Source organism: Chanodichthys erythropterus, chromosome 15 (assembly GCF_024489055.1).
Source record: "Chanodichthys erythropterus isolate Z2021 chromosome 15, ASM2448905v1, whole genome shotgun sequence".
NCBI lineage: Eukaryota > Metazoa > Chordata > Actinopteri > Cypriniformes > Xenocyprididae > Chanodichthys > Chanodichthys erythropterus.
The window spans coordinates 22396115-22684472 of NC_090235.1; the positions used below are offsets into that span (position 1 = coordinate 22396115).

Sequence of the window (288358 nt, forward strand, 5' to 3'; positions counted from 1 at the left end):
TTTTAGCTTCTTTGAAGAAACTTTTAACTGATTGGTCAAGTACTAACTAACAAGTACTGCTAACATTCATTTTCAATGAGAAACTTTGATTGTTGTGAAGGATTATTGTTTGTGGCATTAGATTCATATTTCCGAATAATTTGTAATACTTTCATATTGTAGTTTGCCAATAATTACCCATACATGTTGTGCTTCTAAAACAGCATTATATTTCAGCATTATATCACTGTAAACTATCAAATAGCCAAAGCACAACAACTCTTCAGCTCCAATGGCCTTATGGGAAAAGTGGTTGGACATCTCAAAGTGGGAGCAGCATGTCCTCCAGGTACTGTTTCATCAATAGTGTATTCAGATATCATACTCATTTTACATACTGCTTTTACTTAAATATGCATATTTGGACACTGGGAATGTTTTTGCAGAAAGTTATGAATTACCATAGTGAACTTTATAGGGGTCAGCTACTTATTTCGATTAAAAACGTATAGTATAGTTACAGGAAACAAATACAATTCAATCCACATGTTTACCGCCAAAGCCAAAACAACAGAACAAGGACCAGACGACTTTTTGCAGATTGGTTACCATCAAAACTGTGGCAGCACTTTGTAATATGTTGTCTTTGGTTTTCAGTCACCGATGACCTGTCTAACCCACAACGATGTCTGCATTTACCATGACCTCAGATAAGTTCCTCAGCCGTGGAATCATAGTTGAAAAGGGGGAATCAAACAAAGCAGGACTTGTGGGAGGCGGCAGCGGAAAGAAAAGCCTGCGGCGCGTTTCCACACACTTCAGCTGATGATGTCATCGCGCGTATCCTGGAGATTCTCCCATCAAGAAACGACAGAGAGGGGAAAGTTTATTAAAACAACTGTGAGGGGAGGGGAGAAAAGAGTTGGAGAAGGAGAACTCCCAGGCAAAAACTTTATCCACGCAGGAGAGGACTCTTGGAAGCTCTTTCAGCAAACTGGATTACACTAAGAACAGTTTCTGTGGATTAATGTGGCCATAATTCATTGGATTAACGATCGCAGAAGGTAAAATTACGTTTTTTTTTTTTTGCTCTATCATATGGGGAATCTTTACGATGACAAGGATCCTTGCAACCCCCCCAGGGAGATATAGTTTAGTTTTTTTTTTTTTTTCATTAGTTATAGGCTATTTACGTCTGAAACGTGACATTTGCAGCCTATTCCATATTTGACGTAATTTATTTATCAATATAGGCTACTGTATGCATATAATCACGCGTTTCATGCTTTGTGAGGATGCAAATGATAGGAATGTTTCGTTCATATCAGATATTAGTTATATAGCCGTTTAAATTTAGGCTATTTCCTTCATTATTCAAATGTGCGGTTCACACTGTTTTTTTTTTTTTTTTTTTTTTTACTGCTGTTTTTATTTCATTTGGCACATGTTATACTCCACATGCAGTTAGTCCAAATATGTATTTAATTTAATTTAAAATTTTTTGCTATTGCACTTTTGACCACTTTGGTTTCTGGTAAAAAGTTTTTGACTTGTTGCCCTAAACGTGGCCCCCAAGCGGTAGAGCGTGATAACGCGCGCGCTCAGGGTATTCTGATAGCGTCGACTTTTCTTTACTTCGTGTGTGTGTGTGTGTGTGTGTGTGTGTGTGTATAATATATATATTATTTTGCTCAATTTAACACAAACAGTATGACGGGAAATATTGATTTGTAATGAACAACTTTTTTTTTTTTTTTTTTTTTTTTTTTTACAAATATAAAAAAATTATGCACACACTAAGAAATAAATCGCAACTGTATAATAAAACAACAACAAAAAGAGGGAATTCTGGCTATTAATAATATTACCTACACTGGTTTTGGCTTTTACATTAATACAAATCACAGTTTATTTAGTATTGTTTAAAGTTATATACAAAAGGAAAAATGAGACAGAATGAGCGCTGCTCTTTCCACACGCACATCTGGACAGCTGCGTGTCACAATAACGTTTGGAATATAATCACATCCCTGTGATGATGTCTGTATGAGAAGAAGAGAAGGCTTGGAAGCATCTGCAGTGTGCAGCTGTGCAATCTCACACTTCTCTCTGATAATTTCCGAACAGGCATTGCGTGTCACGATGCAGCTTAAGTGTAATGTGAAGGACAGTTCTTTCATGCAACCCTCTGGCATGAAAAATTTGATACAGACCATAGTTCATTCATGATCTCTTTCTAAACCTTCTCAGCACACTCTCTGCCTAGGGTACACACAGGGATTTTTTTTTTTTCAAAATCAGCCCGTGGGAGTGGAAAAAATGCATGCTCAATCTGATGGTAAAACCATCTGGTTTAATGCAGGGGGAGACAAGGTGAGGAGACATAACTTGTGGACACAGACTATTCCCATTTGGTGAATTTGGCATATGTTCCATTAAGAATTCGATTTAGTTTCAAGCTTCAAGCTTCAAGCAAACCAATTCCAGTCTCCTTGAGTGAGAAGCAGAAAAAAAAAAGAGATAAATGCTCCTTTGGAAAAGAATGATTGCAAAACAGATGTAATTGAAGGTTAAACAGTGCCGCAGACATGATTACAAATGCCACAGACCCGATTATAAATCTCTCTGGATTGCTCCCTGCATGTGTTTGAAGTGTCTCTCTAACTCCCAGGTTCCTGTATCCAAATGGTCTGTGCTGAAAATTTGGGTATATGCACCAGGTTCAGCCTTTCTGTTTAACCTTTTAGGATGTTTATGATGTCATATCATTAGGTTTTCAAACCAGTTACATTTTTAGCACCTCCAAAATAGTGATTTATAACCCAGCGAATAGCTGACAGCATTAAAGACCTTCATGAAATAAGAATACCGTTTGTCGCTTGTTTGCACTGTTCTGAAGAGAGAGAGAGAGAGAGTCTAACACTCCCTCTTTCCCTGAGCTCTCAGGCTCTGACATGAAAACAACACACTACGCGGCTTCTTGACAGCCTCCTTCCTGTCAGCGGTCTGCAAAACAAAATGACTGTAGACGTTTTAACAATAGCTAATTAAAGCGCTTGTTTATTAAAAATCACATCGTCACTTTTAGCCATTCTCTTAGATGGTCCCGGATTATTGTTTTCGCATGCATAGATTGAGTGTAACGATCAATCTTTCATTGAAACGCTATGAATTGTCATTTGTAGCCCACATACTTGATTCCCTAACTAGTGCTTTTTGCCATTTCAACTATAGACATTCACTTCAGATTTCCAGGCACTGAGCCAAGACAGAATGCGAGAGAGACTCTTTCCTTTATCTGCGCGGTCCAGCTGTTCTCGCTGCACAGCAAACAGAGTGAAATGGGAACAAAACAAGCACAAGCTTTAATTTCCATTCCTTTTTCTGTGCGTGGAAGTGAATGGTAATGAGAAATTGCCCAGAGGCATTGAATACAGGTAATGGAGTATCTCCGCCTTGCTCACCTGAAATGGATGTTGTCTTGTTTACTAGAACACTGTTGATTTTGTGGTGAGAAGTGAGGTAGAGCTTTGTAAATAACTGAAAAGGAATGATACAAACAGACGTGCAGGTGGCCGGTGAAAGAAAGGTAGAGCGTTTCTCATCTTCAGGTGATAGTGTATACTCTGGGGTGGTGTTATTTCGCATGACACCATCACTTTCGGCGTCTCAACTGGTATAGCGCCTACAGGTGGTGTGACCTCAGTCGGAGGATGCAGATTAGGTGTAGCCTGCACAAACATCACCGACAAGCTGAAATTTACAAGAAAGCCATTAAAGGCCGAGGAGAAGACCTTGTCCCTCGGGCGTTCTGACTAATACATCACTCTGACAGGTTCATGTCCAGACATGCCAGTGAGGGTCACTTTGAGTGAACAGCATGTCTGTAAAGAGGGAAGTGAGGTGGTGTTGGTTTTGTGAACACCTATAAACGTGTTTGAGATGTACTTTATCGTCTGTTTAGTTTCATTTTCATGTTACAAGCAATTACAGATGCTGAAATATTACATATGCACTGAAAGATATTACACATAAATCATTTGTACACATAAGAACATTTCTTATATTTAATAGCAAGGGAAAACGGAATTCTTTGTGTGTGTTCGTGTGTGTGTGTAGTCCTGCTAAACCCTATGTAATGGGGTCAAAATGTCCCCGCAATGATGGCAATATCTAAAATCTTTGTCCTTGTGGGGACATTTTTTGTCCCCATGAGGAAAACATCTTATAAATCATACAGAATTATGTTTTTTGAAAATGTAAAAATTGTAAAAAAATAAAAATAAATAAATAATGTAAAGAAAGTTTTCTGTGATGGGTTTAGGGTTAGGGGATAGAATATACAGTTTGTACAGTATAAAAATCATCATGTCTACACTGTAAAACTCGATAAGTTCAGAATACTCAAAACATTTGAGCAAACTTATTACCTGAAAACATTTAAGTAAACTAACTCATTTTTTTTAGTTAGTAGAAATTGCAATTTTTGGGCCCTATCATACATGTGGCGCAATGTGGCGCCAGGCGCGACGTAAATGTTTTTTTGCTAGTTTCAGCCCAACACAGTTATCATTTTCATGTACTGCGCGATTTTGTTTATATAGCAAATGCATTTGCACCCATTTGTGCACCCATGGGTGTGCTGATCTGGAAATGAGGTGTGTTCAGGTGCATTGTTGGTGCGCTGCTATTTTGAGACAACTGAAATGGACTGCGCCATTGACCAACTGAAACCTGGTCTAAAGCCAATGGTGCAATATTTTTTATATTATTGATATGCGCCTATAGGTGGGTGCGCAATGCGCAAACACTCTGCTTGTTACACACCAGGGATGCGCAGCAGCACACAAACATGCCAAATATTAAAAATAAAAGGATTACAATGTAAAAGATTATTATTGTGTGCATAAGATAATGTTTTGGTGGAATCCGGCTTGTCCCGTAGATGGTCTGCTAGAGAAGCATTCAGTTTTTACAATTGCAAATTCCACCGTGTAAATAGCGAATGAAAAAAATAACACTTAATTTCAACATTTACTTATACAGTCTGATGCAAAGCATGTTGCAGCTCAACTCAATCATATTAAAGGGTTAGTTCACCCAAAAATGAAAATTCTGTCATTTATTACTCACCCTCATGTCGTTCCAAACCCGTAAGACCTTCGTTCATCTTCGGAATGCAAATTAAGATATTTTTGTTGAAATCCAATGGCTCCATGAGGCCTCCATAGCCAGCGATTTTAATTTGTGTTCGGAAGATTAACGAAGGTCTTACGGGTGTGGAACGGCATGAGGGTGAGAAATAAATGACAGAATTTTCATTTTTGGGTGAACTAACCCTTTAAGTTCCACTTACTACAATGAAATTTTGAGTTCACACAACATTTTTCTATTAAGTACAACAAACTTTCCTTATTATTTGAGTGAAACAAACTCATTTCATTTCATTAATTTCACTCTTCGATTTTACAGTTGTCCCTATAAAGCATGAGTACCCAACATGTGTTTTGTGTGTTTAAATAATTTAAACAGCTATTTTTTTTATTTATTTATTTATTTTTTTTGCACTATATTATTGCTATGTTCAGAATACCATACTACCTTGCTACTCTTATTGTTTCTGCACTATATAGTCCATTGTACATTACAGTTCAAAAGTTTGGAGTCAGTACCTTTAGTTGTTGTTCTTGTTATTTAAAGAAATTATCCAGCAAGGATGCAAATAAATTGATCAAAAGTGACAGTAAAGACATTTAAAATGTGACAAAAGATTTCTATTTCAAATGAATGCATTTTGAACTTTCTATTTATCAAAGGATCCTGAGAAAAAAATAAAATAAATAAATATATATATATATATATATATATATATATATATATATATATATATATATATATATATATATATATATATATATATATATATATTTATTTATTTTTTCTCAGGATCCTTTGATAAATAGAAAGTTCAAAATGCATTCATATATATATATATATATATATATATATATATAGAGAGAGAGAGAGAGAGAGAGAGAGAGAGAGAGAGAGAGAGAGCAAAATATATATTGCAGTTTCAACAAAAACATATCTCAACTGTTTTCAACATTGATTATGATAATAAATGTGTCTTAGAATGATTTCTGAAGGATCATGTGACAGTGAAGACTGGAGTAGCCTAATGATGCTGAAAATGACAAAAAATGATATTATTAAAATAGAAAACAGTTGTATTTTAATCAAATAAATGCAGCCTTCTTGAGCACAAGAATCTAACTTATACCAAAGACTACAGAATAACACAAGACGTGTCACTCGTGTTGTTTTGAATGGGAGAAGCGGAATAAGTCCCGCCTTCTAAATAAGAGCCAATCGCCGACTGGTAAAGTCATCGCGTCACTTCAGCGGCCGTTAGAATCACCGGTTTCTATAGAAACAGAAGCGCGCCTCCAAAGAGACGCGCATTTAGGTCTGCGCATGCGCGTTAGCTTGATCCAGCCTTAATTTTTTTTTTTTGTTGTTTGTTTTTTTGTCATGATTCGAGCGTTTAGAAACTAAATTTATGAGCCGGTTGTTGTTAGATTTCATTGGTGATTTCAGATATGAAATTTAATCGTAAGGTTGGCAAACAGTTTTGGAGAATTTGATGTTTCCCCATTCAAAGAGATTGCATGATGCCCAGGATGCCCGAGAGGCGTTTCAAAGATGGCCGCCGAGTGAAATGACTTGTCTTAAAGGGACTTTGCTTATACCCAATCGTTTGAACAGTAGTAGCCTACTTGGATAACCTTATGTATACTGTATCCCATAATGCAATATGCTCTACTTTTATTTCCAATGTGATAGATGAACCAGAAGTAATATAATGTTTTACCATATTTTTTATGACTTATTTATTTGATTTCTTCACAAAATGGGATTAAAAATGCAAATCAACCTTTTTATTTCCAAGATGATATCTGGACGCCTCTTCAAGAATTAAACATGAAATTTGATGAGTTCCTGCACAGATTGAAACATTTAGAGTGGAATAATGGCTTCTGTTTTACATATTATTATTGTTTTAATAGTAGGCAGTGTACTGTGCATTATTCAGTATTCATTGTGGAGAAGCGTTGTGTTTCTGTGTATGTGAGAGATGACACTGTTACTGAAAGGGACAGATGGACACTGTAATGATAATCGCCAAACGTCAAGGGTTACAAAGCTTTATTGGAAATGCTTTGGATCATTAGCGCAATTTATACTCTAAAAGCACCCATCCAACCCTTTAGGCACCATTATTAATCTGGCCTTTAACCGCTGTATTGATTATGACTGCTCCCACAAGCTTTCTTACACTTTCCAGCAATTATTTCGAAGCTCTTTTATTGCAGACGTATGGTATTAAATGTAAAAGACGTATGGTATTAAATGGCTGTGTCATTGAGAATGAGCTTAGAACAGTATTTCTTAACACACCTGTTTCCTGATTATTTATATTGGTCTTGGTTTCTCTCACCTGTTCACTTAATCTTTTTTTATCGTGGTTAGGAGCTGAAGGAGGGAGTCATGAGGGTCATCTGCTCCTCTCTGGTGCTTCTCACCATCTGCTTGGGTCACGGGGGTCGACTGGCATCAGCTGAAGGTAAGGGCCTGGTCTCCAAATCAAAGGATGACTTTGTCAAAGGCTAGTTCAGACAGCTAAGATTCTGTATGTTTAATTCATAGTACTTCCAACATAACATTATGAATATTTAAAGGAATAGTTAGAGGGGTACTTCAGTCAAAAATTAAAATTCTACTATCATTTACTAACCTGCATGTCATTCTAAACCCATAGGATTTGATGGAACATGAAAGGAGATATTTTGAAGAAGTGTACTGGTCGCCATTGTTAGTCGTCATGGAGACTGACACTTTCAAGCTTCAGAAAGCATGATATGCTTTAAAAGCACAATAAAAGTGTTGGTGCACTATATACCACATCTTTACAGTCATAGTTTTGTGTTAGAAACACACCAACATTAAAGTGGTTATCCACTGAACTAGAGAACCACTGCAAATGGATCAATAAATCAGATGAACTTAAGAACCACTTTGATTCACGAATAAAGCATTCAGATTGGTTTGTGAACCAGATAAAGGGATTTACTGAAAATTTGTTCATGAATTATGTGTCACAGATTCTCTCAAGAATTCATCTAATACAACTGAAGCAGATGTTGTAGGGCCACTTTTATGATACTTTGTTGTATTTTTGCACAATGAAGCTTAAAAGTCTCAATCAGCATCATATTTGCATGAAAAAGATTGACCAGCACCATTCTTTAAAACATCTCCTTTTGCTTTCCACAGAAAAAATAAAAGTCATACGTTTTGAACAACATGAAGGTGAGTAAATCATGTCAGTAGCTTACTTTTTGGGTGAACTATCCATTAATAGAGCAAACAAATGTAAGTGTCATATTCCAAATGAATCCGAATGCCCAACTATCATTGTTTAACTGAATGCACTCTTTAGTGAAGCCTTCTGTGCTTACATTTGCTGTATCTGTATGCCAACTAGGCAAGCTTGAGTCAGCCAAAAGTACTCATTGCTCCTTATTTTACAATTTCCATTCAAATGTTGTACTTTTATAAGGTCTGGTAATACTTAAAATGAAAAAAGGAGGGGGGAAAAAAGCATGAAAGAACAAGGACTTGTGGAAAATGGCTCAGTGTTTAAAGAGCGATGCCATGCCTTGTTCTCAAGACTGCCAGGGCTGTTTCTCAAAAATATAGTTATGGAAATTTGGGACCTTCTCATCTTTCTCCTTACTTTCTCATACAGCAGAATCGAGTAGTAAGTGGTGGTGCCTCAGTATTTATACTTTTGATTTTCAAATGGCAATTTATATCCTCAGAGTAATTAGTCTAATTTTTAAGAAGTTTCAGAAGTTTTGAAGTCCTTCAGAAACTACTGGCTAGTGGTTTCATACAAGACTGGCTTGTGCCCTAATAATGTGAGGAAACATGAGAAGCTCTGCTTGTTTTGAGGCAGAAATCTCCAGTTTAAAGTTTGTAAGAACTTGTTTGATATCATTCATCACTTTATACTCTTTAATACATGTTGTTTTTGCACTTTTGCTTGTTAGGCTCTTCTCATGCTGGGTCTCTGTGGGGTTTGATGCAGGAGTGAGAAATGTCAACACCTTTTATGTATTATATAATAATGCTGCTTTATCTTCTTCTTATTATAATAATGCAAGTCTGGCTGAATGTAGCCACACATCTACTGAAATATTAGCATATAAACCTCTGTTTCCATTAGTGCTTCTTATGCCAAAAATAGTGCAGATTGATAATATGAGTACACTGTCTTTTTATGTTTAAGGCTAAACCTCTTTTCAAACATTCAACAGTCAAATCCAAGATTTGTTTGATGACTTCAATCAAACCATATTTGGTCATTTTTAAAGGGTTAGTTCACCCAAAAATGAAAATTCTGTCATTTATTACTTACTCAAGTCGCTCCACACCCGTAAGACCTTCATTCATCTTTGGAACACAAATTAAGGTATTTTTGATCAAATCCGATGGCTTAGTGAGGCCTGCATTGACAGCAAGACAATTAACACTTTCAATGCCCAGAAAAGCTACTAAAGACGTATTTAAAACAGTTCATGTGACTACAGTGGTTCAACCTTAATGTTATGAAGCAACGAGAATACTTTTTGTGTGCCAAAAAACAAAATAACGACTTTATTCAACAATATCTAGTGGTGGGCGATTTCAAAACACTGCTTCATGAAGCTTCAAAGCTTTACGAATCTTTTGTTTCAAATCAGTGGTTCGGAGTGTGTATCAAACAGCCAAAATATTTGATGTGACTTACTTTTTCCCTTGTGCATTTTTGTTCTGATTGCACCATTTACTATTTCATCACCATTTAAAACTGATTTAAAAGTGATGCATGATTGCTTGAGCTAACAAACTAATCCACATTCCCACATTCAGCCACCTCCAATTACCCTGGGCTTGCATTTCACAGTGTGGATGGCATCTCTGGGATGTCGTTTCTCACCCCCAGCTGTGAAAATCCCCAATTGACTTTCTCCTTAATGAGTTTCTTCAGGCCAATTTTGAGACCTAAAAATATACAATAAACAATATGCAATCAGGGACAAATAGAGCAGTGGCCGCAGGAGTGAATCTGAACAAGGGTAAGACACAGTATTTCACATATATGAGCTTTCCAGATAATGTTAATGAGGAGACATTTTGACTGAATCCAGGCAAGGTGAAATTTTTTTTATCACAACATTTTTCTTCTACCCTCTATAAAAATGGATGTGTTTTTTATATTTCATTCTTTTTGCAAGTGAAGGATTTTTTATTTCTAAGGACCTCAAAAGAGTCTAACAGTGAAGCAGCTTGTACAGCTACATATCTCTAAATTAAAAGAATGCTGACTCTTAACGTAAGAAATCCTAAACCTCAGAAACTTTCACTCCACTTCAAATTCTAACCCTGTCTGCAATGCTTGATGACGTGTCTGTTCTCCATGCATGTGAAATGCACTTCTCCTCCCCCTGCATTCAACTTTCCATCATCGCCTCAGGAGCGAGAGCCGCCTCCAGCTTTCCTATCTCCTCCCTGACATCTCCGCATCTTAATCCCGCCTTTTTGCAGTGTGAAGCAGAGGGGCTTTGTAGAACCAAGAAGAAAAGGGGTTTAGCAGAGTCTGTCTGATTTCAAAAATTGAAAATGCGAGAACAATTCAAAATGAATACTTTATCTGTCAGATAAGTTTTTGTTGGAGACATTTCCTCCCTATCTGTATGTGCTGAGTTGGCTGTGGAGAGATTCAGGTGTTGTAGATTTAAAAAGAGCTCTTTGTAACTTGACAGGGCAAGAATACGAGTTGGAAAACCCATCACCTGCTCTCCTCCGCCACTAGAAGCTCAACGAGATGGCTCTGAGCTGCTTCTCTCTTTTATTGCTTGAGATTCTCATACTTATCTGATCTCTGAAACTTCTAAGTGACAGTTCCCTACACCGCAGTAACTTGCTAATGCACTTTGATTGATGTATGTGTCTTTGAGCCAATCAAACCATGCTGATTAAAAACTCTTCTTGTCTCAGACACCTCTGACATGCTTCTTCACAAAGAAAAAAAGTTTTTTTTTTTAAATACCTAGTCCTAAACTGAACTTTTCAGTGTTTCTGGATCGTGAGAAAAGGCATGGAAAGATATATACAGAGTAGGGATGTACCAATGTATCGGCCAATAATCAGTATTGGCCAATAGAAGCAATTATTTTCACTATCGGCCATTGGCCGATTGTTTAAAAACAGCCAATTATGAGGGCCGATTATATCCTTTCGATCAAAAGGGGGCTGGAAAGATTGCAGTCAGACTGCAACTCATACTGTGAAGAAAATATCTCTTATGTTAAATTAGGGCTGTCAAAGTTAATCCGACAATAACGCATTAACAATTAAAACATAGCAACATTAAAGCAAGCTCTATTTGACCTTAATTGCCTGGTCCATATTTTTTTTCCTACATAAACGTTAATTGTGGTGCGCCTTCATTCCAATAGTCACAAAGATCTTTTGTGCTTTGTTACTTCTAATAAGAAGTCTCAGCTTTCAAATTCTGTCCATTTTATCACGAAATTCAAGCAATAAATGGCATTTTGATGCTCTTAAATGTGATGTGACAGATCGATCGCTGTAGTGCCTTAGTTCAAATGGCAGCGCAAGTATTTTCTTCCACTTCAATACAAGTTATAGCATGAAAAAACATGCAGGAATATCAAAAGATACGTTGAAAAATATAGTACAACACAACTTGCCCAAACGTATCATGTCACATGTAATCGCTCAATCAATGTTTCACCCGCGGAAAGACATCAATAAAACAACTTGAGAGCAATGTCACTTAACATTGCATTTACCTCAGGAAAATTATCCAGTGTTCACAGTTTGTTAGTTAGACATAAAAAACACTAGAGAGGAGCTTATTTACTTTAATTATATATTGGTATCGGCAGATATCTTTCTGAATAATTGGCTTGTATTGGCAGAGAATGCCCTCATAATGCCCTTGCATAATTTTAAATGCAACTTACTCCCTGAAAACTTGTTTACATAAAGTTGCACAATAGTTGTGGGCAAAAAAGGTATTAGTTAAAGTTTTCTCATCTAGAGTACCAAATGAGCAAGGACCACCATTAATGCCTCCTTAATATCGCCTTAAAACTGAAGTTATAGTTGTCTATTCTTCCCTATTTTGACGTATATCTGAGTGAAATGGCTACTTGATTGTATTGTATGAACTTTATGTCTTTTTAATATGTCGCCCACCAGTTGAGAATGTGTCAGACCACCTGTCATTGTCTTTGCCACCATGCAGTTAGATTGGGAGAGTGATTCCTCCAGAGAAGAGCATGTTATTTTTAGCTCCATTTATATCTGAGATGGTGTCTGTCTCCCTCAGACAATCATTGAATGCCTCAACTCGTTTACCTCATGTTCAGGACCAAGTTTTGACAGGACTCTTCATGATTGGTTGTACAAGTTGTTTTATGCAAGACCTTTCACAGGTGGCAGGACAAGATCTGCTGCAACTTGACTGCTTCTCTTTTTCTACAGGTGTCAGCTGCCCGTCCATACAGGTAGAAGACTGGAAGTTTCCTCAAACTGCCAGACACAACATTACAGGTAAAGACTGCTGCCAATAGATCTTCTTTAAAGAAGCCAGAGATGAAAATTCTGTCATGTGCTCACCCTCAAGTCATGCCACATGATTTCCTTCTCCCAAGGAAAAGAAGATATTTAGTTGAATGTCCAACCTACTCTTTTCCTTACAACAAAAGTAAATGGTGGTGGATGGTTGGCAGCTCCAAAAAAAGACCAAAAAATTAGTCCATATGACTTGTACACTATATTGCAAGTATTTTAAAGAAATATGATAGCTTTGTGTGAGGAACAGACCAAATTTAAGTTATTATTCACTGCAAATCATGCCTCAAAAAGCATAGGAGGTTTGAGCAAAATGATGGCGATAAGACATAATTTTCATTTTGACTGAACTATCCCTATTCTCATAATTTTATGTTTATGAAAATGCAGAAACACTGTTTAGGGCCCATTCACAAAGGACTTTTTAAATTCAATTTAATTATATTAATAGGTAAAATATATATGAAGAGTTTGGTTCCAAAAAGCAATAACTCCATTTCGATTAATCTGAGTAAAAAGGTGTTTTCTTTACCACTAGATGAAAACCACTAATTTCTGTTTCAGACTTTCACATAGCATCTTTTGGTTATAAAAATACATTCAGCCGTCGCTCCCAAAATTAATTAAACGGGTCATCTTGTTAATGTTATAAATTATTTGTTATTACCGATTAAAGAGTATCTGGCGCCGCCGCACGGTTAAATAAACACATTTGCCGAGTACACTGGTATTAAAAATGGCTTTTTAAAAAAGCCTTCAATGTTTACAGTGTGTGGAAAGGTGCGTTGTGATTGGTTGAGAGCGGATATATTGCGTTCTACAGAAAAAGGAGACATTTGGAAAGAAAGGGAGAAAACATTACAGAATAACACGACGGATATCGCATTTTGCACAAAATTAATGAATGACTTGTCAATACCAAGATACAATGCTGATTTTGGCGGAAACTGCTTATCGCGTTTTGGAACCAAACTCTTCATATATATATATATATATATATATATATATATATATATATATATATATATATATATATATATATATATATGCAGTCCATTTTAAATTCAATTTAATTTTATATATATATATATATATATATATATATATATATATATATATATATATATATATATATATATATATATATATATATATATATATGCAGTCCATTTTAAATTCAATTTAATTTTATATATATATATAAATTCAATTAAAATTAAATTGAATTTAAAATGCATAGAATACAGTAAAAACAGTAATATTATGAAATATTATTGCATTTTAAAATAACCATTTTGTATTTGAATATATGTACTGTATATATTATGTTTGATTTATTTTTATTTTTTTATATATTTATATTTTCAACACTGGCTTCAACTCTATTTGTATGTCATTAACCACCCAATTATTTCTGCACACTTTATATCCAAAAATGGGAAAGATGTTCACTCTATATATGCACTGCCATCTGTAATCATTCCAGCCTTTTAATACACTTAATAAAAGTCCAACTGCCCATAAAGCAGTCTAAGAAACAGTCTATGAAAGATATAGATACTCACAGTATTAAGATTCCTCCTTTGGCCTTACATGAATTGAAAACTGTCACAGTTGCCACACTATTAAGGTTCCTGACATGAATTGAAAATTGCCTCAGCAGAGATGATACATAGCGTAGGACATGTCAAATAGCAGTCCACTGATTCATTAGCCTGTGGGGTGGTAAATGGATTTATCGCCCTATCTGCAGGTTTCAATCTGGCACACCGTTTCTCCCTGCTGAAGAACAGCGAGGTCAAGAAAATCCGAAATCCAAGAGGGCCCGTCATTCTTCGGCTTGGGAAAGTCCAACTCATCCAACCTACAGAGTAATTTGTTTTTACCTTTCCTCTTCCTGTTTTTCTTATCTATTTTTCCGCAGAGATTCAGAGAGAGGGAACGTTAATTTCCATCATTTTCTGTGACCCTTCAATTATATAAATAATTACACTTTCACTCTCAGTCTGTGGAGTCTGTTCATCCTCTAAAAGCGATACAGTTCAATAAGCTATAATTGCAGAATTACCAAAGTATTCTAGCAGGTCAGTACAAGCCTTGAATTCCTGGCTGTTGACTGTTATTTGGTCTAACATTTACAGTAGCATCATGAAAGAATCAAAATAATGTTACCAGAGAGATTCTGACTTCATCCTTATGTTATGTCCATCTCTCTGCAAATAAACATTTCAACAGATTACATGCTGCCTTGTGCTTTTCCACAGAAACGCTGTTAAATTTTTTATTAACAATAACTTTAAGTGCTTTTGGTGAGACCTCAAGGCACAGTAACAATCCGTTTTATGACAATGCTTTTATTGAGCCTTGCGTAGATGAAAAATGACAATGATATAAGCTAATGGGTTCTGTTTCCTCTGAGTTTTCTGGTACTGTATGTTGAGATGACAAAGTTTGCATTGGTTTAGACTACACATCAGGTTCCTTATTAGAATTTCCTGTTATCCTTTTCTCTAGACTTAACAGAAATGAGAGTTCGAGTGTTTGAGCCAAATAGTTCAGAAGAGTAATACTGAAGCTCTCGCTCTGGTGCTGCACTGTAGAACCTTTTTATACTCTTTTTGTACTTGCTCTATCCTCTGCAGTATATACAGTAGGGGTGAATTCAGGGTGATTGGGACACTTTTTGCAATTAAAATGACTTAGAAAATGTGTCCAAATCAAGCTGAAATCACCCCTATATCATGAACTCTCTCACACACACACGCACACATACACAAACACACACACAAAAAATGATGTCCTTCAAAAGCCCTGTATGGACAGGAGGGCTACTTCAGATTTATAGTGTTAAAGGCACAATATGTAAGATTTTTAGATTAAAATATATATAAAAAAACACGAGAACAATGTTATATTTTTGCTGACTTTTGTACTTACATTATCCCAAATGTATCCAAGAATTGTTAAATCCAGCGAAATAAGCAGTTTTAACCAGTCGCCTTTCAATGACATCATACACACGTTACCCTCGGTTTCCGGTTTTATTTTGTAGAAACCATGGAAACACCAAAGACGCTTTAATATGTTATGTTTTATTAGACAGGTGAGCAACTGTTTGGATGGATAAATTCATCGACAGAAAACTAATCATGTTATATAGATCAACACAGTAAGTCTTATTGTTTTCTTGATTTACAGCGAGTACCATGTTTTATCATGCCTAATATCGATCTAGCTTACTGCAGTGTGCAGCAAGATTCTCATAGCAGCCGCTGAGCGAACGCAGAGTAGTACTAGAACAACTTTCAACGCACAGATGTATCTAATATGATAAACAGTGCTGCTTTACCCCACATACACTTGACCGGAAGAAGCGGAAGCGGCGACTGCGGCATAATAAAAGTCCCGCTGATCTCGAGATGTGTGTTATGCTCATCTCTCATTAGCAATCTCTCCAGCAGCCTCATTCAGCTCGCACAGCACTCGGCCCTGTTCTGCTTCATACTACAGTAACGTTAATAATCTCATCCATGAACATGATTTCTGCCCGAGTCTTGTCGGATTCTTTTCCACCGACTGTAGACATGAACACAACACTTTCCATGATTCCACGAAATCAAGGAGTCATCAAGCTATGCCTTTGTTTTGAATAAGCGACCTCTAGCGGCGATAGTTGACATGGTGTGCCTTTAATGCTCTGACAGTTAGTCTTTAAAATAAGATCCAAATTTGTACATTGATTTAATCACATTCATCATACATAGCCTCTAGTCTTTTGAAGTTTAGAGTGACGTTAATATTATAATGGACACACTATCTTTATCTCTATCCCTCCTAGAGAGATATCCATTAGTTTTCAGATGTTTGGACAAGTGTTCTGTTTGTCTCTAATAGTGCTTGAGCAGCTGTTAATCTCCCTGTCGTAAGATGGTAGCTGTTCTCTGGCTGACACTCTCTTTAGCGAAAGCTGCTTGGCAGTTGCAAATAAACATGAGGATGTGACACAGCTTATCTTTGTGCTGATAGTGCATTGCAAGAAATGTTTCTTAAAGGTTAGGGATTTGGATTCCAGATGTTAGATGGAAATCTGGAACTCTTCTCTTTATAGGTGCATTTGTGTATTTGTGCATTATTTAATGCCATTTTTATAAAAAAAAAAAAGTGTTAAAAATAGTTTTATAAGTGGTGAAAGTTCCAAAAAGAGAAAGTACAGTTCAAATTCACTTAAAGGATTAGTCCACTTTTAAACAAACTTTCCCTGATAATTTACTCACCCTCATGTCATCCAAGAAGTTCATGTCTTTCTTTCATCAGTCGAAAAGGAATTAGGGTTTTTGATGAAAACATTCCAGGATTATTCTCCTTACAGTGGACTTCAATGGCCTCCAAGTGGTTCAAAATTACAGTTTCATTACAGCTTCAAAGGGTTTTAAACAATACCAGATGAGGAATAAGGATCTTACGCTGCTTACGCTGTATGTCCTATCCCTATTCTACTTACCTAACGAACGGGGCCAGTTTCCTTTTTTTTCCGCAAGTAGAATAGGGAAGGCGTATACAGCTTAAGCGTTTTGAAGAATTCAGAAAGTGTATGTTCAAGGCGATCATTTGTTTATATAAAGCAGTTGTATTTTTTAGAAAATGACCGATTGTTTCTCTAGATAAGTTCCTTATTCCTCGTCTGGTATTGTTTAAAGCCCTTTGAAGCTGCACTGAAACTGTAATTTTGACCTTCAACCGTCTGGAGGCCATTGAAGTCCACTTTAAGGAGAATAATCCTGGAATGTTTTCATCAAAAACCTTAATTTCTTTTCGACTGAAGAAAGAAAGACATGAACATCTTGGATGACATGGGGGTGAGTAAATTATCAGGAAAAGTTTATTTAAAAGTGGACTAAACCTTTAATTAAAGTGGCTATAGAGTATGTAGAATTCAGAAACCCTTGTTATTATTTTATAATCAGATCACATCAATTTCACAAAAAATGTGGTCAGATTTGCTAATATATGTTAGTTTCCAAAATGCTTTCTTGTTCCATTTCGTGTCTCCTTTAGCTGTAATAATAATTGTCTTATGGTTGAAAGTTGTACAGTTTGACTTTCTGAAACTTTGAAAGGAGAGGCAAAGATACACATACACACAGACATACCCAAATCCCCCCATCATCAGGGAGTACCTCTCTAAGAATGGAGCCCCAGGTGCTTTCTCCATTTGAAACCTGAGCTCTTTTTCTCCCGCTCTAAATCTCATCTTGTAGCCAGAAAGAGAGCAAGAGCCTGCACTTGAATCTCACTCGATATGGCCGGCTTACTGCAGAGGGGGAAAAAAAAAACAAGATTCTTCCTACATAAATGCTCTCCTACATTCTCTTTCAATGAGATAAAGTTTAATGTAAAGTCTTGTCAGCTGGTCTTTGATATTTGATAGCAGCAGTTGGTGTTTAAATTGTTCAGCCACCTCTGTGTTAGTCATTCTCTTAGCTTAGACTTGGCCTGTAATAGAACTGTCTACCTCTTGCTTTCCTTTATCTCAGATTTCACCTCACCTGGGAGAGAGATGGAGGGTGTATGTTTGAGTGTGTTTACCCAGGTCTTTGTATTTGTGTCCGAGAAGAAGTACAGAAAATCGGGGGCTGATAAGAATAAGATAATCAGCAGCTTGTTTTGGCTGATACTGATAGTTAAGCATTTTACTTTTTATAGCTAATTAGCTAATTAATTAAAACTACTCACTTGACACCTAATAAGTGTTGTTTAAAAACACTGAACTTTACAACTAATATAGGCGATGTGACCAACTCTTTTTAATTAGCTTACAAATTAGAAATGTTCTGTTTTTAATTAATGAAATATGCTCATAATAACCATAACTGGATTTGCTTTTATATCATTAGAAAGGTCTGCAATATGTTTGTTTTAGTCACATACACTACCTTTCAAATGTTTTCTGTTTTAAAGTGTAAATTACTTCTCTGATGCCAAAGTTGAATTTTCAGCATCATTAGTCCAGTCTTCAGTGTCACATGATCCTTCAGAAACCATTCAAATATGCTAATTTGATGCTCAAGAAACATTTTATTATTATTATCAATGTTGAAAACAACTGTGCTGCTTAATATTTTTGTGGAAACCATAAAAACGTTGTAGAAAGTACAGTGTTTATTTGAAAAAGAAATCGTTTTTAACATTATAAATACAAAGTTTTGTCATGAAACTCAAGATGGCGCAGACTGATGAGTCGGTCCTTAACTCAGTCAGCTTGCACATCGTTTTTTATAGGGCACAGCTGACTGCTTCCTGCTGTATCAGTAGGCAATGATCTTGCTGCTTATCTTTCAAATACAGTGGGTACGGAAAGTATTTCCTCATTAATTCCTCATTAATGTACACACAGCACCCCATATTGACAGAAAAGCACAGGATTGTTGACATTTTTGCAGATTTATTAAAAAAGAAAAACTGAAATATCACATGGTCCTAAGTATTCAGACCCTTTGCTCAGTATTTAGTAGAAGCACCCTTTTGATCTAATACAGCCATTAGTCTTTTTGGGAAAGATGCAACATGTTTTTCACACCTGGATTTGGGGATCCTCTGCCATTCCTCCTTGCAGATCCTCTCCAATTCTGTCAGGTTGGATGGTAAACGTTGGTGGACAGCCATTTTTAGGTCTCTCCAGAGATGCTCAATTGGATTTAAGTCAGGGCTCTGGCTGGGCCATTCAAGAACAGTCACAGAGTTGTTGTGAAGCGACTTCTTGTTATTTTAGCTGTGTGCTTAGGGTCATTGTCTTGTTGGAAGGTAAACCTTCGGCCCAGTCTGAGGTCCTGAGCACTCTGGAGAAGGTTTTCATCCAGGATATCACTGTACTTGGCCGCATTCATCTTTCCCTCGATTGCAACCAGTCGTCCTGTCCCTGCAGCTGAAAAACACCCTCACCGCATGATGCTGCCACCACCATGCTTCACTGTTGGGACTGTATTGGACAGGTGATGAGCAGTGCCTGGTTTTCTCCACACATACCACTTAGAATTAAGGCCAAAAAAGTTCTATCTTGGTCTCATCAGACCAGAGAATCTTATTTCTCACCATCTTGGCAAACTCCATGCTGGCTTTCATGTGTCTTGCACTGAGGAGAGGCTTCCGTCGGGCCACTCTGCCATAAAGCCCCAACTGGTGGAGGGCTGCAGTGATGGTTGCCTTTCTACAACTTTTTCCCATCTCCCGACTGCATCTCTGGAGCTCAGCCACAGTGATCTTTGGGTTCTTCTTTACCTCTCTCACCCGATAGCTCAGTTTGGCCGGACAGCCAGCTCTAGGAAGGGTTCTGGTCATCCCAAACATCTTCCATTTAAGGATTATGGAGGCCACTGTGCTCTTAGGAACCTAAAGTGCAGCAGAAATTTTTTGTAACCTTGGCCAGATCTGTGCCTTGCCACAATTCTGTCTCTGAGCTCTTCAGGCAGTTCCTTTGACCTCATGATTCTCATTTGCTCTGACATGCACTGTGAGCTGTAAGGTCTTATATAGACAGGTGTGTGGCTTTCCTAATCAAGTCCAATCAGTATAATCAAACACATCTGGACTCAAATGAAGGTGTAGAACCATCTCAAGGATGATCAGAAGAAATGGACAGCACCTGAGTTATATGATTGTCACAGCAAAGGGTCTGAATACTTAGGACCATGTGATATTTCAGTTTTTCTTTTTTAATAAATTTGCAAAAATGTCAACAATTCTGTGTTTTTCTGTCAATATGGGGTGCTGTGTGTACATTAATGAGGAAAAAAATGAACAAATGATTTTAGCAAATGGCTGCAATATTACAAAGAGTGAAAAATTTAAGGGGTTCTGAATACTTTCCGTACCCACTGTACTTGGTCAGCTTCTACCATAACAGTTTGCAGCGAGCTTTCAGGAACCCCCCAGCTCCACCTGTATAGATCTGCTACGGGTAATTCATGTATGCTATTGTGCAGCAACAGTATGTCTTACTTACTCACAGCAGTGTGTCATGTATGTAGCAAGTCCCGAACTTGCTCAGCAGCAGCAGCAATGACCAACAGCAGCAGCAGCGTAGTAGATCTATTCCGCCAAGACTAAACATATTAACATTGTCATATCCATTACCATGCCAAACACTCTGAGAGTTGTCATGACAGAAATGTCTTTATTGTCATTTTTGATCAATTTAATGCATTTTAATTTCTTTAAGGGAAAAAGAAATGTGAACGGTATTGTATTGTCTTTATGAAACGCTCAGACACACATGTAATGAGCTGTTCGCAGATTAAAAATAGCTTGATGGAGCACAGCAGAGTAATAACTCTGTTGCTAATATAACTTGCTAATTTGTTGCTCATTGTTCCTAATATAAACCCCAGGCTTGTCTGTAAGTAAATATGCTTCTCTCCTACATTCGGATTGGTCTGTTGATTTAAAAGTGGCACATGTCAAAAACTTCTTAAAGCAATTTTAAAAACACAAAAGTATTATCAGAATATGAGAATGTGATTTTGTTACTTTTCAGCAGATGATCCCAATCAAAACACACCCCAAACATAATGCATGATGGTGTGTAGTTCTTGAGAGCAACATGATATGCTAACTTGGCTAAAAAAAACACTGCAGTTTTATAGGCCACACTTACACACTGAAAATATGAGCCTGTTTAGTTCTTACGCACACACTATGAAAAAAAAAATGCACCAATTAAATATACCGTAGCAAATTATCGGCTAAAAATTGCTGTAATTCCACTGTTGGCATTCCATAATAACTGAACGTCCCCTGTTACTGGATGCCAATATATCATGCACCTCTATTCTATAAAGTGTCACAATATATAGACCTACTGTCTCCAGTAATCAAATTAAAAATCATTAATCTTTGATTTATGATGGTCCTTTCAGTGGATTAGTTTTGTTCAGTAATATCAACAAGAAATCTTTGAAAGAAATGTGTACCTCATCCCCTGTCATAACAAGTTTCATCCTGTACAAACTAACTTTCTCTCTCTCTCTCTCTCTCTCTCTAGTGCTTAGTCCTGATTTCATTTTTTTTCCTTGAGGAGGCCAGCCTCACTGTTATTACTCTGGATTCTAGCTCTCTGTTATAAATCAATGTCACCTCATTTTAGAGACAAACAAGCTTCCTGCTCATTGTCGTGCATGTTATGCATGCATGTATGTGTTTATGATGAGCTTCCCGCCGTTCCATGATTTGTGTGTGAATGAACTCCAGCCAGCACTGAGTCTATGTGTGTGTGTGTGTGTGTGTGTGTGTGTATTTGAGATGGTAAACACATTCCTGGAGTTTGTCTGCCCTTGACCCACCAAGAGGCAGGTAAACTGTTTATCTAGGAAAGAGACAGAAGTTGAGAATGAAGATGAGGATTGCTGAGCTGTATTTCTTTTCAAAATTAGTGTCAGGGGTTATCCCTCTATCTGTATCCACAGCAGCATTAATACCAAGATACTCCCACTTCTGCTACCATTCAGACTGATTCTGTACTATTACAACCCACCTGCTCCATGCTTATTTGTTTATTCATGTGCTGCAGTCTAACCACATCCTTGTCTTCTCAGTCAAGTGTTTCCTCATGGACTTCCAGAGGAGTTCACCCTGGTCTTCACCATGTTACTGAGGAAGAAATTTTTGAATGATAACATTTACCTGTTCCAAATCTCAGATGAGCACGGGTATCCACAGGTGTGTGTCAAGTCTATTGTGTCTTCAGGAAATTATCATTTCAATGCTATTATTTGTTAGATATTTTTATTTATATTAGACTGGGTGGTGCAGAATTCTTATATCCTTCTTCCATAACATGTATTTCAATTTAACAGCAAGCTAGTGCTTGATTATTATGCTACAGCAAGGTCCAAAACTAACACTTTGTTTGAGTTATTGTCTTTATGTGAGAAATTTGGCTTTGGCACATAAATTAAACCGTTATAGTTAAATAAGAAAAGAAAAAAAGGGGCAAAAAAGATAAAAAATGTAATCTTAAAACAGGCATCTTAATCTTGAAACAAGATTATATCCTTATTAAAAAGCTAAATAATTTACACTTCTGTTGAGAAGTTTCTTTGATCTTCTGTGTTTATTTGATCAGAAATTCAGTAGAAACAGTAATTTTGTAAAATATTTTTACAGTTTAAAATAACAGTTTTCAATTTTTTCAGGATTCTGTGATGAATAGAAAGTTCAGTTTATTTGAAATGGAAATATTTTCTAACATTATAAATGTCTTTACTGTCACTTTTGATCAAATTAATGCATCCTTAACGAACAAAAGTATTAATTTCGTAAAAAAAAAAAAAAAAAAATGACCCCAAACTTTTGAACAGTAGTTTGTTGTTATGAAATAATTAAAAACATGGCTAAAGGAAATATTAATGAGGTATGGAAAAAAACTTAATTGGACCCTGTACTGCAGCTTCAACAAAATCACATTTAAAATAAAACACTTGTTTTCCCTATTTATCATACTCCTTTAGTTCTCAGTAGACTGGAATGGTCCAGATGGCAACCTGGCCCTGCGAGCAAGAGGGTCTGACCCCGAAGGGCCCATGGTGGGATGCGTGTTTGACGGTGAGGGTGTGGAATCCCTGAAGGACATGCGCTGGCATAAGGTGGCTCTGAGCCTGCAGAGTAATGCGGCCTCCTTACACGTGGACTGCAGCTCCATTGAGAACAAGCCTCTGGAGCTCCGTGGCCAATTGCCCATCAATGGACACACGCTGTTGGGTATGAGGGCTACTGATGCTGCCCCTGTGGAGGTGAGGAACTCTGGTGATCCTACAAATGATTGAAGCCGTATTTTAAGCCTTTTCCAAAGGACAAAGCTTAGAATACAAGGATGTCAATTAGATGAATGACTGCAGAAGCCTCCAGCTCCTCTGTTAATTGAGTGCTACACTGCTAATGGAGTAGTCGGAAGTTGATGTTTCCTATAAGCCGGCTTCCCGCAGGTTTTGCCCTAGGCATCCTTTCTGCAAGGGAAATGTAGCAGGGGCGTGTCTGTGGATGTATGAGAGACAGGAAGACTACAGGCGCTTCTCTTCAGGGCTAACTCTACTGAGCACACTCAGCTCAAAAAAGATGAAAAGAACAGCCTGTGGTAGCCTAAACGAACTTCATCCATTACTAATTAATTAGTTTGTTAATCCAACCACTTAGCGAAATGATCATGTAAGTGGTCATATGTAAAGCATTGGGGGTCCAGCATTTAAATAGCTCAATTTCTCTGTTCTTGGTCTACTTTTAATATGCTTTCTCTATTTTTCTTTCTTCAGATTGATGTCCAGCAAGTGATGGTGTATTGTGACCCCACTCTGGCTATCCAGGAGGCCTGCTGTGAGATACCTGGAGCTAGGGTAATACTGTCAAAAACACCAGAAAATGTTCTTATACATGGTATTACGCCAAGTAGTGAATTAATTTCTATTAGTTGTCGGCCATTATGGGCTTGCTAAATGGCTTTGTATACTGTCATATACTAGACAGCAGGGTGCATGATGGCCAGTTTAATGGAAATGTGTACCCTATTCAAGTTTAAAATGAGATGTACACAGCAAAAACAACACTTGTTTGTACAATGTTTACTGAATGAACAAAAGATAGAAAATGTTATCTAAGGCTGTTGGTAGGTTTTGTACTGTAATAAAAGGAAAAGGAAATTACTTCTGTAATTTGACATCCAGTAATTGGCCATTTTAACATTATCAGCATTTAATTTGTCAAATAAATCAGACTATCAATAATTTATTTCATTTTGTAGCATAAAAGATAGAAAGGCTGCATTTGTCAGCATTTTTTTGGGCAACCACAAAAGAAAAAACTGACATTGAATTGTTATTGTTAACTATAAAACTATTAAAATAATTTTTGTTAAATTAAAATATCTATAAATATGAGATAAACTTATTAAGAATTACTTAAACTTAAAAGACACAAACAAAAATTAGAAATGTTGCATTGGCAACTTACTGAAATAAATACTTTCTTAAAAATAGGATCAAAATATTGTCTTGTTCCCATGAACCCAATATTTAATGTATTATCTCGTGAGCTAAGTGTGTCATCACACCCCTAATAAAAAACAATTCCCAACAACAACATTTTGCTGAGTGGTTTGTAACTTTGAAAAACCACAAACCACAGTGGCTGGATGTAAATGTGGCCCTGTTTTGGGGAAAGTTACTTTTAAAAGTAATGCTTTACAATATTGCGTTACTCCCTAAAAAAGTAACTAATTGCATTACTTAGTTACGTTACTTTTTATAAAAAGTAATTTGTTACATTACTTTTGAAGGAAATGCATGCTTTACTTGTGTTACTTATTTGAAAAAGTAACTTATTTTGTTGTAAATTGAAAAAAGTACTTTACTAGTTACTTGAAAAGTAATCTGATTACATAACTCAAGTTACGTGTAATGCATTACACTGGCCCTGACTACATACAACTAACCATAAACCAAACCTAATATGAGGCCTAACTTTAGTAAGCACATGTATTTAATTAATATTATTACTCAGTACTTAAATGTATAACAAGAACACCTTAAAATAAAGTTTAACCAATTGTAATAGTGAAAAAGAGAAAAAAATGTTAGAGAGCCAGATAAGTCAGAGAAAATAATAATGTTTAATTAGTTTCTTTGAATATGAAGCAGTCTGCATCAAAGTAGTCCTATACAGAGTCATTTAACAATGAATTGTCTCATGCATGTAAATTAAACTGTTAAATCTATAGGTTTAGCCTAGTGGATTGAACCTACCACAGAACAAGTATAGGTAAGAAGTTAAAAAAAAAAAAAAGGTGAGTTTTTTTCCCCAGCATTATAAAGAAATATTTCACCCAAGCTGATGAAACACTTGCACATGTTTTCAATGATCACAGCGGAGGCAAAGCTCATGTTTTGCTAAGGGAATGGATGCGTTCTTTCTGTCAAAAAATCATTGTTGTAGTTTTACTTGATGGATCAAGCTCCAGCAGCGGCTCAGCTTCCATCGGGACAGCTGTGGTGGAGGAACAGCGCCTGAGTCATCGATGTGGGAGTGCTGCTTTATTTGAGGATTTGGAATTTGGTGCGTTTCTCCTCTCTGAATTGATCAGAGCTTTGGCAAGACTTGCTGAATCGAAAAGGCTCACAGGAATGCGTCACTCACAGATAACTTCAGCCTGTATGAAAAGCATCCAGCCACCCACAGAATGAATAGTAAAGAAGGTAGAGATCAGGAAATGTCACCTGTGAAACTTATTTGACAAAGAAAGTGCACATGGGAATAGGTACAGCCAGCTCTGAGCTGGTATTCTGAATTTGATGCAATTTTGGATCAGAGGATATTTCACAGCCAAGAACTATTAGATATCATTAGTTGAGTGCCAGATGGACCATTTTTAGTCTGAAAGGATGATTCAGTGATTATTCCCTTTACATGTTAGCTGCCTATTTTTGAGGTAAGATATGAATAACATTAAAACCATGTGACTAAAACATGAAGGTTTCTGTTGTGAATGTAAGCCAACAAAGTTCTTTGTGCTCTGTTGTTTTGGGGCGAGTGCTCAAAGCTCCCTGCGAGCAGTGTTTAAAATGGAAACAAGGGCAACTGTTTCCTTCTGAATGCATGTGCATGGTTTTTAAAAAGAAGAGGAGTCAGCGATTACTTATTGAGATGCAGAGGAAAGGATGTCGCAGACGTCTTGAAAGACCACATTTGTTGAAAGTATCAATACCAGGAAGTGTGCATGATAACTTTATTTACAGTACATGAAATCCAGTGTTATTTTTGTATTATTTATATACTATTATAATATACATATTTTGAAGTAGCTTTTATTGTTATATTTGCAGTTTTAATTTTAGTTGAAGTTTTAGCAATTTAGTTTTGTGCTTTTGTCATTTTTATTAGTTTTACTGTTTTTATTATTTTCATTTAAAAATGAAGTTTTAATTTTAGTCATTTTAGTGCTTCAACCTAAACTTATTTCAGGTAATTGGTTCAGTAACCTTTCTAATTTCGTAAGTTTTTCGGCTAATATTTATATTTTATTTAGGGCTGTGTATCACCAACAATGTCACGATACGATACGCATCACGATACTAAAGCCACAATACGATACGTATCACGATATGGTTCAATTTAGAATTTCTTTTATTAAATTTCTTTTGAGCAGAGTTTAGTAACAGTAATATGTGTTTATTGAATAACCAGTGTTATATCAGTCATGATAACTGAAAAAAACTTTTGTTTTTGTCATTAAAAAAAACAATGATTTAAATTAAATATAAAAAAAAGTCACAAAAAAGTTTCTTTTAAAAGCTTGCTTTTAAAGTCACTCCCTCAGTAACTGAATTGACAATTATAGTGACACTGAAGCATATCAACAAAGCTCAATGACTAATTTCACTTGCAACAGTAAGTTGACTTGTAAGAAAACTATGTTAGTTAATTATATCGGCTATAATATTATAATAATGTCTATACTGCCTGTTTTTTTTTTTTTTGTTTGTTTGTTTTTCATCTGTAAAAATGATTTTTTTTTTATATCAACTAAAAATATGTTCAAGAACAACATACGTTTTTATTAACGTGGTCTACAAAATATGCGCTACATGAGTTTACAATACACACTTTTTATCATTTGTTACTGTATTAGTATACACCAGGGGCGGTTTTCTTCATTAGGGCAATTGGGCGACGCACCACCAAAAGTGAGAAAGGGACGGATTTTTTCAATCACATTCAACCACAGAGTTACGCTATCTGTCACTGCTAGGCTGTTTGTTCTGCCTCTGGATGTAGTCCAATCAGCGTCGAGTCACGCTCTGTGGAGTACCGCCTCTTTTTGGGCATTTCAGTCTGGCGGAGATTTGCCCCGAGTGCTCCCATAGACTTCCATTCAAAGAACTTTTTTTTCGAACTGCAGGCACTGCAATGCAATCTCTATGGGTTCCGGGAGGGCTCGCACTAACGTGCTTTCGTCATCATACGTAACCTTAACTTGTGCAGCGATTGGTGGAAACAAACATACCTCTATTAATATTTTTTTTTTAAGCGGAAGTGACATCCAATAATTTCCTCAGTGCATAACTTACATTTCACAGACATATTCTCCATCTGTAAATATTAGAAAGTCGAGAAAATATTTCCATTTTGCAGTCAGGCGTGGACGAGCTTCAGTAAGCACAAACTTCCGTGAACGAGCGCCGCTGCGCGCATGCGCGCCAAACATACAGAGTTCAATCTGAGGAAAATACATTTTGTTAAAAATATTTATTGTTGAAATTTTTTTTTTTTTTTTTTTTTTTTTTTGGCGAACATAATAATTAAGCCATATGTAGAATTTCGAACCTACAACTAAGTGTATTTGTACGATAGCAGTAACTGTGTAAAGTGACTATTCTAGGGTAATCAAAATAGCCTAATAATTAGTCTGTTCTTTTGTTTTTATTTAATTTCATTTTTAGTTTAGTATATTTAACTTCTGCTTTAAAAAACATTTAAAATTTTAGAATATAGCCTAGGCCTAATGTGATTTGACCCCATTTTTGCACATAATATAGCATATAGTACAAGGTTACATTCATGTTTGTTTTTATAGCCTTCAATATGAACATTGTTTCAAGGACAATATTGGGCAGGATGTGAAATAACAGTTTTTTTAATTAAATACAGATTTTTTTTTTTAGATCCCAGCCCTATGGCATGCTTTAAATACTGAATTTTCCCTGTTTTAGATAAGCAGTAATTATACATTATTATATCACTTGTTAAATGGTTATTCAACAATTAGCCTATTCATTCCTGCATTTCTAATTTTTTATTTTTTTTTTTTTTACGCCCCCCCCCAATAATTTTTTGCACCAGCCACCACTGGTATACACATACTAATTAAATGTGCAGGTCTCCTCTCGTGCATCCTCCCCACTGGACGAGGCCAATATCACTTTCGTTTCGCTTTCAGATATCTCTATTATATATGCCATCACTGCTTTTACCTTTCTAGATGTAATTACCGAAATCAAAACAGTCCATAAACTATATCCTCACGAAAACGTCAGTCAAGCCTCAACCTGAGAGATCGGCCTTCAAATTTCTCGGTTTCTGAATGGACGGTTTGGCTTGATTGACAAACGCTAACATTCAGCCATGATTTATATACCATCGACCTGCCCTAAAACGTTAGCACGCTTTGATCGATGATTTGGAGATCGCGTGTTTCTCCGTTCGAGAGCGTCACGTGACGTCACATGATTGGCTACATTTAAAAGCAAGACAGACACGATACGGCAGCTGCTGTATCGATACGCGCATCGTCAGGAGTTCATGACGATGTATCGTTGTATCGATATTCTGAGCACAGCCCTAATTTTATTTAGGCTTCATTACAGTTGATGAAATAAAGTAGTTTTAATTAGTGGTGGGCCGTTAACGTGCTGCGTTAACGTGAGACTCTTATCGGGCGATAAAAAAAAATATCGCCGTTAATCAATTCTCAAAGTTGGGTTGGGAGCTGGGTCTATACTACGCAAGCTATGATGACTTTCACCTTGATATTTTAGCGCGGATGTATACCTAGCCGAACTGACCCTTCGCAAAGACCCGCCCCCCTTAGTTACTGTTGCTGTCCGACAAGCCGTGGCGCTGTCACGCCACACACAGTGATAAATACACTGCAGAGCAAAGAGGATACTGACAACACGCCGACAGAAAAGACAGAGCAGGTTACTTATGATATTAAACAAAGTCCCAGCTTTAAAACTGTGTAGTTTTTTTAAGAAATTCAGATTGTTGTAGCGCCTCAGCTCAAGAGGCTCGTAAACCGATCATCTCTTACTACGAGTCCATTTATAGCATCAATTAAACATGAATGAACATGAGAATCAATGTTGTTTCAAACGCGGAAAGATGTCAATATACACAATTTTTTCAAGTTTAACTCCACCGAGGTTAATCTTCTAACTCCTGACTGCTTTGTCGGACAAAATGGCGGATTACTTTTAATCATTATTTGGGTAGTACACATATTCTGAATGTTTTCGGCAGAATTCAAATGAGCCATTTTAATCCATTTTAATCCAAGATTACAGTGAGATTAATCTAGATTAAAAAAATGAATCTATGCCCACCACTAGTTTTAATTAAAGTGCTCCAAATATGCTATTTAAAGGTTACTAATTTAGTTTTGGAGCTCTCTTAAAATAGGTTTACATGTATCCAAGGTCAAAAACCACTTTAATTTTCTCATAATATACATCGTAGCATCACTTAATTTTCTCACAGTGTCTAAACGGTTTGATAAAGATTCGGTCTCTCTAAACCCTTCCTTTCCGAAAGCCTACTCTGCTCTGATTGCTCAGATGGCCCAGTCTCTTATGATTGGTCTACCGCTCACAGCACGTGTCAGAAATGAAACGGCCATTACCATTATCTGAATTTCGGCTCTGGAGGCTTGCTCAGCACTTGTATACATAGTGATATGAACAGTAAAGGTCCTTGCACATTGAGTCGGAAATTTCCGTATGTGTTTTTTCGTATTCGCCATCCTAAAAATCCATCACGCACAGAACATACTGAGTCTGATGCATATTAATCTGTTGCGAAAATATTTGCAAAACAATACAAAATGAAGTCTTCAAGCAGTGGGGATGATTTTGTTGTCCTCTCTCTTCTTAAAAAAGATAAAATAAAGAGGAAATATTGGGTCCATCCAATCCTGAGATTGCATAGAGAGGAAGGACAGTTCCACCTCCTTATCAAGGAGGTGCGGGGGGTTAACCCGAGCAATTCAAATTTTACTTCAGGATGTCAGTGGCTCAGTTTGATGCTTTGCTTTTCTGCCACAATCTGTTTTTATATGCCATCTCTGTGTATTCCGCACATTGTTTATCACAAAGTGGATCAACTTGTCAGGCACCATTCTTGATTTTGGCATTCTCTTGTACGGTGGCTCAGAATTGTCAATACACCTTTCAAAATGATTGTTACAGATGCGAAAAACAGAAAATCAATCCTGATCCGAATTTTTTTATGACAGATGAAAGTTTTAGAGGCAGTGTGCAAACGTGATTGACACAACGTGTGGTCGTATTAATTTTGTAACGTGTGAAAATTTTGGAAGTGCATGCAAAGTGGATTTGCTTTCACAGCACAGAAAACAGCATCTCCTCGACAGGCTGGCATTATTCAAATTTGTTACCAACCTACATAGGTTCATGCATAGGTTCATGAATTACTGACGACTTGTTTCAGCTCAGAATATTTTTTTTTTCTTTTGACAATAACTCCATTTAGCGTGCACTATGATCTTTGAAACTTTGCACCCCCCTAATAAGGGGACTTTAACAATAACAACAATAATCAAATTGGTTTGACTTGTGATCTCTGTGCTTCCATAGTGCCCACCAGATGCTCCCAAGAGTCGAAGAGCTGCAGAGAACCAGGTGGAGTTTATGCCCAGTCCCTTCTCTGAGGTAAATTATTCTTAATCTTGTGCAATTAAAACCTTTTTAACCAAAAAACAGGTTGTAGAAATGTTATTATTGAAATACAGCACATAAACTCATTAGTTTGCAACAAGATCTCTCGATGCTGCACTTGAACATGAGCCACTGAAAGTGTGCAAGGGCCTCTGATGAACAGATCTTACAGAAATTAAGAGAGGGTTTGTTAGTTCTTGAATGTGGGATCTGATCTTGAGATGGTTTGAAGACGCACAGTTTTTGCTCTCAGTGGGTGCCATTAAGGGGGCGTACAAACAGGATGCATTCATAAGCAACAAGAATGGAATATTTTGAAGAGGCCTCTTGAAACTGAATTGTTTTTATTCAACATTATTTTAAAAAAGCAACACAGATACACAGTGCCCAAACACATCCATCAAATGTATTTGTACATATTAACCAATAATTAAAAATGGTGCAAAATGAACAAATCCCATGTGTATGCCTTCTAAAGCCCAAAGAGGTGATCTTTCTAGAATAGGTTTACCAGGTTTACCCTTTAGGCAGATATGATAATATATACTAATGTGCAGCATCCAGTTGAGTTTTTCGTACATTCCCCCTGTTAGAACATATGAATGGTTCATCCCAGCAGCATTACAGCACATAAAGAGATGAAGATATGAGATGAAGATGTGATGTAGGCTGATAAATATTTCTCATTCTGATATATTCGACATAAAATGACACAGTTAGTGGCCATTAAGCATCCCACTAGCAGGCAGTTGAATGAGCTCTTCTGCAGAAACTGGGAATGAACGTAAATTCTTATGAACAATGCCCAGTGGGCTGTAGCAGTGCTGAAATCAAACATTATCTGCTTCCACTGCTCTTTTATTAATTTTTTTATTCTTGTCCTTCTTGCGCTTTCCTATTCTTAGTGGGAATTTTGCATGCAAACTGAATTGTTGGCCCTTCATCTCCAGTTTAAGATGTGTTCTCACTGCACATTAATACTTAATACTAGAGCTGTCTCTGACTAAAGATTTTAGCTGACTATTAGACATTCATTTAAGCCATTCGTCAACTAGTCATGTTTATGATATTAATTTAAATACTTAAATATACAATGGGTACGGAAAGTATTCAGACCCCCTTAAATTTTTCACACTTTGTTATATTGCAGCTATTTGCTAAAATCATTTAAGTTCATTTTTTTTCCTCATTAATGTATGTAACCCAGTTCAGGTTATTAAGCACATTAACTCTTTTTCTTATGTAATGTGGTACTTATAAGGTTTTATGATCCAGATAGCATCATAACAGTTTCTGTGTGCTCAGTTGATACATTTATGAACTGCCCCTTTAAATGTTACGGTGAACTATAAAGTTTGTTTGTGATGCACTTGCTGAAAACGTGTTTTTGCCCAGCATGTTTGTTCCTCCTTTGGTGATTTGTTAATTTTTGACTTATTCCCGCCCTGATAAATATAGAAAAGTCTGATTGGACAGGGGGGGGCAGAGCAAAAATGGCAGATGAGAGTAAGAGTGTTTGATGGGTCTTGTGAGTTATTAAGCCTAAATATAGAGAATTAACTGCTGAATAAGTGTGTTAACGACATATTTTAGATTAAGTAAGTTTTGGGGAAACCTGTCTTTATTTTTATTGTGCTTTTACACTCAGTAGAAGAGTTAATCGTGAATCTATTTTTTCGTTTTTTTTCTAAGAGCACCATAACATTTCATTCCTCACTGTGTGTGAAGGCGAGCGAGAAATCAGACAGCTGACTGGTTATTGACTGCAAGAGACATTAAAGTCTAGTTTATTTGTGGAGGAGACTGATTTCGGAGAACTGAAACTTCTGAGCGAGGCCGCACACTATATCCTCGCTGTTTACGTGAGAGACTTGCGGCGCCCTTCTGCCGACTGCCGGGGGAGTTGAATCTCTGGGCGAGGCCGCACGCGATATCCCTTCCTCGTTGTTCATCCGGGAGAGATTCACGCCGCCCTTCTGACGACTGCCGGGGACACGACTGGATGATTGGCCGCTTCCAAGGAGGAAATTGCGGAGTTCAGCTGCCTAAAAAAAAAAAGGGCGTTCAGGTGATCTGTTGTTTGTTTGGCTCATTGAGTGAAGAGGCCATTTGTTGTTTTCTAGGCCCCGACGCTCCCCAGCAACGTTACAGGCCTGCAACGTGTGTGTGTGTGTGTGTGTGTGTGGGCCCACATAACTGTTAAACTAATCTTTTACGTTCTACTTTGGTATTTCACACTGTTGGTTGGGGTTATTGTTACTAAGTAAGTGTATTATGAGGTTTTGATTTTCCCTCATCTAATTCTTACAGTGTCCTGTGTTGTTAATATTTGTAATTGAGTACCATCTTTATGAAATTCATTAATTTGGATTATACAGGATTTTCTTATGTTGAGAATTGCTGTACCGGTATTTTAAAAGGTATGTAGCAAAAGTACTATACACAACAGTCCTTTATTAATTTTTTTTGAATCTTTATTGACACATAATATCCACTCGTTTCTATATTTCCCTATTGTTATAAATAAATTTTAGTGTTAATATTTTCATACTTACCCTTTGTGTTGATTGAAGTTATTCTTGTTGTCGGAGGGTTCTTGCTGTATATAAATATTATTAAATGAGTATAAGCCTAAATACTTTGAGTTACAATAGTCATATAGGGTAATAGGGGGAATATTAATTCATAGTCGGGAGACATCTTTCAGAACCCGGTGCTCCGCCCTATTAAAGGTTAAGGGTAGGGGGCGCTACACAATTTGGGGGCTCGTCCGGGATACTACTTCCTGTTACCCTGATGAAGACACAATATATAGTGAAAACCAGAGCTGTGTTATATATTAATCTTCAATAGGTCAATTAATTATTATCTGCCTGAAGTTTCAGCATGGCCGTTGGAAGTAGCCCTCTTCTGCACGCTGAACTCTCCAAGTGGTGTAAGGAGGCAGAGATTGAGGAGACTCATGCCATACTGTTGATTGGCGTACCTGCAACTACTGAAGTGGCAATTATTGAAGATACTGTTCAGACTGTAAAAGTCTTGGGAAGAGTGCGGGTTAGAGATTCGAAATTGGGGCCAAGTCCTGGTACCCTCTTGGTGCTATGTGAGTGTCGTGAGGTCATCGACCCTGCCCGTATCCCAGCTGAACTGCAGCGGCCAGATGGAGAAGAGTCATGGAAAGTTGTCGTGGTACCTGTTGATGTTTCAGCCTCTGAGTTTTCCAAGAAATTGTCAAAGTTCTTAACGGATGAAGGAAAGTCTATGACTGACGTACAGGCCTTATTTTCTCCACACAGTTCCAGTTCCCCTGAGTCCATTATACGTGCGGTGGGCGAACTTCTGGAGAAGACAACAAAATCATCAGGTGAGACTAATGCTTATCGACGACTACGTATCTTTTCTGGCACCATTCCAATGCCATCTGGAGAGGAAAGTCTAGAAAACTGGATAGAACAGGCCCGATTAATGACTGAGGAATGTGAGTGCTCTGAAAAGGAAAAACGACGAAGAATAATGGAGAGTGTGAAAGGGCCTGCTCTTGACATTATCAAAGCTGTTCGACTTTCAAGTCCAGAGGCAAGTGCTTCTCAATACCTAGAAGCTTTAGAAAACACATTCGGAACCTCTGAGTCAGGGGAGGATCTATACTTTGCCTTTCGTCTTTTACGTCAATTCCCTGGGGAAGCTTTGTCAGACTTTCTGCGTAGGATGGAGAAATCCTTGACTAAAGTGGTACAAAGAGGAGGATTAAGTCTCCAGATGATGGACAGAACAAGGGTTGAACAGCTGATTAGAGGTGCGGTTGAGTCAGATCTGATGCTTCTGCAGTTAAGACTGAGGGAGAGAAGAGAACAGCCACCCACTTTCTTAGAACTGCTAAATGAAATCAAAGAAGCGGAAGAGAACGAAGCTGCTCGCCATAAAATCAATACATCTGTGAAGCCCATACAGCTGAAGCAGGATGATGATGTAATCCGACAACTCCAAGCAGAAATTCAGGGGCTAAAATCCAGATTTGGGGAAGATCCAAACCCCGTTTCTGTTTCCTCCATGAGGGTTGATCAGAAAGACAAGCCGGAGAAGAAAAGAGTCGACACACATGGAGAGTCTGAAGTACAAGTATTAAAGAGGCAAGTTCAACAACTGCAACAACAGCTAGCAGTCATGAGTATTAGTTCCACTGCTCAGTCACATCCCAGGCCTGTTCCAGTTTCAAGTAGAGAAAGGCCAGTAAAGCACAACAATGATTTCTTCTGTTATCGGTGTGGAGAGGATGGACACATCGCTACCAAGTGTCAGTCGCCTGAAAATAACTCACAAGTAATACAGAAGTTGTTACGTGCTCTCCGAAAAGCTAAGACTGAAAGGAACCAAATGACTGGAAACAGTGCCACTTCTAGCAGTCTAGACTGCTTTTCTAAAAAGAGTCAAACTGAGGTCTGTGGGGTGAGTCAACTTCCCAGAGGATTAGTGGGCCCTGCCTCAACCATTTCCGTGGAGCTGAATGGATGTCCCTGTCAAGCTTTACTGGACAGTGGGTCCCAGGTCACCATTGTATTCGACCAGTGGTATTCCAAATACTTATCGCAGATACCCATCCATCCACTCACTGGATTGTCCATTTGGGGACTGAGCTCTTCTAGTTATCCATACAAGGGATATATCATAGTGGATGTTTTGCTTCCTGTTTCCCTCACAGGGGTGAAAGAGTCAGTCTCCATTCTTGCTTTGGTCTGCCCAGAACCTCAAGGTCCCCAGCAAGTTCCCGTAATAATCGGCACCAACGCAAGCTTCTTTCAACGTCTGACCATGCTCAGTCAGGACTCTGGTGTATCAAACCAAGCACACTCACTGAGGATTCAGTCGTCACTCCTCAAACCCTGTTTACACCAGGTTCAGGGAAAAGTGGAAGTCACCGAGCCAGTGGAGGGACAGGTCAAGTGGAAAGGACCAGAAGCCCTAACTATCCCTTCAAGGAGTGAAGTGTATGCTATGTGTAAAGTGGAGTGTGAGAAGCCATTGAGAAAAGACATATTTCTCGTGGAAACGCCAATGGATAGTCAGCTTCCAGCTGGACTGTTTATCCCTCCAACTGTTCTGCCTTATTCCGCCATTGATGAGAACAAATTCAGAGTGCTGGTTTGCAATGAGACCTTCAAAGACATCAGCATCCCCACTGACACAGTCATTGCTAAAGTTTTTCCCACGGACACAGTCACAGTTACCTCAAATGCTCCAACTGATCTGAAGAGGATAGATCCCAAAGTGTTCAAGTTTGGTGACTCTCCTATTCCTGCTGATTGGGAGAAAAGGCTTAGAGAGAAGTTAGCTGAGCACAGAAATGTGTTTTCCCTTGAGGAGTGGGATGTGGGACGAGCCAAAGGTGTGAAACATAACATCAGACTGAGTGACAGCAGACCATTTAGGGAACGATCCAGACGTGTTGCACCTGCAGACATTGATGACGTGAGGCGACACATAAAAGATCTGTTGGCTGCAGGTATCATAACAGAATCCAGGAGCCCTTATGCCTCGCCAATAGTTATTGCTCGAAAGAAAAATGGAACAATCCGCATGTGCATAGACTACCGGACTTTGAATTCCAGAACAATTCCTGACCAATACACCACTCCCAGGATAGATGATGCTTTGGACTGTCTGTCCGGAAGTAAATGGTTCTCTGTTTTAGACTTGCGTAGTGGCTATTACCAGATTGAGATGGCTGACGAGGACAAAGAGAAAACAGCGTTCATCTGTCCTCTGGGTTTCTACCAGTTTGAACGCATGCCACAGGGGATTACGGGGGCTCCAGCCACATTTCAGCGGCTGATGGAGAGAGCTGTTGGCGATATGCATCTTCTCCAGGTCATCGTATATCTGGATGACCTCATTGTCTTTGGGCGTACCCTGGAAGAGCATGAGGAACGGCTGTTGAAAGTGTTGGGTCGCCTGGAAGAATATGGGCTCAAAGTGTCTATAGATAAGTGCCAGTTTTGTCAGCCACAAGTCAAATATGTCGGACATATTGTATCGGCTGCCGGCATAGCTCCTGATCCTGAGAAGGTGAAAGTTGTGTCTCACTGGAAGATGCCACATGATCTGAAATCCCTGAGGTCCTTTCTTGGCTTTTGTGGGTTCTACCGTCGCTTTATCAAAAACTACTCTGCCATCGTGAGACCCCTGACTGACTTGACCAAAGGTTATCCTCCTGTCAAAAGTCACAATAAAGTTGTCCAGAAAGGGAAGTATTACAGTGAGTCAGAGCCGTTTGGTGAGCGTTGGGACCAAAAGTGCACAGAGGCCTTTCATAACATCATTCATTGCCTTACGCATGCTCCAGTACTGGCATATGCAGATCCAGCTAAGCCCTATGTCCTACATGTTGATGCAAGCCTGAGTGGTTTAGGTGCCGTGTTGAATCAGGAACATCTAGACGGACTGAGACCTGTCGCCTATGCAAGCCGTAAACTGAGTGCTGCTGAGCGCCACTATCCCATTCATCAGTTGGAATTCCTGGCACTCAAGTGGGCTGTTGTGGATAAATTCCACGATTACCTGTACGGAGCAAAGTTCACAGTTAGAACGGATAACAATCCCCTCACCTACGTTCTGACAAGTGCAAAGCTTAGTGCTACTGGGCATCGATGGCTGGCTGCCTTAGCCACTTATGACTTTAGCCTTCAGTACAAACCAGGTCGTCATAACATTGATGCGGATGTATTGTCGCGCTATCCCCCTCCCACTGACCTGCCGCAAGAATGGGTGGACCTACCAAGCTCTGGAGTAAGGGCCATCTGTCAGCTTGCCGATACTCACCACTCCGATGAATCCTGCAGTAGACTGGTGGATCAGTTGGGTGCTACTTCAGAAGTCATTCCTTCTGCATATGTATGTCCAGTACAATTGGAAATGGGACACAAGGAGCAGTTGTCAAACTCTGACTTGAGACTAGCACAAGAGCAAGACCCCATCATTGGACAGGTGAAGCAGGAAGTGGAGAAAGGGCATATACTTACCACTACGAAGAGTTCTAACCCCATTGAGACTCTCTTACGGCAACAGGGTACAAAGTTAAGCAGTCGCCAACACCTCTTGTACCGAATTACAAAAAGCACCTGCGGGAGAGAGAGACAACAACTAGTTTTACCAGAAAAGTACCGAACCCAGGTGCTACATTCACTACATGATGAATCTGGTCACCTGGGAATCGAGAGAACCACAGAACTTTGCAAGGATCGTTTCTACTGGCCACGCATGAACAAAGACGTGGAGCAGTATGTGAAGGAATGTGGACGATGTATCGCTAGGAAGACTCTACCTCAAAGATCTGCTTACTTGAATCACATCACGAGCAGTGGCCCACTCGATCTGGTCTGCATCGATTTTCTGTCCATCGAACCTGACTCAAAGGGAATTTCCATCGTTCTGGTTGTCACAGATCATTTCACCCGCTATGCGCAGGCATATCCCGCCAAAGACCAGAAAGCGTTAACTGTGGCCAGGATCCTTGTTGAGAAGTTCTTCATACACTATGGTTTGCCAGCGCGCATTCACTCTGACCAGGGGCGTGACTTTGAAAGTAGGCTCATCAAAGAACTCCTTGGAATCCTGGGAATTCGCAAATCACGGACTTCTCCTTACCACCCTCAAGGAGACCCGCAGCCAGAGCGTTTTAATCGGACTCTTCTTTCCATGCTGGGAACCCTGGATCCTGCCAGGAAGAACAGGTGGAGCCAAAGCATCAGTCAGTTGGTGCATGCGTACAACTGTACCAAAAACGAAGCAACTGGTTACTCACCTTATTATCTGTTGTTTGGGAGAGAGGCGCGTCTTCCAGTAGACGTATGCTTCGGGACTTCAGTGGCTGGGGAGAGTGGGATGAAACACCAGCAGTACGTCGAAAGAATGAAAAAAGAACTGCAACATGCATATCAGTTAGCCTCTGAGAGTTCCCTGAAGACACAGCAAAGGAACAAGAGACTGTATGACTGTAAAGTGAAACATCAGACTTTGGAGAAAGGAGACCGGGTGCTTATAAAGAACCTAGCCATCACAGGAAAGCACAAGTTACAGGATCGCTGGAACTCCTTACCCTACCTCGTCATGGAGAAGCTGCCTAACTTACCTGTGTATAGGGTAAAACCAGAGGCTGGCACAGGGAGTGTCAGGACATTGCACCGAGACCATTTGTTACCTATTGGGGATGGAGTGAGGATGTACTTACCTGATGAGAGGATTGATGTCCAGCGTCCAGTGGTAACCAGGGCAAGACCTGTGGAGAGAACACAAAGAGAGCAATCAGCACAAGATCATTGTGGTTCAATAGATCACTCTGATAGTGATGACAGTAGTGTGAGTGGGTACTTCCCAGTTCCACAAGGGAGACCAGTCAGGCAGATGCACACCCCCACCTTAAACACTGAGAACGTACAGATCCATAAAAGCCATGAAAGAGTTCCTTATCAACTGGAAGCAATAGGAGATCTATCTGAGGGTGAGGCAGAAAGCATATCTCTGCCAACCACTGATCAATGGGAGGATCTAGTAACAGAAGATGGAGATGGGCAATTCCTGAATGCCCCAAAAGAGACTGAAGAGACAGAAACTGAAAGAGTTGATCTTCGTCCAAAGAGAGAAGTAAAACCAGTGAAAAAACTGAGCTATGATGAACTGGGGCAACCTACGGACAGACCCTTAACCCTTGTATATAGGGGTATGGTGGTGCAAGTTGAAGATTTCCCAAGAAAAAATGCTTGCAAAACATTGTGGTGCCACCCTATTGCCCAGTGTCCCCAGTGTTCTAGTTTGAGGGCAAAGGAAACATCTAGAGCCATAATACTGATGTAGTGGGCTAGTCTCATGGGGACATGAGTCATTAAGAAGGGAGAGAGTGTAACCCAGTTCAGGTTATTAAGCACATTAACTCTTTTTCTTATGTAATGTGGTACTTATAAGGTTTTATGATCCAGATAGCATCATAACAGTTTCTGTGTGCTCAGTTGATACATTTATGAACTGCCCCTTTAAATGTTACGGTGAACTATAAAGTTTGTTTGTGATGCACTTGCTGAAAACGTGTTTTTGCCCAGCATGTTTGTTCCTCCTTTGGTGATTTGTTAATTTTTGACTTATTCCCGCCCTGATAAATATAGAAAAGTCTGATTGGACAGGGGGGGGCAGAGCAAAAATGGCAGATGAGAGTAAGAGTGTTTGATGGGTCTTGTGAGTTATTAAGCCTAAATATAGAGAATTAACTGCTGAATAAGTGTGTTAACGACATATTTTAGATTAAGTAAGTTTTGGGGAAACCTGTCTTTATTTTTATTGTGCTTTTACACTCAGTAGAAGAGTTAATCGTGAATCTATTTTTTCGTTTTTTTTCTAAGAGCACCATAACATTTCATTCCTCACTGTGTGTGAAGGCGAGCGAGAAATCAGACAGCTGACTGGTTATTGACTGCAAGAGACATTAAAGTCTAGTTTATTTGTGGAGGAGACTGATTTCGGAGAACTGAAACTTCTGAGCGAGGCCGCACACTATATCCTCGCTGTTTACGTGAGAGACTTGCGGCGCCCTTCTGCCGACTGCCGGGGGGAGTTGAATCTCTGGGCGAGGCCGCACGCGATATCCCTTCCTCGTTGTTCATCCGGGAGAGATTCACGCCGCCCTTCTGACGACTGCCGGGGACACGACTGGATGATTGGCCGCTTCCAAGGAGGAAATTGCGGAGTTCAGCTGCCTAAAAAAAAAAAGGGCGTTCAGGTGATCTGTTGTTTGTTTGGCTCATTGAGTGAAGAGGCCATTTGTTGTTTTCTAGGCCCCGACGCTCCCCAGCAACGTTACAGGCCTGCAACGTGTGTGTGTGTGTGTGTGTGTGTGGGCCCACATAACTGTTAAACTAATCTTTTACGTTCTACTTTGGTATTTCACACTGTTGGTTGGGGTTATTGTTACTAAGTAAGTGTATTATGAGGTTTTGATTTTCCCTCATCTAATTCTTACAGTGTCCTGTGTTGTTAATATTTGTAATTGAGTACCATCTTTATGAAATTCATTAATTTGGATTATACAGGATTTTCTTATGTTGAGAATTGCTGTACCGGTATTTTAAAAGGTATGTAGCAAAAGTACTATACACAACAGTCCTTTATTAATTTTTTTTGAATCTTTATTGACACATAATATCCACTCGTTTCTATATTTCCCTATTGTTATAAATAAATTTTAGTGTTAATATTTTCATACTTACCCTTTGTGTTGATTGAAGTTATTCTTGTTGTCGGAGGGTTCTTGCTGTATATAAATATTATTAAATGAGTATAAGCCTAAATACTTTGAGTTACAATAGTCATATAGGGTAATAGGGGGAATATTAATTCATAGTCGGGAGACATCTTTCAGAACCCGGTGCTCCGCCCTATTAAAGGTTAAGGGTAGGGGGCGCTACATGTACACACAGCACCCCATATTGACAGAAAAACACAGAATTGTTGACATTTTTGCAGATTTATTAAAAAAGAAAAACTGAAATATCACATGGTCCTGTGTATTCAGACCCTTTGCTGTGACACTCATATATTTAACTCAGGTGCTGTCCATTTCTCCTGATCATCCTTGAGATGGTTCTACACCTTCATTTGAGTCCAGCTGTGTTTGATTATACTGATTGGACTTGATTAGGAAAGCCACACACCTGTCTATATAAGACCTTACAGCTCACAGTGCATGTCAGAGCAAATGAGAATCATGAGGTCAAAGGAACTGCCTGAAGAGCTCAGAGACAGAATTGTGTCAAGGCACAGATCTGGCCAAGGTTACAAAAAAAATTCTGCTGCTCTTAAGGTTCCTAAGAGCACAGTGGCCTCCATAATCCTTAAATGGAAGACGTTTGGGACTACCAGAACCCTTCCTAGAGCTGGCCGTCTGGCCAAACTGAGCTATCGGGGGAGAAGAGCCTTGGTGAGAGAGGTAAAAGATCACTGTGGCTGAGCTCCAGAGATGCAGTCGGGAGATGGGAAAAAGTTGTAGAAAGTCAACCATCACTGCAGCCCTCCACCAGTCGGGGCTTTATGGCAGAGTGGCCCGACGGAAGCCTCTCCTCAGTGCAAGACACATGAAAGCCCGCATGGAGTTTGCCAAGATGGTGAGAAATAAGATTCTCTGGTCTGATGAGACCAAGATAGAACTTTTTGGCCTTAATTCTAAGCGGTATGTGTGGAGAAAACCAGGCACTTCTCATCACCTGTCCAATACAGTCCCAACAGTGAAGCATGGTGGTGGCAGCATCATGCTGTGGGGATTTTTTTCAGCTGCAGGGACAGGACGACAGATGAAAGATGAATGCGGCCAAGTACAGGGATATCCTCGACGAAAACCTTCTCCAGAGTGCTCAGGACCTTAGACTGGGCCAAAGGTTTACCTTCCAACAAGACAATGACCCTAAACACACAGCTAAAATAACGAGTCGCTTCACAACAACTCCGTGACTGTTCTTGAATGGCCCAGCCAGAGCCCTGACTTAAACCCAATTGAGCATCTCTGGAGAGACCTAAAAATGGCTGTCCACCAACATTTACCCTCCAACCTGACAGAACTGGAGAGGATCTGCAAGGAGGAATGGCAGAGGATCCCCAAAACTTGTTGCATCTTTCTCAAAAAGACTCATGGCTGTATTAGATCAAAAGGGTGCTTCTACTAAATACTGAGCAAAGGGTCTGAATACTTAGGACCATGTGATATTTCAGTTTTTCTTTTTTAATAAATCTGCAAAAATGTCAACAATTCTGTATTTTTCGGTCAATATGGGGTGCTTTGTGTATATTAATGATGGAAAAAATGAACTTAAATGATTTTAGCAAATGGCTGCAATATAACAAAGAGTGAAAAATGTAAGGGGGTCTGAATACTTTCCGTACCCACTGTATACTGGGGGGGGAGGTGACATCGGAAAATGGTTTGAGTCTCAGGGCTGAGAAAGAATATTGTATGTAACATTGCTATCATTGTTCTACATTACAGAGAGATACTAAAACTTAAGCCTTTAAAAATATAAATTTAGCATTCAAGTGTAAGCATAAAGCTTGCCGCAGCGCACCGGCAAAGGATATGATTATAAATGTCTTGGAAAAAAACAGAAAGGAGACTTTCTGAACATTTTAATAATTTATTAATAAACTCAGTGTTGGCTGAAAAGATGAAGTTGACGATGCTGACTCGTCTCTAATTAGATGCGCCTATAGAGAGTTAAGTTAAACATGTCATGCCATAATCACGGTCCTAATTTAGCTTCCACACTCTGCATGAATACTTGGCTAGGCGCCTAATAATAGCGCATATTTGCCATTCAGTACATTCTATATCTTTTCATCCCATTTAAATACATTTTGATCTATGCATGTTTTCATGTCAAAATTTGGCCAACTAAGTTTATTCTCAACGAAATTTCTTTGATCGACTATTATAATTCTTCTGATAGTAATATTAGTAATACATTCTTTCATTTGACTTGACAGCATGACTTTTGAATTTTTAAAAAAGACACTCTGGCATTCGGCTAAAAACATCCTCATGTGTTCCAAGGAAAAAGAACAATTATGTTGGTTTGGAGGAATATAGTGGTGAGTAAATGATAGAGTTTTCATTTTTGGATGAACTATCCCTTTAAAACAATCCTTCTGCTAGCCAATCATACACTATAAACAAAGCTCTACCAAAGTTGTATGACACAGAGCTGAAGTTTGCATCAGCAGCAATGAGTAAAGGCAATTTCACTGACCCCATCACACCATTCTACGTTTCTGTGTCTCTACCTTCTCCAGGAATAACCTTAGTTCAGTCTTTTCCATATAACAATAACTTCTACTTAGACCAGATATTTGGATGCTATTTTCCCCTGAAAAACAGTTCATCAGCAGTTTCTCAATGATGTTGGTGTGGGCTGCTCTTGTTGTTTCTCCTGGCAGCAGTGAGTCATGATCATTAGCAGGGCTAATAAAAAGCTGGTTGGTGAAGGTACTTCAGCTAGTCTCCAGCTGGTCACATATCTTCTCCACTTGCCACGTGTATTGTTTGGTATACACTCACACATGCAACATAATTACATCCAGAGGGTTCTGTATTAGAGCCAAACACACTCAAAGCAGCTTGTTACATCCACACATAGTTACACATACACCAATAGTTGTTCTTAAACATCCACTTTGTGTGGAAAAACATCTCGACATCAATCACTCTCAGAGTCACAAGAACAATAGAACATTTGAGGTGGAAATTATATAAATAGTTTGATCTTGTGGTGTAAATGCGCTTAATCTCTGCTGCCATACTGACAGAGGAATTAGCTCCATTGGTACACATTAGACGTATCACTTTGTGTGCTTTCATGCCACGTCTTGTCTCAGTATTTTCTCATTTCATCCCTCTGATAAAATGTTAGCAATGTTAACAAATTAATGTTTGACCATGCCTGCCAAATTGAGCAATTGTCTGAATTTAGACAGCATGGCACGATTTATACACTACAGGAATCATTTTCTAAATTAGTAATCTAAAGGCATTTACAATCAGTAAACCATTAATTATTGGCTTATTTCTGCTTATTTATCCTTCAAATGTTTGATAAGTTGTAAATAATAATATGTCCATAATATATGTTCAGTTAAAGGGATAGTTCACCCTAAAATGAATAATATTATTAAGGGCATACGGCATTACAACAACACCAGGGTGAGTAAATGATGACTTTTCATGTTAGGCCATGTCCACACTTATACATTTACGCTTGAGAACGCATCTTTTTCTCTCAGTTTTGGCCTTCTGTCCACACTCAAACAGCGGCGTTTTTGTCAAGGAAAACTGAGCTTTTTGAAAACGCTCTCAAAAGTGGATACATTTTCGTGTTGTAGTTTGGATGTTGAAAACGGAAGTATTTGAAAACGATGATGCATGTTTAGTCATGTGACTCATATTTTACCCGTATATCTATAGTTATACTGAGCCTGCATTTTTGTGCCTGCTATTTAGTGTAACAGTGTTGCTCAATATAAATGCTCATCCATGATAGTTGCATTTTAAACCCGATTTTGTGTGCAACCTGGGCGCAACAGTGAGTGATGTTATCATATGTTAATAAAATGATCATGCCAGAAAAATAGCGTGAGAACTTTATTATATCTGCTCTCTTCATCATCTCGTGAGCTTTTATTATGTTTTATGCGTGCGCAGTAAGGGGATTTAAGCATTTTCAGATGTTTCAGTGTGGATGAGCAACTCTTTGAAAAGGCTTGAAAACACTATTGTGGATGGGGAGCGTTTTTAGATGAAAACTCAGTTTTTAAATGTTTCCGGATTAATGTAGACGTAGCCTTAGGGCGAACTATTCCTATAATTATTAATTACTAATTTTGTTAAAGCTTAACTGCTGCATAAATAATGGATAATATGCCTTTACTATGTGTTCAGTTAATCATTAACTAACGGTGTGTTAATATTTAAAGGATTAGTTCACTTCTGAATTAAAATTTCCTGATAGTTTACTCACCCCCATGTCATCCAAGATGTTCATGTCTTTCTTTCTTCAGTCGAAAAGAAATTAAGGTTTTTGACAAAAACATTCCAGGATTAAACTCCATAAAGTGGACTTCAGTGGGGTTCCCGGGATGAAAGGTCCAAATTGCAGTTTCATTGCAGCTTCAAAATGCTTCAAAAGGTCTTATCTAGTGAAACGATTGGTCATTTTCTAAAAAAATAAAAATGTATATACTTTTTAACCTCGTCTTGCACTAGCTCTGCGATCCGCACACATGACACAATCACATTACGAAGGTCACGTGTGAAACAATGATATCGGATGATTTTGAAGTTGGTGTAGAAAATTAGATTAAGTTTTTCACCCTATATACCATGGTACTTCCGCTTAAGTGACCTTTCAACGTAATGCGTGGTGTATCGCAGAGCAGTGCAAGACGAGCATTTGTGGTTAAAAAGTATATGTTTTTTTTTTTTTTAAAGGTGCCATCGAACGTTTTTTACAAGATGTAATATAAGTCTAAGGTGTCCCCTGAATGTGTCTGTGAAGTTTCAGCTCAAAATAACCCATAGATTTTTTTTTTTTATTAATTTTTTTAACTGCCTATTTTGGAGCATCATTAAATATGAGCCGATTTATGCTGTGCGGCCCCTTTAAATTGCGCGCTCCCCCGCCCACGGAGCTTGCGCTTGCCTTAAACAGTGCTTAAACAAAGTTTACACAGCTAATATAACCCTCAAATGGATCTTTACAAAGTGTTCATCATGCATGCGGCATGCATGCGTGAACTTATGTGAGTATTGAATACTGTTATATTGTTTACATTTGATTCTGAATGAATTTGAGGCTGTGCTCCATGGCTAACGGCTAATGCTACACTGTTGGAGAGATTTATAAAGAATGAAGTTGTGTTTATGAATTATACAGACTGCAAGTGTTTAAAAATGAAAATAGCGACGGCTCGTCTCCTTGAATACAGTAAGAAACGATGGTAACTTTAACCACATTTAACAGTACATTAGCAACATGCTAACAAAACATTTAGAAAGACAATTTACAAAGATCACTAAAAATATCATGTTATCATGGATCATGTCAGTTATTATTGCTCCATCTGCCATTTTTTGCTATTGTTCTTGCTTGCTTACCTAGTCTGATGATTCAGCTGTGCACAGATCCAGACGTTAATACTGGCTGCCCTTGTCTAATGCCTTTCATAATGTTGGGAATATGGGCTGGCATATGCAAATATTGGGGGCGTACACCCCACTGTGACGTAACAGTCGGTGTTATGTTGAGATTCGCCTGTTCTTCGGAGGTCTTTTAAACAAATGAGATTTATATAAGAAGGAGGAAACAATGGAGTTTGAGACTCACTGTATGTCATTTCCATGTACTGAACTCTTGTTATTTGACTATGCCAACATAAATTCAATTTTTCATTCGAGGGCACCTTAAATGACTGATTGTTTTGCTAGACAAGACCCTTATTCCTCGCCTGGGATCACGTAGAGCCCTTTGAAGCTGCATTGAAACTGCAATTTCAGTGAACCTCACTAAAGTCCACTATATGGAGAGGAATCCTGGAATGTTTTCCTCAAAAACCTTAATTCTTTTCTACTGAAGAAAGAAAGACATGAAAATCTTGGATGACATGGGGGTGAGTAAATTATCAGGAAATATTAATTCAGAAAAGAACTAATCCTTTAAGTACAGTATAATTATGGACCTGTAAAATAAAATGTTACAATTCAATAAATTGCAGTTTCATTACTTAAAAAAAAAAAAAAAAAACCTCCCATGTTTTGCCTACGTGTGCATGAGATCATGCACAAATTATGGTATTTGTGTGAGTGTGTTTGTGTTAATTCGAGGAATTCTTCCATATACAGTCTTAACCAGATAGACCACAGCTGTGAACTTAAGCTCAGCATACACATACTTCCAGCCTTTCCCTTTAAAAGAATTAAAAAAAAAAAAAAATCACACATGCTCCCATGTTTCCCCCTGACCCGGGTTACTGTCTTGTAGCATAGCAGTCTGTGTTTTACGACGGACTGTAATGTGTTCCAGGCTGTGTAGGACGCTTCTAGCATTAGCCTACTTCTGCGTTAACCCCTTCCACCTACCCAGATCCTCAAACCACCCCGCATTAAAGTCCCTTAAAAGCACAGCATTCTTATGTCATCACATTCTTTTTCCAATGAGCTCACCGTCAGGGAGAAATTCATGAGCTGAGAGCTGCACGGCTACAGCTAAACAAAGTTCCCTGCATTATTCATGCACTCATTCCACTAGGGTTTTTGGAACAGGTCATCATAATTCTCTTCCATCCTGTGCAAGCCTGTAGCTATATGGACGCTATGTCCATTTCGTGTTCTCTGCGGAACCCTGTTTTTTGTTTTTGTGTGTGCATGTATGCGCTCTTAGCAATTTCTAAGCTGGATCTCAGGGTATGACTGGAGATTAGGTACTGAGCACTTTTCTTCCATGCTCTTTTTTTTATGATTTCTCCTTCCTTTTTCATGTCTATCCAGTCTGATCAGCCTTCCCTGTGCTGTGTTTGCTTTCCCTGCTCGGACATGACTCAAGTATTTACTTTCACATCTGCTCCACAAACACATCTTTTGTTTTTCTGTCTGTCGCTGATGTTCTCTTTCAAATCATGTTCCTTTTCACTGCACTTCCCCCTCTCTTTTCCTGCCAGTTCTCCTCCCCATTTGAACTCTTTCATAAGAGTCTCATTCACTGTTGATCGTACTGACAAAACTCACCGTAAGAGTAATATGACAATACAAACATCTATATAAAGCAAACACTTGAGTGTGCCAACATCAGGCAGAACTTTGTAAGATAAGAATGAGGAGTGAAAATTGGTGTTTTACATACATAGGCATTGCTAGACCCTTTTTAGGGGGCTTCAGCTCTTCTGTTTTTTTTCTCAGTCACCCCTAAAAATCTGTGATTGTAATCTCTCTTTATGTTTCCTGAAACTGCAGCTGCAGTAAGATAACTAAAGTTATTTCATTCTGAATTCTCTTTGTATCAGTTGTTAAAAACCTCTAAAGAACAATTCTTCCATGCCTGTGTATCTTTTTTTATTATTATTATCTGTGCTTGTAATTTTTAACTAAAACATCGTAACTCAATCTTAAGGTGAAACGACAGACTAGACTCTGGTGACATAATTATTTAGTCTGTTTAAACTCCACCCCTTTCTTATGGTTAAAGGGATAGTCCATCCAAAAATTAAAATTATCCCATAATTTATCCTCAAGCTATCCTAGCTGTATATGACTTTCTTCTTTCAGTCAAACACAATCAGAGTTATATTAAAAAATATCCTGGCTCTTCCAAGCTTTATAATGGGGGTGAATGGTGCCTTTTATTTTATTTTTGAAGCCCAAACAAGTGCATCCATCCATCATAAAAGTAATTAAGGCCTTCTGAAGTGAGGCGATGTGTTTTTGTAAGAAAAATATCCATAATTATAACTTTTTAAACTATAATTACTAGCTTCCGGTAACATCTATGCGTTCACGAGAGAGTCGAGTTCTGGTGTATGACTTATGACGTAGCGTAGGCTTAGGTGAGAGTAGATGTCTCGAGACAAACTCAAGCTCCTCTGACATTTCTCTTTAAAAATTCTTGTTTTAGACTTCCAATTTTTGACTGGTGTTTTGCTTTGCTCTATCCACTGTGTGTCCGCGTGCGTCGATACTCATGCATCGAGTCAGTGGTCAATCTTCCCCCGGATCTAGACTCGCATACGATCATTACCGGAAGCTAAAAAGCTCACAATCACATCTGCTTGAACTGGTATCTTATTTCATGCAGAATTTTATCTTAAAATTTAAATTACTATTAATCTGTCTTTGGTTCAAATGATGTCCATGGTGAAACTGTTTTTCTCAATTGGAAATTATATATTGGTTATGAAAATGTAATCTTTTTTGTCCATTTCTTTGTTTTTATGTACTATAGGCAATCCTCGGATCCAAGGAACTGGCGGAAAAAGTAAGTTATTTGAATTGTCAACAGAAAAATTAGTTGTTTCTATTTGCCATGATAGCAACAGACCATCCCAATTATGAAGCTCCAAACTTGACAAAAAGAAGTGCGGCCCCAGCAGATTCCACCTAATTGCTAGAAATGCAGTTTAATTTGTAAGTAAACTGCTGCGTGCTGAGTTGCCGTGGGAAGAACATTGACACTGACCCTGACAAACACATATATAAGATAATTAACTACTGATAGTAGATCATATTGTGTGATAGTACACCTGGATCTAGAGATACTTTTGCTTGCTAAATGTGCTTCCCTGACACAATGCAAGAATACCGCCCATGTTTCGTACACAAAACTCCTGTTAGTTTGACACCTTTCGCCCTCTCTGCACCCACTCAACACTCATCTTTTATGACTCATATAGAAAAGGTAATACCTGCTTTCAAATAAATTGCTGTGCTTGAAAATACCAGTATTTGAGTGGGATGCAAGTGGGGCTTTTGTGGTTTTGGTATGATTCACAGAGCTAAACAATGGGTCAATGGCCCTGTCCCAAATTGTTGCAGATCCGTGTTGTTATTGTAAACTAAAATAAAATATAAGATGAAAAAATACTAGAAACCTTTCCTTGAGAGCTAACTGAAATATTACTAAAAGTATAAATAAAATAAAAATGTTATATAGAAATATTCAATTTAAAAGCAGAAATCTGAAGCTAATGTTATCAAAGCATTTACATTAATTTCTTCAGTTAAAGTTGTTCTTATCTTTTTCACAGCCATTTTAGGCTTTTAGGTGTTGCAAAAAAAAGTTGGATGTAACTTTACACAGAAAAGGCCAGTGTGGGATTTTTCTTTCACACAAAATTAAAGGGTTAGTTCATCCAAAAATTCTGTCATTAATTACTCACCCTCATGTTGTTCCAAACCCGTAAGACTTTCGTTATTCTTCAGAATGCAAATGAAGATGAAATCTGAGAGATTTCTGTCACTCCATAGACAGCCTATATGTAATTGAAATTTTGACGCTTCAAAAAGTTCATAAAGAGATAGTAAAGCTAATCTTTAGTCCAAATTGAGAGACCTGATTGTTTTATCAGATTGAATTTATGCTTTTATTCACATATAAACATTCATCAACATGCTTGAGCTTCCGTTTACCACAACTGATGTGTATTTAAATAGTATTAGCATATATCATTATTATGATACATGCTATTACATGAGAACGTGGTAAACGGAAGCTCAAGCATGTTTGCTTGACATGCAAAATCCAATGAGGTTCATTCTCATGTTAAGGCGGGTGCACACTGTGCGATTTTGGCTACGATTTGTTCGTCTGAATCAAATTTTGAGAATCCTAAAAGATTCCTAATATCCAAAAATCTGTAGTCTTTGATCGCTAGTTTGACATGTTCACCGACAGCCGATTAATGACTGTTGCGATCAAGATTTTGCGCACAGTGTGACTTCTCCTACGACAAACTTCAATTTGTCTTCGTTTTTCAAGACAAGCCATGATCAAAATTAACGCCAGAGATTTCTTTGTTAGCAACCATTTCAGTCCCGTGTGTAATGCAGCTCACTGTCACCGAATCTGTGTGGGTCAATGATGTAAAACTCCGGACAAGTTTTCAAGCGCGTGTCCGCTTTTAACGTGTCTTGACTGTCGTACAGTCTGACATATTGGACAGCTGAGATCCCACAGTGTGACATGAGGATCATGTTCGTACAGTGTGACAAGCAACAATCGTAAAGGACCATTATAAATCGCACAGTGTGCACCCAGCTTTACACAGCACATTTGAGCTTTCGCAAGAGGTTTGTTCTCACGTGTGAAGCAGATTCGGTTGAGCTTTTATTTATGTTTGCTGATCAATGTTTATATGTGAATAAAATCGAGTATCTTCGGAAAAGTTGGACTAAACCGCTCGATTCATATGGATTAGTTTAACGATCTCTTTATGAACTTTTTATGAAGTGTCATAGTGGTAGTCATGTAGCTGTCTATGGAGAAAGCTCTCAGATTTCATCAAAAAAATCTTCATTTGGGTTTTTGAAAATGAACTAAACTATTACGGTTGTATCTTATGGCTATAGCTAATATTTAAACAGTGAACATATTAACATTGAAGGATTGGCCCCATTCAATTACAGTGCTATAACCCACATTTTACAGAAAAGAAAGGACAAGTTGAAATTAAATTATGTGATGATCAATATTACTCCACGAATGCTGTTGATTGAACCAACCCAGAATATTCCTCTATTGTGCACAATTGGTCAGACACACAAACTCTCTTAAAATGATATCATCTCTAACAGTAGAATAGACAGTAGGCTCGCATATAAATCTATTGATTCATGCAAACAGAGCGAGTGTGTGAAAATCCCACAGAGTTGATTTTCATCATGTTGCTTTCTTCTGTGTGCACCTCTGGAAAGAATGAATCAGCCCAATGCGTCAGCCAACTGTTCTCAGAGCTGCGGCACAGAGACGGGCCTCTTCTCTCTTACCTCACCACATCAATGCGCGTTAAACGCCCGTTGGCTGAGCAGGACAGGATTTTGTTTTAATTGTGCTCTTCCGCTAAAAACTAACAGTTATTTATTAGTATTTCACTTCCAGTGGCCCCCCTCCATTATTGCTGTGCAGCTGGCTTTGGTGAGCATTGCTGTGAGGAGTCTTCTGTTCTTATTGATCTTTGTCTCTCGTGAGAGAACCGCGGCAAGCTGAAATGACACGCAGAAGTGGTCCTCGTGCGCACGCCCCCCGATTCTGCACTCCCATGCCGATTAACGTTATGTTGCACTGCCACCCGCAGGCCAATGTATGTTACAACGTCAAAGGCAAAGCTGGATGAGAGCAGAGTGGAGCGAAATACTATATCAAAATCATACTTGTCATCGATAGGAACAACTGGGTTTTCTCTTTTTTCCAGTGTGCAGGCTGTGTTCTGCTCAGTGAGGAATCGAGTGTGGGTATTCACATTCAGTTCGTCGTGTGCAGCATGTACAATGGCTATGTTTGTAGGCAGCAGGATTTGCATGCATGAGTGTGCATGAGTGCTGCGTGCAGCGTTATCACGCCCTTGGAAAGAGATGCATTCATGTCTTTGAAAAATCTGGCAAGGATTTATGATGCTTGTAAAGTATGAATGTTTAAAGGTTGGCCAGACTTTCTGCTACTTTGGAGGAACTTTATGAGAAGCAGCTATCAATGCACTTGCAAAGCCACATGCACTCACTGTGTAGTGTTCTTAATGCATTTTGCATTGCCAGATTAGATTTTTTTTTTGTGCAGTGCCAGATATTTTTGCACAGTGTCAAGGATTGATCAAGGCTTTCGCCACCACGTCACATGCTCTGTTCTATATTTGCATGTACAAAATTGAAATCTTGGCTCTTGGTCTTTTTCACAGGGGGTTCATGTGATGTTATGTTTTATGCATGCAGTACATTGAATTCTTTAATGTATATTGCAGGTTATCCAAGAGGGCTATACGGGTCAGTCAGGCTTCAAAGGAGAGAAGGGAGAGCGGGTAAGGAATGGAAATCTTTGAACAAGTATGTTTGTGTGCAAAATCCCACTCTCTGTCCAGGCTTGCTGGGAATAAATGATTACAGAGCTGTTTATTTTGGCATATTATACAAATGCCTCATTAGGAGCTAGCTTCTGTGCCAGTGATCCAGCTTGGCCAACTACTCAACTTTCATTATTACTGGCATTATCTCTTAATATATTAATAACAATGAAAAACCCTGCATTTAGACAATATTAAGTGTCCTTAGGATGTGGACTGATATGAAGCATTACAAAAGAAAGACTATTGCTGTATGAGTATATGTGATATTGTTCCTTAAATTGTTCATATAAAATGTTTGATTTCACAGGGTTTGGACTGTACTGGTCCTGGAGTTCCTGGACGAGTGAGTCAATATGGTTTTTGCATGGAAAATAACCTTTCTGGTACAGACTGGTCCTTAGTTATGAATAAACTGTCCTGTTTTAAGGTACACATATATATATATATATATATATATATATATATATATATATATATATATATATATATATATATATATATATATATATATATATATATATATATATATATATATATATATATATATATATATATATATATATATATATATAAGTACATATATATATAAATTTAATACCTGCTAAGTACAAAGCGGTGTTGAATCAGTGTTTGAACATGAACGTGAACAAATGTGAATGGCGCTCGGGACAGTTTGCGGGGCAGTGTTGCATTGTCACAAAAGTTTAAGCCTTGCCAATTTAAATAATCAAGTTCAAGAAAACGCAAAAGGGAACTCAGTTCGTTACTCGCTGTGTGGGGAGTTTTCTGTGTGCAAACATCTGAAGCGCGCGCCCAGAAAGCCGCATCAAAGACAGCGTGCAGATTCTGAATTGAGCTATTTTTCACGTCTTCTTGCACTTGAACAGACATACTCAAACAAAATTGTCAAAATCCCCATCTTGGCAAGTATCCTTCTAAACATAGTCAGTTTTGTCTTAAAGGTGCAGTGTGTAAATTTTAGCGCCATCTATTGGTGAGGTTGCAAATTGCAACCAACGGTGCTCTCCCCTCCCTTTCGAAGCACATAGAGAAGCTACGGTGTCTGACACAGGACAAAGATGTCTTCTAAGACAGCAGAGAGTAGCCAGTCAAGCAATGAGGATTCTTCTTATTTCTAACAAAGAACGGTCTCTGCTTCTAACAAACCAGGCCACTACTACTACTACTTTGTGCGTATTCAACATAGTGGCGATGCAAACTGCCTCTAAAAACACCAACAAAAAAGAAGAACAACAACATAGTTATGAAACGCACTCTGCAGTTTGTCCGTTTAGGGCTACTGTAGAGACATGCCGAGGATATGTAGATAGAAATGGCTCATTCTAAGGTAATCAAAACATAACGGTTCATTATGTAAGGTCTTTAATACCACTGAAAACATAGTTATGTATATTATATCGCATTTCTGTCAATAGATCCTCCTAAAATGTACACAGTGCACCTTTAAGTGAACATAAAGTTAATAAATAAAACGCTTGTGTAACAGTAGATTAGATCTGTGCGTTAGCTCTTAAAGTGACAGCAGCCTAATAAACCTTCTGATGTCTGTGTTTTTAATGTTAATCAAACAACAAAAGACAAAAAACAATCACAATAAATTGCTCTTGGCTGAAAAACTTTTGTAACTTTAATAAGGATTAATCTATGTTTCATGGTTTCATGTTTTCTGGTAAAACAATATTTGTGGCTGGTAAAGTTTGTTAAGTCACCAGCTGTTGGCAGGTGTGGCAAAAAGTTAGTTTTAGGTCCTGTATATTTATACTGTAGATATATTAGATTATCAGCATAGTAAATTGAGCTAAATTTGCTACGAGTCTTAGTATTATTTTAGTATTGTTTCCAGGTTTAAATTAGATTATCAATCCCAGATTTTCTTTATGGTCAGATGTTTGGACTCCACGGAATGTGAATTAGTTGTTTGGGTGACATCCTGTATCTGTGTGTTTTAGTGCTTAGAAGGTGCTAAAGGGGCGAAAGGAGAGAAGGGAGAGTCGGTAAGTGTGTGCGCCAACCTTGTCTTTTAGAGAGAGATGGGCGATCGAATTTTTGTTCAACAGGATTCACTGAGGCAGAGGGGATATCTTGATACTATTTCTGGCTATTGATTCACCCATTTCTCATTCTCTTATGTTTCAGGGTCTGGCTGCCAACTGGGGGGAAGCAATAGGAGTAAAGGTAAAGGAAGACAGCACCATGTTGGTATGATGTGTATGTGTGTTAGAGCTTGTCACTTACTTCTCTCTCCATTTCTGTCTGTCTGTCTCTCTCAGGGGGACAAAGGGCAGAAAGGAGAAATCGGAGCCCCCGGAAGTCCAGGCAAAGATGTTAGTGACTACAATTTGAAACATGCTCATATTTATGACCTACTTTAAGTACATTGTACATGCCTCTAGATCCCCTCCTTCAGACATCTTGAAATATTTCAGTGTCTCGCTACAGGAGCGTGTTCAAAAAATCATGAACGATTATGTAATCCGTCGCATACACACTACGTCTCTGTGCACATATTTTCATTTTTCAAGGATTTAAGAGTCTCTTTCCTTTTATATTGTTTAAAGTGGCTCCATATATTCAGAGTGCTCTTCTGCGAAAAGCATTATGTATTAGACTCTTACCCATATACTCACTGCTGCCTTTTTTTCATTAGATATCTCTTCGGGTGTTAAATCTTCTTAATGCTGCATAGATTACATAAGCCAACAAAGAGCCACAAATCAATGCAGCCTCATTGATTCTTTTAAATGGATAGCCGGGTCGTATTATGCTTAATCTTTTCTATTCCGTATACAAAGCATGCTAAGGGGATGGCAAATATGGCCGAGCTGGCTAATGCATACTTGGAATTTGCCTTTAAACGGTGAACTGACTTGTTTGATTCCTGTTAGAGGGCTGTTATGTAAGCAGTGTGATACTGCTAATGCCAGTGTTTGAGATGAACTCAAGCTAATGATCTTTTATTGGTCTTGGCTGTCATAGGGTCGAGCTAATCCTATTTGTGTGGTGGGCCCTAAAGGACAAAAGGTAAAATGGACTGATCCTCTTGGGATTCATTTAACAGTTTTCTGGGATACTATAAATGAACTCTAGTTTTGTGGTGTCATTATCTTTAGTGCTTGTTATGCACAGCCAGTGTTTCCCAGCTCTGATTAATTCACAGGGTGTTCCTGGTTTAGTCGGTCCAGAAGGGCTTGCAGGGGAACCAGGCCGCACAGGCCTTCCCGGACTGCCCGGGGTTGGGTTACCAGGACCACCGGTAGGAATATTCATCATTTAAATACAGTCTTTCTAGACAATTTTAAGATTTGACAGTTTGGTTTTAAAGGTGCCCTAGAATCAAAAATGTAATTTACCTTGGCATAGTTGAATAACAAGAGTTCAGTACATGGAAAAGACATACGTTGAGTTTCAAACTCCATTGCTTCCAGGACCTTCTTATATAAATCTCATTTGTTTAAAAGACCACCGGAAAACAGGCGAATCTCAACATAACACCGACTGTTACGTAACAGTCGGGATCACTAATATGTACGCCCCCAATATTTGCATATGCCAGCTCATGTTCAAGGCATTACACAAGGGCAGCCAGTATTATCGTCTGGATCTGTGCACAGCTGAATCATCAGACTAGGTAAGCAAACAAGAACAATAGCGAAAAATGGCAGATGGAGCAATAATAACTGACATGATCCATGATATCATGATATTTTTAGTGATATTTGTGAATTGTCTTTCTAAATGTTTCGTTAGCATGTTGCTAATGTACTGTTAAATGTGGTTAAAGTTACCATCGTTTCTTACTGTATTCACAGAGACAAGAGTCGTCGCTATTTTCATTTTTAAACACTTGCAGTTTGTATAATTCATAAACACAACTTCATTCTTTATAAATCTCTCCAACAGTGTAGCATTAGCCCGTTAGCCACAGAACACAGCCTCAAACTCATTCAGAATCAAATGTAAACATTAAAATAAATACTATACTCACAGGAATCGATGCATGCATGCAGCATGAATGACGAACATCTTGTAAAGATCCATTTGAGGGTTATATTAGCTGTGTGAACTTTGTTTATGCACTGTATAACTGCACTTACAGTCGAGAGCTCGGGAGGGCAGGGAGCGAGAGATTTAAAGGGGCTGCGCAGCCTGAATCGGTGCATAGTTAATGATGCCCCAAAATAGGCAGTTAAAAAAATTCATTAAAAAAAATCTATGGGGTATTTTGAGCTGAAACTTCACAGACACATTCAGGGGACACCTTAGACGTATATTACATCTTTTGAAAAGACGTCCTACGGCACCTTTAATACCTTTTAAAGTTACACATTTTTGGATGTATTCTCTTGTGTATTGTTTTTGAGTTTATTGAATAGAAATCCAAAAATAGTGTTGAATTGCAAAAATTGGAGAGTCCTGCAAGGGTCCTGTTTGGTAAAACCTGCACCCGCCCTATATCTGCATTACTTAACAGAACACCCGACCCGTTAACCGACAGCAGCACTAATTTAATTCCGTACTCGACCCGACCCGTTTGACATAAAGACTGCGACCTGAACCGCACCTGTGTTAAATCTACTTCATCACCTAAACAAAAAATTGTTTATTTGTCATGTAACACAAGCAATCAAACCAACATTAGGCATTCAACAAAGATGGGAACTTGTATCCATCATGTAAACAATCCAAAACTTTTGCCTACATCATGTGAACAATCTGCTCATACAGGCTATTTTGTAAAAAAGAACAGCCAAATAATAGTCTATCAGGATATTTTAGCAGATTCACTCATGCATTTAAATGTGGTTTTCTCTCCTGAAACTCTGCAGTGTAAATGTGGCCTCTTAGCAGCATGAAAATTAAAACTTTTATTCAAATATGAATAGATTATATACAAGCAAATAGCGCTTCCTTTATAATGACTGAATCTGTCAATCACTTCAGTTGCAGCTCGATTGGCTACAATGCTCAACGCTGCGAATCGAGTTTTAATTAGAAACGTTTGACAGTGTGGTGAGAAATCGAGTCCCCCTGGGAATTGGGTCTCCTTTAGGACCCAGAGTGATCCCATTGGTTCAACTGACTTTTAATGGGTAGTATTTTTAGTGACTGATTTTAATTCCTGCAAAATCACGTCATGATTTATATAGTTTAAATTGTGTTAAAATGACCATTCATGTCTTTTAAATTACATGGTTCATATACTAGTATATAACTGAAGCCATAGGTTGTGAAATCAAGCATTTCTCATTCTTATTGTCTTTGTTAGCTTATGTACTAGCATAGCATACATCTATCTGATTAGCCTGCTAGCTTATCTTATTATTAGGTCTGTTTTTTTGCTTTCAATATAGTTCCCAATTACATTTTTCAAATTAATTAGGTTTGTGTGTACTTAGCATGACAAATAATATCAAATATTAAATTACTTTTACAGAACATAGTATGTTGCAACAATCCTTATCCTTTAAAAAAAAAAAATCTTAGGCATGGTTTTGTTTACAGTTTGTTTTATAATGCAATACATAGACAATCATTTTATGTTTCAAGCATGTTGTTTGTGCACTTAATGTAATAAACATTATACAATAGTGAAATAGGTTATAATTAGTGAAGACACAACTTTTGATCAGGCATTACCGCCTGGTTCCTAAAGGATTCCTGGGGGGGACTCGATTTCTCATTACAGTGGTCTTCAGACTACAGGGCGACCTGCACCCGCACCGCAAATGATGAAATTTAAATATTATTCCACCCGTTACATCAAATATTAGCGGTTCATTGTGATAATCTTCAAAAATGAACACAATTTTTATGAATTTTGAAACGTAAATAAAATATGGAGAAGTGAAAAGCTAAATGTAGAGTAGATGATATTACTGATGTATTTTATATCGTAAAATAAAACGTGAAAATACTTGAGCTTGCGTTCACCGCAGACCTTATTTCAAGCATTTAACCAAAAACCCATTCAAAACACCCATTGACTTCAGGACGTCGTTTCCAGGTCTACAAAAATATGACCACTCTATAGTGTGCAGTATACAGTAATCAGTACCCAAACAGTTGTCTTTTTCTCACAGGGGCCCCCTGGTGGACCTCCAGGATCTAAAGGGGAGAAAGTATGTTTACCATTAAATTCTAGTGTATCTGTTATTATTATTGTTTTATCTGTTTTCTTGCTTTGACCCCAAAGTGATGAAGATTTTAACATATTTTTTATGTAAATATACAATTAGCTTTCCCGATATGTCTCTTGCAATGCCATATGTGCTAATAACAAAACATTCTATACATGTCTAGGGGAATTCTGGAACACCTGGTGAAGATGGAAAGCCTGGAGAACCTGTAATTTAATTTTTTCTTATTTTGACCTATGGAGAGATGTCAATGTGAAATGATGGTGTGTGCTGAATTGCTAAGATTGAAGATGCTAATTATCCTGATTTTCTATCACTATCCTGATTGTTCTGTCACTGTAAGGGACAAAATGTGTTTACTATCATCAGCACCATAATTAGTTTTATTACCACTGGAGCTATCAGCACATAATTTGCATTTGCAACTCAATGAGCTTCTGTGGTTCTAATCTTCATGCATACCCAATGACGTGTTTTGTTTTGCTGACAGGGTCCGAGAGGTCCTTGGGGACCTAAAGGCGAGAAGGTAAGCTATAGCAGTCTGAATTTCAGATTCTGCATGAAAATTGCTGTTGCGTGTTATGAGTCTACTCAGAATTCACAGAAAGTCACAGTGCATATTCTTGCCTGTTATTGCTTTATTTTACATTTAAAGGGAGAGTTCATCATAAAATTCTTTACTCATTCTCATGTTGCTCCAAACCCATATGATGTTCTTTTTTGCGATTTGTTTTTTCATAACATGAAAGTGTTAAATAAACACTTCTTACTTTAAATAAAATAATTGTTAACTGGAATTAAATAAAAGATAAACAACTTACATTGATTTCATTTTAGCTAGTTGTCCAGGCAGCATTTCTCATTTTAATATAGTTTAACCTGATGTACTAAAATAACTAAACTAATAACTAAAATACAAACTATTTAGACAATATTTAAAAACCAAAAACTATTAAGAATAAATAAAAAACAACCAAACAGTGTTCATTTTGACAGCAAATTTTGATTTAGTTTTAGTCATAGCCTTTTGACTAAAATTCCATTTAGTTTTAGTCATATTTTAGTCATCGGAAATTGTTTTAGTTTTAGTCTAGTTTTAGTTGACTTATTATCATAAGATTTTAGTCAACTAAATCTACAGTAGATTTAGTCAACTAAAATCTAATTTAGTTAAATTGTAATGCATTAAGTAAGCATTTCTCTGACAATACACAGATCCAATACTCTGATATACCTCTGATATTCTCCCAGCTGTTTATGTTTACTTAAGACAACCAACTGTACTTTACTCGCCAAAGCGGACGGTTTTTGAGCGCGCAACAGCGTTGCTTTTCCCGTGGTTAGATCAGCACGTTCAAATGTGCGCATCCTCCACAAAAATTAGAGTAGATTTTAGTCATAGTTTTAGTAATTCAAAACGCGTTTTTATTTAGTAATCGTCACGTTTTTGTCCGTGAAAAAATCGAAAGAATAATTTTCGTCAAAGAAATTAACACTGCAGCCAAATTACTCAAGCTTTAAGTAAAATGAAAATGGAAAATATAAAAATTTAAACTGGCTAAAAAATAGAAATTAAAACTATAATAGTATATCAATGATACTAAAATATCACTGCTATATATTTTTTTGTTTTGTTTTTTTATATTTTAGATTAGTTTTAGTTTTATATTTTCAGTTTTAATTTTAATTTTTTATCATTTTCTTATTTGTTTTTGCCATTATATTTATATTATTATTTAGGTTTAATTTCTTTTATTTTAATTTAATTTAAATTTTTTATTTTATTTCCAATTTATTGTTTAAAATTACCTGTAATTTTTCAAATTTTTAAGTTTTCATCTAATATTTATATTTTATTTAGTAATTAACGATATTAAAGGGTTAGTTCACCCAAAAATTAATGTCATTAATTACTCACCCTAATGTCGTTCTTCACCTGTAAGTCCTTCGTTCTTCAATCTTCAGAACACAAATTAAGATATTTTTGATGAAATTCGATGGCTCTATTGCCAAACTTCTCAGAACTTCTCAAGATCCAGAAAGGTACGCAAAACATATTTAAAACAGTTCATGTGAGTACAGTGGTTCTACCTTAATATTATTAAGTGACGAGAATACTTTTTATTCGCCATGAAAAACCTAGCGATGGCCGATTTCAAAACACTGCTTCAAATCTTTTGTTTCGAATCAGTGTTTCAGAGTGTCAAAGTCATGTGATTTCAGCAGTTTGGCAGTTTGACATGCAATCCGATTCGAAACAAAAGATTCGAAGCAGTGTTTTGAAATCACTAGATATTGTTGAAAAGTCCTTATTTTGTATTTTTGGTGAAGGTCTTATGGGTGTGGAACGACATGAGGATGAGTAATAAATGACATTATTTTCATTTTTGGGTGAACTAACCCTTGAAACCTGAGTCATACAGGTTTGGAACAATAAAAAGGCGAATAAATGATGACAGAATTTTTGTATTGGGGGGAACAATCCTTTTAATAAGCTTCTTTTTTTTCTTAGGGAGAATCGTGTGAGCCATGTTCAGTGGTTTCTTCGGAGTCTGGCAACACTGTGCCACAGAGCAAGCAGGGGCCTAAAGGAGAACCAGGGGCCCCAGGCATAGGAAAACATGGCCTACCTGTGAGTTCACTCTGAAACGAACTTGAGAAACTGCTTGTGTTTACCACAAAAAGCTAAAAACTGTTTGATTCAGTGTCTCTGTGTAGAATCCTGAATCTTCTTTTAAATTCCATTACTCAAATCTGTGCCTGGTCTGCACATTGCAAAAAGATGCTGTTCACCTCAGTGGGCCCGCCATATTTGTGTTTGCCAAGCTCGATGAAATAATCCAACAATCAACCAGGTCTTTTTCGCCCGCTGTTGTTGTGTTGAATGGGTAATGCTGTCACCATTCTACTACCCTCTCGAAGGGTGAACAGATATTCTATCATGGTTCATTATATCTTCAGGGACATTCAGGTCTCTCTTATCATCCATTAAAATCAAGCAACTTTTTAGACCACTTTCCACGTCAGATTCCATTTTACTCAGTGACTCTGGTAAAGGCCTTTCCATTTTTAGCCCATTAAAATTTCTCCATTCTATTCCACAGAGTAAGATGGATAAATTCTTAGAAAAAAGTATTCTATGCGGCATAAAACACTTGTTCGCATTTCTCTGTAATGATTTCCAATACCATCACGATCTATTCCTCATATCTAGTTATGGGATAGAGAGCGAGAGTGTGAGATGCAGAAAATGACAGGGTGCAAATGCAGGACATTTGCAGTGGGGAAGCTATGGTCAGCTAGAATGACATTAGTGTCATGATTAAGGAGACTGATGCTGATACTTATATGGCTCTCTTTTCATAGGGCCCTGCAGGACTGGATGGCAAAGCAGGAGAGAAGGTGTGTGTTTACTCCTTACTTTCTGTTTCTTACTGCATAGAAACCCATATAATGAGTACAATGCATGAATATATGCTTGATTAGAGGGGGAATATCATCATTCCTGTGTTTGCTAAGGCAAGTGTTATATTGCTCATACTCACTGTTTGATATTTCAACAAACCCTAAAACGTAAGTATTAAACTTCAGCATGTGACGTGTCCTGCACTGTTTGTTGCATAGAAGTACATAAAATCAAATGCTATTACATTTGACTTAAAATTGTAGCATCTGCAATTAACACCAACCAATTCATTTTGAATTAAAAAATAAAAATGATTGATAAAATTTGACATTCACAAAGCACCAGCCGCAATGTCTTTTGGATATATATATAAAAAAAATAAACTACTCTAAAATCATGAAGGCTATTTTTCCATGGGCAAATTCCACTCATATTTTCCTTAAATTCTAAAATGTGTATTTTTTTTAATTATCTCATTTAGTTCCCCTGAGGTCCACTTATAATGTTAATCAAGATTTCTTGCACTAAAACTAGTCCTAATTTAGCTTACATTACCATTTTCCACCCTCTCTCTGACCCTTAGAATTAATTGGGCTGTTTTTGCTACTTTACATTTCAGAGTTTTGTGTAAATATCCTATTTGCATGAGAAATTAGAAACAACACTTCAGACTATTAGTATGTATCCAACTTCCTTCTTATTACTTAATTACTGACCAGGCCAGGCACTGTATATCTGTTGTTGATGTGTAAATATGCACCATAATATGTTAATGTAGTCATTTTTATTACATAGCAGACTACTTTATAATGAGCCATTTTTTACAGCTTGAATTTACAAAAGACACACAGTGAAACATTAGCAATGAAAAGTAATGGGGACAGTTATTTTTGCAGCTGAACTTATTGCATATGCATTTATAGGAGTTTTCCTTTCAGATGCAAAAGTTATGGGAGGAGAATATTTGAATTAATCATACAAAGCTATTCACTATGGTTTGCGGTAGTCAATTTACTGGTGTTTTTGGCATTATTTAACACCCACAAAAAGCATGTCTTAATGCATTTAGCACTTGACATGGCTGCGGTAGTTGCTGTTTAGTGGAGACACCACAGATAACAGAGAGCTTGTGGAAGAAAGGAGACTTCAGTTAATTTATTTGGAATGCCACATGAAGACATTATTAGAACATATAACTTTCCTAGCAGCTTTATTTTTAATTTGCACTGCTCTTGGTAGATTGCCTTGGTCATAATGGGAATGATTTGGCTGCGCCTGTGTCCCTTAATTTACGAATTATCAGTAGATCACCCACAGAACTCCCATCTGCACGTTTTTTGGATTGCGGTCTCATGCTAATTTCCCCTTTTTAGTAAATTTGGCCCTTTGAGTATTGAGTTCTGAAACAGTATGTTTGCATTTTTATGGACAGATTTGGCCTTATTTTGGACTAGTCACTGGAAAATAACTATTAGTTAAATTATTTGGCCTATTTTAGTCATTTACCAATCCAGAGTAAACAATATGACCACACACACAAAGACAATGAAATGAGGCCTTCAGTTTTATGTCAAAAGTTGCTTCCTGTCTGAGAGCTTTTCCTCAAGAATCAGCAGTTGTACATTGTGACAACTACAGCAAATTGCAGTGTGTATTCCTGACTAAACTGCTGCCTGCTTTTTTCAAATTCAAGAGTGCTGAATTACTGAAAATGTTATCAAGAGTTTGAGCTACTTTTACAAACTGTCTTGCACGTCGTGATTCTTTCACAGGGGGACCCAGGAGCTGATGGGGCCAAAGGTGAAAAGGTATGTCTGCCAGGTGTTGTCGAGAAAGATGAAGAATCTGTTCACTGTTTGTGAATTACTTGACATTGCGCTTAATTTTGCAACTTCTCTCAAAGTCTTGCCATCTTCGTTATGTTAGGGTGAACCATGTTCCGGCTGCCCTACCAATGGAGAGATTCCAGCAGGAATTTTGAATCTAAAGGGAGATGCAGGGCAGAAAGGAGAGCAGGTGAATGTTGTGGAGTGGTTCCTCATTGACAGCTACAGTAGCACACAGCATTTTAAAAACTTCTGCATCACTTCCTCCCATAAGTCCTGAAGTGCTGTAAATTAAAATGCAAACAGTTTTTGATATCCACTTTAGTTTTTGCTCATGAGTGCACAGGGATGCATATATATTCGCTCACGCATACAACGCAGACAACTCCACGCATTTGGCTCGGATATACGCTTCAGGCACAAATGCTTTTAAAATATTATTGTAATGACAGATTGGGGAATTAACCAGCCAAGGCTTTCATTTCATGTCTGATAAACAAGAAAATATGCACTGATCTTCTTTTTCTTTCTTTTTGTTGTATTTGATATTCATGTATAGGGAGAACCAGGCCCAAGTGGCTTTGCCGGACTAAAAGGGGAAAAGGTAAACCTAATAGATATGTATGCACTCGAAAGCTGCATTCCTACCATTTCAATGGTTTTAAGGTTGTTAAACATTTTTATAGATGGGTTTACATGCTCTTACGGGTGACCCCAAAGTGTTTTTGGACACTACAGACTCTTAAATGTATGGATGTCATTATGTTAGGTAATTCAAACAAAGCATTTCACAAAAATAAGTTGGTTGTCAGATTTAGTGGAACATCTCTATACTTAATGTGATGAACTACACCTGTGGTTGCAACCTCTAGGGCACCTGTGTGGAGAGAAAATGACTTCATACATCTATTTCAAATGACCTTGGGACCAGATGGTTAAAAGTAATTGCAAAAAGTTAGTTTTGAGAAAACTTTGAGCGTCATTTGTTTTCCGGTGCCATTATTTTATTGGTATTATCATTATTTTGTCCAGTGCAGTGATATTCATACAATTACAAGTGTGGCTTATGTGACAAAATACTTTTTGTAGCCATTGTGCATGTCTAAAGTGTACACTTTTAAAAATAAAGGTTCTTAAATTGTGTCAAAAGCCTTTGTTTTTAAGAGTATGTTAACTATTGAAGGTATAGAAATAGTAAAGTCTCTTTGGAAACAATAAGATGTGGACAGTAGTTTGTTTCATCCACTTTTCCGATTTTTTTGAAGTTGATTATGTCACATTGTTGACACCTGTTTGGTTACAGGGGAATGCGGGCAGCAGAGGAAATGAGGGGAAAACGGTAACTAATTATTTTGTATTCATGTTTATTCTTTTTTATTTTTACTTACATCTGTGATTTATGACTGACCTCAGCATTAAATAAATATGCAGATGTTAATGTTTTTTAGGGCAAACCTGGTCCAAGAGGGCCAAGTGGGAAAGATGGAAATAAAGGAGCCAAGGTGATTAAGCTCAACTCGAGTTTGTTATTCTGCACTAATTTTGAAGTTTTGATTAGAACCTCACAGCTCCAGAAAACACAGAAATAGTGAAAATAGTGGAAGAGACAAATACAATTAAAAAATAAACTGCTGAAATAATTGCTGAAAGACTGTACTGCTGAATTTAGTGTACCTGCCAGGAAACATTTATATAAAATTTTAAACGAAAAACATTTCACAGCATTGCTGTATTTGTGATAAAATAACTGCAGCCTTAGTAAACATAATTAAGCGGAGTCTTTCAAAAACTTGCCGACCCCAAAATTTTGAATGGTAGTGTGTATAATTAATATACAGGGGGAGTCCAAAATCTGAGACTGAATTTAAAATCTGCATTCATTTGAACCCTGAAATAAACAATTGTAGGGATTAAAAAATATTGAAAAAAATTTTTTTTATATTATATTTATTTTATATAATATGAAAAATATTATAAGAATGTATATTTATAATTATATTTTAAGAATTTCATACTCTTCACTACGGAAGAGGATTAGGGCCAAGCAATAATAAAAAAATAAAACCATCTCGAGATTAAAGTTGTTAAATTTCGAGAAAAAAGTCGAGATAAAATGTTGAGAATAAAGTCATTAAATTATGAAAAAGTTGTTAAATTATGAGAACAAATTCATAATTTAACTAATTTGTTCTTGTAATTTAACGACTTTTTCTCATAATTTAATGAGTTTATTCTCAACATTTTATCTCGACTTTTTTCTCAAAATTTAACGACATTTTTCTCATAATTTAACTAATTTGTTCTCATAATTTAACGACTTTTTCTCATAATTTAACGAATTTATTCTCAATATTTTATCTCAACTTTTTTCTCGAAATTTAACGATTTTTTTCTCGTAATTTAACAAGTTTATTCTCAATATTTTATCTCGACTTTTTTCTCGAAATTTAACACGTTTTTTTCTCCTTATTTAACGAGTTTATTCTCAGCATTATATCTCGACTTTTTTTCTCGAAATTTAACGATTTTTTTCTCGTAATTTAACGAGTTTATTCTCAACATTTTATTTTGTCTTTTTTCTCGAAATTTAACAACTTTAATCTCGAGATGGTTTTATTTTTTTATTATTGCTTGGCCCTAATCCTCTTCCGTACTTCACTTTTTCTGTCACTAGGTTTAGTTTTAGTTAATTTATTTAATTGAAAAGGGACCATGTACAATTTTTAACATAAATGAACATGATCATCAGGTTTTACACACATTTTTTAGAGTTAATTCAGCTTGAGTTTCACTGTGATTAAAGTAAATGAGGAACAAACCAAATAAAAAATATTCTAAAACTTTTATTTTAGTTCAACTTATCACTCAAATTGTTCAACTGATAATATAACTTGTTATTAAAAATGTATTAAATTTAGTCCAAAATAGAAGCATTTTCACCAATGGTCTAATTTTTTACAGGGTGATTCTGGCCAGCCTGGTTTAGGGACTCCTGGTCTAAAAGGTGAAAAGGTAAGTAAATGTTTTCACACTGTGGTTTTCTGTTCTTCATTAGAAGTGTATGGATGTGTTTACATGGTACAAATGTGCCTTTGTATTAAAGGGAGACTCATGTGGTGTGTGCCAAACCACTGTCTCTGAGGTGGGAAGTGGCCCATCTACGATAAAGGTCGCAGGACCTCCAGGCCCACCAGGAGTAGGAGTTGAGGGCAAACAGGTAAGCATGACTGTTTTACACACTGTGTTAGTGTACTTTTTTTTTTTTTTAAATTTGAGAAGCCTAAAACGCACTGACCTTGCTCTCAACAGGGGCCACCAGGTCTTCAAGGTTTCAAAGGAGAGAAAGTAAGTTAGTTATTTTTTAAAACGGTGCAAATAATAGTGTGTTCACAGTATGGGGGATTTTTCTAGGCATTAAATATCATATTTATGTCTGTAGGGTGATCAGGGTTTACAGGGAGACCCAGGTGTGTCTGGGACACCTGGAGCCCCAGGACTTCAAGGAGAGCCAGGCAGGAACGGCATTAATGGACTAAAAGGAGAAAAGGTCATTGATCATGTGGTCACATATTAATTACATTGCCTTAAATTATGTGCCATCACAGGGCATTTGAGTAATCATTAATCATGTTGATATAATTGATTACACCTTTAGAATTAAGGTGTTATACGACTTATGTACAAGGCAAAAAATCTCACCAGATCAGAACTCTTGACCATCTGGATTTCTGCTCCCTTGCAAATTGAAGGCTTTCTGTCTTTTCTTATTGCATCTGTGTCTGTATCGACAGGGAGATGCATGTGACAGCTGTCCATCACTCCCTGAAGGAAATGGCAATGTTGCTGGCTTACCAGGACCCAAGGGAGAGAGAGGAGAGCCAGGTTTGCCAGGCGAGGGCAGAGGAGGGAAACAGGTGCAGGTTTTTCTGTACAAATGCATGCTTTCTTAAATAATTAGTAGTGTTTGTTATGACTATTGCACAAACCTAGGCTTAGATGTTTAAAACAAAACTTTTAAACTCTTAACTCCAAATATGGAGAGCACACAGTTTGTGCTACATATACTTCAAATCATGCGTGTTGTTGAGGAGAGGTGTGCTGTCCAAGTGACTAGACTTGCGATTTTTCCCTAGCAGGTGATACAAAAGCAAACAATGAACTATGCATTAAATATTCACCTAATCTAATGTTTAAAATACTGCCTTTAAGTTGTTTCATCATTGATTTGGACTTTGATTCAGTGTGAAAATATATTCATTATTACAAATGCTTAACTTAATCAAGTTAATCATGATTATTTGCAGAAACCTGTGTGAATAATAGTGGTGTAATGATACATCGCTATTAATCAAATGACTAAAGAAAGCATAAAAAATGTGTGTGTGTGTGTGTGTGTGTGTGTGTGTGTATATATATATATATATATATATATATATATATATATATATATATATATATATATATATATATATATATACTTTTATAACTTATATACTTTGACACTCTCATATTAGCCATATTTTTTCTGTATAAATGTATTTTTCATTAACTGGAGTACCCCGTTTTGCTGTGTTTGTCAAATGGGGATACTAGATTTTTGCACATTTTAGAGAGCACAGAAGACTGTTTCCCCTGCTCATTTTAAGCCTCATGCTTGGCTTGATTTTATTTTCATTATTTATGTTTCTATATTATTAAGAAAACTGAAGTGTATTTTTTTTTTCTTGTTGTGGATGTCCCAACTGAGATACAGGATTTGCAATTTTCAGAGAGTTAATTAATTATTTATATTTTGGTTACAGGTAATAAAAATGTAAATGGTTTTGGCACATATCATAATATTGATATATACCTACTGCAGACCCAAATCTAAAAATCACATTGTGGCATGTTTTAAAGTATCTGCAAATATCGTATCGCTGGCTAAGAAAATTGATGTCAGATCGTACCATGATGAAATGCATGATGTACTCCCCTAGTGATTCATTTGTTGATTGTAAAACAAATAAATAAAAATGTACATGACCCAGGATCTAGCAACATCTGGACTCTTTCTTTTATTATCTTTATTCTTTAGGGACAACCAGGCCCACCTGGTGTCCAGGGACCTCCAGGGCTCAAAGGAAGTCAGGTAAAGTTACAAATGCATACATCAGTCACATTTATGTGCCAGAGCTATAAGAGTGACTGTGGAGTGATGCTTGTGTTTATTTCATTAGGGTGATGCTGGGCCTGCAGGCATTGGCCTTCCAGGACTGCAGGTGAATGAACAGCTATTGTAATCAGTTAGACAAATTCTTGTTGTTGTTGTTTTTTATACTATTTTTTGAGAAATGTACGGGTCTCGGTTGTGTTTAAATAATTCCTTGACTGCACCAGCCCTTTGTAATGTTTTGATGTTTTCATTTCAGGGTGAGCAGGGACCTAGAGGTTTTCCTGGAGCTGCTGTAAGTGCACAAAAAGTATCTTGTTCTTTGGTGTTCACACATGGATTTGGCCCTTTGAGTCTGCAAATTTGCAGATTGTTGTTCTCTTTGAATTGTCTGTGTTTTTTCTTGTCTACTTTTATCTGATACATACACTACTGTTCAAAAGTTTTAGGGTTGGTAAATGTTGGCAAATGTTTTTAAAGTCTCTTATGCTCACCAAGGCTGCATTTATTTGATCAAAAATACAGTAAAAACAGTAGTACCATGTAATATTATTACTGTTTTGTTTTTTAATATATTTATATATAAAATGTATTATGTATATATTTTAAAATGTCATGTGATGTCAAAGCTGAATTTTCAGCATCATTACTTCAGTCTTCAGTGTCACGTGATCTTTCAGAAATCATTCTAATAGGCTGATTTGCTGCTCAAGAAACATTTCTTATTATTATGAATGTTGAAAAGAATGTTTGTGGAAATTGATCCATTTTTCAGGATGAAAGTTCAAAAGAGCAGCATTTATTTGAAATAGAAATCCTGTAACATTACAAACATCTTTACTGTAATTTTTGATCAATTTAATGCATCCTTGCTAAATAAAAGTATTATTTTCTTAGCAAAAGAAAAACGAAATCGTACTAGCCCCCAGACTTTTAAACAGTAGTGAATAAGTCACAATAATAAATAAAAACAGCCCTATTTAATATGCACCACATGTAAAAACCAAGTGTGAAATCAGTCATGTTTGTCCTACAGGGTCCAGAAGGACGCCAAGGACCCGCAGGGCCAATTGGACCAGCAGGACAAAGGGTAGATCACCAACGCAATGGCACAGTACTCTACAGGCCAAAAGAGACACTGGACACTGACCTCACTATTATCCTAATGTATTGCTTGATACCAATAGGGTCCAAAAGGAGAGATGGGACCACCAGGGCCACAAGGACCAATGGGAATGGGACAAACCGGACCTCCGGTAAGAGCATGTCATGGACAAAAGGATTTTCCTCAGCTAGGGAGGCAGACATTTTTTTCTGCCTCCCTTAAGTATATAAATTTAATATCTAAATGCTATTATATAAGTACACCAATGAGCGAAAACATTATGACCACCTGCCTAATATGCTGTTAGTCCTGCCAACCCGCTGAGGCATGGACTCTACAAGACCCCTGAAGATGTCCTGGGGTATCTGGCACCAAGACGTTACCAGCAGATCCTTCAAGACCTGTATGATGTAGAACCACCATGAATAGAACTTGTTGGCCCAGAACATCTCATAGATATTCACTTGGATTGAGACATGGGGAATTTGAAGGCCAAGGCAACACCTTGAACTCTTAATCATGTTCCTCAAACATGACGTGCCCATTTTGATGGTGGACAGGGGTCATCATAGGCACTCTGTTTGGTCTGCGGCTATGCAGCCCCATACGTAGCGGAGTGCGATGCACTGTGTGTTGTGACACATACCTCCCATAACCATCATTAAAGGGGACCTATTATGCCCCCTTTTACAAGATGTAAAATAAGTCTCTGATGTCCCCAGAGTGTGTATGTGAAGTTTCAGCTAAAAATACCCCACAGATAATTTTTTATAGCATGGTAAAATTGTCACTTTTTGGGGTTGAGCAAAAACGTTTCAGTGTGTGCCCTTTAAATGCAAATGAGCTACTGCGCTCAGCCTAAGAGGGCGGAGCTTCAAGAGCTGATTCTCCGGTGTCAGGATTCAGTCACGATGCAGTATAATGACAGAAACTGCGAATATATGCTGCATGGAGATAGAACAGGTATAGTTTAGTTTAATTACGGTTATAACTTATATTGTCTTCTTGTTTTTATCCACTATATTAGTACAAGCCTGTTTACCGATAAGATTTTTAACATTTATTGTACACACAAAATATGAAGCATCTGTTTTCACTCTTGAAAATCACTGTAAGAGCTTAATAAAACACAGTGCAAGTGTGCATTAAAATATTATCCATAAACTCTCTCTCTCTCCCTTGCATTATCATCAACATACACAGCAAAGTACACAGACACACTCGCTACAACTAACAGTAAAGAAATATATAGAGACCCTATGCCTTTTCGGGTGGTGCTTAATAAACTGGTACACTTTATATTCGTAAATCAACTCTGATGAACTGTAATAAAGTGCTCTCACCTTTATTACTGCCGTATCCAGTATCACTCTGGAGACTGTAAGCTGGATCACGAACAGTTTACTGATCTATACTTGAGTAACAACTTTTTAGCAGAGTCTCTGTTTTGTATCTTCCCTTTGTATTGACATTTGCTCGCAAAGCAGTCCGGTGTGAAATGATTCGCGCAGACATAAACAAATTTCGGTAGAGCATTTTCAAAATGAATCCACCTCGTCTTCAGCGGCTCAGATTTCAGGAGTAAATGGAGAGAGCTTTGAGGATTAATCCATCCAGCTACAGAACACCTAAAACGCTTGGGAGACATTCTCATCAGTGCAGTAATGGCGATCTGCGTAAACTTGCTGTGAACTCACTCAGGGCAGTTCTATGTTAAAACGGCAGTGTCTGTCAACATTCGTGGGCGGGACCTGGAGCTATTTTGACAGCTTATGATTTATGGGGATTAAAAAAAAGGAGTGGTTGGATTTTTATAATTATAGGGTGGTTGTGTACACACACTACCAACAAACATTTATGTCCAAACACCATGCAAAAGTGAATTTTGCATAATAGGTCTCCTTTAAAATGTTGTGTGATTTTAGATGTGCTTTTGTTGGCTCGGACCAGACAGGATAGCCTTTGTTGCCCTCGGTGCATCGATGAGCCTTGGGTGCCCAACAGCTTGTCGCTGATTTGTGGTTTGTCCTCTGACTGTTGGTAAATTCTCCCCACTGTTGACCGAGAGAAACCCACAAGCTTTGCTGTTTCAGAGATCCTCTGACCCAGTCCCCTTGCCATTACAATTTGGCCCTTGTCAAAGTCACTCAGATCTTTATTCCTGCCAATTTCATGCATCTAACATGTTGATCACGAGAACTGATTGTTTAGCTACCTAGACCTTAATATGTGGCTTTGTTAAGAGATGATCAACGCTATTCGCTTCATATGTGACTGGTCATAATATTTTGGCTCATCAGTGTACATTGTATGTTTTGCATAATAAATAATGCAGTATAAGTACATATTTCACATTTATGATGTTAATATTCATGTTCACATTGTACTGATTCAATAAAAATAAAGATAATTGGGAGTGGAGTGAGACACAGCCACTAAATGATTTATATATTGTGTTTCACAGGGTAGGGATGGTACGACAGGATCGCCTGGAATACCAGGGCAGGATGGGAGCCCTGTAAGTTATTTCTTTATTCATTAATTCCTCTCCAGCAATCCTTTGATCAACTCCTCCAGCTTATTCCCTTATTGTGACACACACTCTGTCATTAACAAATTCATGCAACCATATTGTCCATTGTTCATTGCTTTGGCGTCTAGAGACGGCATCAAACAAACTTCCATAAACTGCGTAGACAAAAGCAGCGAGAGTTTGTTGTCTTGCCAGAGCTCTTCTCATTAAAAAAAGCAAAGTTAGCGTTGTCTGTTCTGGCATCAGATGTTAATTACCTGGGGCTTTGTCGCAGAGAGCTTGAGGAGCGAATCCATAGACAGACTTGGGTCATATCCGACTCTGCCTGGATCCCTAACAGCAACACATTGTCTGCTTGCATCACGTCACCTGTCGCTGCTCCTCCCCGATCTACACTCATCTCGCTTTGCCCTGGAGAGATACACACAATAACACTGTCTAACTGAGCCTTTGTGTGTGTGTGTTTCTCCTTGTCTTTCAGGGAGTCACTGGGCCTAAGGGTGACAAGGTAAGTGTCTGGATCAGTGAGCTGGGGAGGCGATTTCAAGGTCCCCCGAAGCAGTGAGATTGTGTATGTGTGGAGAGAAGGAGGGATAGGAGGAGTAATGTTTAGAGCGACCGTCTGTACGCACAATGATGTGTCCACCCTGGAGACACAAACAGACGCACAAGTCTGACAGAAGAGTTTGACAGTGCTGAAAAAGTTAAAAATGCCCTCGAGCTAAAACAGGACTATTAATTGGTGAATATAACAGCTGTCATCTGTAATCTGACAACATCACAGAGTATCAAAGAGAAAGGAAGTGAGTGTGAGGGAGATGAGAAAGAGAGACCTCGAAAGCAAAGGCCTGGAAATGCTTCATTCTTTAATGTCCTCTGTTGTCTCCCAGACTAATTTGTCTAAACAAAGAGGAAAGTGGCAGCTGATATCAAATGATGCATATTCCTCCTAAGTGTGATGAAGTGCTCTGTCAGTCCTGTTGAGTGCCAGGATAGAATTCTACAGCGAAAACCTTTTGTAAATCAGTGTCGTGTCATGTTGAGTCACACTGTAACATGTCTGTATATATGTGTGTGTGTGTGTGTGTTTATATAGATAAATATATAGAATATCATAATGCATATTACATTTTTGTTGTAGTTTAATGATCTTTTTGTCTCACTTTACGTACTTGCATTTAAATTAATCATTTGATACAATGCACTTATTGTGTACATACATGTTTTTACATTTTAAAAACACCTGCATGTAATTAGATCTGTAATTTATTTCTGTAATTACATTTATAATTACATTGTTGACCCGACCCTTACACCTTACCCCTACCCTTAAACCTACCCATACCGCAAAAGCTTTCCCTAACCTTACCCGTATCCACCTCAATAGCAGCAAAAGTTTTTTGCAATTCAATATGAACCCAATAAGTACATTGTACTTATTTTTTGATGTAAGTACAAAGTAGTTAAAGCCACTTAATATAAAGTGGGACCGACCTTTTAGTTATTGTCAAAAAGCAAAAATAAAACAATAATAAAATGCATTTTTGTTATACACAAAAACATTCTGTATCATAATAATAAACATGATACATTAACTTTGTTGAGTTGCGATTCTTGCTTTTAATGTAAGTTGAATATATATTAGGTGTAGCAAGCAATACAGTAATGGTGAGTTTGCTCCAATTAGCAAACACCTAGCAACGCCCTAGCAACCACTCAGAACACACTAAAACCATATAGAAACATAACAACCATTCAGAATACTTTAGCAACCACATAGCTTTGCCGTTCAAAAACCTAGCATAGTTGTGGCAGTTTACTTAGAAAATGTAGAAATCATTGTAACTAAATAGTTTTTCTGTGTCATAGGGTGAACCAGGAGAGTGCAACTGTTTGCAATATACATCCCCTGGAACTGGTGGACCTGTGAGCTAATGATTTATTTAATTGCAGTTAATCAGGAGGACATTAGCACACCCTCATACATATACACCCCAAAAATATTAGCTATTAAACATAACCTTTTAAAGCACTCACTTCAAAACATGTCATTTACAGTTCTGAACTTGGTTGCTCTTTACTTGCAGGGGGTCCCAGGTGGTGAGAGCAGGTGGCAGCCCGGTCCACAGGTCTGACTTCCTTTTTCACTCTTTGTCTCCCTTCTGCTGCTTAAACATCTGCATTTTGAGTTTGTAAAAGGAACAAAAAGAACTATTGGACTACTGAAGGCATAAAAATGAATGTGGGAGTGATTGTAACTCTTTTAAAGATTAATGAATGCCCCCTTTTTTTTTACTTCTACTTATTTCATTTTGCTAAATGTGTCTTAGGGTCCTCCTGGACCACCAGGCCCTCCAGGTCCCCCAGGACCCCAGGGCTTCATAGGAATCCCAGGCCCACAGGTGAGTATTAAACAGATGGCATCATGGTGTACCTCTGCTTTTTCTGTCTGTTTCTCCTCCATCCTGCTGTCTTTGTGGGGCTTCTGTATTGGGAAGGCCTGCATGGATAACTCTGAGCTTCAGCTAAAGCAAATTTAAATGCACCAATAAATGTTTACATATAAAAACAAATGTTACTTTAGCAAATAATGATTAATACTTAAAGCTGCCATTAATGTAATGTAATGTAAATATAATGTCATGCAACTGTAATGTAGTTTGTAAAAGATCGCTATGTTAAATTTGCACGCTTTAAAGGGGCTTCTGGGACTTTTGGTTAGTGCCGTGGGATGTGCTTTGTTAACGGCTGTGCTTTTTTTTAAAAGTTATTGTAAAGTAAATGTAGATATTAATGTAGCTTGTAAATCTAAAGCCTTATGTAGTTAAAATATTGCGCAAAAATATGACTTAAATGTAATCTTAATTAATATATTAATTAAATAAGTGGTTGGGGATCATGCTGCTTTTTCTTTTTAAAAACCATGCAGAGCTCACTGTGAGGTTGGTGTAAAATACACATGTCCATTGTTCATATGTATTATTCATCAGGTATGTTTTAAATGTACAATGAGAAATAAGATGGTATTTCAGACCATCAACTTTTCAATCACCCTGACAAACTGGCAAATTTACTTCTGTATGATTTCACCGTGAGCACTGAGTGGTCTTTAACCTGGTGTTGTGTTGATTTCCCAAGCCTCAGAAGAACTGAAATTAAAAAATAGACAGAGAAAGGCAAGTAAAATGTAAATGTCTACTCCGAGCTGGAACACAAACCAGGAGAGGGTCCAGGGCTTTGGCTACTTTCCCTCTGCCCCGCTGGAGAAGGAGGTGTCCAGATTGTGGCCACAAGCTAAACCAATTCAACCTCAGTTCCTTCTTACAGGGTATCCCTGGCAACGATGGCGTACCAGGGAAACCGGGTCCCCCCGGCCAAGCAGTGAGTAACCAGACAGGGGGAGGAGCTAGTGGAGTGCAACAGCTTTATTAAAGTATAAAAACACAGATCAAGGAGCCTTGTTGGTCGACTTCTGCGTTAGAAGGGGAGCAGGTTGGGCCTCTTTGAACTAATGCGGGGAGACGGAGCTCGCTAGAGGTGATTCACGAGGACAATAGCAATGACGAGCTTTTTTTGTAATACAAAAAAGAACCAGTAAGCATTTGTAAGGATCTTACCTCAGCACTCTGAGAGACGTCTCTGTTGCAGTGTGTCCTTTATGGCCGCCGATGGTCCCATTACCCTTTCGGTGTTAACTCACAGTCTCCAAGGCTTTGTGTAATGGTAAACACTGCCATTGTGTTGAGTTACGGTTAGGATGGCCATTACTGTGAGTGATGTGCCTACAGAAAGAGCCATTAGATCTTTGGTTGGAAGCAGGATTTCGGCATTAATGGCCCCGTCTCTCCGCACGCATATTTTCTCAGCTGGCCGGAGGCCCATCCTGGAATCAGAGCACTGGGCTTCCAGCCTGCAGAGGAAATTTGGCCGGACTTCAGTCCTGGTCCGCTCTGCTCCACTTCTATCGGCAGAATATGACCACCAAGTTCTTCCAGAGCACAATCAGATCTAAACCATGTTATTCTTTTAACTCTCATTCGCCAACCCGCTAAAACAAGCTTAATCCCAAAGCTAGTTCATTAATATTCAAAATGAATTCTGACATTTACAGCCAAAAACACTAAATAGTTCAATTAAATGAGTAATGAATAACATAAGGAATTCAAATGGTCCTCTTAAAAACTAAAAAAATATTAAAACCGTAATTACAGTAGTTTGGATAAAAAGTAATTGGATGGCATAAGGTGCTATCATAAGAGTGGTGCCGAAATGAAACCACTTTACTGTGGAGAGCCCAAACCAGCCGGTGGTGAGAGGAGACGATGTACTTGAAGCACATCAGTATCTGGATGCTCATGGAACCTTCAAGAGCATCTGAGGGCCGCTCTCATCCTCGGTCAAGCTCTCAGGTTCAACTGTAGTTAGAGTAATATTCCAGTCCTTTTATACCAAAAAGCGCCATGTGGGCCAATTGTGTGAAATATATTAGTTGAAGTGGGATTTGAGTTGAATTCCTTAAAATGCTTTAAAATTCTCGCTACATACTCCACATGAGTTTACATTGTGGGTGTTGCACAATGGAATGTTAGGAATTGTCTGTTTTTGTCCTTCTGGATATCTTGGTCCTGTTTACACCTGGTATTAAGATGCATTTTGGTCAATCGGATCACAAGTGGACGATGCTAAATACAGGTGTAAATGGGCTCTAAAATGCTTTGAGGTTGTCCACTTTTGACCACTTCCTGAGGTAGTCGAAAACGCATTTGACCGGATTATATTGGTAGTGTAAACGCTCCTGTGGTCAAATGTGTTCGTACTGCCACAAAAGTCTGCTGACTGACTTAATGCGTAAACATTATGGGAAGCGTGCTATCCAGATGGGATTTAATCTTTGTCAGCTGAAGACTTAAGTTTGGTTTGAAGATGAAAAACATACCAAGCAACATACACTCACCGCATTCGGCGTGGTATTGCGGCTGTCAGAGCAGAAATTAAAGCTGATGCTCTGTGTGTTTTTTTGTTGTTGTTGTGTCTGGCTGCGTTCATATTTAAATTATTTGAGCTTCTTTCATCCATTAGGTCAAAAGAAAAAAAAAAACATACATTCACCAACCCATAGACCCTCCCCTTGAAGAAATTGGTTGAAAATGGACAGAAGAGATCACTTAAAATACCAGGTGTAAACGGGAATGTGTCTCCCTCGTCCACTTGTGATCTGATCGACCAAAATGCATCTAAATACCAGGTGTAAACAGGGCCCTTTTGTGCTCTGAAACTAATGCTTATTAAAGTAGGATGTGAAAGTAACTTCTTATCCATGTTGTAAATGACCAACTAGCATAATATTTTCAACCATAACTAATTACATTTTCATTTCCATGTTTATAGATGCAATTAGCCAGCAAACTGTTTTGAAATGACAGCTTAGTAAATGTAGCATAATGTGAAATAATGTATCACCTTAAATTATATTTTTCTGAATAATTTCATGCAAAATAATTTCCTTATTAAAATGAGATTTTTGTTATTAATGACATAATGAGTTCATAACTTCTATTTCAAAGCAATGCTTTCAAAAATAACTTTTAGTGTACTGCATTGCCTTGGTCTCACCATAGTCACTTTCTTCTGAACTTTTGATGATAACTGCACATTCAGTTGTTATGAAAAAGTGTTTTAGATGCAGTCACCATGTCTGACTGTCTTCTCTATCTTGCAGCCTCCTGTTCTTCTGCCTCAGGATTCAGCTTCCACAGACAAGGTAAGCAAACAGTCTAATCTGCATCTTTATATTAACTGCAGGTGTTCAACATTTTTATAGCATTATTAGTATGCATGTGTTATGAAACACTGGTATTATCTGGTAATGTGTATAGAAATGTACACATTAGTATTTGTTGGTATGGTGTGAATACCAACCCCCAAATAATACACATACAACAGCAAGACATCGATGCCATGTGTACATTTTCATTTGAAAGGTTTTTAATGCTTCAACCTTTTTTATGCCAAATAGCCCTTGGTGGATAGAGAGATGATGCAGGGAACACCTGATGCACATTGCACAAATGAAAGTGCTGCATTTTTAGCCAGACATATTTCATTTCAAGTATCCAACTATATAAATACATAGTTTATGATGCTTTCATGGCAATGCCATTAAAATTAGATTTTAACTACAATTATATATATAGTATACATGAACCATTAAAGCTAGATGTTTACTCACTGCTGGTCCAACTGGTCCTTGATAACCCGGAGATCCCGGTGGGCCCTATAAAACAAGTGCAAAGTTTCAAACACTATATTTGTTTATTTATTTATTTTTTATTTTATTTTATTTTGATTTTTTTGAAAGTAGTCCCATCTGCTCACAAAAGCACCATTTATTTGATCAAAAATGCACAACAACAGCAATATAGTGAAATATTATATTTTAATATATTTAATATATTTAAATATTTAATATATATTTTGAAATTTAATTTATTCCTCTGATGGCACAGCTGAGTTTTCAGCAGCCATTACTCCAGTCTTCAGTGTCACATGATCCATTCATGTTAGAAATCGTTCTCATGCTCAAGAAACATTTCCTATTATTATCAGTGTTGAAAAGAGTTGTGCTGCTCTAAAACGCAATTGTGAGTTTATATCACGCAATTATGAGTTTATAACTCGCAATTGTAAGTTTAAATCTCACAATTCTGAGGAAAAAAGTCAGATTTGCTACATAAGTCGCAATTACCTTTTTAATTTTTTTTTTATTTCATGGCAGAAACGAGCTTTAATAGCATTGTATCGTGCAATATGTTGCTTAAAAATCCCTGTCTGATGTTTATAAGATGTTCAGCAGATGCATTTAAGATTTTATTTAGATGTTTATCAAATGTTTGTCGAAAAATAAGACACTTGAAATAGGACATAATCTTTTTCACCCATGTCTCAGTGATGTATGTGTGCTGTTTTGGTAGAAGAATATCTCTGATCAGAATCGGTTTAAAACTGGTTTATTTTATAAACCCTAGTTGTTTGGCTTTGAAACCTTGTGCATTCTTTGAGCTGAGGTTTGGATTCTTTCAAACTGGCATGTGAGAGCATGATATTTAACAAAATATCCTGTGTTTATATTTCATGCATACTCCTCAGTCTGTCTGAACCTCATTACTCTTCAATGCAGCAACGATATTCACTTGTATTTGCATGCCGATGCTGTGTATTTATTGTTCATGTGCTCCTTGAAGTGACTACACATGTGTTCCTGTCATGTGTATGCTTCACTATAGGAGGGCTGTGGCGAATGCTCCAAGGGCCTACCAGGTGTGCCCGGCATGGTGGGCTCTAAGGGCGAGAAGGGAGATCAGGGCAAGCCTGGCGCTGTGCCCTTAGAAGGATGTGAACGGGTGAGAGGGATGAATGATGGATGATGTGATTGGTATTAAACAGACAAGGGTGTGGGTTTGTGTTCATAACATTGATTTGTTCACACTTGGTTTGTGTTTTCTGTTTGGTATTCCTTTTTGATTTCTACAGTACCCAATGGTTTTGTACAACATATAGTACTGTTTGAATGCACACAGTTTTCTAAACCCATCTCTATGATCACCTTTACAGTGTTTTCAGTCGGTGCAGAGAGAGGAAACACCAAGTGGGCCTGTAAGTTGGTGGATAATAATATTCTATTATAAATAATATTTGTTTATAATAAGTTAATATTAAAAACTAAAATATTTAGTTAAATGTTGCTGTTCATCATGTTTTTTACCTAATGTATAGTTATATAGACCCTATTATACTATTTTAAAGCTTCCTACAATAGATATACATGCATCCAAGGTCAAAAACATTTTCTTATAATATATATTGCAGCATCACCTCTGATTGGTCAGATGGTCTAGTCTCTTGTGATTGGTCTACCGCTTATAGTGCATGTTGGAAACAAAACGGCCATTACCATATCTGAATTTCGGCTCTGGAGGCTTCCTCAGCACTTGTATACACAGTGATATGAACAGTAACGACGCCGTCGGTTTTAACATATCAGTCTCATCCTTTAGAAATGCATGCACTTCAGATTTGCTTTCGCATCGCAGAACACAACATCTTCTTGACATGTCGACAACACAAACCAATGAAGACCATTGGTGGGCATGCAAATTTGTTACAAACCTATGGAGGTTCTTGCAGGAATTAAGACTGGAATTACTGATGACTAGTTTCAGTCAATTCAGAATCAGTTCTTTCTTTTGAGAGACAATAACTGCATTATCGTGCATGTTGCAGACTTTTTTCCATTCACAATCAGCTGCATAAAATGTAATATCCAAAAAAGCATAAGAGAGGCACTTTTAACTAGAAAAAACACTTAACTGCATAAATGACTTAAAACCATGATGAACAGCAGCATAGGTAGTTAAACAAAGGCTCTCACTGAATCAATTAATCATTCTTTAGAAATGGTTCATTTACATGAATGTCCAAACGACCCAGTTCACTAAATGAATCAGAATGCTAGAAAGAACACATTAGGGAAGTGTTATATCATGCGATGCTGCTACTCACTGGAAAAAGTAGCTTGTGATTTATTTTGAAAGTAGCTGAGTTACTATCACGCTACTAAAAATTGTAACTTATTCCATTGTGCTGACACAAAAGACTTCCCTTACATCACATAAAAGTCATTATTTTCCTCTTCAAAGTGTGCAAGCATTTTTTTGATTGTAACCCTTTATGTCGGCTCAATGTTTTTAGACGGGTAACAGCGGTCAGTGTGTTGGTGCACCAGGGATTCCAGGATACCCAGGAACCCCAGGAGCCAAAGGAGAACCGGTAAGAGATTCAGATAACCGTTTCATTAGGGGCTTTTGCTCTGAATAGTTATAGGAACTAGCCACTAGAAATTGGTTCCCAAGAACTAATTTCTCCCCCGGGCCATGTTCTTGGTTGCAGTCACACTGGAATAGGAACTCTAAAGCAGCCAACAGCGGCATCTTTAAAGGGTTAGTTCACCCAAAAATGAAATTTCTTTTATTTATTACTCACCCTCATGCCGTTCCTCACCCGCAAGACCTTCATTAATCTACAGAACACAAATTAAGATATTTTAGTTTAAATCCGATAGCTCAGTGAGGCCTGCATAGGGAGCAATGACATTTCCTCTCTCAAAATCCATTAATGTACTAAAAACATGTTTAAATCAGTTCATGTGAGTACAGTGGTTCAATATTAACATTATAAAGCGATGAGAATATTTTTGGTGCGCCAAAAAAAACAAAATAACGACTTATATAGTGATGGTCGATTTCAAAACACTGCTTCAAGAAGCTTCGGAGTGTCGAATCTGCTGTTTGGAACGCCAAAGTCACGTGATTTCAGCCGTTTGGCGGTTTGACACACAATCCGAATCATGATTTGACACAGAAGAATCATAATGCTCCGAAGCTTCCTGAAGCAGTGTTTTGAAATCCGCCATCACTAAATAAGTCGTTATTTTGTTTTTTGGCGCACCAAAAATATTCTCGTCGCTTTATAGTATTAATATTGAACCACTGTACTCACATGAACTGATTTAAATATGTTTTTAGTACATTAATGGATCTTGAGAGAGGAAATGCCATTGCTGGCTATGCAGGCCTCACAGAGCCATCGGATTTCAACAAAAATATCTTAATTTGTGTTCAGAAGATTAATGAAGGTCTTACGGGTGTGGAATGGCATGAGGGTGAGTAATAAATGACATTATTTTCATTTTTGGGTGAACTAACCCTTTAAGCACGGTATTTACAAACGCTAAAAAACGGTGGACGGAGGATGCCGTGATCACGTTGTGTTTGTTGTATGTTGTGGGTTTCGTGATAACGGAGATGGAATGTAAACGCATAATTTATGCGACTGAAAGAGCAAAAAGTGGGGCTAAGAGACGAAATCTCCTATATTTCAGTATTACATATCATCTAGGCGGAGAAAAAAACACAACCCTGCAAACAACAGGTATATATGCAGGTTATCGCTGTTTTCCATGTTTGTGAAGTAAATATGTTTACACGGCTTTTTAAAATTGCCGGGTGCCAGTGTTTGACATGCGTTTGACCAATCATTGTACACTTACGTCACAGATAGTTCCTATAGTGCTGGTTTAGACCCTACTCTGAAGTAAGAGTTAGTAAAGGGGTTCCTATAAATAAAATCGTTCCTGCGATGCGAACACGGCAAAATCCGGGTACTTCAGCAAGTAGTTCTAGGAACTATGAAAAGGTTCCTCCGGTGCGAAAGGCCCTATTAGTACCAGTGCCAGTTAGAGATGATAAAAGAGCTCTGGTGCACCCTAACTCTTGCTATCAACACAATACTATAATTTTATAAGCAAATATGTTATAATAATGATATATAACACACTCAAAATCTATTATTCTGTCCCAGATCTGTGTTATCAGAGGCTTAGGAATAATCTGAAAAGGTGGGGCTGGGGGGACACATTTATAAACCTTATCATCTTGACTCATGAATATTAATTAGGTGATGTAATGTATGCCCAGTCATCCTAAACGATTTGCTGAAAGCCAATTAGGTGGGCGCTAGGCAAAGTAGCATTACTTACCGCCTGCACATTCATTCAGTTCACTGCTGATGCAACCAGTTGGCAGAGGCTTCTGCTCGGTCTTAGTCATCATGCTGAATTGCCAGTAATGATTATTTTCCAAAAAGGTGTCCCCCCTAACCCAGCTGTAATGGTTGTTCCGCCTATGTTCTATAAAACATTATCCTTGTCTGTGTTCACTGTAGGGTCCCAGAGGTGAGCGAGGACCCCCTGGTCTTGTTGGAGCCCCGGTAAGTTTCCTCTTTCCCCCAGATTGTCTCCCTAAAAGGCAATTTCTGGCAGGATTCCCGTTTTTTTTTTAGCCCTCTTTTCTGAGACTGAGTGACCTCAGATGGCTTTACAGTACAGTCCGTATCATAAGAGACAAACCAATGCTGAGATCTTGTTTCAGAAGTGCAGCATACGGTGAACTGCTCTGCATGACTTAATTTAGTCATTAGCATTTATTCCCACGATGCAGTGTTTGTTTGCACGATCTATTTTCTTTCAGGTTCAGTGTTTTCAATTAGGACAGACCAAGAAGTAAAAACAGCATAGGAGATACTATTTGCTGTGAGGTTAGAGAGCCCCCTACAGGTTTGGAAGAGAAATGCAGAAGGTTTTCCAAAAGAGTCCCAAACCTGTGTCTAACCTAATTTCAAGATGGAAATGAGAATTAAGACTTTGTGCCCGTTTTAACTTGTGTGCACTGGCTGGGGAGGATTCTTATTATAGACCAGGAATCTGCAACCCTTTTTGATATGAAGTGCCTTGAATCATTTTTTTTTTTTTTTTTTTTTATCACTGTGCAATGTGTTAATGCGCACAACCTTTTTTTGTTGTTTTAAAAAAATAAAATAAAAAAATGTTAATTGATCTAATTGATCAAAAGTGACAATAAAGACATTTACATTGTTACAAAATATTTCTATCTCAAATAAATGCTGTTCTTTTAAACATTCTATTCATCAGAAACTCCTGGGAAAAAAGTCAGTTTCCATTCAAAAACAATTTAAGCAGCACAACCTTTTTCAGCATTGATAATAATAATAAGAAAAAGTTTCTTGTGCAGAAAATCAGCATATTAGAATGATTTCTGAAGGATCATGTGACACTGAAGACTGGAGCAATGATGCTGAAAATTCAGCTTTGATGTCACAGGAATAAATTGCATTTTAAAGTATGTATTAAAATTGAAAACATTTAAATTGTAATATTATTATGCTCTGACATTTGTATCAGTTATTGCTCTGCAAAAAAGCAACAAATGGAACAAACTCACTGAAGCCCATAGAAAGTTTATTGTGATTCACTTAGAGCTGTGCATTGGTCCGCACAAATTGTTTGTCCGTAATGCACAGTTCCGTTGTGCGTCATCACACTTTAGTACTAACATCACATTCAGTTCAAAACAAAGTGAAACAGGCTGCATGACAATGAGAAATGAAGAGGTAGATTTAGGACTTATTAGGATTGCTTGTATTTGTTTGTTTGTTGATTTTGCCCATTATAAAGGAATATGTTTCTCTTATGTTGTTCTCTTATTATCTGTCTTTCATAGGGCAATATTGGTTTCCCTGGTGCTCAAGGACCCCCTGGCCTGACTGTAAGTCAAAGCACACCAACTCACGATCAGCTCAAACAAACACATTCAGAAGATGTTTAATTACCTCAGAAAAGCAGCTCATCTTCTCTCGTGCGGCATAATAAGTGCCATGACATAGAAATAAAACTGTACTGTTGTGGTTCTTGTACAATTACCTCTACATAGCCATTGCGTATGTGGTGCTGACAGGTTATTTTGCAACGCCTAGAATGGCATGTTTTAGCAATGAATTGGTGAATCGAGTCTGAGTCAGAATGGATTTTATTTTAATGTCGTCCAGCTTTATGCTTTGTGAGCTTTATCTGACTCTCTTTAATGTGCTTCAATCGAATATGAAACAACAAACTCAGCGGTGTAGATTTTTTTTATTTTCCTATTAGCACACAAAAACAGAAAATAAAGATTTACAGTATAGGCTGATGTTTTCCAAATTGAAATTTTCTGTGGAATTGATCCACTAATAGAATGATATATAACTGAACCACTGAGGAGACTGTGCAGTCAGCAAGATTCAAGAGAATAACAGAAAGGCAACAGAGAGAGGGGCATTTTTCCTCTTTATTTCTAGCTTATTATTCAAATACTGCAGCCCTCTCCTATTTCTGTTTAATGTACAGAGACGGCTATAAGTGAGCCATTATTAAGTTCCTGAAGAGTCTAAACATTGGCTCTGTGACAGTTTCTTTCAGTTCTTTCTTGGTTTATGTGATATTTCAACATCTGGCTCAACCAATTTGGAACAGACTACTTTAATCATTCATAAATTAAACAAGTTAAAGGGGACCTATAATGCCTATAATGACCTAAGATGTAATATAAGTCTAAGGTGTCCCCTGAATGTGTCTGTGAAGTTTCAGCTCAAAATACCCCATAGATTTTTTTAAATTTATTTTTTTAACTGCCTATTTTGGGGCATAATTAGAAATGAGCCGATTCAGGGTGTGTGGCCCTTTAATTCTCGTGCTCCACGCCCTAAGAGCTCAAGCTCGCCTTAAACAACATTAAAAAAAGTTCAAACAGCTAATATAACCCTCAAAATGGATCTTTACAAAGTGTTCGTCATGCAGCATGTCTAATCGCGTAAGTACAGTGTTTATTTTGATGTTTACATTGATTCTGAATGAGTTTGAGGCTGTGATCTGTGGCTAACGGCTAATGCTACACTGTTGGAGAGATTTATAAAGAATGAAGTTGTGTTTATGCATTATATTTAAAAATGAAAGTAGCGACGGCTCTCTTGTCTCCGTGAATACAGTAAGAAACGATGGTAACTTTAACCACGTTTAACAGTACATTAGCAACATGCTAACGAAACATTTAGAAAGACAATTTACAAATTTCACTTAAAATATCATGATATCATGGATCATGTCAGTTATTATTGCTCCATCTGCCATTTTTTTGCTATTGTTCTTGCTTGCTTACCTTGTCTGATGATTCAGCTGTGCACAGATCCAGACGTTAATACTGGCTGCCCTTGTCTAATGCTTGAACATGAGCTGCAGTGGTGTAGTCGGGGCCATACGCACGCATACGCCGTATGCTTACTTTTTGCTCAGGGCTGTTTGCGTATTACGACTTGTAAGGATCAGTATTTGCGTATACCCACTTGTTTTTTGCTTGGAAAGTCCATAAAATATTCTCCTGTTAGCTTCCCCCTTAACTGTGCGTCCAATGCTGTTGTGTAAACTCGCGATTCTTTGTTGTAATTGGTGCATGAGCACTTCTGTCATTCTACATTTGCCCGCTCATCATTGTCTGCTAAAAAAGGCTTCACAGTGCGTGTTCGCGCTGCAGTGAGAGAACTCCGATCAAAGCTACTCAGTGTTTTGAGCCGTGCATTGAGCACAGATCTCTCACTGCAGCGGTCACGGCGTGAGAAATATGGTGAATAAATAAGACTTAATTAATTATATAGCCTACATCATGCGTTCGGCGCTTTTATAAGCGCTAAGTTCCCGTACAAAAGACCATCAGCGCAACTGAAGCTTGTTAATTTAATGCATGAGTGGTGCGAGAATCATAAACATGCGCTACTCTGAATCTTATCACGCTCCAAAAGTGTGATACGATTTCCACGAGCCATCCCGACACTGATGATAAAATGTGCGATCCATTTGAATTATATTGAGAGTTAAACACTTTAAAACGCTATAGAGAAAGTCAAACGTGATCTAGACTGATGGACAAAATGAACAGAAGTCTGAAAAGAGGACAAACATCACCTTGCGCCAACATTTATTAGGAAGCTTTTTAAAATATTCATCACCCACCCTTACTAGAATTTATATCGTTTTATTGTAGTATTTATGGTAAATTTGGCTAACTTGTAGAATTTATAATCTATTAAGGGAATATTTTCACTAGATTTATATTACACCTGTGACATGTTCTGTTGTTTCTATTGGCTATGTGTAGGTTGCTATTATTTATAATAAATGCTATGATAATGGAAAATGATATAGTTTGACTTCTTATGACACAATGAAGTAGAAAATTCAGTCAAACTGATAAGCTTACATGTGCATAAATAATATAAAACTGAGTTTAAAGAGGTTTCCGGGGAAACAGCTCTATTTCTGCTGTTCCATAAGCGCCACCTACTGACAGAGAGTGGATTAAATTTCCATTCAGCCTGATTACTGTTTTTGTTTGTTTGTGACCACATTTTTATACTGTTAATAAATTAGATTTTGAATAATTTGCTTTTTTTATACCCTTTTGAATAAAATGAAACTTTAATTTCAGATATATCACTTTTCACAGTGAATATAATTCCAAAGCAGCATGTTTAAATAAGTCAAACTGTAAAACATTAAAAATGACAACCAATTTTAGAATGCACTGTATTAATTTGTATTTAATGAAACATATTACTAGTGAACAAAAACATAAAAAATATTTACTGTTGAGTTTGTTTGTTTGTTGTTGTTGGTTTTTTTTGTTTTTTTTTTGGGGGGGGGGGGTAATAGTACACCACTTATTTTTTTAGGACTACACCACTGATGAGCTGGCATATGCAAATATTGGGGGCGTACACCCCGACTGTTACGTAACAGTCGGTGTTATGTTGAGATTCGCCTGTTCTTCGGAGGTCTTTTAAACAAATGAGATTTATATAAGAAGGAGGAAACAATGATGTTTGAGACTCACTGTATGTCATTTCCATGTACTGAACTCTTGTTATTTAACTATGCCAACATAAATTAAATTTTTGATTCTAGGGCACCCTTAAACAAGTTTTAGACTTGCTGCTGGTAGCTCTTAACTTCATTTTTATTATTTATGCTGTTTTATTTTATTTTTTTATGACATTGCGGTCCATTTGCCCTTGACTTAACTAAATAAAATATCCCTACAAAAATGTTGTTTTCTTCCCACATGGCATACATTTACTTACAGTTTTCCTCAATCAATTTTACCTAAGGTCAATGCATTTAGAAAAAGTAAATTAGTAAATAGGAACAATCAGTCTAGGAACATTATGAACTGTTTATGTTAATCGTTTAAAGATCATTGTCCTTTCCTTAGGGAAATGTGTTAAATCGATTAAGAAAAAAAAAAAGATACAACTCTAAGTGTTGTATCTATGCAGGAAGCATTTACTGATTGATCATCCAATATGATATTCAGCTCAGGTCTACACCATATTCATTATGCTTGCATTTGCTAAAAGGCATGTTTTGTCCCGTTACTATAAAGGAAAAAACAATAAAAACAAAAAGCATCATTTGGCTGTGTTTCTGGAATACAAATGACATTAATTCATTTTCCTTACTTTCAACCCCTGCTTATGAAATAAATGGCAAGCTTGTGGCAGATGTATAAATTGTTTTGTATTGTGATTAAGTTTAAAATTATCTGAACTGCAAGGCAGTGTAACCATAAGTATTCTCCAACAAGACCAAAAAGGCTGCTGATTAATGTGTGATATTATAATATTAATATTTTTGCTGGCTCTGTCTCTAATGCCTCTTTGCTTTTTTTTTAATCAAAGGGTCAACAAGGTCAGAGAGGCACAGATGGGCTTCCAGGACAGAAAGGTGAACAGGTGTGTCAACTTAAAGTATGTCTTGAGTAATTCAGGAATATATGGGTCAATGACATGACATGCATATTTTTTGTCCAAGTGCATTATTTCCTTTTAAAATAATTTGAAAAATTCATGACATACATCACTTTATTCTATAAAACCTATTTAGTTTGAATTCATTTTTATACATTTAAATAATACATATTATGTTTTGTTTTCTTAAACCCCCCAAATGTCAGGTGGTGCAACTGTCTGGACAAATGAAAACTATGAAATAAGAAAACTATTTAAAATGTTGTCTTAATAATAATAAAAAAAGATACTATGGAATCATTTTAGGTTCGAAACCTTTCAAATAAACTAATTTCATAAATATCAGTAGTTTTAAAGTTGTTGAGATAATTGAAAAACTTTGTCCAGCAATTTGGCACAACTCCAAACATGGCTCTTTTATTACGAATTGACAAGGACCCCAACTGATTCTTGGGGCAGAGTGAAAAGTTTTGTAGATCTCTCTCAAATACTGATTAAAAACTGCTAATTTCAAGTATAGGTAGGTTGGTACATTTTCCATGTCAGCTGGTACAACTAAAGTATATACATACAACAATTTGGTTTTAACGTCTGACATAAAAACAGTCAAAAATGAATTTAAACATTTTTAAATGTTATTTAACCACTGAAACTTGCTTAAACACATTGTTCATGACTCAAAAATATGCATTATACACAATATCAGTTTTGAAATTAATAATGACCCGTATGGTAAAAAGGTGTCAATGTACAGTTTGCTGTGTTATTGAGTGGTTTTGTTATTTTATCAAGGGTTCAGCAGGAAATCCTGGCTATCCTGGAACTATGGGACCACCTGGACTCCCTGTAAGTGGAATCAACATTTTTCGCAATTGACCAGATGCAGAGGCATCATATATTAGTGTTTTGTGACAGGTGGGATAACTGTTGGATAACTAAATGTTTGATTGGCAGGTTAAAATCGATTTTCCTTTTTTCAGGGACTTAAAGGAGAGCGTGGCAGCCCAGGCACTGTGGGACAAAAAGGAGAATCAGTAAGAATGCTGATGTTAAATTTACAGTGTCACACAGTACAAATGTCTTAAAAATCATGTTTAAAAATCATGTTTAAATGTGTAAAAATACTCTATAGTTCAAAAATTTTGGGTCGGTAGGATTTATTATGGTTTCTGAAAGTTTCTTATGCTCACCAAGGCTGCATTATTTAATCAAAACTACAGTAAAAACAGTAATGTTGGAAAAATTAATATGATTTAAAATAACAGTTTTTTATTTAAATATATTTATAATGTAATTTATTCATGTGATGCAAAGCTGAATTTTCAGCAGCCATTACTCCAGTCTTCAGTGTCACATGATCATTCAGAAATCATTCTAATATGCTGATTTGCTGCTTAAGAAATATTTCTTATTATTATCAATGTTGAAAATAGTTGTGCTGCATAATATTTTTGTGTAAACCGTGATGATTTTATTCAGGATTCTTTGATGAGTAGAAAGTAAAAAAAAAACACCATATATTTAAAATAGTAATCTTTTGTAACAATATAAAAGCCTTTACTTTCATTTTGATCATCTTAACTTCTCCTTGTTGAATGCAAGTGTCAATAAAAAAAAATAAATAAAAAAAATCGTACTGATTCAAAACTTTTGAATGGTAGTACGCACATGATATGCACAAAAAAATGCTCTACTCTTTTCAGACCCCCTTAACCCTTTATTCTCCTTTTATTCTGAGAGTTCAAGTCACACAGGAACACACAGGATATCTTATAATGACTTCGTAAACAGTGTTTGAAACTTTGCACTTGTTTTATAGGGCCCACCGGGATCTCCGGGTTATCAAGGACCAGTTGGACCAGCAGTGAGTAAACATCTAGTTTTAAATGGTTCATGTATACTCTGACCTTCAATAGCACTGCACTTCATTGGTTGTCTTTTTTATCATTGGCTTTTTCAAAACAAACCCTTATCCCTTAGATGGGTGATAATCATGCACAGTATATATCTTAGAAGCCAGATTCCCTTTTGTATTCTCTTGTGAGTAATAGCTCTCAGATCAAACAAGCAAGCTTCAAACACTTTAGAGATTCAATGTGAAAAACTGTTAGGAAAACACTGATTTATGTTCTTTCCTTTCTCAAAAAGATTCAGCTTTATTCTCAAAAATGTGACAATTTGTAGTGTTAAACAACATACGTTTCTTGACCGGCAGGGTCCTAAAGGGGAAGCTGGAACATCGGGACCCGTTGGACCAAAGGGAGATCAGGTATGAAAGCATGTTACTGATATGATGGCAACAAAAATCATTCTTTCTATATCCATCATATCCCTTGATATCCCATTCTCGTGACACCTTATTCTTTCATAATACGATATGTAGAGCAAGTTGTTCTGTTTGCGTTTTCAAATTTATAAGCCCAAGATCTGAGAAGTGTTCAAAACACATACTGTTTTTTCCTGGAAAATAAATATTTATAACTTTGTGTATCCACTCATATTCCCAGGTGGATCACCTTCATTTTGTTGCTGTGATTTTATAACAGTAACAGTGATGCACACAGTAACATTTCTCTCATCTTTTGTTTTCAGGGCTTCCAAGGATCCCAAGGATTCCCAGGACAACCGGTGAGTCATTTTAGTCATTATCAGTCATCATTCAGTCACTATTTCCCTTACCTGTCATATAGAGTCCTCCCACTCGCATTCTGGTATGGGACACCATTTTTTCATAATCCAATCAATTCCTGATGGATGAAGTCAAGTTTCTCCAAACATTTTTTTTTTTCATTCAATAATCCTGTTTCATTCGAAAATTGAACAGAAATAGAATTAATATTGACGTCTGAATTCTGAAATAAGCCTCATATCTCTGTATATGCTAATGGTACAAACCAAGATCTCTTGCTGTTGCCTTCATGTCTCCAGGGTCCTCCAGGTTTTCCGGGAAAAGCAGGTCCTCCGGGCCCACCAGGACCACAGGCTGAGAAAGCAAGTGACAGTTCTATAATGCTTGAACATACATTGATGAATGAAATTATACCACATAGATGACATTCCTCACTCGCGTCAGATATAAATATATAAGAGCAATGACATTTGATGGATGATTCACCATTAACATTCACCATATGTGGAATGTAGATGCTCCTCTATAAAGCACTCACCTTACTTTATGTACTCCACTAGGGTACTGCTGGAGTTCAGGGCTCACAGGGACCCACAGGTCCCCCAGGATCACCCGGATCCCCAGGCATGCCTGTGAGTATTAGAATCCTCTGGATAGACTCCTATTACAGCAAACATTCAGCCTATCATGTCTCTGTAATAATTAAAACTTTGACTAAACAATCATTTTGTTTTGCTTTGCATTTTGTGTTTGTTTAAAGGGACCACCTGGAATGGAAGGACTAGATGGCAAAGATGGAAAACCAGGTTTAAGGGTCAGGAAAGAAAAAAAATAAATATAACCACATGTATTGTATTTTTGCTATATATATATATATATATATATATATATATATATATATATATATATATATACACACATATATTATGAGCAATATCACACAAGTAGCTATGTGATATGGCTGTATATCAGCACGGCTGTGATTCGGCAGTAGGTAATCACAGCATGCTGATATACAGCCATATCACATGGCTACAAGTGTAATATTGCATTTATACAACAGTTCGACGGCACGAGAGTGTAAATAAATAATAAATAACAACGGAGTGTCTTTAAACCCTCTTTTGTGCAGAACTACTTCCTTCTGCCATGGATTCAAATCTCAAGTTCACATTTTAAACAAGCCTTCGTTACTAATTCTAAAACATCACTTTAGAGCTAGAAATGAATGTTGAGTCGCTTCATTGAAACTCATTGAATTTTGTACAGTATTAATGAGAGAGAGAGAGAGAGAGAGAGAGAGAGAGAGAGAGAGAGATTGCCCGAGCAAGCATTACCTGTGTCTGATATAACATTCATTCTTCAGGTCAATATCCATAATATTATATCCATTTTAAAAATCCGTTTGAATGTCCGCTGAGGAAAGCGATCTTTGTATTTGTCCTTTTTACAGTTGAGGGAATTTTCCATAACAGTGCTAAAACAACATCCTTTGTTTACAAAAGTCCCTTTCAATTGAAAAGTCTCTTGCGACCTACTGTGAACGCACTTGTAAAGTTTGCCGCCATCTAATGGCACATTAATGTAACTTTCACTCAATCCATATTATGCACTAATGGACCCTTTCTCAATACCAAATACAATATATTATTTATATAAAATAATATTTATTGAACAACAATATTTAAATTAACAACAATAGCCATTATAAATGACAATAGGAAATAAACACAATTGTACAGTTCAGTCAAACAAAAGTACAAAAGCAGTGCTCTACAGGATGCAAATATAGCCTTTATATTAAATTATTAAATTTATCATAGCCCAATTCGATTTGCTGAGGAGCAAGTAATAGATTAATAAGACTAAAGATTGCCCGTAATTTACGTACCCAAAATTAATTATACCTACTTTTTAACCACTATAAGAGCCAGCATCAAATCCCCAAAGCACTGGCTGATATGAAGCTGTTCTCGGCGGATACACGAGCACTGAATGGCCGCTGACGGCCTGGAGCTCGCATCTGTGAAAGCATCAACACAAATATTAAAATAGGTGCTATGATTAAATATGAATCACATAATTCCTGTCTAAACAACTTTATTCTCACCTAAAAACTCTTAAAACTACAGTTTGTGGTACAATAAGTGTAGTATTTGTACAATACAGTGGATTTGCTCAGCCGCCATGACAGTTGCTTCAAGCGTAGTGATACAAACAGTGAAAAGGTAGGAGTGCTGTTATCACTAGAATATCACACGGCTCTCCGCCAATCAGATTTGAGAACTAGAAAGAACTGTTGTATGTGTATATATATACTATATATATATATATTATATAATATATATTAATTTGTCTTGTTTTTATCGCAGTTGTTTATATTTTTCTCCATCTCTGTTTTATTCTCACAATCACACAGGGTGAACCAGGACCAGCTGGCCCTGTCGGACCCAGGGGAATACCGGTATTAACCGTGCCATATTTTCCTTCTTCGTTTTCACTTTCCAAGTTCATTGTAGATTTTATCAGTGACACATGAATACAAAAATCAACAGTTGGAACAAAGCCTGGAACAAAGAACAAAGTCAACTTTAATTAAGTGTCTCTAAGGAGGAGCCTGACTTGCTTTGGACTTCTCTGATTGGAAGAGGCTCACTGTATAACTGTTTCTCATTCCAGGGTTTCAAGGGCATCAAAGGGCACACAGGTCTCCCAGGAATGAAAGTACGAGCCTTTTCTTGAGTTTCATAGCCTTGTCATTATTTCTATTTGAAAAGTTTAGTGCATGAATGAATAAAAGATGAAAGTTTCCATTGATCCTATCTGTAAAGCTGATGTGTGTAATGTTTTGATGTTGTAATACTTTCTCTTAATGAGCAGAGACAACCACAAATACATGAGCTGAAAAGTGTAATTACTGCACTGTTTATGTTATTCTGTCTGTTTAAATGGCCCAACATGTCAACTTTGAGCTCAACCTATGGCGTAAGCTTTGGGTGGGACTATAAGAAAACTGATCGGAAACAATCATTATTTTTTTTAAACTTGTCTTTTTACATATTTATTTTTCTCTTATGCTGCATTACCCATCTCTTTTCCTCATTGTTATCTGTAGGGAGATAGAGGGCCTCAGGGACCAGCTGGAGCAACAGGAAGGCCTGGTCTAGAGGTAAGCTGTCTTCTATTAGATATATTGCCACTGCACCTTTAAATGTGCTATAGATTTCTCTACAAATGCTCTATAGATTTCAGATCACGAAAGAATGCTTTCTGCACCCTTAAACCAGAAATATACTCTATGTAAGTAAGCAAACAAAGATGCAAATGCTTGGCCAATGTATTGCAAGCATGTGATCCGTTTGTACATTCCTAATGTGTGTTGTCATGTGTTGCGGTAACAAATCTCAGTACTCAAGGGAGCGACTGAGTTAGCTCTTTCTTGCCAAGCCATTTCATTATTCTATTCAAACAGAGATGAAGAGGCATACTTATGTTTAACTGATTTGTTCAGGAATATCAACTTTAAACATATGCTTTATCATGATAGTAATTAGAAGACAATTTACGCTTATGTCCATAATAAAATAAGGTGGCGGCGGCAATATTTAAAATATAAAATATGGCACCGCCAGCAATCCTGAGAATGCAACACATACTTGCATCATGCTATGAATTGTGATCTGACACATATCTGGATTTTACTTGCATTTCAGGGTGATCCTGGTTCTCCTGGACCTCAAGGACCACCTGGAGCTCCAGGACATATGGTAAGTATTTGAAATGTTTTATAATCTCTCCTTTAGTTTGTACATATGCACTACCATTCAAAAATCTAACGATTTTTAAATATTTTTGAAAAAAGTCTCTTGTACTCACCAAGGCGGCATTCATTTATTAAAAGAACAGTTTTCTATTTTAATATGTTTTCAAAGCTGAATTTTCAGCAACCATTTGCAATAAAAGTATTAAAAAAGGGAATCTTACAGACCTCAAAGCTTTGAACAGTAGTGTACAGAAAAATCCATTAAGAATGTGATGGCATAATGCTTGCAATTGGAAATTTCTAGGGTGCTGCCGGATCTTCAGGGCCACCGGGACCAGTTGGGGCACCTGGAGTGGTGAGCAAAACTCTCTTCTGAAACCGATAATGTGTCAGTGATGTTTTTAATGAGTTGAATGCTTCATGTCTTTGTTGAATGCTGTGGGTTTTTGTTCTTTACTAGGGCATTAAGGGAGAAAAAGGTGAGGCAGGAGAGAGAGGACAGGCTGGATTACCTGGCCCTCCAGGGATGCCAGGTCATCCAGGGCAGATGGTCAGTAGCTAAACTTAGTTTGTTTACATTAATATTTACCATAAGTTTTTTTAGATTGTTATTAATTTATTCTTTCAAACACTTTTTTTCTGTAGGGTGAACCAGGAAGTGATGGAGCGGCGGGTAAAGACGTAAGTGTCTCCTTTATTAGCATCAGTATACGACCTTAAAAACACAATATACAACTTTGTAAACATGTCAATCATTCCAAAGAATCTGTATCCCAGTTGGTACAAAAATGTGTTTGACTGTTGGATTTTTTCCACTGCCTCTCCCTCATATAAAACAGAATTACTTAAATTTGGACAGATATAATCAGTTACAGTGAATTTTTAGTAATGTGTTTACATGACACAAACTTTAGATTAAAACAGGTAAATGCCAGCTGTCTTACTCGGAATTCTGGAAACTTTCTAGAAACTTTATTGAATTATTATTACTTTCGATTAACGGATAAATGCCAGTTTTTCCTTTGCATTTTTGTCATACAGACAACAATAATGTCAAAATTATCCCCAGTCACATTGATCTGCGAAAACGACTAAAAACGCTGTATTATCCGTGCCAGGCCAGTAGTTGGCGACGTCAGTTTGTAAAGAAACACTACGCACCTGTTGACTGAACATGTAATACACATGCACATGACGTCACCATTTTCACAAATTCTCATTTTTGTAGTTTACAAGGAGACAATAACGGTATTGTTTTCAAAAAATTGCTGCATCCAAACTCGCGTATCGTAGAAAAAGTATGTTCTATATAGTATGAATATGGGTAGTATGAATGAAATTCAGACGTTCTACATTTGGCATGTTGTTCCTGTCACATGACCTACCAGCATCAGTTGCATTGCTTCACCACTGCCATTCATAAATCCCCTCCTGTGGCCTCATGGGATAGTAAAGTTTCCATCGAATGCCCACTCTAGAATCTACAGTAGGTGGAAGTAGTAGGTCATCTGGGGACTTTTTGTTTTTTTGAAAACTACTGTATGTATTCGGACATACTCGTACTCTTTTTGGCTGTTTTATTGCTAAATTTTCAAAACTTTCTAGAAGCTTAATTGGATTACTATTACTTCCGATCAACAGATAAATGCCAGCTGTTTTATTTAGAATTCTAAAAACTTTCTAGAAACATAATTAAATCAGGTTGGTTAATTAATTACTGTATATTTACACATTCATAATTGAAATATGGCCACATTGTAATTGATAAAGGTATGTTCTTGTGCAGAGACACAATGGTTATTACTGCAAAACTCTGTACTACTTGTCCCAGTTTCACTCTAATTATTTGTAACCGCAGGGAGCCCCAGGCCTGCCAGGAGAACCCGGTCTTCAGGGACCGAAGGTAAGGTGCATTGTTTTCACATCTCTGTTATTAATGTCTTTGCACCATTGAACGCTGTCATCTTTTCACATGCATTTGGATACATCTTATTCAGGCATAAGAGAGTGTTTCCCCCTCCCATCAATGTGTGCTCAACACACCCTGTTAGTTTTTGTGCTTACATTTGTACAATGAAGTTGTCAGGTGGCTCCATCTGCAATCACAAGAGCCTGTTATCTAACCTCACTTTGCCTTCCCTCATCTGCCACAGTAGCCTGTTTGAACACCACTCTCAGCTTACATAGTGACACCATTATGCTCCGTAATTAAGCCATACAGGAGCCTCTATCTGTCACTGTGACAGGACAGCATTGTCAGGTTTTTGAAGTTTAGGCTTGAATGAGGTGAGAGCAGTGCTTTTCCCCCGACCCATTAGCAGAAGCCCTTAAATGTGTAAACAAGTGACTCGACTACTACATGTACAACATCAGTATTGGGAATGCTACTTGAAACTGTAGCTTTACAAGCTGCTTATAAATTAAAATATTAAAACTGCCCTACCCTAAACTACACTTTAGCAAAAAGTAGCTACATTGAAGCTATTAAAGGTGCAATGTGTAAATTTTGGGAGGATCTATTGACAGAAATGCAATATAATACACATAACTATGTTTTCAGTGGTGTATAAATACCTTACATAATGAACCATTATGTTTTATTACCTTAGAATGAGCCACTTCTATCTAAATACACCGCGGGTCCCTCCTTCATGTCAAGTTGTCATTTTCCGCCGGCTACAGCAGCCCTAAATGGGCATACACTCTGCAGAGCACGTTTCATTACTATGTTGTTGTTCTTCTAAATAGTTTGTGTTTTTAGAGGCAGCTTGTATCTTCACTATGTTGAATACGCATGATGAAGTATTAGTAGTAGTGGTTGTCTGGTTTATTAGCAGCAGAGACCGTTCTTTGTTTGTTAGAAGTAAGAAGAAACCTCTTCACTGGCTAACATACTCTCTACTGTCTCAGACGACATCTTTGTCTCGTGTCAGCCAGACGGCCACCGTATCTTCTCTTTGTGATATTTAAACATATTTTAATACAACTATTAGCATTAATCAACATTTGAAGAGATAAGTTAGTACTAAGTGCAGCCAATGAAATTAGACAAGGTCATAATTTATAAAGCCAAACTGAAAACATAACAATAAACAGCAGCAACTAAATATATATACAAAAAGAAGACATGAAATGCAGAGTTAAAAACAAACAGAAAAATTGTTTGTTTGTCTATTTTAGGCCATTTTCTAAATGAGCCATGGATTTCAGTGAAAAAATCTTGCTTAGCTACTAAAAAACTAAAACTATTAAAAAGAAACATTTTGGTTAATTAAAATAAAACAACAAAAAAAAAAAAACTAAAAGAAAATATCTTTTATTAATGCAATAAAATAAGCTGAAGTTAAAGTACCAAAATTAAATTAAATTAAATAAAAATGGATCAAAGCTAAATATACATTTTTAAAAAAGAATAAAAAAATCATTTAAAAAACGAATAAAAATGACAAAAACAACAAAATAAAGCAGTTGAAACACTGTTTGAAAGATAACACGTAAACATATCTATGCAGAGATCATCTCTTCTTCTGCTCTTTTTCTTGTTGTGCCGGTTAGCAAACAGCGTTGCATTACCACACGCGCCCCCTTCTGGATTGGAGTGTGGATTCCCTGTGACTGACTGTATTCGTTGTCTGACTGTATGCACCGAACCGTGACGATTCGGGACATATATGTACTTTTATTTTACTACAGTGTACATAGTAAAATGGAGTTTTGTGAGGAATCAATAGCATATTTATTTTGATGTGAATAAAAACAAAGCTCTGAGGGACAGAAGTACAGCACAGCACAATACATTATACTGTCATACTCCACATTTTCAATGTTTTAAAAGCAAAGGAACACTACAATACAGGCCATTAAAGCTATCCCTCAATCATCTGTAGTCTACCCTGAATAAGCTATATTGATTAATCAACAGCTAATTTACAAAAAAAAATAGTTATATAAGAGTATATAACCAGCAGAGGGCTTTTCAGGATGTAGAAAATTTACAACTGAATGCAAACCAGAATGAAATAGGCCATAATTATAGCGTTCACTGTATTCACGCTAGTCACCCTTATCATAAAAGTAGATAGGATGGACCTTGAACATTTTTGTTTTGTGGACTGTATAGTGCTGAGTTTCTATATAAAGCCTATTATGCAGTGCTATTACAGGGATCATTGAGTAGCCTGTGGTCATTGTCCTAGAGTCACCTGTGTGATAAATCACAGCTGCTCCTTTGATCCTGTCCAGGGTGAATCAGGGGCTGCAGGGCAAAGGGGACCCCCGGGAGAGCGCGGACGTCCCGGCCCACCAGGCGGAGGCTTTGCTTTTGGCTCCAAAGGACCAGAAGGGATCATAGGACCAGCCGGACCCCGTGGCGAAAGAGGAAGCCCTGGTTCACCTGGACCAGCTGGTACCCCCGGAACACCAGGAATCCCAGGGAATGATGTGAGGCTTATTCAGTGATGGCACACAGTAGGGCTGCATGATTAAATCGGACAAAACCACAATTGTGATATATTGGCTTAGTGTATCACAAAGACTGTGATTTAATCTTAAAATATGTATGTATGTGTATATATATACTCTGCGTATTTCAGAGTGAAGCAGAGTTTTATTACTTTTATTAATTGACAGAAACTGACTATTGCTGAATAGTATATGCAGTATATGAGTATTTTAACTTCAAAATGTTTTTGTTTTTTTTCAGGCTGTTGTAAACTATGATGACTTAAAATCCTTCATCAGACAGCAGGTCATAAAGATCTTTGACGGTGAGAGAACTTTAGTGACCATACGTATCTGAATGCTGAAAAATGCACTTGAACTGTATTTTTAGATGGTTTATTTCACAGAGAAAGTGTCTTGGTTGGTTTTCGAAGTTTATTTGTTCCCGCAGAGCGCATGGGCTACTACATGTCACGAATGCAGATGCCTGTGGAGATGGTTTCATCCCCTGGCCGACCAGGACCCCCAGGGAAAGATGGAAATCCAGGTATCCAAGGTCCCCCGGGGATGCCGGGCCGCCCTGGGCAGATCGGCCGTGAAGGAAGGCAGGGACCCATGGGTCCACCTGGTAAGAGGAACTAATGTGCTAATGTTTCCTACAGCGCTCCAATGTTCCATTTGCCCAGTCTTCCATATGGATGCTTTCATATGTGTCCCCAGGTACCCCTGGTGTAAAGGGAGAGAAAGGAGATAAGGGTATAGGAGAGATGGGAGACAGTGGCCCTCCGGGTGCTCCAGGTCAGTTTTCAAATATGGAGGTCATTTTCCCAACTTTATTCTTCTGTCATACTGTAATTTCTTTCTCATTCCTTCCATCCCTCTAAGGTGTTCCTGGTCCTCCTGGTTATGGTAAGATGGGACCACCAGGTCCTTCAGGTCAGCAGGGCATCCCCGGGATTCCTGGACCTCCAGGACCCTCTGGACAGAAGGGAAAAGATGGCCGTTGTCACCCATCAGACTGCATGAGTATGCCTGTGGAGTACAATCCCAAGGGCCCGTCTCCCAAAGGTCCCATGTACTAAAAGATGGTTTAAGAGAAATAAAAGATGGAGGATGGTACCCCAAGATTGACATTCTCACAATTACCTACCTGTACCTGCTAAGGCTTCTGAGAAGATCCATGGAGAACCAAAGGATTAATGTGCATTTCCTTTCCACATGATGCAATGCCAAAACACTGGTTCACCACGAATGGGGGACATTTGTAAGTTATTGTCTGCTGTTGAACCAGTGAAGACATCCCAAACTCGAGTGCCTTAACCCCTGGAAACTGTCCCGTAATGCCACGCTTGCGTCAAACTGTTTTTATGCTTTATTATTACAGTAAATTGAAGACTTTTAGTTCCCTGGACATATAAGGTGTTGAAAGTCATTACTGGTGCCCAGATTTATTCATCATTCAACATTTTCATTTCTTTACTAGCCCCCACAAGATATATTAGTTGTCTTTTGGCACTTCACATCAGTCTTCAAGGCCCTTTATTATATTATAAAGCAATATTCTGAGCTAAATACATGTTAAAATCATCTATGGCATATGAAAGCTTGTTTCCGACTGCCATGAAATGAAAAAAAAATAAAAAGGGAATTGTGGGTTTATATCTCACAATTCTGATTTTTTTTTTCTCTGAATTGCGAGATATAAACTCACAATTGCAAGTTATAAAGTCAGAATTGTGATATAAAATTGTGAGTTTATATCTCGCATTCTGACTTTATAAAATACAATTGTGAGTTTATATCACGCAATTCTGACTTTATAAATCACAATTGTGAATTTATATCTCGCAATTCTGAGAAAAATAGTCTGAATTGTGAGATATAAAGTCAGAATTGCATGATAAAAGCTCGCAATTGCGAGAAAAAAAGTCCGAATTGTGACTATATCTCGCAATTCTGACTTTATAACTCGCAATTCTGACTTTATATTTGCACAATTCTGACTCGTAATTCTGAGAAATAAAGTCAGAATTGTGAGATAAAAAGTTGGCATTACCTTTTTTACATTTTATTTAGTGGCGGAAAAGGCTTACATAATGGCATGCTGTTGATTACTGCAGGGATTATTTTGACTTATACACTGCTTATGAAAAAAAATTTTATGGGGCAAACGTACAAAAAAAAAATATTCTTCTGTAACAAAATGAGGAATGAATCAAACTATTTTTCTGTAGAAATCGACATGATGCCAAAGATGCTGTTGATATGACTTGTATTGAATCAGGAATATTCCTTTAATAATGTTTTTGTGAGGGGGTGTTTTGGCAGCTGCTAATTTTGTTATTTTACTGCTTTGGCAAAGACAATGTGGCATAAATATCCATCTGTTTCCAATGAATAATTCCTTCCATAGTGTGAGCCATTTCATATAAAATAGTTTGACGTTATCATTAGAGGCATAGATACAGTTGCCCTAATTAATTATGTTAATTATTCAAAATGAATTTCCCCAAGGGCTTGTGTTGTACATATTCATATTTATATGTAATGGCTTTTTGTACTTTTTTAAAAACTGACATCAGCATGCCAGCCCTTTTTATTGTCGTCTCAGATATTTTGGAAAAATGTTATAAGCTCTAAACAAATGGATGTTTTGTAAAGGTAGGTTTTATATGCAATTTTGGGTTAGAAAGCAATTTTGTGATGTATCACCGGACGGAAAGAGATTTTATTTTTATAAGAGTATTTCAGTGACACCTATCTCTCGATGAGCTCTGTGATGACATCTCCTCCTCCACCACTCTGGACTCTTAAACTTGAATTTACATTGATATACTGTACCACTTGCAGCTGAACCATCATGTGCTTCTAGAACACTCTAATCTTACATATGCTTTGCTAAAACACACCAGAGCCCCAACCATCACAGTTCAGTCATCTCTGAAGCGAACGGCATCTCTGATTCTCTGCTGCGTCAGCCAGTCTGATGCTTTTTACACTCTGCACTTTATCACTCCCTCAGACTGTATGCGTGTGTGAGTGTGTGTGAAGACAGAGAGAAAGAATCTGTATCTATATTGGGAGGATAGCTGAAAAGTTTAGCAGACCCATTTACAATTTTCAAATTACACCTTTTTCATGAAGTGACAGTATGCGCATGCCAATTTCAGATTGGCCTTTCAATCTTTTTTTTTTATCCCAAGCTTTAAAAAATCTCCCCCTTCATCATGCAATTCATCATAGTGCTATTTGTAAGTCAAGTCATTTGTGTGCAAATTTTTTTTTTAAAGAAACTTAAGAGAAGCAATAAAAGTTTTGAAAGCAGTTACAGTATATGGACTCATTCACTCACAGGTTTGCCAATCCCAAAGCTGCATACATATATTATATATCTTTAGTTTGTAGCCATAGCAACAGATTTGTTTTCAAAGGATGACTAAAATGTCTTGAAATGCTTGAGCCCAAGGGTAAAGAGTTTCCAGTTACATTTTTAACATTTTATATCACAGCATATATGATGATGGTGATTCATTTGTGCTCCGAATCTTCCTGAAGCAGTGTTTTGAAATCGGCCAGCACTAAACAAGTCGTTATTTTGTTTTTTTGGCACTCCAAAAATATTCTCGTCACTTTATAATATTAATATTGAACCACTGTACTCACATGAACCGATTTAAATATATTATTAGTACCTTTATGGATCTTGAGAGAGAAAGTGTCCATTGCTCCCTATGGAGGCCTCATGGAGCTATCGGATTTCAACTAAAATATCTTAATTTGTGTTCTGAAGATTAACGAAGGTCTTACAGGTGTGGAACGGCATGAGGGTGAGTAATAAATGACAGAATTTTCATTTTTGGGTGAACTAACCCTTTACGAAAATGTGATACGAGAAACATGGTGTGTCCCAAATTACGCAATATACACTATCCACTTTATCATACACCTGTTCAACTGCGTCTTTACACAAATATCTAATCAGCCGATCACATGGCAGCAACTAAATGCATTCAGGCATGTAGACATGGCCAAGATGATCTGCTGAAGTTCAATTTGAACATCAGAATGGGGAAGAAAAGGTGATTTAAGTGACTTTGAATGTGGTTGTTGGTGCCAGACGTGCTGGTCTGAGTATTTCAGAAACTGCTGATCTACTGGGATTTTCACACACAACCATCTCTAGGGTTTACAGAGATTGATCTGAAAAAGAGAAAACATCCAGTGAGCAACAGTTCTGTAGGCGAAAATGTGTTGTTGATTCCAGAGGTCAGAGGGGAATGGTCAGACTGGTTCGAGCTGATAAAAAGGCAACATTAACTCAAATAACCACTCGTTACAGCCGAGGTTTGCAGAAGAGCACCTCTGAACACGTCCAGCCTTCAAGCAGATGGGCTACAAATCTGCAACAACTGCATGATGCTATTATTTCAGTATGAATATGAACCTCTGAGGAATGTTTCCAGCACCTTGTTCCTTGTTACTAGGAATTAAGGGAGTTCTGAAGGCAAAAGGGCGTCCAACACGATACTAGCAGTTTATACCTAATAAAGTGGCCGGTGATGAACAATGCACTAGTTCCTCTACTGTCTAGTGTAAGAATTTTATCCAGGTAATTCAGTGTCAGTGTGATAACTCCCATTCCACACTTCATTTTTTCAGTTAAATAAGTGCATTATCTGAGTATTTGAAGTGGATTTTTCCTAACACAGCTCAGACTATTTATTCTTTAAAATGGTGTTAAGTATGCAAATTGGGATTTGGCTGTGTTTTTAGTTACCAAGATGAGCGGCTGACAGTATTGCCATGATGACAGAGAATGTTAGGACATATTGGACCAATCAGAATCAAGTATTGCACAGAGTTGTGTAATAAAAAGATATAAACGAGTAATACAGTTTTCTGCTGTTGTATCCTTGAGCGAGAAGGATGGAAAGTTTGTTTTGCTTAAAAGTAACACTGAACAAGTGCTTTAGATGAATAGGTAGAGTTGCACTTAATGCATGCTCATTTTTTTTAACATGAACAAGGCTAGATATCGAAATATCTTTTATTACAACAAAAAAGATGTCAGATCCAGAAGAAAGAAAGCTTTTTTTAAAAGTTAAAATCGTTGTTCCTCTCAGATGTTCACGATACAGAAGAACATTGAGTTTTACAAAACGTTCCTCTTTATTGATTGGGGTAAATCTGAACAACCAGACAAAAAGAAAAAAAAAAAAAACTTGAGTGTTTACAGATGAACCAAAAAAAGAACAATAAATAGTTGTTAATGAAGATAATCAGTTCTTCTCTAATTACATAACACAGTAACTTGGAAGTGGCATACAGGTTTGTAATTCAGTTTGAGCAATGTTTGGGGTTTGATCCTGAATGCTGATTAAGTTCATTAACTTTGGATCTGTTTTATATTCTAAACCCACCCTGTCCATACAAAATTAATACACATTTACAAAGATTTACAGCATGGAATCAAGGATAAAGTTAATGGGAGCATGTCACCATTTCACGTAGAAGAACAGATCAAAGATGTTGCCTCATGGCGGAGACGGGCACAGTACAAACGGGGACATAATGTACACATGGTGTATCAACTCGAGCCGGGGAAGTCGTTTACTGAAGCACAAGGTAAATGAATCTATTAATAAAGTAGATTTAAATACTTTTTTTTATTGGTTCATTAATTAAAGGGGAATTTCCTGGCCATTATTTGGATCAGATGCATAAAACAAAAAAATAATAGTAACAAAAACAGCACCTTTGTTTGAATGTCATTTTCACAGCTCTTCTAGTCCAGGGCGCATGATGATGATGTCATCGGTGATGTCACTGGCAATGTTCTCACGTCTCTCTGTGCTGTGAGGTGGGACAGAGCAGCAGCAGCTAACATTGCCACCTTAAAACTTCCTTTCCGTAGATGTAAAATCATACATATGCTATCCTAATACATACAAAAAGAATTCACAATGTCAGGCAACGGCTGTTCCCTCCCCCTCACAATGAAGTGAAGGCCTGTGTGCCCCTCTTTCCATGCTTCTCTCCCCTTTCTTTGTTTCTTTCTAACTCTTTTCTCTCTCTCCCAGATGTTCTTATGCCCCAGTAGAGGGCTTGATTTAAGTGGATGGGCCCTTCACTGTTCCTGCCTCTTGTAGTCTGGGAGAAGTGTAGGCTGAGGCTGCCAAACATGCAGCTGCTTCACAAAATCCAGGAAGACCAGGGGAACCAGCTTTTCCAGGGCGGCCCGCCTCACCAGCTGCACCCTGTGGTCCTCGCTCTCCTGGCCTACCGTCGCGTGCCACGCCGTCAAGACCTGGAGGACCTGTGAGAGAGCACGATGGGCTGCTTAGTCAACCAACTCGCCTTCAAGGGACTTTAAAGGTGGGCGCAGTTTGAACTAACCTGGCAGTCCAGGTGGTCCCGGTTGGCCAGGGTGTGGTCGTCCAGGATCACCTCTCTCTCCCTTTGCACCCCTTTTCCCTGAAAAAAGTAACATGTGGATGATATAAACAGTTATTAGGTTGACTGACAGAATGTTCTTGAGCAAGATCTACATTTAGAAGGTTTTTTGAACCTTTAAGACCAGTGTTTCCTATTTGGCCTGGGGCCCCGATAATGCCAGGAATGCCACGGCCGCCTGTCAGTCCATGAGGACCCTGAGGTCCTGGAGGTCCCGGTGGTCCTGGAGGACCTGGAGGTCCCATCACGCCTGCTCCGCCAAGCACCGCTCTCTTAGCGCTCACTGCGACAGCTGCTAACCTTTCTGTCAGAAGAATAGAAAAACATGAAGATGAGTTCTTAAAATGAGTTCAGGTGATCAGTCCAAGAGCAGTAAAGGGGCCATTCACAATGGAAGCATTTTTGCATTTATGAATGTGAAACATGGTAGTGGAATTAAAAAAAAAAAAAAAAAGTCCAGAGCAGGGGTGTCAAATTTAGCTCCTGGAGGGCCACTATTCTGCAGAGTTTAGCTCTAACTCCAATTAAACACACCTGAACCAGCTAATCAAGGTCTTCAGGATTGCTAGAAACCTCCAGGCAGGTGTTTTGGAGCTATACTCTGCAGGACAGTGGCCCTCCAGGAGCAGAGTTTGACATATGTGGTCTAGAGCAAGGTCTTTTAACTTTAGGGATGCATTTTTAGAACACTGTGTCATGTGTGAGATGCTGGAAAAGACACGAGACACGAGCGCAATTGACAAACGTACATCTAGAGCAGTGGTTCCCAACCCTGGTCCTGGAGGACCTACAGCACTGCACATTTCAAATGTCTCCCTAATCAAACACATCTGATTCAACTCATCAGCTTGTTAGAAAAGACTCCAAGACCTCATATATGTGTGTTAGACCTGGGACACACTAGACGATTTTCAAATCTTAACCTATTTTAATACTGTGGGAGACCACAGACATAAGGGCAGTTCCAACCGATTTTTAGCATTATAATCCTCTGAACGCACACACAAGGGGCCACTGTCCTGCAGAGTTTAGCTCCAACCCCAATTAAACGCACTTGAATCAGCTAATCAAGGTCTAATTAGGCATATTGGAAACATCCAGGCAGGTGTGTTGAGGCAAGTTGGAGCTAAACTCTGCAGGACAGTGGCCCTCCAGGACTAAGTTTGGAGATCCCTGATTTAGTCTAATACAGCAGTGTTCCAGGAGGGCCACCTTGCTGTAGAGCAGGGATGGGCAAACTCAGTCTAGGAGAGCCACTGTCCTGCAGATTTTAGCTCCGACACAATCAGGAGCAGTAAAATAATCATAATGAATGACACCATACAATTAAGGACTTTGTGGACAAAAAGTCAGTTGTGAGAAACCTTGAATCGGGCCACACCACCCAGATCGTTGAGGGTTGCAAATCGGTACAGACAACACTGTCAAAATGATCCCCATTAATGATCTACGGATTTGTGAAAATGACTAAAAACGCTACTACTGCCAGGTCAGTAGTTGGCGATGTCACTTTGTAATGAAACACTACACGGCATGCCTATAGACTGAACAGGGAACACGCATGTGCAATTCATCACCGTTTCCTCAAATTCTAGTTTTTGTAGTCAATAACGGTATCGTTTTCAATAATATGCACTTTGAAAGCCGTTTTCAAAAGTTTGCGTTTTCAGGCCCCCAAAGCGCTGTTGTTGTGTGAATGAACCACCAAAATGCATAAAAAGGTTTCCATTTTTAGTTGAAAGCGGTTTCATGTAAGTGGCCCCTAAACTCTGCAGGAAAATGGATCTTGAGGGCCAGAGTTAAGAACCCTTGATCTACTGCATGTTTAAATAGAAAAGCAAATCAGTGGAATGCAAATACGTGAAATGCAGGGCAGTGAAATGGAAACACGTAAGAACTAAAGACGCATTTTTAAAATTGAACTTCTTTTTACTTGAGCGCTAGGGTCAAATCCATCTAGCAAAGTTTACATACAAAATCAATGGAAAAGTAGCACAGTGAAATGCAAAAATGTGTTCTGTGTGAAGACGCAGGCGCTCAACCCTGAAAAGAATCCCTACAAATAGTATCAAACCTTCGCTTAGCACACAATCACATCTAGCTGGGTGTCCTGCAACATTGGGTAAATATCATTAAGATAACCACCCAGAGGTGGACATTAATCTGTTGACCAGTTGTTAAGGTCTCACAGTGACCAAATCTCCACATCTAATCTCATTCCCTATAGGGAACGAAAAAGAAATCCTTCCTCTCGCTTCAGGTGAGTGTGTGGCTGTATAAGCGAAGGTATGTTTGCAATCACATGCTGAAAGGCTGAGGAATTACATTGTGAAACGGTCGGAGCCAACAAGGGTTATCGTGGCAAGTTCAGGTCATCTCTCTATTGTAAAATAGAAGGCCAGAGAGCATAGACTGACAATCCCAGAGAAAACAGAACTGTGTGGAAGTCCATTTGGAGCAGCAGATAAATAGCTGCAGACTACACAGTCCGCAGTGTTTGGCAGGAAAGCTGTCCCTGAGGAGTGATGAGTTGCACATTAATACATTCCGATGGATGTAAAGTACTGTAGATTTAGTGCGATAGATTACAACTGCCCTCTTTGTGACACACTGATTGCAGCCAATTTGGATTGCAGCCATTTACGGAAAGAACAATGATTGTGTCTCACCTTGAAGCATCTTCAGGACCACGTCAATGATGTGTTGATCGGTAGCATCACGACCCTGAAAAGTGAAGTCATAAAAATGAGGAAAACACACTTGAAGGGATAGTTCACCAAAAAATGAACAATTTGTCATCATTTATCCTTATACCAAAACTGTTTGACTTTTGACCCAAAAGAAGAAAAAATGGCCAAGCTGCTCCTTTCCATATAATGAAAGTGAAAGGTGACCACAGCTCTATTATTTGGAAAAGAGCAGCTAAACCTCTGAGTGATTTCATTTCTGGGTGAACTATTCCTTTAAGAGGTTGAAAGAGAAAGTTGATCTTCCTCACTTCAAGAGTTCTCATTATTTTCAAGTGTTTTTCAATTGTGCTGAGCGCTGCATGATACCGCAACCTGTCTGGCTGGTGCAACACTTTGGCTTTGTAGTTTTGGAGGAATAAAATGCTGTTCTCTGGTAAACAGATTTTGTTGGTGGGTGATGTAGTTTGGGGAAAGCTGTGATGGAAATTGTTCTTGAGGTTTTGTTGAACACTTACAGCTGGTCCTAATATTCCTGGCATCCCTGGAACTCCTCTTTCTCCAAACAGGCCACGAGGACCAGGTAAGCCTGAGGGACCCTGGTCTCCTGGTTTACCGGGATCTCCGGTGGGGCCGTTGTGCCCTGGATCACCAGTCACACCTTGCTGTTGATAGACAAGGCAGTAATTAAGAAAATAAAGGAACTAGGATATTCACTATTAAGTTAAATAAAGCGTTATCTTAAAGGTGAAGTGTGCAATTTCTGCACCACTTGTGAACAAAATTAGAAAGCAAAACTAATTTTGACATTTTTAAGTGGTACTTGCCTTTTTTTTTTTGGAAAATGAGCAGATTAGCACATTGTATTTTATTTTTATAAAATAAAATAGCTAAATTTAACTGTTAATTTGGCAAAAATGAATAAATTACAAAGCTAATATCAATTACAAAACAGATAACAACAACAACTATTAATAATTTTTTTTTTTTTTTTTTTTTTTGCATGTTTTACAGTCTGTCAAGATGGAATAATTTGGTAGTCTGATAGTTTTGGGTAAAAGAATATTTAGTCTGAGAAATATTATATTAATAATGGTTTCCAAACAGGTTTCCCGAACATGCACCATTAACCATGTTAATTATTATTTATATACTATTATAGTATTTATTCATATTTTAAATTGGATTTACTTTATATTTTCATTTTGTAATTTAATTTTAGTTTATGACATTTCATTAGTTTGTGTGTGTGTGCATTTCTATTTTGCATTAATTTATTTTTTATTTAATTTCAGTTTTAATAATTTTAGTACTTCAACTTAATCTTATTTTGGCTAGTGTTCCCAAGGTTTTTTTATTATATTTATTTGATTTCAACTTTATTTCAATTAACGTTTATTTATTTATTTTTATTTTTTTCCATTTTAGTTTTATTTAGTTAATAACAAGACTGCCATAAACATGTCATGACAAAAAAGCAATCAACTCATGACATTGGTTGAGCCAAAAGTACACATGTCAAAATGGCTTGTGTAAATGTACTCACAAAACTGGGGCGGCATCAAATATTTCAAAATCAAGAACTCACACAATTCACCTTTAAGGTAGTTTGTCATGTCCTGCGCTATTATAAAACAAACTACAAAAACTGAATCAAACTAAATTATGCATTTCACTTTGCATTATCTGTGTTCTTCAGGCTGTCCTTACCTGTCCCTTAGGGCCAGGCTCCCCAGATTGTCCCTGTTTAATAGAGAGATGCAATTTTAAGATGAACAGAAGTCTTCTGGAACCAATCTATTAAATAAATGTATCAGGCATTATTTACCTTCTCTCCTTTCTCCCCAGCCAATCCCTCTACACCAGGATCACCCTGTGAAAGAAGCAGGTGAGATCCATCAATGTCACCTTAAGTTGTTATCTTTTGTGATGTGGACTGTGATGTATGGTTTCTATTTCACTCCATAAATATATGTATGTTTTTATCTGAGGGTTTACTCACAACGTCTCCCTTTGATCCCACTTTGCCTTGAAATCCCTGTAAGGAAATGCAATTGTACATCAGATATCTCTCAGTGTCAGCCCTAATGGGTGAGGCGCAGGGAATTTATTGTTGGTAATATCTTATTTTACCGTAAACCCTCCGAGCACACTAAATCAACTGGCTTTTACCGCCAACATTCAATGCATTAAACGGCAAGGATATTGTAGATTAAAGGACAACAAACATTAAAGTGTCCATAAGAAGATATTTCATATTGAATTGAGGGGTATTATTTGGATACATGGACAAGAATTATCTAAGAGCATAGCTGTCCTCTACAAGAAAAGTCAAATCATGAGTGAAGACTGCCCCCATGTGGTCAGATCTTATCACTGTACCTGTTTAAACAGAACCTCGGTTCATTTACTCTTAATTACTGTGTTCATATAGTCACAAACCTTGTCACCCTTCGTTCCAGTTAGACCCTGAGCACCTGGGACGCCCATGGGCCCCCTCTCTCCCTTACTTCCCTGCGAGTAAAACACACAAGATAAGCAAATCTGCAAATATAGCACATTTTAACTTTGGTTACAATTTTTTTTTTTACAATGCATTACAACATACATTATGTACACTTTTACAATGCATTATGCGTAAAGACTTCAAGTGTTACTCTGGAAACCCTGATTATAGCAGAAAAATAATTATATGAAAATAGATATGTGATAAATGATCAAGAAACTTACAGGCAGGCCAACAATACCAGGAGGCCCAACTGGTCCTCTTTCACCCCTGTCACCCTATCGGATGAGAATCAAAAAGTTAAGAAAAGAGCGTTTCTCTCAATGTTAATAAAATGATTTGTCAATGAGGATGGAAACTGACCTTTGGCCCTGGGACTCCCTCCATGCCAGCTTCACCTGGAGGACCAGGCTCTCCCTGAGAGAGAAAGAAACATAATGAGAAGCCAGAAAACTAAATGGTGTAAAACAGTGTCCTTGAATGAAATGACATACTTGAGGTCCTGGAGGGCCTTGCATTCCCATCAAACCTCGAGGTCCCGGCTCACCCTAAACACAAAAGAGAACAAATACATTGTTGAACGGGTAGAACGAAACACTAGTGGATAGTAAGTGCTGGGTAGATTACTTACAAATTGTAGTCGGATTACAAATTTCATTATGTAAATTGTAGTTAGTAATGTAATCCATTAGATTACACATTTTAGGTAATATATTTGACTACTATTTGATTACTTTTGGATTACTTTTGACCTAACTAGTATATCATATAGATTTGATTATATATAAGATATAAATTAAAATAAATCAAAATAATCTATATAAGATATAGATTATTTTGTATCACATTGATATAAAAATAAAAAGAGAAAGAAAATACTTTATACAAAATTAAGTGCATTAGGGGTTCATGAGTTGATAAAAAGCTAATAATTAAATCATAAATGTAAAATAAATAAAAAAAATATTTTAAAATTAACAATATAAAACACTTTTATAATCTGTTACCACCCAGCACTGTGAATAGAATAGTATCAACCAGTGTTGGGGAAAGTTACTTTAAATGTAACGTGTTACTCCCTAAAAAAGTAACTTATTGCGTTACTTAGTTACTTTCTATGAAAAGTGATGCGTTACATTACTTTAGTGTTATTTTTTCTCACCTGGGCTGGGCTTGTATGTTTGTTTTTTAATAACAACAAAAAAAGTACCATTTTTGGCAAATGTTAAGTCCCTTTCACACCAAAAGTGAAATAAATAAGCCTCAGGCTGAAAGAAATACATATTTACTCCTGTACATTAGAGGGCGCAGCTCAAACAAACCTTTCAGCTGTGCTGCCATTCCGGATTAAAGAAGAATGGGATACAGGAGAAGGAAGTTCAATACACTTATTTATAAATCTAATCTAAAGTAATTTTTGCTTATTAGTATGGTTGAATTAGATCATTGAAGGTCAGCAGCAAAGACATTGGTTAATAAAGTGAGATTAAATCCATAAAGTATATTTGTGTAATTTAATATAGTTAATTACAGGTTTAGAAAATTCTGAGATTGCACTTCACTGTTTTTTATTAATTTTGAGGAATACTGCATGTTTCTGTGCAAGTGAGATGAGTAAATGCATGTTCACATTTAGTCTAGAACTACAATAACCATCATGTTTACACACCGCACACAACATTTCTGCAATTAATTTCTCTCAACATGAGGAAAGGAGAGCTGTCAGTCAGTAAATGTGAAAAAGTAACTTGCGTTACTTATTTGAAAAAGTAACTTGGATATTTTGTTGTAAATTGAAAAAGTAATGTGTTACTTTACTAGTTACTTGAAAAAGCAATCTGATTACGTAACTCAAGTCACCTGTAATGTGTTACCCCCAACACTGGTATCAGCAGACATCCTGAATACTAAAAACAAGTTTATAGTTCCAGAAAACCCATGTAGGCATTCATAAAATAACTGCATGATCTCACCTTAACTCCCAGTTCACCCTTGGCTCCAGGCATACCAGGCAAACCCTACAAAATATGAAAAATAGCATGCAGAATGAATGTAGTGACCCCTGCAGACCTCAGTGGAGAGCTTCATGTCTGTCCTCTACTCTGTGCTGATATCAGAACAAGGCTGCAATAACTCATCCTGTTAGCGAGGGCGCTTGTATTATGGCTTGCGCAGGTACGTTGTGATGTTTTGTATCATAACCAGCATGCTCCATTACCCCAAGTCACCAGGAGAGTCATGTTTGATGATGATGAATAGTTAATAGCAGGAGCAATTTCAAGGTGGTTTAAACTCCAAAATAGTGAGGGCAAGAATGTCACACTGGGAGTGTAGGCAGAAAATCCACTAAACTTTTACTTTTTATCTGTAATCATCCTCATTTAACATAGGGAACACAACGGACAGATGTGAGGAAGATGGGAAAAGGCTCCTTGCACATCTAATGCTGACAGTTACTGCATATATGATATGAAAAGGATCATGGAGCATGAAATTCCACTTACAGCATCACCCTGGTGACCAGGAGCTCCAGGTCTTCCACTTTGTCCTGAAGCGCCCTTAAAAAAAGGGGGGGATAGGAAAGTGCAGCATTCATAAATTCATTGTATATATATGTATATATATATATATATATATATATATATATATATATATATATATATATATATATATATATATATGTATATTTTAGTTTAGTTTATTAGAAATATATAATATTTAATATAAATATGGGATTTTATATAAATTATATATAAAATATGATATATTGCAAAAATAAACCCCTTTTGGATGATAGAAGTCTTGCTCACTCTGACTGTGCATTATGCATTATCCTTTACACATGTCATGTGTCTCTTTGAATAATGATGGCTCCTGTGAGAATTGATTTAAGAGCTGTAAAAGAGCCATCCGTACCTTTATTCCTGGGATGCCAGGAGTACCATCTTTTCCATCAATTCCTGGAAGACCCTAACAGTGAACATTAATCAAAAGATTAAGAGCATACATTTAGGGAACGTGTTTTAAATTGCATTTACGTTGACCAGCTTTTTACTTACATTCTCTCCCTTTTTTCCGACCACTCCCTGAGGCCCTCGTATGCCACGTTCTCCCTTCAAGGATTAATAGATATATGGATGAAAATTTTGATAAATTATCATGTAGAATGACAAATTAATGCCTGGATGAACAGATGTGAATAATATCACTAATACTTACCATGTCACCTTTGTCACCAGGCTCTCCAGGTGGTCCTTGGGGTCCCTCTTCACCCTGCATTGCACAGTAAGTTTATAATTTATATGCCTTTTTGCCAGTTATGAAACGTTTTCACACAAGACTTGCAGACTTACAGGGCGTCCAGGGATGCCGATTGGTCCTGAAATGCCTTTGTAGCCCTGTGGTCCCTGTCACAGAAATATATGTGAATCACTTTTTAGCTTTTACACATTGTAAAACAAAGTTATAAAAATAGAGTCTGTGGAGATTTTTTGTCCCACAAATATAATTGAAGTTGTGCAATGTTTGTGCACTGTGCACTGGTTTTTTTCTGAGTAAAATAAAACCCATGTATGCAAATCAAGTCGACGTACAATTCGGTGGGGAAGCTGAAATTCTTTATTAAATTCTTTTTTAAGTTATAAAGTCAGAATTGCATGATATAAAGTCAGAAATGTGTTTTTATCAGTCAATTCTGATTTTTTTTCTTTCAGAACTGCAAGTTTATATGATATATGATATAAAGTCAGAATTGTGTTTATATGATATAGTCAGAATTGTGTTTTTTTCTAAATTTTTCTCTTAATTTAAAGTCTCGCAAATCTGACTTTATTTCACACAGTTCTGACTTTATATCACGCAATTTTGACTTTATAACCCACAATTGTGAGTATATATCTCATGATTCTGAGAAAAAAGTCAGAATTATGAGATAAAGTCGCAATTACCTTTTTTATTTTTTAATAAACAAGCTTCCATACAAAACCACCCACCCTCAGTTATAGATAAGCTGAATGTGTATCATTTTTAGTCATGTTTTCAACTACAAGACTACTGTTTATTTATTTTTTAGGCCCCCTTTCTTAGGCCTATATCTCCTCAGACCAGTCAAGGTCATCTTTAGTGTAGGTGTAAACAGAGTAATATTTTGGGAGCTGTGACTCACCATCTCTCCTTTGGGCCCCACCATTCCTGGATACCCTCTCAGACCCTGTGGGCCCTAAAGTGATTGTGGTAGAGAGAAGCAGACATTTTATTTCACAGGTGATCTTAGGACCTTCATAAAATGTACTGCTAACATTACTTGCCACAGCAACAGAAGCTTAAATTATAAAATAACCAGAACAGAAATAAATACATTACTGGAGGGCCTGGTATTCCCTGTTCACCAGAGATGCCGACATCACCCTTTGTACCCTAAGGATGGAGAATACAAGGATGAAACAGATACTTACATTTGAAAGGGGAAAAAAAAGGCCTTTTATTATGGGATATGTGGCTTGTCGCTTTGAAGTTCTTGCTTACATTATTTGTTCAAATGTATGACTAATTTGCATTTCAGTTATGTGCATCATTATTTTATTTTTATTTATTTTTTTCATATGCACTCGTAATTCTAACATTCAAATCTGCGTCCATATAATTAGCAACACCCAACTTCCTAAGATCCATTCAATTCCAGAGGAAGAAATCAAGATCCCACCCTCATTCCAGAAGCCATTTCACTCAAATATACGTCACAATAGGGAAGAAAAGACTATCGCAACTTTGATGCCGAATTTAAAGTCAACACTTCCCAAAGACATCGTGCTCTGCACTACGGGCGAATCCGCTCTGTCCCTGTAGTCCATTCTAATGTCCTTGTGGGGCTCATTAAGTCTGATTAATTCACAGTCAAGCAGCTTCTCAGTACCTGCCGACCCCCTATTTCCTTTCATCTGGGTCAATGTGTTCTTTCTGTGAGTCACACCCAGATTAGAGGCAGTTATATGCCTGGAGGGGCTTCATTAGTACATAATCCTGCTCTCCTGCTGGATGATGTGTTTTCGGGGAGATACCGGGGCCCTTTAAAGCATGATCTGAATGCATTTATAATAAACATTGTTTAACTCTACCAAGCCATCAGTATTTTTTGTTGTTCTCTGCATGTCACACATTGTGTGATATGAGGTTTATGAAGTTTAAAGTTGAAAGGGGCTGTGTCCCATTTGTCTTTTTTTTTTTTTTCAATTAGTAGGGTGCTCACATGCGCCCCTTTGTGGTTGCAAAATGTACACACCATTTGGCCTACCTGTGTGGCTTTTACTAAAATAGAACCTTTATAATGTTTTAGTATGAAGGCAGGCCACCAACTTAACCAATTTATCTTTAAATAATTGTAAAAATAATTTACATTTTTAATATAAAATATATTATTGTTGTTATTATTATTATAATAATATGGAACATATAAATATGATTATTATTATTTTGTATATTTAAAATGATTAAAAATATTTTATTATTAAATTAAAATTATACATCTTTATAAATAATATATAATTATATAAATTATCTTATAAAATATATAAATGTATATATATATATTATATATATATATATATATATATACACACACACACACACACACACACACACACACACAATTGTTGTTATTATCATTTTGTTGTTGTTGTTATTAATAATGATAATAGAAAAACAGAAAGAAAAACATACCAATCTTCCGATGCTTCCTGGATCTCCCAAAACGCCAGCACGACCTTTATGTCCCTGTGAGGAAAATAATTTCATGATCACTAGATGAGTCACTAAATTCAACCACTTTGTAAAATGTCCCAGATGCTGATATCATTCCATGCAAAAGTATAGTAAAGCTATGATGCAAAACACTTGTGCAGTCCTAGCAGAAGGATGGCACTTATTTCCTTATTAAGTCACAATTTAATCTGAATTATTTTTACTGTGCAGAATATAAAAGCAATAAAGAACTCAAGGCTATGCTATTTTGTGAATATAGTCATGGGGAAAGGGGTTGCCCTTAAAGGGATATTTCACACAAAAATTAAAATACTGTCATCATTTACTCATCCTGAAGTTGTTCAAAAACCTGTATGAATTTCTTTTATTGAATCTTTTTTTTTTTTTTTTTTTTTTTTGTCATACTATGGATGTCAGTGGGGTCCATCAACTGTTTGGTTGCCCATATTCTTCAAAATGTCTTCTTCTGTGTTTAGCAGAAGAAAGAAATTCATACAGGCTTAGAACAACTTCAGGGTGAGTGAATGATGACATAATTTTTATTTGTGGGTGAACTATCCCTTTAACTATGCACTTTAGTCATGTATTTATTCACAAAATAGAAATCTAAGAAAAATTTATAAAATACTAACTTACTAACCTTCACTCCCTGTATGCCCTGAGGACCCTTCGGCCCAGGTGGACAGTTGGTTGGACACTAGAACACACACAGCAACATTGGATTAAAAAAGAACAAGACTCTAAATCACACAGGCTAAACAATCACTGTCAGATATGTTTAACTCAAACCAGCACAGCTGAGAGAAAAGGGGCAGCAAGGGCTTGGATATTTTTTCTAGATCTCAGACCACCAGACCTCTAATTACAGTAAATGGATGATAAGGATTGATCCAGACAGTACAGGGCACCAGCTGGGTGCTAGGCCGGAGAAGAAGCAGTCAACCAGGCTGCCATGTGATCCCCACCCCACCCCTAATTCTGAGCAGACTCCTGGCAGGCTGGCTGCAGATCACAGCCCTGGGACCAGCTCGGCTTCTTGATCAAGATAGATACTAATGGGCAGAAGCCTTTGATGACACTTATTTAATGAAGCTCATTAGGAAAATCTATGAATACTGAGATCAATAAGGGATGTGTAACATATAACAGGGCAAAATCTGAGAGAAACTAAATACAGATTCTAAAGACAAAAAAAAAGAAAACTAAAAAGAGCAGTGCATGACATGATGACAGAATTGTGAAAGGGTATCAAATTGTTGTTTAAAGATTTTAAAATATCTTTACTTTTGCACTATATCAGAAATCTAGAGAAGAGTTTCTTATGCTTTTTTTAACCATGGACTTCTAAATAATGCAAATGAGCCTTCCAAAAGAGGGCGGAGTTTTAACAGCTTGCGCTTCGGTTGCACAACAACAACAAAGCTGGAGAATCTCACACAGCAAAAAATGAGGATTGTCAGTAACGGTGTTCAGAGTTACATTGTTCAAACTGGAGTCAGACACTGATGGAGAGACTCAGGAAGAAGTTACAACTTTAAGAATGAAACTGGACGTTTCTGAATGTTTAGTGGATAAAGTTATGTAGTTGCTGTGGAGTTGACTCAACTCATCAACTAGCATGTGTCGTCATGTTAATCTTTTGTGCAAATCCAGCGTTGAATTTATCCTCGTTTGTGAAGCAGTCTGGCATAAAATTATGGAATAGCAACAACACTCTACTTCAACAACTCTTCCTCTTCTCTAAAGCAGCCCATGACCTAAACAGTGTTGTGTGCTCATTTGTGCAGCCAATGACAGAACAGTTAGCATGCTTTGTTCAAACTTTTTCCATGGCTTTAGAACTGGTGCACTGCTGTCGCTTGCAAAAACAAAATGGTGGCGCCGTGGGTGGAAACATGCAGATTAAGGGGTGGTAATATTATAATAAGATCCCCTTCCTATGTCACTATAGTCAAAGTCCCTTTAAGACAAGTCATTTCACTCGGCGGCCATCTTTGAAACGCCTCTCGGGCATCCTGGGCATCATGCCCTATCTCTTTGAATGGGGAAACCTCAAATTCTCCAAAACTGTTTGCCAACCTTACGATTACATTTCATATTTTAAATCACCAATGAAATCTGACAACAGCTGTCTTATAAATGTTTTATCCGAACGCTCGAATCATGACAAAAAAAACTGTATTTTTTAGGCTGGATCAAGCTAATGCGAATGCGCAGACCTAAATGCGCGTCTCTTCTGTTTCAGAGGGGCGAGTCTGACTGTTTCTATAGAAACCGGTGCTTCTAACGGCCGCTGCAGCGACGCGATGACTTTACCAGTCGGCGATTGGCTCTTATTTAGAAGGTGAGACTTATTCCGCCATATTGCGTGTTACACTTTCTCCCATTCAAAACAATACGAGTGACATGTCTTGTGTTATTCTATAGTCTTTGCTATAGTCTCTATAGGGGAGAAAAATGCAAAATCTGAGCGGCTCGTTTTTTTTTTGTTTTTTTTTTACATTTGCAGAGAATAGCTTACCAAAACAAAGTGACCGGGGTGTCCTTTTCATGTTTTCAGGGTTGGTACATGTACCGGGGACCCGATTATAGCAAAAAAAAAGTCAGATTTTTATAATATGCCCCCTTTGAGAAGTTATTTTTGTTCCACGTTGTAGTCAATGTTTTTATACTGTACAGTATCATTGTTTCTGTTTGATTACATGATTGGCTTATCATTTATTCACTTATAACCTTGAACCTCCAATTTTTCAAATACTTTTTTTGCATCGAGTCGTAATTTTATTCATTTTGGAGCTAACTGGTTTTGTTTAAGGCTTAAAGCTCTTTAATTACTGTGTTTTTTTTTTAATGTCTATGGAAATAAGGAATGACAATATACTTTGGAATTCAGGCTGCTGGAAAAGTTGTGGCACATCGTAAGACTATATCATGCAGACACCACCTTACCTGAAAGTCAGCACTCCCTTCCTCTACACCCAAAAACTTTCCTGGTGGACCCTGAAAATGACATAATGACAGAATGTAATTGAGAAAGAAGTTATAAATGCAGGTGGCTTGGGAGAAAGAACTATGTTTGGAGAGTTTATTTATTATGAAGTAAAAAGGTTTTGAAGCAGATCCCAAATGGATGCCTTCAAGAAATGAAATGAAATAGAGTAGAAAATGAAATAAAACGTACGCCCAGAAATGCAGTGTGAGATGAGATGTCATTTTACACTGTTCTGACACTGATTTATTATCAGCCCTACAGCTTTATACACAGAATTAGATTTTTGTGGTTTCACTTGAGAAGACTGCATTTCAAAGTGAAGTAAATTAAACATTACTGTCACTTACAGGCTTGCCTGGAGGTCCGGGTAATCCTGGAGGTCCGGGACTTCCCGTGACACCCTGTGATGAGAGATTTGAGCACAAGTAGGCATCAGTTCAGTGATCTGTTTAATTAAATGGGTTTACTGAGTGAAATGTTTTACCACTATTTAAGCTACAACATAAACAGTTGTCTTAGCTAGTAACAAAGGTTAAGTATGAACAGCATTCATAACCAGGCAAGATTTGTGCATTTTCATGTTATTGATATATTCAAGTGAGACCCACCTTTGGCCCAATAGGCCCAATTTGTCCAGGAAGTCCAATGGGGCCTGGTGCTCCCTGTAATGATTTAATGAACAGTGAAATTAGACACTTGTTTAATACAGAAATAAGGATGTGCTGTTGAATCTAAGAACAGAAGAAAGCTCTGCGGTTTAAGATCCCTTAAGGTTTTGTAGGGTTTGCACTGCAAAAGCATTTAGTACATGCAAAATAGTTTTCAAGCAAACAGTAAACGTGCACAAACAAATCACTTTGTACATCTGGTTAAAAGTCACAACTGTCCCTATTTACTTTGCATATACATGTTCATAGGGCTTGATTCATTGGTGCATGTTATTCTAGTAGCCTAACATGTTTTTGTAATGTTCTAATATATAACGCATCATCATAAATCCTTACGTTTCAACCCCTCCAACTTCCATTGTGGTATAATGCAATTCCAATAAATAAAAAGATCCCACCCTACATTTTATTTAGGCTACACTTTCACTTAAACCCTCACGTTCTTCCTCTGAGTCTGCACTTAATAGTAATGGCGCTTTGACTGCCAGGTAAAGTCCTCTGTGTAGCTCGCGAACTTGCAGACTCAGCTGAAGTGCGCATCGAGGGCGCATAGCGGCTGCAAAGGGGGGCGCTCTCGAGCACCCTTCTGAAACCTAAAATGATGAATGGGACACTCTACGGTCTCGTGGACTTAACGGACACGCGCACACGGCAGCCATTGTAAGTCCACAAGACCGAAAGTGCACATGAAGTGTGCCATTTGGGACAGGGCCAAAGTGTACCATTTGGGATTCAGCCTCAGAAATGTCAAAATAAGGAAGTAAAATGGGTTATGAAGTGGGTTACTTACAGGAAGTCCAGGCAGTCCGGCTCCCTGAAGGTGAATACAAAAAAATTTAAAAAAAAAAATTGATTAGCAACAAATCTTGATTGTAGTCCATTAGCACTGGAATACTATGGAAGCTTGTTTCTGCTACTGAATAAAAAAATAAAAAAGCTAATTTAAAAAAAAAAAATTGACTTGTTTTCTCAGAATTGTGATTTATAAAGTCAGAAATAGGTTACGTTATATATAAACTCGCAATTGTGTGTTATAAAGTCAGACTTTTTTCCTCAGAATTGCACATTTTATATCTCACAATTCTGACTTTATAATATGCAATTGATAGTTATAAAGTCAGAATTATCACATTATAATTCTGACATTAGTTTATAACTCGCACTTTTTTTTTTTGTGGAGGAAACAAGCTTCCATATTGAGTCTGTAGAAATACTCAAACATCAAAAATCAGGTTGGGAATTTTACTGTTTTTTGGGGGGGTTTTTGTACTACAGCGTCACCTATTGAATAGTTGAATAGTAGAGTAACTGCAAGTGGTGGTCTCGCAGCATTATTTTTGTTCAACAAATTCATTACAGATTTTTCATACTTACAGGTGGTCCTGATCGTCCACCAGGCCCTGGCTGACCCTGTGAAAATCAATAAAACATGATGTGGAATTAGATGCCATTCTTTATGCACTTTTAGAATAACAATGACTGAAAAGATTAGGCTATATGTCATTCATAATATACATAGCCTATATGATATTCATGTTGTCGTTGTTCTCTATTATCACCTTTTCAACGTTTAAAGATATGTTGTGTGTGTTTGTATTATGTTTTGGTTGGCCAAAATATGATGCTAAAGAATATATTGTATGTACAATGAATCTATGAAGAATAATAAAATATTATTTCCTCACCTTTGGTCCAGGATTACCACGAGGGCCTCTCTCACCTTTAGCACCAATCAAACCCTGGAGAGATAACAGAGGAAAACAAGCCTTCAGAATAATAATTATTTAAATAGAATTATTCACTGAGTCATGTTAACACCTCTAAAGCAGGTGATTTAGTTGGGGACAGCACACTTAATATTCAGAAATATTATTTGGCTGCACTGACACTATAAGATGAGAACTGAACCGAGCTTTCTAGCTGAATGCACTGATTTCATAATTATCCTAAAGTACTTTACACAGTTTTTGAACCAAACTGAATTAACACTGAACTGACTTCAGCTGAATGATGAATGTTTACTATTGGCTTTTTCAGAGCTGCTTTACAGCAGAATTGAATTCTGTTTGCATTGTTGGTTATTTATTTATTTCTGTAAAGCTGCTTTGAAACAATCTATATATTATATATAACTTTTTTTTAAAGATACTTTTACACATCTTACTCAGATAAACTATCAAGTGGAAGGAAAACCGGGGATTGGCATTCCAGAACAGATTAAGTTGTAAATCCAATAAGGAATGTTTGCTTCCTAGCATGTGACTGAGAAAGTCTCGCTCATTAGGACCAACATCTCTTTTCTCAGTCTCATGCCAACATTTCAGAGTGTAGGTGTGAATAACCTTCACCAGAATTTCAAATGCCATTACTCATTATGGATAAAATGTATTGATTGAAAATGAGATTTAGCTCTACCTTTTTAAATCCCTGACTGAATTATGAATGACCCATAACACTATGAATATGTAATTCCTGAATTTTTGGTGTCACTTACATCAATGCCATCCTCTCCTGGAGCTCCATCAGGACCAGGTTCTCCTGCCTCTCCCTTTTGACCCTGTAAAGTGGTTCAAACATGAAAATTTAAAATACTATCAAACACTCTCAGATCTTTGGGTTTGACTTTGATACAAAATAATAGATGCATTTATTTTTATTAGATATATTATATATAAAATGTTCATATACACTACTGTTCAAACGTTTGGGACATTAATATGCATCAAATTAATCAAAAGTGACTTTTACTTTGTTCAAATTTCAAATAAATGCTGTTCTTTTGAACTTTTTATTAATCCAAAAATAATGAAAAAACTATCATGGTTTCTGCAAAAGATATAGCTGTTTTCAACATTGATAATAATGTACTGAACACTGAAAGACATTTTAATATATATATTGTATATATATATAAAACAGGTATTTTATATTACCTTTGAATGATAGTGTATAAAATGCACAATTATGGTTGACTGTGGTAGCTACTTACTAGTGGTCCAGGAGGGCCAGGAGGACCCTTCTCACCCTGTAAAAGGGAAATAAAACATTAGCAAAGATGGGAGACTGTGACAATATAAAGTATGGGACAATCACTAAAAAAAAAAATATATATATATATATATATATATATATATATATATATATATATATATATATATATATATATATATATATATATATATATATATATATATATATCATAACTTACTAAACATAACTTAATCTCAAATTTTCATCCTCAATTCTCACAGCCTCTGCAAGCATGTTAGCATAGGCCTATGTCAAGAAAATGTCAAAGAAATTGATAAAAAATAAAATGTAACTAAATGAATTTATGTGTAACTCCACCCACAAAACTTTATAGGGTCAGAATGTGTTGATGGATATCAGAATTTATATTTCCTTATATGCATATATAATCACTATTTATTACAATAAAATCAAAATCTCCTACAGTATTTGTGGAAGCTCATGTAGGAACATTGGGATCCTGTTTCTGTTGTATCAGTCGGGCTCGTTATATCCTACTGAGTGTCTTTATACTGAACCCCGTCTAGGCCACAACTGTATCAAATAACATCTACTAACTCTCTCTCTCTCATTATGGGAAAGAGGCAACCCTCTAACAGAACCCTTTTGTGTGATTATTTTTATTTTGTGCGCCCTCTATTGGCAAGATTTTGGTAGTGCAGATGATCACGGGGCCCATGAAACAAGGTGCACAATGACTGTCTTTGTACCAGCTCAACCTGTGGTGCAGCCAGGCGGCTCCAATACTCACATCAATGCCGTCGGCACCGGGAGTTCCAGCGGGACCAGGGGGACCAGGAGGGCCCTGGGGTCCGGGTGGACCGGTCTAAAATTAAACACAGTTTCATCATTACTGAAGCCTCTAGATTGATGTGCACTGACAGTCGCTTCAGCATTTTATGTTAACTTCCACAAACCTAGCCAAATTTATGCAATTTATTTTAAAATGTTAATTAATGTTTTTGTTAACAATCAAATAATTTTTTAGCTTTCAAAAATTATATTTTAAAAAATTAAACACCTAATGTGCGAAATTAGTTGAATTTCTCTTGTATGAAAGTCTAGTTTTGGATAACAAACAAACAAATAAAGCCTATTTTGTTCTGTAATTTTGTGTACCTTTAATTTATTTGTATTAACTTTTAGTATTTTAGTACTACAACCTAAACTCATTTCAGTTTTTCATAGGTTTTAAACGTATAAGTTTTACAGCTTACTGAAAATGTACTTTTAATTGTTTTAGTCAACACTAAAAGCTGCCTCAGACATGTTTACATACTTTGATAGACCGAACAAGGTTTGTGATGAAAAACGAATTAAAAGCTGAGGCCGGGCAATCAGGGTATCCGGGGTGGGAAAAGAGAGGCTGGGAATGTTTACTCAAACCCTCCCCCATTCAGCATCAAAGACAGATCTATTTTTCAAAGCATTAGTTTATAAGATGGTTGACTCAAAATGAGAACACTTTCATTGTGTCCATTGCATTTTATGCATATGAGCTGCATGCATGCATTTTTCTGAGCTGGTCCATCTAAATGTAACAAGTATGTGTTATTCTGCTGAGAGCAGTTTCAGGTTCTGTTTGAATAGCAGCTTCAGTGTATTTTCAATGAGCTCTTTGTAACCTTCTCCTCACTCTGTTTATTTGTCTGATGTTCACTTTCTGCTTCATATTTTATTCAGCAGGTCTCCACACTGTAGAAAAGAATTGTTGGTTTAACTTAAAAAAGTAAGTTACCTGGTTGCCTTAAAATTTTGTGTTCACTGAAATTAAACATTTGAGTTGGTGATTGGTTTAATCAACAGAAATGTTATCTGAACCGCATTAAAAATGTTGTAAAAACAAATCATGAAAATATTTTTTTTTATAGTGCATTTATTCATTTCCATTACTAAAACTGAATGTTTAAGCTTTTGTAATCAAAAGATAACACTGACTGAAGATAGCATATTGCTCAAAAACAGGCCTCTTGTATCCGCATGCTGTAGGAAGCAATATAATATTGGATAAACATTTAGAAGATCTTCCAAGCAGAAAATCTTGCAACTTTGAGGATCAAAAGTTGCCTGTAAACAGGTCACCTACCAAACTAGTCAACTATTGTGTGAATTTTAACTTTATCTATTTGCATTTTGACTGACAATCCAAGTCTACCACCAATCAATCATATCTCAATCCTTAAGATGCATGATCTCATCCTCGACAGCAAAATCAAGATCATCCAGCAGCAAGAAAAAGTAGATAACCGCAGCCAAACTCACCACTTGCGATAAGGCCAAGCAGAGTGCCTGCAACAGGACCAAGCTTCTGAAGAATCTAGCCATGGTGAAGAATCAGCAGTTCCTCCAAACCTTGCCACCCTCTCTCCTGGCTTCTCAGCCCAGGATGGTGGATCCAGGGAAAAGAAAGGTGTGTGTATGTGAGTGTGTGTGCTGCCCAGGACAGGGAAGAAAAACACAGTGGCAGGGACCTGAGGGGAGGATTGAGAGAGGTGTAACCCAGCCCTACAGCCAGCCCCTGAGAACTCAGGGAGCTCAGAGAACCCGACACACTGAGGACCGGACAGACCTGAGAAGCCATCACCCGCGCAGGAGGCGGAGATTTCTGCTGATTGTCCAAGCAGAGCTCTAGAAAGCTAACTGGACGCAGCTGCTTTTGCGTGTTTCTCACGCCCCCATTACTGAATACCTCAATAGATTGTTGAATATGTACGATGGACATCATGATGTTGATTTAGTGGACGGTCTGTGGAGCTTCTGGACACAGGAATGTTTGTTTTTGAGGCTGAATAAACAGACACTCATGTCTGCATTAAGAGGCTTGGACATGTACTGTAGCACCAAAATGTACAACACCAGCAGCTTTTCTTAGGCATTCTTGCAATGACATTTAGCCAACTGGTCTCAAGATGATTTTTAAAGGAAGTGTGAAAGCAGGTCTTTTTAAAGATGCAATATATGATTCTCTACAGAGAATCACCTATGTTATGCTGGTTGAAAGTCTCCTCATATCCTGACAGCAATCACTATGTTAAGCAGTCTAAATGTGTATAAATAGTCTATGAAAGGCATAGGACCATAAAATGTTAGTTCAATCATTGCATTCGGTCTGAATGAAGCCAGCAACCTAACTTTAGTTTAGTAGTACTGTAACTCACTGTATTGTAAAGTTTTCTAACTGGTGAATGACACATAGTCCAATAACGTTGTCTCTGGTCGTCTCGCTTCTGGTCTGTGCGTGTTCATGTGTTTTGGAGAAGGCGTGGCTTTGGATGGCGATTTGCAGGGAGGGTCGGCAAAGCCACTGGAAGGCAAGCCTGCAACCTTTAGCCAAAAAAGCGTAACGGCTAATGCTAACGCCTCTGGCGGTACGCAGGGAAGGAGACCAGAGGCCGTTTTTTGAATGGATGTCAATGGATGAGAGGCTTCACTATGCTGAATAAAACAATAAACAATTGTCTAAACAATACTTTCGTTGGAACTAATTGTAGATTTTAGCTTGATAAAAATGTATTTTTTTAAGAGAAGACAGACCAGGGAATGTTGCGACTGATGTCACTGCCATTACATGATAGGCTGAAAGGTGCCGCACATGATTAAGTTAGCGTTACACTTTCCCCAATGGTAAGAGATACAGACCCTCCTATCTCCCTATAATAATACGATCTCTGGGGTGGGATCGTATGCTTTAAATGCTAGCAGGCTAACGTTTGCATTTTCCAAATCACCTATTTTAAGATCACACTGTTGTACTGGGATTAACCACAGATCATCAACTATATTCCACAAAGTGTAAAATGACCAAAAAGTGTCCAAAGACATCCTAATTTTGATTTGTAAACATTACAAAGGACCTAGGCCTAGTTGTCTGTTAAATATAGTGAATATTTCTCAGGGTACATTAATTTAAATACATTTCTGCATATACCTTACAGTTACAGTTATTTTTATATTACAGTTCAAACACGTTTGTGACAATAGTGGGGCATGTTGTCACATGCGGGGCAGTGTTATTGAAGTATTATTAATATACTATTATAGTATTTATTAATATTTTAAATTAGTTTCTATTTTTCTATTTTCATTTTAGTTTAGGTTTTATTAATTTTGCTGTGTGTTTTGTCATTTTATTTATTTATTTATTTTGTCACGGCAAAAAAAAAAATGAAAAAAAAATGTATTTATTTCATTACAGTTAGTTGCATAATCTACTTTTTGCTAATTAGTATAGTTTACGTTTTTTTATATAATATTTTATTTGTATTTTTGTATTCAGATTTAGTTCAATTAACGAAAATGATATGGCATGAGTTGAAACAGTGAAATCAGCCATTAATAATCTATTATAGGCTTTTCAGTCAAATGTTAGTAGGCTAAAACTAAAACAATATTTAAACAACAAACACTTTAAAAATACAAATGCAGATGCTAGAAAATACAGATGCTAATAAATAAATAAATAAACATACAGAAATCAGACTTTTCCCCCCGACAATTACATGAATACATTTTAATTTGGAAACTTGCCCTGATGAACCCTTTATAAAAAATACTCCTCCTCCTGAGAACACATTTCAACCTTTTTGTTAAAACCTACAAATAGTTGACACTTGCCTGAGTGTATGTCGGTGCGATTTAAGATACAGTCCTTAAAGGGTTAGTTCACCCAAAAATGAAAATAATGTCATTTATTACTCACCCTCATGTCGTTCCACACCCGTAAGTCCTTTGTTAATCTTCGGAGCACAAATTAAGATATTTTTGTTGAAATCCGATGGCTCAGTGAGGCCTGCATAGCCAGCAATGACATTTCCTCTCTCAAGGTCCATTAATGTACTAAAAACATATTTAAATCGGTTCATGTGAGTACAGTGGTTCAATATTAATATTATAAAGTGACAAGAATATTTTTGGTGCACCAAAAAACAAAATAACGACTTATTTAGTGATGGCCGATTTCAAAACAATGCTTCAGGAAGCTTCGGAGTGTTATGATTCTTCTGTATCGAATCATGATTCGGATCGCGTGTCAAACCGCCAAACTGCTGAAATCACGTGACTTTGGCGCTCCGAACCGCTGATTCGACACGCTGATTCATAATGCTCCGAAGCTTCCTGAAGCAGTGTTTTTGAAATCGACCACCACCAAATAAGTCGTTAATTTGTTTTTTTTTGGTGCACCAAAAATATTCTCGTCGCTTTAAAATATTAATATTGAACCACTGTACTCACATGAACTGATGTAAATATGTTTTTAGTACCTTTATGGATCTTGAGAGAGGAAACGTCATTGCTCCCTATGGAGGCCTCAAGGAGTCAACAAAAATATCTTATAATTTGCGTTCCGAAGATTAATGAAGGTCTTACGGGTGTGGAACGGCATGAGGGGAAAGTAATAAATAACAGAATTTTAATTTTTGGCAGAACTAACCCTTTAAATATCTTTCTTGTGTGACAAGACGAACATGAATGAATGTTGACCGCAGTGTCGCGTTACCCCACAGGGCGGCGCAATTTCCCCTTTTCTAGAAATTACACAAAGGGGTTGTAATTCACATCATTGAGCAGCGAACATCACGACCGCAATTGTCCATCAGATGCTGAATGTAGTCGAGATCTTTTAGATATTGAATGTTTTAAACAGCACATGTCTGCCGTCCATCAGCAGACACAGCAGAGGCAGTGCTGTGACTAGCGCAGCTGAGATGAGTAACACTGAAGTGTAGCGGTTGAACGTGCTCGATGTGTCTCTGATACTGCGGGTGGAAAGTTGGGTGTCAAGGACCAGCGAATGTACAGAGGGGAATATGGTGTTTTTATATGATCCGTGGCTCACAGCTTTTTCCTCTTCCTGTTAAGATTAGCGGAAGCCAGCAGTACAGTAGTGTTTTTTTCTCTTCATCTACAACAGCCGGTTGTGACTGTCAGTGATCCGCTTCCCGGTGTTTCGTTAACGGACAGACATCTGAACATCTTCTCAGCGGCTTGGACTATTACAGACCAGGTGGATAAGTGATATACTTATTTCTGAAGATGACGGGCAAATCAGTCAAAGACATTGACCGCTATCAGGCTGTTCTCACATCTCTTCTCGCCTCAGAGGAAAACAAGTTTTGCGCTGATTGTCACGCCAAAGGTAAGATTCATATTTCATAAGAGCTTTGTATTAAACAGCTCTTACTACGGTTTCCTATTTCTGCAGTTAGAAATTCAGTGTTTGTATATAAGAGTTTGGGATTAGGCCCTGTGTGTTTTACATCAGTTTGCTTCGTGGTGTTGATGTCCGATTCGCAAGCGAATGATTCTTTTGAATCGGATCTTTTTAATGAATCAATTGAACCGTTGTGGGTTGCGCGATGCTTTTAGAAAACATAGTAAAGTATGACTCGAATGTATTTATCAACAAGCATAAGAGTTAAAGAATTTTATTAAAACGTAGATAACTTTTCTTATCCCCCTAGAGATGTACAGTATGTACATTTGAGTTTTTTGTAACGTAAATATGCAAATTAAATGTAGTTTTAAATGAATCGATTGGCTGCAGCAGACTGAAATGGGAAATTACACCTTTTATAACAAAACCAATCGAAAATAATAACCTGGAATATGTCTTGGTGGCCTTATTAAATGTTTTATAGCGTAATAAGGACCATGTGATTGCGTAATCACGTCCAGACATAAAGTAATTACTGAATCGTTTTCAAACTAGTTCTTTGAAAGGAGTTGTTTAAAAGAACCGATTCGCGTTAATGAATCGAACTTCCTTTAACCATTTGGTGTGATATATATGTAATACACAACACTGCCCGGCAAAAAAAGTCGCTGTTTGGATTTTAATTGGTAGATGCTTAAGAGTCTATGGATGGATCATTATTACAGTGATTATTATTTTTCTAGCATGTTTTATGTTTGGCAATGGTTCTTTTAATCCTAAAAGATGGAGTATGTGTAGCTTTTCATTTCTTAAACAACCATGTAGAAAGACACATCATGGCCATATTCCAGGATTGCAATGTCAAGATTCACCAGGGTTAAAAAAATTGTGAAAGTATGGTTCAGAGAGCATGAAGAATCATTTTCACACATGAATTGGCTCCTCTGAGTCCTGATCCTAATTTCATTGAAAGTTTTTGGGATGTGCTGAAGTAGACTTTACAGAGAGCTTACCTCTTGCATTGCCAATAACAAGATCTTGACCAAAAATTGATGCGCCTCTTGATGGAAAAACATCAGAACATTTATTTCCATCAAGAGGTACATCATTTTTTGGTCAAGATCTTGTATTGACAATGCAAGAGGTGAGCACTCTGTAAAGTTTACTCCAGCTCATCCCAAAAACTTGCACTGAGGTTAAGGTCAGTGCCAATTCATGTGTGAAAATGATTCTTCATGCTCCCTCCCAACAATTCTTTGACAATTTGAGCCTGATGAATCTTGACATTGTCATGATAAAAAACAACTGGACAAAAAAACAGTTATTGTACTTTGTTATTGTTGCATCCTGTTGTTAACCACGAAAAGAACAAAGCAGGTCTATCATTTATCCTCTCATTTTGTCAACTACTGGGCTTTTATCACGCTGAAGCTATAGAAAATTCATGAGCAAACATTAGCATAATGCAGTACAGCTGAATCACAGATTTTACAACTATTTCTTCCATCTTCACAACTTAAGTTTTTTTGTATCGTCAATTCTGTGGAAAAATGAAGCCTGAAAATCCAAGAAATGGTTGTTGCCCATTGTCATTCAGAGATGGAGCCGCAGCAGACTCAATCACAAGTGCAGCTGTCAATCATAACATTACACCCAAACTTTTTGGAAAAATGAACACTTGAACATATGTCGGTATGCAATGATAAGAGCTACATACAAGGACATAAACCATCTTTGGAAAGAAATGATTTGAAGTTTAAATGCATTTTTTAGTTTGACTCACGTCCCTTTCAATTACATGGAGAGGGCGGGGTTTATGACCTATACTGCAGCTAGCCACCAAGGGGCGATCAAAATACTTTGGCTTCACTTTTCAGGACGTGTGCGGTACACTAGTTTCAGTCATACACTCGCAAACTTCCGCTCGAGGGAATAATGTTGCATTGTGGTTAGGGCTGCAACGATTAATCGCGATTAATCGTTTACAAAATAAAAGTCTGTGTTTACGTAATATATATGTTCTGTGTATAATATTAATGTATATATAAATACACACACATTCATGTATATATTTATGAAAAATGTTATATTTATATATAAAATATTTATGTTTATATGTAATATAAAATATATAAATATATATATTTATAATACATGCATATATTTCTAAACTTTATACCCGTATGTGTGTGTATTTATATAATTATTATACACAGAACACACACATATATATTACGTAAACACAGACTTTTATTTTGCAAACGATTAATCGCGATTAATTGTTGCAGCCCTAATTGTGGTCTATGCATCTGCCTGAAGTGTAAATGTTGAGTAGACTTGCTCCCTCTGTCAACCAAGGGTTCGAGGGTCTGTCCAAATAAAATTCCCTCGTCCACTTGAAGAAGTTGAACGCACTTCAAAATGGCGGTGGGAATTCCCCCGAGGGGAAGTGCTTAAGGAAGTTCACGAGTGTAGTTTTAAAAGTGGATGAGAGTAGATGATTTTGATTAAAAATTAGGAGAGCACATGCATTAAAAATAATGATGTGCACAGATAAAAAGTTTATAATAAATGCTGCAATACTTGATAAAAAAAAAAAATGTAAATTTTGATTTTATGGTGACTTTAATGTATGTTTATTTATTTAATTTATTCTTTCTAACTAACCACAGTATTGAATTGGCCTTAGGATAAAGTTCATTTAACGATGGTAATGCCATTCTGTTTTTCAATTTGAGATGGTACTGAAGATACTTCTGCTGTTGTGGTTAACATGAATATGTGCTACACAACATTGCATAAATGACACTACACACAAACATGGTTACGCTGGCTAAATTGTGCTGCTTCTGTGATTCTGCTTGCCAAATCCTTTATGTTGGCTGACTTCCCTGTTTGACCTCCAGCTCATAAGGGACACAGTTCTGCCCTTCTCTTTATTCTGAGAGGACGACTGCTATTGGTTGGGTCATGTAATCTGTTCCCAGCCCTCCCTGTCTCTTGTACTGAGCTTGAGGACACCCAAAACTTCTCATGTCCTCTCTCAACCATTCCAGTTGTACTCTGCCCTGTTTGAATGCCTTACTACTTGCCAATTGGTTGTGTAATGTACATTTGTTCCCTATTTCATACTATCTATTGCACAATACATGTAGATGGGAGAGAAGAAGCTTGTGTAATACAGCAACAGGATTTCCCTTCTTTGGAAAAGGGAACAATCCCACAAGCAGTGAAATACAAAGCAGGCATATACTTAGAGAACCTGAATTCAGTTACAGGCAGCTCTGTGTCAAAATGAAGACCGGGTCTAGATGTATTTCCAGAATAATAAGGTAAACAGTAGCTCGCAGTGGGCTAACAGATTAGTTTATTCATGTGACAAACCACACATAAATGTGTACTTTGCTCACACTGGAAAAACAACAAACTAGGTTTTGTGTTGAAACCATGGCAGAAATTTTGTTTAATGGACAACTGGTATTTGACTATGAAAGTTAGTCATTATAAAGGGTTACAGTGTTCATATGAACCTATTACTGCATTTCTGTATAGCACTTTGCTGTAGTGATACTAGTGTGTGGAAACCTGAATAGGGCAGGTGGCTTGAAGATCTAATTAGCAACTTGTGCTAAACAGTTTTATGTGTGGAAATAACACTAGCCTATTTAAACAACCATGTAGTTCACTTCACAGGCTAGAACACAGCTTCCTCTTGCATGTGAGATTGTTTGTTTTCTGGCCGTTTGTTCATAATGGAGAAGAGTGTTCTTATTGTTAAAGAGTGTCATGTGATAGATGGGGTATTGTGTATTGGGAATGCTCTGCCATGTGTTTTGAACCCAGTATCCAACTTTTATTTGCCACACCTGCCAGTGACCGATGAACTGAGAAACTTTACTGTCCATAGATAGTTCTTATTGATCATGACAGTGTATTGTTTGAATTCTTTTCTTTTCTTAAAATGCATTTAATGCATTTCACATTATTTAGCTGTGTGATAAACATTGCAAGTCATTGTATCACTTGTAGAATTATACACTAGATAGAGATGAGCCAGTCTCTCAGTGAAACTGCACCTGTTACAAAAACATTGATTTAATTCCTTTTATGATTTTGTTAATGCGAGAAGTTTTCCACATGCACCACCAGTCAAAAGTTTGAAAAATAATTGTTTCGTTGCAAACTTTGAGTCAATTATGAGCATTTACATTTTTTTTAATATGGTGAAATAAAGTCAAAATTAAAATGAATGTCAATAAAGACATTTAATCAAAGGCTAGTATAGATTTAGAAAGACAATTTACTCCTATTACTTATAAATGGGAGAAACTGCAATGCGCAATATGGCGGAATACATCCCACCTTCTAAGTAAAATGCCCGAAATAGCTGCCTGGAGGTATTGCAAATATGGCCACTGAGTGAACAGACTTGATTTAATATAATGTTTGTTATGTTTACTTTCAGTTCAGTAATGGTGTGTTCACACTTGCAGTTTGGTTCATTTTGATTTGTTTGGTCCAGACCAAAAAAAAACTATTTTGTTCTGGTCCGCTTACCATTCACATTGGCATATTTAACACCGAACCTATACTGAACCTAAAGTCATTTGGATATGTTCACAACCTGATTGGTCAGGATTGGTCACATCCAAAATAATGTTGTATTCAGAGCTAAATGCGCTTGTTGCATGTGCATAGCCAACATATGATGGTATTTTGACCAGCCGAGAACCCGTGAAGAGCTCATAAAATGTGTAAAGGAGTCAAAACAGAGGCAGGAATCCCTCCATCACACACACAAAAAAGATGATCTGCTACGAGACGATGCTTTTTCTGATGCCTGTACCGAACTGTCATGGGCAACAACACGACTATGACAAGAAAAAACAGGTATGCTTGAGCATTCTTTCCTTTTTAGGGTCGCATCTTGTGACATCATGTTGCATTTTTGGTTCGTTTAGATGTCTTTGGTCCGTGTTGCATTCATATTTATTTTGAACTGCACCAAAGTTTGTTTGGAAGTGGACCGAGACCCATCTTTTCAGCTTGTTGGGTGCACACCAGGGTTCCAATGGTAGCGTTCACACTTATTCAAATGAACCACACTGTGGTTCAAATGAATCACACCAGGGTTTGTTTTAATCTAACCAAACATGCCAAGTGTGAACACACCCTAAGTGATCTTAAACATAGTTTGTGCTAATGTCAACTTATCAGGGTTTTCACTGCACTGAGGTAAAAGTTGTTGGAAATGTAATTTAGTCACTTCAAGCAAGTTTCCCAGCCAGCTGTACACTTGTTTGGCTTGTGGGTGATAATTTTGGCTCCTGCTTTAATGTGTTTGCTAAATGCATTAATCATAATTTAGATATAGACAACTGCGCATACTCAGAAATAGGCCCAGATATTGCGCTGTTGTGATAGGAAACCACAAGAAATCCTCTAGAAACTGTTTTAGTTAAGTATAGTTGTCCTTTGATGGTTTCCTTTTAAGCGTGTCACCTTAGCAACTTTGCATGATGGTAACTACCTGTTTCTTCCTCTTTTGGCTGAAGCTCACTTTCATTAGTCTGTAATTTAGAGTTGATTTGCAATCATGGAAGTAATACAAGGAGCTATAATAATCTCTGGAGTTCAACTGATGCCATCTTTTAACAATCCATTCATTAAGCTGCTGGAACTGTGCATGCCCCATTAAAGAGCTATTTCTTATCTTTATTATTATGTCTGTCGATGCTCATACTTATCTGTTTCTCATTGTGCGTCATCATTTTGGTTCATTTTTTAATTTTTTACTAGTTGCACTTCGATTGTATGTGAGGGACAGGTTGTGTTGGAAATGGAAATCAGAGAACGGAAGTGGTTTTACGTTTGACCTTTTCTCCCAGAACACCTTGGTATGAGGCTCATTTGCATTCTCTTGTTCTGCGGTTGTCATGGAGATATCACAGTGGAGGCTGGAGTGGATTGAGGATGTGATGCGGGAGGATACGATGACTGTCCCTTATAGACCCTCTTGGTCTCTCACCGAGGAGCCAGTGTACTTCTGTTCCAACCCAGGCTCATTGGAAAAACGTGTATGTGGCGGCATTTCTACAAAATATTACATTGCTTCTTGCTGTTTTTGTGACACTTTCAAAGTGAAATGTCCATTGAATGTCTCTAAAAACACATGCATTAACACCCGTTGCTTAATCTGAATGAATTATTAAAAATGAATGATTCACGTTTAGGCTGTTGTTGTTGTTCTGCTCTCAACTTTGCTGTGCTCCTCAGTAACTTATAACTCTGAATAAATCTGAATAAATGAAGTAACCACACTAGATATAGGCTAGTCTATGTAAGTGAGAAAGGGCAAAAGGGTGAATAATGGTTGTAATGGTGTCTAATGAGTCTAATAAACAAAATCATACAAATAAAACAAAGATACCAGTTGAATATATTTACAAAGACCCTTCTGTGACGGTTTGATGATTAGGGCATATCAGATGTTGATCCTGTCTGAGCTGTACAGGGTCATGTGCTGAAAGCATCTCTCTCCCATTGTAAATGTTATTTGTGTTACCCATTAGTTATTTCTAGAACATTTAGTAGTTTAAGGAACGAATGAAAGGATTTTATTCACATGGCTGCCACATGATGTGCTTCACTCAATTTAGATGCTGTTTTATAATGATGTACACTACTGGGCAAAAAATGGGCCAAGCCAAACACAGATAAATACTAAGCTTGTAATTGCCTTAACTACAAATTATTGGTCAGGAAATTGGCAACATTTAAGCAAATGCACTTAAAAAGCCATTGCTGTCTCAGAAAAACATCAAAGGCAGAATGATTTTTTTTGTTAGAATATGGAAAGTTGTGTGTGGAGTGATGAATCACAATGAAACAGTCTTCGAAAATCTAGTGAGAAATATAATAGTAAATGCATCTCTACCACAGTGAAGCATGGAAGAAGAGTTGTCATTGTGTGGGGAGCCTTTTTAGTTACTGCTGTTGTTGAGCTGCTTCACTGTGAAAAGTCATTTAATGCTTTGGAGTACAGGAGAATATTGCAGAATGGCTTGCTTCCCACAAATGAAAAGTTGTTATCTAAAGAGGAATGATCAGATGGTATTTTTCGACAAGTCAATGCTCCTGCCTAAATTGCAAAGACAACTAAGAAGTGGCTTGAGAACAAGTCTATCAGGCTCATGTTTTGGCATGGTCAGAGTTTTTGGTTCCTGGTCAGCAAATTTGAACCCTATAGTGAATATTTGGCCTCACATTAAACTGGAATGAACTGGGAGACATTTTTTTAAGCTGCTCATGAACTGTTGTGGAACAACACTGACTCTTCTTCCTGTAAAACGCTGTCTGCAAGTTTACCCACACGGCTTAAACATTTAAAGAAAACAAAGGGGAAGGCTTTTCTATTTTATTTTATTTATTTTTATTTTTATTTTTTGAGAAATGCCAGAATTGTGTGATAAATGTCCTATCTGAAGGTTAAATGAAAAAGAATTATACTAAGTTTGTTTTGTTATGCATCCTAATAATTAATAATGTTATGTGCCCTAGGGCTGTTATTTTGTGACTTGTATTGAGCTTTTGGTTATTTGGTACAAAGGCAAACTGAAAATATACACTATATTGCCAAAAGTTTTGGGACGTCTGCCTTTACATGCACATGAACTTTAACCCTCTGGAGTCTGATGCTGATTTGGGGCTTGGAGAAGTTTTGACATGCCCTGACATTTGTGCTTTTTTCAGTTGTTCATAAACATATAAATGACAAAAGTGTCATTACACTGTATTCAGCACAAACTAGACTACAATAATATGTGAGGAACATGTATGTACATGTTTGTATTTTTGAAGGAATAATGTTTATGCATGGTTATTGAAAAAACAAAAAACTTAAGTCACTGAAATAAGGCCAAAAAAGTATATTAAATCTGTGTTCACAAGACTTCTGGTTATTGGAGGTTGTAGACTAGAGTTTTTGCTTCAGAATTATGTAAAAATTATGCTGCCTACTCTTTCATATAAAACAATAGAGAGAGTTAAATTTTGTAAGACACTTTTTGTCAAGAAACACAGTATGCGAGGAGGTGTGAATCTGCATAAATAATGGACCATTTACACCTGAGAAGACAAAAGAATTGTATAATAATGACCTGAAATGACTTGCATATTAATGAGGCCTTTCAGTCAGGTAGGCTGTGAAAAACCCTCTGTAATCATGTCTCAGCTGATCATAAACAGCAATGCTGTGAAATATTACAATTTAAAATAATTGTATTCTATTATATTCTTTAAAATATAACTTATTTCTGTGATGCAATGTGTCTGAACAATTATGTTACCTCTATGGCATTTCATATAGGCTTTTAGCTTAAAAGCATGCACATTTGGAGAAATATTGATTGATTCTAATATATTTATGTCAATTTTCTATACTGAGCAGTAACATTTATTGTCATCACTATGAATGCTGGATATTGTGTTTTTAATTCATACTTGCAGCCGAAGTGCACTCTCTGTGCACATTTAGTCCACAAATTATTGTAAAGAAGAGGACATTTCAGGAATGGTGTTTTTAATTCATACTTGCAGCCGGAGGGCGCTCTGTACACCTTTAGGCCACAAATTAATATAAAGAAGAAAATGAACTAGGAACTAACGGCATGTCTTCTAGAGATCGCTAACCATTGCTTTACCATCCAAATAAACACTTTTCAAGACGATAAATACACGATTGAGATGATGAATGCATGTATTGCCTCTGAATTTGCCTCTGAATAGCGCTGGCTCCGTGGGCGTGGCCGCATTAGCGGGTATTGAGCTGAATCACGGACTTCTGACATGGCTCTCTTTTCATACAGATTACATAAACACAGAATGTTTGTTTTTGATTTGACTTACACGATTTAAAAGCTGACATTTCAACGTTTCTTTAGATGCAAGTGTCATTTTTTTTGTCATTAGTATTCATAAGTACAGTTCATTTTCTGAGAACTATCAGACTATTTTTTGGTTTGCTGCAATGTGAAAAAAATCCTGTAAAACACGCCTGCACGTTTTCAGACCTCAGAGAGTTAATGACATCCCGTTCTTAATCTGTAGGGTTTAATATGGAGTTGGCCCACCATTTGCAGCTATGACAGCTTCAACTCTTCTGGGAAGGTTTTCCACAAGATTTAGGAGTATGTACCATTCTCCTGGCAACCGCCAAAACCCAGACTTGTCCATCAGATTGCCATACAGAGAAGCGTTATTCGTCACTCCAAAGAACACGTCTCCACTGCTCTAGAGTCCATGCGTGCTTTACACCACTGCATCTGACGCTTTGCATTGCACTTGGTGATGTAAGACTTGGATGTAGCTGCTCGGCCATGGAAACCCATTCCATGAAGCTCTCTATGCACTGTTCTGAAGACCACACAAAGTTTGGAGGTCTGTAGCTATTGACTCTGCAGAAAGTTGGCTACTTCTGCGCACTGTGCACCTCAGCATGCGCTGACCCAGCTCTGTGATTTTTACGTGGCCAACCACTTTGTGGGTGAGTTGCTGTTGTTCCCAATTGCTTCCACTTCTTTGTTATGATACCACTAACAGATGTCTGTAGAATATTTAGTAACTAGTGAGGAAATTTCACGAAAGGACTTATTGCACAGGTGGCAACCTATCACGGAACTATGCTTGATTTCACTGAGCTCCTGAGAGTGACCCATTCTTTCACAAATGTTTGTAGAAGCAGTCTGCATGCCTAGGTGCTTGATTTTATACACCTGTGGCCATGGAAGTGATTGGAAAACCTGAATTCAGTGATTTGGAGGGGTGTCCCAATACTTTTGGTTAATAAGATGTAGCTGCAAGCAGTGATTACGGGCCCAACCCCAAGAAACCTGTGCATGGCGGGCAAAATACAATCTTAATTTAATTTAAATCAAACAATAATTTTACACGATATGAGACACTTCTTGTATTCCTTTTTTTTTGTCATTACTTGAATCCCTCGCCATGGCAACACTGTTCAAGATATCCTATAATCGTTCGCAATTCAGCATCTTCAGTGTCTTTGTTTCATGTTGACTGAGTTTGGTGGCAATTGCATGAATCTCCTATGAGGAGTACTTAAAAACTCAGAGCATGATTATTCAAAAAATCCTTTCAAACCAAAATATCTGACTTCCTGTTGGTTGGAGCTAATGACTGTAAATTAGAAAGTTGTCCGGCTTTATGAGAACAATATATATATATATATATATATATATTATATATTATATATTACATACCACATACCAAGTTTGGTGCCTATAGGTAAGACTAACCCCCCCCCCCCCCAACTTTTGTCAAAAGGTGGCGCTATAGAGCCCCCCTCCTCCCTGTCCTCCTCCCTGAGTTTCATCCGATTTGAAGCATGCTAAGAGTCTCAAAAACACCCAAGAATTTGATAAAAGTTTGATGTGTTGCCATGGAAACAGTACTTAAGATATCAAGAATCCTTTCACAGGTCTACATCTGCCATGTCTTCACATTATTCTGACAAAGTTCGAAGGGAATTGGGTAAAAATAAGAGGACGATTTCAAAGCATTTAGAAAGTGACACACTTCCTGTTGCCAGTTGGTGGAACTATGACTTTGACTCTCAATAGTCACATCCATGTGATTGGCCTCATATAATGAGTACACAGCTGAAGTTTAATCAAAATCAGTCAATGCAGAAGTGGGGAAGGCTACTCTATTCTATTCTTTTTCTTTTTTTTTTTTTTTTTTTTTTTCATTTTTGAGAAACACCAGTATTGTGTGATAAGTGCCCTACCTGAAGGTTATATGGAAAAAAAAAAGTATCCTAAGTTTGTTTTATGTGTCCTAATAATTAATAATGTTATTTGCCCTAGGGCTGCTATTTGAGACTTTTGTGACTTGTATTGAGCGTTTGGTTAGTTGGTACAAAGGCAAACTGAAATTAAGATGTACTGTATTATTGGAGTGAATTCTTGGGACTAAACCAGGCCAGTTTTGTTCAGGGGAAACATCTTTTCAGCGATTATAAAACACTATTGTAATGTCTGGAAATTTGAATGTTACACATTCCCAGGGTCTGACCTGTGTGGGTACTGCTTTGGCACTGTTGCAAAACGGCTGTCTTACAGTGTGTGAATTAAAACTCGTTTTTAAAGGCTACTGAAGATCATTGCTGTTAGTAATGTAGTGCAAGATGTTGTAGATGTGCAGACATCACAACAGAGCTACAACCGCCCCAGTTCTCCAGGTGTCATGTCGGCTTTGGAGATTAGTATGAAAGTCAAACTGCAGTCCTAATACTGCACAGACACGTGATAATGGCATGACAGCAGAGAGTTCATGTCTGCATAATTAAGTACAAGGCCTGTCTTTATGAATTTTAATCCTGAATAAACCAAAAAGTCCATCTGCTCTGAGGGGTGCCAGAGTCCATTTCATGTCCTCTGGATATTTTGGGGTAGGAGAAGCCCTGTAGTTTACAGAAAAAAAAACTGGTAGCCTGGCAGGCCAAGAATCCCTCAACCTAGTTGGAGAAACTGGCACTGCATCTGAAATCCGATACTTCCCTATACATAAGGGGCTTTCGCAAAGGAGGAACCTTTTCATAGTTCCTAGAACTATTGGTGGAAGTACCCGGATTTTGCCGTGCTCACACCTCAGGAACTAGGAAAGATTTTAGTTCTAAGAACTTCTTTTGGGGGAACTAAATTAGCTCCTACTTCAGAGTCTAAACCAGCACTATAGGAACTACCAGTGAAGTAAGTGTTTGTTGGTTGGCCGAACGTACGTGAAACACTGACACCCGCCATTTTTTAAAAAGCTGTGTACACACACAGTTTATAGCCTATATATTTACTCCAAAAATTAACTCTATGAACATAAGAAAACAATGATAGATGGACCTCTCAAGTTCAGGGGAAAATCCAACGGAAATTTGAGGGGACCAAGTGACACGTTTATGTATTTCTGCTCAGTTAGTGACACTGGACATCAACCACATGGCAAACAATAATACTTTTTCATATACTATCTTCTTTCTTTGTATAGCAGTTCTATGTAGTAACATTAGACAGGCTGTTAAGCAAATCGTAAACAAACTAAGATAGAGAATGTGAGTTCTGTGTGCTCAGGCTCTGGCATTCTCAGCGCCGTCAAAATAAAAAATCACAACAACAAGCGCAGCTTACATCACTTCATAGTTCCTACTGGTGGTGCGAATGCAACCAGGAAAACGACCATAGGGGAACTATTAGTTTTCGGGGAACCACCCTGGTGGCTAGCTCCTAGAACTATGTTCCTAGAACTTCCCGGTGCGAAAACCCCTGTACTATTCGGAAAACATTATGCCAGCAGACTAATATGTACCCAGATAACCTACTATTTCCACTGAGATTCTGAAGTGCACATTCCATGGACACTTTACTATCCATGGGGCCATGGGAGAGGATTAATCAATGGCAGTGAAGTGACGCAACTGACGCCAATAGGTCACATGAAAATAAGATGTCCGAAATTCATTCCTACTGCCTATTTATACTATATAGAACTAAATTCAAATGTAGCACATACTCAGACAGTATGTAAGATCAGATGCAGCATATGCCTCTAGTTCATTGGTTTAGTTTAGCCCAGTCTGTGATTTCCCCCATAATGCTTTTCTCAGTGATCCATTTAGAACTTGAGATTCTTAGACATGTGATGCTGATCCATGTGGCTTAAAGCGTCCTGAGCAGGTTTGTCCTGTTGAGAAGGGAATTTGAAATCAGGTCTCTACTGAACAACCACATGTTGCACTTTTTCAGTTTCTATGTACTTAAAGAGTGTGTGTGTGCATGTATGTTTGTGTGTGTGAGGCCCAGTGTTTGTTTGGTACACATCCTCTCACAGCAGGTCCAACCAAAGTCCACGTTTCTCTTCTGAGTTGGTCTTTCTTGTTGTTTGATTCAGACACACTGACTCTCATCTATCTTTTGGCAGACTAGAATGCTGTCTGTCAGAGGAACACATTGTAGATCACAGAATGTTAATGTAACTTTAAGAGCAACATTACAACAGCTTTGCGGCCTGTAAAATCACAGAGACTGTAAACAAGGCTCCTGTCAAGCTGGAGGGGAAGCTGTTCACTCTTTTGTATAGATCACACATGGAGTATGTCAAGGAAATGCAGGGCTTTTCTCTAACAGTAGCTCAGATTTTTATCTGCCTACCCACATGGCCCCACCACAATATTATACATTTTCAAAACATATTTTTACACTATACACTAACTTCAGTACATTTTATTTTTAAAGAAATTAATACTTTTATTCAGCAATGATATTTGTACAAATAAATGCTGTTCTTTTGAAAAAGTATTATGGCTTCTGTAAAAATATTAAGCATCACAACTGTTTTCAACATTGATAATAATAAGAAATGTTTTTTGAGCACCAAATCAGCATATTAGAATGATACCTGAAGGATCATGTGACACCAAAGACTGAAGTAATGATGCTGAAAATTCAGCTTTGCATCACAGGAATAAATAACAAATTAAAATATATGAAAATAGAAAAAAATATATATATTTAAAGCCGCTTTTATTTTTGATTAAAATAAATGCAGCCTTGGTGATAAGAGATGTGAGTGACATAAAAGCTTAAGAGACTCTAGATCAGAATCAAGAACAGGAACTAACCATTTATATAATATTTAATATATATTATATTATATTAATATATAATATGTGTGTGTTTATTTTGTGTCTACATCGGTATCGACCAAAATTTTCATATCGGTGCATTCCTAGTTCTTACAGTGGTCAGTTGGGGTAAATATTGAGCTGTGATGTTTAATTCCTCTTGACTGATGTTTAACAATAATAACAAAAAAACCTGAGGTTTTTTATTTGCAAAGCATAAAACCACATGCTTGTGATCAACAACACAAAAATGGCCCAATAGGGCAAGTGATGTTTCTGTCAGCTGGCCCAAAACTCTCTTGTATTGTTCCTGGACCATCATGCCATCTTGTTTGTTTTGCCCCCAAACTAATTTCCCTCTACTTTTTTCGTTTTGGTACGTAGTTTATAGAGTGTTCAGTGTAAGTCAATGGGATGTTTTTTTTCCCATTGTTTCATCAACCAGGTCAAAAAAACGTAAGCCTAATCATAATAATGTCATATCTCATATATAAGCTGCCCATTCAAGGTATCATGTCTGTAGCATAAACAGTGCAGGAGTTACCCACCGGGTTCAAATGCCAAACCCTAAGTCTGAGCATTGTGATGTTTGGCTTAGCAAGTACCACTAATAAACAGGTGGCTTGGCATGTGTCCTTTCTCTGGCTCTCACTAGTGCTTCTCTCTAATAGGCTAATAAGTGTGAACTGCATGTGTGAATCTCTCCACCCTGTTCTGTTATGCATCTCTTGTGATTCACCCTGAAACCTGCCTGACTCCACATGGCTGTTTATTACAGCCTCACATGTTCTTCGGTCCGTCCTCCATCCCACACGCAAACACCCTCTCTCTCCCTGTGCCTGAGCTGATGTCCTCCAGTAATACCGCACAAGCTGATTACCCCTTAGCCATGCAGGCGGGTTCAGCAGGAGACCAAAAGAGAGAGAGAGAGAGGAGGGATATTTGTAGGTGGGGGATGAATAGGTAATCTAAAGAGGCCTGCGGCACAGAAGAGCTCATGAAAATTGTGTTTTATACAGCTGCAGTGAACCAGCGTGCATCCCGTTGGGAATATCCCTTTCCTCTGGCACAGGGCCATCTCACATTAGAGTCCATGCCAAATCTCAGATGTGAGTGTGACCGTGTGCATAGTGCAGACGTAAACCAAAGCCCTAGTGCTCCATTAAGGGCCAAATCAATGCATTTTTAGCAGAATAAATATTAGATCTCAGATTTCATGATTAGATTTTGGCTTTCTGTGCTTTTTTGGTACAAAGAGGTTAGGTGGTCTTGTCTAGCCTGTCAATTGATTTCCAGCATACAGTCTGGTCCACTTTTACCCACTTACACAGGAAAAGACCATCTGACCGACACAAAACCCTAACACCGTGTCTACACCAAAAGAAAATATAATCCGTAATTGTATGTGTAATTGTCTACACTGGATGCGGCACGGCACAACAAATTCCCAACAGTAAATGGATACCCCGTTCTATTTCTGATGTGCTTTCCAACGGTCATCTTGTCGTGTTCAGTGTAGACAGCTTTAAGCTGTTGCGGCATGGCGCGGCATGACGCAATAAAAGTCGCGTCTGTTGTAGACACGGTGTAACGCTCAAAATAATTAATTCGTTTGAGTAGGACAAACTTAAATTAAATTAGTTCAGTCAAATGAACTTTTATAAGTATTTAGCACTTTTTCTTTCAAGTTCACAGAACTGATATATTTTAAGTAAACTGAACTGTTTTATGAACATATTTATTTTAATTTAGATGAACTTAAGTTTAATTGAAATTGGGCTGGGATATGTTATTTCCCAGCATGCTTTGACCAAGTCTCTAATGCTCACCTGCATTGTAAAATGTGATATATTCCTGTGAGGGGATGGCAAAGCTGAATTTTCTGCCGTCATTACTCTAGTCTTCAGTGTCACATGATCTTTCAGAAATCATTTTAATATGCTGATTTAATGATCAATAAACAATTCTTATTATAATCAATGCTGATAATAGTTGTGCTGCTTAGTATTTTTGTGGAAACTGTAGTAGATTTTTTTTTTTTTTTTTCAGGATTCTTTGAAAGTTCAAAAGAACTTTTTTTTTTTTTTTTTTTTTTTTTGCAATTTTAACCATCCTTGTTGGATAAAAGTATTAATTTTATTTATTCAGAAATGTATATTATTGAAACAAAGTCATCGTTTGGCAATGGAATTGCATTTCTTTGTTCCAAAGGTTTATTATTAAATGTATTAAAAGAATCATTAATGGAATTGTTAAGGAAATGGATTTGTTAAATTCTTTTTTTAAAGATTCAGTGCAAGGCAACTTTGTCAGATCCAGCTAATATTACTTCCTCACAAGCCTCCCCATCTGATCGGAGCTTGTTATTTTCAGTGCTGTTCTGTTTTGTGTGCTGTACACACGAGACAGTCAGCGAAAGGCCTGTGGGCGGCCCATGGGCGTGCCATCTGATGCTTACTCAAGGTTAGAAGCAAATTGTCTACTTTGTGTCAAATTAGATCCACTCAGATGAATATAACCACAGCAGGTGCACTGTGTAAACAGCAGGTATGACCGTCCCAGAATGCTGTGCATTTGTTCCAGAGAACCCTAAGCAATTAAGAGGAAATGTTGCCACAACAATCCTCTGTGACATTACATCAGGAGACCAACCAGTGCAATAACTTAGTGTTGTGCTGCCACCTATTGGCCAAAACGGATATTGCTTCATAAGAGCACAAAAGCTCAATACTTTTGCTTGGAGACAGTCTTCTTTGGCATTGTCTTTGAAGCTTGCTCATGTCTCAGCAGAGTATGGTTACATAATGTGTTTGAAGTAGAAAATGGTGATAACAACACATATATGCACCTTCAGGCATGGTTCTCTGATTCAAATGGCTTTGTTGCAGGTAGTGTGGGCTTCATCATGACTGTGTGTATTTATACATGTGTGATTTAAGAGCAGTAGGAAGGACTACAGATGCTGCAGGGGCTGGTGGGTGTGCGTTATCAGCGTTGAGCCAGCGTGTCCACATGACTGCCCAAACTGGATTAGTGGTTGCAGTGTGTGAAGCTTGCTATTTTCTCTTCTAATGCCAAACAGGAGAATGTAAATATCACTCCTCAGCAGGCGCCCTCTATCTCTCGCTCCCTTCCGTCTGTGTTTTTCTGTCCATTCTCTCCTTCACTGACTCATTAAATTGCTTTAGCCAGGGCTGGGCTGAATTCTGATTTTAAGAATTGGCTCCATTTCAGTTCATGAAATGGAATTTGAATTGATTCATCCACATCCCACAGGAAGTTGAATTGTAATGACACGAAGAGGAATTTGCTGCATTTTAATAAAGCATAATGAAATCTGTAATTGTATAACTTTATAGAAATGAACATTAGCGTCAACATTTCAATCCATTTCTATAATAATAATTGATTTATATATAAAAATAAAAAATATGATTGGTTATTCAATTAATATATATACACGCAAGTTTGGAGTTGATACGATTTTTTAAAAGTTTTTGAAAGAAGTCTTTTGTTCTCTGCTCACCAAGGCTACATTTATTTGATCAAAAATACAGTAAAAACAGTAATATTGTGAAATATTATCACAATTAAAAAATATATATTTTTTAATATATTTTAAAATTATTATTATCAATTATCAACTTATTATTATCATCAGTTGAAAACAGTTGGAAACTGATGCATTTGTTCAGGACTTTTTTATTTTTTAATAGAAGGTTAAAAAAAAACAGCATTTGTTTAATCTTTTGTAATATTATAAATGTATTTACTCTCACTTTTCATCAATTTAATTGAGTCAATTTAAGAGTTCTTGCTGAACAAAAATATTAATTTCTTTCCAAAAAAGCTTACTCAACTGAAATATTTTGAATAATTAGAGCATTCTGGGAAATTAATTACTCTTCCACCATGGTTGATAAAATATAGCTTTTTTAAAAAAAAATATAATGAAATGTATATAAATTAAATATATGTTGTCTAATTATTAATATAATTTAATATTCCTGGAAATAAAAAAAGGTAGATAAAACTGTGGTCCTAATTAAATACATTTCTTTAATGTCTTAATTTGTTTTTTCGCCCATCAGGTCCCAGATGGGCATCCTGGAATCTTGGAATCTTCATTTGTATCCGCTGTGCGGGAATCCACCGGAATCTTGGCGTGCACATATCACGAGTTAAATCTGTAAACCTGGACCAGTGGACTCATGAGCAGATACAGGTAAGCTCTTCTGATCAAGGTTTCCTGCAGAAAGGGCATTGCTTATGATGTTATCATGATCTATGTATGATATAGATGTGTTTATGCATGTTTTGTATGTGCTCAGTCTGTTCAGGAGATGGGGAACGCCAAAGCTCGGCGACTATACGAGGCCTTTTTACCAGAGTGCTTCCAGCGCCCAGAGACAGACCAGTATCCTTTAGTGTGTATATATGTGTGTGCAAAACTGTGCATGAATGTTTAAGATTATCCTCCCCTCATATTAAAGGTTTCCTTAAGCAACGCAATAAAGAGCTGCTGAGATTTTTATCCGTGACAAATACGATAAGAAGAAATATATGGATAAATGCATTGACATCCAGTCCTTTAGGGTAAGTCCAAAGATGTTAGAATTTAAAATTTGTGTTTTAATTTAATTTCGTAAAAGAATAAAGTTGATTTCCTTTTCATTTTTCAGAAAGAAAAGAGTGAGACCGTAACGAAAGAGGCTCCTGTTGTTTTTGAAAAGATGAAGCTGGTGGGTTTCTGCATTTGTGCAATTAAGCTGTTCAGTTTAATAACAGTGATTCTCAACCTTTTTGATTTGAAAGCCCCCGTTGTCCAACAAAGGCTCCACTCCCTGATATTGGGCATTTATGCTCTAATTATGACAAAATTGAATTAAATTGAAACTGTGATTGAGTGATTTCAGAAGTTTCAAGAACTGTATGTTCCTCAATTAAAACAATAGTTTTTACAGTTATTGAAGGGGAAAATAAATATATTTATATTGTATATTATTTGTATTTCATTATTTATTAATTTTATTATTATATTAAATAAGAAATACATATTGATTTATGTGTTTTTTAGCCTTTTAATTTAGATGAGAGTTTGATTATTTTATTATATTAATAATAATTTAAATTTAAAGTACTCTTTAGTCATCTTGAGGTCTCCTTGGTAGTTTCCTGAAGCCTCGTAGTGGGTCCTGGCCTTCTGGTTAAGAACCACTAGTTTATAGACCTAAAACCCAGAAGAAAGCTAGCATTTTTGAACCATGAATTCCCTCAGCAATTTCTAATGGGTTTTTGATTTACGAGTAAAATTGGGTCTGTGGTTACTTATTACTTGATGGGACTCTACGTCTTGTTCTAATTTTATATTGAACACCCATGTTCAAAAACTGAAAACATTCACAAAACATTTTCATTATAGAGACATTAGACATTCCTTATGGAGCCTTCTGGGTTGACCTTCAAATTGATGGCATAACTGAACAACTCTGTTAAAGGGGACCTATTATGCCCTTTTTATAGTGTGGATTTTGCTTTCTGGGTCTACTAGAATAGGTTTTCATGCTTGATTATTATTTTTCACATATTTTATTGCAGCATCTTGCTTCCCAGTCTGTCAGTAACACTTTGTTTAGTTCCGGTCTTTATGAATCCCCTTCTTCCGGAAAGCGCAGTGTATTCTGATTGGTCAGCTGGACCAATGTTTTGTGATTGGTTCAAGCACTTTGAGTGTGTTTCGTAAATATCACGTCCCTTACCTTACGTGAGTTTCAACACACTACTAACGCAACTCAACCAAGCCACGCCTCCTTTATTTTGCACATGCCCTAGGTGGGAATTATTTAAATGAAGAATATAGTGACATGTTCGTTCCCAGAAGAAAACTAATTTTTCATGTTCAAACAGCAAAATTACACACTAAAGAAAGTGTAAAATAGCATAATAGGACCCCTTTAAAATAACAAAATGGCGTTTTTATCATTAACGCATGAGTAAGACTATGTTTGTTTGTCTTGCAGAAAAAAGATGAGCCACAGCCATTCAAAAACAGTCCAAAGAAGCAGTCACAGTCTGTTAATGACTTACTAGGGCTAGGTAATGTGCTAAACTAAACATTATACATATCATTACAACCACAATAGACTTTTGATGTTGAAACTCTCGTTTCCAGATGCTCTAGCTCCTCAAGCTCCTCAAGCTCCCGTGTCCAATGGCAAACAGAGCACAGAAATTAGTCCCGCCCTCGACCTCTTCACCTCTATGCCTGCTGCCGTCAGCAGCTCAAACTCCACCAGGAGCACGGTAAAGATGTTTCATACTGAGATTTCACTTCATTCTCACGGTCCTTGACTATCTTGAATCCAACTTTAGAGTGATTAATGCATGTAAACCAAATAGTTTGTGTTTTTTTCCCCACTCTAGCCTAGCTCAGGGTCCATGCCCACTGGACGGGTAGCAGCATCAGTGCCCGAAAACCTCAGCCTGTTCCTAGATCCCCCCACCAAAAGCGAGGACAGCGGAAAGAAGATGTCAAAGGACTCAATCTTGTCCCTGTACAGCAGTACAGCTCCACAAACAAACATGGCCGCTCATGGTGAGATTAGTTTCAGGATGAAGGCAAATTTGAAACGACTTACTCAAAATATGGCTCTTTTGTACTGTTTATGCATGTTTATCTGTTTCTGTTTTAGCTGGCATGTATATGGGAGCAACTCAGATGGGCTATGTCCCTGCTGCAGGTTACGGCCAATACCAGGCCCTGGCTGCGCAGCAGGGCATGATGGGGCCTATGATGGCTCCACAGATGAACATACTGGGACAGGCGGGTGTCATGCCGCAGACCGGAATGGCAGCTGCTCCTCCGTACATGGCAGGGGTGCAGGGGGGCGTAATGGGAATGCAGAATGGGATGATGGGAAGCATGGCAGCAGTTCCTCAGCAGGCATATGGAGCACAGCAGGCCCAACAGATGCAGTGGAACATCAGCCAGGTAACAAGCGCTGGAATCATGATTACCATGCTAACAGAGCAGAACAGAACATAGACTCTGTTCACACTGATAGCCCAAAATATTTTAGGTACATTCAACTCAAATCGATTTTGATACTTGAAGAACAAACATTAAAGGGATAGTTCACACAAAAATGAACAGTTTGTGAGATGTTCCTCACTGCAGAACATGAGATCCAGGGGGCCCAACTCTATATCCAACTCCTCCCACTTTGCATATGCCTAAACCTACCCGTCTCCGCCCCCTGGATCTAAACCTACTCATCTCCACCCCCTGGATCTAGATTCAACTCCTCCCACTTTACATATTCCTTAACCTACCCGTCTCCCCCCCCCACTGGATCTCGTGTGTTCTGCAGTGAGGGGCTACTGCAGTCTGTCATCATTTACTCACCCTCATGATGTTCCAAACCTGTATGACTTTCACAAAAGAAGGAACACAAAAAAAGATATATTTAAAGGGATAGTTCACCCAAAAATGAAAATTTGATGTTTATCTGCTTACCCCCAGGGCATCCAAGATGTAGATGACTTTTTTCTTCAGTCGAACGCAAATTATGATTTTTAACTGCAACCGCTGCCGTCTGTCAGTCAAATAATTGCAGTGATTGGGAACTTGAACAATAAGAGTCGAAAAAACTTCCATAGACAAATCCAAATTAAACCCTGCGGCTCGTGACGGCACATTGATGTCCTAAGACACGAAACGATCGGTTTGTGCGAGAAACCGAACAGTATTTATATAATTTTTTTACCTTTAATACACCACTACGTCCAACTTCGTTCAGCTTCCTGTTAGTGAGGTCAAAAAACGCGCTGTGATGACGGAAGTGATGTCTCGCCCATATACTTCAATGAGCGCAATACATCAATTCCGTTGTCAGAACGCGATCAGACCTCACTAGCCGGAAGCTGAACGAAGTTGGACATAGTGGTTTATTAGAGGTAAAAAATTATATAAATACTGATCGTTTCGTTTCTTAGGACATCAATGTGCCGTCACGAGCCACAGGGTTTAATTTGAATTTGGAAGTTTTTTCGACTCTTATTGTTCAAGTTCCCAATCACTGCTATTATTAACTGACTGACGGCAGCGGTTGCAGTTAAAAATCATAATTTGCGTTCGACTGAAGAAAAAAAGTCACCTACATCTTGGATGCACTGGGGGTAAGCAGATAAACATCAAATTTTCATTTTTGGGTGAACTATCCCTTTAAGAATGTACTCATTGTTTTTTCCATGCAGATATCATGATTAGACTGGAGCTTTCATGCTTCAAAAAACTGCTGAAGCAAGCACAATAAAAATATCCAAATGACTCATATGCTTTATTTTAAGCCTTCTAATTTCAAATGATACTTCACTGGCCATAAACTGTTAGTCTTAAATACTTATGAAGAGAGCAATATACTTTAGGGTGTGATCCTTGTATTTTATTCCCGCCATAGTAAAACTGAAACTATCCTGGAAAATGAGTGGGAACCCTGAACTTTTGAACGTTCTTCTCTCATGACCGTAAAAAAGAGATCTAGGGCGGCTGTCAAGATTTCAGTCAATAATGACTTAAAGGGATAGTTCACCTAAAAATGAAAATTCTGTCATCATTTACTCACCCTCAAGTTGTTCCAAACCTGTATAAATTTCTTTCTTCTGCTGAACACAAAAGAAGACATTTTGAAGAATATGGGTAACCAAACTGTTGATGGGCCCCATTGACTCCCATAGTATGGAAAAAAAAAAGTCAATAGGGGCCATTTCATTTTTGGGTGCACTATCCTTTTATTTAATTTAAATTTAATCTGTTCCTCACACAAAGTTGTCATGTGGCTTCTGAAGATGTACACGACTTGTATATACTACATTTATGACACTTTTTTGCAGTCTTTTTGAAGCTTGAAAGCTTAAAGCTTGTAACCATATTGACAAAAATAACCAGTATAAAGTTTCTCTTTTTGTCTTCCAATAAAAAAAAAAAAAAAAAAAAAAAAACACAGGTTTGGAACGACATGAGGGAGAACAAATGAAATCAACAAATGTAAGTGTCATTGTTACTTTCTTTTAATTGCCTGTAATAACCATTTCTGTTGTCTCTCTCACAGATGACTCAGCACATGGCAGGAATGAATTTCTACAGTGCCAATAACGTGATGGGATACGGGCAGTCCATGGGTGGAGCGGCTGCTCCAGGTTCAAATCAAATGCTTGGGTCACACGTGTGGAAATGATAATGTCATAAAGAGAGAGAGTGGGATAGCGTGTCTGAATTGGGTGGGCTGGGTTTGCACCACGACTGACAGCAGAAGGGGAACAGATTGTAGGAGCAAACACGTTGGGGAGTTGATTGCAATCGAAGCGAAGTCTCTACCTCCCTCATTCTCAGAGCCAGATTTTCATGCTTGCCTTCAAACAATCACATACTCAGAGAGAGAATAGAGGTTTTCTTCACAAGGTATGGTGTATATGCAGCGTATGCTCCTCTCAGCAGAATGTCACACAATTCACAGACGTTCCTAAATGATGTGTTTTTGCTACATCCGCTTGAGGATTTGGTTTTCTATTCTCTCTTTTATCGGTCACCGTCAGACGTGTTCCTGCATATTTTGTTGATCCTGGAACAACATTTGTGTCTGAATTTAGCATGTGTTCACACTTGTAGTTAGGTTTTCTTGGTTCTTAAAATAGAAAACAATACATTTAGTCTTGGTTCACTTTGTGTTCACACTAGCTGCGTCCGAAATTGAATTCTTCTCTACTGTATAGTATGCAAAAAAGTACGGCAACAGAGTAGTATGTCCGAATTCATAGTATTCGAAAAACAGTAGTCAAACAGTCCCCGGATGACCTACTATTGCCGGCGAGATTCTTAAGTGTGCATTCTATGGATACTTTACTATCCCATGAGGCCACGGGAGAGGATTTATGAATGGAGGGGAAGCGACGTAACTAATGCCGATAGGTCACATGATACTGATAACATTATCTATATACTATATTCATACTATATAGAACATACTGTCGCGAAGTAAGTTCAAATTCAAATGTAGTACCTACTCAGACAGGGGGGGGCAAAAATCACATTCCGGGGGGTAAAATCCACAGTTTTGGCATTCCAGTCCCGCCTTCTAAATAAGAGCCAATAGTCGATTGTAAAGTCATCGCGTCATTCAAAGAGATAGGAGCTGCACATTCATGCCTGAAAGGCGTTTCAAAGATGGCCGCAGAGTGAAACAACTTGTCTTAAAGGGACTTTGCCTGTACTGAACAGTAATGGCCAACATCGCAACTATGATGAGAAAATACAGGTATGCTTGAGCATTCTGTCCCTTTTAGGCATCGCATCTTGTGACATCATGTCCTGTTTTTGGTTCGTTTACATGTATTTGGTCTGCGTTCATTTGGAATCAGATCGAGACTCATCTTTTCAGGGGTCTCAGTCCGCTTGTTTGGTGCGCACCAGGGTTCGGATCGCAGCGTTCACACTTATTCAAATGAACCGCACTAACAGAGCAATCGCACCTGGGTTTGTTTTAATCGAAGCGAACATGCCAAGTGTGAACACACCCTTAGTCTTAACCCTGTGAGGGAAATGATAGGTGAATAACACTGATATAGAAGCACCTAACCCTGGTTGTAAGCCTAAACTTGACATAAACTGTAAACTTTTCCGTCAGATCTGATCGGTTGATTGAAATATTGTTCCAGGATCAACAAAGATGTTGATTCAGGAACATGTTGTACTTGGTGAAATCACGTTCACCCTGTTTTATCAGTGTTAAGTTGCAGTCAAATTTACCATTGTTCCGCAGATTTTTTTGCGGGCAAAATCCAGTCAATTCAATAGGAATCCACGTGATCTGGAATTTTGTGTGAGGGCAGCGTTTTCGAGTCGGTTGAGTGAATTCACCACGTTTCCCAACAGAAACCTGCAATGGACCTTTTTTGCCTGTGAAAATTGGCAGAAATTTCATTGACGTGACCTCTCCTTTAGTTTCAATTAACGACGGTTGTTTCATTTTAGACACTTGATCATAAAGATATATGTGTAACGCAGGCTATATGTCTCATCAAAAGCATGTTTGCAGTCATAAATGAGCAGCTGGAAGCCATTTTTGTTAGTAAGAGTCTTAAACTTTATTTTTTTTGTTTTATGTCCCTGCTATCAGGTTCTGCAAACCTACGAATGATACTCTTGTATTGTCGTCTTTCTAACGCACAGGGTACAACTAAGCCACTTTGACTTTGCTTTCCGTCTCACTCGCTCTCAACTCAGGAGAAATAAAGGCTTGGGAGGATGAGGGTTCTCACATCCATCTCATAGCAGGACATTTACATTCAGCCAAAGATTTATTAACGCTTAGTAGTCGGCACAGATCTTTGGAATGACACGTTCTAGATGGATCCATGCTGCTTTGCATCGTTTCAGAGCATTGCGGTTTGACCTCAAGAGTTTAATGGCACCATTGATTGTATTGTGCACTGCTTTTTTCCCTCATTACTGAGTGCAGGGTCACCGCTGGCAGAGAGAATGAAATTTTGGGACACTCAGGCTGCAGTTTGGACCGAGACCAAATGAATGTTTCACTCTGACTGCTGCCCGAAGAGCAGAATTTGCCATGGCCACTGTGTGAAGTTCATTCAAAGCAGTCAGCTTGGGGTTTTATTGACTTTGTTCGCTGTTTGTTTGAGCCTAACATCTACTTTTAAAGTAACCAAATGTGATGAGGTTCTTAGTTTCTCCTTTTCACATGCTCTAGTTTAAAATAAGACTCATTTAAAATGACTACTTCCCTGGTGAACAACTGGTTTGCTGGTCCGGTTTACTGGTTTCAGGCAGGTTTTAGGCACTCGTCAGCTGGTCAAGCTGGGAGACCAACTGGCCAACAGCAGCTTGGCCTGGCTGGAATAACAACAAGACCATCTTAAACAAGCTAGACCAGACCAGAAAACCATCTTAAGCTGGTTTAAGATGCTTTATTTTATTTTTTGTTAAGTGCACAGTTGTACATGCATTAAATATGTCAATGCTTTTGTGTTTATTTTCAGGTTTTATCTTTCATAGCCACAGAGACTGAAAATGTTCTGCCTGTGAGTGTGAATATGATAATACTCTGTATATGACAATGATTTTCCATTGCGTTAGACTTCTCTACATTTTACAATATTTGGTTGCTGTGTTTTATTCGTTGTAGCCCTGAATTTTGAAGAATTGTTTGCTAATAATATTACTTGCGCTTTTTATACCTTGGTGAGTATTTGGTCTGAAATGACAATGTCATTGTGGACTTGAACATCACTGCTCTCTGCTGGCCAATCAATCAGTGATGTACAGTAGTGTTTTCATCACATAATATGTTGCTGAATGTTTTATTGTGCAAAAACATTTAATTTTAATCTGCACTGCGTTTTTTGTAGGTTTTGTTTGCGTTTGCTTTATTCTGATTAAATGGGACCATTATTTTCCTCACAATTAGGAACAAGTGAATCTGTAAATACCATGTTTGTGATTTGAGACTTATAACCCTCTATGTAAGGTCCAAGGTTTTATCTTTAATTTAAAACTACTGTTATAATAGCACTTTACAGTAAAAGCTTGTATGCATGACTAGTTCATTGAAAAAAAAAAAAAGTTTGATTAGAGAACATTTAATTCCATATGTGACAGCCTCGCGTGCATGCTAGACATTCCAAAACGGCAATCATTGGATGTTCAAACTGACGTCAAATCAGTGGGCTAAAAAAATGTTGCTGCCAATTTGATTCATCTCACCAGGTGGATCTGCTTTTAAACTTGCACTTGAATGTATCTGTCTGGGTTTTCTGTTGATTTGGATCAGTAGGCGGTTGGATAAAATGTTTAGTCTTACAAGTTAGTCATCTATTTTTATTTTTTATAAGACTGGTCATAACTGTTACATAAAAGCGTACTATTCCTTGGCAAACTTGTTTCTGTGGAAAATGGTTTCCGCCTTGGATATATAGGCCTATATATTACTTTGAGAGTTTATATCTTATAATACTGACATTTTCTCAGAATTGCGAGTTTATATCTCGCAATTCTGACTTTATTTCTCGCAATTTCAAGTGTATAACCCGCAATTCTAGTTTTTTACCCCTCAGAATTTTTTTTTTTTTTTTTCCATAGCTTCCATACAAACTGATGGTCAGACTAGTTAAGACAGTCTCAACATGATAGTGGCGAAGTTTATGCAACTGGCCACAGGTCGTTTAAAGAAAATGTGGTAGTGCTTTATGTAAAGCAATACGTTTAAAAATATGATTTACAATAATATTTTGGCAAATGGTTAATCCGTAGAGAAACAATCATTCTGTAATCTGTAGAGGTCTAATACAAAATGCTACTGTACATATACAGTGCACATTTCATAGCACACATAGAATAAATGCTTTTGTGTTAGCAGTAAATGTCAAAATCTCTATAGCTGTTTTCTCATTATGCATAAATTATTTTCCTTATGGAATATGGAGGGCTTGTTTCCACTCACGCTTGCAGTCTCGAGGAAGATGACTGTCATGGTTTTCATCGCCCCCTTTGGTGAAACGGTGCTACAACATCATCTGCCCACATTACGTTGTGGAGGTCTTGAACTTTCTTCCTGTGAACTCTCACACGTGAGATGATGGCGTCATGTAAGTGTCTGTTATGCTGAATGGATCACAATCTTGTGGCTCACAGTGAATGTGTACTTGTGTGGGTTACGTGCAAAGTTTGTATTCAAGTTGCTCGATTTTGTTTGCTTCCTTTTCAGGATATCTAACATGTATTTCAAAGGCTTGAATGTGAAATAAGATGAGAAATAAACAAATAAACTGCTTTTAAGTGTTTTTATTTTTTACACATATAGTCTATATTATTTCTTCAGTGGCACACATGCAAAAGATAAAATGTTTTTATTTAGAAAAGTGATTCTACTGTTGTTTAACTTTTAGCCACCTAAGTTAAAGGGTTAGTTCACCCAAAAATTACAATTCTGTCATTTATTACTCACCCTCATGTCGTCCCACACCCGTAAGACCTTCATTAATCTTCGGAACACAAATTAAGATATTTTAGTTTAAATCCGATAGCTCCGTGAGGCCTCCATAGGGAGCAATGACACTTCCTCTCTCAGGATTCATAAATGTACTAAAAACATATTTAAATCAGTTCATGTGAGTACAGTGGTTCAATATTAATATTATAAAGCGACGAGAATATTTTTGGTGAACCAAAAAAAAAAAAACAACAACAAAATGACTTCTATAGTAATGATGGTCGATTTCAAAACAATGCTTCAGGAAGCTTTGGCGCGTTATGAATCAGTGTGTCGAATCTTCTGTTCGGAGTGCCAAAGTCACGTGATTTCAGCCGTTTGGCAGTTTGACACGCGATCCGATTCATGATTCGATACACTGATTCATAACGCTCTGAAGCTTCCCGAAGCATTGTTTTGAAATCGGCCATGACATTTTTTTTTTTTTTTTTTATTGAACCACTGTACTCACATGAACTGATTTAGATTTGTTTTTAGTACCTTTATGGATCTTGAGAGAGGAAATGTCACTCTCTATGAAGGCCGGAGCCATCTTTCAACAAAAATATCTTAATTTGTGTTCCGAAGATAAACAAATGTCTTACAGGTGTGGAACGGCATAAGGGTGAGTAAAAAATGACACTATTTTCATTTTTGGGTGAACTAACCCTTTCATTTTACTTTTTCAATAACAATATGTACCTGAATGCTACTTGCACAACAACCACTAGGGGGCAGGTCACACAATCTTCTAGTTGGTAATCTGTAAAGGTGGGTGTTTATCTTTCATTTACGTTTAAAATTTAAACTTTTTAATCACTTTTCCTGATGAGAATTCAAGAGATACTGGTGCTGAGCTCTTTGTAATAGTGTAATTTAGGTTCAGCTGCCTGTTGTCTCTGTATATCTCTTCGCTTTCTCCTCTGTTGTGTGCTTCACACAACACAATAAGCTTCCCCTTCAGCTGTACTGTAACTTTCACACAAATTTGCTTTCCAGTTGTGCCATTCTTCTGGGAAATGGAGAAAGACAGTATAATTTCCGGACAAACGTTTTTTGTCTAGCACTGTAGTTTCTGTCTGGTGGTGAGCTAGTCAAAGATAAATGTAATCTCACCTAGTTTTAGAGAAAATAATAATATAAAAATTATAAATACTATTACTACTGCTGGTGCTAAACTATTACTAAAACATTATTATAATTAATGTTATTTTTAGTTTTTTTATTATTATTATTATTATTAAACAATATTGTGGGGTTAATTCAGGATATTTGGAACATTTTTCACTAGTCATCCCAATACCTAGAATTTGAGTGAAGTGTCCCTGTAAAACCACCAGATGGCGGTCAAGAACAGGATTGACCAGGGAGGCCTGAAATAAAAATTCATTCTGTGTTCCTACAATGTCTGAGGGATTTTATTAATTTTTTTGCGGTCTTTTCAGTCACATAACATAACTGAGGCTAAACGTTTGCAAAGTTTTGCAAATGGAAATCTGCTATCCACACTGTCCATCTTTTAATGATTTTCCCTTAAAGCTGTTGAATGTATATTGAGGGTTTATGAAAAGCTGCTCAGCTGTAATATGAAAACAGACAGAACGTTAGGGGTAACACAAAGCCTTGCTCCGATTATTTCACGTTTTGTTGCCCAGTCTTTGTGAATGAGAACAGAATAGACTCAATTTGGCTCTGTTTCAAATCAGGCTAATCGGCTTTTGAGGCAAAATACATTCTCTCTAATCTCAACCTCGCCACTGTCCTCACTGAAGTGCATAAAAAGGTAAAACTGTCATTAAGAAAATCACATTAAGGAGCAGAAAACCACATGTAATCCCATGTTTTCTCTCCTTCTTAGTTATGTTGCTATTGTACCATCCAATGCCATTTTCATGTACCATAATCCTCTATACAAACACTTCTGGTCTAGCATTCTTCCATAAAATCAGTGTTTGCATTAATCATTTGTATTACATTCTCAGTTCAACTTTTCAAGTAGTCCTTTAAAAAGGCCAGCTTAGACCAAGCTAGACTAGTTTACAGCAGTAGTTAGTGCTGTTGACTAGAAAAACTTGTCTGAAGCTGCTTTACCAATGAAATATTGCTGGTTAAGCTAGTTAAAGGCAGGGTAGACAATTTCGTAGCACTAGCAAGCTAGCATCAAAATAAGATCCCACCCCACCCTCCTTTCAAAGTGGCCCAGCAACATTGCTCAAAAAGTTGCCCCGTGTTATCATCACCTTTAGACGCCTTAAAGATCATGTTAATATTTAGAGGCCTTATAAATTCATGTATCACACACAAATACATAAGATTTATATAAACACCTATTGGAAGCACAAGCATTTAATACTGGGAATTAGCATCTAAAACACAACATATTCAGAAGTGTGTTTATAATAATTTCAGGTAATTTAATGTTTGTACTTTGTTTTGTTAGATGTATACAGTATGACAATAAACCCCCCATTTCTTGTCAATACATGTGAGTGTATTATTAGCATATAATATTACATATAACGCATGCAAGCATATTGTTGTGCAGAGACCAAATATTGTCTGACAGTGACGGACTGCTGAAATGCAAAATCCTCGGTGGACTGGAGCCATTCAAACCCATGGACAGCCTTGACAGTCTCAGATTCAGCATCTCTGAGCTCTCGTGCGTCCCATGGGTGTACTGTCAGGCCTGGCCGCACTGATCTCGCGTCAGTGTCACCAGTCCTGTTACTGTATGCATGTCAGCCTCCGGGATCCTCTGGGAAAGCCCATTGTTTCCCTTTCCGTTTGCAATCGGTCGCTTTGAATGGTACAATGATCAAGCAAAATAATCAACTGGCCTTTGTTTTAGACAGCCCACCTCAATAGGAGAAAATAAACGTATGGTAATGAAGCCTTATCGTGGGCAATTCAGATGTTAGAGTGATGGTCTTTGCATGCCAGTCAAGCCGAGTCATCCAACACAAGCCTCACCATTGCAATGAGGTGCTGACAGCCAATTGTCTGAGCTCCAGAGGATCCAAATGCTTCAAACTCTCTGAAATACGCACCCCCTTTTCTGAACCTCACTGCTTTAATTTAGAAACACATTAACATATATAGCACCATTACATTATTGTCAGAAATGTATTAGCCAATATATTGAGCCTTGTTTCCACCAAAATTACCCGGAACAATTTGTCCCAGGAACTTTTCCCCCCAGATCTGTTGCTGTCTGCATTTCCATCACAGTCTAACGTACCGCAAAGATTAGTCAGGTGACATAGGACTGCGTTCGACTCCAGTTCCTGCTGGATTTCGTCCTCCGCATATAAGCTTAAAGGTGCCCTAGAACGTTTTTTTACAAGATGTAATATAAGTCTAAGGTGTCCCCTGAATGTGTCTGTGAAGTTTCAGCTCAAAATACCCCATAGATTTTTTTTTATGAATTTTTTGAACTCCCTTTTTTGGGGCATCATTAGAAATTCCCCTTTAATTGCTTGTGCTCTCGATCTTTGCATAAACAAAGATCACACAGCTAATATAACCCTCAAAATGGATCTTTACAAAGTGTTCGTCATGCATGCTGATCATGTAAGTACAGTATTTATTTGAATGTTTACATTTGATTCTGAACGAGTTTGATAGTGCTCCGTGGCTAAAGCTAACGTTACACACTGTTGGAGAGATTTATAAAGAATGAAGTTGTGTTTATGAATTATACAGACTGCAAGTGAAATGAAAATAGCGACGACTCTCGTCTCCGTGAATACGTTAATAAATGATGGTAACTTTAACCACATTTAACAGTACATTAGCAACATGCTAACGAAACATTTAGAAAGACAATTCACAAATATCACTAAAAATATCATGTAATCATGGATCATGTCAGTTATTATTGCTCCATCTGCCATTTTTCACTATTGTTCTTGCTTTCTTACCTAGTCTGATGATTCAGCTGTGCACAGATCCAGACGATAATACTGCCTGCCCTTGTGTAATGCCTCGATCATGAGCTGGTATATGCAAATATTGGGGTCGTACATATTAATGATGCCGACTGTTACGTAACAGTCGGTGTTATGTTGAGATTCGCCGGTTCTTCGGAGGTCTTTTAAACAAATGAGATTTATTTAAGAAGGAGGAAACAATGGAGTTTGAGACTCACTGTATGTCATTTCCATGTACTGAACTCTTGTTATTCAACTATGCCAAGGTAAATTCAATTTTTTCATTCGATGGCACCTTTAATAAACCCCGAACCTCATCGTCGGTCCATTGGTCGTATTTTTTTCCATTGTTGATTTGAATAGCAAACAATTACACTCCAACAGCACTGGGACTTTTCTCTGTTTGTAGCACTCCGCTTTTCTGTGTTTGTTTCATACAGGCTGTCATTCTGCTCATTAGTGAGAGGATTCTTCAGTGACTCTTATTGAAGTATACATTATTAATGTGATGTAAAATGTTATGTGAGTAAATGAGTTGTTGAATCATTCATTCAAAACTGCTGATTTGTTCAGGAGTGAAACAAGTTACAAGGTGTGTTCGACTTGAAGCGATGCTGTGCAGACAGATCGGTGTTTAACATCAAAGTACCGCAAGAGCGATTCGAAAGCATACATAGCCATCTGCTTTCTAATCACTCTCATAGTACTTTATCATAAACCGATCGGTCGGTGCAGCGTTGCTTCAAGGCTAACACACCTACTTTCTTTATGAGTGAGTCGTTGAATTATTCACTCAAACGATTCATTCAAAAAACCCTGATTCCTTCAGGAACAAAACCACTATAGCACAACTGTTCTGCTGTGGTTTTGTTTGAAAAATAGTCAAAGTAACTGGCAATATTGTTTCTAAAATGTAAGAGCTCAAGTACTCAGAAGCTTGTTTATCGAACAGTTTTATAAAATCATTTAGGCGATCATTTGTGTTTATAAAGCATATACATTTACATTTTTTTTTTTCTCGAAAATGACCAATCGTTTCACTAGATAAGACCCTTATTCCTCATCTGGTATTGTTTAAAGCCCTTTGAAACTGCACTGAAACTTTAATTTTGACCTTCAAGCATTTGGAGGCCACTGAAGTCCACTATAAGGAGAATAATCCAGGATTATTTCATCAAAAACCTTCATTTCTTTTCGACTGAAGAAAGAAAGACACAAACATCTTGGATGACATGGGGGTGAGTAAATTATCAGGAAAATTTTATTTGAAAGTGAACTAATCCTTTAAGTATCAAGCTGCTTGGTGATAGAGGGCACTATTGTTCTACATATTTGTGACCAGGAAGTCCAAAACTGTTTCCATGATGGATATCACTGCAAAGGATTGATTAAGATTGAATAAGAGCTCCAGACTTTAATTGGTTGGCAGCCTATAGATACTTTGTTAAATGAAGCGAACTGAGCTAGTACATAATGCAAATCCTTTGAGAATACCCATTTAGGAAACTATCAACCTATTTGAGGCAAAAGTGAATGTGCTTTTTAGTAAAATGCTTACTATGACTTTCTGAGGCAACAACTACAACAAGAACTACATGCTGTGATTTTATTTAAAGTGATTATGTTAAATGGGGTTTAAAAGAGTACCAGAATGTTCATGTACTCCAAACAAATTTCCCTTTAACTCAAGGTTTTCTGTTTGCACCTAGTTAAGTTTTATAGACCAGTGAAATGACTGTGATATATATTTTTTCAAAAAGAATGTATTAAATAGATCAGTAAAAGCATTTAAAATGTTACAAAATATTTCAAAAGAATCAATGCTGTTCTTTTGAACTTTCTGTTCATCAAAGAATCCTGAAAAATGTATCAAAGTTTTCACAAAAAAAAAAAAATATTAAGCTGCTCAAGTGTTTTTATAATTGATAATAAGAATTTTATTGAGCACAAAATCATTCAAATGATTTCTGAAGGATCATGTGACTAAAGACTGGAGTAATGATGCTGAAAATTCAGCTTTGCCATCAAAATGCAATTAAAGTAAAAAACTGTTCACCATATTACTGTTTTTACTGTATTTTTTGATCAAATAAATGCAGCCTTGGTGAGCATAAGAGACATTTAAAAAAGCTTACTGATCCTAAAGTTTTGAACGGTAGTGTTTAATGTTCCAATGTGCTTAGTTTCATTATCCACTGCTGCTATACCATTTTCTGTCATGTCAAAGTTCCTGCTAATTTGAACACCTTACTTGCCCCCTCTTGCTATCTGCACCTGGATCAGTTAGGAGCAACTCAGTAGAGCCGTCACACTCCTGCTAATTTTTTGATGAATCGGAGCAATTGTGGACTTTTACGGCCACTGGAATGAGCTCTGTGCACGGGCAGGACAGGAGGGGGCGACCAAGCACTCATAAACAAGCTTCTCTCTGACAGATCAGCCAATTCACTCAAACGCAGCGGCACCATTAACGGCTCTTGTAAAACCACTGGTGACCTTTAAATACATCTCCATGCCAAAGACACGGCCTCCATCTTCAGATGATCATTATAGATGGAACAGGAGTCTGCTGGTTTTACTTAGGTTCTGCTGTTTTGGACAGGTGAATGTCGCTGCGTGATACGATAAAGGAAAAAAATATTACTCTGGACATCGTGGATGGGGCATTTAGTTTATACATAATTTCTTTGGAATTTGATGAGGTATGGCAGCATAGATCACTGTATTTTTTTAGTTTTTCACTCATACCATTCAGTGTTGGGGAAAGTTACTTTTAAAAATAATGCATTACAATATTGTGTTCCTCTCTAAAAAGTAACTAATTGGGTTACTTTTTATGGAAAATAATGTGTTATGTCACTGTTAGTTTTACTGTTACTATTTTTGGCAAATGTAAAGGCCCTTTCAGACCATAAGTGAAATGAATAAGCCTCAGACTGAAGAAAAAGCAAATTCACACCTGTACAGTAGAGGGCGCAGCTCAGGCAAGAGAGTTCAGCACTCTTTAACAATAAAAACAAAAAATGAAACACAAATGAGTTCACAATTTGAATGTCAGTCAATAAATAAAAAAGTAACTCAGGTATTGTGTTGTAAATATAAAAGTAATGCGTTACTTTACTAGTTACTTGGATAAAGTAATCTGATTATGTAACTCGCATTACTTGTTACGCGTTACCCCAACATTGATACCATTCTTATCGGCAACTCCACTGATATTAAGTTCCTCGACTCAGTGACTAACATGGCTGCAACTACAGACTTTCTCAAGGTATTTATTAAAATAGTCACTATATGACAAGTGTAAATGGATGTTGTAGGGGAGTCAGTCTCCTAGGAAATGAGCAGAAGACTGCAGCGCTCTCACTTCGTCCATAAACGCCAGTATGCTTTGTGCCATTACTGCATAGCAGGAGGTTTGAATCACCCTCAGCATTTCTGCTCTCTGTTACTCTTTACCAGAGCCCATAAAGTCAAACACAAAGAGACACAGAAGCAGCACTTCTGTCTCCTCATATCACCAAACTGGCAAATCACAGTGACAGAGTTGGAGAGAAAGCAGGATAAGCCAATTACAGGTGGCTGGGCTGGCAAACCCACCCTAGAGAGCGCTGCGGAGATAAAAAAAAAAAGAAGTGGCTTTTCTTTTCTTTCTGTCATTACCTTATCTGTCGTTTTCATTCGCTCACAAAAATCCCAGATAACAAAATTAGCTAAATGATTTGGATGAAGGCGGCTTCAATGGCGACGACCCCGTGCCAATGTTCTTTCGGGTTATCCATCAAATCCAGAGGCTTTTTGGGTGATGTGGGCCCTTTTCCCTTTAGGAGCCAATCAGAAGGTCTATTTTTAGCCAGCACTAACACAGCGGCCTTCTAAGTGGCAGATGGTATTTCGGGGGGAGTGGGGTGCAATTTACAGTAAACAGATTCTTTATCCTTGGCAGGTCATGGGGAGCACTAGAACACCACGGCCATTTAATAATGGAGCATTCCTGCAAATATAGGCCTGAGGAGTCTTGGGAAACGTTTCAACATCTCACCGCTCATATTATCTGCAATTGTAAGTGTAATGCATTTTCATGTAGGTGGAACATGTTCACCAATGAGCCTGTTAGCAACAAATGCTGCCATAAGCATCATCCGCTCCACCCCCCCTTTAAATTTTAAAGCTGCGTGGTTTTTAAATGCAACAAAATTAAGTCCTGCCCTACATTTTTTTCTTGTTCGAGAAGGCGTTTCACTTGGATATATGTCACAATAGGGAAGAAAAGACTATAGCAACTTCCATTTCATGCTGACTTTAAAGGGGGTGGTTGATTATGATTTAAATTTTTGAACTTTAGTTAGTGTGTAATGTTGCAACAACATCTGCAAAGTTACAACGCTCAAAGTTCAATGCAAAGGGAGATATTTTGTTTTAAAGAATTCTCTGTTTAAGGACTACAACAAATGGCTGGTAGGGACTACAACGAGCTTCTTCCTGTTGCATTCTAAAAGTTGTAACTTCTACCTGAGTCTCTCCATCAGTGTCCGATTCCGGTTTGAACAATATAAGGCTGAACACCGTTACAGCAGCTCATTTGCATTTAAAGGGACACAAAAAACAGCATGTTTTTGCTCACACCCAAATAGGGGCAACTTTGACAAGCTATAATAAATTATCTGTGGGGTACTTTGAGCTGAAACTTCATAGACACATTCTGGAGACACCAGAGACTTATATTACATCTTGTAAAAGGGGCATTATAGATCCCGTTTAATGTTTTTGAAAGAAGTCACCGTATGCTCACCAAGGCTGGATTTATTTGATCAAAAAAAAGAAAAAAAATTTAAAAAAAAAAGGAAAAAAAGAGAGATGTGATGGCAAAAAGCTATTTTCAGCAGCCATAACTCAAGTTTTCAGTGTCACATGACCCTACAGATATAGAAATCTTTTTTAGTACTGTCAGAAGTATCTGAAAAGAAAGGTTTTCAATTAAATTAAAATGTTTTTGTTCAGTACTTTTCAAACTAAATATTTATTCCAAAGGAATTATATAGTTAACTTTGACAGCCCTAAATAAAAAAAAAAAAATAAAAAAAAAATCAAAGTTTACTTAAACATCCTAAAACCATTTTCTGTCCCTGAACCCCAATCGAAAACCCTGTAACTAAAAAGTGTGCAGCCCCCCACATCTTTAAGGCATGACTGCCACACATGCACAAAATGTGCATGACACCTGAATGCTACTATCCAGTTCTTAGATGCTCGAAATCATGAATGTAGGCTACTGACAGTTATATCTTTACTACATGCTTCTCCAAGTAGTGATGCTCTCCTCACAGCTTAATAGATGACGAGGAGGGAGAGCATGAGAGGCAAGAAGCCTAATGTTACATCGTATGCGGCACAGATGCAGAATGCATTAGATCTGGCATTTGCAACACATTGTGAACTCAGCAGGATAGCATCTCTGCATAAAATGAGTGCCTCTCAGTTTAAAGATAAGCAGCGGCATACAGCCTCAGTTTGTTACTCAATGATTTGCTTGTTTCAATTGAATAACACTGTATTTTTGCATAAAATAAATTAGCAGTTCAAATCAAGTTTTAAAACCAGACTAAAAAAAAGTGACTAAAACTATAATTAAATCTAAAACTACTGATACACATTCATAAGAATAACTATCTTTAAAATATTACAAAGAAATTTTCTTCTACATGCTTATACACTATATATATATATATATATATATATATATATATATATATATATATATATATATATATATATATATATATATATATATATATATATATATATATATATATATATATATTAAAGGGAACCCTCACCTATGGTCATGAACTCTGGGTAGTAAAAAAGAATAAGATTTCGGGTAGAAGAGACTGGGAAGAGAGAACACTCGGCTGGCCTTGGAACACCTTAGGATCCCCCAGGATGAGCTGGTGGAAGAGGCCAGAGAAAAGGACATATGGGTGCCCTTACTTAGCCTGTTGCCACCACAACCCAGTCCTGGATAAGGGGTGGATAATGGATGGATGGCATTTGTTCTCTTGAAGGAAGTTGTCACCTTGAGCTGTTTACTTGTGTCATTGCACTAAAGGAAGCAAAGGTGTGGTATTATGTAGTGCTGTGACACAGTGGGAGAAGTTGGTGTCCTTGCTTTTGGGAGAAAAAATGGACTCAAGTATTGGGAGTTGTTTTATGAACCACTTGGAAACAATGTTTCCTGCCTGAGACGGTAATGGGCAGCTGAACAGCCAATGACTGGCAGTCATTATTGACTAGTCAGTCACACAGTTAAAAACTCACTTTTCAGTCAGTCCTCTACAGGATCTGACACTTTCCACAAAAAGGGGACAAAATAGGACCTAAAACTCTTATAATTTTCTTGCTTTTGTCAAATGTTCAGTGAAACGAGGAACTTCAGAAATGTTGATCTTAGGGGATCAAACGAAATTATTATAATTACAAGTCGACAAGTTCAAGACCTCCAAGGTAGGGCAAAGGGCAGACATGTGGTGTCTTTAAAACTAGCTACTTTTCACGTGTTAATAATAGTTTATCTAGCATATCTAATAGCTCACAACGACATTTGCCTCTGTTGCTTTAAAAATTAATGGGATACTAAAGTGTACTGTATGGAGGAGCTGTAAAAAGCCCTCCTATCTGGATTCTGATGTGACCTTAGAGCATTATGCACAATCTGATTATAATATATATCCTGTAGGACATTCATGATGTAATTCATTCATTTAAAGGTGTAGTTGACCCAAAAATGAAAATTCTGTCATTAAAGGGTTAGTTCACCCAAAAATGAAAATTCTGTCATTACTCACCCTCATGCCGTTCCACACCCGTAAGACCTTCGTTCATCTTCAGAACACAAATTAAGATATTTTAGTTGAAATCCGATAGCTCCGTGAGGCCTCCATTGGGAGCAATGGACACTTCCTCTCTCAAGATCCATAAAGGTACAAAAAAAATCAGTTCATGTGAGTACAGTGGTTCAATATTAATATTATAAAGCAACGAGAATATTTTTAGAGTGCCAAAAAAAACTAAATAATGACTTATTTAATGATGGCTGATTTCAAAACACTGCTTCATGAAGCTTTGGAGCACAGTGAATCTGTGTATCGAATCTGCTGTCCGGAGCGCCAAAGTCACGTGCTTTCAGCAGTTGGCAGTTTGACGCGATCTGAATCATGATTCGACACACTGATTCATTTATGCTCCGATGCTTCACGAAGCAGTGTTTTGAAATCGGCCATCACTAAATAAGTCGTTATTTTTTGGCACTCCAAAAATATTCTCAACGCTTTATAATATTAATATTGAACCACTGTACTCACATGAACTGATTTAAAGGGATAGTTCACCCAAAAATGAAAATTTGATGTTTATCTGCTTACCCCCAGGGCATCCAAGATGTAGGTGACTTTTTTTCTTCAGTCGAACGCAAATTATGATTTTTAACTGCAACCGCTGCCGTCTGTCAGTCAAATAATAGCAGTAGATGGGAACTTCAACTATAACAGTAAATAAAACTTGCTTAGACAAATCAAAATTAAAACCTGCGGCTCGTGACGACACATTGATGTCCTAAGACACGAAACGATCGGTTTGTGCGAGAAACCGAACATTATTTATATAATATTTACCTCTAATACACCACTATGTCCAACTTCGTTCAGCTTCCTGTTAGTGAGGTCAAAAAACGCGTTGTGATGACGGAAGTGATGTCTCGCCCATATACTTCAATGAGCGCAATACATCACTTCCGTTGTCAGAGCGCGATCAGACCTCACTAGCCGGAAGCTGAACGAAGTTGGACATAGTGGTGTATTAGAGGTAAAAAATTATATAAATACTGTTCGGTTTCTCGCACAAACCGATCGTTTCGTGTCTTAGGACATTAATGTGTCGTCACGAGCCGCAGGTTTTAATTTTGATTTGTCTAAGCAAGTTTTATTTACTGTTATAGTTGAAGTTCCCAATCACTGCTATTATTTGACTGACAGACGGCAGCGGTTGCAGTTAAAAATCATAATTTGCGTTCGACTGAAGAAAAAAAGTCACCTACATCTTGGATGCACTGGGGGTAAGCAGATAAACATCAAATTTTCATTTTTGGGTGAACTATCCCTTTAAATATGTTTTTAGTACCTTTATGGATCTTGAGAGAGGAAGTGTCCTTTGCTCCCTATGGAGGCCTCACTGAGCCATCGAATTTCAACTAAAATATCTTAATTTGTGTTCCGAAGATTAACGAAGGTCTTACGGGTGTGGAACGGCATGATGGTGAGTAATAAATGACATTATTTTCATTTTTGGGTGAACTAACCCTTTAATGACTCACCCTCCTGTCATTGCAAACCCGTAAAACCTTCATTCATCTTCGGAACACAAATTAAGATATTTTTGATTAAATCCGAGAGCTTTCTGACCCCCTATAGACAGTGATGCAACTACCACTTTCAAGGTCCAGAAAGGTAGTAAAGACATCATTGAAACAGTCCATGTGACTACAGTGGTTCAACCTTAATGTTATTAAGCGACAAGAACACTTTTTGCATGTAAAAAAAGCCCATAATAACGACTTCCGTGTCAGGGAAGGGATAGAAAGCTCTCGTATTTTTATCAAAAATATCTAAATTTGTGTTCCGAAGATGAATGAAGGTCTTATGGGTTTGAAACGACATGACGGTGAGTAATTAATGACAACAATTTCATTTTTGGGTGAACTAACCCTTAAAGAATGAAAAGTAAATTCAGTTTTACTTATCAAGGAGTAAGGACTTCATGCATGTTATCGTGTAAAAGGTGTGTACTGTCATAAGAGATAATGCATTTGAGATCAGCAATCTGTAAAGACAGCGCTGAGGACTGGGAGGGGCAAAGGGAGTTATAGGAAGCCATGCTGGGTCCATCTAAATTACACAGTCCATAAAACTGTAATAGGGAGACGATCAGTAGCTTATATCAGTTAGACTTCGCAGGGTATTTACCTTTTTATATGGGCGTAAATTTTACAGGGACCAAGGACAGCAGAAACCTTGCCGCCTTGACTGCGGACCTTGCAAGCGACTCAGAAATAGAGCCAGGGTCATGACTGGATATACAGCGATAGAGGTACAATGTTATTTAATAATTCTGTCTGAATGATGTCAACTTTACAGATGTACATATATGTTGAAATTACTGTCTGAACGGTTAACGTTATCCCACGACTTAAAAGAAGGCTATGCTTGAGAATAATGTGTTCTCATTGACAATGGACTGTCTGCTGGTCATTATCACAAAATAAACTGAACGTATCATCCTGTAGTGGTTTATATTACGACAATGACTGACAAACTGTACACTATCACATTTAATATACGGCTACTACTGTAAACAAATAAATGGACATCAGATATTGATTTGAGCTAACATTATTTTAATATATAAAAAGAGACTTTGGTAATACATAAGGAATGAAACTAGAACACTGGCTGAAAGGGACAACGGTCAAATATACCATCATTAATCAGAATCAAATATTCCAGAGCAAGGTCACTTCATGGAGGATCTTCATTCATTTATTGCCTCATCTGTGAGGACAATATGTCATTGATAGTATTCTTACATGGTCTTATCATGCTAGCAATATTTTACAGATCGCAGTGGTCAATAAATCAAGGTATTAGAAATCACATTTGCATCAGCAATGATGAGAGATTTGTGTTGATGTCAGAGATGACATCATCTATTACCTTATTAATGACCACACAAATTATTGCCATCGCAAAGACCTCAAAAAGGCATTTGTAAATGACCCCAGGAGTGACCTCATTGATTAATTCACAAATTTGAGTTAAAAGCATCAGTATATTCTACATTAATTAATGTGGTTGATGCAAATATGCACATATACACTTTACGTGTCTAGAACGAAATGAAATGTAATCCCAAAAAGCAACATCAATATAAACATGCAATGATAGATTTATTTTCTTGTATAGAGATTATAATGTGTTCAGCATTCTATCTACACTATACCATTCAAAAGTTATTTTAAATTGTAATATCTCAAAATTATTGTTTGTACTTTGATCAAATAAATGCAGCCTTGATTATCATAAGAGACTTCTTTCAAAAACAAAAAACTTAAAAAAAAAAATCGCTTTTGAATGGTATATATGGATCAAATCCTTATGTTATTTTTAAAAAATGACAAGGTTTTGAGTATAATGACCAATGGATGGTGCATAAAGTGTCCTAGATGAAAGGATCTGAAACATTTTCATTCACTCAGATTTCCACAGGATTTCCTTCAGGTCAGCAGCCAACACCCACAGGAAACTAATTTACACTGTAAACAGGTAAACATCGGCAAAGATGAAAGAAGGAAAAGTTTACTTTCTTTGGCCTATGTAGCTATTAATGAGTGTGCTGGTGACAGGGCTACTCAAGAGATGTATACTGCGAAAAGGGATGAAAAATGTATTTTTTAAATCATGTAGGAGCATTATTCATTTGAGAAGAAAATATGTAGTCAAATATGTTTCATACAAAAATGACACTATTTTAAGTTGATGTACACTGTAATTACATAAATAAGTACTTAGTAATATAATTACCTACGTTGTACTTACTATAGGGTTTGATTTAGTTGCTTGTAATTATGTATAATTTACTTTTATTACTATAGTAAGTGCATGTAATGTAACTTGTATCACCTTAAAGGGTTAGTTCACCCAAAAATGAAAATTACCCCATAATTTACTCACCCTCAATCCATCCTAGGTGTATATGACTTCTGTTGGGTAATCAGAGTTAAATATCCTAGCTTGTTCAAGCTTTACAATGGGAGTGAGGATGAGTTTTTGAAGTCCAAAAAAAGAGCATCCATCGATCATAAAATGTCAGTGATGATAAAACGTACTCTACTCGGCTCTAGGGGGTTAATAAAGGCCTTCTGAAGCAAATCTATGCATTTGTGTAAGACAAATAACCTTATTTAAAACTTTATAAAGTAAAATAATGAGCTTCCGGCATGACATCCATACACATTTGGCGTCCAAAAAGCGTTAACTTCCGTGACGTAGTACACAATGACATGACATACTTAGATGCATTATTATAACGCAGGACATAGCGTAGCGTAGAATGTCATGGCATTGTGTACTACGTCGTGGAAGTTAATGTGAATATGAAAGTTACTGAAGTTTAAGTTTGTAACACAGTTCGTATATAGAGTGCCCCAGGGATGACGCGTTTTTGTAGGCAAAACCCGGAAACCAGTTAGCATTTTAGGACTTCCGGTTCCAATGCTGTAAAGTCTATGGGCCCTATAATACACCTGGCGCAATGCGACACAAGGCGCAGCGCAAGTGTGTTTGCTAGTTTGCGTTTTCCCGTTCAGCGCCACGTCCTTAAATTAGTAAATGCATTTGCGCCAGTTAGTGCGCCCATGGCCGTGCTGGTCTAAAAAAGAGGTGTGTTCAGCCGCATTGCCGGCGCATTGCTATTTTAAGGAGCTGAAAATAGACTGCGCCATAGACCAACTCAAACCTGGTCTAAAGTCTAAAGTCAATGGCGCAATATTTTTTTGTTAGAGCACGTTGGTAGAAACTGCGCCTCTGGGCGCGTCGACTTTGCTTATTACACACAGGGATGCGCATCACACAAACATGCCAAATATTAAAAACAAAAGGATTACAGTCTAAAAGAATATTATTGTGTAGGCTACATAAATATAAAAATTTAACTTCGTTCACCTTCTAACTAAACGTTTAACTTCGCGCACAAGCAGATCGGTTTCTTCGTTTGAAAAGCGTTCAGCTTTTCCGCCAACAAATTCCACCATGTAAATAGCAATCCGCCATGGCGCGAGCGCATCTTGCTCTTAAAGGGAATGGGAGATGACACTCTGATTGGTTTATTGAACGTTACACCCATTACTCATTAAGAGAATAGGGACAACCCATTTCAAAAATGCGCCCCGGCGCGCGGACCGTTTTTCCGTCGTTAAAATAGCAAAAGTGGATTTGGACACGCCTTGAGTGCACCTGCGCCGTGCGCTTTACACTTTGCGTTTTGATCGTTAAAATAGGGCCCTATGGGTTTTTTGAATGGGTTTTTGCTAAATCGCCTGAAATAAGGTCTGTGGTTAACAAAGCCTCTAAATACTTTCACGTTTTGATCTATGACATAAAACACACCAGTTATAACCCACTTGTGATTTTTTTTAACTTTTACTGTGTCTTAAAATCGGCGGTTGCTAACAAATTGCTAAAAGGGACTACTTCCTTTGGCGGGGCCTTTAGACGTTATCATGACAAACAGGGCATTTGGACAGCATTTCTCATGAAAAAGTGGATAAGTATTCATAACAGCACATATCATAATCAGCGAGCATGTTTATAAATAAAGTTGTTTTCTAAATAAAGTTTGAGGACGTTTGGTGGTGACGACGTTGATCCGCGACCATGGTGTGCTGTAGTCCGTTTATAGCCTACTGTTAGCCTTTCATATCTGACAACTTTATTTAGGCTTCAAAATCTATAAATGTTGTGTTAACTTGTAAAGATTATCTTGATAGACAAAACATGTAAGTGTCATAACCCTTTGTTAAACACAGAGCTTAATTTCTGCGATTTTCCAAAAGTCTATGGGAAAAATGAATAGGCTTTCAGTCGAGGGAACATGGCTCTTGCCCGCCCTGCTCGTCACATACCCCCATCGCCCCTCGCAGGCCGGGGGGTACTCCCTAGACTGCGCTTACTCCCCCCCTCGGGGCCTGTCTCGGAGGCCGCAGCACCTGGGGGTAAGGGCAGACGAGACGAGAGAAAGGTGATGGAAGCAAGGAGGGCGACAGGACGGGAGAGGGGAGAGAGGAAAAAGAAAGAGGAAAAAAAAATCTGGGTCCGGTTCCCAGACACACTAGGCGTTTCTCAATGTCAAGGATACTTCCTTGGCAGGACTGGTCCTTCCAAGTCACTTCCATCAGAGTCTAGGAGAGGCTCCTCTTTAGCATTCAGAGAACACGTAAATGGAACAGACTAGCAAGTGCACGTCATTGCGTCATTACCCCCCGGTAAACAGCTGCTTGTTTTCTACACGGAGACGTATGAACGCCTCCGTTTGTTCCTTGGTCCCTGTTAAAAAATACGAGAAAGCTATGAATAACGCTGTGAATCGTATAATGGTATAATATTAACGTTAAATTACTTTAGACAACTTATCTAGTTATTTATAAAGGATGCCGGTGATGGCAAACAAGCTAACAACCGGTTCAGTTAGCCATCAATAACGTAATTTATATATGTATATTTATAATATCAATACGGTAGTTATTTGTACTGGCATTTAAACGTTAAACTTTATTTATCTGACATATTTACTACTGTTATAACAAATGTTTGGTAACGTAAATATACTTACATTTGAAGGCATATTGCCCGCTAACGTCCAACATTTTTTTAAAACATTTTTGAACAAGATCGCAAAGCTGCGTGCATAGGATTGTGGGTGATTTGAGAGCGCGAAGAGTGCGAAGGATACACATATGCATCCTTTCCTATGTATGGGATATTTTTCGAACAAAGGACTCAGTCCTTGTTTGAAATTCCGAGGATCCTCGACATTGGAACAGTCCTTTGACGGATGTCGATGACGTAGCATCCTCGAAATTCTGGCTTCCGAGGATCATTCCTTGACATTGAGAAACGCCTACTGCCGCTCGGTCCTCAGCCTGCCGAGAGGCTTTTCCTCGCGGTGCCACATGCGATGGCACTGGACGCTTAGTGGACGGCCCGATCCTCGACTGCCTCCTGGTGGCCGGCGATGGCTCCTCCGGCTGAGGGCAGCCGGCAGCAAGTCCCCCGTTCCCTGCTCCTCCCCTTCATGGCGGACGGCAGCAGACTTCAGCCCACGGCGGCGACTATTCCGCTCCCTCCTGGAGCACGGCATCCGGGTCTCCATCCCACCTTTCACAAAGCTCCAGTACCACCGCCTCGGGCAGCCTCTCGCGGTCTTCACACTCCCGCGCTGCCCGAACTCCGCAGCACCGCGATCCCCCTCAGCAGCGAGGGCTCTCCGACAGCATGTCCCTCCTTCCTCCCAGGTTTCGGCACCAATGTAACAAAGTTTTATATAAAAATTTTATATGAAATGCATATTTCCCAAAACATATTTTACTCTAATTGTGATCATATCAAAGCCATACATCTAAACAAGTTGTGTTCCAAATTTGAGATTGATATCTCAAAAAATGAGCTTTCAGTAAGAATTTGTTTGGGCGCAATGCCAAATGTTTCCACTAGATGAAATTCACTTCCCATTTGTTTTCAATGCAGTCATTTTTAGGACCATTTAACCTTTCCTAATCATGTCCATGATTTTTTCATAGCAAGTATCAAAACCAATTTTTGTACTATTCCAATTAAGTAAAAAAAAAACATAACATATAATTTTCAGTCAAAAATGAGCACCAGAGGATTAATGCAAGGATGAACTGAACCTCACTAAACCTTAAAGAACAGAAAAATCACATTACATTTTACACTGTCATCTTCGATACAGTATTTTCTCCAGTCAGTTTGCAATGAGAGTTATTAACATGTCTAACTCCAGTGTGTCAGGAACCCTTTTAAGACCCCCCTCTCCTAATGACTACGTGTGGAACGAGGTGTTGAGAGGTAGAGATTAGCACCCTGTGAACGTTCCCTCCGAATAGAGTACTCTCTGAGTACATTAAGGACTGGAAAATGACTATGTCACAGCACTACACAGTCTGGAAAAGGTCATCCACACAGTGCTCAGATACCAAGGTGATGTTATTTAAAGCATTATTCGGAGCAATTAAAACCTAGGGACAAGGAGCGCGAGCAACTGTGGTTATTCAGAGCTCTGATCAAAATGCCACGCTGCCTCATAAGTGAATCTTAGTTCCCTCAGCAAACAGCAGAAATATTAAGCAGACAGACTGAGAATGATGTGGCACAGGAGTGAAGTGGAGGCTGTCAGAGCAAAGATCAGCGTGATTAGGAGATGACGGCTCACTTAAATATGGAAACTTTGTGTTTTCCGTGTATAAAATTCGATAGGATGATTTTTAGAAACTTAATGAGATGATTTTAAAATCAATACGGTACTAATTTACAAGTAGAGGTCAGATAAACAATGCTTTTTCAGAGATAAACACAGTTCAATTTGTTTTTCATTTGAATTTATTTACAAAAATGTCATGTTAAATGTTAAAATGTTATATGTTAAGAAGTATCAAGTCTTATTCACACATAGTGGGTTTAACATAAATTTGGTTTTGTAAATAATTTTCCCCATTGTTTTCATTAAAAACAACTAAATTCAATACTTGTGTAATTAAAAAACATGTAATTAAAAACAAAATATATTTTTATTGTATATTTAATATTAAAAACAAAAGGGAAAAATTATATTTCATTGTGTGTATACACACACACACACACACACACAAAATCAAGCAAAACATTATGACCACTGACAAGTGAAGTGAATAACACTGATTATCTCTTCATCACGGCACCTGTTAGTGGATAGGATATATTAGGCAGCAAGTGAACATTTTGTCCTCAAAGTTGATGTGTTAGAAGCAGGAAAAATGGGCAAGCGTAAGGATTTGAGTGAGTTTGATAAGGGCCATATTGTGATGGCTATACGACTGGGTCAGAGCATTTCTAAAACTGCAGCTCTTGTGGGGTGTTCCCGGTCTGCAGTGGTCAGTATCTATCAAAAGTGGTCCGATCCAACAGACGAGCTACTGTAGATCAAATTGCTCGAGAAGTTAATGCTGGTTCTGATAGAAAGGTGTCAGAATACACAGTGATTCACAGTTTGTTGCTTATGGGGCTACATAGCTGCAGACCAGTCAGGGTGCCCATGCTGACCCCTGTCCTCCGCCGAAAGCACCAACAGTGGACACGCGAGCATCAGAACTGGACCATGGAGCAATGGAAGAAGGTGCCTGGTCTGATGAATCACGTTTTCTTTTACATCACGTGGATGGACGGGTGCGTGTGCGTCACTTACCTGGGGAACACATGGCAGCAGGATGCACTATGGGAAGAAGGCAAGTCGGCGAAGAAAGTGTGATGCTTTGGGCGATGTTCTGCTGGGAAACCTTGGGTCCTGCCATCCATGTGGATGTTACTTTGACACGTACCACCTACCTAAGCATTGTTGCAGACCATGTACACCCTTTCATGGAAACGGTATTCCCTGGTGGCTGTGGCCTCTTTCAGCAGGATAATGCGCTCTGCCACAAAGCAAAAATGGTTCAGGAATGCTTTGAGGAGCACAACAACGAGTTTAAGGGGTTGACTTGGCCTCCACATTCCCCAGATCTCAATCCAATCGAGCATCTGTGGGATATGTTGAACAAACAAGTCCGATCCATGGAGGCTCCACCTCACAACTTACAGGACTTAAAGGATCTGCTGCTAACATCTTGGTGCAGATACTACAGCACACCTTCAGGAGTCTAGTGGAGTCCATGCCTTGACAGGTCAGGGCTGTTTTGGCAGCAAAAGGGGGACCGACACAATATTAGGAAGGTGGTCATAATGTTATGCCTGATCATATACACGTAAACATAAATAAATAAACAAAATATAAAATTATATAATATAGATAATATATAACTACATATAAATATTAAATGTATTAATAATAATTAATAACTAAAATTTAATTTATTATAAATATTTCACCAGTGACATCACATACTTATGGGAAGTCCCGCACTCACTGAGCAGCTGTCATTGAAATGATTGGAAATGCTTGACTTTCTCCAGGTATTAGCTGATCCACCACCACCTCTTTGCTTCAGACTATAATCATCACCATGATGACCACAATGTCTTCAGCTGGAATTCATATTACCATTGCACGTAGAGTAGCGGTCATCACATACTCTTAGCCATGATAGTTTTTGAGTTCTCATGGATAAAACGTATGCTTGCTGAGCAAAGCTCTCATTCACTGAACATGAACATCACAGACCTCTTTATTATGCAGAGGTTGTAATCAGATTGTGGAACGGGGCATAGGGGTCTTGAACGAGAAGACCACTCTGACATAAGCACACCCGCTGCCATTATTACAACCCTAATGACACACTCCTCATGCTGCATGCTGAGAGCTCAGCTTCAGGGGGTCCATCGCAAACGGCTGAAGGAACCAGCGACGTGTCAGCAATGTGCATCAATTGCCCCATGAACATGAAATCATGCAACATGAAATCCTTCCTCCTCAAAAAAAACAAAAAAAAAGATAAAGAAAAAAGAAAGAAACAGAACCCTTCAGATAATGTCTTTCATGGTTCAGTGGTCTTACAGGGGTTCCTCCTGCATGGGCCTGAAATGGGCAAATTAATAGTTGCTTTGGAACAAATTAGAATTACACCCCTCGATGCATTAATGTCAGAATGCAAGCCAGATTCCCTGACAGGGTGAGGGGAGGAGAAGCTTCGTGAGGCAATGAGATGCTAAGATAAAATGGCATTTGTGGTCTTCTTTCGCCCCTGTGGTGTGAGGGAATGGTTAAATGACATGTGCACTGTGAGTAAGACACGACAGAGCTGGATAAAGACAATTTTCTGTTGGTTTGCCCACCGGCAAGCATCACCGATCCCTTGAGAAACAGCTTTGAACTCATAAATCATTGGAGTTATAAAAGTAATGCTTTCGTTATCAAATCATTACGCTCTGTGATATTTCATAAGATCTGTCACTTTCCACAATTATGGCACACTTTGATGCCATATTACCTATTTTAAAGCATTTCAGGCAAAAATTCCTTCTTTTTTTTTTTTTTTTGATTTTTTAATTTATTAGTAGGTTTAACCCCTTGAGATGTACCATCTCATTTTTTTTTTTTTTTTTTTTTTTTTTTTTTTTTGTGAGAACCAATAGTACAGAAGATGATTAGGGCCAAGCAATAATAATGAAAAAAATAAAACCATCTCGAGATTAAAGTTGTTACATTTTGAGAAAAAAGATGAAATAAAATGTTGAGAATAAACTCATTAAATTGTGAGAATAAAGTCATTAAATTACAAGAAAAAAGTCATTAGATTGAGAACAAATTCATTAAATTACGAGAAAAAAGTCGTTAAATTATGAGAAATTTTTTCTCATAATTTAATGACTTTATTCTCAAGATTTTATCTTGACTTTTCTCTTGAAATTAAATTACGAGAAAAAAGTCGTTAAATTATGAAACAAATTCGTAATTTAACGACTTTTTTCTCGTAATTTAATGAGTTCATTCTCAACATTTTATCTCGACTTTTTTCTCGAAATTTAACAACATTTTTCTCATAATTTAAAAAGTTTATTCTCAACATTTTATCTTGACTTTTTTCTTGAAATTTTAACGAGTTTTTTCTCGTAATTTAATGAGTTTATTCTCAACATTTTATATCAACTTTTCTCTTGAAATGAAATTATGAGGAAAAAGTCATTAAATTATGAGAACAAATTCGTAATTTAACGACTTTTTTTCTCATAATTTAATGAGTTTATTCTCAACATTTTATCTCGACTTTTTTCTCGTAATTTAATGAGTTTATTCTCAACATTTATATCAACTTTTTTTTTTAATTAAATTACGAGAAAAATGTTGTTAAATTATGAGAACAAATTCGTAATTTAACAACTTTTTTCTCATAATTTAATGAGTTTATTCTCAACATTTTATCTCGACTTTTTTCTTGAAATTTAACGACATTTTCTCATAATTTAACAAATTTGTTCTTGGAATTTAACGACTTTATTAACATTTTATCTTGACTTTTTTCTCATAATTTAATGAGTTTATTCTCAACATTTTATCTCGACTTTTCTCTCGAAATTAAATTACGAGAAAAAAAGTCGTTAAATTATGAGAACAAATTCGTAATTTAATGACTTTTTCTCATAATTTAATGAGTTTATTCTCAACATTTTATCTCGACTTTTTTCTTGTAATTTAACAAGTTTATTCTCAACATTTTATCTCGACTTTTTTCTTGAAATTAAATTATGAGAAAAAAGTTGTTAAATTATGAGAACAAATTCGTAATTTAACAACTTTTTTCTCATAATTTAATGAGTTTATTCTCAACATTTTATCTCGACTTTTCTCTCAAAATTTTACATTTTTCTCATAATTTAACAAATTTGTTCTCGTAATTTAACAACTTTTTTCTCGTAATTTAATGAGTTTATTCTCAACATTTTATCTCGACTTTTTTCTTGTAATTTAACAAGTTTATTCTCAACATTTTATCTCGACTTTTTTCTTGAAATTAAATTACGAGAAAAAATTCGTTAAATTATGAGAACAAATTCGTAATTTAACGACTTTTTTCTCATAATTTAATGAGTTCATTCTCAACATTTTATCTCGACTTTTTTCTTGAAATTTAACAACATTTTCTCATAATTTAACAAATTTGTTCTTGTAATTTAATTACTTTATTCTCAACAATTTATATCAACTTTTCTCTTGAAATGAAATTATGAGGAAAAAGTCATTAAATTATGAGAACAAATTCGTAATTTAACGACTTTATTTCTCATAATTTAATGAGTTTATTCTCAACATTTTATCTCGACTTTTTTTTTTAATTAAATTACGAGAAAAATGTTGTTAAATTATGAGAACAAATTCGTAATTTAACAACTTTTTTCTCATAATTTAATGAGTTTATTCTCAACATTTTATCTCAACTTTTTTCTTGAAATTTAACGACATTTTCTCATAATTTAACAAATTTGTTCTTGGAATTTAACGACTTTATTAACATTTTATCTTGACTTTTTTCTCATAATTTAACAAGTTTATTCTCAACATTTTATCTCGACTTTTTTCTCGTAATTTAACAAGTTTATTCTCAACATTTTATCTCGACTTTTTTCTTGAAATTAAATTATGAGAAAAAAGTTGTTAAATTATGAGAACAAATTCGTAATTTAACAACTTTTTTCTCATAATTTAATGAGTTTATTCTCAACATTTTATCTCGACTTTTCTCTCAAAATTTTACATTTTTCTCATAATTTAACAAATTTGTTCTCGTAATTTAACAACTTTTTTCTCGTAATTTAATGAGTTTATTCTCAACATTTTATCTCGACTTTTTTCTTGTAATTTAACAAGTTTATTCTCAACATTTTATCTCGACTTTTTTCTTGAAATTAAATTACGAGAAAAAATTCGTTAAATTATGAGAACAAATTCGTAATTTAACGACTTTTTTCTCATAATTTAATGAGTTCATTCTCAGCATTTTATCCCGACTTTTCTCTCGAAATTTAACGACATTTTTCTCATAATTTAACGAATTTATTCTTGTAATTTAATTACTTTATTCTCAACAATTTATATCAACTTTTCTCTTGAAATGAAATTATGAGGAAAAAGTCATTAAATTATGAGAACAAATTCGTAATTTAACGACTTTTTTCTCATAATTTAATGAGTTTATTCTCAACATTTTATCTCGACTTTTTTCTTGAAATTTAACGACATTTTCTCATAATTTAACAAATTTGTTCTTGGAATTTAACGACTTTATTAACATTTTATCTTGACTTTTTTCTCATAATTTAATGAGTTTATTCTCAACATTTTATCTCGACTTTTTTTTTAAATTAAATTACGAGAAAAATGTTAAATTATGAGAACAAATTCGTAATTTAACAACTTTTTTCTCATAATTTAATGAGTTTATTCTCAACATTTTATTTCGACTTTTTTCTTGAAATTTAACGACATTTTCTCATAATTTAACAAATTTGTTCTTGGAATTTAACGACTTTATTAACATTTTATCTTGACTTTTTTTCTCATAATTTAATGAGTTTATTCTCAACATTTTATCTCGACTTTTTTCTTGTAATTTAACAAGTTTATTCTCAACATTTTATCTCGACTTTTTTCTTGAAATTAAATTACGAGAAAAAATTCGTTAAATTATGAGAACAAATTCGTAATTTAACGACTTTTTTCTCATAATTTAATGAGTTCATTCTCAGCATTTTATCCCGACTTTTCTCTCGAAATTTAACGACATTTTTCTCATAATTTAACGAATTTGTTCTTGTAATTTAATTACTTTATTCTCAACAATTTATATCAACTTTTCTCTTGAAATGAAATTATGAGGAAAAAGTCATTAAATTATGAGAACAAATTCGTAATTTAACGACTTTATTTCTCATAATTTAATGAGTTTATTCTCAACATTTTATCTCGACTTTTTTTTTAAATTAAATTACGAGAAAAATGTTGTTAAATTATGAGAACAAATTCGTAATTTAACAACTTTTTTCTCATAATTTAATGAGTTTATTCTCAACATTTTATCTCGACTTTTTTCTTGAAATTTAACGACATTTTCTCATAATTTAACAAATTTGTTCTTGGAATTTAACGACTTTATTAACATTTTATCTTGACTTTTTTCTCATAATTTAACAAGTTTATTCTCAACATTTTATCTCGACTTTTTTCTCATAATTTAACAAGTTTATTCTCAACATTTTATCTCGACTTTTTTCTTGAAATTAAATTATGAGAAAAAAGTTGTTAAATTATGAGAACAAATTCGTAATTTAACGACTTTTTTTCTCATAATTTAATGAGTTTATTCTCAACATTTTATCTCGACTTTTTTCTCGTAATTTAATGAGTTTATTCTCAACATTTTATATCAACTTTTTTTTTAAATTAAATTACGAGAAAAATGTTGTTAAATTATGAGAACAAATTCGTAATTTAACAACTTTTTTCTCATAATTTAATGAGTTTATTCTCAACATTTTATCTCGACTTTTTTCTTGAAATTTAACGACATTTTCTCATAATTTAACAAATTTGTTCTTGGAATTTAACGACTTTATTAACATTTTATCTTGACTTTTTTCTCATAATTTAATGAGTTTATTCTCAACATTTTATCTCTACTTTTCTCTCGAAATTAAATTACGAGAAAAAAATTCGTTAAATTATGAGAACAAATTCGTAATTTAATGACTTTTTTCTCATAATTTAATGAGTTTATTCTCAACATTTTATCTCGACTTTTTTCTCATAATTTAACAAGTTTATTCTCAACATTTTATCTCGACTTTTTTCTTGAAATTAAATTATGAGAAAAAAGTTGTTAAATTATGAGAACAAATTCGTAATTTAACAACTTTTTTCTCATAATTTAATGAGTTTATTCTCAACATTTTATCTCGACTTTTCTCTCAAAATTTTACATTTTTCTCATAATTTAACAAATTTGTTCTCGTAATTTAACAACTTTTTTCTCGTAATTTAATGAGTTTATTCTCAACATTTTATCTCGACTTTTTTCTTGTAATTTAACAAGTTTATTCTCAACATTTTATCTCTACTTTTTTCTTGAAATTAAATTACGAGAAAAAATTCGTTAAATTATGAGAACAAATTCGTAATTTAACGACTTTTTTCTCATAATTTAATGAGTTCATTCTCAGCATTTTATCCCGACTTTTCTCTCGAAATTTAACGACATTTGTCTCATAATTTAACGAATTTGTTCTTGTAATTTAATTACTTTATTCTCAACAATTTATATCAACTTTTCTCTTGAAATGAAATTATGAGGAAAAAGTCATTAAATTATGAGAACAAATTCGTAATTTAACGACTTTATTTCTCATAATTTAATGAGTTTATTCTCAACATTTTATCTCGACTTTTTTTTTTAAATTAAATTACGAGAAAAATGTTGTTAAATTATGAGAACAAATTCGTAATTTAACGACTTTTTTCTCATAATTTAATGAGTTTATTCTCAACATTTTATCTCGACTTTTTTCTTGAAATTTAACGACATTTTCTCATAATTTAACAAATTTGTTCTTGGAATTTAACGACTTTATTAACATTTTATCTTGACTTTTTTCTCATAATTTAATGAGTTTATTCTCAACATTTTATCTCGACTTTTCTCTCGAAATTAAATTACGAGAAAAAAAGTCGTTAAATTATGAGAACAAATTCGTAATTTAATGACTTTTTTCTCATAATTTAATGAGTTTATTCTCAACATTTTATCTCGACTTTTTTCTCATAATTTAACAAGTTTATTCTCAACATTTTATCTCGACTTTTTTCTTGAAATTAAATTATGAGAAAAAAGTTGTTAAATTATGAGAACAAATTCGTAATTTAACAACTTTTTTCTCATAATTTAATGAGTTTATTCTCAACATTTTATCTCGACTTTTCTCTCAAAATTTTACATTTTTCTCATAATTTAACAAATTTGTTCTCGTAATTTAACAACTTTTTTCTCGTAATTTAATGAGTTTATTCTCAACATTTTATCTCGACTTTTTTCTTGTAATTTAACAAGTTTATTCTCAACATTTTATCTCGACTTTTTTCTTGAAATTAAATTACGAGAAAAAAATCGTTAAATTATGAGAACAAATTCGTAATTTAACGACTTTTTTCTCATAATTTAATGAGTTCATTCTCAGCATTTTATCCCGACTTTTTTCTCGAAATTTAACGACATTTTTCTCATAATTTAACGAATTTGTTCTTGTAATTTAATTACTTTATTCTCAACATTTTATCTCAACTTTTTTCTTGAAATTTAATGATTTTTTCTCGTAATTTAACGAGTTTATTCTCAACATTTTATTTGGTCTTTTTTCTCTAAATTTAACAACTTTAATCTCGAGATGGTTTTATTTTTTTATTATTGCTTGGCCCTAATCCTCTTCCGTACAATAGATTAGTTGAAGTAATACCTAACATAAAATTAATCTTGCATTTCAAATACCAGATTTAAACACATGAAATGTCTATATCCCCCTTATATATAATATATATAATGTCTATATCCCCCTTATATATAATATATATGGCATTTTTTAATATATCCCTAGCAAAATCAGTGATTAAACCAGTATATAGACATGTCCCAACAAACTTTTACTTTCTAAGGCCGATGGTCAACATTTTCTGAAGAATAATCATCTCCTTTCACTGACCATATATAGAAAATAAATACTTTTTCATGTTCTATTTTGTACCCTTTTTGTGGAAAGTGCACTTCCCTATCTGAAAATGGATTTTTCTTTGAGTGCCATTTATCTTGATAGAATCTAGTTATGGTCCTGTTGCAATAACAGAAATAATAATAATACTAAATCACAAGTAATGTTTATTATGAAGGTCACTTTAAGTACCAAAATACAGACTTATCTGGAGCTCAAGTGTTGAGGCAGATGAACTGTCCCACTTTTTTTTACACTGAAACAATGTTTAAGACTGAGAATTGCCTCAAACATGAGCATGGACAATAACACTGTCAGTGATAAAGGATGTTCTGGAATATACTGTAGGTATAAAAATGAGATTTGTAAAAAATAATAAAATAGACTTTGCTCTTACCATCAGGAAGTAATGAATTATTTATATAACACAAGCCACTTACTGTCAGTTTCAATGCAATGCCAATGCATGTTCATTATTACACTATAATGCATTGGTGTTTAAAAATATATGAAGTAAAATAAAAAACAAAAGCAAATATAAAGGGCCGATAAACAAAGAGGTGTTTACGGGACAGGAAAGAATAGTGTGCAATTGCTGTGTGTATAACAGAAACAATGCTTGAGGGATCTGGACACACAACACCAGTATGACATTCACATCCATGAGTGAAGAGAAATGTTAATTAGTGTAGGAAAAATAACCTTAAAAAAAACAGGTTTTGACTGGACATATAGAATATTCAAGGTAGAAACGGGCTGATATGAAGATCATGATCGTCATTAGATACTGCTGTGCTTCCAGCGCTCCAAAGACTCCCTGGGTTGAGCTCTGAAATTCATTCAAGACGGTGGACTTGAACATACATCGAGTCTGTACAATACCCTATATACTTGGAAAAAAATATATAGAGAGATCACAGCGTTGACAATTCTTTTTAGCTGGCAATTGTGGTATTTTTTTGTTATCAATTTCTTGTTAACAAAGGAGGAAAGTTTCAGTTAGTGAAGCAGTGGCAGTTCACGTCTGTAGATTTAATTTGTGAAAGTTATTTCGCATCCCACTATTCAGCAGGAAATGAGGTGATGGTGCTAACTGTGTAGGCAAGACGATTACTTCACGTGAGGTAACAAGTTTTTCAGTCTGGGATCTCTTGCTCTGCCGTTTCTTCTTTCACAGAGTCTTCCTCGAAATCTTGTGGTTCTTCCTCCTGAAAAATAAAAAGAGTATCTTAATCTCTTTCTCCGCCACTGACGAGATTTTCCATCATTTATGACACACCGCTTCCCTCCCATTTTCCAGCAATGTTGTCACTGTTATACAGTAGGGGGCGCTGAAATTGTACAGCATCTCCGGATCCAAAAACAAGCGAAGATGATGATCTGCGTAAACCAGGATACTGCGAAAGAACTGCCTAATGTTAGCGAGAAAAATATCAAACCCACAAAGAGGACTGTGCAAGCTTTGGCGGTGTTGCTGGACTCAATTTACCCGATCTATGTTTTGATAATCATTCTGAATCCAATCCAGAAAAAAGTCTTCGACAAAAACACGATTTTTTGTCGAAAAGTTTTTTTTTAAATGAAACTTACCCACATGTTGATATTTTCTTTGTTTTGATATATTGTATGTTCATACAAATACATTTTCTGGAGGCCATTAAAGTTTTGTGAAAGTGATTAAAAAAATGCAGCCACTCCTTGGCAACTTATATATATATATATATATATATATATATATATATATATATATATATATATATATATATATATATATATATATATATATATATATATATATATATATATACACTGATAAAAACAACTTGTAGGATTTACTTGATAAAATCATTGTAACAATTTGCACTCAGTTTTTCTAAGTAAATTTTACTGCTGTGATATCAAGTACAATTTACTTGCCAGTATCAAGTAAAATGTACTTAACTCTAAATGTAACATTTGTGAAGACATTAAGTAAATGTTACTTAATTATATTTAACTTAGCATGTTGTATTTATTAAAAGTAATTAAGTAAATTTAAATTTAAAATGTGAAAATATCAAGTAAATTTTATTAATCTTTAACATTTACTGTTATGAAGGAATTAAGTAGATTTTATAATGTCTATCCATTTCACATTTTGAATTACTTAGTTTAATAAATTAATATTACTCACTATTATTATATACACTGCAATAATTCTTGCCTTGGTTTTACTCTAATTTTAGCAAAACTCACACATTCTAAGCAGAATGTTGTAAGAATAAAACTTTTAACAGTATTACTACTTACAATTACTTATTCAGTAATTGTTTTACAAGCCGGTCTAACCTGTCGTCAAAATAACGTCAGGCTCCACTTGTCACCATGACGGTAACCCCCAAAACTCCCAACATGACAAAAACTTTTCTAAATCCCACCTTAATAGAACATTAAACAATAATAACAAATCTTTTACTTATTTATCTTGCTTAAAACACATGAAGATAAACAAATTAAACATTTTCTCTTCAAATTAAATCCGATGCAAAGCATTCTGGGAACTATAAATCCCCCAGTAGAACATACACAATAAAATTAAGTAAATGTTCATTTAAATATGGGCCTATTAAAAAAAGCAGCAAACATCCTCGTTTTAAGTGAGTGCTTCCATTTCAGTAGCAAAACCAAACAAAAAACACGACTTTCCAAACAATTAAATAAATAAAGACGATTACAGCAATGCGACGAGCATCGCGATGGGTCAAAAAGCAAGGTAAACAATATGCGGTGCAGCGCGATGAGACAGTACGGATGCCCTGTAACTAATGCACGCGGTTGCGAAGCTTCCAACAGCGGTCAGGATTTGTAAAGTTTCCATTGATGCTTCGCAGACCAATGTCTACGGACCGTCTCTGCCACTGCAAGCCGGATCTTGTAAAAAAAAAAAAAAAAAAAAAGCGCACCGACACACTTTGCTTTTTTCAGATTAAAATTTACTTAGTTTTTTTGGTGAATGTGCTGTGACTATAAAATAGTTAAATAGTATTTGTTAATATAAGATACAATTTACTTTTTCTTCTCAGTTATGTTATTACATGAATAAATTGTGTAAATTTTACTCAAGATATTATAGTACCAACTTAATCTTGATTTTACAATGTATAAATTACATGAATTAATGTAATAGATTTTACCATACCACAAAGTCATCATTTTCAGTGTATATATATATATATATATATATATATATATATATATATATATATAAAAACACTGGTGGGGAAAAAATTAAGTAAAAATAACATTTGTGATTGAGCTTGAAAAATCAGTTCAGTACAGTTCAACTTTATTGTTAGAATGTTTATTGTCTTTTAGTTATAATTATGCAAACAGCAGGGGTCCCTACTTTATATTAGATGGCTTTATCTACTATGTACTAACATTTAAATTAATAATTTAATACAATGCACTTATTGTGTACATACATGTTAACTTTAAAAATACCTGCATGTAATTACATCTGCTGACCCTTCCGTTACACCTTAACTCACCCTCAAACCTACCCAAACCTGTCCCTAACCTTCCCCGTATTCCACCTCAATAGCAGCAAAAGTGTTTTGCAATACAACATGAACACAATAAGCACACTGTACTTATTTTTTGATGTAACTACATAGTAGTTAAAGACACCTAATATAAAGTGTGACCAAAAAAATAGGATGAATTTAAAGACAGCTAGGCCATGTCCATTTGCTTTTCTAATTTGAATGTATACTGCTAGAAACCCACTATAGCAAAATCCTAGTTTAACTGTATTTAAATGTTTACATGCTATGCTTAACTCTGAAAAAAATGGTAATTTTAGCACCTCTACCGCAGTGAACAAAGAGCAAACGTCATGCCAGAGTCACTTACACAACCTGCAAATTTAGAGGAGACGACAAACAGGAAATGACGGCCATCTCAGCTTTTAAGTGAGTCTGACAGATGCAATTATCCCCTCCTGCAAAGGTTAATAAACACATCTACGCACAGCCATGTGTGATGGCAGAGCCCTGACCACACACTATACTCAAGGCAGCTGAGAAGCACATGATGACTCACGGCTTTACTTACAGAAAGCATCAAGAGCACACATCTCATTAAAAGCATCTATTCTTCCTTAAAGCTATTGATACATTTATAGAAGCAAATCCAATAATTACAGAGTAATGACCTAGTAATAACCTTATAATGAAGTATGACCACAATATATGGGAAACTACAGTTTTCAGACACCTCATTAAAAGCATCTATAGAAGAACATCAAATGAATAAAGTAACAATATAATAATGACCTAGTAATTACATAGTAATAACCTTATAATGAAGTACGGCCACAATAAATGAGAAACTACTATAGGTTATAGTTATCAGACATCATCTATAGAAGAACATCTAATAAATATAGTAACGAGCTAGTAATTACAGAGTAATAACCGTGTAATAAAGTATGTTACAATATAATGAAAACTAATGTAGGCCAGTTTAATTTTTCGACATACAAACATCAGAATTGTGATACATGTCCAATATGCAGCTTCAAGAGCCATCTCAGCAGTTAATCTGGGCAGACAGCTTTGCTTTATTCAGCAATGTCTCTCCCATATGGGTCTTGTCTCTGTCTGTGCATGACTTTTGATATGCAGCCAGGCCTTTATGAAAAATGAGTTACTTTTTCCTGAACTCTGGGTACTTTGCCGTTGCCGGGCCGTGCGGAGATATAAATCTCACGGTGGGACGACACCGCATGAACCTTGCTGCCGGATCAGCCTGTGCCATCCACCAAATCTCTCTGACATACCTGCCAATTTTCCAATTACTTCTGGTGCCATACGTTATCATCAGGCCAGTCAGCACTTAAAAGGGATACAAGAGGGGAGGGTGGTCCGGTCCATGCTAACAATCTCATGGAGTGCCTCGATTGAGCTTTTTCACACTCCCATGGACACACATGGACACAAAAGCTCACTCGTTGACCCACACGTTATGGCCCGCTTGTGATTTAGTGTTTATCCCTGCAGGCAGGGTGAAACCAGGGCTCTTGGAAATTCCTTGGTGTGCTAGACATGGGATATCAGCTACACATTGCTTACCGGTAAACAAAGCGAAAGAGAGAGAGAGAGAACCTTACAAAATTTGATAGTATTACATTTTTTAAATATGAACACATTTATGATATTCGTTTTTTATGTTGGTAACACTTTTTTCAATGATAACTTTAAAACTATATGCCAACTAACTAAGTATTAGTAGACTGTTTTCCTTATTATCTGCTAACATTATTTTAATAGTCCCCAACTGATATTCTACTAAGTCAACTTATTCTACTAACACGAACCCTAACAACTAAACCTAACAGTCTACTAATACTCTAGTGTGAGTTAGTTGACATGTAGTTACTAATAGTTAGTAGAATGTTTAAAATGGTCCATCGAAATGAAGTGTAACCTTTGTTTATTGTAAATTAACGTATGAATGATTGTATTTTATATTTATATACACCTTCAGTCAAAAGTTTGATAAGATTTGTTTTTTGAAGTCTCAAATGCTCACCAAGTCTGCATTTACTTGATCAATTCAGTAAAAACATCAGTATTGAGAAATATTACAATTTAAAATAACTTTTCTCTTTAATTCACATATGATTTTGTTATTTATTTAAATACATTTTAAGATGATTACATTTATTCCAATGATGTCAAAGCTGATTTTTTTAGCATCATTAGCACCAAACTTCAGTGTCACATGACCCTTCAGAAATCATTCTAATATAATGATTTGCATTCTTGCTGAAAAAAATGGTAGCATATTTTACATTTTTGTATATAACGTACATTATTATTACTGCAATGTGAATAAGAGCTAAGAATTTGACTAATGTTTTCAAGTTGCACAATCTAAAAATATATATAATATATATGTGTTTGAACTAGACTGCAAAATTTGCATAATTCCATTGAATTTCTTTCTAAATGTTATTTTATGTTGTGGTTTTAGATGCTGGTCTGATAGAGGGCCTAATAAGGGGCCTTACCGCACCGCGATATCTCATAACTGCAAAAACGAATATTGATAATCAAGCATGGCATATACTGCTCACACTTTAAGATTAAACAGAAAGAGACAGTGTGCTCAAAAAATGGAGGGCACACTGTCAGTACTAGTTAGTACTTCCTGTTCTGATTTGATCAAAGTATCTGAAAAGTTAGAGAACCACAACTGTATGGTTAAAGAGAACAGGACTTTCACACATGTCACCCATTGCCAGCCAGAGGAAACGCTTTGCTGAATACTGCAATATATATGTCAAAATAAAAATAAGTCCAATATATGAAGTTCTTCTTCACTCTATAAAGCTCCCATTTCAAATCTTCTTTTTTTTTTTAACAGGGTGCTCATTTTGCTGACAGTGTGACATTTGCTTTGTGAGGCAGAGACATCGTGGAGACGTTGGCCCACTGCGGGCCCGATCACGCTGACAGGCAGTGGCTTTGTGGGATATCTCCATCACTCTCCTCCAGGGAAAGCTGGAGCCTTCATTCTGCCATTCACACTCCATGCGGCAGCCAGCCCTCTGGCTACTGCTTATACATGTATGATAATGAAATGCCACATTCTTCATTCTAATTGCATTTTAGATTTTAAAAGGGCAAAAAAAAAAAAAAAAAAAAAACTTGTGTGAAATAGTGAGAGAGGGAGAGCAATGTGTAAGGGAGAGTTTAAGCGAGCAAAGACGGAAGAAAAGCGAGAGCGTGGTCTGGACCCTAGGTGGCAACAAAGGCCTGTGGCGTGTTAATGCATCTGAGTCGGAGACCCCTGCTGCCTTACAGCGACACAATCAAACACCCTTCCTTTTTTCTTCCCACCCACCACCCACACTACACGCAGCAAACTTCATAAAGTGGGATTAAAATAAAGCTTTCAGAAAAAGAATTAAAAATTTACAACGCTGCTTTTACTTTAATAAGCTTTAGCATCCTTTATCAAGCTGGCACAGTCCTCAAAGAATTAGCGGGCTAATTAGTATGACTTATTTCTTTATCGCATTTTCTGCTTTCATTGTATTTATTTGTGCATGTGTGTTGAATACACAGCTTTTATGTGGCAAAGGGAAAGAAGCGGCTTTCCGACCTCCCCTCGTTTGATAGGTGTCGCCGTGTGTCTGCAATCCCGCACGCACCGCGGAAGACAGATTGATGTCCCACGATGATGATGAAAACACGCAGCATGTAAGGAAGCAGGAGAGACATCTAGAGAAAATGAAGCGCTGTGGTTTGAACCAATGGGTGTCTTCAGGCAGAAGGAAAAAAAGAGAGAAAGAGAGAGCGTGCTATCAGGCCCGGGATTATTCATGACCCCTCCAAACCATCTCTCTTCATAGAGATGGTGGAAAAATATTTACCAGTCAGAGAAATTTAATAAAGCTACACACGCTCAGAGAAGGCTAGTCTTGCGTAGCCAGAGCTTTGACTAAACAGCTAAAGTTTTGGCCATCATTGCAGCTTATTCAACAAAAAACCGCCTACTTAAACTAGAAGAGACAGTCTGACTGGCATTTCAAGTGACCAACCGCTGTTTTTTGAAATATATTATACCACAAATAATAAGCAAACATGAAAAAATATCAACAAACAAAAACATCAAAAAATTGATATAGACTGTCCAAAAATAATAAATATAGAGAAACAAAATGCAGTTTCTACAGATTCGCTCATTATTATCTAATTAAACTGCTTCTAAGAAATAAAAAAAGGTTTAATGGCACTAAACTGACAAACCTGAGAAATATTATTTCATTCTCAAAAGTGCTTGTATCCACCCGGTACCTTGCAAACATGACTAGGCGAACTGATAAAACCCCTAATCTTACTTCCAGAAATTGTACAAATCAAGCAGACTATAGCTTTCCAGTATTGTGAGATTAAGATTTTTTTAAAAGAAATTTTATTCAGCAAGGATTCATTAAATTGATCAAAAGTGACAGCAAAGGCTTTTAAATTTTTTTAAACGACTTTTTTTGCTGTACATTTGATATAGGGACTACAGATGCAAAATAGCTGTTTAGCTAACTCTGGCACAAATATATATATATATATATATATATATATATATATATATATATATATATATATATATATATATATATATATATATATATTAGGGTACATGTATTCGTCCTGAACCATCAAGGTACAGACGTCACGGTTCAATGCAGTCACATGATGAATACAGTCAGTCACAGCCGATTCACACTCCAATCCAGAAGGGGGCGCCCATGGTAATGCAACACAGTTTGTTAACCACCACACCAGGAAAAAGCACAGAAGGAGAAAAACAGACGATCTATGGTTAAGAGATTACACGTAAACATATCTATGCAGTGTTTCAACTGCAGAAAGACGTCAATAAAACATCTTGAGGATAATATCTCACGTAACATTACATTTACCTTCAGTGTCCACAGCATGTTAGTTCACTAGAGAAATTAACTCTAAACGGGAGCATTCCACTAAATATATAAACTAAATTAGCTTATATATTTATTATATTTACTTACAGTGCACAGCATAAATGAACACACCCCCTCTGAAACCTTTGAAAGTCAGCAATTATTCAATTACTTAAGATACGTTAGGGTTCTTTAGAGAGATAATGTAAGATAAGTCTGCTAAATCAGTTACCAAAGAAGCATGTCAAAAATTATTCAGGAAAATAAGATTTTCTTATCAAGGTGATAAAATGTTGTGTAGCAACACCCTCCTAAAAGTTACTAAATAAAATGAAATAAACTTTTTCTGGTGTAAGTATGTTTAACCAAAACATTTAAAGAGAAGTAATTTCCTGACAATTAAAAGTGTTATATAGCCCACTGAATCATTCTCAGACTTAATGCTGACAACAATGGAACCACTTGTGAGAGAACTGTCAGGAGACTTATTTCTTAGCACAAAAGAGCACAGTGATACAAGAGGATTACCAAATCATTGTTTTAAGTGTGAAAATATAGCAAAAGTAACACAGAAATTCAAAAACAATGGACTTGAAATAATCAGGCCTTCATTTTAAGCTTTCATTTAGTGATGAGGGATTTTTTTTTTTGCTAGACAAAGAGCAGGAGAAATACCAAACGAGTGTCTCAGAGCCAGCAAAAGCTATGAAAAGAGTGATTGTTTGTCTCACAGAGTAAGATGCAGCCTTCAGAAATGACATGCATGGTTGTTGTTCTCACTGGAACTACCTACTGTAGCCAAAGCACAATAAAGTCACTTAGCCATTTCCAAAGCCCATATTTACAAAATATAGATTCTGGGAATCAATACTCTGGTCTCATGAGACCAAATCAATCATTTTGGATCTAACAGCACAGTGAGAAGTTCAGTGGAAGTAAAGCTCTTATGTAGGGATGTATGAGTGCTGAAGGTGTGAGGGAGTTGTGCTTTATCAATGCGGTAACATTTTATTTTAGGGTCTTTTAACTAGTTGCTCATTAGCATGCATATTAATAGAATATTGGCTATTTATTAGTACTTATTAAGTACATATTAATGACTTATTCTGCATGACCTTATTCTACATTCTTAATCCTACCCACTACCTAAACTTAACAGTTACCTTACTAACTATTAATAAGCAGTAAATTAGGAGTTTATTGAGGGAAAGTCGTAGTTAATAGTTTATATGTGTTCCCTATACTACAGTGTTACCATCAATGCTGTCATGAATTCCCACACCACTGTGTAATTTAATACACAAACTGGAAACAGAAGATGTTACCCTTTATTCATTCCCTGCATTGTTGGGCATTTTTTCAACAAGACAATGAAGATATGCATTCTCCCAGGGTGACAAACCTTCTGTGAACATGTATTGCACTCAATCTTGAGCACCTGTGGGAGATTCTGTAGAGACGAGTTGAGCAACACTTCCCATTAAAGATCAGGGCATTTAAGGAGCTCATCATCCAGGAGTTAAACAGGACAGATGTGACAATTTGTCTTGTACTTGTACACTCCATGCCAAGATGGGTCAGAGCAGTATATTCTAAATTATGGAGGGCGTACAAAGTGCTACAATATTATACATTTGTTGAATTAAATCTAGGGTGTACTCATTTCTAATCCTTAATTTAAACAAAATTGGCCAATTTACACATTTTATGGCTATTAATAACATATATTTCTCAGTTTTTATCATGTATAAGTTTAATACACTTTAGTTTTGCCATCTTTCCATGAATTGTATTAGTGATCATAAAGAAAATACATCTTTTGTTTTTGTTTGGAGGTGTACTCATTTATGCTGTGCACTTTACCTGTTAGTAGTCTTACTTATTTAATATATGTTTAATTAAATTTGTCATAAAAAACAAGTTATGACAGTAACTGTGTAAATGATTATATTTAAAAAATGAATTGGAAAAGAAAAATAATTTTATAACTAGGTTTTTGAAGTTAATGCAAAACATGTTTTTTTTTTAAAGTGTTTATTATATCTAAAAATAAATAGCAACTGAATTTAATAGTTTAGGCTCTGTTGTTAATTGTAACCTTTAATATTATAGTATATACATTTTTTTTAGCAATTTTATGTTTAGTTTTCTCCCCCTTGCTGTACTGAACCCATACCGAACTGTCATATTTGTGTATTATATATATATATATATATATATATATATATATATATATATATATATATATATATATATATATATATATATATATATATATATATATATATATATATATATATAAATATTGTACAGGTGGTTTGTAAAGCAATCTACATGAGTAAAGAAATTCAGTGTGATGGTGGTCTGTAAGCACATACCTAAGGAAGTGTGTGTGTTTCACTATAGTGGGTATGGCACAATTGCATTCAGTCATAAACACTTGCTTCATTAGGCAGCTGAAGCTGTGCGTTACGTGCTACATTGAGCCACCTCTGGCCCTATCGCCTTTTCTCTCACACACCCACTCCCAGCAAAACCCAATCACCAGAAAGCACAATTAAATTTCATGACTATGCATATTTGCGATTCCCATTTTCATTTATTACAAAGGGCATTCATTAATCTACCTTTTTTCCCAGAGAATGGATTTTCATTTTAGTGAGGTGTGACAGATACTGAGGTGAACTTACCAAGAGATGGCTAATTAAATCAGCAGTAAAATGCACAAGCCAGAGATTTTTCTTTTTTTTTTCTTTCTTTTTTTCCCCCGCTCGCATCTGATAAGAGCCAATGCTGCGGGGAGGAGGTGTGGTACATGGAAAGGAGAGAGCTACTTTCTCTCCATTTCCAATTTCTGGTGAAATATTAAATCACAAATAAATGTAAGTGCTCAAACTCTGCGAGAAAATTGGTTACATGGCTACATGCATGGATGGAGGCTCTCAGCAAATGAATGGATAGGGAACTAAAAGCTAAACAACATCCACTATAAAAGCAGAAGCAATAAAGAGCACGCTAATAAAGTAGCACGCACTCACAGGTGCTGAGTTACAGCTGATGTGTAGCAAACACCTACACCAGCTTGCTTGAACCGACTGTGTTCTCAGTTCCTGCTTTTTAAAATGGTACACATAAAAATAAATGGTATATATATATATATATATATATATATATATATATATATATATATATATATATATATATATATATATATATATATATATATATATATATAAAATCATATAGAAAATGGGTATAAAATTTGAGTTTTATGAAAGAAAAACAAAGGTTTGAAATAATGTAGTATACGATGAGCAAATTGTATTTTTTTTCGGTGGACCATCCCTTTAAGGAAAGAATGGAGACCTCAAGACTTCCTATGTGTGTGTGGCCTTTCTGTTATGAACAGTATGCAGTCTGCTGATCCCCATTAATGTGATTTATAGCATCACACAGTAACACTCCTCTAAGGCTGCATTTGTTAAACTGTGTGCCGGTCGGTACGTGTGCATATGGGAGTGTGTGAGAATCAATTTTTGAACAGATCTGTTAGTGTGTTTGCAGGTGTGGAGACAACCCCTATTGTTGTTAAAGCATAACCCTCTGTCAGCAGATTGGGTGGATATCCCATCAAATACAGCCACATTAAATAAGGCAGTGCATATACTCTCATGGTCCAAAACTTAATGCACTCGTCACAATTCTGAGAGGGTCAGAGGGTTGTACAGTCTTGTCATGTTCAATGTCACCTTTAAAGAGTGTGATAAGGCAATTCCTGGTCCTTTATTAATAATGCATGTGAAGGGAAAAGCCTCCTCCTCTTCCTATTCTGATGCTGTTGTCTGGTGGCTTGAGAAGCGCTACTTCACGTGTGTCACCTATTTATTTGAATGACCCTTCTAGTGTTATTTTATGTCTTGTAGCTAATTGTGATGAACTAAAATTAAAGACAGTAAGGACTCTACCTAGATTGACCGATAAAATGGGCGTTTCAGATATTTAACCAGATCTCTCTTGTTACTTCTGCACCATTAGCGGCACCAAACTAAATTTCACACAGGCTTCCCAAACACAACCCCTTTTTTGCAATGTTTGGACAAACTAGACACAGTAGTGGTGTTTCTGAATCGATCTGTGTTTTAAAACAAATCGACTCTGTGAATGAGTCACTGACTTACTAATATGTTTCGTTCCTGAATGCGTTGCAACAAATCAGTTAAAAATACAATTCAATGATTCACTCATAAAGACAGCCAACTGTTTCATTCCTGAATCAATCTATGTGTTTGAACAAACTGATTCAGTGAATAATTCAAGGACTCCCTCATAACGATAGTCACTGGACCTGTCCCAAATGGAACCCCAAGCCCTTGCAAACTTTCTCCAAGTCTACCCTTTCAAGGACTCAATCATAAAGATAGTCACTGGCCCTGTCCCAAATAGAACTCTAAGCCCTAGCGATCTGCCTCCAAATCCACAATTTTGTGACGTAATGTTGCTTTGACTATTATTGGATAGAAGTCTGCTGCGGAGCTCGCTTCAGTGCATTGAGGGCGCATGTTGCCGCAAAAGGGGCAACCCTTTATCTGAAACCTAAAATTACAAATGGGACACACTATGGTATTGTGGACCTAATGGATACACGCATGAGGTAGCCATTGTAAGTCCACAGGGCTGTAAGTGCACATGAAGTGTGACATTTGGGATGGGGCCACTTGTCTCAATCGTAAACGAATCAGTGTTTTTAAACAAGTTGATTCAAGGAACGATTTAATGACTCACTCAAGAGTCAGTCAGGCCTTGGTCCAAATGGCACCCTCAACACTTGTGGCACTTTCGTGAAATAACACCGCTTTGACTGTCGGGTCGAAGTCTGCTGCCTCAGCGTGGGGTCGACTAACCACTTCAACCATTTAAAATTTTAAAAGGTTAATGGTTTTGGTGGTAAATTGCACCACTTTACCCAATGATAAAGCCTCTACATCACATAAAGGTTTCACAGGTCCACCCTGTTACAGGCTTGTGTTGCACAGGCAATGTAAGTGAGTTAATAAAACCAACTAAGTGCTAAGAAAGTGACCAACGGGACAGCTGGAATTTGCCATGCTATCTCCAGGGTCCTGTTTACTCTGTAAATTGGCCCCTGAGAGGGAATGAGGCATCCAGCTTGCCTAGTTAAAGTGATGGACGTGACTCCGGTGCATTGATTTTTCCTACGTCTTATAACGCTCCATCCAACTCACCGGCAAGCAGGGGTGCAAGGTAACTTTCAGGATCTCTTGAAATGCTAACCTTTTGGGTTATACTGCATTTAAGCCTGGTGCACAGCTACAATAACTCACCCTTTTTTATACCTGACCTCTCAGAGCCCCATTGCACACTTATTCAACTGGCCACAGTGTGAGAAGGCAAACTGAAAGAGACCTGCAACAAACTTTTCAACCAGTTGCAATTGCTTATAATAAGGTAGCTATTTTGCCTCTGATTTTACCAGATGGCAATCAAATATTTGATAAATAATAATAAGCAAGACCATACTTTCCCTTACAAATTTCATTCAGAGAGGGACTAAATTAAGTTAGTCTAACTTAATTAGCCTGTTTAGCAGGTCAGTCTGCCAAGGCTCTGACTGACAACTGTGCTTGAAGATAATCATCTTCACAACCCAAATTTAACCTCACATTGAATATTAGAGTATATTATTTCTGCACGCACTAGTGTTACTAAACAGAATTGCAAAAATAAGGCATTTCAAACAGGTTTCTCAAATATTTAACTTGTCCTTTATTGGCCAGCAAACAGATAGTTCCACCTCCAAACCCAGACCAGTGCTGCTGTATTAGGCAGGTTTGGATGTTCAAACAAAAAGAGTTTTTGAAAGTTTTTTCACTTTCCAAAAGGACTACGAATGGTAGTGAGAATTGTCTATGTATTGAAAGCTGCAAAAGAAGGAAGACAAAAATACTTAAGCTTTTGCCACATAAATAATGACTTTGAGTCTATTTAATTTGCTCTTTGAATGTACATATTAAGTGTGTACATTAGTTCCACATAAATTGCTTTTTTCCAATTTGGTTAAGTTCAATAATTCATTAATTTGTTCATGTACATTCAATGGAATAAAGCTATTTTAAGTGACTAATTTAAAAAGCCATTGTAATTTTACACACAAAATTCTTAACATTTTTTACTCAGAGTAAAGCAAAATTCAACACACTCTTCATGTATCTATCCTCATAAGCAAAAGCTTCTCCTTTTGCCACAATGGTAACCCAACATTACAGAAACGGATCTAAATCTCAACATGGACATTAAGCACTATCAAGTCTCATCACATTAAAACACATAAAATACACTTAATTCAACATTTAGTCTTCCCATCAACTCCCTGCCAAGTTTCAGTTAAAGTTTCACCAATAAATAATAAATGTATTGCCAACACAAATTAAGTTAACTTCCATTTTACAAATGTAAGTGGAATGCTTAAATAAATAAATCGAACATGCAGCAAAAATCATTTTTATCCTTGTAAATGTTTCATAGATAAACAAGAGAAAAGGCTTAGTAAATTAAAGTTGTTCAAATGTAAACCTCAAGGTCAAGAAGTAACAAATTCTACTTAGTGTCCAATCAGCCCGCAAGACGACACAAACGCATTTCTGTAAGTGTTATAATTGCTGCAGTAATGAGGCTTTTGACCCCAAGTCTAGATAATGACTGAATGAACAATCCAAAAAAGCTGTCCTTTAGGCATTTCCATTCCCGCCTGAGCCGGGTTCGCCTCATGGCATTTCAAACACACCACAGATCTGTTGAAACGTTTTATCATGAGGGTGAGCCGCGGTGACACGCGGGTGTAAATAAAGCTCAAACAAGCCCCTCTCCACCACCTAACGGGCTCTCGAACTAAAGGCCATCCGTATATTGTGGCAGGACTGTCATTTTATTACCCGAATCAATTCGGCAGGGCTCGGAAGTGACAACAGAGGGATGTGGCCTTCGTTGGCTGGGGGTTATCTGACGTGCGCAGGCAGGGAAATACACAGCCTTCGTAATGAACTCAACTCTTACTAATAAAGCCTTTATTGCCGGGCCACGTATGAACTGATACCAGCGTTGGCCCTGTACGCCTGCATGCTCGTAAACTAATGAAAGTGAGCTTTTTCTCACAATCGTTTTTTCACAAGGTAGGGAAGGCAAACGCAATTAAGTGATTTAATAACACAAACGTCTCGATGCGACAAATCATCCACCGAGAAACAACTTAAACAACATTTTTTATTAATAAAGACCTTAGAGGCAAAAACCCATTTATGGTGACCTTTAAAAGGCAATGAGTGAGAAAAATGCGGTGAGAGACAGATAACCACACGGCAAGCTCAAGACCATCTCGTATCCTCCAATTGCTCCACCCATGCGTTGGTCCCTATGTATAAGAGTTTGGGGTCTACAGTGGGCTGTTCGGGGGCGAGAGCCTATCAATGGGCCCTGTGTTTTAATCGAGAGGCTGAAAAAGAAGATGGCTCCATGAGGTGAGAATCTCTCTCCCGCTAATGCTCTCCGCTCACATCTAGAAGTCAAGGCTGGAAGGGATAACAAATCGACTCTTCAGTTCCACACTTCTGAACTGCTACTTCTTCATTCAACTGCGGCAAAACCAAAGCACCGCTCTCCTTTAATGTCGACCCCCACAATCTTGCCGAGGAGGAGAATTACAGAAAAAGCTGACTGCATTTTAAGATGGCATTTAAAAAAAAAAAAAAACCCATCCGGACCAACCGCAGGTAAAGAGGTTCACAGCATGGCAGATTACAGAACTTAAGTACTTGAACACATTGCTCATTTCTGGAGTGCTCTTTGATTCCCATAATGGAATCTATTATATTTCAAATGGCATCCACGGCCAGAAGACTTTTACCCTTCGCACCGACTTTTTGTTTTAAGGGTCAGATACATTTACAGTATGACGATTGTTCAAACAAATATGTTAATGATTTTTAAATGTCTAGAGCTGAATAACCTAAGATCTTTACTTGAATGTCCACTCTATGACTCTAAAAATATTTTAAAATATATATATACACAATTAATTGATTTCTAATGAAATTTTATATAAATCTCATCTGGTAAAGTCATGGGTTATACTCAGGAAACACATACTGGATTATCTATGATAAACATGTGGATAAAATGCTAAATGTGTCAATGTTTTGATGCTTGACTAGACAAAAATTAGAATTTGTGAACATTTGTCAATTCCACAATAACAATTTATGAACTGTATATGAATAATAAAAAATAAAGAATAATAAATATTGACTATTAAATATTAATACAGAAATATTAATCGCAAATGAATCACACATCAAATTTGCCTGATAAATTATCCCCAAAAGATCATTTAAAGTCATTGTTGTGTTAAATGAGAAAAGCATCAAATACATTAAAAATAAATGTTTTATTTGATTCAACATATAATTTATTACACAAACTTTTAGGCTACAACGACCATGAGGATGAGTAAATGATGACAGAATTTTCATTTTTGGGTGAACTACACATTTATTAATATGAAAATGTTTTTTTTTTTATTTTTATGAAATGATACTCTAAATTAGAAACTAAAACTGCCAGTAGGTGGCGGTAAATATCTTCATTCAATCCGTTCAAATAGCTGATTCATTCAGGAATAAAGTAAATGGCTCTCTTTATGAATGAGCCATTGAATCACTGGTTCACCACGATTGATTCGTTTAAAATGCGGATTAATTCAGAAACCCTGCTGTGTGTTGCTCAGAGACGCACAACAGTTCTGCTCTGGCTTACTGGTAATATTTTTTTATTACAATAAAAAAGTGAAGATTACAATTTAAATGTTTATGCTAATAGGACCCAAACCATAAAATAAAAGGTCACGTGGGAAAAAAACAAAAAACAGATTGATATTGGCCATTTGTGGTGTAAACAGCCTTGGAGCCAAGAAAAGAAAAGCAAAGAAAAGAAGAAGGACAGTGTTCCTGTTTCCTGTTTTGTCGTCGCTTCTATACAGTTTAGTTGGAGCAAGCATCTAAAATGATGGTATTAGAAGGAGCAAGAAAAATCCAAGGAGCACAACAGAAAGCCGGTAGTGAGGGTGAGATAAGACAGCAGGTTCTACTAAAACCAAACACAGCATGTGTGTGTCAGAGAGAGAGAGAGAGAGAGGTAGAGAGGTATGTGGCCTGGCGTTTGTATGTGTGTGTGTGATTAAACAGGATTGTGTCTGGTCTCTGCGAGTCCCCGGGGAGCGGCTGGTCTCACGGCAGGCTGTCACTGAACACATTCTAAAGGCAAAGACTTGTTTAATCCCCGTGGCCCTGGTGCACCTCCCACTGTCTAAAGCTCTTTTCTCTGTCGCCACTCGCCTTCCTTCCATCGCTTTTGTCCTGAACTGCACAGCTCTCATTCTGTAGCAGCAGGTTACCGATCTGCAGCTTTTCTTCAACGCCTTTGACTTATAATAGCCCTATTTACAGGAGATACACAGCACACACAAAGGGGGTCTGCTGCCAGAAACATAATTCTTTATCAGTCGATTTTATGAGCGAGACATTAGGCACTTTTACATGTATTAGAAACAAAGGGCTGCTGTGAATAGACTGGGAGATCTTCTATCTTAATTTATCAACACAATTGTGAAAAGATGAAAGAAATCTCTGAACATTATTAACCAACCTTTAGCAAACACATACTGAAATTCTTCATATTATCTTTTTTTTTTTTTTTTTTTGTACATTCATAGCATTTTTTTCCACATTATCGTAGTAATACAATGTCTTTTTGGATATTTACCATGGCAATCATATTGGAGTAAAAATGTTTTTTTTTTTTATTCATATGCTTTTATATATTTTATATATTTTTTTCACATTTACCAATTTAATACCGTTTTTTTTTTTCCACGTGATATTGATAACACCATGTTTTCTTGTACATTTACTATAGTAATATGTTTTTGTATGTTTACTATTGTAATGCCATGTTTTTGAATATGGTAATATTCGTATATTGTAGGAATACCATGTGTTTTTGCGCATGGTATTGTAGCAATACCATGTTTTCTGTACACTTATCATAGTAATACTATGTTTTTGAACATTTACTTTGGTAACACCATGTTTTTGCAAATTATTGCAGTAATGTTTTTGCACATGGTAATACTATGATTTGTGGACATTTATCATGGTAATACTATTTTTGGGGCATTTACTATGGTAATACTGCGTTTTTGGACATAGCATCATGGTAAGACATATCACTAGCACAATTAACAGTAATCTCAATATTTTAATACAAACCTAGAGAAAAAATAACCCTCAATAAGTAAAAATAGGAACAAATATGACAGTTACTGTCATACAGTCAGAGTATTTCACTGAGCTATAAAATTAATGTTGATAGCTCAAATAAAACTGCTCTTGGAGGAATTAGATATTATATTGAGATCTCTGAGGGGTTCGATCATTACATCACAGCCAAGATGGTTAGAAGACATACCATGTTATTATCACTGTTATTACCATAGCGCTACCATTTATCTTTGTGTACATATACAGTTAACAGTATCTGGCAGCATATGCATTTCTCATTCTATCATCATGCTCTCTACTTAAACTGTTAATTTTAATCCAGAGCAATAATTCCATGTTACTAATTCCGTCATGTAGTCAGACCACCACCATTTTTCATCTTTTACTTTCTCTTCAGCAAACATCAATTAACCCCCATTTTCCACGGCTAGCAGAACTGTCCATTTAAAGATAAATTGAAAAGCAGATTCATTTATTAACTTAATTAGTTTTCCAAGAAGACACATACAGCCTTTGATTGCACTGTAATTCAATGAGAAATAAAAATTAAATGTTTGGGAGAACGTGAATGCACTCGCCAATTTCCAAAAATAATATAAAACAATCACCGAAGGTCTAAGTCAACAGCGCGGATCAACTGTGGCTTTTGGGAAAGGGGACAGGAGCAGCTGCTGATGTGTGGAAGGAAGGAAGGTATATAGGGTTTAAAACAGTGGTTGACATTCACCACTGGTGCTATCGGGACACTTCTGCATCTTCAGACAACATCTGCTTAGCTTTTATCAGTAATTAGCAAAGCCAGGGAGCCGATAAGCCCGTTGAGAGTATTTATAGAATGTGTGGTAAAGATTTGTATTTATTTATTTAATAAATTGCGTCAGAAAATGTTTCAGAGAGAACTGGGGTGAACACTGTGCACTAAACTTGGTGTCCAAATTCAGTCAAGTAAAAAAAAAAAAAAAAAACACTGCAGTAAATCATAAAAATTATTTAAATTAAATTATAAACTTATATGAAAAGGTAACACATTATTTTACAGTGTTCTTGTTACAAATTTGACATGTACTTGCTATAACAATAATAGATAGTACATTATGCATAATTACAAGAAACTAACCCTAAACCACGCCCTAACCCTAAAGTGTGGATGCTGTTAATTAATATCAGTCAGTACTTATTAGTTTAATTACACTGTAACAATGACACCTTAAAATACTGTAACCTAAACAAATTATATTTAATATTTGAATAAACAATTTTTAACACAAGCTATTCATGTATTTTCGAAGTGTCTGCCACCAAGAGCAAATCACAATTTAGTCTTACATTAGCATGTTACCAAGCTAATGGGACAGCAATAAGTGTAAAAATACAGAGCAACAAATATTAGATAAGCTAGTTTACCTAGCAAGTCTTCACTGGTTTAAGATGGTCCCCCAGCCTGGCTAAACTGGGGCCAGTTTCAGAAACTTAACCACTATGTTAAGCGTGTGTCTAATTAGTTTGACCAACTAGAAGTTAACCAAGGGGTAATCAGTCTTACTTTTCCAATTCAAACAAGACTGATCTATCTTTTTAGGTAACTGACTTTAAAGGGGTCATGATATGGATTTTTAAAAAAATATTTTAATATGTTTTCAAGGCATGGCTCATTTAAAGGGTTAGTTCACCCAAAAATGAAAATTATATCATTTATTACTCACACTCATGTCCTTCCACATCTGTAAGACCTTCATTCATCTTCGGAACACAAATTAAGATATTTTTGATGAAAACCGATGGCTCAGTGAGGCCTGCATTGCCAGCAAGTTAAATTACACTTTCAGCGCCCAGAAAGCTACTAAAAACATATTTAAAACAGTTCATGTGAGTACAGTGGTTCTTCTACCTTATTATTATAAAGCGACGAGAATACTTTTCGCAAAGCTTCAAAGCAGTGTTTTGAAATCGGTCATCACTAGATATTGTTGAAAAGTCGTTATTTTGTTTTTTTTGGCGCACAAAATGTATTCTCGTCGCTTAATAATATTAAGGTTGAACCACTGTACTCACATTAACTGTTTTAAATATGTTTTTAGTACCTTTCTGGGCATCTGAAAGTGTTAATTGTCTTGCTGTCAATGTAGGCCCCACTGAGCTATCGGATTTCATCAAAAATATCTTAATTTGTGTTCCGAAGATGAACGAAGGTCTTACGGGTGTGAAACGACATGAGGGTGAGTAATAAATGACAGAATTTTCATTTTTGGGTGAACTAACCTTTTAAGGCTTGTCAGTAAACAGCCACTGTTATAATTGGCTTCCATAGGAATAAGTATATCAATGCCCACTCACTATTGCACGCAAGTGCTTTGAAAACATTATCCATATAAAACCATCATCTACAGATCATCTAACGTCATCTTATTCTCCAATGCGATTTGGGATGCCATTAAGATAAACCATCCACTTGTTTCTGAAGCCTGTACATTGATGCAAACAAGTCATTAAAATGGACGTGTCAAAGCGAACAATCTTTCATTCTTCAATTTGTCCTGTTGTCGACACTTGAGTGCGTGGAGTATGTCAGAAACTGAACGCGCTTTTGTATACTGTATCGAGTGTAAACAGCGTCAGTGATTATAAAGGGTTCTATTTGCCTTTAACACCACGCAACGCTCACATCTAGTGTAGGCGAATGTCTGCCATTAAGTGACTGAATGCTAGTGGGCGGGGCCTATGGTGCGATGATGTATAACTTTTCGTCAATATCTAGTTCTGGAGGCAGGCATGTGCAAACGTATTTGCCTGTGTGATGCCACAGATCCCGCATTATATCAAAACGTGCTGTTTTTGGAGCTTGAAAATATATGCATTGTTTATAATGAGGACGACGATTTAAGCTATGAAACTTGCAGGATAATGGTACAAAGACCTCTTATATGTCAAAGGATCAAGGCTTATTTGATTTCTCATGTCATGACCCCTTTAAAAAGTTAGGACCCGTCTTGAAGAAAAAAAATCAGATGACTAACTATGCCACCAGCCACAGAAAATTCAAAAGCCAACAGTCCAGCCTGAACAGGTTGGAAGACTAGCTAAGACCAGAAAGCCAACATAGGCTGGTTATTTTATTTATTTTTTATTTTTTTGCATAGGGTGAATTCTGTTGGCGCTTACCTTTGATGAGGATGTGTCACATTCCTGACAGATCCATCCATAGCCGGTTTGTTTGGGCGACTTCTTCAGGGGAGGGTCCAGACAGCCGAAGTGGTAACAGAGCTGACACTCATCACACCTATGAGGAAAACAGGCAGCATATCAGCAGCGAGAATACATTAAAATGCATCTGCGGTGCCGTCGAGCGCTCGCACACACGCAGTCCTGCTTATACCCTGCCAGGAGGCCAGTATGGCCCTAACCAGGCAGGTATGATAGATGGTGACAGAGCCATTTGCTGTCAGGTAACAGATGCTTAATAGATTCAAAACACATTGGCACACAACCTCTCACACGGCCTTGTACAGCCACCATAAAACACGCTGCTCGATTGGTCCTGCTGAAATGAGTTTCAGCTCATCGTGTCGATAAATCTCTATAGGATTTTTATTCCAGAGTCAAGGTGTCAAGAAAGACACTGAGATTCTGTCCTTAGTTATAGGTCTGCTCAACCACCATCTCCAGCCATCCGATTTTACATAAACCGTAAAAGTCCTCCATCTTGCTTCGATTACTATGCTATTTCTGTAGCTGCTGTAAGTGCTGTGCTGAATATTGTTCCTCAAAACAAAATGCAACATCATCAGAAGCATTCAAGGACATTTCACATTAGTGTCAAAATATATATTAATGATTATTTGCATTATTTGATTAATTATTCACTGTATATAATGTCATTAATATATATTTTGACACTAATGTGAAATGTCCTTGAATGCTGAAATCACGTGACTTTGGCACTCCGAACCACTGATCCGATTCGTAAAGCTCAGAAGAAGTGTTTTAAAATCAGCCCATCACTATATTGTTGAAAAGTCGTTATTTTGTTTTTTTGGCACACAAAAAGTATTCTTGTCGCTTCATAACATTAAGGTAGAACCACTGAACTCACATGAACTGTTTTAAATATGTTTTTAGTACCTTTATGGATCTTGAGAGTTACAATGGCATTGCTGTCTATAATGGCCTCACCGAGCCATCAGATTTCATCACAATATCTTAATTTGTGTTATGAAGATGAACGACGGTCTTACGAGTGTAGAACGACATGAGGGTGAGTAATTAATGACATTTTTTTCATTTTTGGGTGAACTAACCCTTTAATGTATGAAACTAATATTAAAGAATTTGAACCTTATTGTAAAGTGTACAAACCCGATTCCAAAAATGTTGGGACACTGTACAAATTGTGAATAAAAAAGGAATGCAATAATTTACAATTCTCATAAACTTATATTTTATTCACAACAGAATATAGATAACATATCAAATGTTGAAAGTGAGACATTTTGAAATGTCATGCCAAATATTGGCTCATTTTGGATTTCATGAGAGCTACACATTCCAAAAAAGTCTGGACAGGTAGCAATAAGAGGCTGGAAAAGTTAAATGTACATATAAGGAACAGCTGGAGGACCAATTTGCAAATTATTAGGTCAATTGGCAACATGATTGGGTATAAAAAGAGCCTCTCAGAGTGGCAGTGTCTCTCAGAAGTCAAGATGGGCAGAGGATCACCGAATTGGTGCGGCAAAAAATAGTGGAGCAATATCAGAGATTTCTCAGAGAAAAATTGCAAAGAGTTTGAAGTTATCATCATTTACAGTGCATAATATCATCTAAAGATTCAGAGAATCTGGAACAATCTCTGTGTGTAAGGGTAAAGGCCAGAAAACCATACTGGATGCCCATGATCTTCGGGCCCTCAGATGCACTGCATCACATACAGGAATGCTACTGTAATGGAAATCACAACATGGGCTCAGGAATACTTCCAGAAAACATTGTTGGTGAACACAATGCACCGTGCCATTCACCATTGCCAGCAAAAAGTCTGTAAGTCAAAAAATAAGCCATATCTAAACATGATCCAGAAGCGCAGGCGTTTTCTCTGGGCCAAGGCTCATTTAAAATGGACTGTGGCAAAGTGGAAAACTGTTCTGTGGTCAGACGAATCAAAATTTGAAGTTCTTTTTGGAAAACTGGGATGCCATGTCATCCGGACTAAAGAGGACAAGGACAACCCAAGTTGTTATCAGCGCTCAGTTCAGAAGCCTGCATCTCTGATGGTATGGGGTTGCATGAGTGCGTGTGGCATGGGCAGCATACACATCTGGAAAGGCACCATCAATGCTGAAAGGTATATCCAAGTTCTAGAACAACATATGCTCCCATCCAGACGTCGTCTCTTTCAGGGAAGACCTTGCATTTTCCAACATGACAATGCCAGACCACGTACTGCATCAATTACAACATCATGACTGCGTAGAAGAAGGATCCGGGTACTGAAATGGCCAGCCTGCAGTCCAGATCTTTCACCCATAGAAAACATTTGGCGCATCATAAAGAGGAAGATGCGACAAAGAAGACCTAAGACAGTTGAGCAACTAGAAGCCTGTATTAGACAAGAATGGGACAACATTCCTATTCCTAAACTTGAGCAACTTGTCTCCTCAGTCCCCAGACGTTTGCAGACTGTTATAAAAAGAAGACGGGATGCCACACAGTGGTAAACATGGCCTTGTCCCAACTTTTTTGAGATGTGTTGATGCCATGAAATTTAAAATCAACTTATTTTTCCCTTAAAATGATACATTTACTCAGTTTAAACATTTGATATGTCATCTATGTTGTATTCTGAATAAAATATTGAAATTTGAAACTTCCACATCATTGCATTCTGTTTTTATTCACAATTTGTACAGTGTCCCAACTTTTTTGGAATCGGGTTTGTGACTAAAAATCCTTTATGAGATTTAAATTTGACTCAGGGGGCATAAATAAATGGACCAATTTTTTTATTTTTTTTTATTACTTTTTATAAATAACTGCAATAAATTAACATTAAAATGACAGCTATAGAAACATTAAATATATCTATATTCATAAGACTACTGTAAGAAACACAAAGTGCATGAAGTTCGGCTCTTATTTAACATTCATTAGGTGCATCTGCTGAAGACCCACATGCCCTTCACCCTGCAGTCCATGCTCTCCTCTCCTTCCTGTCCATAATTAACTAATTATGTTGTAATCAATATAGTAGATTCTGATTTGGCAATGTAAATCAGATAAAGCCGATAAGAGCCGGGGAGGTCAATAGGCCCAATCCCCATCCTCGTCTCCATTACGGGATGGGGGGCACGACGGTCTTATCAGCGAGCCGGCAGGATAAGGTGATAGAAAAAGACAGGGACAGACGCCATATTTTATCTGCCAGGTGAACGAGCAGGAACACTGAGACTTTTGCAGAGGCAGGGTTGTTCTTGGTGTCACCGAACCCGATGCCGTGTGACATGGAAGCCCTTTTCAAACTCAGGCTCATCACAGACTTCAAATGCTAATTAAAGGACTGGACGGGGATGCGGTTCAGTGCTAATGAGCAGAGAGTCTCATGCCGAAGACACGTGTACACCTTCTGTCAACATCGAACTGCTACAACACAGCATATAATGGCTAACCTGATCACATTAATGTAGATTTCTGGTCATTAGTACTGTGTATCATTGAGAGAGTGCAAAAAGGTCAAACGCACAACTGATTTCTGCTTTATTAGCCACAATTATTAAAGAAATACGATGACAGAAACACCAAAAACTAACGCGCATTGATGTTCAACAGGTTTGCACACCATTAAGACTGATTGAAGATCAAAACGCTAGCAATGATGCCTGCTGCTAATATCCACAGAACCAAACAGAACGTTTTACACAGTTTCTCATCAAGCAACCAAATAAACTTCTCAAGTCTTAAGGGAGCACTTCAAGGTGCCTTTGCAAAAGGAAATGTGCCACCTGTGGTTACCATGCCAACCCACTATTATCCCTGACAGATTAACAGGGCAGTCAAAGACAAACGCATTTAGGGTGTTTTTATAGGCATGTTCACACAGCAGCAGAGTGTGGTTGTCAGTCCTGTATTTGAGTCCTTAATATCGTTGTGTTCACACACAGTTCAGTTATTTACAGAAGTGACAACCGTATTCCATAACTGAACTCACACCCGTAAATTTTTAGAACTCACAACCGCATTCTCGGAAACTCGCGCTGTGTGAACTGAACCAGTGTGGTGACAAATTGGGCCCCCCCCGAAATCGGGTCTCCATTAAGACCCTACGCAATCTCATTGGTTTAAATATTTTTATTAGGTACTCTCATTATTAGGTACATACGATAAATGCTGTTTTAACTACGTTATAATGACCATTTATGTCTGTATTAGTTAGCTTATGCACTAGCATAGCGTACTGATTTGCCTGATAGCGTAGTTTATACACGCATTTGCAATTATCCTACACATATTCACAATCATCTTTAATGTATTTATGTGTTAAATTAAGTGTTAAATGTCCAAATATTTCAGTTATAAATAAAACAAATGAATGATGTTCAATATTCAGCTACTTACATTTACATTACAACATGGCCTATTCCGATGAAAGTGACAATATCAAAAACATCCTATTTAATTAAAATAGTCAGTAATAAGATGGAAATGTGTAAAATACATGTAAAATATGACTTTCCACTTATATGGAAATAGTTGTGTTTGATTAAAGTGAATCATATTGACAATATAATTCTTGTGTGACATGAGAAAAATATAAAATGTGTTAATTTTCCTCAACAAACACACACCTCATCTCTTTATCCAACATGAGTCAATTCACAAGCTCATTTAACCGGTGCATACTGCTTGTGCTTCAGCATGCACGGTTTCTTCCTGTTTCTAATCCATATATTTATTGTGACAGAGCAATGAGAAAATGGCTTGCCCTCGGCGACAGACTGTCAACTCGAAGCTGCCTCCATTACATGATCTTCCTCTGAAGAGAGAGAGAGTGGAGAAAGCAAAAAAAATCTTCTACAGAAAGATTCCCAGAATTTTGCTCGCTTCCCATTATACCTTGAAATAAAGGCTGCCTTTCACTTGTTAGTGGAACAGTTAACAAGAACGAATGCCCTTCTGTTTTATTATGTTGAACATAAAAGAGCAGTTAAATGAGCCAAACAGTTAACATGAACTGATCTCGCATGAGACTGCATGAAACATTTGGGGTTTGAGAACTATGTGTAGTGTAATTAGATAGTCTAGCTAATATCGTTAACTAACTGCCTATTTAAATCTCATCTAAATAACATTTAAGTATTTTTTCCTATTAAAGGAATGTTCTAGGTTCAAAATGCGCATGTGGCATAATGTTGATTAGCTTATTAATTTATTTTGACTCAACCTTCGTTTTTTTTTAAATAAATAAATACAAATAAAGTAAAAATGATGCGAGGCACCTGTAATGATGTAAACGGTAATGATTTGCAAGCACTTTAATTTTATAAAAGCACTTTAATTATTCTGTTAAAATGTGTATTATTGCTGTAATATGCCGTTACATTTTCATCGTAACAAAGTTGTAAATTTGAATATAACTAATATATCACACACACAAAAAAAAAAAGGTTAGTGTATAATTTTTTTCTCATCTAGGGCTGTCAAACGATTAATCACGATTAATCGCATACAAAATAAAAGTTCGAGTTTGCCTAATATATGTAGGTGTACTGTGTGTAATTATTATGTATATATAAATACAAACACATCCATGTATATATTTGAGAAATATTTACAAGTATATGTATTTATTCATATTTTTATATAATTTATATTATATCTAAATAAATTTTTTGTACACAAATAACATATTTCTCTTAAATATATACATTAATTTGTGTGTATTTATATATACATATTATTTACAAACATTACACATATATTATGCAAACTCAAACTTTTATTTTGTATGCGAGTAATCGCGATTAATCGTTTGACAGCCCTATTCTCATCAAAATAATTTTAACACACATATTGTTTGCATTATGTGGCTAGAGTACTGAAACAGTGAGTTTTGCGACATTACACTGTTAATTTGTCATATAGTAACGAAGTTGTAAAACTTGATATGACAGAAAATTATAGTAAGTGATTTTCCCCCACACTAGAATCATGTAAACACATATCAAGATAACCTTTACAAGTTAACACAACATTTATAGATTTTGAAGCCTAAATAAAGTCGTCAGATATAAAAAGCTAACAGTAGGCTATAAACGGACTACAGCACAGTACTGTATGGTCGCGGATCAACGTCGTCACCACCAAGCGTACTCAAACTTTATTTAAAAAACAGCATTAATTAAAAACATGTTCGCTGATTATGATCTGTGCTGTGTATGAATACTTATCCACTTTTTCATGAGAATGCTGTCCGAATGTCCTGTTTATCATGATAACGTCTAAAGTCCCCGCCAAAGGAAGTAGTCCCTTTTAGCAATTTGTTAGCAACCGCCGATTTTAAGACACAGTAAAAGTTTAAAAAAAATCACAAGTGGGTTATAACTGGTGTGTTTTATGTCATAGATCAAAACATGAAAGTATTTAGAGACTTTGTTAACCACAGACCTTATTTCAGGCGATTTAGCAAAAACCCATAGACTTTACGGCGTTGGAACCGGAACTCGCTTCTGGGATTTGCCTACAAAAATGCGTCATCCCTGAGGTACTCTATAGTTATCAATGAAGCTCTTCACCAAGTACTTACACATAGACTCCTGCTTTCAAATGCTCCCGCTTTCAAATTCAAATAGTTCCGTGTGCTTTCAAATGTTGTTGTGCATTAATCTTTCTATCCAATCACAGTGGCCAATCAGAGGTGTTTACACATCTGCTCAACAACGCTCAAAGCGTCACATTTTTAAGATTTCAGTACCGATAGGTACCAAAGTTGGTACTTTTGACAACTCTAGTGCATGGCTATTAAATGTGCAAGTTCGTTTGACTCTATTAGTGCCGCAGTCCACTCCGTCTCACCCAGAAAGAGCACGGCTACGCAACACGCGCCCTTGTGTAACTGTTAGCACAGATGTTCATTCTATCTCACCCAGAAAAAGCACACAAGTTGTGAGAAATCAAGATTAACAAAAACGCGACATGAAATACGATCCATGTACCTTCTTCTCTGAGGCGAATATATATCCGTTGTGTTCGTCGTAACAAGAAATTATCGCCTTCACATCTGTCATTATGACAACAGACAAACAGCAGATATTAACTCAGTGAAGAAAGTACAAAGATACTTCTTAGGGATTTTCAGGTGTTGTGTTTTTTGTTATTCTTGATTTCTCACAACTTGTGTGCTTTTTCTGGGTGAGATAGAACAGAGTTACACAAGGGCGCATGTTGTGTAGCCGTGCACACAAGACCAATGGCCAAGGTCAGGATTTTCATTAAATAATACATTACATTTCATATCATATGTCACCCAGAACGCTTGGAATATACAACACGTGTCACATGGGATCATTCTGTAATACTTGTGTGTCTTTTTAAAAAGCTTGATGCTGGCTATTCACTGCCATTACAGTATATGGACGAGCACGGGCGGGACATTTAAAAAAAAAAAGAAAAAAGAAAGAAGGGCAGATGGCATTAGAACAACACCAGGGTGAGTAATTTATGACTTCATTTTCATTTTAGGGTGAACTATCCCTTTAAAGGAAATCATTAACACAACACAAGTAACAATTATCTTGAAAGTCCAAATTACTGAAGTACTATCTAGGTGAAAAACAAACATGCGACAGACAATGAAATCAAAGAGCTAGATGACAACTACAATTACAAATGTAACCTCAAGTGCACATTCTTTTGTCTGAGCAAATGTGAGGATGGGTTACGAGTACAAACACACAGCAGCACGCTCGAACACAACCCCACACACACACACATATGCACATTTATATGGAGGGGCTGAGCAGGCATATCTGCACAGAAAAGGGGAATTTAAATCACCTCCAGGCTTCCTCATGAAAAGAAGACAAATGACCAGGAGTGTGTGTGTGCTGCGCTAATGAGCACACGGCTATTGTTACACACAGTTGCCGATTGATTTCATATGAATCCCTCGCTCTGGCAAAGAAAGAAAGAGTGAGCGACTCCTCTCGCTTCCTATGGGGGGGAAAGTTTAGGACCTGCGGCAGCCACGGGAGGCTTGTGTTTTATTAGCGGAGCGCGCCCCGATTCGCCATTTACTTCTTTAATTACTCTGCCTTAATGAACCTTTTGTAGCGTTTGTTGTGTATCACAGTTTAACATCTTTGAATTAAAACACTGCTCAGTGATGCAGACCCAAGCAGACAGACGGGCCGATGATTATGCTTAATTGGAATTCAAATTGACAATGGCCAATCATCATAGGTGGTTCAAAAGGAAGTAACCTCTCAAAATTAATATATATATACTTTTAATTTCTCTTTCATGTGCAGTTGAATAAAGAAATAAAACGGCACATCTTCCAGCTGACTACCGAGAACAAATGACCCTATTTACACACCTCATGATGTATCACTTCTCTTGTGTTTTGTTCTCAACGCATTAGTAAATTGCTACAAATTGTGTTGGCATCTTGTTCCAGGGGAAAAAGGTTTGACAGAGGTGGCTCATAATTAAAAGTTCAACTTAAGTTCTTTTCTGATGGGATCGTGGAAAAATTAATAAAAAACAAATAACCATATAATAATGCATAGTTAAGATATATAGGTTTATCGACTTCTTAAAGAGAGGACAAATCAATTACTATAAAACTAATTCCACTTATTATTTTTATTTTTTTTAAATGAAAATTATTAAAAAATAATAATATTATTTTGCAACAATGCATTAAATGAATCAAAAGTGACAGTTAAGACTTTTATATTGTTATTAAAAAAATGACGTATCACGGTTTCCAACAATAATTTTTTTCAACAAATAATAAGAAATAATAAGAAATGTTTCTTGAGCAGCAAATCAGCATATTAAAAAAATTTCTGAAGGATCATGTGACACGACTGGAGTAATGATACTGAAAATTCAGCTTTGCATCACAGGAATAAATTACATTTTAAAATATATTAAAATAGAAAATTATTTTAAATTTGAATCATATTTTTGATAAAATAAATGAAGACTTGATGATGAGTAGAAGAGACTTTAAATAATAATAAAAAATAAATAAATAAATAAATAAATTATATATAAATATATATATATATATATATATATATATATATATATATATATATATATATATATATATATAAAAATAAATATATATATATATATATATATATATATATATATATATATAAATATATATATATATATATATATATATATTATATATATAAATAAAAATAAATATATATATAAATATAAAAATAAATATATATATATATATAAATAAAAATAAATTATATATATATATATATATATATTTTATATATATATATATATATATATATATATATATATATATATATATATATATATATATACACAGATATAAATAAATATATATATATGGCCGTGTTGAAGCTGTTCTCGGCGGGTACACGAGCACTTAACGACCGCTGACGGCCTGGAGCTCGCATTTCTGAAAACGTAAAAACATAGTAAAATATGTGCTAGGATTAAATATATGTCACATATTTAGGTCTAAACAACTACATACTTGCCTAAAAAAGTTTGTGGTATAACAAGTGTACTATTTGAAAAAATACAGTGGATTTGCTCGGGCGCCATGACAGTTGCTTCAAACGGAGTGATACAAACGGTGAAAAGATAGGAGTGCTGTTGTCACTAGTATATCGCACGGCTCTCAGCCAATCAGATTTGAGAACTGTTGTTTACAATATATATAACTTTACAAAATGTAGGACCAATGAAGTTCATAGTAATGACATGATTGCTTAATTTTATATAACAAACAAAACTGTGTTGAGTTGCCACTTGATGTTCATGGTACAATCTGCAGCAAACCACTAATTTGTAAGAACTGAGTGGATACGATCAACAGGAAGGTGGTCAAACTCTTAATTGTACTTGTGAAAGAAAGACGTGCTCTACTAACAACAACATTATGCGAGAAGTTTCGGAAGAGTTTCTGTTGCGTGAGATGACGCATCATCCCCGTACCTCCGCGGTTCCCGCAACACGCAGGCGCCGACTTCTATCTGCTTTCGGCACTGCCCTTCTGGACCCCGTCACAAAGTCCTTGATGTTATCAAAGCAATTTGGGTCTGCTTTAATCATTGGGAAAATTGAGCTGCTCGTTCCTCTCCTCCCCTCCAACTCTCTCCTCCGATCTCGGACGGAATCCAATCACTCATAAGAGAGTCTATTGATTGATGTAATCTTATTGGGATGTGAGGTGAGGGGAAAAACACGATTGATTGCTTTTGTCTGTGACACATGTTGCTCTCGGCTAGCGATGCGTATCCTCTTTCATCTACTGTTTAATCTCTAAGAGGAGTTCTTAGAGACCCCCTGGCACGCTCAGCCCCCTCCCCCCGTCGTCTCGCTGGTTTCTCGGCGCAGGGTGAAAGCCCGGTGGCTCTGTTGCTTGATCTCTTCTCATCCTTCCACTTAGAACTCTATTTCAGCCCGACGCTCCTTTTAGAGGCTGATCCGGTCAGCCGGGTTGAGGGCAGAGGCCTTCGTCTACACAGCTCGGTGATTAGTGAGATAACGCATGACAACTCCGTTTAATCAAAGGATGTTTTAATACCATAATGTACCATTCTAAATCTCCCTGGATAAAAGTGAAGAGGATATATTTAAGTTAAATTGGCTCCCGGCTGCAGTATTTTTTTTTTGCAGATTGTTATTACTGCAATCATCTTGCATTTTAAAGAGACACGGGCAATCACCAACATCACAGCAATTCTTGGAACACTTAGGCCCGATTGGAAATTTCGAGAACAGATAGCAAAGGGGCACAACAGAAAAATCACTACAGAGATTAATATCGGTTCTCATTAAATGATAATGTTGCCTTGTTGGAGAGGATCAGAACAAATTGATCGGTCCTAAAGTACAGACATTAAGCAAAAGACTGAATAAAAGCAGGATATAAGACAAATTGACACAAATGTGTAGAATTTGAGAGGTATGCCACTAAAGTAAGTGAAGAAGGTTTTACTGTACACCGTTTAAGGGAATTTAAAATGTTAAGTTAACAATATACACTACTATTTAAAAGTTTGGGGTCAGTATCTTTAAAGAAATTAATACTTTTATTCAGCAAGGGTGCGTTCAATTGACCAAAAGCGACAGTAAAGACATTTATGATGTTACAAAAGTTTTCGGCTTCAAATAAATTGCTGTTCTTTTGAACTTTCTATATTATTCATCAAAAAATGTATCATGCTTTTCACAAAAATATTAAGTAGAACAACTGTTTTCAACATTAATAATAAAAAGAAATGTTTCTTGAGAAGCAAATCAGCATATTAGAATGATTTCTGAAGGATCATGTGACACTGAAGACCGGAGAAATGATGCTGAAAATTCAGCTTTGACATCACAGGAATAAATGACATAATAAAATAATAATTAAAACACAAAAATACAAGTTATTTTGAAATTGTAATAATTTTAAGACTAAAATTATAAGACTTAAAATGATAAGACTTCTAAAACATTAAATAATCTTACCAACCACAAACGTTTAAGTGGTATTACATATTGTATATTGTGTAGAATTGTAAAATAAAAAACAACATGGCAACAAACTAGAAGTCAAAAATAGCCCACCTTCAACTCATTGTTATCCCTAGATATGGCTTGGTCATTCAATCAGTATTTATGGGATCTTTTTTGCCAATTTTATCATACCTTTAGGGAAAAAATTCGCAAGTCTGATTGCTTAGAAAAGTAATAGCACACCCTCCGTAACAAGCTGCATGATTTCAGGTATCATTCATGTCCGCAGAAATGACACTGGATGCACATTCAGTTCAAAAATATAGTGTAGAATAGTAATAATACTTGTCTTTGCAAATGCCACTAATTTCACATACCACGAGGATCTAACAAAATGTCATTCGAGGACATCTAGAACTAGATGAAAAAACCAAGTACAAAACAAGGCAACAAACAAGAAACATTGCACTACCCGATAAGCTACTGCTAAAATGCCCCTTTAATACCAAAATAAAGACAGGATTACTTCCTAAATGTTTGAACATTGTAATTAAAGCTTTTATGTTTAGGGATTAATCTGCATGGTAATTTTGACTGGCCCTTTTGTGGATTAACTTCCAGCAAGTGAGAGCAATTTCCGCAGTGACCCCACAAAAACGCATGGGTGGCAGAAACGCAAATCTCTTAAACAATACCATTGTGTTTAATAGTAACTACGGATGCTTGCGCACCAAAATGCCAACGTGTAAACCTCAAGACGCTTGAACGGTTACGTTGTCTCTTCTCAGCGCAGACCAAAAGATTGCATATTATAATTTTGATAGAGCGATAAATTGGCTAATTCTTGGATTCGAAGCGTTACTGCGTACACGAGACTCACACACTGCAAGTGTTTAGTTCTTTGGCCCTTATGGATGGTACAAACACAGCAAATTTATCACTCGGGTCCAGCGCAATTACTTGGGGAGCCACCACGTGACAGGGATCAATATGGCACAAGACGCTCGGCCATTGACTGCCGGCCATGACAAAGTGCCCCCATGGCTTTTTGTGAATCCCTTCTATTGAGGGAGCAGATTATCAGCCTTTGTGAGCCTCCTCCTTTTTGATTTACTGTTGAGGTGGGAATGGTATTATTAAGAGGCCTTTGTTTTACAAGGAGGAGAGGCAATGAATGGGCTTACGGCTGAAGCCGCAGCGACCGAGCGATGCACTGACAAAGTAACTCCTCTTTATTATCTCATTACTACACGGCTCACTCATTCATTTAGTCTCGGACTCGAAGCCAGGCCGGCTGACGGGGACACTGACTTTGAGCAGCTCCGGCTACCTGCGGGATGCAGTGCGCTTCTCTGAGTAGACAGCAGGGGGCCATGATGTGTCAGCTTTTGCACAGTAAAGCCTCAGACAGCTGACTGAGGGTCAGTTTGGTGGTTTGAACGATGCTGTTTAAGGTTAAAAAGAAACAGGTTTCGGCACAAATTAAGCACAACAGCACATGTGGCAAAGTTGCAGTTACAGTGAGGCACTTAGAATGGAAGCGAGTGGGGCAAACTTGCAAACATTAAAATACTCAGTTTCAATAGCACCTACCTTACTTTTTACCCAAAGTACATGGCTTGTGATATCAGCCACTTCCAGTTATTTTAGATGTACATAAACTGTTGCTTGATATAAAAAAAAAAAAAATCTTTGTAATCATATTATTTTAATTTATTATCATAATAATAAACACATTGGTTTGTAGAGCAAATAGTTTTACCATTTAATGCACTTTGGTATTCTTCTAGTTATTTACCTATAGCGGCTAATAAATTTCGTATATTCACAGATAATAGCTTATTTCCACATTGCAAAATAAGGCTGGCCACAAGATGTAAACAAAATGTGTGTTGAAATGATTTTAGTTTTTTCTGTGCAAAGTTATGTAACGCCATAAACACTACTGAAAAAAATGTAGAGAAAAACAGTTCAAGTAATACACAGGTTTTAACAGAATAATTAATGTTAAGTGCTTATGTGAAATTATAATCTTCACATTTCTGCTTTTAAATCCACCAAAAACTGGCCCAATTTACTTCCATTGTAAGTGCCTCACATAAACTTTTTTTTTTTTTAAATAATCAACATTATGCCAAAATGCTGTTCATTGAACTCAAAGGGATAGTTCACCCAAAAATGATCCCATGATTTACTCACCCTCAAGCCATCCTAGTTGTAAATGACTATCTTCTTTCAGACAAACACAATCAGAGATGCATTTAAACATATCCTAGCTCTTCCAAGCTTTATAACGGAAGGGAATAGGGGGCGAGATTTTGAAGCCCCCAAAAAGTGCATCCATCCATCAAAAAAATAATCCATACGACTCCAGGGGGTTAATAAAAACCTTCTGAAGTGAAGCGATGGGTTTTTGTAAGACAAATATCCATATTTAAAACTTTATTATCAATAATATCTACCTTTTAGCAGACGGCTGTACACATCGATTTGCAGCAGAAGAGTATCCCCTGACCCGACGCGTGACACAATGACGAATGCGAAAGCACAGAGGACAGAGCAAAACACCGGTCACAAATTAAAAAGAGTCTTAAAAGAGAAATTTTAAAGAGGAATGTCGATATAAGAGAAGAGGAGTTTGAGTGTGTTGCACAGCCCTATTTGTTTAAACTTACGCTACTCCTACATCATACATCGCGCTACGGGTTACTCTTGTGGCGCAAGTCGTCTTGCGCAGTATGAGTACGGTTGTCTGCCGGAAGCTAGTTATTTTAGTTTATAAAGTTTTAAAAATGGATATTTTTCCCAACGCATTGCTTCAGAAGGCCTTTATTAGTCGCCTGGAGCTGTATGGATTATTTCTATGATGGATGGATGCACTTTTTTTGGGCATCAAAATCACGCCCCCCCATTCACTACCATTATAAAGCTTTGAAAAACTGTATTCACCTGAAAGAACAAAGTCAAATACACCTAGGATGGCTTGAGGGTGAGTAAATCATGGTATAATCCCTTTAACTTTATTAAAATCTGAATATTCCTTTAAACCATTTAAAACGCCATTGATTCTGGATCTGGAAGGGAAGGTTAGCTGTTTTTGCCACAGTGTCCTATGGCACCTTGGCTCTGGACCATTTCCAAACAGTCTGCTTTGGCAGCAGTGCTGTTCACCAGCTTCTACCATGCTTTTGCTAATTAGTTAGGCACCTCTGGGCTACCAAGTCATCTAGCGAATGCACAAAGAGGGGGAGGCGTTCAATCCCAAAGACCAGCAGCACACATATACGCTGCAGTGAACTGGGTAGGATGAAAGACACTGTAGAAGCCGTAGCATAATAGATTTTAGCTGCTTGGCCACTCTTCCCACACTCTGCAGTCCTACTGCTTGGGTTTTCTGTTTTAATAGTGGTGGGGAGTGCAAACGAAAAAAAAAAAAAAGGGGTGAAGTCAGCAAAAACAAAATGCCGCCATTAAATCATCTCCCTGAATCCCATGTCAGGTCTGTAATAGGAAAGGCGCTCATCATCGGAAAGGTTACTGCTCTTCCAGAACATCCTCCTCCCCCTTCTTTCGGCACCCCGGGTTCAAACCGGAACCACTCGTCCCGCCGGATTCCTCGTACCAGACCACTGGACTGAGTATGAGGGATTGGGGTGCTCAGGTTTTGGTCATGCCAAACTGATTCTATCTCTCCGGTCCACAATAAGAGGCTCAGAGCTTTGATGGGCCCAGGCCACAGAGATGTAGCTTGTTCCCGCCACCGCCACCATCGTATAAGCACAAATGCGATTCGCTTACTAGCAGACACACTGGGCTTTTTGTTATGCAGTTAACTAGATTTCCCCATGAAAGCCTCTCCTCTCTCTCCCTTCCTCTCGCTCTTTGTAGAGCTGGGCTTGGCACGGGAAAGAGAGAAGGCTGGTGGAAATGAGGGAGAGAGACAGGAAGAGCGCATAGGTGTGAGCTGATGAGATGTGGTAAATGGGAAAACAGGGATAGAGTGAAGGAAAAACATTAGGAGAAAACAGCAGGAGAGAGAGAATATTATACTAACTGAGATGCGTTACAGCTACATCATGTTTGCCATGACAAAATAATAACTTCTAGTACTAATTAGCCAAATAGGAAAACTTATCGGCTAGTACTTAAATGCCAAAAACCCGTAAATTTATCAGTCCATGTATATCAGATTAACCCATCCCTAAATGACATTGAAAACTAAACAAGCTCTGATTGGTAAGTTTACTTGTCATTTAAAATTGGCATGCAAAGCAAATTGCAATTGTCTTGTTTTCTCCTTATTGTGATGTATATCTTAGAGAAAGAAGAAAAAATCTGAATTGGGTGATATAAACTCTCAATTGCGAGTTATACAGTCAGAATTGCGTGATATAAAGTCGCAAATGTGTGTTATAAAGTCAGAATTTCGACTTTTTCATCTCACAATTGCAAGTTTATATCTCGCAAATCTGACTATAACACGCAATTGAGAGTTTATGTCTCACAATTCGGACATTATAAAAAGCCAGAAATAAAGTCATTTTTGGGCAAATTCTTTTTTCGTCAGAATTGGACTTTATAACTCGCAATTGCGAGTTTATATCTCACAAATCTGAGAAAAGTCAGAATTGTGAGAAAAAAGTCAGAATCGCAGGATAAAAACTCGCAAATTGCGAGAAAAAAGTCAGAATTTATATCTTGCAATTTTGATTATTTCACGCAAGTTTATATCCCGCAATTCTGACTTCTCTATCTTTTTTTTTTTTTTATTCCGATCGGAAAAAAGCTTCCACAGAGATGCGCTATGGTTCAGTTGTGATCTTTGTTTGGAACTATTTTCGCTGCTGAAATAGAACAAAAACAGTCAATATTGCATCTAAAATGTAAGTGACTTAATATTAACTAAGACTTAATATAAACTGTTGTTTAAAATCATTGTCATATTTTCAATCATGATGATATTCAGGAAAACAGCACTCTTGGTCATGCAATGTTGTTTAATTGTATCATATGTTTTGTTCATTTTTAATTTTTTACCACAGTATGTTAACCGAGTTTCTTTGTGTGTGCTGCGCTCATTTATTTCGATATCTCCTCAACAGCGCAACATTGTTAACGTCAGTATATTCTACATTACTTTATATATTATCCACTATCAATCGCCACTTACACTAAATGTAGTAAAATCAGAATCATTCTGGCATTGACATTTCAATCAGATTACTTGTCTGATTGGGCAAGTAAAATTCTCTTTCACTTGCCCCTTCAAAAAAATCCACTTGACCCGGAAAAGCGTTAATGTCAAGCTCGGATTTTCCTGTCAAACTGGGCGGCACTGGTCAGAATAAGCTGCAGAGTGGACCAGAGTTGATGGCAGTGGTGGCTGGCAGAATCTACACAATCCACTAGCTGGACTAACTGAGACTCATTAATCATGACTCAATGATATGAAAAAGTCAAAAGTTTATTAAGGCTTGCACGATGCAACGCCACCGTCTTAAGACCACTCACGCAAATGGCGCATGGCAACAAAAACACTGCATATACACAGGACGCAAACACTCACGAATGCAATACCGTAATCTCAGTTCAAGTCACATTGACACATTACCTATGGAGAATATCTAAGGAATAAATTACTACGCCAGATATATACATTAAATAAATTGACGTCAAGCACAAAAATTCAAGTATTAAAACTTTTCAATTTCAAAACATTTGGAACAAAAATTGCAGCACGGCTTATGCCAGAAAAACATAAAAAGGCTCAATACTTTGCTAAACTGACATCACATGACTTAACAGGCGACCTGTAATCTAAAAGGCTCCATCTTGCAGCATTATCTGAGCAAAGCAGAAGCAGTATGTGCCCCGACAAACACTTACACACACAGTATGCTGTGAGCTAGGAAAGACAGCTGATAAAGCTCTGGCTGGAGATACAGTAGGGTCAGAGGTTAAAGGGCAGCTGAAGTCATCCAGAGACGAAAAGATGTGTATATCCCACCGAAGGAAGTGTTGTGCCTGGTGCAGTGCGAGTAAGCAGTTTGAGAGGGCATGAGGTACGAGGCTGTCCCCAATGGCATCAGGGTAAAAGACACAGGAAAGTGTCAAGAGTGAAAATTTTAGGACTGTCAATAGTGCAATACACTGCAATGTGAGGGAGGAGAGTTTGGGATAGAAGTGTTTTTCGGTATGTTAGGATTTGTTTTTGCCATTGCAAAACATAAACAGGATGACTGTCAGCCAAGCAGATGCAGGCCAAATTACCAACACAGACTACATTCACTGTAACTTCAGAGATTTAGCATTCTATGGTTCCATTATTGGGTGAATATCCTAACAAGTCTATCCCAAATTCAAAAGAAAACTGGCAAATTTAAGCAAAACAATGAAGCCAATTTATATATGCGTTTTTACACTGTGACATTATTTTTTTTTTAAGAATTTGGCACATTGTTCCTTTCAACTGTCATCAATGTAATTCAAAAAAAAGATTTATATTTTAAAGAATTCATACATCATAAAATAAAACTAATAAAAAAGTACTGTAATAAAGTAAAAAAATATTGCATCGCATTTTACAGTAATGAATGATCAAATGAGAATTATAAAAAAATATGAAATAATAAAAATTAAAGTAAAAAGAAATAAAAATGCCCAGAAGCATTACGGTAATGAAAATAGAGTTAGAAAAGGTGCTGAATTGTCATGTAAACATCAAAATATAAAAAATGGTCCTAAAACAAGCATCAATTTCTTCACATAAAATATTACTCCCTTCTTTTGTGGTGAAATATGTCTGGATATGTTTTTGTGACTTTCACCCTATCACTGATTTGATACCAAGGAAAACTACATGTTTAAATACGAATATTGAGCATATTGAGCTATATTACTCTACCACAACTAGTAAAAAATTACAATACTTAAAAAAAAAAAAAAAAAAAAAAAAAAATGACGCTACTGATTCTGATTATGTCTACCATCTAATCACTTTGAACCATAAAATTCATACAGCACAAGAAAAATAGAGCAGAGCAATAAAACAAAAGCATTAAGATCATTCACAATAAAAAGCAAGACAGAAAACACAATTAGCTTTCAGAAGCACATATGACTCAAGTCAACACAGCTGATCCGGTCTTGTGATCAGCGGTAAGCTCGGATAGAGCAGGGTGTGCGCTGTTGTAGAGCCAATGTGAAAGCAAGAGAGAAAAAGAAAGTCCATGAGGCCCAAAGAAGGCCAGATGACAGCAAATTGTTTTCAAAGATGGTGAAACGGCCCAGAATCTGGCTTAATCCACAGAGTAAAAGGCCCAAAACCACTGTTCATGTATTCCACAAAGAACGGCCCTATTGGTGGGTATGTGCCTCCAAACTGGCTAACTGAGTATTCTGTCCATATAAAGTCCGTTTAAAGTCCTTTTATTGTGTCCAATGAGGGTTGAGCTCCCCCCCTCCCCATTTTTATGTTAGTCCACATACGATAGTCTTTTCGTTCTTTCAGAAAATTTGCGCCAGACCGTCGTTTAACCATGATAAAGTCCATGGCACTGTCCACTTTGGGCAGAAGGGACGGTCAAAGGTGGCGGTCGGAGGTGGCCATCTGCGACTCCTCCCCGACCCCAACGCCGCTCTTCAAACGAGTTAATTTGCCTCTCTCTCTCTCCCTGTCTCTCTCTCATCTGTCCTTTTTCTAGGGGAGGAGGTGGTGCCCGGCTCTCACAACCTGTTCAATGCAAAGATAGAAAGAGTCAGGCCAACACACCTCACACCACAGCCGAGGCCAAACAGCAGCTAGTTTGAACCAGCCACTTTGCATGACAGTACAAAATGGGAATGGGCGATATGACCAAATCTTATTTCACGAAATTTTATTGCACAATCGAGACAGTGAAGAGAAGAAATTGGTGAATAAAGTTGTTATTTTGTTTTACGCACAAAAAGTATTCTCGTAGCTTCATAATATTAAGGTTGAACCACTGTAGTCACATGGACTATTTTAATGTGTCTTTACTACCTTTCTGGGCCTTGAAATTTGGAATGACATTGCTGTCAGCTCAGAAACGGATTTCATTAAAAATATCTTAATTTGTGTTCCGAAGATGAACGAAGGTCTTACGGGTTCGGAGCGCCATGAGGGTGAGAAATTAATGACAGAAGTTTCATTTTTGGGTGAACTAACACTTTTAAAGGATTAGTTCACTTGAGAATTAAAATTAAATTTACTCACCCCCATGTCATCCAAGATGTTTACGTCTTTCTTTCTTCAGTCGAAAAAAAAATAAAGGTTTTTGAGGAAAACATTTCAGGATTTTCTTCCATATAATGGACTTCAACAGGCTGAAGGTCCAAATTTCAGTTTCTATGCAGCTTCAAAGGGCTCTACATGATCCCAGACGAGGAATAAGGGTCTTATAAAAAAATGTATATATATATATATATATATATATATATATATATATATATATATATATATATACACACACACACACACACACACAGTATTATATATATATATACTTTTTAACCACAAATGCTCGTCTTGCACTAGCTCTTCGATGTGCCACGCATTACATAATCACGTTGGAAAGGTCACGTGTGACGTAGGTGGAATTACAGAGTAAGAGTTTACAAAGCGAACGTGCAAAATCAAACGGCCTTTTAAAAAAAAAAGGTAAAACAACGATGTCGGATGTTTTTGTAGTTGGAGAAGAAAATGAGATGTGTAATGCGTGGCACATCGCAGAGCAGTGCAAGATGAGCATTTGTGCTTAAAAAGTATATACATTTTTATTTCTTTTTAGAAAATTACCAATTGTTTCGCTAATTAAGACCCTTATTCCTCGTCTGGGATTGTGTAGAGCCCTTTGAAACTGCATTGAAACGGCAATTTGGACCTTCAACCCGTTGGTAACCGTTGCAGTCCACTATATGGAGAAAATCCTGGCATGTTTTCCTCAAAAACTTTAATTTCTTTTCGACTGAAGAAAGAAAGACAAACATCCTGGATGACATGGGGGTAAGTGAATTATCAGGAAATTTTAATTCTGAAGTGAACTGATCCTTTATGCAGTACTGCAATATTCAGATATATTTACATGTTGCAGTATAATATATATAGCAAAATAGCAAAAACAATTGACGCTTTATATTGTAGCCATGATATATATTGTTATACCGGCCAACTCTAGTACAAAACATTGCATATCTCCTACTCTGCATTGTAAAAGCATTTGAAGTACTTGTCACCTGACAGGCCACTCTCCAATTACCCAAAAACAGCTTTACGTCAAATAGTGATAGTACGGAAGTGGCGACTGTTTGTCACTTCTATTATGTGAGTGTCAATTAAAAGTCTCTTAGTCATGCTTGCATATATTTTAGCAAAAACATAACAAGGTTACAGTAATGAAAAGCATGACGAGTAGGTGTTAAAGAAAGGAAAAAAGACAGTATAACTGATCGAAGAAACCGCAACTTCATACCGGGGGCCAAGTGGTGACAGTAAATCAGACAGCTCATTACTGCCAAACCAAGTGAGCAAATACATGTGGCAGCCAAATAGAGAGGGCCCCATGGAGCTGGCGCTACCTCCCACTCACACATGCATGGCAGAGTCCTTATAATGAAGCCTGAACTTTAATCACGAGGCGAATATAACCCCCACCTCTTCCCCACCAGATCAAACATGCTCTCGCGCGCGCAGATGCTTCAGAGACGCGTGGCGCACGAGCTTACCCACCTCACTAGGTTTTCATTGTCGCCCGGGCCCTTGCAGGTGGTGCACTCGGTCCGTGTGTCATCGGCTTTAGGCTTTTTCTGCAGAGTCGACTGCCTCTGTCTGCGCTCCCGCGGTGACGGTTCCTATGGAAACGCAAGCTATTAGAGGCGACCGCCGTGTGTGTTTGAATGAAGCTAGTGAGTGGAGAGGGCTGAGATTGCTGTGTAAACATACACAAGCTGTCTTCCTTCATAACGCTCTCTAAATATTAGAGGTAGATGAGGGAGATAGACAGTCTTAAAGGAGTGCGGGGTGAGGAAGGGAAAGCTCACCTCCATCTTCTCCTCCTCGCAGATGGACGTTCTCTTCCTCTTCTGACCTCTGGTTCTCTGGTCAAAGGGAAAATGACATTTGGTCATAAATACGGCACACAATGAACTTTTCCAAAGAACAACTAAACAGTTCTAGTGTCAGATTACTGTATTTAAGATGATTTAAGATTATTAAAATGAACCTTGAAATTAAATTATTAACATTTGCATGAAGAATTATCTCTGAATGGGGCATTTAAAATAATTAATTCAAAAGGAATCTCACTTTAAATCCCACAGAGAAACACATATCACACAGGAGGAAAAGTAATGAAAAATGTCCTGAAGTACGAAAGGTGAAAAAAATCACTTATTTAACCTGTTAGCATGACATTACCTCGTTCACGTTGACTGTGTGTAGGCTATTTTAGAATAGTGGAAAAATCTTATAGTACATAATGTAGAATTTAATGTAGAAGAAAATTTAGAATTTAAATTAGCAGGTCAGAAACATCACAAGTAAGTTTTGATGTAAGTCTGACTGGATCAACTGTGCAGTGCATCAAAAATAGAATTAAAAAGTCCATCCGCTAGAAGTGTGATGCGGCACACTTTGCAGACAGCTTTGTTAATTATAATGAAAACCATTTCGTTCCACTGTGTTGCCACAGTTTTTTGCCTAATAAATAAATCAATCAAATGTAACCAAAAAAACAAATGAGGCTGCACATTTAATTGAAATAAAACTGAAATAGTGATATATCTTATCAAACTGTGATTAATTACAGAAGTATACATTATATAACATATTATATTAAAGACCCCTTGTGGTGAAAATCAAATTTTATTGTTGTTTATATGTCTACGTGGTGTGTTTAATATACTTCAAGATAAACCAATAAGCCAATTCATCAGTCACACCATTGCTGAGTATTTTCTCTTTAAAACTGCATTGTACCAAAGACAGTCTCAAAAAGGTGGTTTGAAACTACCCTAACTCCAAATATGTAACCAATCCAGCCAACTTTTCTTATCAACTATTCTTATCTTACTAGGGATGCTGATTTTAGAAGGCATCTGTCTGACTGAGATGGTGGCCGGGATCATGGTTTGTGTAACAGTCGCAACACATTATTAGCTGTTTGATAACATAGGTCAAGCCAAGGGCTAATCATATCAATTACAATGACGTGTCCACTTTAATTCCAATTCTGAATGGATTATATATAGCCTAGAAAGCGTGCAAAGAAGAATCAACTAAAAGCTGTCACTCATCTCAGTTCACTATCTCACAAAGTTGCATTATAAATCAATAAAGTCTCTTATTTACATTGTGTCTACATTTTGTTAGTTAGAAGATTCGTAAGCGTGCAGAGTGGATTCGGCCACTGATTCAAGAAATCAACAAACACGTCTGTGATTGGCTACATTGCTCACCACTGCGCACACACACAAAAAAATGTCAATAGAAACATTTGACATTTCACTGGACCATTTAACAAATCTGTTTCATCAAAATAATATTATTACAATATCAACTGAGGGTGCTCTTGCTTCCGTTTGAGGGTGCTTAGAATTCGCTCTTCCTGTTCTTCTGAATCAGTTTCTGGCTCAAAAATACATTGCTAAATTAAACCAATATTTCCACTTGCCACTGTGTAGCGTTTACTACAGTTGACCGAGTAGATCAGGCAGTCCGAGCTGGTGTGATTGGGTGGAGGTGGGGACTAATTTGTATATTCATGGGTCTGCATATGAAGAGTTTCTCTGCAAAAAAGTCCATCTGACATCTTTTCTTTTAAATGAGCATTTTTTTTACCTGGCTCCTGTTTAGGTTCAGTAATTTCACTTTAAATGGCAATGAAAAGATTATTAGTCAGCTGACTAATAAGAAATGCCTTATTTCCAAAAATATCTTGACTTTAGTCAATTTATTGGTATTTAAAGGTGCCCTCGAATGAAAAATTTAATTTATGTTGGCATAGTTAAATAACAAGAGTTCAGTACATGGAAATGACATACAGTCAGTCTCAAACTCCATTGTTTCCTCCTTCTTATATAAATCTCATTTGTTTAAAAGACCACTGAAGAACAGGCGAATCTCAACATAATAATGACTGTTACGTAACAGTCGGGGTGTACGCCCCCAATATTTGCATATGCCAGCCCAGATGGAGCAATAATAACTGACATGATCCATGATAACATGATATTTTTAGTGATATTTGTAAACTGTCTTTCTAAATGTTTTGTTAGCATGTTGCTAATGTACTGTTAAATGTGGTTAAAGTTACCATCGTTTCGTACTGTATTCACAGAGACAAGTGCCGTCGCTATTTTTATAACACTTGCAGTCTGTATAATGCATAAACACAACTCCATTCTTTATAAATCTCTCCAACAGTGTAGCATAAGCCCGTTAGCCATGGAGCACTATCAAACTCATTCAAAATCAGAAGTAAACAATATAACAGTATACAATACTTACATAATCCGACGCATGTATGCCGCATGTATGCAGAACACTTTGTAAAGATCCATTTTGAGGGTAATATTAGCTGTGTAAACTTTGTTAAGGCACTGTTTAAGGCAAGCGCGAGCTCTGTGGGCGGAGAGCACGGGATTTAAAGGGGCCACAGCATAAAATCGCTGCATTTATAATGATGCCCCAAAACAGGCAGTTAAAAAAATGAATAAAAAAAAAAATCTATGGGGTATTTTGAGCTGAAACTTCACAGACACATTCAGGGGACACCTTAGACTTATATTACATCTTTTCAAAACATAATCTAGGGCACCTTTAACAAATTTGACTGTCTTTTGCTGCAAATGTCCATGAGTGTATTTGTTTGCAAGAGCAAATCCATCTCTTTGGACAACAAGACATAGTAAAACATCAGTTTCTGTCAGTTTTACAGCAGCAAAAGGAACACTGTTGTTTACTTGCTACTCATGAAATCCTGTCATTGCCACTGTAATGATGGACAAAACATGATCAAAACTCACAGCTCGGCAATTGAAAGCGGCTCATACGCACACCGTCATTCATCTTGAAATCATATGATTTCATATGATTGCTTTTGCATCTGAACTTATTAAATGAAGCAAGGGTGTAGAGTTACATTCAAGCTATTTTAAGCCATGAAGAAATTATTTTCACAGAAAAAAAACAAACTTTTAAATATGTGTAAATAAATTTCATTGTTATTATCAAAGATGAGTTTTAAGGGATCCAATTATTGGCTGCAGGGGGACTGTTTGGTCTGTTGTGCTGCCAGTTCACAGTAAAGATTTATTGCATGTTTTATTAATACTACAAATTTGGACATACTACAAATTTCATGTTCTGTTTTTAATTTGCTACTATATACTAGGGAGGTAGGCATATTTGGATGTAGGTAAAGCTGAAACAGAGACATAATCTGAAATAACAAATGATAAATGTTTCCTTAAGTTTGCACTTCAGGGCTTCATTACCAAAAAAAAAGAGAAAAGTATAAAAGTAAAATGAGATTTGAAAAGCCGCTCAGTTGGCCTGTAATGTGTTGTTCAAGGCATGTGGCAGTAAGCTGAACAGAACAAAGTTGAACGCTCTCTACGAGTAAACGGCTCACGCAGAGCAGCTGGTGACTTGCGGCTCACTGTTGCTGCTACAGATGTCAAACAGTGGTGCTCCTCTCTAATCCAAATCTCTTATTCAGTCCGGCTCCCTCTTGTGTGACATAGAGGGATTCAATCCCTTTGTTTAGAGCCCAGACCACAGCTCCAACCGGTGCCCCTCTCTATCCAGATATAAGGCCATTTCGCAATTGGGTCAACCCTGGCTGTTTCAATTAGATATTTGTGTGTGCCATGAACCAAGATGGAGTATCCAAACTCATTCTACACTCTCCTGCGCTCTTCTGAAGCACTTTTTGCCCTCACGTTTTTCTTGTCTACCATCAGCAGATCAACTCTTCATCTCCATCAGAGGATGATAAACATGAGAAAAACAATAGCAGCACTGCACAAATCAAATCAAACATCTCCACCTTAATGCGAACGGGCGTATGAGTGTGCCAAGCTGGGGCTTTTTAAAAAGGGAAGAAAAAACGACAACATATTTAAACAGATTGTGAAAACAATTCCATCTGTCGCCTTTGGCTTGCCACCACACAGCAGATGGAACACTTATCATTATAAATGCTAACTGCTTCCACACTGCCAATTGGCACTTAAATGCCTCTGCCACTTCTCCCTCGATGGTGGCACCAAACAAAGGCACTCATTTATTTCATTATTCCTTCATTACGGCAGACTCGATTAAGGTAATCTATAAAAGGCTAGATCAGTGGTCTTCGGTGCCGAGAACCTCTATGTAACAGTAAAGTATTTCAAACGTGGTGATGGGCTGACGTAAACAAAAATATACACTTGGAAGAGGACAGTCAAGTTGACTTTGTGAAAGAAAAAAAAATAAATACTTTTTAATTAAGCACCTCACAATGATGCATCTTTAAAAAAAACACTGAATCAATTTTCACAAGATTGGAAAAACTACTGGTGCATACAAAAGCATCGTAACAAAGAGTAGCCTACTGCAGCGATTCCAGGAAGACTAATGGCTTACAATCCAGGACAAACATGTAAACTAATCATCAAAAATGTGTTTGATAAGAAAAAATAGGACTATATGACAACAAAACTATATGACTATAGGACATCAAATTAAAATATAGTATAAATAAAAGAATTGCATTTAATTACATTTTGTAGCAGTGGTGCCTGTCACATAAAACTCAATGCCTGGTTGCCAGGGCATTGCTATGTGGTTGCTAGGGTGTTCTGGAAGGTTGCTAGGTGGTTACTTAATGGACCAAGTCTAAAGAGCCCAACTCTAAGGGTCTATGATATTCTAGTCTCTAGATATTACACAAACCCTCCATTGTAGTAAGAATATACAGTAGGATTTTTTTCCATAGGTTTTTTTTTGTTTACCAGGGCCAAAAACTAAAGTCTGTTCTCTTAGAAAAGTAATAGCGCACTTCACCTGCACAAACTGCACAATATGAGGTATCATTCATGTCCTCATCACAAATGGGTGACAGTTTAATTCTTGAAAAACCTAAGTATAATGAAAAGTGACCCTTTCTTTATCAAACTCTACTAATTATGGCAAAATTTCCAATGGCGTCAGTCTATTGAATGATGTAGAAATCTTTTCAAATCTAATAAAGACTCAAAACAAAATCTCAGTGTGCGGCAGTCATGAGAGCCATTTCAGTTGTGCGTGAGGGCCGGTATTCAGTGGCCGTGGAAAAGTGTGGCACATTAGCGAAGCCGAACACCACTGACTCCTGAACGAAGGGAATGGCGGGGGGTCGATTAGCTAGCCGTGATAAATCAGAACACAGCTTTACAAGGGCTTGCCACCGCCACACCGGCTGGTTAAGGGCATTAACAATGCAAAGCAGGGCTCCTTTCAGCTGCTGCCACACTCTGGAGTGCAAGTGAAGATAAATTCTGCAATGAAGCATCTTTCTCTGGTGGAGTTTAGCCGGAGCTACAGAAGAGAGAGAAAAATAAAAGCCTTTTAATCCAGCTGCTCTCCGCTGAAGCCTTCGCCTCACTTCTGGGCACGCGTCTCAGAGACTAAAGGGAAAACACATTAACCCTGGCTGGCATACGCAAGCACACACTCACATGCGTAAATACAGCAAACAAAAACAACGTCCGGAAGTCATTCCTTTTACCTTCACGTGAGCTATTTTGACAGCCACCAGCCAAAACCAACGGCTGCAGTGCTAAAGAAGCCATCTAAAATTGCGCTTTACTTCCTAATTCGATTTAAAAACTGGCAGAGAGAGGTTTATTGACTAATCTTTAAAACAAAAGGTTGAAAAAGACAAAATGGAGGAGGGCTGGAGAGCTTGTCGTTTCTCCGATGGATATCTTTTGTCTTCCTTAAGGGAGCCAGGCTGCCGGAGCACTATCGCAGGATCAGAGAATGCTGGACAGTGATAAGTGGAAGCCATGGAGAGCCTGAAAGACAAGCCCTATCTCAAGTCTGAGAAAACACACACACATACACCCTACCCTCACACTTCAATGCATTGCTCAGCTTCTACAGATAGAAGCAGAGAGTCTGATCATTCAATAGACAATAAAATAATCGCTCTGTTCCAAAACATAGTGAGCTGCCTACAAAGGAAGCATTTTAGGGAATCATAGGCAAGCTATACATTTGGCAAAAAAGGTCCATTGTTTATTGTCAATACTTCAGTGTTGTGTGAAGCACAGCTCACACAGAAATCACTTTCAAACCCAACAGCTTTCTGTTAGTCAAAGCGACAAATCCGGAAAACCAACTTGAACTCATTTCGAAATCTGGGTGGGGAAATCTTTTGCTCTGACACAACATTCCCGGTCGCATTGATTCCTATTGAAATAACAAATTTTGCAAAATAATGTTAAATGTGACCACACCTTAACCCTCTGGTGCTCTTCGATCATGTTTGACCGAAATTCTTTTTTTTTTGAGATATCAAACTCAAATTTGGAACACAAACACAGCTTTGATTTTCTTGCAGTTTTAGAGTAAAACATGTTTTTGAAAATATATATTTAATATAAAAATTTAAAATAGTATGTTTGTGCATTTTTCATAAGAATAAACAATAAATTTAAGTTAACTTTTAAAAACTTTTTTCACTTCCTAGTGTGGCCTTTGAAAAGAAATCAAATTTAAGTCTGTGCTCCAAAGCATTCAAAATGTATGACAGTTTAAGTTGGAAATTTCATTGTCAGGTCTATGCAGTTATAATCCATTTATTCACTTTTTGAGCAGAGTAAATATAATTTAGTACCATAAAATCCCCTAAAAATACAAAATATTAAATAAAAACAATACCGAACTAAAATATAGTACATTCATTTTATATAAAAAAAAAAAAAAAAAAAAAAAAGATTCAGTCATTTTTGACCGACAACCGAACAGTACCAGTGGGTTAAAGGGTTAGCTCACCCAAAAATGAAAATTCTATCAACATCAATAACTCACTCTCATGTCCTTCCAAACCCATAAGACTTTCATTCATCTTCAAAACACAAATGAAGATATTTTTGATGAAATCTGTGAGATTTCTATCCCTCCAATGAAAGTCTATTCACCCAAAACATTCATAAAGACGTTGTAAAATAAATACATACGGATCGAGTGGTTCTGACGAGACATGATTGCTTTATATGATGAACAGATTTAATTTAGTCTTTTATTTACATATAAACAGTGAACATACATAGATCACTCAAATATGGTAGATGGAAGCTCAACTGTACTTCCTTGATGAGGAAGAACAAACCTCATTCGTCTTTGCGGAAGTATAAAAAATTGTGCTGGAGCGACATGTGAGAATAACTATCATTGCTCGTGCATTAAGCAAGCATGCTTCAGGGACCATATTGAGTGTTGCACTTTGTCTCATTTACAGTAATATGACTGAACTGTCTTGGTATATATACAGTCTTTGACATTGTGGGGTTAGCTTAGTAACATGCTAATGTGAAACTGTACTGGAATCAATTTTAAGTCAAGACGTAGCACTATTTGTGCCATAGAGTGTTCCAAACCAGTAACTTCTGAGGTTAGGGTGCTATGTTTGAAGGCTACTGCCTTCGTAGGGAGTAGGCAGTAAGGCAGCCCACTAAATATTGGAAACAATTCTAAATGCTAATGTTCTAATAAAAATGAAATGGTAAGGAGCAGTTCCAAAGGGGATTTTACTGATGGCTTAATTATGGCTGTATCAGTTTCAAGGTGATTTTATAAAACAATTAAAGATGATATAGTGTTTAGGTTGTCGATTTTCAAGTAATCAGCAAGGTTGGCTGTTGTGACCTTCAACGATAACCTCTCTGAAAGCTCAAGAGACTAAAGAACAGGTCAATTATCTTTTTTACATGAGGAGCAAAGAATCAATTTCAAGTCAATGAAAGACAACAGCTAGAGTTAAACTACCAATCAGGAAGAACTAGACAAAGCTTAAAATGGACTAGTAGACAGAGTCCCTTGAGCCAAGTAATTCCCATTTTCCAGCGACATTTTTCAAGGGATTTGTCAGTCTCAGAACTGGACCATGTTTTCATGTTGAAGACGTAAATGATAATCTGAAGCATTAGTGGTCTCTGGTTAGAGAACCACCTTTTTCTTTAGTGAAAATAGTGGAAATCTGTGAAACCAAGCCAGATTTGGCACCAGCACTGGCTTTGTGGTCCTGGTGGAAAAAGTGGTATTAGAAGCCCAATTTCAAGCATTGGCTTTTTAACACTCGTTCATCATCAGTGAACTCAAGATATGCTCATACTCACAGTCCCTCTCACTTGAAGCTTCTTGGGCTCTGGGCTCATTTCTTGGGGGATAAATTTGATTGGTCCCTTGATCTGCCTCCTGGACCTTTTGGTTCCATCCGGTAGCGTCTCCATGGCAATGTCAGCCTCGTCACTGCTGGCCTGGTCGCACTCAGAGCACTGCCTGGAAAAGGATGAGCGAGAAATAAAAAGAGAGAGAAAGTGATAAAGGAGTCAGGTATTCTTTTGCTTTCATTTGACCTTATTGATTTCTCAACATGGAGAAATCTTTGAGATGAGAGAGTGGCTTTCAAGGTCCATGTCAATGTTTTTCTATTGGAAGCAGATGTGTCATATTCATTCTAACAAAAGGGATGTTAAGTATCCCGCACAAACAATATATAAAATTGAAGAAATAGTCAAATTCTTTAGTGCAAAGAAAAAGCTTTTTGATTATACAGTATTACTGTCTCAGGGGCAGGCAGTTGCCAGTAATTAGGTACGACTTGGCCCCCCACACAATTTTATCTTTCGAATGCTTTCTAATTTCCATCCAGCAGAGCGGAACGACATCACGCTTTCTTATTCATGGATTAAATGAATTACTCGAATCAGCAGCGAAAGCATTGGGCTCAGCTTGACAAATAAACAAAACACAGAAACGCTCACGCATGCAACTGTGGAGCTCCACATAAATTTTGAAAGTGACAGTTAGTATAACCTTATGAAAGAAAACATGGAGGGACTTTATGAAGCACTGCAAGAGGAATACCACTCTGAGAATTTGAAACTACATCTTTATTTTGCTATAGACGTTAAACAAATTGGGCTGTCAAAGTAACATGTTAATTTAGTGATTAATTATAGCAAAAAAAAAATTAATAAAAATCTCCTGCAATTAATCATGCTCCCTGACCCATATACAAATGTATCATGTAATTTGATTACAATTTTTAATCAATTGACAGCCCTAGCAAAGAAAATGTGAAACTGTAAATAGTTTTACAGTTTATTTGTTTCCTCCAGAGCAAGGATTCCCAAGCGTTTTGATAAGGCAAACTCCTTTGACCTAAAATATTTACTTGAATTACAGCCTATGATTTCAATAACGGACTTAAATTCCGCATGTAGTCACAGGTAAATAATTAAATATTTTCTTAATATCTTTTTTAATAAATATTTTATTTTGATTGTTTTTATTTACTTATTTGAAATTGTAAATTTCTATAATTATGAGCCGTTATTAATTATTAGCTGTTCTAGAGTTATAAGAGCACTTCCAGAAGAATTTTAGGGGGTGTTCACACTTGTAATTCATTTAACTTGGTTCTTTTGTTCCAGACTAAAAAAGAAAATCATACATTTAGTCCTGGTTCACACTGTAATTTTTAGCACAAAAAAATAGAATTAACAGCTTTCATGATGTATATTTTGTGACAGAACTTGTCGAACAGCTGTGCTGGGCTAAATGCGCTCCCTGTATGTGTGTACATATTGTGATATATGATGAAGCTGAGAACTCGTGAAGAGCTAATAAAATGTGTAAAGGAGTCAAAACAGCGGCAGGAATCCCTCCATTACACACACAAACGAAGATCTGCTGCGAGGAGACGTGGTTCTGATGGCTGTAACGAACTGTGATGGGCAACATTGCAACTATGATGAGAGGAACAAACGGTATGCTTGATCATATTGTCCTTTTTAGGGTCACATCTTGTGACATCATGTCCTGTTTTTGGTTCGTTTACATGTCTTTGGTCCGTGTTGCATTCATATTTCAGTCGAACCGCACCAGAGTTCGTTTGAAAGTGGATCGAGACCCATCTTTTCAGAGGTCTCGGTGCGCACCAGGGTTCGGATGGCAGTGTTCACACTTATTCAAATGAACCGCATTAAAGAGCAATCGCACCAGAGTTCATTTTAATCAAACCAAAATTGCCAGGTGTGAACACACCCTAAATCACATTTCAATTCCCTTTCCCAGCCCTGTTCTCACCAGTAGCTGTTTTTGGTCTTCTTCGGCATGCGTGTGAGAGGTGGGTCCAGGCAGCCCAGATGGTAATGCAGCTTACAGGTGTCACACAGCAGTAAAAGATGCTGGTCTTGGTTTTTCTTACAGATCCCACAGCTGCACAGAACATGAAACGGTTTCTTATTTAAAGCACAGAACCATATTAAAGCATAGATTTTTAAGCCAAGATATCTTTACACACTTTTTCTCTCTGTCATAATGTGCATAATAATTTATGAACTCTAGGTCAACGTTTAATACTTATATCACAATAACACTGCCCAGGTGTGCCCAATGATACTGGGAACCTGCTGGCACCCTGTATTGGCTGCAAGCTAACCTGTAGAGCATAGCTGGGAGGTTTGACGACTTCCCTGGTGATCCTCCCTCTTTCTTGCTTGGCTTTCTCTCTTTGGGAGCTTTCAGAACTGCAGGAGAATTCAATTTCTGCAAATAAAGCAGAGCAACAAAATTAACACCACATTTCAAAAGACACATCAAATTATTCATGAACAAACTATACCATCATAACTTGAGAAAGTTACTTTTAAAGTAATTTTCTAAAGAAAATGTGATGAATGTTTGCCAGGGCAGTGCTATACAGTTGCTAAGGTGTTCAATATGACTTTTATCATGCTGCCATGAAGTTTCTGGGTGGTTGCTTACTAGCCCCAGTCAAAAGAGCCCAGCTCCAATATGATATTCTGGTAACTAGAGATGGCTGGGGTCCTTCAATGCAGCTCTATTGGATATATCAGCCTGTTTTAATGTCTTCCATGCAAAAACTCAAGTCGATCCATTATAAAAGTACCAGCAAACCTGTCTCCTCAATTAACAACTTGAGGTATATGTCCTTATCAAGCACCACTATTATGTACATTTTAAATGAAATGAGAGCAAGACTTTACTTTGGTACGTAGGCTCTAATAAACTAAAGTGCTTCTATTTTTGTTTGATAGAACAAACAAAGAAACACTGCCTCAACAAATGCAATTCATTCAACAAATGATGGGTTTGTGATAATGAAAGCTGGCTGAAAGATTTTTTGCATTTCTGTTTGATGCTGTTCTTTGCAAAGAAATAACTCCATTTATGTCTTTCCCTCTTTTCCTCTATATGTAACCTTCCTAATAGCTTCCATCAAGCTATCACACAAAGCACTGCTACTCCTCTTATAGTGCAAATGCAAGGAAACACACTCTTTTTAAATTAAGAATAGATGTTTGGTTTTTTTTTTGGCCAAACAGGGTCACTTGACATTCTTTTCAGTACAATGAAAACTATTTCAATTTTCAGTGAAGATATCAATTTGTATTTATTTTTAATTGGAAAAGAAAGAAAGAAAGCATTAGCTACATCTTACAGACTCATTCTGCAAATGAAAAAAGTACTTAATGTATAGATTTGAATAAGACAAAACTTATAATGTAAATTAGTTCAATTAAGAGTGTCTCTTGAAAGTTACTTCTAGAAATGCAGGGAAGAAGTGTGGATGGGGTTTGGAGAAGACAGTGGCTAGGAAAGTAAGATTCATCTGTACTGCATTTTTTTCTGTCCAGGACAGGTTAATTAGAAAAATTATCTAGTAGGAACCGGTCGCACAGCAACACAGAGCAGCTTCTCTCTAGAGTCTTTCCAATCTGAGCGTGCTCAGTTTGTGCCCATGGTGACAGTCCATCTCCACCGCACCACTGGGATTATAACAGACCGGAGAGCTGAGCGAGGAGATGCCAGGTTTCACAACCTGCAAACTCTGGATTACTGTGGCCAGTCCCTCCTATCCACATAATTTCAGTGGGAATATTATTTGGAGAAGAAAGGTGTTTGACTAAGAACAAAACAAAACAAAACAAAAAAAAAATAAAGAAAAAAGCACCACTGAACAGCCTGAACAGGCGGTTGGCCATCTGCTGAGGGAGCCAGACAGACTTTGCTGTCTTGCAGAGATTGTGGAGAATCCCAATGGTACCCTGAGAGGGGTCATATAACTCACAAAATTTCCAAATGGGTGGATCTGCTTGGGGAGTCCACACTGACGTTTTAACACATGGTGTCCACATAAAATATTTCATTTAACAAACACAAGCAATTTCTAAACATGACTAAAGATAAACAGCTGTTAGAGAACAACATAATGTGGTGGAATAAATTAATAAGTAATGTTTTCCTTGTATGTAAATTGTTAAAGAATTTACATTTGAGTCCACAGCTGAATTTTCGTCATTCTCTGAAAAAGTTCAGATATCTGAATGAAAATATTTGATGTCCTGATTAAACATTCACAACAAATTCTCATACTTATTGTTCAGAAGAAAAGTAGAGCTTTTTGTTGTTTTGTTGTTAGATAAGCACATATAGTAAGTAACAGCTTAATCTTCACATCATATCAAGAACCAGATCAGTGTGATGTGTATGAATCATTCAGCCTGATTTGTGAATTGGATTTTTGTTCGATTCATTACCATTGTTAAAGCATGCATTAAGATATAACTGAAGGACAAAAAGTTTAAAATTTTGCAAACAATTCCGACCAATCTTTTTCATGTTCACTGATGATTTTTTTGTCATTTTCTGAATAAGTTCAGATATCTGAATGGAATATTGGACATCCGAATAACAAATTTCACTACAATATTTCGGATTAATCATTCATAAGAAGCACAGATTTTTTTTGTTGATGTGCTTGTTTTTTTCAGAGTTTCATTGGCTTTAAATAAGAACATCCATGTTTGCAAATAACAGTTTGTTCACATGTCAACAACAGATCAGTTTGATTTGTGATCATTGTTCGATTTGATATTGTTGAAGCGTGTGCTAAAAGTATAAAATCCTTGCAAATAATTTTGCACACCAATGAATCATTTCACATTTCTGGGGTTCTCCAAAGCGTAGTCATCATAGTTGGGTAAATTTCTATGGTGGTGAAACTACAACAAGTATAATGTTTGCTTTTTGCAGAAAGATGAGCTATTGTAGTAGAAATCAGTGTTAACTAGTTTTCTGTTTCTAGTTGTTACGATGTTAATAAACATGAAACGCATCACAGTCTGTGAAAAGGGTCCCTTTTTTTCCATGTCCAAAGCAGAATTTTTATCAATTTTAGGAAAAAAAAAAAAAAAAGTTGTCCAAATGAAATGAAACAATATTTCAGACTCAATGTGAAATTTTGAAGATCATATTGTTAATGCTACAAAGTTTGCAAAGTTTGCAAAGGTGACAAGCTACCAAAGACACATTCATGCCCCCTTCCTAAGTGCACCGGCGTGAGTTCTCCCTCACCCAAGGTGGAACGAGAGATGAGACCCTCTCTTGAGAACATCAATAACTTGAGGGTTATGTGCAGACACCAATGACTGATAGGGAACGAAAATGTAGTAGATAGATGACACAAAGGAGCGGGGCGCCTTGACTGATGTTGCTACTTAAGCGGCGTGCGTTTTCTAATTATGTGATTTATGACCATCATTGCAGATTCACTGGCTCACTCTTTTCCAAGACCGCTCGGCTCTCCTCGCCTCCTTCTACCTCCTCGCTCCATTATTGCAGCATTTATCTGCCGAGAGGACATTTTAAGAGATCCTTTTAATTAACCATCTTACACACTTTCTAAGCCGGGTAACCGGTTATTCAATGCAAATTAAGTTTTAAACAAGTGCGCATGGGTGCATGCAAATGGGCGCCTTTTAAATGTTTTGTCGCTGTATCAGATGTGAGATAACGAAGCAAGCTGCAGTTCTGATTGTTGTGGTTTTAGGTTACCACGGGGAAATGTGGACTGTCATATACATTCTAGGGAAGCATCTCATCAAAATCACACTTCCTGGCTGTATCATAGTGATTTAAAAAGGTGACAAAACACAGAGGACTGGCGATACCTCCTTAGTAGCCAGATGAAACAGCGCTGACAAACAGGAGAAACACTGTGTGCAACGATACAGTCAGAAGGCTTTTCAATCTACAAATCACATTATTTACCATGGATTTACTATAGCAACACTTATTGCATCATGGCATTGTGGCAGAAATGTGGGTTATTCATATCTAAAATTATTATATTATTAATGTAGACATGTAATAAATGTATTAAAAGGAGTCATGGAATATAATTACAGTTTTGTGATTAAGCAATACTATTTGTGCATTTATCCTAAATGTATTTAGGCTACTGTATACAAATACAATAGAAACCATATAGTTACATTTTACCATGCAGTGAGCTGCTATAAGCATGGTTTTACTTGTGGTTATCATGATCTAAATGTATGCTATATGGAAGACCAATGTTAATTGAAATAAAACTCAAACAGTCCGAATATTTACATTTTACCATTTAAAAATTAGGTTGTTACAGTTTTTTCAAATGATACTGTTTTTGTTAAAGAACATAAATTCATATCTGCATTCTAACTCAAGCTACAACTACTGCCAACTCAAGCTACTGTCAAATGTATTATTAATATTGCAGCCTGCACTGCAAACTGTGCTGAAGATACGCATCATCAAAGTCAGGCAAAACAAACCTGATTTGGAACAATATCACCCGGTAGAACATGCAGAAACTAAGAAGTTAGTGTTTAAGATGTTTATTTTGTAAAGGAAAAATGACTGGAAAAGTGTAAAGAATTCAAAAACCTGAAGTGTTTGTAATGTTCTGACAATAAAGAGTAGTTTAAAACCGGCCTGGTTTCACTTAAGAGCAAAAATCTGCTTTTAAAATTATAAGAAATAAATACTTGACATTTATTGTGATAATTTTTTGGCCATATTGCCAAGCCCTGCTCCTTAGTGACAACCTTTCACTCTGTGTGTGGCCTAGTCTACACTAATTCTCCACATATGCACTGCATGAAACTGAGCAATGTTTAGCTCCAACAAAGAGGCTGAACTTTTCAGACAAACTTTACAAATATTTCAAAACCTTCCAATTCCTTTCACGGTTGCTGTTGCCAATGACATTTTTGTTTCAGGGCATATCCTGCTAAATGGCATTCTAAGTACAGACTGTTATTTAGACAAAAAGAGAGATCTACAGAACATTTCAGACCTTCACATTTTCGCACTCATTAAGTGACCGTCACCCATGGCGACGCACCTTGGTGATGTGGTTGCCATAGTGAGCAGGGGAGAGGTTGGCGGCTTTTAGCTACAGAGTCAGGGCTGAGTGCATGGCCAATGACAGGTCAATCAGTTAGCGCAAATGAAAGAATTTCGCAAACAGGAGGCCCATTACAGCGAAGAGAATTACCTCAACGCTGTCTACCCAGTAGGGTGCTGCCTACAATCTAGATTTCTTTCAATCACAGCTCATTACCCAGGTGCAAAAAATCTAGGGAGAAGATTTCTGCTCTCTTTACACTCTTTCCACTGTGAAGTCAAAGACAAATTCTGTGAACAATACGCTCCTACTGCTAGATCCATGTGATGCGTCTGAGCACACAAAGCGTCTGCACCGTAGGCCAAAACTGTAAAAGATGTCCATTAGCCAAAGAAATGTTGACTCAATTTACTTCACAGTTTATTAACTGAAGGTTTATAAGCTGTAATGCACAATATAGCTTTCAAAAACGAATGTGATTTACCATGCAGACATATAATGTTCAAATTTATAGCCATTAATGCCCGTTTATGGAAACTAAGCCACAAAAAAGTTATGCTTTTGTGTATGTAAATGTAAATGTCACAACCACAAACGACAGTGTGGACTATGCCAATAGCTCAAGTGAAAACATTAGCCATTTATTACAAAGGTCGTTTCAGGGCAGCTATTATTATGATACGGGAAATAAATGTCCAGTAAGATCCATTTTTTCAATGTAACAAAGATTAATTTTTTTTTTTTTTTTTGAGGTTTCAACAAGCAAACATAGCTTTATGAATTCTGATGATAAAGGTAACAAAATAAAATCCTTATATCTGTTAGTCTTTTGATGATACTCAATAGTTTGAGTGAAAAAAAAAGAACCTAGCCAAAACCGCATTTATTTGAATAAAAATTACAGAAAAACAGTACTATTGTGAAATATTATTAAAATTGAAAATTAAAATATTATTTGTGTTAATCTATTTTAAAATATTATTTATTCCTGTGCGGCAAATCTGAATTTTTCAGTCTTCAGTGTCACATGATCCTTCAGAAATCATTCTAATATGATGATTTGCTGCACAAAAAGAATTTCTTATAATCAATGATGAAGACTGTGTTGCTTAATATTTTTGTGGAGATATACTTTTTTTCAATATTCTTGGATGAATAGAAAGTTCAAACAGCATTTATTTGAAATATATATATATATATACACTGCTGGAGACTGCTGGAGATATATATATACTATACTAGATATATATTTCAGGTAACATTCATCCCAACCCAGGCCCAAAGTTGGCTCAGCTTCAAACACCAGCGGAACTAAAATCAAGTAATGGTATACGATTTTTCCATCTTAATGTGAGAAGTTACGTAAATAAATTGGACGCAGTTCGAATCTGGGCAGATTCGACCGAAGCTGATATCTTAATTCTCACAGAGACTTGGCTGAAAAAAATCAATTACAGATGATATGGTGCATATTAATGGTTATAATATTTTTAGAGCTGATCGTAGCAAAAAAGGAGGAGGGGTTGCAATTTATATTAAAGTAAATATGAATTGTATTTGTACAGAGTCAGTTAGTATTTTAAAATGTTTTGAACTTTTAGCTATTAAAGTTTTTTTACTTAATGGGTCTGACATGATGGTGGTCGGTTGTTACCGCCCGCCTTCAGCTTCAAGTGAGGCAATTTCACTGCTTACAGATATGTTGCACAGTTGGTCTAACTCTGATTTAGTTTTAATGGGAGATTTAAACTGGGACTGGTTGTCTCAGTCATTGGACTCATTTAAGGACATATGTAACTCCTTGTGTTTGGAACAACTGATAAGTTCACCAACTCGTCTAAATGGAAAGAGTATGAGCAAATCATCTTTGATTGATATTATTTTAACCAATATACCTCATGTTTTCTCTGCGATAGGAGTTTTTTGTAATGACCTTAGCGATCATTGTGCAATATCTTGTGTGAGAAATTTTAAATTGCCTAAGAGTTCACCCAGATTTATATTTAAACGACAGTTCAAACATTTTAATGAACAAGCTTTTTTGCATGATGTGTATAATAGTGACTTACAGTTAGTTTCGTCTATACATGATGTGGTTGATGCTTGGGATTATTTTAAATCTACCTTTCTTAAAATTTGTGATAAACATGCTCCTTTACGTAGATATCGGGTGAGTGGAAAAAAATAATCCTTGGTTCAGTGAATCTGTTTCTAATCTTATTAAACAAAGAAATTTAGCCTGGTCCAAAGCAAAAAAAAAAACAAATAGTGATGAGGACTGGTCAAATTATAGATTTCTACGAAATAAGTGCACAAAATTGATAAAAAGTTCTAAAAGTCAATATTATCTTAATCTAATTAATGATAACATGAATGATCCTTCTAAATTTTGGAAATTAACAAAATCTCTTGTAGGGACAAATAAATCTACTGATTTCCCAAAAGTTTTAAAAGTGGATCGGAGATTAATTACGGACAAGGCCGATATTGTTAATATTTTTAATAATCATTTTGTTTCAGCTAGTTTGATAACAGGTACCAATAATTCGTTGATCACTGATGAACAGGAAATTGATGAGACGACAAATTATAATAAATTAGATTTATTTTCTTTTACCCCATATTGTCTACCGAAGTTTATAAGTTACTTTCAAATTTAGACTGTAAGAAATCAGGTGGATTTGATAAAATTGAACCAGTTTTTTTAAAAATGTATGCAGACATTATTGCTGAACCTATTGCATCAATTTTTAATTTGAGTCTATCCACAAATGTAATTCCAACATCTTGGAAATCAGCTATGGTTATGCCATTATTAAAAGGAGGAGATCCCTCTGATTTGAATAATTATCGCCCTATTTCTAAATTACCGGTTTTAGCAAAAGTTTTTGAATCTATAGTAAATGATCAAATGAAAGAATACCTTGCTAGTCGAAATATTTTAAACGCATTTCAGTCAGGATTTAGAGCGGGCCATAGTACGATAACAGCTACTGCACTTGTTACAAATGATATAATCACCGCTCTCGATGAGAGACAGCATTGTGCGGCCTTGTTTGTTGATTTGACAAAGGCTTAAAAGTATAGGCCTCTGTAACTCGGCCTTGAGTTGGTTTCAAAATTATTTATTTGATTGAACGCAGTGTGTTGCTATAGATAATTATGTTTCATCCATGTTAACAGTCGAGAAGGGTGTCCCGCAAGGTTCTTTACTGGCACCACTTCTTTTTTCTATTTTTATAAATGAATTAGGGCAGGGAATAAAATCCGCAAAGTTACACTTTTATGCTGACGATACAATAATTTATTCAGCTGCAGCCTCTCTTTCACAAGCTATTGAAATGTTACAGGATTCTTTTAATATTTTTCAGCATAATTTACTCCAATTAAAATTAAATTTAAATGTGAATAAAACTAAGTATATTGTTTTTTCACGTAGTCGTTCTATGATCACTGCTCCGTCTATTCTTACTGCTGATGACGTGCATATAGAGAGAGTAACAACCTACAAATATCTGGGAATATGGATAGACGAGAAGTTGGCATTTGAAGTTCATATTGATTACTTAGTAAAAAGATTACAACCAAGATTGCGCTTTCTCTTTCGGCAAAAAAAAAAAAGTTTTTCCATAGGTGCTAGAAAGAAAATTATTCACAGTACTTTTTTACCCATTTTAGATTATGGTGATATTATTTATATGCATGCTTCTATATATTTATTAAAAAGATTAGATTGCATTTATCATGCTGCGTTGCGTTTTATAACAAATGCATGCTCACGTACACATCATTGTTTGTTATATAACCGTGTAGGCTGGACCTCTTTACATCAAAGAAGAACTTGTTTTATGTGTTTTGTAATTGTGTGAAAATTTAATACAGCCATTTTAGTTCTATAAACTCCTTTTGGGGAAACTAAATTTCCCCCTTCTTCAGAGTAGGGTCTAAACCAGCACTATAGGAACTACCAGTGACGTAAATGTATGCTGATTTACCGAACGCACTCGAAACACCAACCCGCCATTTTTAAAAAAGCTGTGTACACACACAGTTTATAGCCTATAACTTAATCCACAAACTAACTCTATGAACATGGAAAACAATGACAGATGGACCTCTCAAGTTAAGGAGAAAATCCAATGCAACTTTGAGGGGACCAAGCAACATATGATTATGTATTTCAGCTCAGCTAGTGACACTGGACATCAACCACACAGCAAATGATAATACTTTTTCACATACTGTCTTCTTTCTTTGTATAACAGTTCTACCTAATAACATATTAGACAGGCTGTTAAACAAATCGTAAACTAATGAAGACAGAGTGTGCTCTGTGTTCAGGCTTTGGTGTTCTCAGTGCTGTCAAAATAAAAGTCACAACAATAAGCAAAGCTAACGTCACTTCATAGTTCCTGATGGCGGTGCGAATGCAACCAGGAAAACGGCCCTAGGGGAACTATTAGTTCTTTGGGAACCACCCTGGTGGCTAGTTCCTACAAATAATTTCCTAGAACTACCTGCTGCGAAAGCCCCTTTAGTTCCCCCAAAAGGAGTTCCTAGAACTAAAATTGTTTCTAGTTCCTGTGGTGCAAACATGGCAAAATCTGGGTAAATCTTCGGAAGCCCCTTTTAATCTAAAGATCATTGAAAGGGTGGAAAGTGGTCTTTGATTATTGTAAGAAACCTTGAATATCATTAAAATTGGGATTCAGAAAAAAAAAAAAAAAAAAAAATGCTATGAAGGTGTAAAATACGAGCCCTTTTAAGCATCCCAGCCTGGTCAGAGCATTTGAAGCAAGCAGTTTGTAACAGGGCGGGCTGTAAGCTCACTGGAGCTGTGATAGATGAGGTGTACAGCTGGATCAAGGATGGGATGGGGCGGAGAGAAACTGAATGAAGATGGACAGGGGAGAGAAAGAATGAGGCGGTTGAAGGTAAACCGTACCTGTCCAAGGATCCCCCCCATCATGCTCCATATGGCTTGGCCCTCGGTCCTCAGCTGGCCGTTGACATTCTGCAGGTCCTCCAGAGACTCGCACAGCTGTGGCAGATAAAACCGCGGCAAGGCGGGAGATAAGATAAGACAAGGACAAGTTGGGCAGGTTTGTCTGTTAGCACACACACGCGTGGACTAATGAGTACAAATCCAAAGGCGTACACAAACCTGTGAATGGTAATATGCAAACACACAGTTTGTTACAAAAAACAGGTTGATTTCAGGCAAGCAAGAAACATTATACATCAAAACACACCCTCATGCAAAAAAATAACATTTTCTGCTTTTAACAGATTCAGAGCCCAGCACACCATGAAATATTCCATTACGCTTCCTGCGTCTACGTCTCTCTTTCTCGCAAACGCACACACCGCTGTGGCATTTCGCTGTGTAGAGGCCACTCTCAGCTCCAGACAGTAGATAAGCGTCGGGCAGGCATTTGATAAAGACGATGATGAGAGGAAACAGTGGAGAGGTGAAGTTATTATGGGTATGTGAAACGAAACTTAAGAGAGCCGCCCTTATCTCCGCTGTCTGTGAAGATGAGGCTCCACGTGGGGAGCTTGAGCTAACATTTAAAACCGTCTCCTCTCCAACACACACTCCAGATTAATAGAGACGGCTTAGCGGGGTCCAAAACATAATAATACAACTATTTATATAGTTACTAGGGGTGTAATGGTACATGTATTGGTTCCGAACCATACGGTACAGACGTCATGGTTCGGTGCATGCAGTCAGACGACGAATAGAGTCAGTCACGGGCGATCCACACTCCAATCCAGAAGGGGGCGCACGCAGTAATACAACGCTGTTTGCCAACTGCCACAAGAGAAAAAAAAGCAGAAGAACAGCACATGTGAATGACTTGGAAAAAGTCCACTAGATAGTGCACACGCATCAAATACGCCTTTCTGCGCTAAATGCCGCTAGGTGGAACAAAATGTGATTTGCACTACAGTCTGTTCAAATTAAATGCAAATAAACCTAGCATTGTGGATTTGTTCCTTTGTCCGGTAACACTTTAGTTTAAGGTACAATTCTCACTATTAACTAGTTGCTTATTAGCATGTATAATACAAGGATATTGGCTGTTTATTAGTACTTATAAAGCAGATATTAATGCCTTATTCTGCATGACTATATTCTACATCCCATAATCATATCCAAAACCTAAACTTAAATACCTCACTGACTATTGATAAGCAGTAATTAAGAGTTTACTGAGGCAAAAGTCATAGTTAATAGTTACTTAATAGTGAGAATTGGGCCCTAAACTAAAGTGTGACCATTTTTCCTAAATGTACCGAAATCGTACCAAACGGTGACCCCAAATCCAAGTTACATACCGAACCATGACTTCTGTGTACCATTACACCACAAATAGTCACATAACATTCTTTTTTTTTTTTTTTAATTAAAAAAAAATCAAAATCAAGCTCAAGTGGAAATATAACTGAAACCGTTCCTTACCATTCTTAGAACCATTCGGATAAATGGATGCAGAATGAGCATCCATTTCTAGTGCTCACTGGATGCAGAATAAAGAAATGCATCCAGTTTCAAGTCAGAAAATAAAAAAGCATACAAACTGGATTATGCAAAACCACAGGGTTTTTACTGAATATACAGCACAAATAATATTGTTTTGAAATATACCGTGACTGTTATATAAAAATTACTCATACCTGTTAGTACAACGACTCTAGTACAACGAAGTCATCGCCTAGATACAGTGATAAACACCGTACGCTAACACATTAGCTTGTTAGTGACGCAAACATACAGCAGTAATATATCAACCAAATAATCAAACTAAATGCAAAAAAACGATGTAACATACTATATAATTCAGGATTATTAGACATAATTTCCAGATGACTCAGACCACTGCCTTAGACATAACTTTTGTGAATAAGCAGTCAGCTTTTCACAGATGTTGATTTCCTCAGGATCTCTCTCCAAGGCCGGCATCGTGCTAATGCATGTTGAGTGCCATAATTAACAACACACACTCCATTAATACCGCTTAATACATGTAGCATAGAAAGACTGGACGCCACATTAACTCCAACTTCTTGCTTTCATTCTACTCCTCATTGGGCCAGATGAGAAAACACCATCTTACCCAAATCTGCTTCAAGAGATCATGTTTAGGCGGATTGAGGGCAGGAGGCAAATAAATAAAGCAGCACAGAACGTTAGCTGCTGTTATACCATACCAGGAGTTTTGACATTTTTTTTTCTTTCTTTCTTTCTTTTTTTGGGGGGGGGTCTTCAGTTTTTAGTTTAATTGTTAATACATATATTTTTATTGTGATTATGGTGTGTGTGTGTGTGTGTGCATTTTTTGAAAAGAGTAGTTGGATGTTTTGCACTGTCTAATTGTCTCATTGTTTTATTTATAGCTTACCAACCAGTGTTATTAATGAAAACTATTAAAAATGGCTCTTGTTAAATAAAATAATACTGAAAACTATATATACATAATCTGAAAAACAAATGTAAAATAAATACATTAAAGCTAAATATAAATGTTTTAAGAAAAACAAGTACTAATAATGACAAAGGCACAAAATTAAAAATTACCTAGTTTTTTAATGTAAATTTTAATTATCCAAATTATTAATAAATACTATAATGGTATATAATACTAAATTAACACTGTCAATGACAAAACACTTTGCTAGCCTAAAACAGACTTGAAACATTGATTAAATATACAAAAGTTAAGTAATTTTCTCTTAATTTTATTGTGTTTCCATTTGTAGTTTGTCTTTTGCCAACTTTTTATTTTTATTTTAGTTAACAAAAGTGTTATTCACTACCAGTTTGTGTTATCAAATTTTCCATTAGCAAACATAACCTTGTGTTATACAGGACCTTTACAGGGTCTTCTTTTTTTATATCTCTCTGCAGCTGGGCTGGCACAAAGTAACTTCAAAGGAGATTTCACAGTTGCTTAGTAATTTGAAAGACTGAATCATAATTGGCATTATTTAGTAGTTGTTTAGGAGCTACGCTCCTGGGATAATATTCCAGCAGCACGTCATTATTTCCTGGTGTGCATGCCTCTTCTTAAGCACCAATAGCCAAAACAAATGTGCTACAGACAAGCGCTAATGTACAAAACAGATGCCAGCGAGAGCCTGGAGTGTCAACAGTAGACAGACCTTATCATACTCCATGTGAAGCTTCTCCTGCTCACTCTCCAGCTTGTCTTTGAGGTTCTTCTGCTCCACGATGTTGTCCTGGATCTGAATCATCCTCATGTTCCGCTCTGAATACCAACAGACACAAACAAATCGATACTGAGATTGCCATCAGAGTACAGGAAAAAGTATATCAAAGGAAGATTGAGGGAGAAAGGACAAAAAAAAAAAAAAAAAAAAAAAAGAGGAACGTTGGAAGAAAAAGAGGGAGAGAAAGTGTGCTGATAGAGGATAGGCCTCATGCTGGAACCTAATGGAGTGTGTGCCCAAGGTTACTCCACACATCTGCTCTTAACATCACTCATTTGGAGGGCAAGTGCCTAGATGCAAGGCTACAGAGCGGGATGCATGTCTTGCGCTCACTGTCTGATACCGCCTGTGGTTCTGCAGTCAGATTCAAGTGTATTAGGGGCAGTAAGTTACATGCTACAAATGCAACAACGCTTGTTCTATCCATTAAAGAGAAAAAAAAGCATATTGAGAAATGGTGATTCTTGAAAAATAGATCATAGGCCTGATGAGTTATTTCAACTTAAAGGGGACCTATTATACTACTTTTTACAAGATGTAATATAAGTCTCAGGTGTTCCCAGAATGTGTCTGTGAAGTTTCAGCTCAAATACAACACAGATCATTTATTATACCATGTTTTAAATCCCCCTTTTTGAGTGGAAGGAAAAACTTGCTGTTTTCGTTCATGAATCTTTAAATGCATATGAGCTGCTGCTTTCCATTCCCCTTTCCAGAAGAGGGTGGAGTCTATACAGTTCACGCCTAGAATACTCAGCCAAAAACAAAACATATGATTGGTGTTGATTATCATCGCAGTCACGCTCAAGACATTGCAGTTCTTTGTCTTGCAGTTTATTATTTGCATTTGTTTTACAGCCTTTTCAGTTCTGATATATGTTTTTTCTGAGCGCACACATCTGAAGCACGCGCATAGAATGCTGCCTGTCAGATGGCGCGTCCAGTGAGTACTGAACTAATTTCTCTTTCGTGTCTTATTGCACTTAAAATGTTAAATACACACAAGGTTATGTAAAAAGCAGTCGATTATGTCTGTGAATGTAAACAGCAGGGAAAGAAATCGCATTGTATATATTAGATCTGTGTATTAAAGTGAAAGCACTGTAAAACACAGTATCTACTACTGTATATGCTGTTAATATGAGCCAAACAACAAAAGAAAAACAGAAAATCACTCACTGCTCTTGACTGAATAACTTTAGTAGCTTTAATAAGAATACATTTCTTGCTTGAATGCTGCTGTTAAATGCTCTGGCGAGGAGATAAACATGGCGGACTGCGTGCAGCTCACTTAGAGGAGGAGCTAAGATAATAGGGCAGATTCAGTTGCTAGTCATGGGCAGGGCTTCCCAAATCTGGAACCACTTGTTTGGACTGTTTATGATTTATGAGTGGGTGGATTTTTACCATTATAGGCTAGTTGTTTACACACACTGCAGACACAAATCTGTGTTCAAACACCTTATAAAAGTGAATTCTGCATAATATGTCCCCTTTAATCACTTGAATTAGCTGAAACCACCTACCTAGGTAGTAGTTAACAAAGTCTGCTGTGAGGGCAGGCTGCTTATGTTTACGCCGTCCGTCTACGCTTGCGCTGGTATCAGATGTGTCCACGGGGAAGATGTCTGTGCTGATACCCATGAGCTCGGCTTTACGCATCAGCTTACGGATGGCTGATGCACTAGAGGTGAGCGGTCGGGGAAGCTTCTCTCGGGGCACCCACGCTTGCGGTCGAGTGTTTCGAGACAGCTCTGCTTTCGCTCTGTACTGCTGGAGCCTTGTGGTTATTCGAGCCTAGAGATCAGGAAATCATGGACATTCATTGATCATTCACCAGACTGTCTCATGATGTATGGAAGAACGTGTCCACTGAGTAAATCTGACCTGAGCTTCGGGTGTGAGTTGCTTCTCTCTTTCCTGCAAAGACACTTTGCAGTAAGACTGCAGGGCCAGGTAGTTCTTCCTTTTCCATTTCCGGTCAAAGCGGTCTGCATGCTGCTTGCAGTAGGCAAAGAAGGGATCTGCAATGTCCTATGGGTGAAAATGGATAATAATTCTAGATACAGACCCAAGAGTATAGAGTATATTAGTATAGTGCAAAAGGAATTCCTGCACTATATTCAAACGAAAGCAACAGATATGCACTGCATTTTACTTATCAGCTAATTTCAAAATCAAAGACCGCAATAGGAGAGAGAGAGCAGCAACAGTCTCATTACTTTTAATGAAGATGACTGTGTATTGGACTTCAGAACGCAACGCCAAATTTCAGTTTAATTTGCGGCAGTTTGCATGTCAGCTTGCTGAAGAGATACTCAGTAATTCATCTGCGATGCATGTTGCAGTAGCACTGTCACCGGGAACTGGTAGCCTATACCACGCTCTCATGCATTTTTTTTTTTTTTTTTACCATTTTGGGAGGAGTAAAATTTACTTATGTGGCTTCAACAACCCTATGCATTTACACTTGTCCAGTTCAGTTTAGAACGAGTCTCAAACCACTTCCTGAAGTGGTTTGAGTGACTGGATTTAAATCGGTCTCGAAAGCATTCCGGAAGTCATTTACACCTGGTCTTTTCATGATCGGATAGCTGTCTGATCAGAGAAAACGCATGAAGTGACCAGGTGTAAACAGGCCCTATAATATATCATATAATGCATGTGATATCATATTGATTCATTTTCATACTCTATGATACATACCCTACCGATCAACAGTTTTGGGGCAGTAGTTTTTTTTTTTTTAATAAACTAATTTTTAAAGCAAAGATGCATTAAATTAATCAAAAGTGTAGACAAATGTATAATGGTATAAGATTTCTATTTCAAATTAATGCTGTTCTATTGAACTTTAACTGATAGTAATAAAAAATGTTTGAGCCCCAATTCAGCATTACAGAATGACTTATGAAGCATCATGTGACATTGAAGATCGGAGTAATGGCTGCTGAAAATTCAGCTTTGCCATCACAGGAATAAATTACATTATAAAATAGAAAACAGTTATTTTAACATTTGTTATAATATCTCTTATTATTAATGTTACTGTATAAATTCACTAAATACTGTATACATTTTACAGTATTTTTGATTAAATAAATGCAGCTTTGGTGAACATCTTAGAAAACATTAAAAAATCTCCCCAAACTTTTGAACGGTGGCATACGTTGTGAATCCATTAAATAATCACTAATGCATTACTTGTAAATCGTATTTTATTGTTACCTAATAATTTTAGTCTGGGAGGGACAATGGAACAATTAGCAGAACTTTAGTTTGTTCACTTTAACTTGGCTGATGTTAATCTAATTTCAAAATAATATGGTGTTATTAGCATTGTATTCAGCAGATTGTCTGCAGTATTGCTGTGGCTCAATTCCCTCTACTTAAAGATAGTGTTCAAAACAAACACTGGTCAACCTGTGTGTTAAAGGCTTAAGAGTCTTAATTTGGTAATTCCTCAACCAACCAATACATTGAAACAAATTAATTCCTACTGAATGAGAACACAACAAAAGTATTTTCAGCGAATACTTCCCTTTCTGTTGATTGAAACAAATGCAGATGTCTTGCAAAAGTCAGACTATTATAAAATAATCTGATGATGTGTAGAGTAATGTCTCGGCTGTGGTGCAAAACAGCTTAATCTACTTCTTATAATGCACACGACTCGGAGGAAGGTGAGGGAAGAACACACTCCGAGTGATTTGATTCAGGTTATTTCAAGATATTTTTCATCATCTCAAATACCTCATTATTGTTATCTTAGGACAATTGCTGCTGGTTTTATATTGAGTGCTTGTGTGCTCACACACCTGATCATTTTAACATACAATTTGATTATGGGGGAAATGGTAGCATCTTCTGAATTACAGGCTGACGCATTCCGGCTGTTGTGATAATGATGCCCAGCACTCCACATTTTTATAGACCATCAGTGTCTGTGCATTCTCTGATAGCTGTGATAAATAGCTGGTCACAAAAGGCCTGTAAAAATTCCCCTCTCTTTTAAAGGACGAGTACATTTTACAGAGAATGTGGGAGCTGAAGCCGAGAGGCAAGACAATGACTGATGTAAGGCTGGCGGGATTTTTCCAGGAATGGAAGTGAACTGCCTTCTCAGAAACAGCCTTCTACAGAAAAGGAGGAAATCTTAGAACAAAGTCAGCCTGTTTCAGCAGTTTCAAATCTCTGCAGCTGAGACGTTAGCAGCAAGTTTCTCCTCCCTGGTTACATCTCCTTGTCACGCGCATAGCATTTCAACCCCTCCCTCGAGGGCAGATGGAAGCACAGCCATTTCCCGTCATCCACGGAATCGTTTAGGCTTAAGATGTCTCGCTGGATGCTATCAGCCCACTCACCTGTTGATATGAGGCCCTTTGCACAGCTGACTGGATTAAGTGGATTGCAGTGAGTAGGCACTTTTCGCCAGTGTTTATCTGCGCTGAACGCCACCATCATATGCTTCTCCAATATGGACTGAATATTTGAGCCACGAGGCTGATGGTCTGTGACCACGGCTTGGGCTGAGAATTTGTTCGACTGGCTGACCTCATGCTCTGAGCCCTCTTCCTATATTTATGTGTATCTATTTAATAAACTCCTGCATCTGAAGTTCAAACATGCGTGTGAAATGTGTGTGTTTAAAGAGAATCTAGAATCTAGAGAATCAGGGATAGTCCATCTGAAAATTTACACATTTCCATAGGACTTTTTTCCATGGAATTAAAAAGAAGGGATTTATTGCTCTCTTTTTTTCTCCATATGATCACAATGAATTGGTACTAGAGCTTTCAAGCTTCAAAAAGTAAACAAAAGCAAAATAAAAGTATCAAAATAAGATTAATAATAATAGTCCATATGATTCTGTATGCTATAATTCCAAACAAACTGTTATTTAAGTTGTTATTCATTGATAATATTCCTCTACGGTAAGCTATTAAAGGGATAGTTCACCCAAAATTGAAAATTATCTCACCCAATTATTTACTCACCCTCAAGCCATCCTAGGTGTATATGACTATCTTCTTTCAGACTAACACAATCGGAGTCATATTAAAATATATCCTGGTTCTTCCAAGCTTTATAATGGTGAAGTGAATGGGGGGTGATTCTGAAGAGCAAAAAATGCATCCGTCCATAAAAAAAATCCATACGGCTACAGGGAGTTAATAAAGGCTTTCTGAAGTGAAGCAATGTGTTTTTGTAATAAAAATATAGCTTCCAAAACTAGCTTGCAGGAGATGGCCATACGCATTTATTTAGGGCAAAAGAGTAACCCCTGATGCAATAGTATGTAGGAGTAGCATAAGCTTAGACGTCTCTCACGGTTCAAACAAATAGGGCTGGGCAACAAAATCAAGCTCCTCTTCTCTTAAGGCCAGAACACACCAAGCCGACGGTGACGAACTAGTGGTGACGAAAGCAGTCTGTGGGGTTGGCTCATGTCGGCAGCGTCTGTGTCCAAAGTTGGCCTGACACACCAAACCGACGCTAAACAGCCGACGGCCACGTCAGTTCTGCGCCTGCGTGAGATGAAATGCCTTTCAAAACCAGCAGGTGGCAGTAGCTGAACAGCCAATAAGAATGATCAGATGGCCCGACTGACTGACAAGCTCCGATGCCGATTCAACATTTCGAATCAGCCGAAAAGGACCAACTTTTTCGCAGATCACACAGAGAAAACTTAGTCGGTCGACAAACAAAAACTGCCGTCGGCTTGGTGTGTTCCTGCCTTTATATTAAAATGCTCTAACAATTTGCTTTAAAAATTCTCATTTTAGACTTCTAATTTGTGACCGGTGTTTTGTTTTGCTCTATCCTCCGCACGTCCACGTTCATCAACACGTCAGGTCAGCGGTTACTCTTCCGCCATAAACCGATGCGTACGGCCGTCTGCCAGAAGCTAGTTATTATAGTTAATAAAGTTTTAAATATGGATATTTTTCTTACGAATCTCATAACTTTGCTTTAGAAGGCCTATATTAAACCAATGGAGCCGTATGGATTATTTTTATGATGGATGGATGCATGCACATTTTTGGGATTCAAACTCTCACACCACCTTCACTACCATTTTAAAGCTGGGAAAAGCGAGAATATTATTTAATATAACTCTGATTGTATTTGTCTGAAAGATGATAGTCATATACACCTAGGATGGCCTGAGGGTGAGTAAATCATAGGATAATTTTTATTTTTGGGTGAACTATCCCTTTAACTCCTGCTAATTAATGATTCAGTCAAACTGAGTCAAACAGAACTGAATCAGACAGATTCATGAATGAATCATTCAATATCTAGTTTTATGAACTGGATAAGTCAATTCACTGAAAAGATCATGCTCAAAAGAATAATTTGTTCATGAATCTGCTACATAATTTCAGTCTGAAAAAGCCTGAAAAAGTTTGCTTACAAGCCTGATCACAAGAGGTTGTTATAAAAAGAGTTAAAAAAAAAAAGAACAGACAGGAGATACAATAATATAACTTTACAACGCTGTCATCAAAAGACTGCGACAGTGGGAAAGTCATAGGGAAAAAAACATTAATAATTAAATGAAGATCAAAGAGGATGACCACATAACACACTAACCTCTTCTGCAGCAGCTTCAGACAGCAGCCCTTCCCGTTGAGCACATGTAACATGGAAGAATGAACGGCACATTCCGGCATCACAGCTGATGCAAACGCCTGTGCGGGCAAAGCGTGCGTCCTCACACAAACTGCATTCCTGGCAAACCATTAACCCAAACAGGCCGTTGTGACACCAGCGTATAGCAGACAACCAAGACATACTTGAAAAACATGACAATAAAAACTTTCTAGCATTTGCTGATTCCAGGTCTTATTACTTATTTCTATTTTTGCAAAGTCAAGAAAGGTAAACCACTAGCTAATTGTGTAACAGAGATATATAAAAAAAAAAAAAAAAAAAAAAAAACTTTAAACACCATTGTAACAATCCCACATTCATTTACTGTATAGTTCTATATTTAAGATAAGTTGGACAACGAGTCTCTAAAAGCCCATTTGACTTTCTCCAATTACTGAAGTTCAAAATTAAAATAATAATAGCCTTTCTCTAGGAGTAATTTCTTTTCACATGTACAGCACAAACCATTAAAGAAAGCCGTTCAAGTGCTTCTAAAGTAATTTGCTTCCCAGTACAAGGAACCTCTTCTGACTTACTGACACATAAAATAATGTCAGATAGAGTAAATGTCAAAATGTCTACAGTCGACAGAAATTCTTCAGAGGGAAATGAAAGACGCCCTTTGCTCAGAGAAGAAAGTCAGCATTTCACATCTTTTATCAGAAAATGAATTCCTTGTTGTTGTTTTTTTTAATAAAGTGTCGAGGGGGAAAAAAAGAAAATGTGTTTTCAAGATTCAGTATTAATAGATTTATTGCAATTTTTAAGAAATTAATATTAGTTTGAATAATATCTAGGATGCACCAATTACCAAGTGTTATCAGATGATTTTCTTCTTACGTCTGTGATAATCTGACAGTGATAAACAGTAAAGATTTCTATTTAAAATAAATGCTATTGTTTTGAACTTGAAATCAGAATCCTGAAATAAAATGCATCATGGTTTCCATAAAATATTAAGTAGCAAAACCCTTTTCAACACTGATAATAATCAGAAATGATTCCTGATCACCAAATCAGCATATTAAAATGATTTCTGAAGGATCATGTGACATTAAAGACTGGATTAATGATGCCAAAAAAGTTATTTTAAATTGTAAAAATATTTTTACAGTTTTACTGTATTTTTGATCAAATAAATGCAGCTTTGTTGAGCAAAAGAGACATCTTTCATTAAAAGAATAAAAAATAAAATCTTAACCCCAAACCTTTGAACAGTAGTGTAACGAATTATAATTTCTCTGTTTGATGAATTTTACTGCAGCATAAGAGAGAAATTTCTTAAATAAATGTTGGTAATTGAGTAAATATTGGTTGATTATAGTGTTAATATCGTTTTAACAGTATTATTAATCTGTTCTTGAGGTAACGATCACTTATTTTTTTGTAGCTGTGTCTCATTAATAACTTCTGATACTTGCCTTTGCCCCATACTTTGAGTAGTTCATCTCTGTGAGTGTTACTGGCCTCAGCTTGTCAATATCTCCAAAAGCAACTCCAGGAACATAAAGGGCACACACCACGTGCACCCACCTTCAGTAGAACAAAGTAAAGTTGAGTTTCATCTGTAATATCTAAATTATACAATTATCATAGTATAAGGACAGTCTCTTATTCAGTTCATGTACTGAATAGCAACTCAAGATAGTAACGATTCAGAGGTCCACTATTAGATGAACAAAGCAGCATCTAGTTAATGGACTACTATTCACTCTTCTTTGAATAACAGCTCTACCCTTAAGCCCTTCAGAGGAGAAAATACTCAGCTGAAGGTTCAAATGTACTCTAACTTGACCATTTGGTGTGACAAAATTTCAAATGCAGACTTTAGGAAGGAGAATCCGAAGTCCAATATAAAGATATCCATCTCTGGTGAGCGCACGCTCCACACTTTAATTTGCTGTGTTTTTCATGCTCTAGTGAAGTAGTAAATTTGGGTGCAGGCGGGCTGAGGAGCACTATCAGTGATAACGTGGCTTGAGTCTTCACGCTTCAGACACCTCTCTCTTCCTCTCCCTCCCTCCTACCCAAATCCACCACCTTTTCTCTCCTTCACTCATCCTGCACATACCTGTCCCTCTTCAAGTATTTCACTTATTTAGCATCTTTGCAGAATCTTTGCTCAGAGGGTGCCACAAAACTTTTAAAGAATATACAGCAATTAAAGAACTAAAAGGATTGACAGGAATGGCTGTGCCTACTAATGATGATAAAATGTAATATCAGACCAAGCATCGGTTAAAACGCACCTCCCTGCATCAGTTTCTTTGAAGATGCCGTCTTGACTGGGACAGAGTTCACAGCTGGGTGTGACGCCATTCTTGCAAGCATCACAGAACCACGGTTCTGTTGAGTTCTCTGAGGCCGAGCTCATGATAGAGTCACTTTCACCATCGACACCGTAACAACCTGAGGGAAAAAGAAAAATCAAATGAATGAGTAAATGTTTTAAATGTTTACCGACTGCTCGGTAAATTCTTACATTTAACCTATTCAAATTCAAAATCATAAACAACATACTAAATTATGTGAGAAAAAATATATAATATAATATAATATAATATAATATAATATAATATATATATATATATACACACACACACACAAACAAACAAATATACATACATTTATCTTATGCTTAGAGCAAAGCAACTTTTTTTTCTAAAAAGTGTAATATTACAATGTGAAATAATTAAAATAACCATTTCTAAATTAATGTATTTTAAAATGTAATTTACTTCTATGATGGCAAAGCTGAATTTTCAGCATCACTACTCCAGCACTCAGTATCACATGATATTTCAGAAATCATTCTAACATGCTGACTTCCTGCACAAGTATTGATAAATTGAATAATGTTTTAGGGAAATGTCACACTACAAGGTAACATTAACTGGCTCACATAGTTGAGTTCATGTTAAAATAAACTTATTATTGAAAAAAAAAAAAAATAATAAAAAATAGATTTTGTAAACAGGCATGTGATCAGCAACCTGATAAAAAGAAAAATGTGATAATTACTATATTATTATTATTTTATTTTATTTTAATTTTAATTTATAGAACAACAGTAGAATTACAATAGTAACACTCGTAGTTATCTTAATTTCTTTAAAATGTTAAAGCATTGAGCTTTTATTTTGGCAAAAAACAGTCTTTGACAATTCTCATTAGGGATTTGGGATGATGATTGCAATTTACACGACAATGGCGTTTTGAGTGCCTGAAAATGCAAGCTTTTGAAAACGGGTTCCGTGTAAACAACAAAAACGTGAATCTGTGGAAACATCATGCACATGCATATTACATGTTCAGTCTATGGTGTTTCATCGCCATCTAATGGCCTGGCAGCAGAATACAGCATTTATAGTCATTTTCGCGGATCCGTGTGAATGGGGATCGTATTGACAATAGTTTCTTCTGTACGCAGAAAACTCAAGGGAAAAACTTCTCCATTTTAAGCATATCGTTGTCATGTAAACATACCCTCAAACACACAGCGAAACTGAATATGAACACAGTGCTGTGCTTTACTCTGAAACATGCAGCAGTCTACATTATTTATATATTACATCACAACCGTTACAATTTGATCATTGCACTAAGCCATATCACAATCTCACAACCACGCATTGTCAAAATTCATATAAAATGTTACTGGGCAACTGGCGAATAACACCGTTTAGACATCGATTTTTAAGGGTGTCCCGCAGATGGTGCCGCAAGCTCGTGCAGCACTGTCAGAAGCAATCCGTGCATAAAATAAATGTATTAGAAAATGTTTTAGAAATAAATTTATTAGAAAATTTTGTGATTTCAATCATCATATAGTAACCACTTAGGTCATAATTTTCAGGTTGGAAAATCCATAAATACATATAAATATGGTCAAATTACATTCCTGTGTAAAAAAAACAAAAAAACAACATTTAACATGAAAAATGCTATAACATTTAGTGAAAAAATAAGTCAAAAAGCCAGCTCTGGCACATTAAAAAAGCAGTTGAAAATAAGACAGCAAGTCTTTTTTTTTTTTTTTTTTTGTTTGTTTTTTTTTTTAAGTGGAGCCAGTGAAAATGTTACCAGGGCAATTTAAAATCTGAACAACAGCAGAAAATATCCTTAATGCTGAGCCGCATGATGTTGCAATCGTGCCTGGCAGTGTCAAAAGAGCAAAGACATCTAGAGCACAGAATGGTTTTGTTTCTATACTTTTTCCGACAAAGATGATAATAATAAGGCCATTTGATCAAATTGTAGCATCACAAGTCAAAGATGGAAGTATTGGGCCAATGAAAGCATTTTAACTCTGTTCCCTTAATTTCCTTGGGCTGCCGAGACAATTACTGTGCTGATCAGGTTACCATGACGCCTATTACACTCAGCAAACATGCTCCATGCCACCAATAAGGGCGGCAATCAGCTCCTTCTCAACACTGCAGAGATAACGTTCCTGTTCCTAATAAAGCAAACCGGCCCCTGGGTGTTGGAGAAATGGAGAGAGAGACAAGCAAATAAAAGTTCAGGTCCTTTACATACTCACCACAAAAGACCCAAACAGCGAAGTGTGCAGAGAATGCTTAAAGAGTTAGTTCACGCAAAAAATGAAAATTCTGGCATTAATTACATACCATCATGTTGCTCCAAACCTGTAAGACCTTCGTTCATCTTTGAAACACAAATGAAGATATTTTTGATGAAATCCATGAGTTATCTGACCTCTGATAGACTGCAACACAATGACCACTTTCAAGGGCCAGAAAGGTAGTAACGACATCGTTAAAATAGTCCATGTGACTGCAGTGGTTCAACCTTAAAGTTGTCAGTCTTCCATGTCAGTCTCCTACACAGTTCACACAGTGAACGCAGTACAGTGCTTCCGGGTTCTATGTCAGAACGCCGACTCATTATTGGCCAGTGCCTGAGTCACAAAAAGTATTGACGTCAAAAGTGTCATGTTTTTTGTGCACAAAAAATATTCTCGTTGCTTCATAACATTAAGGTTGAACCACTGTAGTCAAATGGACTATTTTAACGATGTCTTTACTAGCTTTCTGGGCCTTGAAAGTGGTCATTGTTTTGCAGTCTATCGGAGGCCAGATATCAAAAATATCTTTGGTGCGCAAAAAAAATAAATAAAATAACGACTTTATTGAACAATATCCTCCTCTGTGTCACATTCTCTCACACTGTTTATGTCCTCCACTTCCAGGTTCTACATCCGAACGCCGACTCAGATTTTAACATTGTCTTTAGTACCTTTCTGGACCTTGAAATTGGTGGTTGAATTGCTGTCTATTGAGGAGTCAGACACCTCTTGTATTTCATCAAAAATATCTTAATTTGTGTTCCAAAGATGAACGAAGGTCATACAGGTGTGGAACGACATGAGGGTGAATAATTAATGACAGAAATGTCATTTTTGGGTGAACTAACCCTTTAAGCGCATGTGAAGAGCACACAGCATCTCTCACCAGTGGGAGCAAATAAGAGGCTTTCCATAGCCTCATCTTTCAGTCATTTTGAACCATGTGGTAACGGGTACCATTACGAAGCCCAGCCCACCGTTTATTTTCTTAAAGAAAGGTATTATGGGAACACTGCTGGCAACAGTTGGGTGCATATTACTGACTAGGCTTTGAACCATAGGGCTGGAGCTCGCAATGATCAGTTTGCTGGTTTAACTGACTTACTGCTGAACCGTCAAGCAAATCTCCGATGTTCCTTTTGAACTCAGATACAAAGCTGGACCTGCTAAGCCACAGGGTGCTGGCTAATATGAGCTAAGCTGGAAAAAAGTGATGACTATGGGAGAGCTTCATAATCCCCAAGGAGAAGATTATCCTTGTCAGAAATGACGAGCTTGGCAGTTAAAGAGCGACCTGGGGAAGGGTGATGACAAAATCAAGAAGAACACTTTTAAGATTTAATAGAGTAAGGTTCGAGATGGCTTCAGAAAGCGTTAACGTGCTAGGCTGATGTGTGTATGTGCTGGCACGACGACTGCAATCAGACAATGAGGCAAAGACTGCTGGCATTATGCATAGTATGTGTGTTCTCCAATAATCTGTTCATTAGGTGTTAAATTTCACTCTCACAGTGTTCAAACAATGACAGCTAATGCAATAATTTATCTGCAGGCTATAAAAATAAAAGCAAGTTGCTTTATTTGCATCTCTAATAGCCAAAGGGAACAGAATAACTTCATTACAGTTCTGACTTCAAGCAATTGATTCCATGCAGTGATCATGATATACAGTATTTTCACAAAGGTCTTTAATGAAGTAGCTGTGTCTGAGAATGTTCCATAACAGGAAATTACTATATTAAATTATTGACGTGGTAATGAAAAACTATTTTCCAATGCAAAATTTTAAAGCATTTCTTGCATTATGCTGAATGCAAAAAAAGCAATTACAATACACCTACAACAGAACTGAAAGGAAACCGTATCCAGAGGGTACAAAGGCCAAAATATTAAAGCATTTAAAAGCATTTACTATTAAAAAACTTAAATATAGATAAATATTCCTTCAGAAATCATTCTGATATGCTGATTTGCTGTTTGAGAAGCATTTCTTATATTATTATCTATAAAACAGTTGTGCTGCTTAATATTTTTATGGAACCTGTGATATGTATATTTAAAAAGAACAGCAGTTAATTAAATTGTTTTATGTAACAAGGTAAATGTAAATGAGTTACTGTCACACTTCTGATCAATGTAATCCATCCTTGCTGACTAAAAGAAGTATACTCTTTCTCTTTTAAGAAAAATTTGTATTATTTAGGCGGCAATGTCTAAAATGTTAAACAGAGTAGGGAAACCAGTAGAGGGCATGTTATACTTGTAGCTATAAACAGTGCATTTTAAAGTTTATTGCCTGACTCTGTTGACTTCTAAATTGCTTATTTAATCGACAACTGTAACTTGTATTGAACCCAGAAGATTCCTTTAAGATGAAGTTCTTTAACTCTTTCTGTCTTTGTCAAATGATTAATGAGTAGACGTTCAGCGCAGCAATGTATTTCAATTATATTCACTCCGTTTCTTCCCTAAATGCTAATATTTTTCATCCAGGATGAAGTTGATTTATTCAATATATCAAATATTAGCCATGTCAGCATGCAAAGCAGGACCACAGACAGGAACAACAGAACCAAGGCGGGGGCACAGGAATGAATGAATAGGGCCAATTTGAACCAAAAGACTTGGCAGATGAGAAAGAGAGAGGGAAAAAAAGATGAGGTAAGAGCTACGAATGGCAGCTGCCTTGATGTAAATCAGCAAAACTGATTCACAGCTACTGAAGAAAAAGCCTTTTGAAAACCAGCACTCTCTCTTTCACAAAACAATACAGTCATTTTCATAACCAGCAATGCGTGGAATAAATCATTTCCTCATTAAGAAGTGAGTGAAAAGAAATAAAATGAAACATGCAAGTGAAAAAAAAATTCAAGGTTCTATCAAACCAGATAACATTTTAATTTAATACTGGTTTTGTATTGGGGATAAAACCAATGTGATTCAGTTGTTATTCAGAAAGGCACCTTTTTAAGAACAAAGGCTTGAATTTGCTTAATCAGTTTTATTCAGCATTCCTTGAAATGTTTTGTTTCAATAGTCAACGAAAGTCAAAAGTGTTTTCAGTATTCTGGCATGTAGCTATTAAACACATTACATACTTCTCCATTGCACTTTATAAAACATTACATTTTCAGACTTCCATTCTATAAGCAGATACTTTTTAAAGCCAAATAAATCTACAGTTCAATAATTAAAGGAACAGTCACCCCTGAAGCACTAAGGGGTTAAGAACATTTCTAAAGAGCACAATAGCGATATGGTTTTCAGGTCCTATTGTATACTTTCAATTGGATTCAAGTCACAGCATTGCCTGGGCAACTCTAAGACTTTAAAAATTAGTATTTTTCAGCTATTAAGATGTGAACATGATTCTGCGTTTTGGATAATTGTCCTCCTGCATCAGACAATTAAACATTAACTTCAGGTGACGCACAGATGACTGGATATTCTCAGTTTTGACTATAATTTGTGACACAGAGTCATTCCAAGACCAGGTGAAACCATTTAGCAAAAAAAAAAAAAAGAGGAATCATAATTCACTGATAAAATTATTATGTGGTGAAGTTAATACTACAGAAAAAGAAAAAAAAGAAAGAAAAAAAAATACAGAACAAATTCTACATGAAAAAGTCAATAATAATAATAATAATAATATATATATATATATATATAAAAATTTATAATTAAAATAATTAAAAAAGTAAACTATTAGTACTCAATTCAAGCTTGTAGAAATTAAAGCATAAATAAAGTTATAATATCAACTTTTTTTGATACTGGTGTTCCCATCATGCACTGGGGCATGAATAATGAATAAGGTTGATGTTTTTGCTGTTTTCCAGCTGTATTTACACTGTTTTATCATTGCTTTTGTTGTTAGGATTAGTAACATACAATTTTGTGACATCTGGAGTTAATGTTCTACTCAAAATGACATTCATACTCAAAAAAGATTTATCGAATGTTAAATCCTTGTTTACGGTCATTGTGTATTGTGTACCAAATATTGAAGTCTTTGTATATGGGTGAGTGCCGCATAACTTGAATTGTGAAGATATGGTATTTACACGATATCTATTATATTATTTCCTTACATGTTTCTAAGTAAAGCATACACTTTAAAAGCATGGTTTAATTCAATTTTATATTGAGTAAAAAGTTATTTATTTTATTTTTTTTACTTAACTTTTTTACTTAAGTAGATTTTACTTAATTCCATATGTGAAATTAATTAAATAAATTAAATATAATTAAGTAATATTTACTTAATTTATTTATAAATGTTAAGTTAAGTAGTAAATACCTGTTAATATCAAGTAAAACCTAAGTCTACAGAGCAGTAGTGGTAAAATTGACTTAAAATATGTTAGGAGGATTTTATAATGTTTTTTTTTTTTTTTTTTTTTCAGTGTACTTTTCACCGCACTGTAGCTTATTCTAGCCAAGAAGCAGTTTGGTACCTTGTAAATCTGCAGGCACACCATCTGAGGCAGAGACTATGCTGCAACCCAGGCTAGGGTCACATGCATCACAGGTTCACTGTGACAATACAATCCTCCTTCAAGGCAAGCTGAAACTTAAAGGGACAGTTCACCCAAAAATGAAAATTCTGTCATCATTTACTCACCCTTATGTTGTTCCAAACCTGTATGAATTTCTTTCTTCTGTTGAACACAAAAGAAGATATTGTGAAGAATGTTGGTAACCAGACAGTTGACGTTAGACCGAATTTTCATTGTTGGCTGAACTATCCCTTTAAGACAGGAAGCAACAGAGCAGTGCTCATGGTCTGAGGACTGAAAGATCAGATAAAGCAAGGGAGAAACATGTTTTAACCTTGAGCAAAATACTTAACTTGAATTAATTTAGCAATTACCCATCTGTACAAAGGGATAATGCGAGCTCTTCTGCCAGGTGCATCAGTGTGAAAATAGACATGTGCAAAGTGGTTTCAATACATCCTGTTACACTCCACATTACAAATACCTTCAAGCAAAACTGTTTATCTTCTGATGAGAAACCTCTTCATAAAACTAAGGGAGTTCAGCACACACAGCCTCTCACAGGGCTTCCAAAATGTAGACCTATCACAAGAACTGTCATAACACAACATGATATAAAGAGAGAAACAAAGCAATTTTTTCCTAAAGCAAAATACCAGCTGAAAACACAAGACAGTCTAGTCTCCAATCATTTATTTTTGTCTGGTTTGTGCTAGACCACATTTTAAGAGTCTTTTCAACTGAAACAGTGATGGGTCTGACATTCCTATGAGAGTGTTTTCAGTACTCTAACTCCTGGGTAAATTACAATAGGACCCGTTCCATTCGGTTTTAAAAAAAATGGAATTATTTGTTCTTGACATTCGGTTCAGTTCCATTAACAAATGACTCTAAATTTGTTCTTTTTAGTGAATCAAATGCATACAGTTCCAACTTACTTCAGGCTCGCAAGATTAAAATTAATGTAGTTAGGCTGGTTGTTTAAATGTCAACATGAAAAATAAAGAACAGGTAGGAATCAAAATCATTAAAGGGTTAGTTCACCAAAAAATTTAAATAATGTCATTAATTACTCATGCTCACGGCACATAAAAAATATTCTTGTCACTTTATAATATTAAGGTAGAACCACTGTACTCACATGAACTGTTTTAAATATGTTTTGAGTACCTTTCTGGATCTTGAGAAGTTCATGGCATTGCTGGCAATAGAGGCCACACTGATCCATCGGATTTCATCAAAAATATCTTAATTTGTGTTCTGAAGATGAACGAAGGTCTTACAGTGAAGGTCTCAATGACATGAGAGTGAGTAATGAATTACATATTTTTCATTTTTGGGGGAACTAACCCTTTAAGAGGAATCAGAACCAGTGTTGATATCGTTCACTGAAACTATAACTGTTAAAAATCATTTTCAGTAATTGTTATGAAGCTGAAATAAAATAAAATGGAAAACTATTGGAATTTTTGCCTAGGCAACTAACTGAAACTAGTGGAAGTACTAAAATTACAAAAGCTGAAATAAAAATAAATTCAAGTTAAAGCTGCAGTCTGTAAGTTGCCTCTTTGTTGCCATCTCTGTTTGAAACCTGCAGTTATTTGCGGAATTATCATGTTTACGTTGGTTGTGCATCAGTACGGCTCCTCAGCGTGGATAAACCTAATGTTTGCTGTCAGTCACCACATCGGTGTGGATAGATTCTAGGTCTTGGTAGTATGACCAAAATAAGAATTTTCACCAGTGTCAATGTCAATGTCATCTGAACAAGTAAGTATCACGTCTGCCACTTTTGTTCTGACCAACCGAGAAAAAAAGCATTAGGCCCACAATAAATTGCGCCGCCAATGGTGATTAAATCTAACTATCGCTCAGTTCAGATCATGTCAAACCACACATTACATTATTACTGTTATACTTTGTTCTCAAAATTTTAATGTTAACAACATCAGCATTGCGTGACTATGTGTATTTAGCGTGTATTAGCGTTACCTGATTTCAATTTATATAGCCACTCACGCAGTCCGAAGTCTTTTGCTTTTGACTACGAGTGAATCTCTAGTTGCCACTGATGATTGTCATTTGGACCTTTTTGGATTACAATACGCCATCAAAATGATAAGTTTACTTATTCCAGCTGCTGTAAGAAAAGGCTATAAATGATACGCTACCAGCAGCATCCTCACATGATATAACCTACTAGCTGGAACTCCTCCTTTCTGTTTACAGACGTGATGTTATGACGCAAAGAATGGCTGCATGCTCGGGCTGAGGTAAGGAGATAGTTTAAAAAAAAACAAAATAAAAGCTAAATAGTATATAAATAATACTAAAATAACACTGTTTGGAACAGGAATCAAATTTATTACAATTCCTGACTTAATATTTACTCTGACAATGATTTGATTTGTTGACAATTGTCTAAATCATGCAATCCTTCATGAAATCTCAAATTTGCCGGCACTCTGGTTTGAGTCAATGTGATTTAAGATGCACATTTATTTTACTGTCGAAATTAGGTCAAGAATTGTATTATGGATAAGAAATAAATATAATACACTGAGAATTATTATAGTCGATATAATTACAATACAAGACACTGTTAGATTGATGGGTTATGATACATCAATGCATTTGTTACACCCCCAATGATCACATGCACATTTTAATGACTGTTAACCATGCAAGCATAAATTTGGATATGCAGGCTGGAGTGTTAATTGAAAAGTTACTCAAGAAGTGAGAAAAAGCAGAAAACAACATAAAAAAAAAAATATTCCTGAGGACTAAATTTGACCAAAAAACCCATTTAAGCAAGTAACCAACTTAAATGAATTGCACATGTTTGGGGAAATAATTAACTTTACGGTCCAGAACTCATTAGGGTCTTACTGAAATCAATAGCAGCAGCATGGTAATTGGTGTTCCAATGAGTGCAAAGCCATTACTGAACGATGTGATGCTTTTTACTGTGGTACGGTTTTAATAAACTCACTCTGCTGAATGACAGTGGCGACCATTACAACACAGCCAGTAAAACTCCTCTTTTTGTTTTAATGAACTCTAAAGGACATAAAACCAACAAACAAGTCGGAGGCGGAAAACAAGGACTCATAATTAGCCTGAATAGCCTTTGCAACCCAGATCAAGTATGGCGGGGAGTGTCTCTTTTAACAATTCTCGGGTAATGACGAGCGTGAAAATAGAGCGTGTTAGAGTTAGATGCTAATCAAAAGCATTGTGCAATAGCTAGTTTGAGCTCAGACAACTGGATAAGCCAAGAGGCTCCAGTCTTCCTCTCTGCTCTCGTCGCTCATGAGTCTCCAGCGTATTTCTCTGATAGAGTCTTTCCCTTTAGAGTTTGAGCGAGGCCATATGCGAGGTCAGAGCCTCCGCAGACTGCCGAGCTTCAGAGTCAAGCTGTGAGACACTTGTGCGCATCTAAGGATGACAGCTTGTCTCTTATCTTCAGTGCTGCTCTTGTGGCCCCTTTGCTCCATTACTTTATCATTCCATTTTTCCTGGCTCCTTCCCAAGAACACTTCCGAATAGCGGAGTTATCCAAATACTGCAACGTTAAGCAAAACTGCCACTTGAACTTTCCCTCAGTAAATAGGCAGATTAGAATCAAAATCCTTTGTTTCAGGAGCCACCCATGCTCCCCACAGTCTGAGACGTGACATCCCATTTTTTACTGTGCCAGGCAGTCGAAAAAAAGACTCTTCTCAATGCTTTTCAAAAGCTCTACGGCTTTGGCGAAAGCAGACTGACCAAAAATAGCTGACGTGAAGAAACAGCAGCCAGGACAGCAAACTACCAGCAGGCCTTACTTTTGTCTGTATGCAAAGTGCATTACAGGAACAGCACCTTATCCAGTGGCACTTGTCTAAAGGTCACCTTTTCAAACTACTGCACAAATATCAAGCGAGCACTTGTGACACAGTCAGCCATGTGGGCTGCCCCACCTCCCGGACCAATCATGCCCTCTCCCAGTGGGAATAGTGGTACCACAGAGCAGTTGGTACTAGCAGGTGGCAAGCGACTGGCCCAGGTCAAGAATTTTGCTCTAAAACAGCTGTCCAACCCCTTGGAAGCTGCTGGCTTTCTCCATCATGATGTGATCTATATTTTAAAATACCATTCATGTGAATAATATTGGTTCAGTTCAAGCTATTGTGAATGTTATTGGAGTTAGCTAGTGATTAGGTATAGTATGATATGAAGGGGAGTATTTTTTATTTTTTTTTCATGAATTTTCCCTTTAAGTTATTGCAAAGCATTTGAATTATTATTAAACAAGTATTTGGCTTACAGTATTTCATATCTAGTTCGCTTGTATTGCTATTTTTAAAGTATTAGTATTCTTAGACAGTCTTTGAGCTAAAAAAAATGAATTTTGTTAAAAGTCAGGCAGTACAACAATATGAACCAAGTGATGGTGAAAAAAATATAACAGTAGAGATTTTAATAGCAGAATCGCAAGAATTGCAATTAAAAAAAAATCTGTTTCCAGTGCAGACAGCTTCATTAATTGTGAATGGAGCAATTTATTTTAAAAAATCTAAGGTTGTTTACAATTTGGTGCAAGAATTCAAATTGTGCGGTCGCAGGTATGTACATATAAGCTATTTTACAAAAGCTCATGTGGCTCATTGTTATACAATATGAAGCAGCAGGGATTTTTTTTTTCTTACTGATGTCAAACTTATAATTAATGTAACACAAAAATAACAAAAAAATTTAACATTATAAAAGCTTCCATTATACCAAAATGTTTGGAATCCATGTATCAGAAAATGATAAAACGCAAATACTTAACTCAAAATACTTAATTGGTTTGAGTAGGACAAACTTAAATTGAACCAATTAGTTTAATCAAATTAACTGCTGTGAGTATTTAGACCTTTAATTTCCTTTTGAGTTCACAGCACTGACATATTTCAAGTAAACTGAACTGTTTCTTTGTTTTGAGTTGTATGATCTAATTTCTTTTAATTTAGACTAATTTAAGTTTAACTGAAACTGGACTGGGATTTCTGTTTCCCAGCATTATTTGCCCATGGCACTTGAAAGGAAGAGTAAATGCTAAAATTAAGTGTTATATGATGTTGTTTTGCACAAGATTAATGTTAAGGAAGATTTACTAGGGATTAATGTTTTGTTATGCTAATTTAGAAGAGTTTCTGTTAATGTGGGTTTTTGGAGAGTTACCATCATGGTGACAAGTAACGCATGCGGCTTGGTTTGAGAGCAGGTAAGTTACATGTTTTAAGTTGCTGTACTCATTCAGTAAGTGTTATACTTGCTATGCTAGCAAATTAGCAAGTTGGCTTTTTTTTTTATTAGAGTTTACAGTAAAGTAAATAACTAATTTGATTTGCAAGAACTCAAAATAAAAAAGTTAAACAAAATATTTGATGTTAATTGCATTCAAAATGTATGAATTAGCTCAGTTCTTCAAGGTAGGACCAATTAACATGCATGAGTACTACAAACTCAAAACTTCATAGTTCTGCTTACTTAAAATTGGGAACATCATAACTCAAAAAAACTGATGTAACTGATATTATTCAGATTTACAGTGCAGTTGTGTAATATATAACCAATATATCCTGCAAAAATTGTGATATTTATTCTTACCATTAAATTACTCAAAGCAGCTGTAGCGTGACATATGCTGTTATGTTAATGACTCTATTTTGGTCATGCCACTTCAAAAAGTCCTGAATCTTTTTTTCTTTTTAATATATATAGTATTCTTTTTTAGACCACTATCACTTCAGTGACAAAAGCAGGAGAGAGAAAGAGAGTGGAGGGAGGAAACCTCAAACACCTCATGAAGCAACAGAACTGCAGAAGAGATTCTGCACTCCTCTATAGGGCTCACTGCATTTTATACTTTCTATTTCACTCCTGAAGCGGAGAGCGAGAGACTTTGTGTGTCTATGAATCTGAGAGGTGTGCAGCTCTAAGAGCTGACACCGCAACACTGCTCTTGGCACGGTAAAGAACTCCTGGATGCTTCAAGGTTGCCCTCTGATTCAGTGCCGCTAGGTTATGAAGTAGCTTGTTTCAGTGAGCTGACACTAAAGTGGGAGGAGTGATTGTGAGCGCCTGGACCCAATTCCTTGTGTATGTGTCTTCAAACCAGAATTGCAGAGCCAGTGACTGATTTAACCATTTTCTAACTCAGACACGCTATCAGTTTGAGAGTGCAGCTTATTTGACTTAGATAACACCACTGACAGCTAAAAATGACCCAATGGCTTTTAAAAGGAAACTTTTTAGTTGAAAAATTGCAAAATTGCTCAATACTAACAGTTGTTCAGAAACACTATTGATCATGCTCCCTAACTTTTGAGGATCAGAGTGAATTTTTGAGAAAAAATAAATAAATAAATAAAAATTATAATTGTCTGGGTCATATTTAACAGCAAAATCAAGAAAAAAATATATATTCACTTCCATTCAAATGTTTTTGTTTTTTTTTTGAAAGAAATGTATTCTTTTATTCAGCAATGACACATTAAATTAATCAAAAGTGACAGAAAAGACATTCATAACGTTACAAAAGTTTTATATTTCAAATAATGATGTTTTTTCTAACTTTCCATTCATCAAAGAACAAAAAATAATCAAGGTTTCTATAAAAAATATTACGTAGCACAACTGAGATCTTATCAACTGAGATGAATGTACATTGAGATCATATGACCAGCCAAATGTTTTTAATTAGTTTGTTAAAAGCTGATTTATTTATGGTAATTTCCAATCATACCTAAAATATGTGCACAAAACCGAATCTCATAAAACCTCAATGCATTCAAGCAGAACAAGCTTCTACTTTTTTCCCCTCTAGTGTAGAACTACCTGTGAGGCTTCTGCAAATCAACAGAACATCAGCAAAAAAACAACCAGCAAATAAATAATTAAAGAAATAAATCAGTGAGTAATTGAAAATTAGTGGTGACACATTGATCCAGCCTGCCCGGCTGGTGTTAAGTGGGCCTGTCTGAATGAGACAGCCACTGCTAAAAGACGGTTTAAAGCGTAATTGATTTTTGTTTCCAACGAGTCAGAGTCACAATGAGCTAATAATGTGGGATGATGAAGATCACTCTCCATTCTGTGTTTATTCTCCTCACGCTGGCTTGACAATGCAATCTAGTGTACGGACGCAAGACAAGTTTCACAACAAACTTGCGAGGAACGGAAATATTGCCTTTTATTCTTATCTAACTGAAAAATAACTACCTAAAATGTACGTGTTCTAATTTGTTCCAATTGTAAACCAGTGGTTTGGACTTTCTATTGTAAATTTAACTAATAATTCTGATTATTATTAGTAACTCGGCTGCATGACATTTGCATGAATTGGATGGCATTCTATTGCATGTATTCTCATGCGAGTATTTCTACACATTTCTATATGTAAAACCTTTAAATTTTTAGAAGTGAGTGCAACTTTAAGTTATTTTGTCCAAGTTAGATCAGGCTCTGCGCTGCAAAACGAGGAACTGAATATTGAAATATATTCTAAAACTCATTTTTCGAAACTTTGTGCAAACATTTGAGATCAATATTTGAGCTGAATTTTTTGTGACAGGTGGCAGAGTGTGGGCTTTTACCTTCATGCACGGTCACGCCACAGTTGTCACACTGGATGATCTCATCCGCATCTTCGCTGTTGTCTCCCAGACACACGCAGCAGATAAGGATGTGCTCCATCCGCTGGGAGCTCCAGGTCTGGGGCCGCTCCAACAAAGAGTCCTGAGGAAGCAACGGATAACTTAGCAGTCCAACTCTAGTAAAGGATGCTACAACTGATAGGACTAGCGTCCTCTACAAAGTCCAAATATCTTCCTCTGAAAAAAGTTCTCGGATCAGTGTAGAAAAAAAAACCTGAGACAAAAAAGTAAAGCCACTCAAAAGCTTCTGCTCTAATTCCACCTCTGAGATTGGAAGATTAGCCAATCCTATAAACTGAAGTTCTCAGATAAGCCAATTCACAAGAATTGCTCTTTTGTATCAACAATCTGATGCTATGTGAGCCAATGACTGGATTATCTGATTGCTTGCCTAAATGCACAATAATACAATTGCATCTGAGAATTCCAAGCTGGTTCTTTTTCATACAACTAAACTTTTGGACAAATTTAAACAAGTAGCAAATAGCTCAGCTATTTGATTGGACTAAATGTGAAAAATAGGGCACACACATGCCAGATTTCAGTAAATGGTGGAGACAGATGGCTAGTTTATTAATAAATCAAATCTGAACGGTACTTTGTAAAGGTATTTGTATTAAAGGGTTAGTTCAATTAAACAAATCAATTACTCACCCTCATGTCATTCCAAATCTGTAAAAACATTGAAACAAAATGAAATCTGAGAGATTTCTGTCCCTCCATTGACAATCCATGCAACTTTTCGCTTCAAAAAGTTCAGAGATTGTAAAATTAATCCATAAGAATTCAGCGTTTTAGTCTGAATTTTCTGAAGAGACTCGATCACTTTTTATGATGAACAGATTTAATTTAGGCTTGTGAATAAAAAATGTGAATAAAAGCCTAAGTTCAATCTGTTCATCATATAAAGCAATCGAGTCTCTTCCGAAAATTTGGACTAAACCACTCAATTCATATGGATTAGTTTTACAATCTTAACAAAAATTATCTATTTGAAGCAATAAATTAGTAGTTGCGTAGCTGTCTATGAAGGCACATAAATCATTTCAGAAAGATTTCATAAAAAATATCTTAATTTGTGTTTCGAAGATGAATGAAAGTTTTATGGGTTTGGAAGGACACAGGGGTGTGTAAATGATGAGAGAATTTTCATTTGAGTGAACTTAACCCTTTAAATGTAAGATGGAATATAACTGAATCTCAACAACAAACATGAAGTATCATCTACAGCATGAGTAAATATATTTGAACAAACAATAATGAAAAAATCATTGGAAGATTGCAGCAAAACTGTCTAAATACATACAATAATGTCCATAAAAAAAATGTAGAATTCATGTTTTTCTTAGCATGACCAAAGTAATGTTGCTCTATCTCACAAGGACAAGTTACTTTATTAATGTAAAGAAATATATATATATATATATATATATATATATATATATTATTTTATTTTATTTTTTATTTTATTTTTTTTTTTTTTTTTTACATACAATACTATTCAAAATGGTATTTAATGTTTTTGAAAGTCTCTTATGCTATAAGGCCTCATTTATCTGATCATAAACACAGTAAAACAGTAATATTGTGAAACATTACCATTTAAATTTTACATATATTACAGTTTTCTGTAATATATTTTTAAAATATAATTTATTTCTGTGATGGCAAAGCTGAATTTTTTTCAGCATCATTACTCCAGGCTTCAGTGTCACATGTTCCTTCAGAAATCATTCTTATATGCTGATTGGCTGCTCAAAAAGCATTTTATAATAATCAATGTTAAAAACAGTTGTGCTGCTTCATTTTTTTATTAAACTGTGGTACTGTGAAGCATTTTTTTGTATTCTTTGATTAAAGAATACTAAAATTTGAGAAAGTTTGAAAGAGCAGCACTGATTTGAAATGGAAATATTTTGTAACATTACAAATGTCTTTACTGTCACTTTTGATATACTGAAATTTTACCTCATTGCCCTTTCCATGGGATGTGCTGTGGCTGTCATTGGTCTCCTCCTCATCAAACGCCCCAGTGTTCTTGCCTGCTTTTCTCTTTGGTTTCTTCCCATCTTCCTCACTATCACTACTACTAGACTCGTTTTCATCATCTTCATTGTCCTCTTCATCACTACCACCATCGTCCTCTTCATCACTCCCTTCTTTCTCCTTCCCAGAAGATGCCTTGCCTTTCTTTTTCCCTTGTGTGGGCCTCCAGTCATTGTCATCTTCGCTGTCATAATCATCCATTTCGTTTAGCTCTTCCATCGTAGTGAAGTCCAGCATAGGCCGGTTTCGTCGTAGGTTCCATTTTTTCGGCTCTCCTGAGCCTTCCTCGGCGGTACCACTACCATTTGGTTCTGTATCTGAGGATTTTTCTCCTTTCCTGCGATTCTTGGAGGTTCCCCCTGTTTCTTTGCTACTGGTCTCCTCAGAGAAAGACTGTTCCTTGGCTTTTTCTTCTTCTTCTTCAGTGTCTTCATTCAAATCTTTGGTCTCTTCATCATCTATACCCTCTTCATCAGCTGAGCCAACAGCGTCAGAGTCGCTCTCAGAGCCCGCAGCAGTGTCATTTGAGCCTTCCTCATCGCTCCCGTTGCCGGTGCCCTCTGAACCTGGGACACAAGGATGAGAAATTAAAGGGGCCCTTGATTATGATTTAACTTGTTTAACTTTAGTTAATAGTGTGTGATGTTGCTATTTGAGCATAAAAAACATCTGCGAAGTTACGATGCTCAAAGTTCAATGCAACAGGAGATATTTCTTTTTACAGAAATCGCTTTTTAAGGACTACAACAAACGGCTGGTAGGAACTACAACAAGCTTCTACTGCATCATTTTACACCAGACTGCTTCACAAATGAGGGTCAACTCAATGCTGGATTTGCATAAAAGATTAACATGACGGCACATGCTACTCAATAAGCTGAATCAACTTCAATAAGTCAAGTCAACGCCATGAATTTATCCACTAACCATACAGAAACATCCAGATGTATGAGTCTCTCCATCTGTGTCCGACTCCGGTTTGAACAACGTAAGTCTGAACACTGTTACTGACAATAGTCATTTTGCCTGCGTGAGATTCTCCAGCTTAGCTTTGTTGTTGAGCAATTTAAGTGCAAGCCATTAAAGCTCCGCCCTCTTCTGGAAAGGGGGCCGGGAGCAGCAGCTCATTTGCATTTAAAGGGACACACACAAAAAAAACAGTGTTTTTTTGCTCATACCCAAATAGGGGCAAATTTATAAGCCATAATAAATGATTTCTGGGGTATTTTGAGCTGCAACTTCACAGACATATTCTGGGGACACCAGAGACTTTTATTAAATGTTGTAAAAAGGGGCATTATAGGTCCCCTTTAATGTTTTTGAAAGAAGTTTCTCATGCTCTAAGCAATATATATATATATATATATATATATATATATATATATATATATATATATATATATATATATATATATATATATATATATATATTTTTTTTTTTTTTTTTTTTTTTTTTTTTAATATAGTGAACCGAAGCATCCTTGATGCTGCGGTCACTTTCAGTTCTTATCACATCGAGATTTCAATACATACATTTCCTATTGTATTTGTTTTCCATTACCTTGCTGCATCTCGAATGGCAAATATCAAAATAACATTAAAAACTGTTATTAATTCTGAGTGAACATTTAGCAAACATAAAAACTCATCCTTTCACATGACATCAACAGAAGCCTTCTTGATTGTGACGCACCATGTATTTAAAACCACCATGAACTATAAATGTGAGGCTGATAATTAACGCATTGTATCATTTTTGTACAGCATATGGCCATGATAAATTGCCCAATCAGAATAATGTGACACTGCATTTTATTTCTGACAAGAAGTTTCATGCAGCAAAACTTCAAGACCCAAAGGGGTCAAAGTGTTAGAATTTCATTATCAGGTTGCAGACATTTCTGCACTTTTGTTGACAGCAGCTTGATGGGATAGCTTTGCGTTAACCTCCAGTCTGTCATGGTGATATGGAGCCATTGCTTATGTGACTCCGGTGTTAGTAATGCATTGCAGGAGGTCTAATCTACAGGCAAGCGGAAAAAACAGTGACACACACGTGGTGATGAAGGTCTCATCTCCACCTCAGCAGCTGTTTTCATGACAGGTGAGAAAACCCAAGCAGGGACCCAAGTCTAAAATGGCTGACTGCAGTATAAATAAATACATTTAACCATCAGTTACATTTTGACTATTTTAACTGTATGAGACTTGCCATCAATACCTGACGTTATTTTACATATCCGACTGTTCCATAATCCCACTTTTTGACATTTTCACCTAACACTTACATGGAACACTCAAATGGATACATGTGTATGCTTGGAATCATGGCAATGATAAAGGGTTGATCCCAAAAATGTTTTGCACTTGCACTTTTTGTGGCCTCTGGAAAATCAATTAGTTTGAGCTTTTTTGACTTTATTCTCGTGTGTGGATCTTTCATGTATTTTATTTATCTTGGAGTCATCTTTGGATCTAGGCACCACCAGAAGCTGTATGCATAAGTATGTTTGGACTGTGACCTGGTGCTACGCTTTTCCAGTTTCCCCACCTAACACTTACATATATGTGACAAAAAAGGATTTTGAGACTTTTTTTTACCTGATGCATCTCCAACTTCAAAATCACTGTCATCTGAGCTGTCATAGTCCAGAGCATCCAGCAGAGAGTCAGCCAAAGGCTTCACCTGCCGCCGCTTCGACCCTCGATCCACTAGATAAAGAGTGAGATTTATATTTATATATACTTGCATCATAAATTACATTTAAATCTGTGTAAAAATGTTGATTGAAATAAAGCTTATAATCAGTGCTCAGCGTAAATGAGCACACCCCCTTTGAAAAGTAACATTTTAAACAATATCTCAATGAACACACAAACAATTTCCAAAATGTTGACAAGACTAAGTTTTATACAACATATGTTTAACTTATATTATTAACCTTACTTTCATGTTATAACTTAGAGAGCTAAATTTTCAGTTTTACTCAAATTAGAGTGATGAAAAATGAGTACACCTCACTGAAAGTCTCTGGAGCAAAGCCAAATTTTAGACTAAAAATGTCTAATTTAACAAAAATTCAACCCCAGGTGAGTCTAATTATTCATTACACAGGTGTCTAACAGACAGTTGACTATAAAAGGGTGTTAAAACCCCTTCCCATTTCATGCTGTCAGCAATGGCACCACATGGAAGAGAAATGTCACAAGACCTGAGAAAGAAAATAATTTCTTTACACCAGAAAGGTGAAGACTACAAGAAGATCAGCAAAGCTTTACTTATCAGTCAGAATATTGTAGCAAAGTGGTACAAAAATTTAAAAAAAGATGGAACTGCAGCCATCTCACAGAGACGTCTAGGTTGTCCACGGAAGTTAACACCTCGACAGGAGCGTCTTCTGATGAGAAGGGTTGAAGAAAATCAGCATGCAAGTTCACTGCAGTTATCTAAAGTAGAAAGCCAAACTGGGGTGACTATTTCCTTGTCAATGAAAGAAGCCTCTCCTAAAGCCCAGGCGCAAAAATCCCACCTAGAGTTTTCCAGGGCCCATGCTGACAAAGATGAAGACTACTGGGACTCTATACTCTGGAGTGATGAGACCAAGATAAAATGTTTTTGGAACTGATGGCTTCAAAACTGTATGGCGTCGCAAAGGTGAGGAATACAAAGAAAAATAAATGGTGCCTACAGTGAAACATGGTGGTGGCAGTGTCCTTATGTGGGGCTGCATGAGTGCTGCTGGTGTCGGGGAGCTGCGTTTCATTGATGGCATCATGAAAGACGATGCTACCATCACTCTGTGCCCTTTTCCAACATGACAATGATCCTAAACACACATCTAAGGCCACTGTTGGCTTTCTGAAGAACAGGGTGAAAGTGATTCAGTGGCTCCTGATCTGAACCCAATTGAACACCTATGGGGAATTCTGAAGAGACAAGTTGAGCATCACTCTCCATCCAGCATCCAGTCTCTAAAAGAGGTCATTCTTGAAGAATGGAAAAAGATAGATGTTGGAAAATGTCACCAACTTGTTCATTCCAGGCCTAGAAGACTTGGTGCTGTTATTAAAAATCAAGGATGCCATACAAAGTACTAGATTTAGTAGTTTTTGTTGTGGGGTGTACTCATTTTTGCATCACCCTAATTTGAGTAAAACTGAAAAATGTGAAATCCAAGTTATATATTATTAACCTTAGTTTCATGTTAGAAGTTAAACAGATGTTATATAAAACTTAATCTTGTCAACATTTTGGAAATTGTGTTCATTGAGATACTGTTTAAAATGTTATTTTTCAAAGGGGGTGTACTCCTTTACACTGAGCACTGTGTATGTTTGTATGTATGTATATATATATATATATATATATATATATATATATATATATATATATATTATATGCACGCATATAAAAGCTATACTAACTGAAATATTTAAGAACTAAACTTTAATAAAAAATAAGTATATAAAAATAACGATATAAACAAAAAAAACATAAAACAATTACAACTGATTGTATTTATGTAGGACCTCCCTGCAGAATAAGCTGAAGTTTGCAATTTTGCACCAAAATTGTATATATTCATGTCATAGAGCTAGAAATCACACTTGTGGTGTCTGACTTTAAATGTATCCACACGTCTAAACATGTTATTTAAACAAATTACAAATGACAACAGACCGTGTCTATCTGTCTCAAAATCGTGTAAACTTTAGTTCAGTTCACTCACACATGATGGCTAAACATGCATCACAGCTCTAACGTTATAGCCCTAAGATGCTGTCACGGCAGCTTACAGAGAAACACAAGTCTGTTTATTTTTTCAAGCTGGATATAGCAGCTAGTTTCCTGGAGAGACGAACACGCACTGTGCTCTATAATCTAACATAAGGTGGAAAATGCGTAGAACTGCTGATATTTCTTTGACATAATATGTGTTTGATGGAGAGAGGAACTTCACATCAGTTAGCCAGCAAGCTAAAGCAGCAGTAGCCTCATGCTATCTATTAACGCCTGTTTCTCTCATTTCACACCGCATGTTGCAAATTCTGATAGTGATTCTGTTGTGCTATTTTTTCTCTTTCAAAATGTATAATATAACAGCGAGGATTACTCACTTTACGGGATTTTCGCGTTTGGATAGCTTGGACAAAGGTACAACGAACGCCTCTTCAGCTCATGTTCTGCGTAATACGTACACGATATTGCGTATCACGTGTACACATTGTGCTGACGTTCAGCTCACAAAGTGGGAGTTGGAAACCATAGCAACCGCCGCATCAGTTCGGGCAGCTAGTCACACCAGAGAGAAACACCAGAGAGACTTCACCAAATGCTTTATTTCCACAACCACATTGATTACATTTTGCGTCATAGTTTGTCATTTAATAAGGCAATTTTAACATTTTAAAATAAAACCAATTTAATGTGATTTTTTTACACTTGATTAACTGTGAATAATTGAACATCATTAATTTGTTTTATTTATAACTGAAATATTTGGACATTTAACACTTAATTTTATTAACGTTACCTTAAAGATGACTGTGAATACATAAGGTAAGTGCAGGCTATTCGGGTATCTGTATGTTATGCTAGTACTTAAAGGGTTAGTTTACCCAAAAATGAAAATTCTGTAATTTATTACTCACCTCCGTGTCGTTCCACACCCGTAAGACCTTCGTTAATCTTTGGAACACAAATTAAGGTATTTTTGTTGAAATTCGATGACTCAGTGAGGCTTCCATAGCCAGCAACGACATTTCCTCTCTCAAGATCCATTAATGTACTAAAAAATATTTAAAAAAAGTTCATGTGAGTACAGTGGTTCAATATTAATACTATAAAGCAACGAGAATATTTTTGGTGCGCCAAAAAACAAAATAATGACTTATTTAGTGATGGTCGCTCCGGAGCGTTATGAATCTTTTGTGTCGAATCATGATTCGGATTGCGCTCCGAAGCTTTCTGAAACAGTGTTTTGAAATCGGCCATCACTATATAAGTTGTCATTTTGTTTTTTGCCGCACCAAAAGTATTCGCGTCACTTTATAATATTAATATTGAACCACTGTACACACATGAACTGATTTAAATATGTTTTTAGTGCCTTTATGGATCTTGAGAGAGGAATTTTTGGGTGAACTAACCCTTTAAACTAAGTAATGCAGACATAAATGGACATTATAACGTAGTTGAAACAGCATTTAACATAACATGATTTTGTAGGAATTGTAAACGGGAGCTAAAAAGAGTATGCTACCCATTAAAAGCAATGGGATCATGTGGGGTCCTAATGGAGACCAGATTTCGGGGAGGGGGACCCAATTTGTCACTACACCGGTTTGTATTTCCACAGCATGAAGGTAAGATCTTACAGATTTATGAATGAACCACTGGTTTTAAAATCTTCCTGATCTACTAACATTTGTTATGACATCTGCATTAAAAACATTACAATGTCCTTGATAACTTTTTTGTAACTAACACACTTGTTTCTCTGGCGCATAAGGTCTATAAATGTTACTACAAATAAAATAAGTATAAATAGCATGATATAAATGCTTACTTCTATGACATCGAATGAGTATGATGAAACAGTAAGTGATATGTAACCAGTCTGAGGTCACCAGGACTGAGGGCCATTAGGTTTGAAAAGTTGAAAAATAAAACAATTACAGTGAAATGTGAGGTGAGCAGCTTTATTTGGTCAGGTAGGTCTCAGGTAGGTCTGTTTTTCATGATTATTGTAAGTTTTAGGTCAAACAAATAGGTCAACAGACAATCCCATCATGGTGGTTATACTGTATGCACACATTTGCATAAAGATCATTCTTCATCAGTGGCTGAGAAACAAGTTCACTGAATTCAGTAGTTGCAGCTTACAGTCTTTATTCTCAAATTACTCTCAAATGATTATTTTTTCCCCTAACAAGTTTCTAGAAGAAAGATATAATTAACTAAATTTAACTAAACATCAGTGGAAACACCAAAATGACACATTTCTAAGATTAAAACAAATCTTAAAACAATCATACATTTGCAGAATAACAAAAGTATGTTATGAGACTGGGAAATGACTGTTTTTGGCTTGTTTTGAGAGCGAGGCTTGTTTTTGTCGTCCTCTGTTGACTTTGCCAGTTTAGCAAACAGGAGACGATTAAAATAAATGAGCCTAGATTGATCCTGATACTCAGCGAGGGGAAGACTGATGGGGAAAGGCACGCACAAGGGATGATTACGACTGTCCTTGCCCGATGACAAATGGCACTGTATTGTGCTGGAAAGCCACCGTTTTTTATCCCTTGGCATCAAAACACTTTTCGAATATCATCATAAGCATCATCGTCATCATCAGTGTCATTCTATTGCCAGCGTTTTCCATTGTAGATGACGTGATATTGCCAATGAATGAAATGAATGCTTCATATTAGCCAAGGTGACTATGATTGTGCGGCAGCACATTTCTGTCAGTAATTCTTTCTTCTTCTTTTTTTCTGAAATTTGAAATGGGCTGTATTTTATTAGCATTATTCTGCATCTAATATGAATGGCGCAATTCACACCTTGTTGTATATTGCAGAATGTATTATTGGTTGCATTTACAGTATTTTTTTAAAAGAAATTAATACTTTTAGATGCATTAAACTCATCAAAAGTGACAGTAAAGACATTTATAATGTTACAAAAATGTATATTTCAAATAAATGCTGTTCTTTTGAGTGTTCTATCCATCAAAGAAAAAAATGTATTACGGTTTCCACAAAATATTAAGCAGCACATCTATTTTCAACATTGACAATAATAAAGCAGCACATCTATTTTCAACATTGACAATAATAATAAATGTTTCTTGAGCAGCAAATCAGCATATTAGAATGATTTCTGAAGGATCATGTGACACTGCAGACTGGAGTAATGGCTGTTTTATCATCACAGAAATAAATTACATTTTAAAGGGGACCTATAATGCCCCTTTTACAAGATGTAATATAAGTCTCTGGTGTCCCCAGAATGTGTCTGTGAAGTTTCAGCTCAAAACACCCCACAGATCATTTATTATAGCTTGTCAAATTTGCCCCTATTTGGCTGTGAACAAAAACACGCCATTTTGTTTGTGTCCCTTTAAATGCAAATGAGCTTCTGCTCCCTCCAGAAGAGGGCGGAGCTTTAATAGCTTGTGCTTTGGTTGCTCAGTAACAACAAAGCTGGAGAATCTCACGCAGCCAAAATGATAACTGTCAGTAACAATGTTCAGTACATTGTTCAAACCGGAGTCGGACACTGATGGAGACTCAGGAAGAAGTTACAACTTTTAGAATGCAACTGGACATTTCTGAACGGTTAGTGGATAAATTTATGTAGTTGCTGTGGAGTTGATTCAACTCACTGACTAGCATGTGCCGTCATGTTAATCTTTTGTGCAAGCGTTGAATTTCCCCTCGTTTGGGAAGCAGTCCGGCATAAAATGATGGCATGGCAACAACAACCCTCTACAACAACTCTTCCTTCTCTAAAGAAGTGGAAACAGGTACACTGTTGTCGCTTGCGAAAACAAAATGGCGGCACTGTGGGTGGAAACGAGGAGATTATGGGGTGGTATTACAATAAGATCCCCTTCCTACGTCACTAGGGGAGAGAAATCTGTCTGTGTGGCTGTTTTTTTTCACTTGCTTGCAGAGAAAGGCTTACCTTAGTTACCTAAAGTTACTGGGTTGTCCTTTTTCAAGTTTTCTAGGTTGGTAGATGCACCGGGGACCCAATTAAAGCACTTAAACACGGAAAAAGTCAGATTTTCATGATATGTCCCCTTTAAAATATATTAAAATAGAAAACAGTTGTTTTAAATTCAAGTAATATCTCATAATATATACTGAACATACTGAATTCCAGTCTGGGACCTTAAAACCCGAGAAATGGTAAAGTTCAGATTGACTAAATATCAGATTACAAACAATGAATTAAAATATGAGGTATCTTTATTATAAAAGGCAATTTAATCACTGTTTTAAGTTTACATCAGGAATATTCAGTATCTAATAAAGTGAAAAAATCAGTGATGGGCTGAGAGGCTGTAAATGAAGAAACCCACAGAGGAGC

At 36.9% G+C, this 288358-nt stretch overlaps 4 protein-coding genes across 11 annotated transcripts; 2 read left to right on the forward strand and 2 right to left on the reverse strand.

Moving 5' to 3' along the window:
- The first annotated feature begins 899 nt into the window (after positions 1–899).
- col16a1 (collagen, type XVI, alpha 1) lies at positions 900–102302 on the forward strand. Of its 3 annotated transcripts, XM_067361395.1 has the most exons (71): positions 900–1043; positions 7513–7606; positions 12601–12669; positions 14444–14561; positions 22278–22401; positions 23193–23474; positions 23991–24071; positions 31101–31175; positions 49694–49726; positions 52659–52694; positions 53202–53258; positions 53611–53646; positions 55274–55318; positions 55461–55499; positions 55595–55648; positions 56301–56345; positions 56482–56577; positions 59405–59443; positions 59625–59669; positions 59952–59987; positions 61974–62093; positions 62828–62863; positions 64640–64675; positions 64794–64883; positions 65253–65297; positions 65997–66032; positions 66142–66195; positions 67655–67705; positions 67797–67910; positions 68003–68038; positions 68133–68240; positions 68485–68607; positions 69771–69824; positions 69913–69954; positions 70105–70140; positions 70882–70935; positions 71033–71101; positions 73415–73468; positions 73965–73991; positions 75353–75409; positions 75571–75612; positions 75814–75885; positions 76811–76864; positions 79203–79244; positions 80767–80883; positions 81095–81136; positions 82232–82309; positions 84263–84307; positions 85618–85662; positions 89660–89713; positions 90521–90574; positions 90709–90762; positions 91548–91592; positions 91944–91997; positions 92321–92356; positions 92657–92719; positions 92918–92989; positions 93118–93171; positions 94777–94821; positions 95037–95081; positions 95473–95526; positions 96071–96124; positions 96425–96475; positions 96581–96670; positions 96766–96801; positions 97979–98023; positions 100363–100560; positions 100823–100886; positions 101012–101188; positions 101281–101358; positions 101446–102302. In XM_067361395.1, the coding sequence occupies exons 2-71, from the start codon at positions 7531–7533 to the stop codon at positions 101640–101642; spliced, it is 4785 nt and encodes a 1594-aa protein (XP_067217496.1). In that variant the 5' UTR covers positions 900–1043; positions 7513–7530; the 3' UTR covers positions 101643–102302. The 3 variants fall into 3 exon arrangements, with proteins under 3 accessions (XP_067217496.1, XP_067217498.1, XP_067217497.1); XM_067361397.1 differs by lacking the exon at positions 76811–76864; XM_067361396.1 differs by lacking the exon at positions 52659–52694.
- Positions 102303–106670: 4368 nt separating this feature from the next.
- col9a2 (procollagen, type IX, alpha 2) lies at positions 106671–126995 on the reverse strand. The gene is made up of 32 exons (XM_067361662.1): positions 126916–126995; positions 125405–125479; positions 124613–124648; positions 124118–124180; positions 123309–123362; positions 122998–123033; positions 122414–122437; positions 121564–121617; positions 121303–121356; positions 120913–120963; positions 118604–118660; positions 117922–117975; positions 116569–116622; positions 116372–116425; positions 115560–115613; positions 115426–115479; positions 115266–115319; positions 115123–115176; positions 114711–114764; positions 114180–114224; positions 112701–112754; positions 112570–112623; positions 112431–112484; positions 112143–112214; positions 111703–111738; positions 111529–111573; positions 111411–111443; positions 110219–110365; positions 109683–109737; positions 107129–107317; positions 106957–107034; positions 106671–106876 (listed from the first exon to the last, which is right to left on the reverse strand). The coding sequence occupies exons 1-32, from the start codon at positions 126976–126978 to the stop codon at positions 106671–106673; spliced, it is 2067 nt and encodes a 688-aa protein (XP_067217763.1). The 5' UTR covers positions 126979–126995.
- A 3218-nt stretch (positions 126996–130213) lies between these two features.
- smap2 (small ArfGAP2) lies at positions 130214–158338 on the forward strand. Of its 3 annotated transcripts, none has more exons than XM_067411619.1 (10): positions 130214–130789; positions 148592–148725; positions 148832–148917; positions 149018–149096; positions 149183–149242; positions 150521–150596; positions 150673–150803; positions 150924–151095; positions 151193–151491; positions 153611–158338. In XM_067411619.1, the coding sequence occupies exons 1-10, from the start codon at positions 130687–130689 to the stop codon at positions 153734–153736; spliced, it is 1266 nt and encodes a 421-aa protein (XP_067267720.1). In that variant the 5' UTR covers positions 130214–130686; the 3' UTR covers positions 153737–158338. The 3 variants fall into 3 exon arrangements, with proteins under 3 accessions (XP_067267720.1, XP_067267721.1, XP_067267722.1); XM_067411620.1 differs by having other exon boundaries at positions 153506–153753; XM_067411621.1 differs by lacking the exon at positions 130214–130789 and adding an exon at positions 134043–134139.
- Positions 158339–186719: 28381 nt separating this feature from the next.
- Positions 186720–284445, reverse strand: phf14 (PHD finger protein 14). 4 transcript variants are annotated; one of them, XM_067412268.1, is made up of 18 exons: positions 284377–284445; positions 281860–281970; positions 279181–279824; positions 277153–277294; positions 262684–262843; positions 261856–261967; positions 260375–260512; positions 255665–255811; positions 255304–255574; positions 253709–253815; positions 250485–250580; positions 240785–240891; positions 240430–240561; positions 238455–238617; positions 230130–230186; positions 229819–229940; positions 208515–208632; positions 186720–187744 (listed from the first exon to the last, which is right to left on the reverse strand). In XM_067412268.1, coding segments are annotated over exons 1-18 (2700 nt in total). In that variant the 5' UTR covers positions 284378–284445; the 3' UTR covers positions 186720–187672. The 4 variants fall into 4 exon arrangements, with proteins under 4 accessions (XP_067268369.1, XP_067268368.1, XP_067268370.1 ...); XM_067412267.1 differs by lacking the exon at positions 284377–284445 and adding an exon at positions 282948–283170; XM_067412269.1 differs by lacking the exons at positions 186720–187744; positions 208515–208632; positions 284377–284445 and adding exons at positions 225545–227802; positions 282948–283170.
- Positions 284446–288358: the final 3913 nt, after the last annotated feature.

Coding starts and splice junctions, on each gene's coding strand:
- col9a2 (XM_067361662.1), bottom strand. CDS start 126,978: ATGGCTAGATTCTTCAGAAGCTTGGTCCTGTTGCAGGCACTCTGCTTG. Junction 116,426..116,568: donor AGGGAATACCAGGCCCTCCA/GTAATGTATTTA, acceptor CAATCACTTTAG/GGCCCACAGGGTCTGAGAGG. Junction 110,366..111,410: donor AGCCTGGCCCTAAGGGACAG/GTAAGGACAGCC, acceptor GTCTATCAACAG/CAAGGTGTGACTGGTGATCC.
- smap2 (XM_067411619.1), top strand. CDS start 130,687: ATGACGGGCAAATCAGTCAAAGACATTGACCGCTATCAGGCTGTTCTC. Junction 149,097..149,182: donor TTGACATCCAGTCCTTTAGG/GTAAGTCCAAAG, acceptor TTCATTTTTCAG/AAAGAAAAGAGTGAGACCGT. Junction 151,492..153,610: donor TGCAGTGGAACATCAGCCAG/GTAACAAGCGCT, acceptor TCTCTCTCACAG/ATGACTCAGCACATGGCAGG.
- phf14 (XM_067412267.1), bottom strand. Junction 255,812..260,374: donor CTGAAGCTGCTGCAGAAGAG/GTTAGTGTGTTA, acceptor TTTCACCCATAG/GACATTGCAGATCCCTTCTT. Junction 230,187..238,454: donor AGCTTCAAGTGAGAGGGACT/GTGAGTATGAGC, acceptor CCCTTTGACCAG/AGAACCAGAGGTCAGAAGAG.
- col16a1 (XM_067361395.1), top strand. CDS start 7,531: ATGAGGGTCATCTGCTCCTCTCTGGTGCTTCTCACCATCTGCTTGGGT. Junction 12,670..14,443: donor TGCCAGACACAACATTACAG/GTAAAGACTGCT, acceptor CCCTATCTGCAG/GTTTCAATCTGGCACACCGT. Junction 96,125..96,424: donor CTGGAGCTCCAGGACATATG/GTAAGTATTTGA, acceptor GGAAATTTCTAG/GGTGCTGCCGGATCTTCAGG.